Raw genomic sequence first — 230,204 nt, 5'->3', positions numbered from 1 at the left:
ATGCAGAAGATTAATACATACCTACAGAAAATGATTACTTTAGTTTATTGCTGCTAAAAGTAATTCTATGAGCTTCTGAATCGTTGGGTGAACTTGGTTATTCAAAAGGTTGTCTGTCAAAACTTTATCCTTCGGACTCCACCCTCTGGTCCAAATATACCTTTGGGGCTTTAAAAGTCCAGAAACCAATGTGTGACATCATGGTGGCTCACCCAAAATTGCCTTTTCAACTTAAAAATGTCAAAGCTTTGCTTGGAAATGGGAGATATTCTATTAAATTGTTTTATCATTTTTGGTTTTTTGTGCTTTTGTTCCCTTTGCCGTGTTTCTTTTATTCAGTGCTGTAACTAATGATAGCTTTCATTAGTTAGCTTCATGCAGAATAACTGATGACGCATTAAAGAGTGACAAGTTGACAATTCAGTCTCATCAGGCTGACATAAGAGGCTAATATGTGCCTGAAATGGATCCTCTTTGCCATCAGTGCTCCCTGATCTCACACACTATTTGTCAATGAGATAGGCGACAGACTATTGTAAAGGTCACAAGCTCTTGAGAAGAAAAGGAATCACAGCAAAATCAATTATGTGGTATCACTCCTCCATGGCCTTATGTCCTCTTGCACCGCTACTTCCATTCACATGGGAACAATTCCTTCCAACCTGTTTAGAGACCATTAAATTAACTGGAGGCTGAATAGTGAAATGGGGCGTTTGGGGAGGGAATGAATTCAGCATAAGGCATCTAAGCGTGCAGAGCAGATAATTAAAATAATTCAATTATCAGTGGCTTTCTTTAATATGAGTCATGTTGCATAAAGCATGACTGTAATATTGATCCATAATGGCTCATGTTCCCTGCCACTGCTCCCACTCGCTGTGTATGGGTGTGTTTCGATTTGATTTTAATCCTTGTTTGGTACGAGCTAATGAGATTTCAGAGATAGAAAATGAAGGCTTTCATTCCAAAATAATATGTTTCTATTTTGGCTATGGTTTGAAATGATCAAAATGTCAGCTCACTTGGGCGATGCTAATAACTGTTTTGGGATAAGCAGAGGTTTTAAAAAGGCTAATATCTTTGGTAGAAGGCAAGACTCTGTAATTTACCAATGATGGCTCTTACATCCCTGTTTCCTGCATCCCTGCAATCTTCACTTCTTTGAGCTTCTTGTATAACAAACTGATTTCCCTCTCTTTCCAGCATGCATTGTACAAGAGAAGTGTTGTCTAAGCAAATGACGCATGCTTAGTTCTGCCTTCTCGTTAGCAGCTGCAATCAGCCAAAGGTGGCATCCATATCACTGTTATGTATTTTAACACAAGCAAACTGTGAAAAGGCTACAATAAAGACGTAGGTTGTCTCTTACATAATAATCCAAAAAGCACAGACTGCACATTTCAGCTCAGTGCGATCAGCTCCCGTTTAAAATTCTGATCCGCTTCAGCTCTGCTGCCCTCCCTTTAAAGAAAAAAAAAAAAGACTGTGGATGTGTCATATCAACAGAATTAATAACGAACACAACAGATGTAGAAAGTTATATTTACTTGCAAACAAAATCATACCCCAATCTGTCCATGTCTTGCTTCAGTGTGAGGAATGATGCAGGTTTTTCAAGGTGGTTTGCAGATGATTGCAGTGTTGGTGTCAGAGAGAAGATTGTTATTCTGCGAGGCATTCTGGAGGGTCTCGGCTCAAAGAGCAGCCTGCGCCTGGAGCCTGGAGACTACTCTGTGTGTGTGTGTGTGTGTGTGTGTGTGTGTGTGTGTGTGTGTGTGTGTGTGTGTGTCTGCATGCGTGTAGTGAGACAAAGTGTCTGGGTTCACAGAAAACCAATCGAGACACCTGCCGGCTACCACTGCCAGCTGCTGATAAAACGGGGAAAAGAATGTGTTTGGCCTCCAGCACATTTGCCTGCCTTTGAAAGGGCAGGAAAGGTTGGACGAATGGTTACCTCACCCATTTTTATTTGTAATGTTTTTGTCTGTTCTTAACACCTGACACCTTTTCTGGCCAGAAAATGAACCCGAAGAAATAAAACACATTAAAAAGGCAGTTGTGCACTGTGATCACTTTTATTACAAAAAGGACGTCAGCTCTTGGCGAAAAACAGATCGAAACAAAAGGCTCCAGTACAGACAGGAAATAGCTGCTTGAGTAACTGACCCACAGCTACAACATCAGGATTAAAGCACTTCACAATTTATCATGCACGGAGAAGACACTCTGCAGGACGTACATGCGGTGGAAAAAAGGGAGGGACAAAAAAAACCAAAAACACGCTACCTCAGCACAACATCGCAACATTTGCATTAGGTAGGAAAAGGCCACAGCAGATCACAAGAACGTCACATGTTGTCAAAAGGGTCACAGTTCACTTGCTGTCCCGGGCGGGAACATGACAGACCAGTAGCACAGCAAAATGTGTCATAGCTACACTGGCCCATAGTGCAAAACATGTTTGCTTTACAGTAAAGGCTGTAAAATTGTGAGATGCCTACAATATTGCCTTTTCTTTCTAGCAACATAAAATGGAAAATGGGGTTTTCTAGCATGTGTTGTCAAATGTCAACGTATGATCTTTTAATGAATGTCGTCAAAATGTGACCGTAAAGAAAAAAAAGATGGAAAATATGAAGTAAGCTTAGTAATAATCTAAAGGTTAAAAATGATCCTTCAGGACGAGTTTTTGCTTCAGTCTTCATTCTGTATTTAGCAGTGATTCATTGTGAAATGAAGATAACATAAAAGAAAATCTAAAGACTTAGGATTTAGAAATTAAAAAAACAAAACAAAAATGTATACATGTTAATATTTTTTTTATGCGTGACATTGTTCGTGCAAAGTTTTTTTCAGATTGACCCACCCATTGAGGAGGTGATCATGACATACATATATATATACACACACACATAAACTACGATCATTATAGTGAGCTGTATAGTGCTGACACCAATGCAGAATTGTTAAAGTCTATAGTTCCTCAATTATCCACGTGAGACTGACTCCAAAATTTCGCCAGTTTCTTTAGACTCATGTGTTAAAATACTCAGCTTTACAAAAGCATGTTTACAGCCTCATACAAAAATGATTTTGGTCTCCATGTTAAATGTACATCCACTAAATAACTACTGTTTAAATTGCATTAAGGCACTCACAGGAATAGCCATAGCTTGAGTGAGCTATGGTGTGTGTTTATACTGTTGGTGCCTTTTGGAGCATTTTTAATGAAGCTATTCTGACAAATATGGCTTTTTATGAACATATCGATATAAACAGGCAGTCTTAAAAAGTCTGTGCTCCAGTTTTGGGTAATATTTAGGTAGTATTTTGTTTATATCTGCTAGTACTATTTAGCAAGTACTGCATCTGTGGGATATACACTACTAAACAAGCCTTACTAAAGATGGTGATGGCCATAATGCCAGATGTCAGCGTGCTGGAAATGGAGGTTTATAAACTAATGGTTATGGTCACAGCAGCTACCTGCCTACATTTTATCATATACAGTCCATGGCAGGGGTAGGCAACTCCAGGCCTCAAGTGCAGGTGTCCTGTGCGTTTTAGATATCACTCTCGTTGAGGAGGTAATTTAGCAATTGAAATCAGCTGTGTTGGATCAAGGACACATCTAAAACCTGCAGCACACCGGCACTTGAGGCCTGGAGTTGCCTATCCCTGGTCAATGGGGACCACACCGCAACTGAATATGAAACTAACTCTAAAACAATAACTAATAAAAAAGAAACTTTACAGTCATGTGATGTTGATGCAGGTTAACTGAAAACAATGGGCCTAAAAAAGGATTATAGGCAAATCAAAATCTTACAGCCTTTATTGTGAAACTGATATGTTTTGTGCTGTGAAACAATGCAGAAATGACACATTCTGAAGTAATACTTGGTTGGAAATAGATCAGGGAGTGCTCTATATATCTATATATCTTTTTTTAAAACTTTAACAGGTTGTATGACATCTCTGTGAAGTGCAAAGACACCGTGGCATCAGCATCTCCAGTGTCTCAGCTACCTACAATACTGTAAACAATCTACACTATAAGGCGCACAGTTGAAAAGTTGCCCAACAAAAGAGCCACAACATCAGTTCATAAAGGGTCTGATGTGAAAATGCATCGTCATCATCTTCATCATCAACACTCTGCAGATCTGGCATACCAACTGTCAATATACCAACTGCAGGCAGTAAAATGCTGTTTAAGCTTATTTAAATGGGCACGACATGCACGAAAAAACAAAAAAACTACATCAAAAAACAGAAATATGAACCCATCTTCTTTCTTTTTCACGTCAATCTTTTTTCAAATTAGGCACACGGTACAGCACAGTAAACTTTTTTTTCTTCAATACCTCTTTTGGTTTTTGACATCTAAAGACGTGGACACTGAAGGCCCCTCCATGACTAAAAGGACAAACAGGGCTTTTTTGTTTCTTTTTTTTAATCGCAAACACAGAACAGTTAGTCGCTCGCTGCTGGCATTTATCTGTCCAAACCTAAACATTAAAGGGAGCTTTCCGCTGCAGTTTCCTCCTTTGTGATTATTAAACCTGCTTTGTGACCTCTGTATCAGTCTTTTTTTATGGCCTTTCCTTTCTGTGATGACACTAGAAACTATCACAGGATATCCTATACAACATAAGGCATTAAATTCCACTTCGCATGAATCATATCGCTCATAAATAGTCTTTGTGACCTTTCATCTCTGTGCATAAATAAGAAAAAACACACATACAAATGAAAGCGCTAAAAAACCTTAACTATTCACTCTGCAAATACTTGTTCACTGTTTTAAACACTGATTGTCTACATTATCAATAGAAATCTAAGGATGTAAGTAAACATGATAGGATGTAAACACTGTTAGTATCCAACTGGCTTGGATCTCAGAAGATATTTGACCCTGTATGACACGAGAAAACAGTCCCACACATGAGATGGTGGAGGAGCGAGGTAGTCCACAAGAGACTTAATGGAAGGGGAAAGGAGCTATGGGTGAACCTTAATTGGCTCTGGTGTGTCGCTCGGACTTGAGGGCCGCGTTAGCTTGTGGTTTGATTAATAATCTTCATAGTGTAGTTCAGGCTCTCTTGCTGTGGTTGAGAATTGCTTTGAATTGGCAGGGAGAAGCTGTAGAACTCTGGTTTGCACTCAATATAATCGTGTCAAATTTATTTTCAGTCTTAAATTTTAGAAGATTTCTTTGAAAGCTTTTGTTTTCCTGGCAGTCTTTTGTTTGGCAAAGTGCATCAAATCAGTCTATTTGTGTAATTTTTTTTCTTTATATATAGAGAGATAAATATATGCGTATATAATTTTTGCACCCTTAGTGGTCCTCACACGATGCGGTAATCAAATGTGTCCTTTTCAGTATGGTCTGTCCAGTTGGATGAGGGCATACTGCGATATGGGTCTAGTAGGATGCGGAAACAGCGTACGATGAGCAGGGCCAGGAAGATGAAGAGCAGCAGCACGAAGACAAAGGCAGCCTTCTGCTCAAGCGTCAGGTAGGAAGGCACGTGATGGCCACCACCCGACGAGGACAGCGTGCTGCTGAAGAGGCCCTCAGCCATCCTGGGCACATCCATGCTTGATCGTCTCTGCTCCAGCTCTTTGTCGGTTGCTTAAAGACTTTTGAGGGGAAGATGGACTCAGTGGAAAAGACCTGTGTGAAAATCCAGATAGATGCATTATAGATCATGTCTTCTGTGATTTGGCAGGTGAATGAGTAAACCAATAATTTTAAATTCTCAAAACTCAATTTGGCAAAAAAGTCTGCTCTGTGAATAAAGAAGGCCCAGAGGACTCCTTTGGCAATGAAATTCACGAGGGAGCTTTAGTTATACAACATTTAATGGAAGCAATACCGCTCTGAAGGTAGAAATGTCACTGGCTTCATTAAACCACAGCTTATTATTACTGAATTTCTAACCTTGCCTCCCGTGAATTGTGTTCATATGCAACCAACCTGCATCAGCAAATTAGATTCTGTGGAAACGTTTATTTTAAATATTGTCATGCATGAGCAAAAATGAGTTTCTCCTCAGACAAGGTTACATGAATGAAACATGAATTCAAATAGGTTTACGGCTGCCTGATGAAGGATGGATTACCAACACACAAAGCAGAGAGCTGCTACAGACCCCCAGAAGTGCAGGGGGACAGAAATGTGCATGAAAAGGGCACATTTAATAGAAATGAAATTTTAAAACCCATTTGTATGACAAAATGTTTAACATCTGTTATGCTCAAGGCATTATTTCATATTGCTTCAGCACATCATTTTAATTGAGATATTTTAGATCTAGTTTAGTTCTTACACAGTGTATATCTCTGAACTTTACATCATACACATTAGGGGAATGGGTATGATGAATTACTATAATTAAGAAATCTGCATATATCTTCGTACCTCGATTCTATATATTCTAACGCATATGATCTTATGCAAGTGTTCCTGAGCTGAAAAACAAATCCTAAACTCTCTTCTTGATAAAGTTTCCTAAAAATTACAGCGCCTAGCACATTTACAAAAATGCTGAGCCCCTTTTTTAATGAAACTATACACAGGAAATTATTAAAGATTAACATCTTCAGTAAAAACTAAAGCCATAAAAATTGAGAGACCAACACACTGCTGGGGCTTTTTTATTTGGTGGGATTTGATGTCAATAAAAAGTGCACTATAACACCAGCCTTAGCCTTTAATCCAGTTACCAGACAGCAAACCTGAACCCAAACCTGAGACTTACAGAAAAAAGACCCTAAAATAAAATAAGTCCCCCTGTACTGAGCCAACTTCCACATAGGTTTAGGATAGTGCTGGCTTCATTTAAGGAGTGTATTAAATTAGTAAGGGTCCTTAGGGTCAATTAGATTACACTAAATCAGGAAACTCATGGGGAATTCTGTAATGCAGTATGTGAGTTGATATGCTATTTCAATGTCATGTATGAGCTTAGAGCAAAAGACGCTGGGGAATGACTTCATTTCAATCCATAGTGGTTAGGTCATGTTTTTTCATTATGTTCAGTTATTCAAAAAAAATATCTCCAGAAAGGCTTATTGCTGTGTGGATCATTTGTTCTAACAAAAAAGAGCATAATACAATGAATTTGGAGGCAGTTGGGTTGTCGGTTCTATAGAGACAGCTGCAGGTAAATGAATCAATTCCTAAACAGCCAGCGGGACTGTTCATCGTTTGATGTTTTTCCTCCTGCTGAGCAAACACTCGAGTTATTATTCCAAACCAGTTTGAAAATTATTATTTTCTTCACACCACAGGAAAGCTAGAGAGGGAATATATTTTTTAAACCTTGAGATTGCTCAGATATCACAAGGTTGTTTTTCTCAAAACGCGTTTTTGTATATAATTTTCGTAGCTTAGCAAATTATTAATTTGCTTAATTACCACATTTGGCATAGCTATACAACTCCACCATATTAGCTGGAGTGATGTCCAACTGTAACCCAAAGCCACCTGTTGTATGTGTGTGGTTGTTCTATTTAAATAATTATTAAAAGGCCGGAGACACTGATTGGAGGAACATCTGTAAATCCTTACAGTTTTTCCCTTCTTTTTTTGGCTTACGTATCGTATTATCACACAGTTAACATTTCTTGTGGGTCCTGACCATCAGATTACACAGAACACCAAATTATTTGGCATGAAGTGGGAGAAACATACTTTAGAGTTGTCTATCTCAGTGGTTTTTTCAATCTTTTTGTGTCCGAGACACACCAAAGACAAGCCAAAGTTTCAACGGACACCTGTGAAAAACAGCATATCTGATATCTGGCATGTCAGTTTGTCATTTGATTGTAATGTTAGATAACCTATTGATCATCTGGACCTATTAATGTTGCTTTGCAATAAGCGCCAATACCTTTCAGCTTGCCTCAATCACCTTATCAGATATTTTCACACAGCCCATTAAATGGGCTTGGTTTAGATCCAGACTCTGTTGAAGAAGGCCAAGTTTTCCTCTTCAGCTTGCTTGGCAACATTAACAAATCCCTCCCGACAAATGACTTTGAAATCCCCAAACCAGCTGCAGAAACAACATAGAAAGCAATGTGTGTTTGGCCTAAATGTGGACCACATATGCAGTTTTCTTAGGGCCACATTTGAGACACGACTGCTGCAATGAAGCCATGTGTCAATAACCCACGTCAAACATGGCTACTAACATTTGGGCCACAACTGACACACACAACACAAACACAATCAAGATTAGGCAAAAAAAATTTGTTGATTTTTCCCCATCATCTTTGCCCTCAGTGGCGAGGTCATCAGTAAAACCCCAGTGGTTGTACTGGTGGTTAGTTGAAATTTCCACACACATAAATTTTGTTGTCCTCTTAGCTAACGGTCAACTGACAGATTTGGACTTGAGCAGACATGACAAGAGGTTCTTCAATGTTTTTTCAGTCCCTTTGTACTGGAATATATGCCTACAAAATATAATATAGTATGATTAAAATTCAGATACATTTAAAATAAATGTAAATGTAATGTAACAAGAGCCTTGTCGGGTGATTCAGGACATACTGATGAGAAGCGAGCTAGTGGAACAAGGTATACCAGTTAGATCCGGGTTGCGTAAAGTGGGCCTGCCGTTACTCGTTTACTGAAAAACTTTGGCTCCTCCCAGACATTTTCCCATCTATTAGATTTATTATCTGATTTGCAATGTTCTCTGAGAAATGTTTGCATAACCCAAAGTCTAATCCTTTTTGGTTCTGTCCTTCAGTTATGCTTCTGTAAGTGCGACAAGCCGTCACACACACTGACAATCACATTGGGAGGAGTGCTGAATGTGTTATGAGACAACTCAAAGTGACAAGACGGGCAGAAGAGCTGTCTCTTTCTGCCTAAAAGAAAAAAAATATGTTAGCAACTCTCAGGAGAGACCCAGAGAGAGCAAAGCCTTCAGCCATGCCTCGCTGATCAGCAGCCTGTAATCCATCACACTTAAAACTCAAAAATGATATTTCACAGCAGTGATTCATTGCCCTCACAGTAAAAAATGATAAGGAACATAGCTGTTTTTCTTTGTCTGCTGGTTTACTGTCAAATCATAATCTCACCGTCTTGTCCTGCAATGACACAGTGAGGTTACAGGGTATTAGCACTTTGGGCCGGAAACCACTTTGATATTTGTTACAAGGTTATGTAATAGACTTCAAAGACTCCAAACATTTACATCATCAGCAGCTCCATGACTAAGCACTCGGAGTTTGGAGCTTTTCTTGACAGTATTTAACAGGGATACGCTAAACATTTAAGCTGCTAGTGACAACTTTAGAAGGAGCTTTTCATTTTAAAACGAAACGTTAGGTCACATATCGGTCTGTGCTTTGCTCATCAGCAGCTGAATTTCAGAAAAAAGCAAATTGCCTCTGTAGCCCTGAAATTGCCAGTAGATGACAGCGATACAAATACACAGTGTCGAATTTTAGAAGCTATGTAAGGGCGCAATTTTTTTTTTTTTTTAGTTCAACTGTACAAAATCAGCTGCAGTTGCTGTGGTGAGGAAAAGATATGAAAGCGTGCCAGACGCTGAGAGTAAAATTGACAAGGAAGTGAGTGTGACGAGGATATCGAGCCAAATTTAGAAATGATTCCAGTGATGTTGAAGTGTTGATGTAACCTGCAGGCTCTGCATGTCTGTGTTGTGATTATGACTAATAGAGAATGAAAACAACATCAGTGGAGGTCAAATTAAGCAGTTATGGAGAATTCTTCAATATGTTTTGAATCATTTCACAGTATAAATGTGCTTTACAATAAAATAACTGCAGAAATTACACTATGATGGCCATTTATGAGTAAAATATACACAATTTTGCCATAATATACATTTTGCATATGTTTCCATTTTAATGCATTATTTTTTAAATTTATTTATTTATATGTCTTTCAACGTCGTGGACTTTTTCTCTACAGACACGGTTCATGAATGCAACAGATAAAAGGTTTAAAATCTTTATAAAGCCTGCACACACACACACACACACACACACACACACACACACACACACACACACACACACACAGACACACACACACACACACACACACACACACAGCATTTATTTAAACATATATGCTGAAGAAGATTAATTGAAGAAATCAAATTCTTCAGCTGGCCTAATTTTTTTTTTAAGTTACATACTTTGTGTAAATAAATGTAAGCAAAGAGGAACCACTGCAAAATTAATTATACATGTGAGTGCAGGTGGATGCAAAATTAAACATGTAATATGCAAAAGAGTGGTGTTATGAATAAGAGTCCTCATACTGAGATATTCTTATTCATATCGACCAATTCATCCAAATCCTTGTAATGCAACTGTAATCAAAGGTAGACACACCCGCAGATTCAACGCAGGAATGCTTAACAATCCAGCGCGTAATGATGAACCGCCATTTAAATGCAACATATAGGCTATTCGGTCTGAAACTGCCCCTGTTGTTTCAATAAAACGGCTCAAAATTGCCCGCTTTCTTGAACCCATTATTCCTATGAGCCTCAGCTGGACTCCTCGCTGCACACGTGGATGGATCAAAATGTGTCCAAATACCATTTCTTTCGCCTCTGGTACGTCTGCCTGCACCTGTCACACCTTTACAGCCCGAAGATCAAAGCACAAAATAAACGCATTTCTTTTTTAAAAGGCTTCATATCGAAGAGGATTGTGGTCAGATGGAGCATCAGCCGTAGGTGCGAGCGACCGAGTCTGTAAACACTAACCTGTTGTTATCAGGGGAGCTCGGGAATCTCCGTCAGCGGCAGGTCTCCATTCCGCTAGATCCGACGATTCTCTTTGCAGGTCTTTCACCGAAACAACAAAAACGACGAACAGACGCGTCCTTGCAGACCGCAGGGCTCCTCACTACATGACAGAAAAAGCCTGTCAGAGCTTCTTTCTTCTGTCTTTGCTGACTGAGCCGAGCAGACCTCACCCTCTGCTGCTCGATTTTCTCTCCTCTTCTGCTCTTGACGCGCCGCTTATCCCCGCAGACACACAGGCAGGGATGTAGTGGTACCCAGTCGCTACTGGCAACCTGTTGCCATAGCAATCTTCCAGGTAGGCTATATATTGCAAGCGGATGAGGGAAAGGTGTGGCCCTCATACAATACATGCAAACTGAGTCATAAACACACATATAACACATATTTAAAGGTAATTCGAAAATTAAATAATAATAATAAAAAGGTGATAGCGTCTGAGAGACTTTAACTCAAAGGTGAGAAGAATATAAAATCACCCTTGGGATATTTTAAAATGCATGTTGTTACATTAGTATTTGATCTTTGTCGCACACTTTATTGTAAAACTGCTGTGTATTCGTCAAAAGAATAAACAGTAAACTTGGAGTGTGAGCTTGGCTTTGGGCAGTGTACAGGTGGGAAATTAAGATGTGATGACATTTAAAGCAGAAAACATTCCTTTTATAGAGACAAGCTCTGGAGTCTTCACTGCCACACAGTGACACACACGAATCCCCGCAGAGATTTGGGAAGACAGGACGTGCCACGTCATTAGATTAATATGTTTTAGTTTGTCACACACTTTACTCTAAAACAGCAGAGTAGTCATCTAAAAATAAAGAGTAAACTTCATGAATGGAGTGCAAGCTTGGCTGTGGGCAGTATACAGGTGGGAAATTAAGATGTGATGACATCTAAAGCAGAAAACTTTTCTTATGAGGCAGCTAAGTCTCCAGAGACTTAGCTGCCTCATAGTGACAAACACGAATCCCCTCAGAGATGTGGAAAAACGTGACGGACCGTGAAGGGTCACAGAGTGACTGTGCAGAGCAGCAGTTTGGGGAAATCTCAGGTTATATAATGTCCTGCTCAAATGAGTGTCCAACAGCTGTACTGCATCTCCATCTGGTGGCCTTGATTGAAGACTGCAGGTGTAAGAAAAACCACTGAAACTCCATATCAGTAATGAACTGTTTTCTACCTTTTCACAGTTTATGAGGGAAGATGTTTTTTCATCGTTTTGTCCTTTTTACTAGGAGCATCAGCTTACCAGAAATACCATCTCTGCCACATTCTAAAAGGGTATAACAGGGGTCTAACATTAACTAGGAATATATCTGTCATATAAAGGTAGAACAAAGACACTGTTAACTTTTTGAAAAACAAACATCTCTAAAGCTCAGCAAGTAAAAAATTCTATGCTTTGAATAAATAAATAAGGGGTTGCCACAGCAGGTAGCTTTTATAGAAGGTAGCTTTACATTAGATGCTCTACTTAATGCAACCCTGCAGGCTGGGCTCAAACTAGTGACCTTTCACTTGCCAAAACGATGTGTAAATTATTATACTAATGACATGCATGTGTATTTAATTTTTTTTGGCTTGTGTTTTCTGTATTTTAAATTTTTTTGCAGTTTTGAACCTCCATAGATTGTAGGAGTTTATCTGTCAGACTATTTCATAGCCGTGAGCTTGCCAGACTACTCAGAATTTAAAAGTATTAGTGGATTTTGTTACTCCAGGACAAAGACCGACAAGGAACTTGCAGTGTTTTCCAGTTGTTGTGCAAAGCTGAACTAATGGTCTCCTGGCTGTACTCTCACACTTAGTGTACCAATGAGATTAATGTTGAACTCTCGGCTTCTTGGTATTTTCCAAAATGTCAGCCGTTAAATCCCTAATTATTCAAATGAGAGCTGGCTGAGAATCAAATACATCTTGCGTTAAACCTTAAAATTCCTTATTTCATGAATATTTTATCTAATTATGAAAAGTTTGGAAGGAAGTTGTTACGTTCTGTGAGGCTGTGGGAGTGTGTGGGTGGGGTGTTTGCCCACTCTCCCCGCCTCCACCCCTCTTGCCACTCCTACCCCTCTCTGTCTCTCTCACTCTCCTCTCTCCCCAGGACACAGCTGCTGCTGATTAGCCTCGTTTGCCACCTGACTCCAGTCAGCAATCATCCTCTGAGGCTATTTAAACTGGGGATGAGCTGTGAGCAGGGTGGCTTTTTCCTCGGTGGCTCTACGCGGTTCTGTGCTAGATTTTGGACAGACAGCCTCTTTCTGACCAGTGAGCAGACGGGCTTGTGGGCCCTGAGAGTGTCTCCCCGTGGTGGGGAGTAGGGTAGGAAGTGTGGGAAGTGCCTCCTTTTTTATTGTGTTTGTTTGGTAGTCTTCCTGCCTTTCGTGGCTGCGAGCGTTTTCTTTGTTTCTTTGGCGTTGTTGGTAAGACGGCGTTGCCGGCCCTTTAAGTTAATGTTAATGTCGTTTGTAATCCACCTGTACCATTTCGTAATAAAGTTCTATTAATACAGAACAACTCTGTTTGTTTTCCTTTTTCATTCTGATTCCGGACTCATTTGTTACTGGTCCCCTCTCTCACATGCCTAGACCCCTTCGGGGGGAACGTAACAGAAGTGTAAAAGTTTGCTTCACTGTGGTTGAAATATTAGTGTGAACAATACAACTAGAAAGAGCTGTTAATCATCTATAGTCACACTCTATAAAAATAAATTCACTATCTATTTATTAAAGCCCATGCTAGATTGGTTGGCCTCCAGATCTTGACATCTTTTTTTTAATAACTACATCAATGAGTAAAAGCAATAATAATGCCTTTCGGACTTTCTAAATGAAACTTTAGAAATCCTTTTAATAATCTCACAGAAAAGTGTTTCATGACTGAATTTATTCTTTTTGCACAGGAAAAAAAAAAAGAGTCTACAGTCAAAGTAGTTCACAAAAAACACATGAATTTAAAAATGCTTTCCACTCACCCAGTGGAAAACTACATATGTATAACAGATTGTACAAAACACAGTTATGAAAGCCAGGACAGGGAGCTGCTAATTGGATAGCTAGGTCAGAGAAGACAGCTGATTGGCTCTTATGCTGCTGTGTCAGTCTCTCAGCCCTCAGTGATTAAAGCAACTGTCAAGATACAGTTATAGCAAATGTATCTGCCTTATGTCTGCACCAACTCTGACTAAAGGAGGAAAAAACAGGAATACTCTCATTGTCCTATTATGTAACCAAATCCGTGACATATTTCCTTACTGAGTTGAAGGTTGAAGGTTGTTGGGTGCCAGTGTAGCCCATTAGTGTCTATTAAAACAACACTCCCCCCCCCCCCCCAAAAAAAATCACATTTATTTCCAAATTACAATAAGTATACAGTATATAGTAGCTGGTCTGACATGCTTCAATTTACCTTTATACTACAGCATATCTCTCTTCCACACTGTGTGTCTTCCTCCCCTCACCCCAACTGGTCATGGCAGATGGCCGCCCCTGAGCCTGGTCCGGAGGAGGTTTCTTCCTGTTAAAAAGGAGTTTTCCTTCCCACTATCACCAAAGCGCCTGCTCATAAGGGTCGTCTGATTGCTGGGATTTTCTGTTTTCTCTGCATTATTGTAGGGTCTTTACCTTACAATATAAAGCAGCTTGAGACAACTTTGATTTGATGCAACATAAATAAAATTGAATTAAAATGAATTGAATGTTCTTTAATTAGTAATTAGTAAACGTTTATTCTTGTAAAGTTGATAAAACTTTACATGTAATTTTGCTTAAAATGTGTTTGATGCTGTAAATTAGTTAGAAATAAATGTTATTTCCAGCAGACTGCTGTCAACACAAACTAAAATCTACACATTATGCAACCCGGTGCTCAAAGCAAACAGCAGCATGCTAAAATGCACCAGATATGACTGTGTTAACATCTTTCAACTAGAGTAAGATTTAACATATTCACCACTTCAAATAATTCCTTGTACTTTAGGATTTTTTTTAATTCTTAAGTCACTGAGATTCATCACTGAGGAACCACGAATGTCTGTACAAAACTGTCATTCTGGTGCAGCTTGGATGACAGAGTAAACATTGGTTTTTATAAAACATCAGTGCTAATGGGCTAAGAATCAAATAAAGTTTTTAATTGATATAAATGTGATAAGTGACACAGTGACAACTAGGAATTCAATATCCTGTGGCTGTCGCATCACATTTGACCTCTGACCTCTCCTTCAGTGTCACTACATTGGCCAAAGTAATAATAATGCTATATAGAAACATTTAAAACTATTCTTATTGCCATTGTTTGTATTTACAACATATAGGCATATAGGGGATGTATATGTATATAATATAGGATTTTTTTGGCCAATGTTATTTACATTACAGTAACAGATTATAACCAATTAATTACAAAACAATTTGAATACCTGTACAATGTTCCTTAATATGATTCAAGAATTATTATTTTCTTTGGGAAAAACTTTTTTTTTCCAGTTTCTATATCATAGAACAAAAACAAGAATAAAAAAAAGAACAAAGAAAACTGAATTTATTACATTGTGTATCACTGTGGATTTCAGGAGGAAACCTTTGCTGATCCTTGGGAGTTACATAGTCGGCACATAAAGTTTTCTGTCCTAGGTGAATTTCTGTCCCTTATCATTTTTCACAGAGGGAAGGTCATCTCATCTTGGAAATCTGTGGCGTGTTCTCCCTGCTACCCTTTTGTTTACTGAAAGCAAGCAAGCAAGCAAGCAAGCAAGCAAGCAAACAAACAAACAAACAAACAAACAAACATGTTGCAGAAGAGCTGTTTCAGACCTTGTAAGTTTGAAACTTACTTGGGCAAGCAATCGGCTTGATAGATGTGAAGCTGCTACTGATCTGCCAATAAAAGCTACAGTGGGTACACGATCAGCTGCAGGAGGCAGTGAATGCTAATGTGTAACTCTCAGCTGATTGCTCCTGCATAATAAGCTTAAAAGACATAAATATTTATCTATAACCTCTTTCGCCCTTACATACTGTGTGGGTTCATTTTGACCACCACCAAACTGTGATTCTAGGGATTTCTGCACATGTGAAACTGTATATGACATGTCTGTATGTATGTTTTATGGGACACTGGTGACAGAGTTCGGGAGGGACCTTTGCACTGTTACAAGAAAAATCGGTATTTACATCACATTTGCCCAGGTTCCCACAGAGACAGGGACCTGCTGATATTTCAAGAGTTATGGGGCACTCTCCAAAGAGTATAACAGTGAAACAGCACAGGAATGAGCACATATGATACATATAGAGCGTGTCTTGACACAGACACAGGATCCGTAATAGAGCACATTGCAGTAGATAGCAACATTGCCTCACAGTTTCTGGTTCAAATCCTAGCTGGTGCCTTTTTTTTTCTGTGCAGAGTTTGAATGTTCTCCCCAAACCATCATCGTAAGAAGAAATTTCCTCCTGGTCTGTCTTCTGGCCTCCCCCCACAGTCCAAAGAAATGCACGACAGTTTAACTGGTCATTCTAAACTGACCGTGGATATGAAGTTGATAAAGTGTTTGTAGCATATAAAATATAGTGATGCATAGTTAAAGTGTGACTTGCAGCTACAAGTATTTTGATTGGTCGGCAAAACTAGAAATGCAGTGAATAAATACAAGTGCATTGCATAAGCATCTGCAACAAATTAGAATGAATTTATTCTGAGTAAAGTGAGATTAAAAAAATTAGATCAAAAGGAAAAACAAAGCAGGTTTTTCTACAACTGGTTGCAACAATAATGATGTTTTGTGTTTTACGTGTAAATATGTGTTGAGTTAATATTGATAATGCTAAATGGTAGTTATGAGGCTGTATTTTATGATGCGAAGTAAGGACATTAATACTTGTAATGGTTAGAATGGTTAAAAAAACAAATCCCAACAGTTCCAGACTGTTCCTGCCATTTTTCCTCTCAGTATATTAGATTTCAGTCGTTATGGGTGTTATGTTAGGTGAAACAGAATGTAACATTGTGTGATAGTAGATGTTTTTCTCCAAAAACAAGTGTTATAAAACCTACAACATAAAAAAACAACAACAAAAAACCCCGCTCTGTGCTCTTAATAAATGTTACATTTCATCCATCATCCATGTATTAATGTTTCCACTTATTATACATTTATTGTATATTAAATGACTTTACATATATTGAATATCCAAATGTTCAAATATACATTTTGTTCTACACGGGATTGTGGATTAAAGTGTTGTTTGGGCGAAACTAATAGTATGAAAATCTCACCTTGGGCTTAGATGGTAAATGGTAAATGGCCTGTATTTATATAGCGCCTTACTAGTCCCTAAGGACCCCAAAGCGCTTTACATATCCAGTCATCCACCCATTCACACACACATTCACACACTGGTGATGGCAAGCTACATTGTAGCCACAGCCACCCTGGGGCGCACTGACAGAGGCGAGGCTGCCGGACACTGGCGCCACCGGGCCCTCTGACCACCACCAGTAGGCAACGGGTGAAGTGTCTTGCCCAAGGACACAACGACCGAGACTGTCCGAGCCAGGGCTCGAACCGGCAACCTTCCGATTACAAGACGAACTCCCAACTCTTGAGCCACGATTGCCCCACTTAGAGAAAGAACAGTGAGCATATTTCCTATTTTGACATTTTATGGTACAAATAATGGATTGATTCACGGAGAAACAGATTAATCGTTAAATAAAATAAATATTTGATGGAACCTTGGTTGATACATTTCCTTCAGGGATGCTGTTACCCAAATGCAGAGACATCAGCCTATAAGCGTCAGATTTAAAATACTGATACTATTAATGTCACTCGTTTTCGTGTTTGGCTGCAGGCATGAAGAACTTTAGGGTTAAAGTGGACAATCAGTGCTGCCATGGGCAAACACATTATCCTGCTGCAACCTTATTAACACAATGTGATTTTAGCAGCTGCTCATTACAACTTGATACATGTCAGCAGCTGCTATTTTTTAAATCCTACCTGGCTTGTGTCACAATGGCTGTGACTCAAGGGGAGAAATCCTTTAAGTATACAAGCACCGGTTGACTTTGGCTTAGATGTGTGATGCTGACCCCAAACAGAACCTGGTGATGTGTCTGACTACCTCAGAACAAGTACAAAATAAAAATATGTACATATCTGCTCTGCTTCACTTTTACGTGTTGGTTTCAGATTTTTTTTCCAGATTCTTATGATTTTTTTTTGTCATTTTGTTTGACAGAAAAGAGATAAGCTGATATTTAGGCTGAGAACAAGAAACCAATTGGTGTCCAACTCAGGCCGAGAGGCAGAGTCAGACCTAAACAGAGAGATGAGTGAATGCTTTGGATTATATAGAAAGACAGCTTATGGTTTAGGCTCAGGCATAGAGACAGCAGGTTTTATATTGATACATGGGCTCACGTCCAAGCTAACATGTTTAGGTTTTTTGGGTTGAGTAGAATAGACTGTTGAAGATCTAAGTTTCATGTTTAGGCTTAGACTGGGAGGCAGATTTTAAGCTTATGCCCAGACAACTTTTTTCTGAGAAAAAAAAGACTCAGGGTCAAACAGTGCTGCAGCAGCAAGTGCAATGCTTCCCAAGGGAGTTGGCTACTGGAAGACAAGGAACCTTAACAACCAGAAAACCAACAGATTGGGGGTACTGGAGGAGAAACTGGGAGAAAGAAGGAAGTTTGGCTGTCTGGAGGCAAAGGGATAACTAGCTGTTGGAAAGCCAGCTGATGTGTATTTTAAAAAGAAGCTTCTTAAAAGAGAAACAGATATGCTGGTTGACAGAGGAGAAGAGAGTTAATGACTAGTGAGCACAGTGACTGGCTAATGAGAAAGGGGAGGTTGTGTAACCAGCTTGCCAAGCAGAGCAGTTGACGGACTCTGGGGGTGGGTGACCGGCAGAGCATCTGAGCTCCTACACAGAAGAAAATATGCCCCAGGACTCAAAAAGGAAAAGGCTGGGACAGCGATGGGACCAGGACGGTTGAACTGATGTGAACTGTGTGAAATGACAAGCAGAGAGTCAACAAATGAATCCTGCTGATACTGAAAGTGGATCTGTGACTCATTTGAAATCGAAAGTAGATTTTATTTATACCACAAAATCTCCCCAGTGCTCCCCCAGTGTTCTGACCTTAGTGTCAATATAATGCCTGGGGTTTTTAAACGAATGAAAAAAAATGCATTATGATACGTTTTGGGGGGTTTTTATACTTCAAAAAAATCAAAACTATTTTACACAGTTTGAATTTGAAGTAAAAAGATAAGGTTCAATAACAAACATATATTTTCAGTTCAAATTCAAGTACAAGGAAAGTCTACACACTTTCTTTTCACCCACCACAAACATTTTTTCCTAGAAAAGATCAAACGAGGCAGATTTCAACCACAGAAAGAACAAAAGGATTACCAAATTATCCGAGCATCTGAGTAAAGATGCTTCAGTTTAAGGTTATTTGCTCAGTAAGTATTAGTCAAGCCCATTTGCAGTAGTCCCAGTGCATAAGAGTGGCAAATAGCGGTTCCTTAAGCTCAGAGAAATATGACTGGCACATCTAATCTTTGTCAGTAGTGTTTAAAGTAGTAAAATTTTTGTTTGCTGCTTTAAATGTAAGGTGATTGTAGAATGACGCTTCCCTGTGCTCAGAATAAAAGTATTAATCTTTTTATTCCCCTGCCAGGTGTCTTTCATGTTGCTTGTTTGAATGAGTTCTTACACAGAGCTAATCTTAAAAAGCACTAATAAATTATCATTTTCTCCTACAAAAGCAACACATCGTATTTTGTCTTTAGTGGAAGACACACTAATGTTGTCAAGGGCTTTTGAAAAGTCTCGAAACTGAAGCAAGTGAAGTAAAAACAAACACAAAAGTAGTCCCGGGACAGTGAACGCTAAATAGGGATGGCGAATAACTGAAGCAGAAGAAAAACTTTTGCAGATGTCAAGTTTCTGCAGGAATGACTCTCATCTAAAAGCTTTCTTTTATGTCAAGTTTTCTAGAAGGGAAAAGTCATTTGACCACATCACTTAGATTCCAATAATTTGCATTTGAAAAGGTATGCTCAACACTCAAAGACAGTTTGCATTCTGCTCGAGTGCTCTTGACTCTAGGGAACACTCAGGAGTTTGGTGTGTGGACTGATGAGACAACTTTTTGGAGCCCCTGGTCTTGCCCCGTCCCCACAGACGCCTTTCATGTTGTCTGCTTTGCAACATAGAGTTCTCAAATTAAATTCCTAATGAGGCAAGTGTGAGAAAACACGCAACCATACACTTTACAAACTTTCCTAATGCTGCAGCTCCTTGAGACTTGCCTGCATGCAAACTCGTCTGCAAGTCTGCCATCAACTGTACTAAAAGCAGAGCTCAAGACTTTATTGATTTCCTTGCTCCTTTCTACACTTTTCCTATGATGGGCTACTTTGCTTGACACCTCTTCTCCCTCAGAGGCTCATCGTCATTGCTACCGTATAAACTAAGTGGCACATCTCCCCTCCAGCATTAATTAATAGCTTTGTGCTTCCTTCAGCTCATCTATTCTCTCAGACTAATTGCTAGCAGAAGCATCTTCGCTAATCCAATTTGGAGCCCTGAGTAATCTCCGGGAGCATCTCAGGCATTATTGAGTATTTGTGGGAACCTGCAGTCCTAATGGTTACTGTCTGTGCATTTCATTTATCTGATCTCAGCGAAGGATAGCCACTTTTTTTTGTGCACTTGCTTATCCCTACTTACAGCTGCAGCCTTACAGTGCACCATACTGACAGAATGGACTTGCTCTGTATGAGGTCTTTTTTTCCTCTCGGCATGTGTGTTATTGACAGCACTGGCCTTTTGATAAGACATGCTTTCTCTTCAGCTTGCAGTGCTCTCTCTGAAAACCTGAAAAATACAGCATTTCTAGCATTAGGCCTGCAAAATATAATAAAATTTCAGTGCCATAGAGTAATTACTGCAAGCAAATGGAATCACTGTTGTGAAATTAGGCAAGCTCAATCTTCTGCCAGCAGTACTGTTAGTGCTAATTTTGGTGTTATCAGCAAGATCCACAGCAAAAGCCCTGTGGAAGCTGAAGTCTTTTCAACAGTGGTCACAGCAAAAACATTAGCGCCAATATAAACGAGATAATGATATATTTGCGTTTTTCATTTCATTAATTTGCACATTTGAAAGGGTAATTATTAAACTACACAAACACATGCAACACAGCTTCCTACCACTCCTCTGCTTTAAAAAAATGTTAGTGGATGTTAGTGGAGCCATGACAATAAAGAAACAATGAGAGTATTGTGTAGATCCCCAAGCCCTGTTGAGGCACAGACATGGGACCTCTAAGGCATCCAAGGTGTTGGGATCTGATGACAGAGGGGTGCAGTCTAGGCTGGTTCTGGTTCTGATCCCCTGGACTAGGATTGTTGTATTCTTCAAGTAATTCTCGTGTGTGTGAAGTACATTACCCAGCTGGGGGAGGCTGTTGCTGTCAGGAAATAACATTTTCTGTGAGGGGGGTTGACTAATGCTTATGTTGGTGAAAGCCCTCGATTTTTCAGAGCCAAACAGTGCATTGTACCAAGACGATCAGTGTTCACTTCACCCGTCACCTGTGGCTCAATGTTAGAAAAAGTAATTTACATTTGTAACATGCTTTGGGAAAACAGCATTCCAAATTTTAAAGAATAGCTCCCTTAAATGTGGCAAACAGGTGCATTCTGTACTGAAAACAAGGAAAAAATACTCTTCTCACACTTAGGATGTGCTCTTTGTGATGATACTTAATGAAGACTTCCTGCACTACCCAGCAGTGGCCACAGGGTGTCAGTATGTAGCTATGGATGTGCTAAAGTACAAACAACCTCCAACCTCTCATCTGTCAACTGAGACATCCTGTGTGTTTTAGGAATTATTGGCTGTGGTTAAACACTGTTTGGATGGGAGTCTGGGGGCCGGCAGTACAGACCTGATAGTACACCCTGATGAGTTTTGGCTAGCTGGACAAATGTTTAATTTACTAAAGTGACGGTCTGGATGAATTGTGGGCACTTCACTGACAGGATACGACAGAAAATCAAGCGTATACCGTATCTCATGTTGTTAGAGCCTGATTCTGCACACATATTTGTCTATCTACCTTTGTGAGGACTGACACAATATATTCCCTAGCTTTAACCAGTCCTCAGCTTGAACCCAAAAGACAAGTCTAAACCTTCAAACAGATCTTTGTAGGTATGTGACAAGGTGTGGATTGACTAAAGAAATCCCCATCACACATAAGCACTTACACAGACGCTCACAAAGCCCATGTATTCTCTGACTTCTGCTCTTATCACTAGAAATCCTGCCTGCAGTTAAACTCATAAAATGGCTCGATGCTTTTGTCTTCATTTATCGTTTATTGTGCAAATGGAAAGAGGCCAGGAAACCCTTTGAAAGCCTGCGATCTTTCCATGGCCACTTGGAAGCTAATTAGTTGGATTAACTAACCTTCTGATTGCTGCAACAAGGTTTTGTTGTGTCGCGTCATTTGAATTAATGAGGCAAGTTGATTAGAAACCTGAACTGATAGAACTGTTGTGAGAAAGGGTTGATTCCCTCGCTGCAGAGTGATAAATATGCCTCATTTCCTGTCATTGTCTAATGTTGGCAGGATGGCTCACTCCTATTTGATTTCAGTGGTTTGCCAGAATCAGAGGACGTCGTGTTGGTGATATAGTTACGGGAAGTATTAGCACAAACTTGTGTGTAAAGAAAGAGTGAGTCTGAATGATGCTGTACAGTCCTGTCAACCGGGCCCAGGACTTTAACTTTTGAACTGCTGTGACATTCAAATTAACATAATTGATTTAATATCAGTCTGGTCAGAAAGTGCATAATCAGAGTTTGAAAACTCCACGAAAGATTTTTCTTGCTAGACATGCTGGCAAATAATTCCTGACTTTAGCAAATGGGTAAACAGTCCTAGAAATGAGAACACTTGGCGATCTACCCGAAATGGTCTTGAAAAATGATCTCATTACAATACTCATTTCTAATGAGCTGGAATTTGTCTATTAGTGGTGCAGTATAATCTAAACACGCCTGACTGTGAACAAGAAGCTCCCACAATCACTTTTCAAGGCTCCAGTATAGATTTGCAGTGAACATCTTCATTTGGCATTTCACTAATATTTTACCAAAAGTCATATAGCCTGGGGTTCAGTTGGGATGCAAATTAGTTTTTAGTTTTTAATACATCATCTACAGTTTCATGACCAAGAAGTGCACAGTTGTGACTGTTAAATCCACCCGTAGACAAACATATACAGTAAAAGTACTAATTAATTGCTTGTATTGTAGTTCCAGCTGCAGAGGGTAAACATGCTGAGCTATGAGCAGATGTGTTTCTGCTGCTTCCTCACAGCAGGAGATTATCCCGTGATTCTTACCCCATTGGACTAAAACGATGGTCCTCCAGTCCATTCATACATGATTTATCTTCATATCCAACCTAATGTTTCTCTTTTACTGTATATAAATAAAATGTACTTATCAGTGATTCTTGAAATGGAGGAGCAGCTTGTTAATGGGGTACAACATTGATGGGATGGCAATGGACAGCTTTGTGAAAGTACACCCAGGTAACCCTAAAGCAGGGATTGGATTTACATCTACCAAAACAAAACTATGAAGGCCTATGTCAGTCTTGGCTTCACTACAGCGGACGAGACCACAGACTCATGTGTGACTCATGGAGACACAACAAGTGGCTCATTATTATAAATATGATTATTTTTGGTAAAGACATTATATTAATAATAGTCAAAGACTTGAAAATTATTTTATTTATGAAAGGGAGGGCTACAAATTCCTCACCGCTCATCCCATAGAGCTCATGCTTTAGCTGTCTAGATAATAAATTCACAGTTCTGCTTCACTGGAACTGCTTTGATGGTGAAAAACAAAACAAAACAAAACAAAAATGAAAACACCAAACTATTGACAGACGAGTGGTCAAGTGGTGCAGATCTCCATCAGAAGTGGGTAGAGGCCACAGCAGAGACCAAAAAAACCCAACAACAACAATAAAAGGGCATATGTCCTCCACCTGGTGAGTCCAAAATTAAAAGTACAGTGATTTGACAGAAAATTTGACTCATTTGTCACAGTTTACAGCATAAAGTAATTTTAGCTAACAGTTTAGCAAACAATAGCCTGCTTACAAGCCCAGCAGATGGTCAATTTGCACATATTTTCAGTCATGTTTTCTGAGTAACAGAAATTCAATATTTCATCTTGTTTCGGTTCTCCTCTGTTGGTAACTAACTATTGAGTACACCTGGCTCTTTAATTACTTAATGTTCCACTTTCTTTCCCAGCTCCTCACCAACTCTGTTATTTGCAGGTGGGCAGGTGACAGTTTATCAAAGCTCTGCGGTGAAACAGACGCAGAAAGCAGCGAAATGGCAGCATGTTGTTAATTTGTTGCAAAACAGTATGTTAAAAGGCTAAGGAATAGAAAAAAATTGTCTTTTTACATGTACAACCAAATTATGGGTGTTCCACGCCAACAGTGCAGGAATAAAATATAAGTAGTAAGACAACAGGAATAAATAATAAACATGAGAAATATATACAATCAAGAGAAAGGCACACATTGGAGAACAAAGTGTAGTGGAAAGGACTTGGTCTGAGTATAGAGTCTGTGTGTGAGTGGTCTGAGTGATGAGGGTAACTCAGACCATTGCTCAGATTGGTGAGGTGGGTGGGCAGGGGAAGGTGTGGGGGGATAGTGTTTGTTAACAGTCCAAATGGCCCAGGGGAAAAAGCTGTTCTGGAGTCTGGAGGTGTGGGACTTGATTGACCTGAGGCACCGACCAGAGGACAGCAGGTCAAACAGGTGGTGGGCGGGGTGCAGGGGGTCAAACCGCTGGTTTTTCTGAGACAGGAGGATCTGTCGATGGCCTCCAGGGTGGCAGAGGGCAGCCAATGATTTTATGGGTGGTGTTAATTACCCTCTGTAGTGGCCCCTGCAGTAGGACAGCCTAGAAATGACAGCAAATAGTATTTGCTGTCATTTCTGTGTGTGGGTTTATCAGACTAAAGCCTTTTAAGGTGTATATGTGCTTATTTGTTTGAATTTTAATACTGATCAATCAAGCTTTATCTTCTCAGACAAAAGGAAGCCAGTGTGGGTTCATCAAGGTTGCAGTCTTGCTTCAATACGTGACACACTTTTCTTTTCAAGAGGAATGCCGTGTCTGGAACCATAAAAGCCTCACATAAAAAAAAGAAAACAGCTGCCAATCCTATACGATAATAAAGCAAAGAGAGAACAAGAGCGCTGCATGTGTTAAACACACACTACATCACTGGTCAACGGCCCCTCCTCCCCATGTGATGGCAACATGACTCATACGAAGCATGTCCGCTGATTCATCGAACAAGAAAACAAATGGGTGGTGAAGAGGGAAATCAATGCGGTGAGTCTACGAGATCAATCCTGTGGTTGCGCTCATGGTTTCCATTTTCTCTGCACTCACACACTCCACGTGACCCCAAACTCATTTAGGGTGACAAAGACTAACCATGTTACCGCCTGCACAGAGAAATCCACATTCCTCAAAACTGTCATCTCTTCAATCTCACGCTGACAGTAATGGTCTTGAGATGCCGCCATTTTGAGACATGCAATTTAAAGAAAAAATGAGCTTGAGGAGGGGGAAGAAATGTCTCACGGCGGAGAGATTGGAGACAAAAAGAGGGAGAATGAGGGGAGAGCGAGCGAGGGTTTGCTGTGAATCATTAGTTCGATGGGAGCACTGCTGTTTCAGGACTAATTGAGTATCAGCGTGAGCCATGGGTGGGTTGGCCTCAAAGCTGCTGTCGTCAGCACGAGCAGACGGGCGGCTTTGAGAGGTGAAGTCTGTAAAAACGGAGCCATACGGCAATCCCTGAATTTAACAAAGAGCAGCGGAGAAGCTGATAAAGCTACAAAGAAGCAACGATGTCCTGACTGCGATGCCACATCTGCACCCGTCTCCTAAACTTCATCGTGTACGATCATCTGTAAAAAGCTTAGAAATTCGCACTGTACCTTTACACATTTAATCAGCGGCTTTCATTATTTTACCTCTCAGTTCCTGGAGACCCTTAAAAAACAGCAACAGCAATAATAAAAATATAGTTCAGTGAAGGAAAAGAGAAATAAAAGGCTTCTAAAAGCCTGCAGTAAAGTACATCCCCTTGAAACCTCTTAAATCTGTTTAATTTTACATTTGAAGCTAAATGAGACATTCAGTCTTTTTTTTTGTTTTTTGTTTTTTTTTTTTACAGAGAAATACATGAAATAATACATGATCTTTTAACACTGTATCAAGTGGTGGGGGAATACAATGTGAAATTATTGAAATTATATGCCAACAAATGGTAAGAAGCTTCTGCTCCACTTTCTCAGCTGTTAGGGTGACAAGACCAACCTCAAGTATTAGCTTTTGTATGCATTTCTTAACTGCAGCAATCCTAAATAGTGCATTTTGGTGTGCAAACTTAAAAAGCATCCAACTAAAGTAATCATCCATCCATCTTCTTCCGCTTTATCCGGGTCACGGGGGCAGCAGCCTAAGCAGAGAAGCCCCGACCTCCCTCTCCCCAGCCACCTCCCTCCAGCTTATCCGGGGAGACACCAAGGCACTCCCAGGCCAGCCGAGAGATATAATCTCTCCAGCGTGTCCTGGGTCTCCCCCGGGGCCTCCTCCCAGTGGGACATGCCCAGAAAACCTCGCCCAGGAGGCGCCCAGGGGGCATCCTTGTCAGATGGCTCCTTTCGATGTGGAGGAGCAGCGGCTCTACTCTGAGCACCTCCCGAATGGCCAAACTTCTCACCCTATCTCTAAGGGAGAGATATTTAAAAATAAATAAATAAAAAAAGTCAATTGGTGTAAGATTAAGGGAAGCTGAAGGAACACAAACCCAAATCTCCAAGAACTTACATTAGATTAAGTTCAACAACAATATTTTCTGCACTGAACAACAACAACAACATCTCTACATTCAGAAAGGAAATAAAAGAGGATTTGAGTGTAGAAACAAGTTTGGACACGTGGTTAGCCTGGTTAAAGTTAGTGAAAGATCATGATTTTGTTAAAATGTTAATAAGAAGCCACTTTGTCCAAATCTCACTGCAGCTTGTGGGATTATAATATTACCTTATGCCATGTTAGACCCCTAATTAAAGATTGTGAATTATTATGTAGTTTTAGTTTGCATTATTCTCCTGAATTAGAAGAAGGTGATAACTATTACATTTGCATTAGATTAGACTGCTGATTTATTGTGAATGAATGATATTGTTTTATGATGCATTATACTGCTGAGTTATAAGAAATACTGTTCGCAGAAAGTCATCGCCTTATTTGTCTGATTAGAAGAGAACAGAATATACTGGAGTTTTCTGCCCCATCTCAGCAGGAGCAGATAAACAGGGAGCCAAGGTCGTAGCTTAGGCGCCGTGTGAGAGAAAGAATGTGAATGTTTAGGCTTTTATGATTAGGTGGGGGCCACTAGAGGCTATAAGAGTTTGATCAATGCTCCACCATTTTGAGATCTGATGCTGTCTGCGTACAGTATCCATCTCCCACGCGTGTGATCATTAAAATCATCGTTTGACTTGACCCGGCCGGACCAGTGTTGTTATTGTGGTTTTTCCTCTTGTGTCCATCTCCAATATTTTGAATCCGTAACGAGCTGTTGTATTTTTTCAGTGTTTTCTGATACACCTTCTTTTAATATTTCTTTGTAATATTTGAGCTAAACCGATGCGATTCAGACACTGCAGTTATTACTGCAGATTTGTAGTAGCAGTAAAACTTATTCTAGCAGGCAGGATTGTAAAATAGGATCCTACATGTTTTATATTTAGCCATAAACTTAATATTTTCTTCATTCATTGTTCATAATTACAACTGTAACATTTCATATGCACAAAGCTTGGATTTTAGTTTGCAGACTATGTGTAAACCCTAAAATCACATTAAATTAATATACTTTTATGCTCACAGTTACCTATAATACTGTCAGTTTGATATAACATAACATGCAAATTGTTCCATCACAGTCGCACACCTCCACCAGCCAGTCAAGTTGTACTTCGTACATTATATTGCCTTAAGTATTCACCCTCACATTCTTATGGACTCGAGTGACATCCTTTTCTTAATCCATAGGGTTTAATATGTTGGCAGCCCACCCTTTGAAGCTAGAAGAGCTTCAACTCTTCTGGGAAGGCTTTCCACAATTTTTTCGGAGTGGGTTTGTTGGAAATTTTGATCATTCTTTGAGAGGTTGGATGACAAAGCCTGGCTCATTGCATCATCTCCAAGGTTGATCTCAACCCGATAGACTCGGGACATTAAACTCACTCATCCATGTCTTTATGGATCTTTTTCTGTGCACCGGTGCACATACATGTTGGGTTAGCTGTTTGGCCATGGAAATGGTCTCTGTGCACTGCTCTTGAACTGATCTGAAGTCCACATGAAGTTTGGTAGTCTGTGATTTACTCTGCAGAAAGTAGGTGTCCACTGCACATCATGCAATTCAGCATCTGCTGACCCCACTGTGGGATTTTACGGGGCCTACCACTTCGTAGTTAACTTGTTGTTCCAATCCCTCATTCAAGATGATCTGCATGTTTTAGGCCAGATGCCCTGCAGAGATGCAACCCTCTCCATTTATCCAGACTTGGACCAGTGCTTGGAGCACACCGTCTTGTGGCCCCCTTGTGCCTGGGTCAGATATAAAAACTCACAATTTGTATTCTACTAAGGATTTGTGCAAATTCTTGCTGCAATTGCCATCTGGCCAAAAAAGCAGCAAAGTCACAATGACCATGATGTTTTTGCACATTCTGATTGTTCATCCTAAACATTTGCACCAAATGAAAATGCTTCCAGACACGTTTGTCACTAGCTCAGTAGCATAATCACATTTAAACTTTGACTCATAGTTTTTACTTCCGGGCGCCCAAATTTATTGCCTATATTTCACAGGTTAACAGTGTGTTGCTGAGCTTTGCAGACACTCATAGAAGTTCATATTTATTATTTGTGGTAAAATATTCACAATAAAAAGAAAAGGCTGCTCCTCGCTGCCAGCCATTATTACTGTGATCTTTGACTTCTGAAAAAGAAGCCGGGCTTGTTGTGAAGATCCAATAATCTTTTTTCAGTTTTTGCAGTCCTCACTGAAGTTAATGCAGTGTCAAGGTTTTTATTCCTCTCTCAGGGATGCAGATGACATATTTCTAGTTGACATGCAAGTCACATAAACAATTAACTTATGACCTGCAGAGTAATCAGCTCCGCTACCACCACTCAGGAGAGGCTGAAAGAGACAATTTTCTTAATGCTGGAAGGAAGGCAACAGAAACTGTCCTCTAATCTTTGCTCACTGATGAGAAAAGTCCTGAGAGTGAAATGAGGAGTTCACAGGAGTAACTATAAGCGCTATATAGTCAAGAGTGTGTCCATGACAGAAAAAAGCTCATATGTAACTTAGGCTGAAACCTTAATATCTCATAAAGAGAACTGAAGAACTGAGACAACCACACCATCTGGTAGAATATCAGTAAGTGAGAAAGGAAGTGCAGGAAAACATATGAATCAGAGCTGCTGTAATGATCAGCATGTGACTTATTTAAAACGACAGAGCTAATGCAATCTGCAAAATGGCACAATGTCATATTTTCACTTCATGATTACCAGAGCCAAAAGCAACCCATGGTAAAAATATGAATTTGATATCTACAAATCTACAAAATCTGAGGTCTTTTAAAAAGGTCTTTTTATTTATGTCGCACCAAATTACAACATCAGTTGCTTCAAGGCACTTTCTATTGTAAGGGAAAGACTCCAATTATACAGAGAAAACTAGTGGTGGGCGGATCGACCCAAATATCGCTTGTATCAATACCAAGCCATCGGCATCAGTATCGGATCGATACTAGCCTGCTGAGATCGATTCTTTAAGTTCCGTCCTTGTTTGCAATTCTGTGGTTTTGGCAAAGACGAATCAGCCAGGTCGCCAGAGTGTCAGCACAGAGCACTTTGCTCCCACTCCCCCTTCTTGTGTTTAGATGTTGCGCCGTCACCTGACGTGACTTAGACGCTTTAGAGGTTGTTAAGTTGTTTAAATATTATTTAGATTTTCACCAGTTGTTGTTTTTGTTGTTGAGAATTTTAATTGTAATTTTTGTATTATAGTTTCTCAACAGTACGTGTTTGTTTTACTTTGTTTACTGGTTTGTGTGCATTTTTTATTTAAGATTTTTCTTTTAAAAAATGGATAAATCATTTTCTATTTAATTAGAAACATTGTACTAATTATGTCCTGGGTTTTAACTATTTAAAAAATAAAAAAAAGGACAACAACACTTAAGGTCATGAAAATTAATTGAGATTTAGCAAAGGAAAGGAAGGAAAAACTGAATTTTAACAGGAAGAAACATTGAGTACAGCCAGGATCAGGGAGGGGCGGCCTTCTGCCACGACTAGTTGGGAGCGATGGGAAGAAGACAGGACAAAGTGAGCCAGAGATTAATAATAACTAATGATTAAATGCAGATGATGTATAAACAAATAGCAAACACATAGCTGCGCAAAAGCATAGGGGAAAAAATAGTTACACAATTATTGACCATTTTATCACATCAGCATCACTGACACTATATCAATATTTAATTTCAGATGAAATATAACCTTCATACAGGTGTTTGTTTGGAATGAAGTCAACTCTGTTTACTTTATACGTTCCTGTACCAGGATGTAATTCCTATGCGGAGTGCTTTATATTTTGTTTGCTTGAAGTCTAACTGCGTTTTATTCCAGCATGTGTAATGTTTACTAAACACGATGGACTTTTCTGCACTGTTTACCCTGTGATTACTTTAATTTAAAGAGTTCAGAAATCTCCTCTTTGGCCCTGCAGGAGGAATTTCACTTCAACTTGGCTCCAGTTTTGTGTTCAGTTCATTTTTGTTATGCTCAGCTTTCCAAGCATGAAGAACAGCTGGATATCAAACACTAACATCTGTCTCCTTATACCACTAACCTCTTGAGTTTTTTGCATTTTTTGGATTACCTTCACACTCCCTAACTCCTTTAAAAAGCAGTTTACTTGTCTTGTTTGGTTGCATATACGTCTATACAATTAGATTTTTTCCCCTCAGTCTCCTCTTTGTGTCTGCCCAGTACAAATAGTAAAATTAAGGGGAAAAACACCTGCAGCGTATAAATAATCTATTTAAAACATATTTATTTTTCAGTGTCTAACCAGCATGTGAACATAAAATAAGTGTGGAGTCATATATCAGGTGTGTAATGCTGTAAAAACACCCTTTTTGAGCATGATTACCCCACATGTTGGTCTAATATCCTTCGTAGAAAGAATGACCTCAAAATTCTTGGCTGGCTACAGAAAAAACAAACCCTTAGCCTTGGTCAACAGCTAAAACAATCACAGGATTTTATTTAAACTTCTATTAAGTCAGTCTTTTTTTTTAAAATAAACAATCAATCAAATTACAAGACTTAAAGCTCTGCAAAAAGGTCCTGCTCACGATAATAACCACACTGACAGTTAGCAAACTCTGAAACTCAAATTAGCCTCTTTTAACTCACTGTTTTGGTTTTTATGGCACATTTATTATTTTGGCTCAGAATCCATAGTGTCATCAACCTTAATTTCAGAATAAGGAGTAGCTGCCCTCTGAATAAACTTGTATTTTTGCACTGTTGCAGTTAGTGATTAACTGAAGTTGTGTGGCCTGCTTTTGCAGGGAATCCCACAATCACACAAGTTCACTAACTAATTGCAAACAGCTTCAACAAACAGGTTGAAAGCATATTGAAGCTGGCTAGTAAGCATTTGCTTAGCTTGGAAACTTCTTTAGCTTGCTAGTGCTTCAGAAGAAGTCTAAACTGCTAGACTTTCACTGTTTCCTACAGCAACAGAGAGCGGTTTTCAAACAAGCTCTAATAAGCCTGCTGAGCTGCTTTCCTTGCACTGACCTGTAGATGAGATATGACAATAGATGATGAAAGTGGAGCATGTAGTAGCCAAACAGATCTTAGATCCAGGCTTGCATCTGTCAAGTGTCAAAAATCCAAAAGAAATCTAAATGAATGCTAATTTCACATTAGCTTAACTTGCCATAAAATGTTCTACTTTGTAGCTTTTAGGTGAAGATTTCCAGCTCAAAGTTATGAAAAATGACTTGAAAACACTTTCAGAGACTGAAGACACACGATGGACCAAAACCATAAAAGGCTGGAGTGATCATGATATTTTGGCTCATCAGTTTAACAGCAAGTTTTACAGCACTAGCTGGATAAATAAGACACAATGATGACTTGACATCTCTGCCTCCCACTTAATGTCTTACTTTGCTTCTTCAAGCTGTGGATGATGACTATATAATGAAATATCAAATGACACAAACCACACAAAGCTTTCTTTCTTTTGTTTTGTACAGTGGAACACCCTGAGCTTTCCTGTTGTGGGAAGTTTATCCAGCAGCACAATGTCTGGTCATCGATTGTGGCTCCTTTGCTCACCAGAGAAAGCAAGAGAGGAGCCCTTTGTTAGCCCGAGGACATTATCTAAAAATACATCTTTGAGGGCATCCCTGGAACATAATAGCAAGCATTAGATACTACATTTTGTGTTTGCAGAAAGGTCAAAAACAGAATGAAGACTTGGGTTTTTTGCACCTAGAAGCAGTGCACTTAGAAGAACTATAATTAAATCATTCACCTCTGCACCACTAGTGCTTTCGAACACCAGTGACCTTAGAGAGAGTCCTGTTTTTTCCTCTGTTAATATGGACACAGTTGGTCTGGCAGGACAGATTAGTGCAGACTGAGCTGTTGGATGACGGTTATCATCATGGACTGGAAGAGAGCGCCCAGAACCGGTTGTGCTGGGGGATTTCCAGCTGGCTCCAATGGGACGGCAATGGATGTGGCGGGTCAGGGGAGGAGGAATGGAGCGAGAAGCTCTGGTGAGGACAGGTGCAGGGTGAACAGGTTATGGCCGGCTGAGGGAGTGCGAGCGACAGGCGGAATCAGATTCTTCATGAAACAGACAAGCACAGGTGGGTCCTTGTCTCCGGGTGAAAGTGTCTGAACTGCTGAGTCGAGACCTCTTCTTCGCCTGAGTGCTCTGAATTAAACCACTAACACATACACACAGACACGCTACAGTAGCACTGGGAGCTGGGTCAGGCATCGGGCCATGAGTGCAAGGAGTGCCGGGCATGCCAACCATACCACATAACTGTTCACTGACCTCAGCCCCTATTATGGCAAAGTGCAGCGGCTTTGAATACAGGGCAACATGCCCCCCCCCCCAAAAAAAAAAAATCAAACATATTCTGCAAAATATCCTGTATATGGTTGTACTTTAAAACCATACAGCTGTCATAAGTAACACTCTGATTTCTGTGAATTTTGGATGGATGGATGAAGTGTCACTATGACTATGTTCTCATTTTACACTGGTGGTATCTAGACATGCTAACACAGTAATTGTGGTTACTGTGTATATACAGGGCTTTGGATGGATTCTTAACTTTCTTCCATAATTTCAAGTTGGGTTTGATAATCCAGATTTACCAGCTTTCACTGCAAGACTGATAAATCCCCAAAACGACCACAAAAAGTAAGTTAATCTAATAATTTTACAGAACTTTTTCTTTTATAACTTTTTGCTGTATATGCAGCTATTTAGATTAATATTACTGAATGATAATTTGATGCCTACTAAGATCTTCTGTGTTAGCCTCAACACTCACTGGCCTCTTTATTGGGTACACCCATTCAGCTGCTTGTTAATGCAAATATCTAACCTGCTAATCACATTGCAGTTGCTCAGTGCATTTAGGGACGTTAACATCAAGGAGTCGTTAAGACCTCCTGAAATTCAGAGCATCTGAACGGGCAAGAAAAGTGATTTAAATCCAGACGGGCTGGACTGTAGTTCAGAAAATGCTGATGTAATGCAGATAATGGTTCAAAATGAAGAGAAAATACCCAGTAAGCAGACGTTCTTTGAACAAAAACATCTTTTTTTTTTTGTGTGTCCCGTTTGGATCTATAGCCATCAGAATTGTTGTCTTGAGGCCAAGAAAGATGCCAAGCGGATTTATTTTACCAAGTGGATCATCATGGCCTTGCCATATTGGTCCATTTGATTGACCTTTATTATAATTATGAATTTATTTTATTTTCAGTTGCAAACGGGACAGACATAACTGTGGGATAGGACAGGGGGAAAGAATGAAAGAAAGAGGGGGAGAGAAAGAAAGAAAACCAAAGGGGAGAAGAGACGGTGAGAAGGGGGGGAAGAGAGAAAAAAAAACAACAAAAAAAAACAAAAACAAAAACAAAAAACTCCTGGGTAACAAAAACATCTTGTTGATCTCAGATGTCAGAGGAGAATGAGTGGTTTGAGCTGTTGGAAGGCAACAGTAACTCAAATAACCACTTGTTGCAACCAAGGCATGCAAAAGAGCATCTCTGAAGGCACAATATGACAGCCCTTAAAGCAGATGGTTTACAGCAGCACTGTACTGCAACATCCAAATGGTACTGTCAGAAACATGAAAGCATGAAACACATGGAAGCATGGACTCAACCTGCATGGACTCAAAAGTTGAGGCTGCTGGTGGTGCAGTGTTTAAATGCCACAGTTTTGCCTCTGACCACGTCCACCCTATAATGACCACGGCTGCTTCCCGCAGGATGTTATGTCACAAAGCTTAGATCATCTCAAAATGGTGTCTTGATCATGACATTGAGCACATCTGGCAACTGACACATCTGCAGCAACTGTGTCATGTTATCATGTCAATATGGACCAAAATCTTTCCAGCAATTTAGTTAAGTCTGTACCACAGAGAAATGAGGCAGTTCTGAAGGGAAACAATTCACTCGCTATTAGCAAGGTATATCTAATATACCTTGTCCAGTTAGTGAACATATTTCTTACTTTTAATTATGTTTGAGATGAGAATAACAATCTTCCACTTACCACCATTTTTAAAATATATTTAAAATTAATAAATTCTTAAAATCAGAATATGACTTTTCCAGCTTTTTAAAGACATAGTTTAACTTTACAAATACTAAAGGTCTCTCTGTGACTACACAGTTACACAGTGTATATGATGACAGATGTTAACCAGTGAGCTTCATTTATGTATTGGCAGGATTTCCAGGACTCAAAGTGAAAGAGAGATCGGAAAAGATCTGACAAAAGAAAAGAAGAATACTTTCAGAGTAGCGAGATGGACCAGTTCATGGCTTTCCTACATAAGGGTTTGCTTCATTATATCACAGTGAATCCAGGTATATATATATCACCCTGACAGCTGAACAGAAGTGGATGTTACATTGTGAAGCTTTGGCAGGTTGTTTGACCTCTTCTTATTACCTGTTAAATGAAGTGACACATGAACAGATTTGGAGATATAAAAGAGCAAAGACAGCACGTTCTCTTGGGGAATCCAGTCTCCGAAATTGAAATGCCATTACTGATGTATGAAAACACTGTTTATATTATACTTCCTAAAAGCACCAGAAAACATATCCAATCTTAAGTTCTCCATCAGGGCAACACGGTCTAATAATTTGCATACATTTTAAGGGGACTAAACTGCACCCGCAGCATGTTTTCTATTAACTGTTCTGCCCTTCTGTGCCGGCACATCTATCATCCTGTTATTGTCTTTCTATTATCCGTATTAACCTGTTCTCTCCTCTCTGATTTGGTGCCGTCCTGTTGACTGGCTACAGAAGGTCCACCTGAACTCATAGAGCCAAACCAAGTGGAGCATGGAGTATCTCCCTCACTATCATCAGCACTGTTGTTATCCCTCGGTTGCTTTTGCAGGATTTTTTTTTAATTGAATATCAGTTGAGCTGGTAGTTATCAGTAGTCCCGTTTTTCATTTTGGTTCTGTTAGCTTAGTTTTGCTAATGTTTGTTTAAGGAAGAAGTCAGCTGTGTCCAAGTGTGTGGCTGGTTCACGGTGTTTTTCCTCTTTGGAGAAGGCGATGGGGGCTTTTTTTCCTCCCATCTCCTTTCTTTGTGTCCAATCTTTGTAAAAATTCTATTTGAAATTTTAAAAGCTTGTTGAACTACAGCAGCATTATATGTTCAGCTCCTTTGAGCCACGGATGGTTGCAAATGAACTGGTAATGTATGAGTGGAAAAAGCTGATGCAGAGATAAATTGTTGTCAGATGATAGATGAGTTGGATCGTTTTGATTTTCATTTTGCCAATCACTCCTTTGCTGTCTGCACAGACTGCTAAAAACGTGCTTACAGTGTGCTCCGACATGATTGGTCACTACTGTTCACACTAGAACAACCAACAGCAGGGCCAGAACACACACTCATACCTGTGGCAAATGAATAATCACCAATTAACCCAGAACATTGTTGTTGTGTTAACCGCTAAACTATCTGCCACCCCAGCACCAGAGTGCCCCCCCCCCACTTACATATTGTGCATCCAGTTATACATAACGTGGGGCAACTATTGTCGGCTTTTACATACATCACACTTGACTGTAGTTTGTAGCCAGAAGAGTGAATTTCTGGACTGGAGTGTGTTTGGATAACATGAATGGATGTTATACTTGTTTACACTTTCAGTAAATGTGGCTGAGGTGCCGTCATTTATGCTCGACTTCTTGATGCAACAAAAAGAGGTGAATGTAATGAATGTGGATAAAAATAATAACAGTCTACTAGAGCTACGGGTTTACAAGGCCACACTCACGATTCAACAGTCCAATCAAATCGACCAGAAACTTGGATAAAAGTCACCACTGTGGCTGCTGTACCATAGTGATGTCCATTTCACTCCGAAATACATCATATTTTAAAAAGATACAGATGCTCTAATTGCCATTTCACCCTGACTTTAAGTGAGACCAGGCTCTCACTCGTCCACCACCACAACATTAACGGAGGAAAAAGCTGATAGAAATTCAATAACTGAAGGATTCTACTCTTAAGCCGCAAAAGAAGATCAGGGTCCAAGTCTGCCTTGCCAAACACAGCACAGTCTGCTCCTTATTGAGAAGGCCTCAAGATCCTTTATTAAATGTGCTGGGGGAAAAAAAAGAGTCCATAAACGGAGTGTGAGTGAATTGACTGCTGGACAGAGGTAAGACAGAGGTCAGAGTACGCTGGACTGAGATGTAGTTAAGTTCAGAGTCGATGCCGGATCGTGATCAGTGAAACACGTGACAGCGTCTAAACTAACAACTGGTAGTCAGCTGATTCTGAGGCTCGTGCTCCACAGAAGCCAGAAGGGTTTTTTTTAGCCGTTTATCTACTCCGGCTCGGTCTGTTCTATTCGATCAGTTAGGAAGGATTTCATATGAGGCGTTGAGCCCTGTGATGTTCCTGGCAGCCCAGACATTTTATAACAACTGTAATTTCTCCTCTCATTCGCCTCAGCATAAAAGGCTCTTTCATGGAAATTCTTATAAAAAAAGCAGCAAAGGCATATCAGATTGAGAAATGTAATAGTTTTCACTGAAGCCATTTTCGGGGAAAAGGAATTGGTATTTGGCTCGGTAGTGGGGGGTGGGGGTAGAGGGGCTGAGGGGAGGCAGCGGATGGAAGTCTTGTCACTCTGTGTGCTGCAGCTCCGTGTGTTTCTCCACTAGTGTTTATGGGGCATTTAAAAGCCTCCAAATGTGCCGTGGTTTGCGGCCTACGAGTCCTCCCCAAAAGCCCTGGGCAAGCTGCCAGCGCAGGCTCACAGTTAAAATAAACAGCACAGACACAGCGAGCGAGAGTTATACTGGGGGCTGCAGGAGAAAGAAGGTTGCTGACTCTCGTCTTGGCTTGTGAAACAACTACTTCTTACATTATGTTGTGTTTTTATCTGACTGATAAAGAGTATGTGGCCAGTCTAACAGTTTAATTTGGTGGTCTTTCCATGTAAATATTCAGCTGACCTCTTAAATATATTTTGAGGTTTACAAATCCATACTCAGCCTCGGCTTACTGAAAGGAATCACACTGTTTAATAGTGGGCCACGCGGTCCTTCAATTTACTTACTGTGCGCTTGTACGAGCTTTAATGACCCCTCTTAAATCAGCAGATAATGGATAGCAATTTGTGTTGTTCACATCTTGCTGCTGTTCCTCGTGGTTCAAATCCCACTTAATTATATCTTTACTCTGTACATTTTGTGCAGAGTTAGAAATGAGATGCTAACGGGGAGATCAGATATCAGCCAAATAAGGGCCTGATCTAAGAAACACTCCTGGGCAGTAAGATTGTTCTTTTTACCTCTCGCTCATATATTTGAAAACATTTACAGGGCGCTCTTTGACACTTTGAACCTTGCCACTCTGGAAATTTGTCTCTGTTCCTCCTAATCTGACTGCAAATTCAACCTTCGTTGCTAAGAAAAAGTCTCACAGCAAGAAACGTCCTGAGTTCAAATGCAGCTGTGGGGTTTGTGTGTGGACATTGCATGTTCAAGTGCATTATGGAAGTAGTCCAACGCCCTCCCACAATCCAAAAACATGCATGTGAGGTGTGAATCGCTGTCGGACTGGCAGCCACGTCTCACCCAGTGATGGATGATCAGTATGGATGTATTCATGCTCATTGGGTTTTTATGTGCATCTTTGTCCTCGTCAGTGCAAACCTTTTTTGTTTTATTGTCATAATTAATTTTGTATTTATTTCTAACAATACTGACTGAAACGTGGGAGCCTAATGGTTACAGTTCATTTCTAATGATTTTTTTTTTTTTTTAAACATCTTGTTTTTGGAAATCTCATTTGGAGACTTCCAGCGGTTTACATTAATATGTATCAGCATGTCATGAAAATCAACATGAGGAAAACTCAGATAAGTAAATTGTCTCAGTAGGCAGCTGAACGGCTCTTCGTTTTGGGGAAACATTAATTTGTTATAATGGCAGACCTTTCATGTAGCCTGTGGTGTTGAAGTAGTTAAGTTGTTTGTTTTTTTTAATGCACTTGCTCAGTGAGGAAAAAAAAGTTTCTTAGTGATTTTTGCAAGTAAATTTAGTTTAATTAAAAGTGTACATATTGGATCCATTTGAAGGCAAAGTCCTCACAGTGCTCGACCCTGACAGCAGCAGCTCCTCTAATTGAAAGAAGCAAACCTGCTGAATGGATGCTTTCCAGTTCAAACACTGGAAACAAGCCTGACTGGACGGTTTTCAATATCAGGACAATATAAAGTTATGGTGCAAATGCTACACATATGCAGAATTTGTGTACAGAGACTCAATGTAATTAGATAAGTAATATTTCAACTGACGAGTGTGTTCAGTACAATCGCTTTATATTGTAAGGTAAAGGCTCTACAATAATAAACCACAAAAGGTTATTTGTGAAGGACTCCTTGACATCACATTTAATTAGGTGTCATTTTTCACTGTGCAGGGTTAATGCCGCAAACCTAAACAAGTCATTCTGGTGCCTAAATTTAACCGGAGGGTGAAAACAAAAGTAAATAAAGGATGGCACGAATGAACGAGCAGAGCAAAATAAAGCACTTTGGATAAACTCAAAGGTCTAAGTAGACATTTTTGCTCTTTAAAAGCCGATTATCTCTTGGCGTAAAATAGTGGCGCAGCTGGCGGGTTGAAGCACAATCACTTTGTCCAAATCTCTATCATGTTAGATGAGAATCTAACAGTACGGTAATATTTGAACCCCCGCTGGGAAGACAACGATTTGGTTGGATTGGTGTTTATTGGTTTGCGGAGCCACAAACAGGGCTGCCAAGAGTTTCCACTTTCCTGTTGTTTTGTTTCAATTTACTCAAGACCATCTTCATGCCTCCTGTCTTGGCTTTGTCCAGTGTCCCAAAGACCTTCCTGAGAAGTAGCCATGTCCAGTGCTCACCATAGCCAGACAGATTTTCGGGGTTTGTCACAGCCTCGCAACACATGAAGAATAAGAAGGTACTTTTTGCTGCTCCTTTATTTCCCAAGGGGGTGTCACAGCAGGTGAATCTCTGTATTTCATGTGGCACAGCTTTTTGTTCTTTTAAACACCCTTCCTTCCTGGTGCAAGGCTGATGGATTGGTTAGTTTGCTGTGCAGAAATAAACAGGCCTTGTTTTCCTGGACGGTAAAAAGTACTATTGTTGCTTTGATATAAAACTGTTACCAATAACAATGCTTATACAATATTTATTACCTGATTTTATCAATATATTTTCATTGATTTAAGCAGAGTGCAAGTATTGTTAAATAGAAGTCCCTAATGCGTTTGGTAAAATGATTGATGCTTGCTGTGAATTACTGTTTACTTTTGGGCAGATCTGAAATTAGACGATAGTTATAAATGATTAAATATTCTTTTAAAGTCTGCACAGAGATGGCAATTTTCACTTTCTGCACATCTTAACAGCTGAAGTAGCGAGTACAAAGTCAGCGTGACCCACTGATCTACAATAGCCAGATTAATGAGACACATGCCAAGTTACAGTAAACCAGAATTATCCTTCGACACTCGGTCTTACATTCCTGCATTCACACCCGCCCACAACAGCTTTTAGCAACAGCTGCTACCGCCTGAGAGTGTTATAGTGTCACGTATTATTAAATTATTATTTGCAATAAATAGATGTGGAATATTTCATCATTTTCTTTGGTCAAGTTGAGGCAATTTGAGCTATTTGCACATTTGTGTAATATGCATCCCTTTTTTTTTTTTTTTTTTAGGTTTTTCACTTATTGTACATGTATAATTAACAGTATGTAGCAGCTGTCACATAGAAGACCCTTGGGTTTTATTAGAAATAGTAGTGTATAATCATTTTAAAGTGAAACATTGTTAACATCTGATAACATCCATAATATAGAATGGAATATAAAGACAAAAGAGTGAGATCAGTCCCAACAGGCAGCTGTAGACCTTATAATGTCCCTCATTTCACTTGAATTTTCACACAGACTTTACACACAGTGCTTCGAAGCTTCGGAAAGTAAATTAGAAAAGAGACTTCAGAAAAGTTCTGCCCGTTTTCTTCACCCGGCTTTCGCAATCCATCCTGACAGGGAAAGGATCCAACTGCCAAGTTCTAACTGAAAACTTCCTTTACTGTCAGCTTCAGGAAAATGTGTCTGTCACGAAACGAGATGAAAGTTGTGCCAGGATATTTCACAAGCTCAAATTAATGCCCACTTTAATGAGACACTTTTTTGGATGCTTTCAATCGAGTCCTGGGAGCGAGCAGAGCAGAAACGCAGCCTTTGCATATGATCCCGAGGCGCAGGGCAGCTAGGTCGTTCACCGAGCACATCGGCCGTTCAGTTAAAAGTTAAAAATTAAAGTTACAGAAATTGTCCTGTGATCCAAAATGACACATCAGAAAGCCACGGTAGTGCTGATCACGGTTTGTCAGCTGAATAGTGCCACATTTTGATCCTGAGTTTGAACAACTATTGAATAGTTTGCACTCAAATAGACAGTCCTTCCCATACGACGACTTTGGAAAACTGACTCATAATAAAATATTAGCAATGGCTAATATTTAAGACATTGAATATCTAAGTTTACTTATTATTGCAAATGTAATTTGCTGCCATAGTTAATTTACTTTATTTGCTTCAAAGCGTGCTATCAGTCTGCTATCAGTTTGTGACTAAATGGGGTCAAGTTGTCAATTGCATGCAATCTGTTCATCATAATACTGTAATGAACTGTAATAAAATGAAAAAAGAAAGAAAAATCACAGATCTCCGACACACACAGACATTTACAAGAATTATTTAGATTCAGGGTCCAGACAGAAACTCACTGAGTTGAAAGAGAAATTCAGAAAGTCAACAAATAGTGATGCAGTTGACCAGTTGGCAACCAGTTGAGTCAAATTTCCAATTGCAAAGAGTTGCATTGCAGACGAGTGTTGCTCATCGATGCAGGCCGATTGAGATTGATTGCAATCTGCTGGCTGTGTCTGTCTGCCTTTATCAATTAAACAGCAGTTATTTGCAAGCCTTCGCCAATCTGTCTGAGAGTGACTGTAGCCAGTCCAAGATAGACCAACATTGTTAGGAGACAGGTTGCCTCCCACCAGACAACCTGCACAATCGCTCTTCTTGCTTTTACAGCAAAATCAAGATTTTTACTTCACCATCCGTTGACAGTGATGAATGAGATAATGCAAGGAGGGGCTGATGAGAAAGTATGTTACTTCAAGTGAGGGACAAAGAACAGTAAGTGTGCCCTGAAATCAGGATCAGTGCTCTCAAAACATCTGCCTGAAAAAAAAAGAATAAGGAGTAAATAAAAAAATAACCAACTGGCAACTTGTCAGTGTTGGTGATTATTTTACTGACAGGTCTACAGAGTGAAATATGGAGAGAGCTTCTCCCTGGCTCTTTGAAGCCTTTTCCAGCAGACACATAATGAATTGTGATGCCAGCTGTCAGTGTGCTGCTGGCAGGGCGCTGATGTGGGGAATAGAAAGTCATTACTGGTGCATACCATGACTCCCCTGTATTTTTTGTAAGGGCAGAGGGTTATGGGGAAGGTGCAAGAGGTCACGCTGGAATGGTCGACAACATAAAACACATTTAAAAATCCATGGAGTCACCAGTCAGACAGATTAGGAGAGGTAGAGGACTGAGTACAGTAATTGAAAAGGTTTTTTTTCTGTCAGTCACACCATTTTTTCACTTTCTTATTCTGCTTTTTCTTTTTGTGGACATCTAAAGTGCAAACAAGGTGAAAGTCCATAATTGGATTAGAGATCAAAATATTTTGCAGGAGAATGTCTCAGGGGTATTTGGCCATGTTCATTTTCACACCACAAAGCAAAACATACAAACAAAGAAATGACAATGTCATACGTACTTTAAAGTTGTACAGTCTTAAGAGAGATGGAGAGATCGAGATGTAGCTCCAGGCAACAAAGAGCCCCATTTTTAGGTTTCAGAAGACGATGTGCAAAACGCAGAGAAAAGTAGCAATCAGAACGGAACGAGAACTGAAAAAACTAAAACATTAAAAAAAAACAAAAAAACATTAAACATCAAATAGAAAACAGTTTTTTTTTTTTTCATTCCATCAAAAGTTCATCTCACACAAAAATTTGCTTACACAATCTGAGTTGAAATCTAAGCATTTGGTTGATTTCTAATAAAACGAATATAAAAATTGTGAAGAAAGGTCTGAAAATATAAGTGATTAGTTTCTTGCAGCGAGTTCAGTGTGCTAGTAGTTAATATTATTTGGCATTTTTAATGTATTTCATGCTGAAGGTCAGAATTCCCATATGAAGTGCAGGATATGCCTCGCCTTTATAAAAAACAAAAAAAACAATGTATTGAATCTTCCTCTTAAAACACAAATAGTTATTTAAACTTCATGCTGGATTGTATCACAATAATATCAATATGTGAGGGTAGAATTACCAAAAGTTGAATTATAAAGGAAGAATTTCAGTGAAAATGATTTTTGTGCTTATGGAATAGACTTAAATACTAGCTCCAGTGGAGACTTAATGCTATCACCACTTGTTCATTCTCAGAAGCCATTTGATTTGAAACATGCTTGAGAAAAGCTTGACCTCTCTGGGACTACCGGTCATCGACAGCCGTGTTGCTGGAATCCAGTGATTATGGTGCGGCTAATCGCGGTCCATTATCCAGCCCGAGTTCAATGTCCAACTGCAACAAACACCTCGATCTGTCAGCCACCTCTTGTCACGGGCAGGGATCTCACACTGGAACAGGTATGATTATCTAATAGACTGCGGGGAGGATAATTGCATAAACTAATCAATACCACCTCATTAGGAGAACAGTTTTGGCTAAAAGGTCAATCGCAGCACCCATCACAGTCCTTTAACTGTATATATTAAGGGGAAGACATCATTTTACTTAAATGCCAAGCGCGGTTTAATGCATTTACAGGAGGCAGCAGACATCAGTCTGAGGGACGTTACAGTAAAGTGAAGCTTGCAGACTTCCTTGAAAAGGTAGCAAAGCTGCTTTAATAGCTTTGTTTTGTTGCTGCTGCAAGTCTTTTACATTGGTAATCAGCCTCTGCAAATCCCGCATTCACACTGCAGGAGATTGTGGAGGGTTCGGCTAAAAACACAATGTAAGCATGATCGAAAATATTTGTTCGCAATGTTTCAAAGATTATCTCAAGCAGATAACTCACCTGAAATACATTTGTCAGTTTGATTCACATAAAATTACAGGGGAAAAATAAAGTTAAAGTCATTAGGAACTATTTACCAACAAGGAAGTAGGCAAGCAACCTTAACCTGGGAGAATAATCCCAATATTACTCAATAGTCATACAACACTTGCGGCAAGTATGAATCTTTTTGTTATGTTGCAAATAGACTGTTCACAGTACTTTTAGTCAGACTGGTGTGGTGGTTAAAATGACTATCACAGAACCAAAATAAATCTCACACATGGCGTTTCCATCAACAGTAACTCAGCAGAAATGTCTCTCAACATGACCCTGAACCTCCTTGCTGTTTACTCACTGTAGGGGTGCAATCACAACATGATTGTTTATTAACTTACGTAATAGCCTGCAAGGATTCGGTTATTCAATGTGAGTCAGCATTTAAATTCAGATTTACTTCTACAAACACCACACAGCTTCTTTTTTTTTTTCTTTCAGACTCGTGAAAATGACACTATTTGCTTTCCTGTGATGAGTTGAAATATAGATCTGCAAACAAGTCAGCTGCTTTAAAGTCCACTCAACTTTAAACAGAAGCCTAGTGCTTACCTCATACCTGAGAAGTCAAACCTTTGTAAGTACTTTTGACTCATCATGTTCGGTGAAAACCACACGCAGCACACCGACACAAACACCTCATACCAACTGTGAAGCACGGTGGTGGAAAGGGGATGATTTGGGTTCATTTTGCAGCCACAGTATCTGGACACCTTGCAGTCATTGAGGCATGAACTCCTCTGTATACCAAACTATTCTAGAGTGAATGTGAGGTCATCTGTCTGAAAGTTGGTTATGTAACAGGACATGAACAAAACTGTGTCTTTCAATGTGAAAAACTGATGAAGTCAGAGATAAAATGACTACTTCAAGTTCTTGTTGCTGAAATTCAATCATTGGGTGTACTTAGTTTTTCATGCACTGCTTCTGCATGTTGGCTTACTATTTGTTAAATTAATGATAAAATGTTGTCATATGTATGTCACCTTTATTCAGCTGAGGTTGTTTTTAAATCATTTTGGAACCTGTAATGTCCTGATAGGTTAAACCCTAGAATTGAAGGAGGGGGAACAGTGCATGTCATTTATATTGATTTAGCTCGCCTAAAATTTGAGATTATATCCCTGCAGCTGTAAAAAAAAAAAAAAAAAAAAAAAAGGAAGTATGTTTGTTTTCCCTCTTCCTGGGAGCACGGATGGAATTGGCTCGCTGTTTGGACATGGATCATGGCTGTTTCCTGTGGTGCTTTGTGCTGTTATTTATCACAAGAACTCACTAAAATCTGTTTTGTTGTTATTATTTAAAGCTTTCACTGGGGAATTAATTTGTTTGAAGACATTTCATAAAGAAAAAAGAAAAAAAATCCTCTACTTTTGTTGCTTTTCCAAGTACTTTTGGAGTACGTTTCATCTCACTCGGGTTGCTGTGCCAGACTCTAATGGGCTCATCACTGCCCCCTGTGTATTGAAACAATTAGTATATTGGTTCTTACTGGAGATGGCAGTTGAAATCACATGTTGGCTTTCTCTGTACTAAAAGCACAAATTAAATTGATGCTTAGTATATCTTGTACTCTAAATCCCAGAGACACAGAAAAACATTTTATTTCCCAGAACCACTGAAAAAATTCCTTTAAAAAAAAAAAAAAACAAACATCGTTCATCCACACACAAAAAACAAATCACTTGCTTCTTGACTGACATCCAAATTTTACATCTATATCTCTCAGACATCACAAGACATGGGACAGAATATGCACTTAGTAGAGAGAGCAAACAGATCCAAGATGCATACTACTACACACTGCTCAAAAAATTATAGGAATACTTTGACAACATTTCCGAGTTCAATGGGAATAAGAATTTTGCTGGGTGTTTGTACTGATATGGACTGGGTAATGTGTTAGGGGGGAAAAAGGATGCCACACTGTTTGATGCAAATTAAAATCATCAACTTACATAGGGCTGAATTCAAAGACTGCCAGAAAACCCAAGCGAAAAAAATGATGTATGCTTGGTTATTTTGCCAAAATTTTATTTCAGCAACTCAAAATGGGACTTTGTAAAGCACCCAAGTTCTATAGGGTCTGATGATGAGTCATCACTGATGATGGGTCTAAGGATTTCATCCCAATATCTAATAGCAACCGGGGCACAGTTGCTTATCATAGAGAGCTCTGTAAATCTCTTCGTAGATATGCCTCCCCAGACCAAATTGGTAATGCTGGACGATGTTTAAGGCAGCATAACACTCTCCACAGCTTCTCCAGACCCTTTCACATATCTCAGATGTGCTCAGGGTGAACCTGCTCTTATCTGTGAAAAGCACAGGGACCAGGGCTTTTCACCAATACCGGTAAACCAATTGGCCATCATGGCGCCGGGCAGGAAGCACGGGGCCCACTAGAAGACACTGGACAGTCAGGTCACTCTCATAAAGTCTGTTTCTAATTGTTTGGTCAGAGACATTCACACCAGTGACCTGTTGGAGGTCATTTTGCAGCTCGGGCAGTGCTCATCCTGTTTCTCTTTGCACAAAGAAGCAAACAGCAGTCCTGCTGATAGGTTAAAGACTTTCTATGGCCCTGTCCAGCTCTCCTAGAGTAACTGCCAGTCTCCGGGAATCTCCTCCATTCTCTTGAGATTGCACTGGGAGAAAATGGACTACCTATCAAACCTCTGTAGGGTCCGGGATCGCCTCATGCTACAAACACTGACAAATGCAAAACTAGTGAAAAAATAAACAGGAAAAAAATGTAAGTCGCATCCACCTCTAAGACCACACTTTTATTTTGCACAAGTTGTTAATTTCATTAACAGTAAAGCAGCTGAGACTGATTAACAACTCCTCGACCTACTCCCTTGTCACAAGGTCAAACTGCTTGATACAATACTCTGATTAGAAAAGTGTTTCTTTAATTTTTGAGCAGTGTATCTATTATAATATACAGTCTCAAAGTATAGTTTGAATTACCATCTCACCTAAACATTTCTGCCTCAGAGATGAGCTACTGGTTTATCTGCTACTGCAATTGCTATTCTTGTTTTCAGACTTTGTGTATGACCATCAACGATGTTACCGGGATTATTTTGACACATTGACCAGTGAAACGTTCATCATATTTTCCATTTTATTCCTAGTATAAGAGACATACAATGATATTCTGTGAGACCAAATTCATAGTAAGTCAAGAGGCAAAGCCTGGAAATCAAACGGAGAAAAACATAATACTGAATCAATGAGACCTCGCCCAGATAGAATGTATTTACACCAAATCAAATACTGATAGAACTTTTAAGAGGCGAGACCGTCCCCATTTCCGTACAATCTGTTAACCGGCAGATTAAAAACAAACAAACAAAAAAAATAGACCAAAACAGAAAAATAAATCCATTGAAACACTGTAGCTGCCACAATTCCTCTTATGAAACACTGCCGCCCCAACCCCAAATCAAGTTGGATGTTTTTTATTTGCCGTCTGAAAGGCTATTTAATGCTCTGCTGCCTGTTAATTACCAAATCAACTTTTTTCCTTACAAATGTTAGGTACTTTTCCTTAATTTACTGAAGCTGGAGTAGTGTGAATGGTAAACTTTACACTGGGTCAAATGAGCTCTGGGAAATTTCAATCAATAAACACCATTTTCAGATACAGTAAATAGCATAGTGCTGTTTTCACAGAATAGATTACGGTTCCAGCCAACCGTGGTCAAAGTGACTCTCCTGAAAAGTACAACAGTTGAGTTTTGAAGGGGTGATATGTCTGAGGGACAGCCGGCTGGCATCACCATTAATGAGGTGAAAATCCTCAGCAGTGTTTGGCAGCACGGTCACCTGCGAACCGGTTCCACAATCACTTCCCAAGTATTGATCCAAGAGACAATCTCAGCCTGTCGGATCAGAGTTCATTGCACTGCTCCATATTTCTTGTCCATGTTTTGAAATTCAACACCCGGTGGCACCACTAGGTCAACATCTACAGCAGTAACCATTGTAGAAGTCATGCTACATGCCACCAACCTGGATTTATTTTCATACAGAACTGAAACCGTATGGTTTCACACACTTGCTAAAACATATATCCTGACATTCAAAACTCAAGCAAGACACACTTTTTCCTCCCATAAGGTAAATGCAACTTCTACAATGGCTACTCATCTGTAGGTGATAACTTTAAGAGGAACTGTGAACTGCTCCTTTAGAAACCCAAGAAGATAATACTACAAAAAACAAAAACGTAACAATGGCACCTACAAGGAAATCGACACCCAGGTGAAAGTGACAGTATACAGTCAAACCTGAATGTCTGCAGTCTCAGGCTTTGTACTTGCTGTGTCCCACACTCGCATTAAAAACCTGTAGGCTCACACTTTTGGGATGAAAACAAAAGAAAAGCGAAAAACGAAGGGTTTCATTCCAAAACAATGCTGAAAAAAGGGTACTAGTTATTTTACGTCGATTAAAAAAAAAAATTAGATAATTTACAAAATATTAGCCTACTTTGTAAAAAAAATTATAGTCAATATATGACATAAAATATGATTTATTAGTGGGTGTTACAGTCAAACTATTAATTCAGTTAATTAGAACCGATGAGAAATATCTTATTCTGGAATGAAACTCTTCACATATACAATAGATACTGTATGACACATACTGACAACCATAGAAAAATCAAACACCTACAATATACTGTAGCATAGTTGCCATCTGAGCCCCTTGCATTGACCCCTAAGCCCATGTCACACACTATTATTAAATAAGGCACACATTTACACATACAGTTAAAATTTGGCTAGTAATTATTCCTTTATTTACAACCAATAGCCACAGAGTTAATAATTATGATAACTGCAGTCTGTTCGATGTTCAGTGTTCATTCTCCTAACACCAGACGGCAAGACGTGTTTGTCTTGTCCTCTTTGGGTCCAAAAAATTTCAGAGAAACATGTTGGTTGTTTCCATTTCAAAGAATATTAGACCCACTAGAGTTGCGGAGCACCAATGTTGTCGAAACATTCTTGAAGAACTTAAATGGACCCGAATGTTGTCACCTGACATCAGCTGGGACAGGAAAAAATAAAAGAGAAGGCGAGTGTAGCTGCTTTGAAGTATTTCCTTTGTCTTGTCATTGTGACCAAATTTGAATTGGTGTCTGGAGCCAAATGACAACATTTGATGAACATTTGATGCCCCTAAGCTATTTCTTAGGGCTTGGGCGGGGGGATCGTTTGATATGCCCAAAGATGAGAGAGTATAGTAAGGCAAAGACATAACTAGTTTCAGGGGATTTTTTTTTTTTTTTTTTTTTTTTTTTAACCACAGGTTACACATACTGCATATGTATATGTATACATATACGGTGTAAATATAAACACACATATATATACACACACATGCATAATATAAACACATTCGAGGGTGGGGTGGGTGGGGACCGGATACCAACACTACATCAGAAAAGGTTAAGCAAAAGCATGAATCTAAGCGAGCCTCGAGCTTTTAAGTCTTCAAGATGACTGATGTGTCAAGTTTTTCCAACATCAACGTGTCCAAAAACGGAGTTGCATTGTAAATCCACATTGAGGACATTGGCAGCCTAATATAAGGAGGTGGCATCACGTCACCCAAGTAAGCGGTTCTATAATAAGCAAGTAGCTAAGCAATACCAATATGGTACAAAGATATTCGTTGGACAAAAAGAAGCGGCAAAAAACAAGTTTGGTTGAGGCTTTTGTCCACAGTGACACTGGTGCCACACAGTTGGTTGCGTTTTCAGGTAAAGGTCTGCAACCCCAAACTCACTGCATTTCTTCAAAGTTTCTTACAGATGACACAATGAGGGGAGGGGGGGAGGCTCCTTCTCTTAGTCCAAGAGCATACCCCTCAGTAGTTGAACTTTCCCTGTTCATTGACTGGGGATGTGGCAGGTATGAACAAGGGCTTGGGAGGGACGTCAGGTTTGAGAGAAGCTGCCCGACGGACGATCGCACCCCTGTGTGGAACCTCTTGCTGTTCTCCATTATAACTGTGCTGACGTGCCAGGTATCCATTGGGAAGCAGGGGATAGTGAACCTCACACGCGCTGCCCGTCGAGTTCATCCGCGCCAAAAGGGGAGGTGGCTGGTGGGGCCCGCCATTTCGTTGGCTGAAGCTGTGTTGGCGAGGGATCATTCCTCCTCCCCCTCCTCCTACTACTCCACCTCCGTTGGGCATTTTGGTGGCTGCAGCAATCAGTGATTGCCTTTGGGAGGAATGCCTCCTCTCCAAGGTAGACTGGTGGTGCATGGGAATGTCTGGGGGAACATCCATGCGACGGGTGAGGCTGTCACGTGGTAAAGTGGATGAGCTGTAGTAGGGGGCTGATTCTGTCTCAGGTATCTGAGGTTGGATACGGTTGGCAAAGACTAGCTGGCCTCCACCTCCGCTGGCCATCAGACCAGATGGGCTCATTAGCTGAGAGTTCTTGCTGCCGCTAGCCTCGTGGATGTGCTTCAGAAGCTCATCGAGTGAGGTTACTTCCATCACCTTCTGAGAGTAGCCAGCGTAAGGCTGCTGAGACAACACACGCTCAACATTGTGGATTTTGCGTTCATCGGGATGAAGGTGTCCGGCTGCTGACTGGCTATTAGACAGTCCATGGGAGTAAGGGAAGACCTGCTGGTGAAGCAGGGCAGAGCTGGGCCTGGAGCCAATATTATGGGACTTTGGTTCCTTGGCATTGTTGCAGTTCTGATTCTTCTCCCACTGGTTCTTGAATGCTTTCATGCTCTTAATTGGCAGCTCTGGGGTCGAGTCTGGTGTAGGCAGACCAGAGAGCTCTGAGGAATGGTGGAGTTGGTGATGCTGGGCATGGACCAAGTCTCCCATTGTCATTCCATGATGACCGTTTCTCCTCGATGGGTGATGCTCCTTACTGTTGGCGAAGAAAGAGTTGTAGATCTTGGGAGATGACACCTCCAGCTTGTCGTCCTTACTTTGGCTGTCCAGGAGGCCATTGAGCTTGGCCAGGCTGCGCAGTGATAGAGCATGTGGGATTGGGGCTTCGGGGTCTTTCGACAACTTCTTGGTCTTGTGGCTTGTGTGATTACAGTAGCATGAAACCAGGAAGCCAGAGAGGAAGGCACCAAGGACAAAGGCCACCAAAACACAAGCAATCAGAAGAGTATAATGGACACTAGGACTGGGTTTGTCTTGCTCTGGAGGTCGCCTCACACCTTAAAACAGATGAAAAGAGAAAAAGGTACTCCAGTTAGTGTTTCTGACTGAGCCAGAAGGTTTAAAAAAATAAAAAAAAAATTTCAAGAGCTAATATAGGTCAAGCAACAGCTGGGACAGACAGGTTGTGTTTACAGGAGCTTCACTATGTGGGGAAACAGCATGGGAGGGGTGTTTGAACTAAGCTCTTGGCTTCCTTTCCTTCCACTGTTAATAGATGAATACAGCCTTTCTTTCTTGGACTTGTGCTTTCACCTCAGACAGGCAGAGGCCAAGAGCTCCCCAGTCAGTGAGGAATCAACTCTGAAATGAGTTAGAGCTTTAAATATTGATGGGAGCACAGCAGCAGGAACCTGATGTCATTTTCACAGACTTCGCCTTCCAATGCGAGGATCAGGAGCGAGAGCACCTGGTACGATGAACGAGCCAAAAATAACAGGTCTATTCAATAGCTCACCGAGTCTGGCACCTTTGCCAACACAGACTCAAATGAGGTTGTCAAATTCTTTCAAAATGAAGCTGAGGGGACAGTTTGCGAAACAGCACACCAAGAACACAAGGACATTAGCTAAGGTAAATCTACCATGTAACTGTCCTTAGGAGCTGTGACCCAAGCACCGTGATTGCCTAATGGCGTGAAAGGCAGGGATGATAAGGAGAGAGAAACCTGCCACCTCTTGTAATCAGAGCTCATTTGCAAGAGGCTGTTGCCATCTGTGGTGACAGACCCTTCTCTCTGCCCTTAATGACAGTTCTGCGAAACTGATTAGTCTGCAGAGGGGGACAGCTGAGCTGAACTGAAAACAGAGAAGAATGCAGGTGCTCCCCACAAGCTAAATTCAGCAGCACATGAAAGCTTAGTGGAGGAATTAAAATGGAAAACAATTATATCTAAATCAGCCTTGATGATAGTTTATAAGGCGTTTAAAGAGCGATTTGTGGATGAGTATTAAGGCAGCCAGTTCAGTTATTAGGTCTGCATTATAAATAGTTTTAATATTTACTTTACTTTTAAAACTTAGAGAAATTAAAATTCCTCTCAGAAAAATGAATAATAAACAGAAAAGCAATCAGGGATCAGTGAAGCAATCTGGCATTGTGACAATGGTATATAACATATTGTGATTTGTATAGACAGTAACGTCTCTTGATTGCTAGGAAAGTTAACAAGCATGTGCAGTTTTAGGATATCATCTTAGTCTGCCAGGGAGTCACGAAGAGAACCCGAGTTCTCTGCCAGTCTTAGAGGATATCGGTTTTGACACTAAAGGACTTTTACTTTTTAGTATGGTGAAGAGCAGGAAGAAAACCGCCTACATAACATTATTAAAGGCAATAAGTATGTGTTAGGAGAGTCAAAAAGGGCCTTTCTGACTGTGTTTATGGAATTAGAGGGAAATATTGTAAGATATTACACAGAGAAAATCTGATCAGAGACTCGCTAAGTTTCAGTTAAATCTCTGCACAAATGCACAAGAGACAAAAGCACAAATGAGTGGAATCTAAATTCATTTTCTTAAGCCTCAAAAGAGACCACGGTAACTACACTACACATGACAAGGAAAGACGAGCAATTTGCCTCCTGTCATCATTACAACTTTAATTTGACAGAATCTCATTACAACAGTGGACTGATATGCTGAAATAATAATCAAACAAGATTTATCTCTCTTCACAACGGAGCTGTATGTTACAGTTTCTAGCAATTTGTGTTTGGAGAAAGACTCAATTATTTAGGTCATGAAGTTAAAAGAAGCGAAAAAGTTTCACTTCTTTTATGTGAACTGAGCAGGTGTGCTTGTAAAAGCGTACCATCCCTTCATAATGTATCACTGCATTCATTGTGAGGGGTGATTTACCATCGTTTGCCCAGCTGAAGGATTCTGTGGTGCACTAATCTTTTTGGAAATAATGCTTTTAATAGAGCTTCCAATTAAAAATTCTCAGTTTTTAGCCATTTATTCTTATGACTGCTTCAACTTATGACCGCATTAAAAAGTCATAAATCATAATTGCAATCCCAGTGGGCGAGGCAATCAGGAGTGATGCTGCAGTGAGCCCATTAATACCACTTCTTTTAATCTTGGGCATTTCTTTCAATCAGCTTTGCAGCATCAGTATGATTCCAAGATTTTGGATCTAACTGATGTGTTCCCTGGTGGCGTGCAGCTTTTGTAATGAGTGGTAAAACTCTGCTCTCATCTCGGTGTGCACTTTGTCTCCCGTCACCCCCGTGGCTTCCCCGTGGCTGTGAGTCATCTTCTCCCTCTGGACCACGACACCCTCCTCAGTGTCTGTGCTTACAGGCTTATAGCGATGTTCCTCCTGGTTGAGGGCTATGAGTCAAGTGCCACAGCAGGAGGTAAAACACACAGCTGAGGTAAACAAACCCAGAACCTATGAATGGCCTGTCACAACATGTTTCATGAGCAGGCTGAATAACTCAATCAGTGGGTATGTGGGACATATGGTGCCACCGGTCACAGTGAAATTAATACCCGGTGAATCATACCAACAGCCTGGCGAGCAGCTAGGTGGCGGACAGGAAGTGCTCGCCAACTTTACCTACTGAATTTGCACCACTTCACAAACATTTAAAAACGAAACAGTGTGTGCAACTAAATAAATATGTAGTTCAAAAAAAGTCTTTATTGGGAGGGGGGGGGGGGTCGCCCCATGTTAACAGAGTTTTACACTAATTACACAGCTCTCCATCAGTGTTCCTCTCCAACGTTGTCACATTATATTTTTGTGTCAACTCAACATGGACTTGGCTCAGCGGTGGCTTAATATAGCAGTACCCCAAGTCTGCCAAAAGGTAAAAAGACAGATGGCTGCATGTGTCGAGGCAAAGGAGAGAAGGAGCGAGAGACGGATGTTGATAGCCAGGAAAAAAAAAATAACTGAAGAGAAAGATGAAGGAATGAAATTCAACCTTGGTTGCAGGGGGGGGAGGTGAATTTGTGGGGACCCAAGGATCCAAGACACAGGGGAGCAAGTGTAAAAGAAAAAGAAGAGGACCAAAAGAAAAAAGAAAAAGACTGAGAGGGAGCAAATGTATGTGAGAAGAATTAAAAGAAGAAGACTGGGAGAGAGGCAGAGTGAGAGATGCAGACTTGACGGGGTGAGTGACAGACCGTCACTCTGCTGGGTTTTGAAGCCTGGTGCTCTGCGGCATCTGTGATACGGATGGAGAACAAGCCTCGCGTTCCTCCACAGTGCCGTAGGAAGAGAAGCACTTTATGATTGCATCCATATTGTTAAAAATAGATAGCACGGCAGGTTATGTAAACAGGCAGATTTTACATAGCGCTGCCTGTGCCACGTCTTACTAATTGGTGCTGGTTTTTGCACGAGGGGAAACAAAGTAAGGAGGGCTTACTGTTGATAGGTGTGTTTTAAGAGTTTCCCTTTTTTTCCCTGCAGGTGATAAAGGAGAGTTTGAAAACAAATTACAATGGAAGTGACAATTTATCTTAGGAGTGCGCGATTAAATAAATGGATCCTGTCTTTGCAAGCTCTCAAATCGACTTCATTAACAAACACCCATAAGCTTTTCCATGACACCAATTACCGGTAATCTGAACCCTTTGAAGTTTCACACTTGCTCAATTGTGAAAATTTCCTTTTGCATGTCTTGCAGGACATTAAAGCATTAGCACTCTACAAAACTTGAATTTTAAATATTAAATATAAAGAGGGACTGAATACCAACACTGTCAAGGTCAGATGCATAATAATTCAGAGCTTTTTCTCTCACGCACAACTTTTCCAGTGGAGAAGGCTTTTCTCAAGGGTGTGTTTAAATGCTTTGTAACCTGGAAAACAATTTATGTTCTATTTTTTTCGTATCAAGTGAAGACGTTCCAAAATAGCCCTAATTAGTTTCTGCTTTCTGCAAGCTTACAAGTGCATGTAATTGTTCTGTTAATGGCTACTCCATCCCAATGAGAAGCCAATGAGACAAAATTGCCCCAGGCTTCATAGACAAGCATTGCCCCCCGTCTGCTAATGCTTCCACACCAAAAATAACAATTTAACTCTTGAGAGACACCCTGAGGTTGAAGATCGGAACAAATTAATTATTTGCCTTTTTTCAAGTCTGTGTGAAAAGCAGAGCAGCTCTGCCCCATTGCTGTGAGCTTTTAGTAATTTGACATTTTTAATACTTGATGTCTGCACACTGACAGACATGGTTAGCAAATGGAGCATGATTGTGCGCATCAGTGTGCGTGTCCACACAGATACACGGAATATCCGGGCTGTATGTGTGCAGGGCTCTGGCTGTTGACAGAGTGAATTCAATCATGTACACTTGTTATTAGGCATTTGCATAATATTCCACCTCAGTGCTCAGCCAATTGGATGCGGTTTAATATATGCACACGAGCTAAGGTGATATGGTGTAATGTAACAGATCCATTCCAATTGAAAAGTAGTTGTAATGAGCGCTGCATTTCATTCCTGGTGTGCTGATGCATACAGAGCATATATCTCATTACAGTTTTGATTGAATATTGGTAAATTAACCATGCTGAGACATCTGGTAATCAGAATCTGGTGTCTGCCTGACATCCTTCAATATCTACACCTGTGCTTTGAGAAGACAGACATGTTTTCAAGCAGCAGCAACAATATATTTTGCTTCAAAAACCCAGACAGGAAATAGTTTGGTTAAAGGGTCTAGCCTTCCAGATTACCCAAAAAACACATTTTCTCACTTCTTGTGCAGACAGGTTTAATTTGATTTATCCTTCTTCTAATTTATCAGCCTCCACACTTGACGAAGCCACGTCAGCACATCTAAAGGTGACTGAGCTTTGTTTGCCTAAAAAAACAAATCTTGCTGGAAAAAAAGAAAGACTCTTCCTCAAGGAAATGGGCCACGAACACAATCTTCAGAGGCTGATATCTCCCAAAATAGGTGCATCTTTTACTGGACTGCAGTTTACTTACATGAGTAAATGTGCTTTTTGTTGTCATTATATAAATTGGTATCGGGTTTACTCATCACAAACCCTTAAACTATGCAGAGCACATGCACTGGGTCCTTTTTCCTTTTTACATGCAGTTGCATCAGAAACAAAGAGAGCTATTTATTTTGCCATTCAGTGGATGGTGAAACAAAATGCTTCCAATGCATCTGGTGCAGCAGAAACGTGGCACTGGAAGAATCTTGGCTTCACCAGTAAACTTAAAGAGACAGTCCACACCAAAGTCACTTTTCATAAAGCATAACACAATAATAATATTACACTGTAATGAAGACGCACAAATAAAAGGTGAGGAAAATCAGTGGCCACATCACCTGAAGTGTGAAATCTTTTCTTCGAATTGTCTTTGTGTGCACATTTATAATTGTGCTTTATTTGGCATGAACTGCTGCTTTAAGAGATGGAGAAACTTGCGGGCCACTCACACACCTGCACACAGTTTCAACCATCGGCTGTAAAATTGGAAAGGCAGATCATAAAGAGACGATGAAAAGGGTCAGTGAGAAAGAATTCAACAAAGGAGGCAGGTAAAGCTAAAGGGTTAGTCCAACTAAACATAGAAAAGAACAAAGAGAAAGAAAACAAGCAGGTAAAGTGGGAGTAACACTCCCCCAGAGGTCAATGAGACAGATAAAAGGGTAAGGGGTTAAGGCTAAGGGCCGGGACTACTGCGTAGTTGGATTTCACCACTGTGGGCCCCGTGGATTTCTGTGACACCCTGAGCTAAGCTGAGCTTTAATAGCCAATATGGAATAAAAAGCCATTAAAAGTTCCAAGTATGGAAAGTGAAGTATTTGGTATGTGTAATGCCTTTAAAGGTTAGTCTTTATAGCACATTGCAGTAAAACATGATGTCACTCAGTCGCTGTGAAGTGCTGGTGAGCTGAGTGAAGGGAAAAGATGGCCTAGTTTTGCATAACCTTTACGCCACAACTAGGACTCAGGAAGTCCAAACTGGAGCAGCTTTTCAAACGCTTAATGTGTGCGCACATCGTGGCCCGACTTGTGATAAATGATGCAAAAACAGCCAGTAGGGTCAACACAGAGCGACGGGTTGAATGAAATTTGGCAGACGGCGGCAGTCTTTAACTGTCATAATGAGCATGTTCTGAATATTCAGCCTCTGTCTGACCCTAAAGATCTAAAAAATGCATTAAATATTTGAATGCTCAACTTCACACTTTTGTGCTTAAAAGTATGAAAGTAAGTCCCTTTCTTTTAAATAGTGAGAAATGACATTGGGTATTTATTTATAACAACACACTGCTTACAACTTTACCAACTTTATCTCATTTAAGACAAACAAGTCTAAGAAGATTTCGGATATCTGATTATCGAACAGTACGCATGCTGATGTGGAATGAAGTGTCTCTGAGGAGTGGATATTGGAGGGTGGTTAGAAGGGACACAGTCAGAGCTCATTGACTAATGATACAGGCTGTGTCTGTTGCCATGGTCTTCAGAAGTATAAATAACTCTTTAGAAAACTAGCTGGCATCAATGTCCCCCCAGGACACCATCCCTCCTTCATGAAAAGGTTCAGCTCGAGTTCACTCTCTGCTCTCCTCCTGTAGTGTTTTAATGAGATTGAAAACGCCCGCCCGACTTGATTCTATTATCGAGCCATCTCCCCACGCTTGTCAGCTAAATTAGCTGCTAACCTGAGTTTTTGGTCCAACCCACGCTGGTTCATCTAAATGTGCAAGAGTCAAGGAAAAGGTCAAATAACAATAGAGGGCAGACGAAGGGGAGAAAACAAACCGGAGAGGTCTGGAACTGGGAATCTGATGCAACACACTTCTGCTAGCCCGGAGACTAATGTGTGTTCACACAAAATGGAGAGGTGGGCGTTTTCCCAGCCAGAAACTGCTCGAGTGCACCCGACTGCTGTTCTCTTTTCTAAATAGCAGCAGGTCAGCAGGTCTCTGCCCCAGCCTTTTAGTTTTTTCTGGTGTTTACATAATGTAATGCAGCTATCCACATCAGAGCAAACCATAACTGAGCTACACTAAAGAGATAAGCTATGCTAATCCTAAATGCATTATGTGTCGAATATCTGCCTTTTCTATTTATTCGCACCTTTAATAAAAGGGTTTATTTCTGCTCATAGGCTCTTTTAGAGATGTCCACTCAAAGGCAAACCTTGAAATCTGGGGTTACTTTTTTGAGCCATTATATCTGAACTGTTGCCCATAGCACAGGTGCTCTTTCACACTCTCAATGTAACAGTGACTGCCTTACCAAGTATCCTTTTTCCAAAGTTAATTTTAGTTTTGCCCTGAAGGAAATCACCATCTTACACAGGCCACAAGTTGAAAAGTAGAACCAGAAGTGAAGGTTAGTGTTTAAAGTCTATACTAGTGGTTTGAGAATTGGATGCCTTTTAGGACACCGATTAACCCTGTGTTACTGTACATTTTGAATGTGTCTAGTAGGGCTGCCCCTAAAAGTCAAAGCTTCAAGGCAAAAGTTGAAAATCTGGCTAAGATGCTTCACTTCAATTGTTTGCTTATTTGCACAACAACATTTAGACAAGAAGCTAAAATCTAAGGTGGACTGATGTTCTTGCTAACCGATGAGCCCTCTGCTCGGTGTGTGACAAAGTTCATTTGTTGAGGCAAATTTGGCAATGACTGCGTGAGACAAATTAGCTGCAGCCACTGGGAAGTGCATGGTGACAGCAGTGATTAAGCTACTGTAATATTCCATATGACATCTGCATATGCAGAAGTTTCTGATTAACAGCTATCCAAATGTTTTGTATCATGTTTGCTGCCCCACAAGACCAGTCTCCCCCTCTTTTTCTATTTTCTGTGAGTAAAATCACAGGAACTGTGGTCAAACCTCAAAATTAAAGACTTTGTCAATTCAGGTAAGAACAGCCCTGAATTTCATTCATGTTTTCACTTGTTCATACTGTTATAAACAGCTGAATAGTCATTGTGAATTGTTTGGCAGGCTTAAGGCACCTTTCTCTTTTTCAAAACAAAAAAGTTCTCCTATTAGGAGTAAACATATATAGACACTTTTGATCATTTTTCCAACCATATATAGTATTTAGTCCGCTCTCCAATCTCTGCATCTTCTATGAAAAACAGGGGTTGTAAAAATGTTTTTCACAGATATTTTAGATTAAGAAAAGTGCAGAAAAAAGTAAATGATGGTTAAGCTCTGTTTACGGGGCTGATGATCCTGACAGAGTTCACTGGGACCTTGAAGAGACTCCAGCCATTTCTAATCTCATTAGTGACACCTGGGCTTTTCCTACTCTAACAAGTCTAAATTGCTGTTGTGAGTAAGGTCTAGAGTTTGTGTTTCACATTACTTTACACTGATTATGTAGCCTGGGGGCTTCATGGCAACTTAACTGCTGCCAAAACTTGACTAACAAAGTTGTTTCCAAGTTTGTAGGCAAGCAGTATGTCAGCAGCATCAGCAATTCCATTAGCATCTAGTTTTAATCCTGTCAGCCACTGCTGTGCATTATGAAGTGTTTTATAAGTGCTCATAGCTGAATCTATAAGTAATAAATGGTGGCTTAGCACTTTGAAAGAAAACACACTCGATGCCTATAGAGATGCCTCAAATGTGAAGCCAGACTCATTTCAAGCTAGTGCCTACAGGAGTATTGATTAACATGCACATCTGTTTCCTCAGATGAGAATGAGATTTATGATGCATCTCTTGCAGACAGGCAGTGCATGCCGAGTCAAATCTCAGTCCTTTACAGCAAGTCCAATTCAAGATTATAGCATTTGATCATTCATCTTCAATACTATGTCAGTTGTGTTTTTTTAATGGCAGACAGCTGCAGCTGTCCTTATAACTAATATTACTCAGCCCGTCGGCTACTTTCCCATTTATTATTTTACATGTGTAAACCTCCGAGCATCACAAACAAGACCTACTAAGCTCATTTACAGTTTTATATTTTTATTCACGGATTAGTCGAGTACTACCACCACTACCTTCATTAGTACTTCTACTATTACAGGAGCATGCTTCCATATTCTAAATAATCTTAATTTAACTTACACTTAGCCCCTCAGCTAATCAACCGTTTGAAACAAGACATTTTAGCTCCTCTGCCACTATCCATTTAAATCGGCTTTACTCTAATCAGCTGCTCGTTGCAGACAGTGTTTGAACAGCAGTTGTGTATCCCTGAAATGACCATAATGAGACACCCCCATCTTTGACATCACTGAGATAAAAAAAGGAATAATAAAAAAAACCTTCAGAAACAGTATTTAGAGCAGTCTGAAGATTGACCTTGTGCCTCACAGGGATTACTTAAACATTATTGTTATTAGTAATCTTTGCCTGAGCATGCTCATATCTTTAATTATATGAACATCAACCATCACAGCAGTATATATACAGCTGAAAGTAATCAGAAGTATATCAGAAAACTTTATTTCACACTGGTTTAGCCTCAAGGTCAGTTGGTGCTGTAATTATTGGACACTATGTTTTGAGTAAAGACTGGGCCTAAAGATGGACAATCATTAAATCAAGTTTTAGTTTACTTTTACCATAAGTTTATTTTGTGTCCTAATCCATCTACTGGCACATCGTTTGGGAGGTGTGTAACAGCCTCACTTACACACCACATGTTCTCTGACTTCCTGGTTTAAGGTCCTGCTTGTCATTTATTTACTTTATTTTAAAATGTAAGCTTGAACGGCTCATCGTTGCCACCGCACAGTGTTTCTGCCTGAATGGAAGCTTATTTTACATGGTGAGGATTTACGGATTCTGACACGGTGTGTGCACAGGCAAGCAGCGAGAAGAGAACAAAACACTGCTTCACGATGTTTTGTCTTCATTGAATTCTAGCCAATGAACTGCATTTCTTTTGTAAACCTGCAAAAATGCTTTGACTCAAGACAGCAAAGCTTCAAAAACTTTCTCTTGCTTTGCAGCTCCTATTTCGTTACAAGATCGTTTCAGAGTAACAGCTGCTGAAACGCCAAATGCTTGGAATGTTAATCAGGATTAAGTTTGAACTGTCATCTTGAAAAGTGAGGAAAAAAATGATACTCGAGACAATGAAGATCAAGAATTAATTAAATATTCAGAAACTGGTTAGACTTTTATAGGTCATGTCATTTACTGTGGCAGCTGAGGATTGGTGTGGAAGAGTTTATGCTCTTACTGAGAAATGAAATGTTTGATGTATTTAACAATGTGAGAACAGAACTGAAGTTAAACTAGAGCACTTTAAACTTGAGCAGTAATAAAACCTAATTCAAAATCACTGCAGCACTTATAACTACAGAAATTATAGATGTCTGAGTTAACAATGAAACCTTTCAAGCAGGACTGATTTTTTAAATAATGTGACGATTCCACCTTCTAAAATATAGGATTTTGTAGCTTTTTTTCTGTGTGCAACACTGTAGCAAATTAAGTAAAAGCAGAAAGAAAAAGTAGATTTTATTAATTTAGCCTAAAACTACCATAAGGATTTTGTTATTAATCACTGATGTTAGCAGACAACCTCCTTATTGATAAAATAATTTGTGCCAAATACATCAATAAGTGTAAAACAGCGTATGTCACTTTGTGTGAAGACATGAATGATAACAACAGATCATTTTGTTCATTTTTAAAGAAAATATTAATACTATTTGCTGCAAAAGTCACCAGTTTTGCAAGCTGTGGAAAGACGAGTGCTGAGTTATGAGAATTAATAATGACTTTTATTGATAACACTTTTTTTTTACCATAGAAGTTAAAGCTAAAAAGTGTGAAAGAGACATCAAAGTATGTAGAAACCAAAGTAAGTGGTTTTAGGTGTAATGAGGGAGATTGGCGCTAGCATCTTTCTAAACAGCTTGTTCCCTATAGTATTTTCTTCTGACAGAGTCTGAAGAACAGGAGGAGCTTGGTGGGATGTTATTTGTTGAAAGCGTATGCCACAATTTTTAGGGAATCAATTCTTTTTGTTTTATACTGTCATTTTACTTTGAAAAAATTAATTTTAAATTATTATTTTAGTGACTCAGAATCAAATTCAGGTATAGAGAGAGTATCATCGGTGGTAGAACCCCAAATAGCCTGAAAGCTGACATTACATTCTCAAAGTTTGTATTAAAAGCTGACTCTTGCCTAAAACTGGAAGGGGCATTTAAATTGTAAATGAATGGTCTTGTAAAGAGAGAAGGAAATGTTACCTGGCCTGTGATTTTTTTTTTCTCATCAGAACACTGACGCTGAGGGGATATTTGTGTGTGTTGATGAGCTAAATAAATAAAAGATGAGGAAAGGGCATGCGGGAGCAGTGTTGTGTAGACCTAGGATCTCCGCTTGATGCGAGGAGTTAATTAGTGCAACGCAGAATCTATTTACGTCGTCAAATCCGTCACGTTTATGGCTGCCATGTCAACAGAGCACATCAAGATGTATGGCTGCGCATAAGGAGAAAGCGAGATCCTCTAACACTTTTTAAGCTTACCGGACTCAGCTGTATTGATTAATGTCCATCTCTGTTTAGTGATTATGCACAATGTGGTCTCCAATTACTGTACCAAGAACTTGTCATTTAGCTCACTTTCATCTTACCCCACTGGGCTTTGAGTCAGTAGAACCATTAGGTGAAGCTGTGTGGGAAATTATGCATCACGTCATGAATCGCAGGGACTAATGAAGTATATGAATCAAAAGGATCAATTAGTAATGCCTTCTCCCTTTCACTAAGAGATTGGTTTAACTAGAGAGTTACGTGTTAGTCAGATAATGAAAGCGATATTTCACCCCAGAAGAACATTAAGCCCATATTAGCATGCATACCACCACATTCAGAACAATGTTCAGCCTCCAATATAAGTTTGTGTTCTACTGGAGAGTATTTGTTGTCATTGACAATTCAGAATCAGTCTACTTCACAGTTTGCAGAGAGAAAAAATGTATGACTGAAAACTGGAGAAAATAAGTGTTGATTGAATTTGTCTCACTTGTGTTTTTTCATTAGCTGTGTGAGACTGAATGCAAGATGACTGAACTGCTTTGCAGGTATGCATGCTGAAAACGGGAAACTGTTGCACCAGAGTGATATATATATTTTGGGTTACTTTTAGTCTGGTTAGAAGTGTACAGTGAGGCATTCGGGGCCCAGCAGTGCAATCCTCAGCAGGTCAGAGTGTATCGAGGACATACATCCCTCCCCCTTACCCTCCATCTCCACACTGATTGGCTCCGAGTCAGGTGACCCTTGTTCCCCAACAGGGGGAGGGCGATCAGGACCTGTACCTCTTTCAGGGTCACCTGCCTCCTTTGGGAATGCCGCCCCATGATAGGTTGTGCTGGCGCTTGTGGGTGTGGTCTTCCCTGTGGTTGTAGCGAAGGGGGAAGGAAGAGGAGGAGGAGGAGGGGGCAACAGAGTGAGTGATTAGTGAAATGTGAATCAGTCTGTAGAATCAACTTTAGAGAAATGAGGGTGATTCCTGAGTCGAAAGATAACCATCACCCGTTAACATAAAGACCCTGTAATGACTGTCAGGGACATGATGAGCAGACAGAGCACAAGTTAATTCGTCTGTCAATTCGCCACTCCGCAGATACAGTGATTTAAATCTCTGCAGTGTAGTTAACCAGCTGCTTCAAGTCACAATGTATTTCTCCAGCAAAATGAGATTAAAGCATCTCAGCATTTGTGATCATATCCTGGACTCAAAAAATATTTTACAACCAAAAACAGCTTGTATCATTTTAAAAAGCTGTTTTTCACATTTTGCGACTAAACAGTTATGAGGGCACGATGAGAGTATGCTCTGAAAAGGTTCACACTGAAATAATAATATAAGTATTTCTTTTCATAATGGCATAACTGCAACTAAGGTTTTGAACACTTGAATAAATTCCCAGAGCTCAGGAAAAAAAAAAGTTTTCATATTCTGAATTTATTGTATTGCAACTTATTATTCTTTTATGCATATTCCTATCTAATCAGATCCTTTGATCCTTTGAACCACCAAGGTTCACTCATAGCTTAAATTCTTGAGTGAACATGAGTGAATGAATGAACATACGGATGGGCGACAAAATAAAGGAAAAACCTGAACCCCTGAGCAGTAAGTAGATCCAGTGGCTCAATTTTCACAACACGGTTTGGGTCCATGTGTCTGCTAAAAGGAACAGGTTGTTGCAAATCAATACACAAATGTTCAGAGCGATCATTTTTAACCTACAATGCAACATTTCTGTTGTGCAAAAGTGGCCAGGACGGCAATGTCCTCATCTATAGGACAGAAAGGGCCACTGAATAGTTTGAAGAGAATGAAAATGATATGTATCACAAGCTACGGTGTTCCTGATGACCAGCACTCACATGGTAGAAAGTGTTCTTCCTCCACAATCATCAAAACAATAAAGGAAAGAAGATCGGTAGCACTTTATAATACAGCCTGTGACGGGCATAAATCACCTGTAAATAAATGGAATTTCATTGGATTTTTCTTGAAATTATAATGTAATTATAAAATAGTTAAAAGTAGGTACACTATAACAATGTGGTAAAAGTCAGGCTTTTGGAGGAAATAAAGAAATGGTTAGAGTTTAAATTTAATCTGCAAGTAATTTAAAGTAATGCGTAAGTAATTTCAGGTATTGCATAACCATATTAAAGATTAGGGAGTGGCTTAACCTTGTTAACTTCCAGGTATTTTACAGAAGAGAAGACATTCCTTTCATGCACACTTCTTTTGAGTAAAAAAAAAAAAAAAAACTAAAAGAAACAGCTGGACTTTGCTCTGTCATTATAAGTTCCAATTTTGATGGTACCAATTTATTTTTCCTATAAAAGCAAGCAAAAACCATCCTTGTCACATTTATACTGGTAAAATAAAAGGATACCTGAATATTACAACAATCATCATGCACTTGTGTTACAGCGGAATTACGATATAAGATGGGGAAAAAGAACTTCCTATATTGTAAAATTACTACAAAATTGCAAACTATTTCAAATGAATTTTGACTACTTCGATGTACATGTTTTCTCCCTACTGTTGAAACACAACTTAAGTCACTCCATAATCTGTGATATGGATATATGATACTTAAAATTAATCATCCACTACCAAAAAAAATACTTAAAATTACTTGGATAATGCTTAAATTTAAAGTATAATTATTTCTTTGTTTTGTATTAGAAAGTGTTACCAGAAGCTCCTTTGGGATGACAACGTGTTTCTTCCCTTCAGTGCAGTTTAGTGACTTAAAAAAAAAAAATCAGTTGGAGTTGTTCTGATCATACATGGTGTCCCAACGCATTACTAAGACACCTTAAGTTGCATTTTCCTTACGTTTGTCTAAAAACACTCATTCCTGACAAGTTACTTAACTTCTCCATCACCTCGGTGTAGCCCAGCAAACATTATGACTAACACATTTGGATTTGGTTCAAACATATGCCAAGAAACACACTGGGCATTAGTTGCCACAGGCACGGTATTATCAAACATATTTTTTCCCAATGACACACTCCACATTTTGATTGCACGATTAGCTCTCTGTTGTCCTTGAGGTATGGTGAGCAGCATGCTGCTATTGGCTTGGGCTCACGCACTAATAAGCCAGCCATAATGTTAGCATTCTGCAGAGTTCACACCCAGACTGGATGAGAAGAGTTTGCTCTCTCCGTTTCTCACTGTGAGCCAGTTGACAGTGTTCACTCTGAATGAGGAGCCCTGTCAGTTCGCCATCTGTGCTGGGCAAATTAAAACTGTACCAGGAGGTGCTTGGCCCTGGCACTTTGGACGGCAGCTCCATGACTTCATCATTACTTTATTAACTTACCATTTTTTAAGAAAATCTAATAAAATGTTTGTCTTTTTTATTGTTAGTGAAGCACAAAAACCCCGTTCACTATAAAACACAGAAACACTTTACTACCTACACAGGCAGGTGCTTGTCTCAAGCTAATCCCTGTGCTGGCTGTGATTGTTTGGGTGACAGTGGAAGAAAGAAAACGTCCCTGCCTTTGGTGGTTTTTTCGAACAGGGAACAGAGCCCCCGAATGACAACAGCTTTGTTAGGCATATGGAGTGTTTTATTGTCTCGGAAAGCTGATAATTGATGTTCAGTGTAGAGACTTAAAAGGCTTTTCTTGTGAATCAGCTAGAAAAAAAAAAACTATAGACACAAAAAAGAATAAACCAGAGACAGAATCTGACTGCGTGTGGAAAACTTCAAACGGAGCAGTGAAGCATTAGGGTAGTGAGAACCCCACAGGATTAAGCAGTAGGGTTGCTCATCAAGTCTTGCTACCAACTGAGTTGTAATTCCTCCAGCAGTGAGGCTTTACAGACTACTGAGGCAGTGTGGGACTGTGGAGGTCTGGGCTGAAGCCTCGAGCAGACAAAGTGGCCTCTGTTCTAAGAAAAAGACACAGATGTAAGAAGGATAGTTCTGAGCCATAATGGCCAGCATCTTCTAGGATGATGGGCTCGGTATTGTTATAAATCACTGTCTTGGATCAGCCACTGCCATTAGATCCCCTGTGCCTCAATTTGTCCAGTGACAAAGGGATCTGACTCCTCAACTCCTTAAAAAGTTGAGGCGGGTGCACTAGCTGTGTAGATAAAAGTGAATGAGCCTTGTTAGCAACCATCTGTTTGAAAATGACTACTTTTGAATGCAGCAGTGTCAGAAAATTGTCCTAACACCACCTCCTCAATCTTATCTGAGTGCTAGCCAGCTTAGCGCCATTTCTATTTCTATTCCGGCCATGCCAGGGGCTGTGCGGTGTGGCTGGCGGGGGAGTAATGGAACGTGACAGGGATGATGATCCTTCTTGATACAGGGCATTAGGCAGCCTGGCCAGCGGAGCTCCTGGTCCATCAAAGAAGTGATGCTTCAGACAATGGCTTCAATGTTTAAACTGTCAAACTGGCTAAGAGGGGGAGGTGGTGCCAGCCATTCAGCTGCCTCAGTAAAAGATTCTCTAACCTCCCATGTAGCCAAGTGTGGAAACATTTACTTTACAGGCACATAACTGCATAGATCTGACTCGTAGGGAGTGAGAAGTCCTTTGCAATGATATTTGGGGATATTTTTAAAAAATATCCCAGCTGTTTTACTAATACGGCCTTAAAGGTTTTTCCAATCTTCCAATCTCTCTTCTGTTCATACAAAAACCTACTTGATTTTAACTTTTGCTGGTCTCATCTTCAAGGTAACTTCCTTACACACCTCTGGGCCTCACAGTGCTGCTGCTATGCATAGTAGAAAAAAAACCTTCTAAAATAATACAGGATGCAAACAAAATTTCCAAAATTAAATAAATAAATGAAAAGATAAAACTAACATCCCTTTGGGAATAAGAAAGGCTGTTAGTTGTTTCTTAGCTGTGAGACTGTTGACTTTAGAGAAAAGGGACATAAATGGAAATAAATATACGTATAAATAAATAAATGTGTCCACTGACCATACGCTGAATCCAGTGCTGTGTTCTGCTTGCGAGTGGTTGCCAAGACATCTGGAGAAAAGAAATACAAAACAATATCAGTGTGATATTATTTGTTAAGATTTGCGTTTTCTGGACAACATTTCATTACGTTCTGATGGGAGGCAATGATTGCTGAATTTGTCCTGTTAGTGGTTCTCATCACATCCCAGACACATGCAAAAGAGCTGGAAACAATTCACTTTGTCTTACAAAAACATGCTTCTTTGAGCAAATGTTTAATTAGCATAGAAAGATTGAGAACAGTATTCCAGCAGGGATTGTGAACGGAGGTGGACAAACTACTTTTCAAGCTCCTTCAACATGAACTAAACTGCAGCCATAGCTAAAATAAAACATAACGCTCCATTTTAATTTGTTCAGTTGCGCCAGCTGCCGTCGAGATCTGATAACAATCAGTAGTTTTAAATCTGCCTTTATTGATCATGTAAATTCCTACGAATAAATGAGTTTGTTCCATCTCACCGTGGCAGGTATCGGGGTGCTGATGGTAGCCGTTCTCCACATCCTGTTCAAACCCGCCTCTGAAGACAAAGAAACAAAGACGCACACCCACACAGCAACAAAGACAACAAAGCCTGTCAGTAAATTTGCATCAATCCATTTCACTCAATGTCCATTTCTAACAAAGCACCTCTTTCCAAAATTGGTTTTGCTCAAAAGCAGCTTTTGGAGACAGGAAGGCAAGCGCACCAAAAGAAAGGGGGGGAAAAAGAAAAGAAAGAACAACAAAATTGAATTTGTTTTACATCTGGCTGAGGTCAGAGTGTTTGTTGTTTGGACACAGTAGTGGCCAGAACTGAAGGAAAAAAAAATCTACCCTTAGATCTTCCTGCAAGGTTGTATACCATCAAATTTGTGGCGTTCAGCAGATTTCAGAAGTTAGTTTGTGATGAAAGTAGTAATTTACTTTTGTGTGTCCTTGCATTTCCTCAGCTTGGCTCTTCTGCCTGTACTCTACTTAGTCATTTCCTACAATTTGTAGATATAAGCCTCTCTCTCTATCCACAACACCTCCTCTAGCTGCACTTTATTTAAGTCTACCAAAGCTGCAGCTGATAAAATTGGTACCTACAGTTTGCTCGCTCGCTTGCTCTGCCATGTACGATCGCCGGATGAAACAGTGAAGTGTATCAGGTCAGACTCACTGACACCAAAGCCTATCATTTTCCCTGATGTCTTCACTGAGACATTTTCTGCTCCTGACTCCCTGGCCACCTCCATGGACATTTTTCCAAATTAATGAGTAGCACAAAGTGAAGGAAATAAATGCAGAAAAATGAATTGCTTTTGCAGAAAGCTTTCTAAATGTTTTTTGTGGATTTCAGAGAGGAAAAGAGGAAGCACAAGGTCTCATTCAAAACACCATTTACTGTTTTATGTAAGTGATGTGGAAGGTTAATGAATATTTGTATAATTATTATAATGTTTTTGTGGTCCCCAGACTTTATGCATGCTTGTGTGGCACTTTATTCTACATTCGGTTACATTTCTGTAGAGTGTGATTACATTTAATTGAGTGACAGTCATAAACTGAGCCACTGTGAAGTGAAGAGACAAAAGATCAAATAAGTCCCTTCAAAAATGTTTTCGCCGTGTAATTTTTGCCTTTGTGAACTTGTGAGTATGTAACTCAAATCCTCTTAATTCACCTTTTGAACCACTTCAAACTGACAAGAAACACAATCTGACAATTATTGATTTTCTGCTGCTCTGATCAAAACGCGCCTACGATTGATACGCTTTTCCCCTTAATACAGACGAGCCATCTTTTACCTTCAAGTCAATCACAAATAAACGGCTCATCCAGATGCATCCGTTTGATGGTTAAGCATTGAGATTGAGCCAGTGCACGGTGGAGCGGAAGTCTTTCCAAGCTGAGCTGAAATGAGCTTCACATCGTCGCCAACAATCCTCCCACATAAATAATTTCCCCCAGGGATCAATAAAGTATTCTGATTCTGATTCTGATTCACATGTTGTAATGAACCAAATAAAGCAGACACAGGCTCATATACTGCATAAGCTTAAGTGTAATGATCCAGTATACAAGAAGAAACACTTTGTAAAAGCACACTCACACGCCCACTCTATAACAAACCAATTAGTTCCTTATATAACCTAAACAGAAACATAAGTCTCACACAGATTTTATGCAAACACAGACCCCCAGCATCCATCTATTATTAGCAAAAAAAGTCTTCTAACACAGAGACAAGAGAAACACTTTTGCAAGCACAAATTCAAATAATGAGCATCGAAAAAGCAATAATATTAAACTCAGAAGGGGGTTGGTGGGGGGGAATCAGCGCAAATAATCATTTCTTCACTGCAAACAGTCAAATTTAGGGATTTGTGTTTGTAAAACCTTCTGCAAGGAGGCTGATTAGCTCACATGGGCCCACCTGGTGCACCAAATTATACCCTTTGTTACTCACTAAAAACCCTGACTCTTTTATACCAACTTCTTATGTTTCCTGAGGAGGGAGAGTGTTGGTGTAGGACAGGAGGTGATTATCAAATCAAAGAACACCATGCTGATACTCAGTGTTGTGTGGAGAAAAGAGTAGTTTGCGAGATAAACTTGAGAAAAACAAAAGAAGATATATCTTTAAAGGATGCATTTTCACAGCTTGGGAGTAGCTGGTGTGCTTGACATTAAACAACTGATGAAGTTTTTATCCGTTTCTATTTTTTCCTTTTGTTTAAGTCACAGACTTTGTATGTTAGTTGTCATTTGCTTTTTATTCACCCTACCATTGTTGCACTTGCTTTTAATCAGTACAGTGAACAGCTTTTTTGCTTCTGTATTTCTACACTCGCTGGCCATTTAATTAGGCATGCCTTGCTACTACCAGGTTGGACCCCCAAGTGGCTCTCAGATTTGGATTAATTGGATTGAGATCTGGTGACTGTGGAGTACTTGAGTACAGAGAGTGAAAACCAGTTTGATATGATCTGAACCCTGTTACATGGTGTGCGATCCTGCTGGAAGTAGCCATCAGAAGATGGGTATACTGTAGTCATACAGGGGTAGGTTGTGGTATTTAAACAAAGGTGAACAGGTCCTAGGTATGCCAAGAAAATATCCCCCCGTTATACCATCAACAACACATTTTATGTGGTTCCAGTTCTGTATGCCGTGGTAGAAATCGGGAAAGTTTTTTCAATCACCCACTGTCTAATCTTCATTCCCTTTCAGCCTCATTTTTGTGTTCTTAGCTGTAAGGAGTCATACAAAGTGTGGCCTTCTGTTAGTGAAGCCCATCGGCTTCAAGGTTCCACGTATTGTGCATTCAGAGACGCTCTTCTGCATACCTTGGTTGCAATGACTGGTTATTTGAATTACTGTTACCTTCCTTTCATAATGTGAAGCAGCCGAGCCATTCTCCTCTAACCCTCAGACATCAACACAATGTTATTTTGTTCAGACTATTCTTGTAAACCTAAGAGGTTGGCTGGTTAGGTAGCAGAAAAATCCAGCAGGCCTCCAGTTTTTGAAACACTCAGGTTACCTTGACCATGTCTGCCTAAGATCACTGACTTCCTGTCATCTGAACAGCTGATTAGATATTTGGGTTAACATCCTAAGACCTGAACTTCTCCATGGCATGCATTTTTAATTTCTCTTTGATATTTGGGCTGATTGGCACCTGATGAATGTAAAAACAAAGAATTATCAGGTTTTTGTTGTTTTTCTTTTTACCTAATTTTTGTTTCTGAGAAAAATGAGAGCAACATATGAGCATATTTGTTTAAAATTTCAATAGAACAGTGGCAGTATAATGTCCTCGTAAGTGGATATCAGGCCTTGTAGAGCAAAATGTAGTATTTTGGTGTGGACAACCCAAAATGTGATGTCCACATTTATGGACGCCAGGTCCTAGGAGGTTAATGAGCAGCTGAACCTGATGAAGTGGCTGGAGAGTGTACTTACATCTATATTTTGTATTATAAATTCATTTTGCTGTGAGGCAAATTTCCCTCTGGACAAACAATGTTAAGCTGAAATGACCAACATTTTCACCCTGCCGTTTCCATCCACCTTTAGCTGTTCACCAGAAAAAGAAAAAAACAAAAAACACACGCCTCAAACTCATTTTTTAAAGTGAAGGTCAAACAGTGAAGTGACAATCAGCAAGTGGAAAGACTATTTTATTTCACACTGTGGATTAAAAGTAAACCAAGGCTATAAATAGAGTTGTTTTAACTAGTAGGTTGACCGGTCACCTTGATGTTTAAAAAAATATGCAAAACCGCTGGCACTCTTCACCATAATTGTCCTGGAGTTCATGAGCATGAATAAACAGCTGAACCCAAGGACCACTCACACTGTCGTGCTCAACTTCACAATTACAACGCGCTCACTGCTCTTATTTACAAAATCTTTCAGTCTAGGTTCAAGTACTGCAGCTTTTACTATGCTGCTGAGCAAAGAGATCTAAATTTCTGCCTGGTGTGCTAGATTTGTTCCGTGGTCTTTATCTTTATTCTGACACTCAAAACAAAATGCCCTTCCAGCCAGGAGCACAGTATTGATTTTATTTAGCAGATCAGAGAAATAATGTTTTTGGATGTCTGACGTTCCACTTTAATGACGCCAATCTTAAATAACACGTAAGGTGAGCATCTGCACAAGAAAATAACTCTTTCACACGGGAATCCATAAATAAGGAAAAAACGTAGGCTCAAATTAATCACACGTGTAACCACCAAGGCAGGATGGAGAACTGCACGGATACAATCATACACAACCTGAATGGCTGTAAATATTTTGTACAGATATATATGTAATATGTAAACATGTGTATGTATATTCTAGAGTTGACCGCATTTCAGTGTTTCAGTAAAATAATAATAAATATTGTATAACTTCAAAGAAATTTAAATACAAGGTGCTTGGGGAAAAATGTATGAACTATACATAATAATAATAATAATAATAATAATAATAATGGATTGGATTTATATAGCGCTTTTCAAGGCACCCAAAGCGCTTTACAATACCACTATTCATTCACTCTCACATTCACACACTGGTGGAGGCAGCTACAGTTGTAGCCACAGCTGCCCTGGGGCAGACTGACAGAAGCGAGGCTGCCATATCGCGCCATCGGCCCCTCTGGCCAACACCAGTAGGCAAGTAGGATAAAGTGTCTTGCCCAAGGACACAACGACCAGGACAGAGAGCCCAGGGATCGAACCGGCGACCTTCCGGTTACAGATGCGATTCCCAACCCCTTGAGCCACATAACATACAGTATAACTGCTAATGTCCTAAAGCAGGGAAATAATGACTGCAGAGCCAGTTATATTTATGATTTGGCGCCATGACTGAACAGAAGTTGTGCAGAGTCTGCTCCAGCTGGCAGTCAGTGAAACCATCATCACATTATATGGTACTAGTGGCATTTGGCATCAGGGTATGCCTGTGTCCCATTTTTATTTTTAATCAATATTACCATATTTTAATTCCCAGATAAACTGCAACACAACCAAAGTGTGCAGAATCTGTAAGATTTTAGAGCATTTAACTATATTTTCAGTATTTACGAGTCCAAAACAGATCAAAACAAAGTAAATAACTGAAACGTTTAGTAGATTGAGGTTAACTGCTCTCCAAATACTTCTAAAAACACATTGGTGAGGTTGCAGTGGGTGACATATTATTTATGATTTCTTGCACTGAACTCCCACACATAGTAGATTTTTTTTTATTATTAATCCCACATAGACTGATGATTACTGGAAATACTGGAGCAGAATGAGTTAATCCAAAGCCAAAAATAGTCCCCAGCAAATAGACCATATTTGTTCTTTTAATCCATTTGATTAGTGTTTTCTAAAAAGTAGTGTTCACTTTTAAAGAAATTCCTAAGCCTCTGAGAAACTGAAAGAGAAGAAATGTATTTTTAAGGTGATTGACACCTTCAGGAACCGGTGAGTCCTGTAACACTATGAAAATCCAAACGCTGCCCTGATTAAAATTCAGCTCATTAAACGTCATCAGCTTGGAAGAGCTGCAAAGCAACTGCTACTTTTAAAATATTCTGGAAGTTTTGACGTGATCATTTATATCTGTAATGCACACCGGAGTTCTTTTGGTGAGTGAAAACAGTGAGTCTTTAATTTTGTGGAAGAGAAGAAAGCCATATCTAAAGAGAAGAGCAGGTGGTGATTGATGACTGCATCAAATTGCCAGAAAACTTGCAATTCTTGCTGACGCACACTGTGGTCAAGGTCACTTGTTGGTGCATTTGTACTATACCATGAGGCAACTGAGAGAGAACATTGGGTACAGTCTAGCCCTGAGGAAAGAACTCACTTGACTTTGACACTACACTGATGTTTGATCTCCGGGTTGTAGATGGAGCTACAAAATGTGACCATTTTGACATAGAAAAGGCTAAATTGTCGACACAAGACTGCAAAGACTCAGAACAGGACTGTGATTTAAATAAACAAAGTTGGTGCACAAGGAAGCAACCCTGAAGGAGCAATGAGCCAAATTTAAATCATCTAATGAGCAGAGGTGCAGAACTTTGTCATCACATCTTGAGTAGAAATACTGGTGGCCTGATCCTCATCCTAGCCGTTTCATCTTCATTACAGAGCAGATATGCTTTTTCTTTCTAGGATCTCTGTCCACTCTTTGTCCTTGGCATTATGCACTGGTGACACTGATTGCATTAAATGCATAATGGATAAACTAAAACACCCAGAAATGATATGAAGCCAAGCCATCTGGTACTGCCATACTTCAATGTGAGAGAAGAAAAGATGGAAACAGGGCTGTGAATATGCTCTGCTCTCTCCCACCTATCCTCTGGATCTGCCACAAATCAGTCATTAAAATTTATGCCACCTCTGGATGAGAAAGGAATGGGGGGGAAAGAAGTGACTGATAGTCCATGAAAAGAGTGATGTGAGAGAGGAGACAGCGAGAAAAAGACAGACAGAGGAGGAAGTCCCAGGAGAAAGATGACTTTTGAGCTGCTTCATCTCAAAAAGATTTTTTTCTGCTGCTGCCTGATTCACATCGCTTCACCCCTCTCCCGTCCCATCGCCATCCCTTCATCATCCTCTTTTTCCTTTCTCCTCATTCACTTGCTATTTCTCACCATCTTTCAATGATATATATACACATATATAAAAGATATCAGTTAATGCAGCTTTAAAATCTGATGTTACTTCAGAGTCGCACACAGACAGCTGGAGCAGACCGCTTCTTTCCATGAATACAAAAATCTAAATGAATAACACATGTTCGGCTCTGAGAAATGCTCCTTAAACTTTCTCTCCCTCATTTACCCCCGTGTTCTTTTTTTCATTATTTTCCGCTCATTTAATGAACATTTCTCTGCACCTATTGGCTTTGTCCTTTCTCCCAGTTTCTTTTTTCCTCCTCTCCTCCTTCCCTTTGTTTTCTTTTTTGTCTGCTCATACTTCTCCTCCTCCCTGGCAGGGTTCCCATACTGTAGTTGAGTTTGGACAGGATATTTTGGCTGATCTTTCTCAGACTACGGTCCGCTGGCTTCCAGTGTGGCTCTGTCCTGCACGCTAAACACGACTCATAAATCAAACCGCACACTATATCCATAAATCAGTGCACACTGGCAGCACGACGCCACATCAAAACTTCCTCTATATGCGAGGACCATCCAGTGAGAACTGCAAGGTCTTCACCTCAACCACAATCACCAACCCTAAGACTCATTCCAGTTCTCAAACTCTCTGAAAATTCATGGTGCTTACCAACTTTTATATTTCATTCCACACAAATTTCTTAATAATGACAAAAATATTTTAAATCATAATCTCTTCCTTACTTTCTTGAAAGCAGCGTGTCTTTACTGATTATCTCAGCATGCACCAGGAGGCATAAAAAAGCCCAAACCCATAAAACATTCACAGATTTCTAAACAATGCAGCGAATTTCTAGCTGACATCCAGCTCTCTATAAACCCAGTAAGTAATGCCTGCCCCTCCTCCTCCCCTCAGTAGGATACACATTATCAGATTAACCACTTTACTCTAGTATTTGAGCCAACTTGACTCTGTAAATAAACCACAACTTAAAATCTACAATATGCTGTTCCTTTCCTTGTCTGTGTGCAGCGACTTTCTGGAATAGTGTTAATAATGCTAGCCTGCCAGACAACCAGCTGTTTCCAGGCTATATGCTAAGATAAGCTAACCATTTGGTGGAATCGGATGGTTGTCTGGCAACCGCAAAGTCACAAAACTCCAGGAAGTCACTATCCTTGGCCAAAAAACTCTCAAAATAGCTATTAAGTGTATATTTTCCTAAAATCTATCCCTTTACAGTCACATGCCAACAATTTCACCACACAGACTGAAAACAAAACAAAAATAATGATTTATGTACAAGAAGCAAAATACCAGGCTCTCTCAAATACACAAATATAACGTGGCGCACAGCAACATGAATTAGAAAAAAAATCCCATTAGCCTCTGTCCGTGCAAGGGCAGGGAAAGTAATATGTCTGGGTGGCCAAGCAGAAGATATGCAATAATTCCAGAGCTGCACATTTTCAGCCGTCAGAATAATCTATTGGAAGCCAGTCAACAGTGAGAGTGCCACTCTCCCTCTCTTCCTCTCCCTCGGTGTGTTTGTGTGTGAGACAGGGGCAAATGTAGTGCGATGTCAGTCTACAGCAAACTCCAAGCACAACAGTTTACAACCCATGTACAGAGAGGTAAGAAAGGAAGGGAAAAAAAAACGCCAGGCGAGGTGATTTAGCAGCAGGTTGTATATCAACCACACAGGGACGCACATAGTCCTTGACTGTCAGGAGAAGAAAATAGTACCTTTAACCGCCCTTACTCCTACCTCCTACCCCTCCTCCTCTAGCCTTTATTACCACCATCTATCTGCCTACCTATTCATCCATCTGTCCATCCAACCAACCAGCCATCCATCTTTCTTCCCTATTTTACCAAACGGAGCGGTACATGGCTGCATGATTGAAACACATGCAGCTGAACGTCACTTCTGATTTTATGGCCCAGACTTCAGAAGAGGGGGAGGGAAGGGTCTGAAGAAAACAGAGGCAATGGCCGACCTGTTGCTTGCACATTAGAGTCCAGCTGAAATTGCATTGCGTATTTTGTTCCTACAGCATACAGTAGTGGTCTGCAGTGGCCGTGAAACAAAATTGTCTCAGGTGATCGTCCTTAAATAGAACTATGACATTATTATTTTCAATCTCTATTATGGAACTGGCTTTTGATGCATTAACCAGACTGCTACTCTTTCTCAATCTGAGTATTGGAAAGTTTGCAAAAAGTTTTTCCCCTGCTCCATTTTTATTTTCCTTTATTGTCTCCTACTACCATTTCTGAACCTGAACTTCAATTCCTTGCAGTGTTTCTCTCCACACACTACACATTATAAATATATATGTGTTAAAAAAAAAATGTCTCACGCACCCATCACTGTGATGCAATACAGAAAGAATATGAACTCCATCAATCTTGTGTTACACCTTGGCTTGCTGAACAAGCAACCAGCCAAACATCTGGCGGAGAAAGTCATGCTGATAACATCAGTCATACATCACACAGGCTAGATGCAGACCCTGTATTAGCAAGTACACTACAGCATAAAAGTCTAGCTACAAATACAAAGACTGGTCAATTTAGATGCACATTTTTGAGGTCCTATAATCAGCATCACTGCAAATAAATTAATCATGTTTCATTTTTTATTTGTCAAAACAAACCGAATGAATCAACACAGCATCCTGCTTCCTGCCCTAAGCCACACGGGAGAAGCGCCAGCTCTGCTTAATTATGTCGGCCTCCTCCACGGGTAGTGCCGGGTACACCTTGCAACCTCTCCAGTAACCAAACCACAGGCTAGGTTCAATTTCGTGTTCTTGCATAACAGTTGTAGCCACATCACACATCAAAGTGAAAGGGAGAATCAGATGCAGTGCCCCAGTGTCTCCCAAGATCTTAACTGCCTACTCCTTTACACCGGGAAGGAACACACAACAGAAATAGATGAAGCATAAAAATTTTTGTCTTAATATTCAAACATACTGGGACAGAGGAAAATGGGCGTAGATTAAATTTGGAGCACAAACTGAGCTGCAGCAGCAGGTTTTACTGGTGCTCTACTGCAAACCTTAACTTTCCTTTTAATGGCAGAGCCAAACAGGTTGGCAGTAATGGCACCAGAATTGTTTTTCTGCCTAGTACTATACTGAGGTGTGGAAAAACTGGCCTCACCAAAAGTATTATGAGTAAAGATGTATTCATTAGCCAAAACTGGAGGAGAGTGTATAGCAGAACATTATACTATACAAGTTATTTCAGTGCTACAAGATCACACAAATCTTGAAAAGCTTTGAGCTCTGATGGACCAATTGATGGATGCGTGGATTTTACTTGCTAAAAGAAACTCCAAACGCCAATTAACTTATCCCCACTACTGCATGTTTTTGGACTGTGGGAGGAAGCCGGAGCACCCGGGGAGAACCCACGTAAAACAAACTTCCTTCCAGTTCGCAAGGGCAAAGAAATATATTTGGATTTTAATTCTGCTGACCTGTCTGCCTCTCACCCACCACATTTTCACCATCAACAACCCAATTACACAGCTTTAACACGTCCAGTACAACAAACAAAAGTGAGACATGTTGAGAGTCCGGCAAAATGATGATCACATATTCATCATGTTGATGTTGCCCACTTGTCTCATCGTAGATTAGCTATTGATTGTCAAGAGCACATCACCCCAGCAGGTCAAGTTGATCCGTGCAGTGTTCAACAACTCACTTGAGGAGTGAAATGAGATTAAAAAAATTATTGCTTCTCTTCCTGTTTGACTGCACATTATTGACTAAATTGCGAACCTGTCCTCTGTGCCTGGGAGTTAAGAAACTAATAATGCCTTTATATCGCTGTGCCCTCCCAAGTGCTTTCAGACTGACCAAACACCACAGTGGCGGTTCCCACTAATTACTATATGTTCGTCCGGGGAAGAATTAACAGCTGAAACCTCCTGGAGTGTTTGATTATGAAGCAAATCTGCACAATTTTGTTTGGGTGATTCATTATTATAGATGGGATCAGAAAATTACTTTTACGACATGAAGGGCTTTTAACTTTTAAAGTATGTTTTAGTTTTGGACAGACCGCCACTCACTGAAGTGGAGCCTGAAAACCAATGTCAACTAACAGTTCATTGCAGTGCCCTCTGAAATAAACTGCAGAATGACCCTTAATTAATAAAGACCAAGGTCAGCTTATTCCCTTAATAGCTTCACCTTGTACTAGCACTCATTTGCCAAAAGCAGCTTAGTGTTAATGATAGATATATTTGTTACTAAGATATGCTACCTCATTGAGTACACCTGTTCAGCTGCTCAGCAATGCAGATATCGAATCAGCCAGTCGCATAACAGGAAGCCAATGTCATCAGCCACAAAGACAATGTGAAAAAGAACTGAAGGTCAAACAGAGAATTAGATTTGGGGGAAAAAGGTAGTTCACATGTATAGTTGTTAATGCCAGACTGATCGGTCTGAGTATTTTCCCCATACGACAATCTCTAGGTTTTACAGAGAATGGTCTGAACCAGAAAACATATCCAGTAAGCTGCAGTTCTCTCGGTGAAAATACCTCGATGATGCCAGAGGTCAGAGGACAAGGGTCTTATGGGTTTATGGCTGCCTTCAACAAGATAATGCACCATGTCAAAAAAGCTCAATCATCTCAACCTTTTTTGTTGAACATGACAATGAGTTCACTATACTCAAATGGCCACTACAGTTACCAGAATTCAATCCAACAGAGTACCTTCGGGTTGTGTTGGAATTTGGACATTTGCATCATGGATGTGCAGCCAACAAGTCTTTGTGATGCTATTATATCAATATGGACCAAAATCTGTGAGGGATGTTTCCAGGACCTTGTTGAATCTGTGCCATAAAGAATTAACCCTCTCAGGCTCAAATTAAACTTTTTGTTGCTAATGCACAACCATGTCCTGCAGTGGTACTTTCGAGTAAAAAAAACCTCATAAAATATGTATGTGGGGTAATCAGCTTGTTCGTTTTTAACTATTGCAAATCGGCAACGCCTGCCATGAGAGGGTTAAGGCATTTGGAAGGCCAAGCTGGTATTAGAAAGACGTATCTATCAAAGGGCATTTTTAAATGAGTGCATTTTGTATCCTTCAACAGATCTGAATCCCCACTACAATTCAAAGTAAAAGATAAAAAAATAAGTAGCTTGAATTTACAACTGCACAGAATCAGCTTATGAGTTAATTCACAGAATCAATATCCAACCGCTTAGTGGTTAGCAGACATCTGTTCTGAAGCATCAAGCTTTGATTTCTGAGACTAAACCAACAGCAGAGTTGATCTGATTGAGAAACTTAGGGACACTGTGACTTTTCAATTACAGGGTAGCCAGACTGTGAATCATATCTTGTTTTCTATTCTGAATTTCCCTCTAAATGAGATTATAATTCACAAAATTAGCATCATTTTGTATTAAATACTTTTTTTCTAAAGTTATAGCCTCAGTAGTTTAATGTTTAAAGTAAGCAATATAGTGTTTTTTGTATAGGATGTTGTGTAATTCAACTTCTGGCCCCTGCTAACCATTCAACAACATGCTGGTTTAAGGCACTTGTCTCATAACCATTTACATAGATTTGTAATGCAGCCTTTTTGTTTTTTAGCTACACTGCTCACATCCAGAGAGCAATTAATAATAACTTTAATTAACAATGTGCTTAACCAAAATTTCCTGACTCAAAGCTGACCTTTGACCATGTTGAGTATAATGCAAACAGATTGGAATCCAGTGAATCAGTGAAATGTGTATCATTTCATAATCACTGAGTCTTCAAATCTGATAATCATGTCGCACTGTTCTGCTGTCAGGGTGTTGTTTTAGACGCTACTCAGAGCACTTTGAATTTTAGACATGAGCATGAGAAACAGTTACTATCCCGGATCTCTACATAGAACTAAAAATGACGGTAATGGAGCAAACTGCACTACAGCAACACGCTGCAGACCCTGGCACAGGTGCCTAAAATATGACTGAGGATTGTAAAATTTGTAGGAATGTTAACAATTAAATGCCTACATTATGCAGCTTGCCATTCAAGCAAAGATCTTTCACTTGACATTAAATGTATGCAATGAAATGAAACAGACAGCTAATAATTTCAAATCAGCACTGCAGTGAACCTCATTAGACTAAATGCTTTTGGCAATTTCTGATACAAACAACACAGCAGTGAAGCAGCTTTGATTGATTTCAAAGTCAGCGCTCGCCTAATGATTATAATGGTGTTTTTTTAAAGCCCTATAAAAATTATTGTTACTCACTGCATGTGTGACTTACCTGAAACCAGGTGAAACTATGACACAGCTGCCCGACTTGAGCCAGATGCAGTAAGGGTCCCGTAAGGACAAACAGCTTCTGCATAATAGAAAGACAGACAGTTAATGATAGAAGGAAACATGAAGAACAGCATGCATGCAGACAGTGGATGTTAGTTGGGTAATGAGGCACTACCCAGCCACAAACCTAAAAAAGCCCCACATCCCTCAACTAACAAAGGGTAAAGAACTCCATGTGTAGGCTGGTTTGCACCACGTGGCTGAACATTTAATGTCTCATTAAGAAAAGAAAGATAAGTTGAATAAACACATTTAACATGAAATTGCAGCATCCTCATTTTCTTTAAGTGTGGCTAAAACATCATTTACCAAGCAGCACTAATTGACGAAATAGAAGCAGAGTTACTGAAACTGCAGCATAAATCTTTACATCTTTATTTAATTTGCATAAAAACAGGGGGGTCCGAGGCTCAAGAGCTGCACTACTTTACTTCTAAAATCTGGTGTTATACAAATAATGTATAACATTCAAATAGAGTATAGCTTCGACTTTATGGTGGAATAATTATTCATACAAATAATCACATGCCTGTTATTGCTTCCAATAATACTGCATTCTCTACAACAGAAATTAATGTTGATACGCATACAAAGAGACAGAATTTAGATGGCAATCAGATTAGTTTGTAATTAGAGGTTGGACTGTAGACTTGTTTTTATCTGGCTATAAAAACACAAATAGACATTAGGGGATAAAAGAATGGTTTTGTGACATTTTGCATGTCTCACAGGTTAAAAGTTACAACCAGCATCTGTTTGGTTTTGCATTATACATCAATTCTAAATCTAGCTAGGTTAAGTTGTTCATTAATAATTAGAGACATATGATGAATGTCAAGATTTTAGTGTAGTCACGCTGACGAGGCATGCAGACTGCTGCAACAGTAAGCTGATACTGTTTGCTTTAGTATAAAAACCTGGACCTGTTTACCTCTTTCTTATAGCAGTCAGCATTAACCTCACTTAGTCACAGTTCCTACAGTAAAAACTCCCTGCAGCATTGCAACATTCAGTACTTTTCTTCCATTTTGAGACCCACACATCAGTTTTGTTGATAAAACTCTAACACTGCATTCTGCACAAGTCTGTGGATGCAATTTTCCCTCTCTGTGTTGTATGAATCATGTGGCCTTCATACTTCCAGTATGTGTCTGCAAAACAACACTGGGTGTCAGTGAGCGAATGAACACAATTTTTCACAGGTGCAGAGCTTACTTTTTGCATGTGTGTGGTATTCACCCAGCAGCACCGACACAATGAGCATAAAGTACGCCCAAAAAGAATGACAAAAACAATAATGCTCTCCTGCTTTTCCCCATCTACAGTTACTTTAGAGATATTTTTAGCCTAATTCCAAAGAAAAGAAAAGAAAAACAAGTCAAGTAAACCTTCAAGGCAGACAAAAAAGCAAGTTCTAACAAAGATCCTGTGACCCGTTTTAAATATCTTTAAGTATTTACTGATGTCTCAACTGAACATGCAGGTGTGTGCAGCTGTGCCAACATATTACTGTGCCAGGTCAGGAAAACTGAAAGTCAAGACAGGACATATTCTCCCATTAGTACTTGTGCAATCTGCAGCTGCAAACTGGGTATAAATAAATACACGGGGCAAAGCATTACACAAACTTTCTTTCTTTCTGTCTTGATTGAAACGACAATAAAAACCTATCCCTAACCTTGAGATCATACGCATTAAGTGCAACACTTTACAAAGCAATACATGTAAAATGGAATGTAAAATGTAAAATAATAAGGAATGTAAAATAATACCCATCCTAAATTCAGTAACTATATTCCAATTGCTACAGCAACAATTTTCTTCAATTATCTGCATACTGGGTTGATGGAAAAACATGTACGATCACGTGGAATGGAAGATAAATAAATAATGCATGACTTTTTAAAGCTAAATCAAATGCACTGCAATAATGGTAATGTCAAGTGACAAAATAAAACATTTGTCTTTGTCTTTTAAAAGAGCCGATATTAGATTCTTTGAGCTGATGCCCTTATCAACAGGATGTCATGTGTCAGTGTCTTCCAGAACAGCAGTTAGTGTGCTGTGTGGATTAATTCAAACACCCAGACCTCCTAATGTGGACCTTTGAGGCTCTACAACAATATCCTATATCTTTACCTTTCCTGCAACATAAAACACCCTCGATCCACATGCTTTGTCAAGAAAACAAAACACTGAGACATACAGATATAAACCGCTCGCTTTAGGCATTTTCACAAACAATTGCCACGGTTCTTGTTCTTGGGAGGACAGTACAATAATACAAAAGCCCTGTTGTTAATGTAGGTTTAGGCAAGGTCATATACTTGGCTATTTCTGAGTGCTTACCTCAAAAGTAGACTTGTATTTGTGTCTTTAGGCATGATGTAAGCATGGTAAACCAACATCTTTTTCTTTACAGCTTGGAATATTTTTTATTCTGAAGGATAATTTATTTGCAATAACAGAATCATTCTTGGTTGGAGGGGCTTAGAATATGAAGTGGCTGGAGAAATCATCATTGTCAGATGTCTATCTAAACACGGTATACAAAAATGTAAAAATCCAGACACCATTGCATGTCTTCTTATGTTTCAATCCTCGTTTTGCTTGTGTTCAATGCAGGGCTACTGACACTTCAACATGCATGGGAAATGAAAAACAAAATGCCAAAATAAAAAAAACCCAAAACTGAAGTGTTTGTTTTTGTCCAGCATCACAAATTGAAGCCCTCTAGGTATCAAGAACCTGAAATTAGCCTCATCCCCGTGTGTGACTGCCAATATGTGACACTGTGTGCTGCATTAATACATTATTCATACAGTCGCCATAGGGTCTGTATTTATATACACATCTAACTGACTCTCTAACTCTCCTCTCACCGTCGTCATAGAGATTCATCTACACTTACAGGTCAGAAACAGCCATCAGCACTACAGCACAGTCAGTTCTCCAGCTCTGATTTCTAAAGATGTGCAGTGAAGTCATTTGTTCTTTGTCGTAAGTGCAGTTTCTCTAAAACAGACTTGTGTGTGTCCCGTGCCACTCTTTAAAACTTCAGACTTCTATCTGTCAAACTAAAGTGAACACAGTGGTGTGGAAGTCATGGTGTGTGTGTGTGTGTGTGTGTGTGTGTGTGTGTGTGTGTGCGCGCGCGGGCATCCATTAGCTGCCGAGGGCCTCCAAGGCTGAGCCTCATGACTTCCAGCTGTTATGCAGCCACAATTTTGAGAATAACAAAATACTGAGTGGAAAGGATTTCAGATATGATATGTCACTGGTGAACAACTATTTAAGGATTACATATATTTGCTTGATGGAAAACTAAAAGGTAATATTAACCATTCTGAATAGTTACTATGCTGCTTAACATTTGCACATGTGGTTTCATCACATGGACAACATGTCTGTGAAGGTTCTCAGTCATCCAGGTGATCGTAGTCTAAGGAGCTTGGAAAGGAAGCGTCTGGACTTCAAGTTTCTTGAAGACCTTTCACCTCTCATCCGAGAAGCTTCTTCAGTTCTAAGAGCAATTGGTGGAGAGTCCCAGATTTTAAGCCCTACGGGAGTGTCCCCAAGAGGCTCATGGACCTCTTTGACTTCTATTATCGAGGCGATATCGAGGATGCCAGTGTTCACATTTTGGACAGAGAAGACTGATGGTTTGAAAGAGGAGTGAAAGAAGCCATCTGTGTCCACTGTGAACGACCATCTTTGAACAGAGGCGATGGCTTACGACACCTGTCTGCCATCTATAATTGTGTGGATGCCCTCAATGGGCATCCACACTATTGAGTTCCTGTTTCTCTTTATTCTTTATTATTCCGGGTGTTTCCGTACACTTTTCGCCGTGGAACTACTCCCACAGTTTTCATCCGATTTTCGCCATTCAAACTTTAAAAAATTCTGCTCTTTCTGCTAATGCCGGCTATGACTTTTGGTGCTCATAACTTCTATACTTTTTGAGATATTGAATTTTTTTTTGCAATATTTTTTGCCCATTTCTGCCATATCATCAGTGGCCTCACTGATTTTCCTTGCCGGCTTGACCTGTGTTTTAGCTCAGTGAGATGAGCGTCCGTTCTCAGACTGGGTGGCCCGGGTTCAAATCCCGCTTATGGCAACATTTCTTTCAGTCAATACTTAAACTTTTTTAACTCTTTTCAACACAAATTTAAGCTTTTTCACCCCTTTTCAGCACAATTTTGAGTTTTTTCACCACTTATCCTCTTTTCAGCAGAATTCTTCTGATTGAACTCTTTTCAGCAAAATTTGGAGTTTTTTCTGCTGTTTTCAGCACAAATACCAGCTTTTTCAGCTGTTTTCAGCAAAAACCTCTTTTCAGCAGAATTCTGCTCATTCAACTCTTTTCAGCAAAATTTTCAGTTTTTTCTGCTGTTTTCAGAAAAAAACATTTTTCAGCAAAATTCTGCTGATTGAACTCTTTTCAGAAGAAATTTTGCTGATTGAACCCTTTTCAGCAAAATATTCAGAGTTTTCACCTCTTTTCTGCCCAAATTCTGCTTATTCACCTCTTCTGAAACATTTTCAGCCTTTCCACCTCTTATCAGCACAATTCTAAGCCTCTTCTGCTCATTTCAGCACAATTGTCAGTCTCTCCACCTCTTCTTTGTGAGAATTTCTGTGGCGCAGTGAGATGAGAACCTCCCTTGAGTACCAGAAGGGCCAGGTTCGAATCCCGCTCAGGGCAATATTTTTTTTGGTTTTTTTTTCAACTTTTTCAGCTTTTTTCAGCAGACATCCTCAGCATAAAGGCATCCACACAGCATTTTCGCAGGAAATGCAATTTTTTTCTAGTCCAGTTTTGAGATCCCTGCTCAGACGCCTTAACCACTCCCACACACCTACTCATATCCTGGGCCTTTTGACCTCAGGAAATCACATGATAGGGTGGGGCTAGACTTCACAGTGGGTTCACCCAAAACCCTGGGTGAAGGGGACACACACCCGTTTTCACACCTTCACTCGTGTGATTAGTTAGAGGATCAACAGGGGGTCCATGGCCCTCTTGGGGGACACCCCATAGGACTTAAAATCTGGGACTCTCCAGCAGTTGCTCTTAGAACTGAAGAAGCTTCTCGGATGAGAGGTGAAACATCTTCAAGGAAAACAAAAGAAGTCCAGGCGCTTTCCTTTCAAAGCTCCTTTTACCACATATACAACACTTTCTTCAGATTACCTGTAAGAAAAAAAAAAAAAAATAGGGCCCTGTATTGTTAACATATCCATTACAGTTCAACTTTGACCTTTTGTGCTGACTGCGACACAGCTTTAGAAACCACTATATTTCAAGTCAAATGAACTTCTTAACCAAAATGAACATTAGCTCCAGACCAAATGTACATATTATATATTTATGCTGAAGTGAAAATACTCACGTGTCTCTTACCCATAAGAAGTGCAAAAAGGATAATTTATTACAGGAGACTGCTTACTGCCTCACACTGGCAGTCATAGCTATAGTTCAACAACGACTATCATTATTCTCTAACCTTATACAAGAAAAAAAATGAGGTTCTGAAATAAGAATGGGCTTATAAGTGTTATTCTGCTGAGCAATTACAGTGTGTTTTGTTATTTAATGTGCGAGACTTGTTTGGGGGATTAGACTGTCTGATTTAAAGCCTTTCTATTAACCTGACTGCTCATGCGTCTGGCACCTTTCGGATGTTATTATAGACTTGCAATCTTCCCGGATATCAGCAATAACTTTGATACAATACAAGATCATCATAGGTTACAGAAAATATAGCCAATGCTATAAAAATACAAGCCAAGTTTTAACAACCTGGAATTACCCTTTGAGGCATTACATCTTCAGTTAATTAACAGTACCCTGTATGTGACAGCATCAATTGATATACATTTATTTAAGAGCAGTCCTGAATAACAATATGAGCAAGTTGAACCAGTTCATATTAAAAAATAAATAAATAAAAAAAATAGTCAAGCGAGCTGAAAATCCTTGGATCTAAAGACTTTGAGGGTTTGGGGCCTCCTCTGCCCCTTTATTACACTGTTTTATTAAAATTCCCATTTCATCCAGTTCTCTGCTGCTCTTCAAAACAGAGCGTTTTCTGAAACCTAATATTGGCAGCAGGGCCTCGAGTGAGAGTACTGGTTTTAGTGAGCGAGAGAGAGAAACAAGCCAAGAGTGAGAGAAAATGGAAGCAGACACGAGAGAGATGGAGTAAATCTCATCTAGAGGGAGATTGTTTCAGCGGTGTGGTAAAGGAGGATATTGTGGCTGAAATCTGACCTCCTGGACAGTGGTGATGCTGCTTATGGGGGACGCTAATCCCAGGATGAGGTGTGCTGTAGCTGTAAGTCTCTAAAAAGGATCTGTGGATGCAGCAAGGCCACGAGCTCAAGTAAGACAGGCCCTATCCATTTTCTTTCTGCTCCTTCTTTTCCTTTTTCTCTCCCTTACAACATCAGGAAAAGAAAGCAGTGACCAACATTACTGGCTCTCAGCCAATCAGCTGGATGCAATTTATGACTAAATGATGTTGAGAGCTTCTCCAGGCCTTTGCAATGAGGGGTTTGCATGCTATGGGGGTATATGCATTCCCTGGGGTAGCTGAGGAGAAATCCTTCCTCTGGGTTGAAGGGGCTGAGAACAGGGGGGAGTTATAAGGGGCCAACATTCCTCACAGCACCAAAAATAGACCTTGAAGCTGAGGAGCAACTACATTAGCTGAGGCTATAATGTAGTTTGGCAAAGCAGGATACTTGAAGCTGTTGCTGTGCTCTGCTTATAAGTGTGTTCCTTCACAAAAGCTTTTACTTTGGCCTGTTTAATAAATTACAGAATACAACGGGCTGTGTTTGAGCAACGTGAACTTGGAGTAAACCCCTGAAAAATTACAAAGAAAAGTTTTTTAATATAAGCCAAGTTGGAAAACTTAGAAACGGATAAAAGCAAAACTGACTGAATGCAATGGGACCGGGGCAGATAAACGACAACCTGAAGCATGCAGCATAAACATTCAGTGAAGCTTCTGTTCAAACACAGAGATGAAAATCGCAGCAGATAAAAACAGCAGATCTGTGCGGACCAATGATGTAACCACACCTTTCCTAAAAGTAATACATGAAAGTAACATAGGTGAAATACTTACCATCATGTGTTTTACATTCTTTTTCGCCATTCTGCGGTAACCTAATACTCTGATAATAACTTCATGTAAAAGCAGTCTCTAAAGTTCAGGTGGAGGGCTTAAAGCTTTTCCCTGCTGTTCTCCTAAAGTGGTTGATTTCTTGGCCGTAAACGCAATCAGCCTTTTAAACATCGGCTACACACGTGTAAGAAAGGGAACAAAATGATGAAAGGGTATACGTAATTTTGTACCGGTGAACGTTTGACATCTGAAACATCAAACGCTAAAGCAAAAGTTATGCTCTCTCAATACAGGGAAAATCAAGAAAGGAGCACCATTTGTTCCCTCAAAACAATGTCGAAGCAAGTGGAGAAATCTTATTACTGACTTTCCACATGCACACACACTTTTATAATGCATGCAAATGTGTTTTCTGATTTCTGTGGATAATCTAGTTTCTTGCCAGCGTACAGTATAAACGCACTCCAAAATCTAAAACAAACAAAAACAGCTGCAAAAAATATCTTTAATAGGACTACATTTGGGGCTCGTATGCTTGCATTTCGAATTCGAATTTGCCAGTTAACATTTGTGCATGCTTTCGCACATGCAAATGCTCCTTATTACAGCTGTATAAACAATGGACCACGTATACTCAAACATGAAGATCAGACAGCAATCTGACGACTTGAGCTTATGAAAACGTCCAACCTTTCAACACAGAATTTCCAATGTAGAAGGCATACGAAATTGCTAATGGGTTCAATAACCTTTCATTTTTTTCCTATGGTCACTTACCTGCCAACACCACAAATAACTTAATAGTACTTATTTGAAAAAGTGGTCCAATTCTAAGAATTGGGGAAATAATAGTCCAACATCTGCTTTATGGTACAGTACTCTATTCAAAAGCCTATAAAAGCATTGTGAGTGGATGCATTTGCTAAAGGGAAACTGATCTTACTTTACTTGATTTACCTGGATCAGTTAGTGTCATTTTCTTTGTGGCACAAAACGAGAAAACAAAAAACCCATGCATGGTTTCTGAGGTACTGCACAGTTTTGGGACCTTTCACTTAAACAAAATATACTGATCAGTATCAAAAATTTTATACAGAATATGCATAATATTCTGTCCAAACTCTGGTGGCGATAATGCTTTACTGTATAGTTGACTCACTTCTTGCAGTGGCTGTACTCAGAGCAGCGGCTCAGCGGCACACGGATCACGCAGCTTGAGAACGCCACAAACAACGCATGATGATCCCGGTCCAACTCAAGCCCCAGGACCCTCCTATCCTCCCCCTGCACATTGCACCTGGGAACACGGAAAAACACCAACTGTCACAATCAGGCATTTTGTATTTCGTTTCATTTTTTTAAATCAGCGCTGTACACGGCTGGTTCAGTCTGAAAATTATACAGAAAGCCGACTGTGAATCAAACTCCATGCAGATAGATTTTTCAAGCTGTGCAGCAAGAAAACAAAAGAATACATGGGGGGGGGGGGAAGCATCCCCTCCAGCTGTACAGGGTGATGCAAAGTGTTACAATAGACCAAAGAGTGGGTGGGCAGGACAGATCAAGGCAGAACAAGGAGAGGAGGAGAACAAGCAACAGAGAAGGAAAAGAACAGAGATGTGCTAAGTAAAGTACAGAGAAAGCAAAAGAAATGGAAAGAGAGAGCAATAAACCAAAGAGACAATTACAAGAACACGCATCGTTTAATACAGAAGCAACATGACACATAATAGACTTTGTCTCACTTGTTAGGGTTATAGACATCAAGGTCCTCCAGGAGCTGGGTGCTGAAAGATGCGTTGGCTCCCTCAGTGCTGGCCAGGATCTTCAGCACATGGCCATTATCTGACCCGAGGAAGACTACCGTGTAGTTCTTATATGGCCCTGCAGATGTATCCACTGCAATCTGAGTCAACTTGAACCTGCATTAAAAAAACAAGACAACAAGACAAAGCGACTTACATCTACACTGAAGATCATCTAAATTTAAGCTGTCATGTCACTTGCTTGCATAAATTTGTGGGCGTCAACAACACCAAATGCTCTGGTTAGCATCTCATTATTGCTTCTTTGTTTTATGAAAGTAGAGTTTCAGTGGTAAACAAAACAAACAGTGGGTGAGTACTAAGCTCATTGTATAAAGCATCAGTATAAAATCAGTCACTTCATCTACCAACCCACCATCCCCTTCCTTCATCGCCTACATCTTTTAAAGCCTTCATCCTATCAATTCATCTATCCATCTATCCGCCCACCCAGAGCCATTCAATCGATCCATTCTTTGTGTTGTTGAGCCACTTTTCTATGCAGTCTTGCACAGAGGCCCGGTTTTCTATTTTCTGGTTGTATTTGTGTGAAAGTCCAGCAACACACCGCTTTATTTGGAGTGCCACCCTGCTTCATATTCATCCAGCTTCTCGCAGTTACACCTGGGAGGTGCCCAGTATCACCACAGCTGTCTACTGTTGGCTCCACTGGAGCAGGTGAGGATTAAAAGCTGTGCTGAAGGGCACCTTGAGTCCAGTGGTGGCTGAGAGGTGGATAGGCTTAACTCATTCATTTTCTCTGCTGTATTTCCATTCTCTGGCCCGGGGATTTAAACAAACAAACTTCCTCTAATAATTTCTTTGGCATTGCAGTGCTTCTAGATTCTTATAAAAAGGACACCCGCAGCAACTTCTGTGCCCTCACTTCTCCCTCAGTGCCTCCCAGATGGTCCCACAGAGGCTGGTGTGTTTACCCACATGAACTTGACGGGCACTGATGAGGCCAATCACCGTGGTGTCATCTGCAAACTTAATGATGGTGTTGGAACCATCGGCAGGTCTGCAGTCATGGGTGAAGAGGGAGTAGAGGAAAGGGCTCATCACACAGCCTTGTGGTACACCGGTGTTCATCGTGATTGTAGATGAACAGTGGTTATCCAGGACATGTTGGGGGCGGTTGGTCAGGAAGTCCAGTAACCATTTGCAGATGAGGGAACTGATGCCCAGGTCTGTCAGTTTCCTGATGAGTTGTGAGGGTGGATTGTATTGAACGCTGAACTGAAGTCTATAAACAGCATTCTGGCGTAGGTGTTGTTGTTGTCCAGGTGTGAGAGGACAGAGTGCAGTGCGATGGAGACTGCATCCTCTGTACTCCTGTTCTGGCGGTATGCGAATTGGTGGGGGTCCAGGGTGGGGGGGAGACAGGATTTGAAGTGTGGCACGAGCAAAATGAGATGTTATCATGGTAGAATAAAAGATCCCTGAGGACTGGTCTGGAGGAAGGTTGGGGAAGTGTGTTTGCATGCACATGTGAGGGGGTGTGCGTGCGTGAGTCACACCCCCTCCTTTTGTGCACAAGGAAAATTGAGAGTGTGGGTCGAGTGTCAGCGCCAAGGCTGAAGTCGAGTGGCACTATTGGCAGTCACTCCTCTCCACTTCACCTGCCACAGGTGGCTCTTTCATCTTCCCAGCCCATAGCCTGGTTCTTATCTCACCTGGTAATCATGAATATAGACGTCTCAGTCGAGCTGTTGATTCTAATGGGTAGAAAAAAGAAAAACAACCCAGTGCCGATTTAATAAGCTTGAATCTTGTGATGGTCCATAGGTTTTGCACTGAACGTATCCATTTTGTTAGGTAATGTCACAAATTGAATGAATCGAAGCGTCACCTAAGAAAACAGCACAGAACAACAACAAAAACAATAAAACTGAACATGTTTATGCTAGAAAGATTACCATAAAGAAAGTATGTTTGTAAAAACCATAATTCGTTTCCCTATAATTATAATACACTTGGAGGTATTCATAACACTTTCTGGTGGTAAGTGTTGTCAGGAGGTCCAGCAGGTCAGCTACTAAATCAGAAGGTTGGTGGTTCAATGGTCCAGCAACACACCGCTTTATTTGGAGTGCCACCCTGCTTCATATTCATCCAGCTTCTCGCAGTTACACCTGGGAGGTGCCCAGTATCACCACAGCTGTCTACTGTTGGCTCCACTGGAGCAGGTGAGGATTAAAAGCTGTGCTGAAGGGCACCTTGAGTCCAGTGGTGGCTGAGAGGTGGATAGGCTTAACTCATTCATTTTCTCTGCTGTATTTCCATTCTCTGGCCCGGGGATTTAAACAAACAAACTTCCTCTAATAATTTCTTTGGCATTGCAGTGCTTCTAGATTCTTATAAAAAGGACACCCGCAGCAACTTCTGTGCCCTCACTTCTCCCTCAGTGCCTCCCAGATGGTCCCACAGAGGCTGGTGTGTTTACCCACATGAACTTGACGGGCACGTCCCCGCAATGACTCGGCAATAGCGCGTGATGCGTTTCTGGTTAGATTTCATTTATCTAGCATCACTCTGGGGATAGGCGAAGCAGATGTGATGTTTTTGGCGCCAGATGTGAAGCGGTGCATGTTTCCCCAGTGTGGAGCCACTGCAGTGTCTGGCTGGCTGTCAGCCTGGCTCTGCTTCAGCAGGCGTGGACAAGGCTCCTGTATACTATGAGACTGTGCCTGCGGTTGTAAGTTGAATCGGTGATATGTATCCGCTGTGAGTACATACATGTCTGAGGTTTGTGAGCTACTGCGTGAAACACTTGTGACACTTTTCACCAATTTAACATTCACGGCAACGTCATCTGGTATGAGTGGATTCTCAAATATCACAACACACACACACACACACACACACACACACACACACACACCAACGACGTCCTCCCTTTGACAGGTGGGCTGTGGAGCTAGGCCAGCCCTACAGACAAGTCCTCTCCTTGTGCCCCCTTCATGTTTGATGTAAATCCAGTGTTGAAAAAAATTCAATGTGCTTTAATGGCAAGCAAGGTAGTGTGTTCCACTTGAGGTCACTCATCAATACCAATCACGGTTGCAAGAAAAACACTGCTGGTACATGATGCTGTGAAGGCAAACAGCCACTAAAGTACCAAAGAAATAATCCTGGCATTTTCTCCTAAAGGTCTGTTTTATAACTGCAGCCACGTTCTGAACAGCAACACTCACGGTAATGATTTTAAATGTGATCTAATGACAACGTTCACCAAAAAATACGTGACCATTTGAGAGGTCTTGAGGAATAACTTTGCATTTGTTTTCCAGGTGTTGATGCACTAAGTACAGGAAATGAAACCAAAGAGCTTATGTAAGTCCTCCTTTAAATGTCACCAGTTTTTATTGTTTAAATAATTATAGCAGGCATTTCTTTGTAATTCTCAGCTGTCTGATAGACCTGCAACGCTAAACCTATTGTCTGTTTTAACCGAGGTAGAGTAGCACCTTGGACAACTCGCCCGTCTGTTAAAGCACACATTAACATAAACACACAACCACTCTCTCACATCTACATCTATGGTAATTTAGAGCCACCAGTTAACATAACATACATGTTTTTAGTCTGTAGGAGAATGTAATTCTTAACTCAACACTTCACAAGTTTGTGCAGATGCTAGCAGGTGCCAACTGCCTTTTGTTAGTGAATTCCAAGTACATATACTGCCATCAGAAAGTGACTGAAAGTAATTTAACAAAAATATTTTTCATAATACTTTCCATCTGTTCTCTTATTGAAACAAATCTTTTACCTGCTGGTGGTGCGGGTGAAAAAGGGTCGGTCGTTGACGGAGGGGACGGACTCGTCCATGAGCGGATAAGACTTGATGAAAGTCAGAGTTTCGTCAGGGAAATTGGTGGATGACTTGTAGGCGGCGGCTGATCCCTCGCCAGCACAGCAGCCTGGCCTGCACGACAACAGCAGAGCGAGAGAGAGAGAGAGAGAGAAAAAAAAAAAGCATTAGACATAAATCTGGTTCCACAGGCAGATGTAAAAACACTGGCAGCTGTTTGTTTTTGGGAGGAGCAGGAGGAAAAAAAACAGGTGCCTTGTGTGGCTGCCTTTTTTTAAGAGATGTCTGTGCAGAACAATAACAGCAACAGCTGCAAAAGCTCTGTTGTCAAAAGCAGAAAAAAATGTTCTAGGAAAGTGACAGTTTCTATTTAAAGATGAGTCTCTCACCTTGGTTTTGGGACTTGCTCCTCTGGAACAGGTGTCCAGGCTGACTCACTATTCTTCTGCTCTTTAAATTTACCACTGAAGGCCTTCTCTATGTCATCCATGTAGAAAGCACAGACTGCTGAGCCAGTGATGCTGTTAAAAGGACCCCAAAAGAAGACTTTACAAAGAGCAAGACAAAAGTCTGGAATTCACCAACTAAAGACAAGAATTCAGCCCACTGACTTCCTGTCACAAGTGGCCAGAAATATGATTTTTGATTGCTCTGTCTGTGCTCGTCTTTACTACTACTAGTATATGTCAAATATTCTTACCTCTTTCTAACCCTCTACAGTGTAGATACGATACAAGGAAAAAAAACAGAACAGTCTCCATATTGCAGAAGTTAAAAATGCATCCATCCAGAATTACATACTAATAGCTTGTACTGTATGTTTTCATGGAAAGCAGTGAATGACTTTGATCCTCCCAGCTGCTTTGACATATGAACTCCAGACAATCATGAAAATCACGTTGTGATATTATCAGATGTTGCTCTTTCTCGCAAAAACAAAAGTTTTCTCTGTCAGAGAATAGTGAGGCTCCAGCAGAGCGCAGGGGGCAGAACATATAACTGATCTATTCTCAATTAGAAAAAGCTGGCTGCTTAAACTCAGTTTAATACCCGATCAGACTGATTTGAACATTTGTGTCTGCCACAAACAACTCTGCAGGGTGATGTCTGTAAGAGTTTAGACCTGCAGAGCATGATAGGAACTGCTTCCTGTTTGTCAATGACATTCACTGAAAGCCAAAAAGTGCATCAGAATAGTGTAAATTGCTATTTTGGCTCAGCGACGTTTCAGAAGACGCAGAAAAGTGAAAAAAAATATTACTAGTGATAGCATTTGAGATACCGCTCATGTAGTACCTTACAAGTAAGTTACATCGCAGAAAACAAACATTTTCTGGATTAACTTTAGCGAAGATGTTTTTGTTTATCGAATTCTGTAACATTTCATTGTTAACAGGTCAAATTTGCAGATCACATAAAAGAGGATTAAACAAACGTGACTAGAGAGAAATTATCACACTAACTACTAACTAACTATAACATGGACATTTCAATTTCATCTTTACCTTGAAAAAAACATGAAAAAATGCCAACCTATTTGCCTGTGTGGTGAAGACTCCGAGCACAGTCGGCCGGTGGTTAATCTGCAGTACATTGGTGAGAGACTGGAGAACATCAAAGTAGAAAAAAGAATCACCAGGAACAGAACAGTTCAGCCGAGCTTTAAGAAATGATGTCCAGTAACGTTCCAGCACCCTCGGGGAGCCCCCATTGTCGTTCTTACAAACACGTGCAACCCTTGAGAAAACCACCTGAGGGGACAGGAGTGGAAATCATTTATAATCACCACACTCAGACGCAGCCGACACGGAATACTGAACAGCAGTCAGGAATGTGCTCTGCATGTTGACTTCGAGCAGAAATGACAACAAGCTTAAACAACACACAACACAAATTTGTGTAGTGTCTGCTCCGAAATGAGTACCTCACCTTGCCAAGAGTGGTGTACTCCACTGCGATCTCGCTGAAGAAGAAGTACACGTAGTTCCCATACTCAATGGCATGGAGGAAATGGGGCTCTGTAGAGGACAAGGAAAAAAATGGTAATGATGACTTATTTCCAGTATGACAGGCTGGACGTGGAGCTGGTAAACACAGATGTTCAATTTGGTTTATAAATCGTAGATAAATGTGAAATGCCTGAGCTCTAAAATGGAAAATCCAAATTTTAGCAGAGAAAAATGTCCTTCCAATTCTTCCAATAACAGATCCTTATTCGGGTGAAATAGCAGAGATAGTCCTGCATCAGTAGTGAAATAAAGATAACTTAAAACATTCTGCAACAGCACTTTCTACAACTCTGAATACATTTCTATCTTGTCACAAGCAATTGCTTTACTGAAACGACCCCACTCGCTCAGCGCTGTTAACGAGGATAAAAAAAATAATCTATTGCACATAAAGATAATATAGCTAAAACAATTAACGCCAAATTAATTGCCAATTATTGTGATGATAACAATCAAACATTCTTATTACTGGAAGGTTGATTCGGCTCCGTTTTCCTCCCAGATGAGGAAAAGCGATTGTTTCTTTCCTCCCTTTTGAAATCAGATGAAATTAAATGCATAAAGAAAGTGACACATAACAAGTCAAGATACTCTAGCCATCTTTTTCACTTCACTGGATGAGGCTACTCACATCTGCAATGAAGTGAAAAATACCCTCATTAAGTGACAAAATATTTGTTGGTATCAGTGCCAATAAAAACTAAAGGGGAGATTTTGACAAATGAAACTGATGTTTATTAATTATTTGTAACGGCTCGAAAGTGTGGAAAAACATAAACCTGGACACGAAGAAAGTTACTTCCAAAATAAAGGTTCAATTTAAAGGTCAGTGCTACCTGCAGATGTCAACCATGTAAATGTTTGTACAAGATTTGATAAGCCCTGCATTAGACCTCAAAGCTTGGTGAATTTTAGTAGTTTACACATTTAGGATGTCATCTGAAATGAAACAAGGTCTCAGATCCCACACCATATCAGAAAATCTTCCATTTCCTTAACCTACCACCAACCGCATTACAGAGCCACAGCTGCATTTGATATGCTATTACATTACACCTTATTGCATTGGCTTCTCACCTCGCAGCCATTTGGAGTCATACTTCACTGTACGCAGCACGGGGCTGCTTTCACCCAAACTTCTGTAAATAACTGCGTCACTTGCCAAGAAGTCAGTCATGGTGGCAGAGTAGAAATCACCACCTGAGAAAAAGGAAAAAAGTTATTGAGAACTACAGTCAAGGATCACAATTCCCACTAACCCACTTCTCTTAAGTGTCTATTTTGGTCACAGGTGACTTTTATTCCTCTTTAAAAGGAGGCTAAGGAAAGCAGTTGTAGGAGACTATGCGAGCTTTAATAACAGCCTGTGTGAACTTTGCATAAATGTCAGTGGAAACCTGGCAGGGTTGAGTGTACGTTTGGCTCTCTCTTCCCTGAACTTGATCCTGATGTGTTCACAATGTATCAACTTGCTTCACTGCTATGTTCATAAAGCAGTAAATCTAACCACAAACCGGGATCTGTGAAGAGGAAACTTCAGATTATACCATCTGATGATTTATGCCAAGATACTCAATTATATCGACATTTCAGGCTTTTAGCTCAGACTCTTACTGAGACACACTTGTAATGAGGCACTAATTGAAGTTAACATGCAGTTTAGCAGATTATATATTATTATCTTAGTATCCAATTACCACGTCAGAGAGACAGAACGCCAAGTGCAGTTACACGTTTAAGCCTATTGATTAGAAATGGTCCTTTATATGTAACAGCTACCCACTTTTAGCAAACCATCCTCTTCTGTTTCTGAAAGATGAACGTCATTTTCCTATTGTTCCACCCCCTTCTAATACATTTATAACATATTTTCACAAGGTTAATATAAAAAACAAAACAGGCAAAATATATGTGACTTCTTCTGAATATAGTCCACCACAAACATCGTTTTACCCGACTTCAAGTTCATTTAATAAACGCTAGTTTGATTAAAAAGAAAAAAACATTACTCCAAGCCTGACCTATATAATAAAAATGTCACAGCACAGATCATCAGCAGTGAGAAACCTGAACCTGTGAGATTTCAAGTTTGAACATCATCTGGGTCACTACTTACCTGCGAAAAGGCCGACATTGGACTGGCGGGACTCGAAGGGACATCGAGCCTGTCCCACCACCTCCTCCCCTTCCTGCTCCAGTGTCGACATCTAGGACAGAAATGAAGCAGCTTTACAAGGATGTATACAAAGCTTCAAAGCTAACCCAACAGAAGAATGGGCTATAAAACACAGAGTGACAGTTGTAAACAAGAAAACAACACCGCTGTTTACACTTATAAACCCACGAGGTTGTTTCTGCCCTGACAGAAAAAAAAAAAAAAAAAAAAAAAATCAATCAGCCTCAAACACCAAAAGTCTTTAATGCAGTGAGAATTGCAGTTGGACGCAAAGGAGGTGTATCAAATCACTGTGTAATAATGAAAGGCAACACATGCATCATAAAGATTAGTTTTATTTGGTGTATTGTATACAGGTCATTTCCATAAAAGATGTGTGAAAGCAGAGAGGCCAGTTTATCTCTCAGGCACAGATATTAAAGCTGCTATTTTTCCAGCCCCTGCTGTTAACAAGGTTGCGAGCCTCAAACACAACAACAAGAGAAACCCAGCAGAGCGACTTCACCGCCCTCTGTGTCAACAAGGTGACTGACACACATACACCGCGTTAACAGTGCATAAACACGTTGGCCTGGATTTTTCAGGCTTGTTCGACACACAGCTCTGTGTGATTGCTGTTCTATTGTTGTTCTGCAAGATGATTGTCAAACTCGGTCCTTTCTACAAAACTAAATAGAGAGATCATGAATGTGGAGTAGACATGATAACCTAACAGTTACACAACTATAACAAGAGCAATACAAGACATATGCTCTGCATTTAGGAGAAATATATTGCATTTTTTAAAAGGGAAGAACTTTTATCTAAACCTATATTTGCACGTTACAATATTCAGAATATTTAAAAAAAAAAACAATGCTCTTTCAGGCAGCCTGGACTGTGAATGTCTTTTACAGTTTTCATGTTTTTCTCTATTGATAGGAATTACCCATTTCATGACAGCACCCACCTCCCTGTGTGCAAATGCTTCACCAAAACAAGTTTCAATGCGTCCCGAGCTAAGTGTTCCCCACGAGAGATTGTTTTTAAAAAATACAAGCCAGTGTGTTTTTCTCCTGCACTTAAATGGTAAACCACTTTCCCCAGCAGATGCTGTTTTCCAAGAGACATGACAAGACCACTTCACGTTCACACTGTCAGGTATGGATATGTGTCACGGCTGGCGGAGGGAGCCGTGTGGTGTGGAGGAAAAGGAGGACCCAAGATGCAGCAAACTGATGATACGAGTGATGTTTTATTTACAAAGGTGGTGGTGACAAAAACAGGCAACGAGGTATGAGTACTTTACAAACGGAAACCTAAACTGGGAGAAACTAAGTGACAAACCTGAGACCATACAAAAGGGGTGCGGGGCAGAGAGACGCAGAGACAGGAACACCATAGAACGCAGAGGTAGACGGATGAATGCAGACGAGCCGACAACAGGCAGGAGAACACACAGGGCTTAAATACACACCAGTAATCAGGGGATGAGGGACAGGAGGGCAACACAGCTGGGAGAAATCAGAACTGACGGGACAGGGGAAATGTAAACTGAACACTCACATCAGACAGAGACCTTCACAATAAAACAGGAAACTCAGACACGGGGAACCAAACAAGACACAGATCTAAACAGACAGCTTCACAAACAGATGGGGTGACACCATAGACAGACAGATACAGACGCAGACTCAGAGGCAGACCGAATATAACACAGAACTAAAACAATCATCATCATCATCTGGAAAATGATAACAAACTAAAAGCGCTGGGTCACCGACCCAGGACCATGACAGTACCCCCCCCCGCAAGGGCTGGCCCCAGACAGCCCAAAACAAAAACAGACGACCAACCCAGGGCGGGCGGCGGGGGACCAGGACGGAGGGACCAACACCAAACAAAAAAAACTCCAGTGACCCAAAAGAATTGACCAAAACACAACACACACTGGAGTCCCCGAACAGGGTCCCAAAATATAGTTCAGGAGGCCGGCCCGGAGGCTGACAACTCAGGAGCCTAGAATAGTTCATCTCCGGGGGCCGACCATGCGGAAGGCAGTGGCGGCGACGGGGAAACCGTTCAGGCGGCCGACCGTGCGGACGGCAACGACGGGGAAACAGTTCAGGCGGCCGACCGTGCGGACGGCAACGACGGGGAAACAGTTCAGGCGGCCGACCGTGCGGACGGCAACGGCGGCGACGGGGAAACAGTTCAGGGGGCCGACCGTGCGGACGGCAACGGCGGCGCGTAGGAGGTCGTCCACGCAGCAGGCGGGGGTGGCAACAGAAGTCCGGAGGGCGGCCACGGTGGTGATGATGCCCAACAAGCGGCCTGGCAGACGACCGACGATGTGAAGGTGGTAGTAGGGGACCCGAAGGCTGCGTGGCCCCTGCAGCCCCAGGCGAAGCGGAGGCTGGTCCAGGCGAGGCTGATGAGGATGCTGAAGCAGATGCTGGACCAGGCGATGCTGAAGCCGGACCAGGCGAGGCTGATGCTGAAGCAGATGCTGGACCAGGCGATGCTGAAGCCGGACCAGGCGAGGCTGATGCTGAAGCGGAGGCCGGACCAGGCGAGACTGATGCTGAAGCGGAGGCCGGACCAGGCGAGACTGATGCTGAAGCGGAGGCCGGACCAGGCGAGACTGATGCTGAAGCGGAGGCCGGACCAGGCGAGGATGACGGCAGCGGGACGGCTGCAAAACCTGACGGCAGCGATGCTGCAGGAGGTGATGTGGAGATGTGCTGGCTGGGTCCTCCAGGACCGTCAGCTAACGAGGCGTGGTGCTGGGTGGGCTCCTCGGGCCCTCCAGCAGACGGCACTTGAGGCTGGCTGGGTTCTCCAGAACCCCCAGCAGAAGACACTTGAGGCTGGCTGGGTTCTCCAGAATCCCCAGCAGAAGACACTTGAGGCTGGACGGGCTCCTCGGGCCCCCCGGCTGACGAGGAAGCGGAAGGAGGCTGGACGGGCTCCTCGGGCCCTCCGGCTGACGAGGAAGCGGAAGGAGGCTGGACGGGCTCCTCGGGCCCTCCGGCTGACGAGGCGGGAGGCTGGACGGGCTCTTCGGGCCCTCCGGCTGACGAGGCGGGAGGCTGGACGGGCTCTTCGGGCCCTCCAGCGAGAACAGTCTCAGGACCAGTGGGCACAGGGGCCCCTGGAACACACGGGACAAAACCAGAAGGCACACGGGCCTCTGGCAAACACATGGCAGACTGCAGCTGCACAGAGCATTGAGTCTGCTCAGGCAGCAACGGCCGGGTGCGGTCCTCAGCTGGCTTCTTAACCGCCAGGGGTCCAGAGTCTGCTGGGGGCTGAAACCCAGCCTCTGGGGAAGCCCTGGAGTGTATCTCAGTCTCAGAACTGGCCAGCTTTTGAGGACTGATAACAATATTGTTTGGTTTGTCTCTCTGATTAGGATTCAAGGTTGTGGAACAGTTCTGTAAGGGTTGGATAGACATAGCTTGCTGTACCGGAGGTGTAGGGGAAAATGATGGTTGTGAAGTTGGAAACTGAGCTGACGATAAGGCTGATGATTCCTCTACCAACTGAGCTATTGACTGGGCTAAGGATTGAAATAAGGTTTGTAGTAAGTCAGGCTGTGGATGTGACTGTGCTATGGGAAGCGAGGCTGAATGTGATGGAGGTGGCGACTGAGCGGCTAACTGAGCTAGTGGCTGCTGGGCAGCTAACTGAGCTACCGGCGGGGCAGCTGACTCAAAAAACACAGCCCCGGAACAAACAGTCACACAGTCCAAAACAGAAAAAGGGTCCTTCTCACTCACCACAGCCGGCAGTTCCGAAGTCCTAATCTTCGGCTGTGGGGTGACGCGCCGACGGCGCGATCGTCGCTTCCTCCCGGGCAAAACCTCCGGCGGGCCGGGCAAAACCTCCGGCGGGCCGGGCAAAACCTCCGGCGGGCCGGGCAAAACCTCCGGCGGGCCGGGCAAAACCTCCGGCGGGCCGGGCAAAACCTTCACCGCCGGGCTGGGTTGGGAAGCGGTAGCGGCTGGTGGATGAAGGTGCAGCTCGTGAAGAAGGAAGTCTTGTGCTAGCGGGTGAAGCGAGTCCAGCAGCCAGGAGTGGGCAGAGATTAGCTGCTGTAGCCTGGCTTCTACCGCGCGGTGAAACCCTTCCCCCTCGTGCTCGAGCCACAAGTTGACCAACCTTGAAACAGTGTCAATTAATTCCTCCCGAAACTCCTGGGAAGGTGCGGATGCTGCTGGGTCCATGTTGGTCGGCTCGTACTGTCACGGCTGGCGGAGGGAGCCGTGTGGTGTGGAGGAAAAGGAGGACCCAAGATGCAGCAAACTGATGATACGAGTGATGTTTTATTTACAAAGGTGGTGGTGACAAAAACAGGCAACGAGGTATGAGTACTTTACAAACGGAAACCTAAACTGGGAGAAACTAAGTGACAAACCTGAGACCATACAAAAGGGGTGCGGGGCAGAGAGACGCAGAGACAGGAACACCATAGAACGCAGAGGTAGACGGATGAATGCAGACGAGCCGACAACAGGCAGGAGAACACACAGGGCTTAAATACACACCAGTAATCAGGGGATGAGGGACAGGAGGGCAACACAGCTGGGAGAAATCAGAACTGACGGGACAGGGGAAATGTAAACTGAACACTCACATCAGACAGAGACCTTCACAATAAAACAGGAAACTCAGACACGGGGAACCAAACAAGACACAGATCTAAACAGACAGCTTCACAAACAGATGGGGTGACACCATAGACAGACAGATACAGACGCAGACTCAGAGGCAGACCGAATATAACACAGAACTAAAACAATCATCATCATCATCATCTGGAAAATGATAACAAACTAAAAGCGCTGGGTCACCGACCCAGGACCATGACAATATGTTTTGTAAGCTTAGGGTTAAGTTAGAGTTAGGCTGCTGTTCCAGGCCGCGATAAGGGATTGGATTTATATAGCGCTTTTCAAGGCACCCAAAGCGCTTTACAATGCCACTATTCATTCACTCGCGATGAGTTGAGGTTAAGGGAACATTGGTTGGTATCTACTCTTTACGGACTTTGCTTTTGTGGCAATACGCAAGACCGGAAATGGGTTGTAATCCATTCTCCAGCGCAGCCACACAGCTAACTGTGGTGCAACAGCACCCTGTGACTGAGCTCGTTCACACCAGTTTAGCTATAAAAAACGACTTCACATTTCTGGTGGGGTAATGGCTGCCTGCTCCCTGTACATTTGGCAATAAGATCATGCAGTAGAGGAGAAAATAAGCAAGACAAAACCTTACAATAGACTTTTGCCTTCTAAATTGTGCATAAATGTCTCAAGGGATTTGTACAAAACACTTCAGATTCTTAACAGAGTATGTGTTTATGCTACACTACACTCCTGAAGCTGATGTAATCCAGCACAACAGCTCTGCCCCAAATATCACTTTGGTGTAGCTTCAAGTGCTTTGACTGAGATTTTTATTTTGTGCTGCTGTTGCAGTAATAAAAAGAATTACACTGCTGTAGTTCGTTTTTTTGAATGTGCCTCTTGTTCAGCATTAAAAGGTGAACTTTGATTAGATTTGGTAAATAGTGCTTTTCACAAAAATACAGGTGAAGAGTTGCACAAGTGAAGGTAACAGCAGTAAAGATAAAGTGCTGTTAATGTGTTTTACAGCTTAACGAATCAGAGAAGGCAGAAAAACAGGAAAAAGCAAATTAAAAACATGCCTCTCAAAAAAAAAAAAAATCTAAATAAACAAACATGGTTAAAAATTTTAATGTAAGACTGGTAAAAAAGAAGCAATTTTGGGGCATTTTTTCAACACTGGGAATGTTTGCAAGGAACTGGGTGCATTCCACAGTATTTGTTCATTACTTACGAAGTAAGTTAATTCTCCAAAATAGACTCGGAATCTCGCATCCATGGAAGCTTTCAACCTCTAAGAAACCTTGAACCCCGAAAATTCATCAAGAAAATTATTCTGATGTTACTAAATGGTGTAACTAATGAGAAGAAAACATTAATACAATCAGGAGGACTTTGAACAAAGAAAACAAAACAAACATGGTTAGTCCCATTCAGTTCCCAATCAGTAATCATCTGAAGATTGGTCCTCTTTAAGCGAGAATTAATTCTGTTTACATCTGAATAAAAATCACCAGTTTTCAGCCAACTTCTCCTCACAGCAGTTTGTTAATCCCCCAAAAACATTTCAGAGAGAACATCAGAGAGAAATTAGGATTCAGCAAAGTTGTGCAGTGACTGTAGGGTCGTTACCCCAGTGGGCACATGAAGACAGACGGATTTGATGCTTCAAGGTTTAGTTGTATCGTAACCGCATGCTGAAGACAGCCTCACTGTTGTCTACACACCAGCTGTCTCAGCAGCCTGGTCAGTCAAGCTGCCAGTGCATGGCTGGGCATCCATTCGTTTCTTTGAACAACACACACACGCCTCTGACCCAATCCCCTACTGTCTTCCACAGATTTTTCGTGGATTCCCAGAGACAGATTCCTTGATATGATTTACACTTCCTCCCTCTCTCCCCAGCTGTGTGGATAGTCATCTCTTGTCAGAAAAAAAAGGGCGTTGGAGGCTGCAGAGAGAACGAACGTGTGGATGTGTTTTAGTAAAAATGTAAAGCTGCTCTTTTTACCAAAATTGAGTCTGTGGCAGGGAAACGATGATAATGTGTGAATGTAGGTCGCTACGCAGTTCTCTAAACATTTTATATCAACTTCTCTACAGGACCTTCAGGACATGACTGAGACAGGATTTGATCCTGGAAGCAAACATCAGCCTGTGGAGATCCTGCGTCTATAAGCCCCGAGACGAGACTGAGCATCGTTCAGTAGAATGACTTCCGATTTCCCAAAACTAGACATAATCATGCTGCAGTGAGGGCAACTCTCATTTTAAACATCTGGCAGATTATTTTTTGTTTTACAAAAGTAAGAAATTAAACAGCTATCTTTATGCACTGCACTTGGTTAAATATTGTTAATTACACTTCTTAGTATGCATCCACCAGGAAACAAGGAGCCATCAGAAAACGTTTTTACTTTGCTCTCTACAGCAGATCCATTATGCTTCTTCAAAATAATCCCTTATTTTGAAAATGTTTAATTCTAATTAATTTCTAATGTTGTGGACTGTTGGAAACCCCAGGAGTTACTTTGTGGGTTAGCGCACTGGGGAGAAGAAGAAAACTATAAAAACTAAAGTCTAGAGATATTCAACTCCTCTTTGGTTTGCAGACTCCCCCACACCCTTAGATTTACAGTCGGTGCTGTAGGACGTCTACTCCCTTCTCTTCTAATAGCCTGCTGTGAATCCCAGTCCAGAGCTGTGATGTCACCTCAGAGCTTCCACTGCACTGCTTCCTGTCAGGTTTTTCCCAATAGTCCTCAAACTGCGGAAGACTTACACTCACATTGTCCGCACAAAAATTGTACCTGTGCTCCTGCTAAAATATAGTGCTTTCAGCTGGCTATAAACACTGTTATTTATCTCTAAAGTGGAGGGGTAACCAGGGAGGCTAGGTGCATCTGAGAGCCTCATGTACTAGCATGGATTTGCCTCAAACTTTGTGCCATTATGGTCCCTGATATTCCCACTCCCCACTCATTCAGCTTTGCTGTCTAAGAGGTATGAATCAAGCTACCATCAGCATACTTTGTGTTCAGTCAACAGTCTGCTCTTCGTGTTTTACCAACACGTTGTTCTATCAACATCGAAGTTTGAAGTCTATGTAACACACAAATATGGGAATACATTGCAGTAATATTTAAGTACAGATACTCTGCTAATATTTAAATGTTTGGGCTCCATATTTGTGTGTGTTTATTTCAACATCTAAGAGTTGGTTCTTTATTTTGTCTGCATTCAGCCTGCGCGTCTCTGCCTCTGCTGATGTCTTAAATCAGTTTTTCCAGTTATCTTTTTAGGCGTGCCTGTAGCTTAAGCTCACAGCTGTTTGTTGTATTATCGCTGAAGTGCTGACTGCCAGACTTCTTTTAAAGCTGACGAATGCTGCATTCAACCTGGAACGACCTCTCTTTGTGGCAGTGTTTGTGGGTGTTACATCACAGTAGATGTCTTTTTTTCCCAAGTGCTGCTAACATTTTTTTTAATCTATTGTTCGAGCTCTAGCTGACTATTACAGATGTACTGCATCAGCTTGTTATTTACAATAATCAGGGCTCCATACGCATGCCTGACCTTTATTTTAATCCACTTTATGCAATTCATCTATTTGACCAGTTTTAATAGTAAATTAATGTATGCATGCTGTAGAGTTCAATTGTTCAAACTGCTCTATTATATTATGATGAAACATTGTAATTATCTCTGGTGCAGCTGCTGTAAGGTGTTATTCTCCAAGACACCCTGGCCAGCTATTTATTTATTACCCAACCTTAAGGGCATGTTCTCCATAAGTGTGCATGACATGTTTTTCTATTTCATAAAAACAAATATCAAACTTATGAGATATTTTATCACAGATGTCAATAGAGGATTTCAAGCACCACCACACAATCACTCAAGTTCTGCCATCTTATTCATAGTCTTTTATTTTAGGTCACGAGCAGTTGTCTAAGCATTTCACTGCATATCGTACTGTGTATGAGACAAATAAAATTTGAATTTAAGGTTTCAACTGTCATCCTGATGACTTTAACACCTCACGGGCTTCGTGTGCATGTGGCATGAGTTTAGCTTAAACTGTCATTTCCATTAGCAAATCAAATAACAGCATCCAGCTGACAAAATATACAAGGACAGGGAACCTCAAAACAGCTGTAATATGATCTCTTATCTGTAATTGAGGCCAGACGGCGGCACACGGGTGTACGGTTTCCTACCTTATAGTTACGGCAGGTGGGATTGAAAGCGTTGGTGCCGCAGGCGAATAACGTCTCGTCGTTGCGTGGTACCAGAACTTTGATGTAGTTGTAACATTCATCCTGTCAGGAGAAAAAGACCTGGACATTATTGCACATCATAAAGCCGGTCCGTTGTGGGTCCTGGCACGGCAAAAACACAATCAAAGAAGGAGTTGTAGCAGGTTAACAGTTTTCTGCGTTTTCACAGTCATTATCGTAATCCTCAGGGCGATTCTTGGGGTTTCACCGTTGCTCTGGAGAGAAAAATGTGATGCCAAAAAACTCAAGTATGTCTCTCCTGATGGCTGCATTTCTGATAAGCTACCTGCACACTACTTTTGCTCATTAAAAAGCTTCTCTTGTTCAGGAAATGAAGGCAGTGGCAAATACAGAGAACAGAAGACCTAAGAAGTGAAACCCAAGACCGAAAACAGAACGAGATGAGAATGTGTATGTGTCTGGAAGATTATACTCACGCTGTTTTTCCCTCTCACAGTGCATTTCTCCACATCCTTCGTCTTCCAAGTCAGTTTCTGAAAAATGAACAGAGAGCCAACTGTCAGCTCAAAGACAAGCTGCTTCTCACCATCCCAGCTTTTGTTGCTCCCAATCGTTCAAGTGCTATTACAAGACAGCTGTGATAAAAATCTCATTAATTTCAATAAACTGTTGTGGAGAAAAACAAGCAAACAGAGAAATATCAGCGATGCCTGCTGTGGCTCGAGCAGCTCATCAGTGGGCAGTTGTGGTGCCTCAGTGATAAAAAAAAATCTCTGGATCTGTAAAAATGCACACACGAGTGAAACAAAACACAAAGCGCTGCTCGCAACACTTCACTGTCTATATAAGGAGGAGTCAATTAGCTTCAATTAACCTGCTGGCCAAAAGCCCTGTCCTTATTTTGTAGACACGACAAAATACACTTTTTGTAGCCGTGCTAGTCGTTCAGCAGGCTTTTATTGAAAAAGATCCATCAGCTTGTTAACAAGCTCTGCCAGCTGAAGGATTAATGTTCCCCCATCAACTGCTGACTAATTTAGTGGCCAAATTTTCTCAGAACTTATCAATACCAGGCTAAATACTTGGAATTATTTAAACTCATTTCTCAATAGCATGTGAGCAGATAAGAGCTGCATGGCTCAATTGGCTGTCTGGGAACAAATTGGCTAGCTTGAGTGGAAGGCTGCCAATATTGAAGTATTCAATATTTCTGTGCAGTTGGTCGATATCCAGACCAAGAGTTCTCTTCGTTGCCACATAATAACATACATTTTTGAGTGAAATGAGCTTTAGGTAAATGTGTCCACACCAAACGAAAATATTTGCCACAATTCCAATGCCATACTTGGTTAAAGTAATATTGTACAGTGCCGTGCATATTTTTTATGTCTTTGCTAAAGCTTCACAGAAAGCAACACCGGTTTAAAATGCATCTTGAATCTTTACTGAAGCTGAGGTTTCACTTCAGCTGGACCACAAGTCCCTGAAGCACAATTCATCCCACAGGTACCTTGTTCTCCATTTCTTGTGGCTGCCTCTCAATTTTCTCAGACAGCTTTCAGTATAGCAAAACTTATGAAGAATAGATTTGCATTTTAATTGTTAAGGGTACATCTACAAATTTAGTATTATTTCATTTCCACTTTCTCAGATAAACATGATAATGAATGAATAAAAGATTAAGGTTACTATTAATATGTATTTTTCTCATTGTCAAAAAATAGAATTAAAACATATCTCAGTACTTCTCTTACATTTCTGGATTTTTAACCCTGTTTTTTTTTTTCACTTGGCTTGAGCACAATGGATATAAAATAGTCATCACACAATTTCTATGGATGAGAGTTCAAGCAGCAGGATAATGCATGATAGTTTAGACAGGACAGAGATAAAAAAAAATAAAATAAAGCACAAGTCACAGATTTGTGATATACAGACAATCCAACTTACAGTAGGAGTCATTCATTCCTGCTTTTGGTCTTTCATTTTAATTATTTTGTCTGTAGGAAAACTACACATTGCCAACCTCACTCTAAAGGTGAGATGTCCCTGGTGCTCGAGGGTGTACATCTTTGGTCTAACTTATTTTATATAAAACTCAAGATCATGAGTCAAATTTTTGACACCAAATCCATCATTTTGTAATCAGTACATGGCACACTGATTTTACAGCCAACACTTTGCTATAGAAAAAGACTTTTGTTTGGAAGACCTCTGAGGTGATTTTGTGAAGGTCCAAAATGATTCAGTAGGACTCAGCATTTATGGTAATAGGTTTTACCTTGTCCACGCTCGATTCGGTTTACTAATAATTACTTTTGGCCACCCAGGCCCGAGGAGACTGGTGAAGGGGAGAATGCGAATGAGCGCCCGGTGTGAAAAATGAAGAGCTAGTTTAAAAATTAGCCGCCATGAAGGAATGGATCTATGATGATGGGGGACCCACCATTTTCTGATATGAGTCAGTCACACACCACCAATTGAACTCAGATGGATAACAGGGTAGGACAGCGAGAACGTGATGGTGGTGTATTCATACAGTCTTTAATAATTTGCCTCTCAGTTCCTGCTGTCACACTGGAGGCAGCAGCAGTATGGGTGAATTGGGAGAAAAAATGCACATCATATACACACATTCAATGTTCAAGTCCTCATATAACCCAGTAGAAAAAACGACTAACATAGTTTTGTTCAAAGGTTCCCCTTCTTTGTGTTTTGTTCCACACCCAAATCAATAGTTTAGATGTCCTCAGTGTGGAACAGAGGTGTTATCAGAATAAATATCCGTGTTTGGCAGTAATTTATACACAACCAAACAAAAGTCCAAGCCTTGGAGGGCTTTTATTTAAGTGCAATCATGTTTGACAAATGAGATTCAGATAGGAGTGAACATGGCACTTCAAACAAGAGCAGCGCTCCACTTGTAGTGGATATAGATGTCTGAAGAGAGATTGCTTAATACTTGAATGAAAGTGAAAGGCAAAGGGTAGAAAGCAAAATAACGAGATACAAAAAAACAGCCCATCCCCCCTGTAAATACACCACTGTTCAAAAAAAGAACAAAAAATGTACAAGAAAGGAAAAGCGGCACAAAGAGCTCTACCTTGGTTCAAACCATTCCTTAAAATGGGTTCAGGTCTATTTTGTCCTGGTGATGTATTATCCAGACTATTACTATTGGCAAGTAAAAGCCCATGTTCGCTTATGTGAACGACTTTAAAGTTAATCTTATGTTTAATGAGCACAGAATCCTAAAACTTATTTCAACTTTAGCAGACCAAAATAGTCGAGTAAGCCTGATAACGCTCACATTATTGGTATTGATCGCGAAGGATCGAGAGATCAAACGTTCCTTGAATGTCAAAGTCTTACAGAAAGAATTTACCTCTGAAGTGAGGTTTTTGCATTCAGAAAAATCCACAGACCGTTGTTAAGGTTTAAAAGCAAATGGCAAGTGCATGATCCAAGATAAATAAAATGTCCTTAAATAAATGAATATCGACCTAAACACATGTATCAATTAAAAGTTCTATGTTGAACTAGAATATAGCTATGGTGGGGTTTTTTTGTATAAGATCGAAATAAAGTAAACACATTGGAAGATTTTCAATCATGATAGCAGACAGACACTTACCTGCTGTGGGATTATCTGCTCAGATGAAGCTGCAAGATTGATGGCAAACACATGGTCCCTGCAAGAAAGTGAGTCATGACATTATTGATGTCATCTTTCTTTGCAACCCTTCATATTTTTTCCCCAATGCAAAGCTTTAGAAGCATCTAACTTAACCAATTCACCAAAACCTGCCCCAAAACTCTCCTTTTTTCTCTGAGTGCAATTGATTACAGCTGTGCAGCAACACAGACTGGGAGGTGGATTAACAGGCAAGGTTTATTGGCTTTTTGGCTTCAGGACATCACAGGAGTTTTCCAACTATCGACAAAACCCATATGAATCACTTTGTGAAGTGAGGAATGCATTTGTTGCACGCAGCTGTAGAAAATATTAAGCCAGTTTATGTGCATATAGGACCTCTATAACTTTTTGGACTGGGTTCTTGGCAGTGGGAGCACTTTATTTTGAAATAGAGCCAAACACTATAGCAGAACTTATTTTGCACAATGCAACTGGGCAGAGAAGGTGCAACCCTGTACTGTTTAGATAATTAACCTAAAACACATCGAGTAGCAGAGCAATGTGCAAATTAGGCTGTGTAATGCACTTGAAAAAACTTCAGAGGTTCTGCCAAACTGCAAACATGAAAGCAGTCTGATGCAGAAGTGCTGCCTGAGATATAGTTCACAAAGAGCTAAAAGTTTTATTTTGGAAACATTTACCTTTTGGAAGTTTTACATTTTCACATAAATGCAAAATTGCAAGAAGCAGTTTCTGTAGCCATGTTTTTTTTTTCCCCTAATCACTTTTTACTTTCACTTGGCCTTCTTGGAGTTCTTTATTATGCATTTAATATATAATATCTGTACTGTTGACACTGATTTCTTTTGCTGGGCTATTTTCCTGCCCTGACAATTAGTTGCAAATTTTGTCTTTCTTCATTGTGTCCTTTCAAGAGCCCATTTACCTCTTGCCCTGTTTTTGCTGCAAAACAGAAAAAAAAACTAATTAGCTTTACTGGCTAAAAAAAAACAAACAAAAAACTCCAAATGGGTAAATGTGTTGCTTATATACTCAGATAAATTATTCAGAGCTTGTTGGCTGCTTATCAAACTATTTAAGAAGTGTGTGGATAAAGGTTTAGGTTAAAGAAACATGATTATAATTACTCACAAAAATATTTATTATACTGAAGCCTTTGTGCAACCATGCACATGTTAACATAGTATCAGACTTATAGACGGATGCTAATGAATATAAATGTGTAAGGTCATCATTCATCATTATTAACTATCCCTTTATAAATGTACAGATTTTACAGTAGGTTGGTAAAAAACATGTATGAAAATATCCCTAGTCCTTATAGTCCTAATATTTGTATGTTTAAACATGAAGTAATGGTCAACGTTTTACATGAGATGTTTTGAGTCATATTTTCAACTTCAGTAAACAATGTAAACATTGTTATATTATATCTTTTGTTATGTTGAATTAGCAGGTGAGTGATGGTGACTGACCGTGCAGCGATATAGAGCATGTGGTTGATCCTTAGCATCCGCTGGAAATCCAGACCCAGGCGGACGGTGTCATTGTCTGACATGAGTCCCTGGAAGCTGGGGTAGAGGTACGACGCTGCATGGGCAAAAAGATGGAGAAGAAGAAATTATTCGAGTATAAGACAGTCATATGCATCCCCCCCTCCAAAAAAAAAAAAAAAAAAAAAAAACAACCAAAAAAAATCCAACTGGAAAGGAGTGTCAGAACTTTACTGTGACAGTTCACCGTGGAATCAAAATTTTAAAACTAAAATTAGGAATAAAGGAAAGGGATTTCCAGTCTTTGTCAAATGTCAGTGGCGTTTTTTTCCCCTTTGAAAAAAGAAAAAAGAAAAAAAAAAAGCAATTTTTCAGTTTCACATTTATGGAGGCAGTTTGACAACGACAGCTAAAAATTTCATGCACAGTAGTATTAGCAATTTAAGAAACACTAACCCAAGGTTACAATTTAGTCGTCTTTTTGAAAACCCTGAGCTCACACTGTATGCAAATGCACACTTGTGGAGGTGGATCAGGGAGAAAAATAGCATCCTAAGCTGCAAATTAGGCAGTCGTGTCGTAGAAGTCAATCTGATTTAAATAACTGGCTCCTCGTAAGCATTTCTGAGCAGACATGTCTGGGGACTGTGCCAAGTGAGAACAAAGAAACAAATCAAAAACATCTGAATAGACATTCTAATTGTCACATTTAAATCAGTCTCACCTGTTTCAAAGGTCACGAAAGTTTAGCTTAAGCCGTTTTCATGCATGCACTGCACCCATGAACTTTTCTAGGACTTATCAGGGAGAGTGCACGCGAAAATGCAAATGTTGGACATTAAATACTCTTGTGAGGTCCTTATTGCAAGGTCTGTCTGATGCAGGATTGTGCTGAATGTGCAAGTAGGCCAACTAGTGGGCGACACGTGTTCCATCTCCTGCATGCATCCCTGTCACAGAAACGACAGGATGTACTCACTCCAACGCAAACCATTTACTGCTGCATGACACGTGTGAGAAAGGAAAATATCCCAACGCGATTCTCCCGAAACCTCCGAAAGTTCATGTGTGAACATGTCTTTAGTGTTATCATCAATGCCATTAAATACCTTCACCTGGTAAAGTGCCTCTATAACAAATGACACCAACAGGAAAATCATTAAACAAAAAACAAACATAAAATGTTAAATAAGATGAACTGAGGGAAGTCGTGCAAAGAAACAGTGATATAATATAAACTTTATGGTGCACTATGGCTGATTTTCAGCTTCCCCTTTGTTAGAGTTTGTATTGTTGATTGTTATTTATGCTTAGAAATATTTAACCATAGATGCTTAGAGGTGTATAATCAATTGTGTAGTGATAAGTTGTGTGATCTTTAACAGGCTACAGAGGCTTGGTGTGCATTCCACACTAGCATGCACACCTACATCCTGGGAGCACGGGAAGAGGTCGCATCTTGTTTTAATTGTTTTATGGTAGGATTAACGTAGCTACGTCTGTTCTAGTCTAAGTGCTTTTCTGTTTAGATGAACTGCTGGACTTCCTCACCGGGGGGGGGGGTCTAGTCTACCCTCTTCCTGACCAAGGATGTTTGACCCTTTGATCAGCAACACACACACACACACACACACACACACACACACACACACAGGCAAGGTACTCTTTGTTTGTATGTAGACGTCGTAGGTTAATGAACCTATGCATATTCATGTAACCTCAATAAAAGGACAGTGTTACGGGAGGACGGACGAGAGCAACTGGGGTCAAGCGAAGGGACGGCGCTCTGTCCGGTCTCTCCCGTGCACGAGTAACATGAAGAACTTTGCCTATTTGTGTCTTGCTTAGCAGTGTAATTATATTGTCTTCAACGTTCCAGCGGATGGGTTCAAGCTACAAACCTATCACCCTTCTTCCTCTTCCGCATGTTAATTTCATTTTCTTTCCCTTACTCAAAGTGCAGACGAACTCACTAGAGGGCAATATTATTTTAAACAATGGGAGATTGTGTCCAGTACTTTAAATAACAAAATAACAGTCAGCCAGTGGATGGATATGCCTTTCAAAAACTTGATTAAAAAAAGATCCTTCAGGCAAAAATGGAATAAGCCTGGCTCAATACTGACACCACGCTGTCTTCCATATCACAGATACTTCCCCTGCTGTCTTCTTTTTTTTTTTTAACTAAGCAAAGATTCAGCTGAAGGCCAGAGCATTCTGTCTGTAAAGTACTGTATTAAGTGCCCTCAAGCTTCCCATCTGACCTGGGCTGCTGCTGAATTAGCAATCCCCCCTAGAAATACACCACAATCTGAAATTAGTCTCTCTACAGGGAGCCGTACACGCTCCTTTAACCACTCGTCTCAAATCGACTGTTTAAAGATTTAAATGCCTAATGTCTGGCTGAGTGCTGGACCTTGCTGTGCTGTCTGGTGAAGAGACTCCCAGTGGCTCAGCAGCCCGCCCTGCCATCCTCCCCCTTGGCAAATGAGGATTTCTAATTACTCTTTAGCACTTTCACACCCTGTTTAGCTTGGCTAGGTCATTGCTAGCAGAAAACCCCCAGGATAATGACTCAAGGCATTTAGGATCACTACAACGAGAAGAACGTACAACTCATAAGACAAAGTACTCAAAGAACTACACCAGAATCCTACATTGAAGCTCCAGCAACACTTGTAGTATTAAGAACAATGTTATTTCTTGACCATCTTGATGGTTAGCTTTTAGTCTTCATGGACAATGGGAGTAGGTAAAGTTGATATGCTGTAAAGCCGATTTTGTATTGAGAGGTTTTCCCCAAACTGCACTTCAAAGATTGCATTTTAAAGAACAAATGAAAGAAAGGGGAAACAGTCTGTCAAGGACACGCGTTAAGTTATGACATGTTATCCATAACTGCTAGGACTTAGTTCAATATTTAAAAGCTATTGCTACTGCATAGTAATGATAACTTTTAAAAGGAACCTTTTATGCCCTTTTTTCAACTGCAGGGTTTTATTCTTGAACTCTGTTGGAATTGATTTGCATGAGAAACTGTTCAAAATAATTCTTATTTATCATATGCAGAACCTTGGAGCAGCACCTCATTCACTGACTGAAACAAGAGATTTTAGGTTAACCTTAACAACGTCCCTCTGTTAGATTATTCTGTTATTATATGTTACCTTATATATGTAATCAAAGTAGTTGAATTAGAATACTGCTGTAGATCACATTATACCCTTTAATATAGAGTGTGTGAGCTGTATGTAGTTTAGTTCTCATTATACTTTTGAGTTAACAGAACATATTCACATATTAGTTCATTAGATAAATGTGCATCACTCTGTATCCTTGATCTGCTGGGAATGTGTTACACTGTTTTCTTGACATGCTTAATTGTTGAATCATGAAGAGAAGGTTGTAAGCAGGAGACTCTGTGTCTAAAGACAGGGGAGATAGATAGACCACATTCCACACCCCCACCTTACAGAAAGCAGAGAAACAACTGCCGAGGTCATAACTTAGGCGCTGTAACAGAGAAAAAATGTGATGTTTTGGCTTTTACGACTAGATGGGGGCCACTAGAGACTATAAAAAGCTGAGCAACCCGTCACCATTTTGAGACATGCTGTCGAACCTCTGCAGGCATCTCTCCCGTCCGGACGTTGTAATGCTCTGACTGTTGAATTGTATGGAAATAAATGATTGTTGATTGAGCATTTATACACCGAGTATTGTCCTTCCTTCAGCCCAAAGATTCAAAGAATTGGGTGATTTCAACACCTCTTAAGGACAATATCTCTTGATTGGCTGCCTCTAACATACAAAGGAAAAGGTTGTGTGTGTAAGATGCTAAGATTAAAGAAAGTTCCTCTTTCAGACATTATACAGAACCAAGAATAGCAAAAAAGCTGCCTGAAACCAATCATGAAAATAGGCAGTGTAGTGTATGCATCCTAAACAAGACTAGACATTTTATTAATAGCCTCATGTTCTGTATAACCTGTATCAGCTGCCCTGGCTGTGGAAAACCCAAATATGCCCAACTTAAACAGCACGGTGTCAGTCAAAAACAAAAGTGTAAGAAAAATTATTTGTCCGCTTTCTAAAAGAAGGAGTCACTTAGGTATGATTTCATAGACTTCATCCTGACGAAGTACTATGATTCATAATGGATGTCTCAGAGTTGCGAGGGACCTTGCGCCATGCTGTCACCTGCTGGAACTAGAAGTGACAAATTGCTCTCATTACACCTGGGACGGAGCTCCACATATAGCACTATTAGCACAGCTATTTCTGCTAATGGTAGCGTTACTCTCTTCCAGATAGATCAATTACATTGTGTGGGCCATGGTCTCAGCCACCTCTTAAATCAATTATGGGCCATTACATTTAGCAGCCAAGACCTCTTCTGTAGACCTTCCCAGTTATTGGGTGCCACAGATGGGTCCCTAAGGTGGTCCAACAGAGCAGTGTCTTGAGTCTGTTAGAAGTCTTCAAGAGTCTCTTAAATCAAAAACTTGCTGGTTTCCAGCTGTAGCTCTGAAGTGTTAATGTCTTGTGTTGTGGTAACATGTGGAGCCGGGGTAATAATTCATTATTAGCTTTTATCGACTGTCATTGGAATATGGCTGAGACAGTTGTGCTATGAAAATCTTTTGTTCATATGAAAGATTACAGGAAAAAAAGCATTATTATGTGTTTGAATTAATTAAATTATGGTATTATTAGGGACTGAAGAGCATGGACAATTCAGACATTAATTAAGTCAGGTGATATTAACTAAAAGAGAAAAAAAAAACTAAAAAAAAAAATCCATATTGTAGTCACTGTCTCCTCGGTAGGGACAAGTATTGATTATCAGTGGTGATCCAACTCTTTATCAGGAAAAAAAGCTCAATATGAAAATTAAAATGAAGAATGTTTATGATGTCAGTAAACTAACCAGCTGTCACCTTCATTATAACAGCAGTATGTATGTGTTGTGCATGCATACAGATGGGGTTTTGTTTTGCTTTGCAAAAAATACTGAAAAATTGCTCTTTTTGTAGTACAAGTTTGCCAAACTCTGATCTAAACCAAGGGAGGAAAGAAATATTTGCTGTTTATTTCTTGTCAGTGCTGTTCTTGCACACCAGTCAGTAGTAGTACACATGAAAGCCCCACAGAGTGACAGCTGAGTCATTTTTCCTGCAACTGTTCATAGTCAGTGCTAAATGAAGCTACTGTGAGAAATTTGGCTGCTGACTTTTACACCAAGCTAAATAAATCAAAGAAGAAGAATTTTTACATGAGAGCATTGTGAAAATGTTCTTTTTATGATATACTGCAGACATTATTTACACACTCCAGTTGTATGCCACATACAATAAATGTTTTATTATTCAAAACAATGTTTAGCCTGTTGGACAGTCTAAATAACCCAGCTGTATCCTAATGTGAATCAGATACATGGGCAATAAAAATAAAAAGCAGCACTACACACTTTACATCAAAATTATTCTACAAATTTGCTAAAAGTTTGCACCTCCGCTCTGACTGAGACCTTTTTTAATCATGCATACTAAAACTGAAGTGACCTTATTCGACACCGAGTCAGCGCAGAGCTCAACAAATAAATTTAATTATAGCTGTTCCAGCAGCAGAATAAACATCTACAGATTTGCTTGCTGCAAACATAGCCTTAAACACATCCACCTCACTAAGCTATATCCCCCAGTGACGAGATATGCCTTAGTGACCCTCGCTCTAGATTTACATGTACTCCTGCAACAGAGATCACCATGGCAACAACAGATTTTGAACTTACTTTCTCTGCCCACGACGCTGATTGGTTCCAGGTCTTGGGGGAACGGCGTGGCTCCTGAGGACAGCTGAGCTAAGAAGGCGACAAAGGTAAGAGCCAGGAAGGCTGGCAGGATGGGTCGAGGCAAGACGACCATCAGCCTCATTTTGGCAGAGGAAGAGACCTCACCAGTAACACATGGCCCACAGCAGATTCACCTAACCAACCTATAAAAGAAAAGGCACAGAGTTGGTGCATTGTTGTTATCAATATGACATCCGAGACACCTCAGTGTAACAAAATTAAGACAGTCAAACACTGTAACATGGACTTCTAATATAGTAGCACGCATTGGATATAGATGCATTTTATAGAGATTCTAATTTAAAAGGCAACAATTACATAACTGAAGAATGACTAGAGTAATGTTTAAAGGTGGCATCTTAGTTCCTATTAGCATGCAATGCCTCATGCCAATGCAGTGATGTGATTGAGTGTCCGCCCAACCACTGATTTGTAAGAGTGCAAATGCATTAAAAAAAGGCAGATGGAGTCAGAGCAAACCAGACGTGTGAGGGAAGCAACCAGGAGAGAAGGCAGGCTGCAGGACCCTGACCAGAAGGACACTTAAACATTCACTGCCCAACCGTGTCTTAAACACAATAAACACTCCTTGCTCCGCCTGATATGGCGAGATGTCCTTGCAATTGTTTAATTTAGTAAAAGGTAAAAGGTCACTCCTGTGCATATTTAAATATCACCTCTAAAAGGTGGCTCTCACACATGAGCTTTGTGCAAAAACAGCTCCTTCAACTGCAACAGTCACCAATGGTTAAGAAATATGAGGAGGCTTTAAAGACTTTCCATAATCTCATGAGCCACCAAAGAGAGCCTGAAACTGATGAAATGTAATGAGGATGAGCAGGGTGAACATCTCTCACATACAACTATATGCTTTTACAGGAGGAACTAAAGGTGGAGACCATCAAATAAAAAAACAAAACAAAAAAGGCAAAAACACAAAACAAACAAACAAAAAAGATGAAAACAGTGAAGCAGCAAGAACGTTCAACATTTCTGTTTGCACCAGTGAGAGAGTGGCAGCAGGATTATGTGCTTTATACGGAGAATCAATTGTGAGTTATAGGTCAGGACCATAAATGTTTAGAATTGCCACACCTGTCTGTCTGGTTAAAAGGCCCAAGCTAATACCTGGATAATTTGTGACAGGGCTGTACATTTAAAGGCAATGGTGACCGGGACTTGTGATATTAGATCAAAAGAAACATTCACATGGATTTCTATTATGGTAAAGAGTAGATATGTCTGCCGCCACAGAGTTGAAAGTGTAGGAAACTCACTTGTGGGAATTTATGCAACAACACAATAGGCTAATATGTTTCCAGATTCTGCTACAAAGAAGATGATTGGCTTTTTGGAAGTGACAGCTATCTTTGGTATTTCTTTGTGATTCTTGGTGTCCACGCTGCGCCCACCCACCATGCAGGGTGGTGGCAATACCCAGTCAGCCTTTTAGGACTCTGGGTAGAAAGGTTTAACAATTCAGAAGTTGGAAAATAAATACAAATATAACTTAAGAATGGATATGTTAAGCTACAATGACAAAATATTTCATTATGCAGACTGCAATGTATTGGTAAAGTTTAAAAAATGAATAGTAATGGGTAAAAAAATGAAATTGAGAATCAATGTGAGAAAAGTCACAAACCCAAGCTGGAGAGCCTCAAAGATTTATTAAGTAATTTTCACAGATGAAAATGCACTCTCTAATCAATCACATAACGGGACCTTGTCTGCATCAGGCATCTTTTCAATACTGGCAAACACTGTTGGGCTTAGGTGTGGGTTAGTGTCCGAGAAAGGCAGGAAAATTTCCTGGGCCATTATCACAAAGGCTCAAAAGGCTCACTGCTTAAAAGCAGCTTTTAAACAGATATCAGAAAATGTTAACATGACCTGCAAGCAGATCTGCACTGAAGCACACAGAGTAAGGAAACAGATGCATGTGCCAGGTTGTACCACTCAAATGCTTAATACTTAAATAGTACAAATACTTGCTGCATTTATCAACCTGAACACCTGGTGCTAAAAACATTCAAATGTACAGACAGCACGTCCTTTGGAAAAAAGTTGGGTGGTAAACAGAAAGTGATTCATTTGTTGTTGTGCGTTTGTTAGCATGAGAGAAGAACTTGTCTTGCATAATTAAAGGAACAACTCCGTAGCCGAACAAAGGGTGCTGCCATCGAAATCAAGATTTCAAAACTGAAAAGTCAAAGAAAGATGTAATAACACCACAAGCAGTATCTGTCAATGATCTCAAAAAACAAAACAAACAAAAACCATCAATGACAGCTTATCAAGTAAAGATGTTGCAACCTCATCTACCTCCAAGAATTCAAATCACAGATTATCATTCTCAATAAAGTGTTTGACAAAGGAGCTCTGCGAATATTTCCTTTAAAAAAAAAAAAAAAAGTTTGCATAAAAGTTGGACTCGGGTGTCTGTGTGGGAATAATTAACAGCTCCAGACATTGTACACAAGGCTGAGATTATGCATGAATGTTAATTTCCACATCTGTTTGATATTTGAGGAAAGAGACAGTAACAGATGGATGGAAGAGGGATTTGTCGAAACCAACTTCAAACTGTGATGACCTGCACTCCTTGCCAATTTATTGAGGGCAATGTGTCCTCTACAGGGGTTCTTACAAGCCCTCCCAAGTTTATGCACTGTGTCGCTTGGCAGTGAGACTTGGGCCACATGGTTTTAAGTGGGAGCAGAAAATTAAGTCAACAGAGACATGAACTGTCATCAATATTGATAATAGTGTGCCTCATTTAAATGCAGGCAGAAAGCTGCATTTAGCAATGAGGTCAAGCGATGATCACAACACCATAAATCGACGTGAGTAGGCGAGTGTCTGTTTGTGTTTACTCTGTGAATTACAGCAGCTTGTGTGGCCTGCCTTAGTAAGTATATGAGAGCGATATACCTGATGAATTAGCCTCATATGGTATAATTTGGCTGCTTTGTTTTTTTTCTCCCAGCCAGCGAAGCAGCTATTTAAACAGATGATGTTATTATGAAGACAAATAAGTGAGAAACGTCACTTAAAACGTCAAAAACATTCACGGCAGAAAAAGGCTAAACAAACTTTTGTCATTTATAGCGTTAAATTACCAATAAAACAGCCGAATGTCAAAATTTATCGACTTTCATCATGAATACGCAGAGCCGCACATAAACCTAAGCAGCGTGTCCGGGGAACACTATATTCTTGTGAGAAAGAAAGGCAGAGATCATTTATTGACAACCTACTTAGCTAAAGGAAGGCAACCAACAGAGTGTGAAAACAAGACAACCATACTGAGTACAAGAGCTTATGCAAGACAAGTAATATACCCCACATGGTTTGTGCATACAGTATTAGCTTATAGTTAAGGTTGAGTTTCAGACTGTTGAGGACTTCATTATCCTGAACTGGTGCTGGAGACATTTTTCAAACTTTACTGCTAGAAGCTGTGTGACAAAAATAAATACTTGCAAATCTAGACAAAAGGGATTTGTCTTTATACTCATCGAGTGTATTGGATATATCACCCACCCCTGGTTGAGCATATGTGAAAAGTAGAGCTCCTGGTTAGATTCCACCCACTATTTCCTGCATCATTCCCCTTGTTCTTTGCTGTCTGCCCTCTACTGCCCTACCAAATAAAGGCTAAAAACTACCCCCCACCAAAAAAAAGAAAATCTGATTTTTACCTTCAGATTTCAAGTGTGAAATACTGGCGAGCTCAAATCATACGAAAATATACTCCACAAGCTGCTGAACTTTTAAGTTAAATGCTGGCAAATGAGGCTCCCCAAAGAAGCTCACATCAATGAATCAATGTTGCACAAAAAACATTTCAGTTCTGCACTTGAAAAAGATTAAATACTCATTTCTGTGCCGTGTACACTGTGCAGTGCATATCAAACATTTCACCTGATTATAAATTTGTTCTCTGGGTGTGATTTATTGTATGTGAATCAGGCACTGAATGCAGCATCATTGATTATTTTAGAGACACTGCTTACCTGAAACTATGAAATCAAACATCACAGTATATTATATTTATAGGAAATTTCTGGATGGAAGATATTGAAACAAGTTTCATTTTGGGATTTGTACCTAAAGTCGGCTTTACTAAAATTGTTCTCCTAGAATAAACAGTCTTTGGTGCTCCATCAGATGATTTCCTGCAGATAGACATTACGTACTGAAGGTCCAAGCTCTTGCCTTTAGTTCTGTTCCATCGCTGACATTGTTCTGGTTGTACAGCTTAAAGTAGACTTATTATTTCCCCGTTTTCTCTCAAACAGACGCTGTTTCAATAGTGGATTCTTATATTAAATATGGCCCAAGTTCCAAATAGTGAGGTCAGTATATTACAAATAACTCCTTTGTGCCAAAAGCACAGTCTTCAGTCTGCCCTAAAAGCTCCGTTTTCAACAGTTTTTAATGCCATTAGGTCTGTGTAACATCAAAAACAGGTGATATTGTTAATATGGTCCTCACAGCCACAGCTGTGAGCACAACCGCTAAACAGTTAAAACCTTCTGTTTACACGAGGCAGCTAATCAAAAGAAAGCTGGCTTAAAGGGAAAGCTAAAGCAGCTTGTTTTAGACAGGATGAACTGAACAGCTGCACCAGGGCTGGTTATGAGATAGATGCATATTTCCTTTCCAACTGGAAATCAAATCAAGCTACCCCGCTAAAGTCAAAGAAACATAAAGATATAGAACTGGAAACGAGCATAAACTATACTTTTGAATCTGTTACACTAGCAGACAAAGCAAAGCACACTGAAAAATGTGTCTACAAATCAACTACCCTCTGGAACTCTGAGCTCTCTTAATTTAACCCAACACAAAGTCTAATCAGTTAATGACTTTCTGTGCAGTCTAAGGAGAGAGGGATAGCTGGTGAGCTGACAGCTGTCCAAAGGATATAGGCCAGTGCTGATCCTATTCCATGTTCACTCTCTGTGTTCTAGGGTTTGATGGGAGGGCTTGGATCATTTTCTTTTTAATGAACTGGACGTGTTAAGCAAGCTGTGAGAGACTGGCAGTTGGGCCTCTTTGGAGGGGTAAGTGTTTCTGGGATGTTGTGGCACACCATTGATAATCTGACATTCATTTGGATTAGTCAACAGCACCGCATCTGGATTTGTAAGATGAATCCACACAGAATCCAGGCCTTTTCTGGGCTAATGCATAAATCAGACTAAAACGATAAGAAATCATGACCTTAAATCGTTGTCATGAATTGAGCCATGCAGTCATTTAAATTCATGTATGAACTCCTGCAAGTAAATTTTTATGTTCTGCGTCCCCATTTGCCTGACAATAACTGTCCCGTAAAAAGTCACGTTTAAAATCTAAATTTCAATTTCATCCTCAATCAGCTGCATTGCTCTGTATGCACCTGTCAACTCCTGGGACTTCTGTTTTCTGACAACACCTGCTGCACAACTGAGCAGCAGAGCATAATCCTGATGCAAAAATCACTCTCTAATATTCCCAGATCTTACCGTGCTTCAGTGGTGGGGAGGCTAATCCACTCATTTTTTGATAGCCACAGAATTGAGTCTACCTTTCACCTCTGTGGGCTTTGATATCTCTGAGCCCCCTGGCTGTGAATCTTTTGTCTGAAGACACACTAGTTTCTGTTCTCACATATTTGCAGGAAACACTGGTCAGCATAATGAGCGAGCATATCCCTGGACTCCATGATAATTTCAGACACAATTAGCCACATTAGCCTCTGCTCTCAGCAGGCCATTACAAAATAGGCTATTATTCTGGGTGCTATAATAACACCAAGAATATGGCTTCCACATGATAAGTCAAGTGTGGGGTATGTTTGAGGACGCTGTGTTCAAGCTTTACAGAGTGAACACTTAGCAAGAGAGGCAGAAGAGTAAGCGAAGAAAACAGACCCTCACTGCTGGATATACAATTAGGGTCATGGTGTTATATTATTCATGCAAGAAGGCATATAGAGAGTTGAGATGCTTTACGAAACATCATTTTCCATTAGTGTATCTGTGGCACCCTTTATACCTCCATTAACCTGCTCCAACAACAATTAATCTTCTGTGATGGACTTTCTGTGCTGTTTAGAGATTTTACAGGGACACATATCTGAAATAAAATCAGATGCCCTAAATGAAGGGGTTGTGTTAAAAAATGCTGTTTCCTCACATTTTTCAAGTTCAACTGCATCTGAGTTGTTTCATTTAAAATTCAATGAGGTAATGTACAGAAACAAAGTTAGAAAAAAGTTGCCTCTGTCTAAATATTTATGGACCCAACTGTAAAATCCACATAATGAATAAAAAATTTAAACATTTGAATGACAGACCATATCTGAGTTTTCTAGCTTTGTAAAACTAATGAATATTTTTGCCTCATGATTTTTTTTATTTTATTTTTTGGTCTTGCTGTCAAAACAACTGCAGGGGAATTTTAATGTGACCGGAGGAAAAACAACACATGATAGGAATGGTGTGTGGTGAGACAATCATTTCGTTGTTGAGTCCCGAGCCATATTGTCCCTCCCCAAACTCCCTTTGGAAGGTTCATCAGATCACCAATCTCATTGCAGTCCCATGACACAAATCACACAGCACATCACCATCTGCACTGAGTTGTTTTTCTCAAGCACTCAAATCCTGCTCTTCCTGCATACTTTCAGATATTTCCACATAAAGCCACGGTTAACGTTCAAAAGCTGATGTGAAAAATAAAATGTCCTGAAAATATTCTTCATTGGAAATATTCTCTACAAATGTTCGAAGCAATGCTTTCCTTTGCCAGTTAGTTCAACTCTCCCCTGAACCCTCCCAGACAGGAGAAACTTCACTAATTAGATTTCCAATGGCTCACCGCAAAGACGCCGTGGTTGCAAATTGGAATTGGGATCAAGGAGCCTTGGACAATAATTGAAAGAACAACCCCCACAAGACACATAGGTGGATTCGAGATTTTAGGTAGATGCTGCACATGGTACAAGCCAGTTCACTGTAGTGTAGTTACAACCTAGATAAAAAGATCTTTAAACATATTTTAACACATAAAAAGAAACACTTATGTTCATGTTTATAATGCCACTTTCATTATTAAATCAGACTTCCAGTGTTACCTGTCGCTGGCCAGGCAGATGCTATGTACAAACACTTGACACAGCAGAGACATCGAAGATGGGGTGCGGAATACAAACATGTCAGATAAAGGAACTGGGATTTTGGTGCTTTTCAAAAGGTCCTGCAGTGGCAAAAACAGAACGGCTCTAGGGGATCACTGTGGCAACATTTTAAAAAGTCCATTAGCATCACAGGTCGAAGAGGAGTGATGGCTGGCTTCTTGCATTTTACCGAGAATAGAAAATCAATGGTCCCTGTAGTCCTTTAGTTCTTGGATTAGTATGTCAACTGCCTGGTGTCAGTATAATGTAGTCTTATTCTCACAGTGTCTGCATTGTGCCATGGAAAAGAGAGGGCAAGATGGCATCCGGGATGAGACATGTCTGTCAGGGGAGGTTGGGACCCTCCTCGCCATCAATGCCACTCAGCCTGCTCCCAGGAAAGTGCTGCTTTAACCTCAGTGCCCGCAGAGTTCAGACAAGTGATGGGTTGTCCTGTTGCACAGGCCATCGATTGTCACCCCATGTCAGAAATCTCCATTCTCTTCTCATCACAGAATCCCCACGGACCAGAGTGTGGTTTGTACTTAAGCTTAGATGGTAGATCTTGAGAGAGCTGATATCAAAGCACAACCCCGCTGATGGAGAGAGAAAACAAACGTCTGGAAACTGTTTCCGCAATAAATAATGTACACTGTCAGTTGTTCGAGCAAAAATGAGGATATTAGCGTCTTACTGAGCAGCATGGATTCAATAGGAATGGATAGATGATGCTGGCTAACACCAATTGCTTTGGGCATCACTCTTGGAGAAAAGTAGCCCTGCCTGCAGTCAGGCCTGCTCTCAGGACTTCTTTCTACAGACATCAAGTTGGCCAGACTTCACACAGGGGGATCTATGCAGGACTCAGACAGTGAGACGGTTCTCTGATCGATCTGCAAAACCGCTGCAGGCAACATCCATCGTCTTCATGTCTATTTGCAATGGGCGAAAAAAAACCCAAAGGGCTATCAGTGGAAGAAGGATAAGGCTTGCACCAGTGAAATCCTCTTCAATCGTCTCCCTCCTGTTAATTATTTACATTCATCTTCAGGGAGGCCTATAATTCCACTAACATTCTGTGCTCCCTGTCAGTCAGGATCCACCTTCAATCTTCCGGAGTCCTTATGGCATTTAAATCGAGACTTACCTTGGGGTCTTCTAATCAAATAGATCAGCTTAAAATATGCTGGGCAGCATCTGTCCTAACCTAGCTCCCTCATCTCTTTCTCCTCTTCATATATAAAAGTGAATGTTAACTACCCCGTTCTCCTTTCAGTCTCTCAGTCATCAATAATTCACAATGTTATTGAGAAACACTACCTGAACCCTGTATTGACAGAAATCCAAGCACTGTCATTCCCTCAAGGGCGTCATAATTGGATACCCCCAGAGGCCACTGATGAGAAATGCAGAGCAAAGGGGGAAAAGTGGGACGATTGTTGTTGTTTTCTCTATTTTGTGTTTCCAATTTTAACTTTCTATTTCGGGAACCCCAGTCTGACCTCACAGGTGAAGTCGGCAAACAAATCGAACAGAGGACTTTCCCTTGACTATGTGTTTGAGGATCCCAATTATAACTACAAAAAGGAATCACTGAACTGTTGGTAAATTTATTTCCGTATTGCACTGTGGGAAATTTATTTAATTTGCGTTTGTTTGTTTGCTTGTTTTAGGGGCGAGGGGGCTGACTTAAATACATTATAAAGGACAAACCAATTTTAATTGATACCATCCTAAATGTTAAATCAGGTGTTCTCCCTGTAAACTGATTCAACTGCATGGACATTATGGAAATACAACACCTCTGTTCAGATGCTGTACATTGTTGTCTGCTCTGGTACTAAAGCAATGATGAAAGTGCTGATATAAAGGAGGAAAGAGCAGATATAATCTCCTGTCACAGTGCACTTTACACACCATCACGGTGCCTGCATCTGTCACGATTTGCACAAAACTGCTGACCTCTCGCAAGGGCATAAGAGATGCACAGGTTATCCAGGGAAGCAGCCAACAATCCAGACGGGATCAAAATAAGCTAATAAAATGCTTCAATAAAATGTGGTGAGAATGATGTCAGCCATTAAAAAGGTTTGTTGTTGCCAGGTGATGGGCATTCAGACCAGAACTAAAGCTAAGACGCCACTGCCTGTGCTCTCAGTCAAAGCAAGCCAGGTGGTTAAAAGCTTTGGTGATGTATAAACATCACCAAAGGTGAATAAACAAACTCATGGGAAGAGGAGCGCAAAGAGCTAAGAGGTTTGCCTGCAGCCATGTGGGTGTGCCTACACATTTATTTGTCATTTATTCATCTATTTATATCTACTTTTTTATTTTATATCCTAAGTTGCACCATTTACACCAAGCAATACGTTGAGAAGACTGTGTATACAGTTTTCTAGAGTGGTGACTTGGCAGGCTGTGATTCAGCTGTCACTGCAGTAGGCAGTCAAAAAAAAAAAAAAAAAAAAAACAGTAATCCTAGGAAACAAAAGCAAAACCTCATGCATAAGCAGAAGTATGCCAAGCTGGCCGAAATCACAACAAGAATGAGACTTTTTGTTGTGCAAACAGCAATACAAATAATGGGTTAGAAGCTTATCTTGCTTATGATCCTATTGTATACTCAACTGCTTTATTGCTAAAATAAAAAGCCAACAGTGACTGTAGAGTGGGCGTGGGCTTTTAATCAGACAACAGTGTAGGAAAAATCTGCTCTATCATCAGATAAATAAGCAGAGCGGTGAGGTTTATATAAGGAAGCTTGAATTTAAAAAAGACCCCCATGAGGTACAAGTGTACATAAAAATCCTCATACTCATGGCTTTCTCACAACAAATGCAAAGACATGAAAAAGACCTAGGCAATCAATACTTCAAAGGTTTTACTTGCATTTTCATGATTTGACAAGACTCAATCAGTGCTAAAACCTGCACCACTGATAAAATGAGTCAGAAGATGGGCAATCTCTTTTTTGCTTGCTGTTGCTAAGGATGCTTCAACCGAGGACCACCACTGTAGAGGACTTCACAGTGGCTTTGTGTCCATTAACTCGGCAGCGGACGAAAAGAGAGTGCGAGTTCTCTATTAACACAGAGGTTCTTTGATCTCCATCTTCCCTGTGGTACCAATTAGTTTGCTGCACCGTTTGCATTTCAAACTCTTCACACTTCCTATTTTGAAAGACATCCTGCATGAATTATCAATCTACCACAACTTTTGTTCCCTCCTAAAAAGTGAGTTTCGAGGGGGATCTTTCTAAAGTTCGGGTTCAGGTCACTCAAATGAGGGGTCGCCGGGAAAGCTGAGAGGCATAAGGTATCTGTTACTTGTCTTCCGCAACCAATCAATGGTGTTTTCACCCTGTGTGGAAATGTTTTTATTTCACTATCATGCAATGAGGGGAGCGCCTGACCATTTCTCTTAGTCTTGACAAAAGAAGAGGTCACAATTTCAGCTGTGCCAAAGCTGATATTTATAGTCAAAAGATAAAACAGAGCAAGGCAGAGTAGTTGAGAATTGATCAAAGGAAGATAAATAGCTGTGAAGATTCTTCCGCTGCCTTTATCCCTTGTTAGCGGAGGCAATCACACAACCGTCACCGAGAAGATCCATCGCCGTCACATTATCCCAACAAGATTACAAGGAATGGGGGGGAAGCTAGCAAGGGAATGTGTGACAAAAGTACATTTTGTGAATTTTGGTTAAGGAAGAACAAAAGCAGCAAGCCCTGCTTTTATAAATGAATGATTTTTGCAATCTGACTGGTCGATGCTGATGAAGGGAAATATAAATCAAGGCTAAGAGTGAGGCTTCTTAGCGAGAGTGCTGCACGGAGATAATGGCATCATCATGCCTGTGTGGCTCACTGTTCCTGGGAAGATTAAATACTTCATCATTGTCTTTGGGACAAACATTCTCCGTACGCAAGCATGCATCCAATTATTAGATGCCTTTTCCACTCAAACCCAACATCCATGTGTCAGCTTCATCCCATACTAGGAGAAAAGGGAGAGATGAAAAGAGACAGCAGTCTTATCATGACAGTGCTACCTATCAGGGCAGTAGCCCACGGTGGCAGCTGACCTCACTTTTATTACCACCGTCTCACACTGACGATATCATCTTAACACATACTGAAAGACCCAGAAGCTTTCAGGCTTAGTTTATCTCATTTTATGGCTGTAAAAACTCCATCTTGCCCAAGTCAATGGCCACGGGCTAGCATACACCAAGTAGCAGTGTGGCTCCTTTCACCTCATCAAAGGCTCCAGTGTGACATGGAACAAGAGAGGAAGTTAGCAGGAGCTGGGACATCAAACATGGAAATGGGACATGAATAGTGACAGTAAAAAGACAGAAATCTCAATGAGGAGGAGGAGGAGCTGGCACAGGGGGAGATGGCAGTATCGCACAGATCACTGATCTGGAATCAGAAACTCAATCAATTCCACCACTCAGTTTCAGGTTAGCAGGTCCTGCTACAACACCAAATTACTAACAGGCCTAAATTACTTTAATGATTACTTACAGTAGCCAAATGACACAAATGTAGAACGACCCTCGACACTGCAATATACAACTAACCAGCTTTGGGCTCAATCCCTTGTTGGATGATTCCCTAAAAATTTCCATTGGGATTAATTAAGTACTTTGAGCATGAGCTACAAGAGTCAAAACAACACAACATAAGTGATGGAAAATTTCCAAGATTTAAGAAATGAGGAACTACTGCAAAGTAACAGATTGCAATTCTTGACCTCTTTTTAGTAGAAACAGAGAATCTCATCTTTACTGCTTTGCTGGGTTAAATGGGTTTTACCACAATTAAACCCTTAAAAGCTACAGCAGTTTTAAAAATAACATCCATCTAATGTCCCCTTGCAGCTTAGGTAGTCTCAGATGGATACACAAAAACAAAGTAACACTCATGTTAATGACTAAGACACTCCCCCAGTGTTTCTTTTAATGAAAACAGTGGAGGCCAAAAGATTCATCACTTCTGATAGAATACACGAAAGTTTCTGCATGGCTAGATTGGCTGCATACATACATGTTGAGTAAGCTGACATTTTTTATGATTCCTCTAACTCACAGATGCTACATAACCTGAAAACAAGATGAAGTTATCACATAACTTGGCATTGCTCAGACAAATAGGGCTTGTACTAGTTATTTATCATATTTAGAAAGCAACCTTTCTGCTTAGCTGATTAGTCTTCTGCAAAAAACCTGGTGACAAATGATCAGAACTACTTGCACCTCAAGTGATCCAAGTCATTTTCAGGTCCATTGGAGGCATACAGTACATCACTATTGTCGGCTCTCCTACAGACCATCTTTGTTGCACTCCTGAATGGGACTGTTGGCTGCTTGCATTCCTGCATGTGTCTGAGTTGTGTTAAAGCTTGGCTTGGATCTCAGTATAGATAATGTAGCCTTCCAGCACTTAAGGAGGATAAGTCCTTATCTCTGTCTAAATACCCAACAGTCATTAGAGGCAATGGGGCTCCCATGGAAGTCAACTAATTACAGTTCCAATCATCATTCTTCCCAACATAAAGATCAATGCATTGGGCATTGTATTTATGATGACATTTTCACTACCTTGACATGATTAACTCCTGAAGTGAGCATTAATCATTATTTAAATGAGATTTTTTTCCTAAAATGATGAGCTTAACTGAATTACTGAACACACATAGAAACTATGCCTCTTAATATCTGCTGCCTGGTGTCTAATTGTGTGAAAATCAGTGTTACCTTGACAGGCAGATCTCTAAAGCTTTTCAAGTCAAGAGTCCTCGTACAAAGCTCCATGTCACCCCACAAATAAAACAACACCACTTCATTGAGGTAGATCAAAGTAGTGCATGTAGCATTCATCTGTCAACTCCCTCACCATTCCTCAGCTGAAGAGTTCCACTCATCTGCATTTTTCAGTTTTTAGAGACAAGAGAAAAAACAGACACAAAGAGAATAAAAGAAGTTGAGAATAGACCAATTCACACTGGGAGGGTGGTGTATTGAACAAAAAAAAGACAGGAACACATAAATTAAAAGAGAGAGAGACACACAAAGAAGGTCTTCTTTTACCTGCAAACACAGAGTCTGATTCTGCTCCCCCCCGCCCCCTCCATCCTTCCACTAGGCTTGACCAGGCAGCTACAATAATAGAAAAGCAGAGGGACAAACGGGGCCATCTATAAGGGAGCTAGATACTGGCATGAGCATGCAGTTGAGCCTGGGTGGTGGTGTCATTAAGTGTGAGTGCGTGATAAATGCACTCTGCTTGTCGTATTTGAGATTCTCATTAGTCTGTGTTCAGGAGGAGACCTTGGGCCATTACTCTTGCAGCTGCCCTGACATGAGGCTGAAGGTGTCTGTATATGAGAGCAAAAGAAAGTGTGTACTTCGAGAGGAATTCTTGTATGCGTAGAGGCATTTTAGGTGATGTATGACACCTTTTGATAGCCATAGTCAAAGGTCCTGTGTCCTCACACAACAGACAGGCATGCTGATTGTATGACTTGGAAGTCTCAATAGTCATAATTCATGTTCTTAATTATCACTTCCCACTGTGGTTTCTATTTAAATAACAAATTGGTGTTTGGTGAATATATTTTGTGTCACCTTAATACTATTTTAAAGGTGATACAAATTTCTTTTCATGTCTTGTGATTTTACAAAGTCTCATAATGCAAGTCAGCAAAGAAACAGCAGAAATAGAAGCTTGCGATTTAAAATATTTTCTATGTTCCACGTTTAATTTTTTTGAACTAGATTTAGAGTAGGCACGCTACATTCACCATTTCTGGTGTTTTATGAAGACTAAAGAGAAAATCACTGGCATGGTCCATAGGGATAAGTGGTGTGATGACTCTCCATATCATTTCAGAGATAAAGAACAAGACATTAGAATTTAAATCAATGTAGTTTGAGGTACCATGTCAACATTTGCATCAGTCTTACATTTTCCATGCAATCCCACCACTAACATCCCTGGGAGCATTCTCAGCCCTACTCACAATTCTCCTATAACATAAATGAAGACACAGGATCAGTCCAATCACAAACATCTCAAAATCTGAGGCTACGTGTTAACTTATTACAGCAGCAAGTGTAACAACAGCTGACTCGTTAAACCTTAAACTGTGTTTAAAGACCACGGTGTATGATAAACTACTTTTCCTATGAGTAATCGTGAATGTTACTTCCAAAAACCTTAAGTGGTACCCATAGGATAATAACTCTTCCAGCTTCTTTGGTATAATGATAGCAGTTAGCTATTATCTAGAAAACACAGTATGTGCAATAGTACTACATGAAAATGTATTGTAAAAGCTGCCTGTGTCGCAAACTAACATAATGGCTGCTCAGTACCTTTGAATATGAATGTGTAAATAGGCTATATGTCCCCAGGAAACATTAGCATATTAGCTGATGCTATGTAACAATACATAATTGCACATTTTATTCAAGTTTCTTTTCAGTTTGACGTGGGAGCTGAGAAGAGGTAGCTTCCACTCTAGCTCGACAGCCTGCGTCAGTGGCTGTTAAAGTCGTCTGGACGTCTGGTCCAATCAATACTCAGCGACAAGCATCTGCCCAGGTCTCCTGTTACTGTACCTCTGTCTTCATAGCTGTCTCAGGCTGTTTTCCAGACGACCATGTGCTGCTGGCTCGGCAATGAGACTTATCACAGAATAACACAGGTAATGTGATGCCACACAGGCCGGCCGCTGACACTTTAATTTGTCACTGGCGATAGGGTTTGTCAAACTATTCCTGGAGTTCATCAGCCACCTGGCCTTATTTGCTCACTCTGTAGATGACTTTTCAGCCCTCTTGAGAAATCCTATTCGACAATGACCTTGATGCTCAACTGCTGCATATTTTTCATTATGTACGAGCCTCTGCGGAGCGAGTGCCATGTTGTTCTTCAATTGAAGAATATGTGCTGGGTACTGATGAAGCAGTATGAGAGCTATAAAATCTGATCCTCTTTCAGTAACTGACATCATTGCTTGCCTCAAAAGGAAGAACAGCAATGAGACTGTTCAGATCTCAGAGGGGTAAACTAAGATGAAAGCAGAGAAAATTTTGAACTCTGATTCAAACATTCAGGCAAGTCAAAATGAAAAAAAAATTAAAGGTAAATAAAGAGACAGGTAGACTATTTCGAGTCTAGGAGAAAATCACTGAGATAACTATAAAGTTTCTCAAAAATATGCATGAGCTAATTTAAACGCAAACCTCCACACCTCCAGAGGGACAGTGAAAGTGTTCGCAGGTTATCACTAGAGGAATATATCTGCATTATTTCTGAATCTTTGGTGCTTTTAACTTCATAATTTTTACAGTTCCTTTGATTTAAAAGTTTGTACATTTTTAAGCTGTGACATATTAACAAACACAAGTGTTATAAATGCATTTTCATGATTTGCATGTAATTAGAGCGAAGTTCATCCAAAGTCCAACCGTTCCCTGAAACAGTGCAACAATTCCCTGAAAGTGACTTGAAAGTATAAAACAAAAGCCTGAGAGCAAATGCAAGCACTCTTGATGAACTCTTATGTGTATATGAGGAAGAACAGTTGTCATTTGTCTTTTTATGTTTGTTTATAAGTCTTTGACATAGATTCACAGTATGGACCCAAACCTATAAACACTCTCTACAATGTGAAAACAGAGTTTTTCTTTATACACTGAATTTCCAAACTTTGGACACTGGATGGAGGCCAGGCAGAGGTTTGCAAACAAAAACGTCTTTAAAGAAATTGCAAAAGAGGTCCATATTTACTTTCCCTAAAAGGATCCATTAGCCAACCTGAGAGTTGTAATACAAAATTCCCTAAAGCTTAAACTTGGACCAGGGGTCAGTTGAGGGCCATAGGCTGCAGGGCTTGAAGGTATACAAGAAAGAAACATGCCTGCTTCACCAAAGGGCATTCTGAAATTATTAAATTCTAACCTGAAGTCATCTAGCATACCTTTAAATTCCAATTTAACATGTTCAGTCATTTTTTGATTGCAGTGCAGTGCTATGTGTTGCACCCCAATCGACAGCTAAAAGCCTATACACAAATGAGGACTTTCTGCAGCAGAGGAATGAGGAAGATTCACTTTAATCTCCATGACTTTACTTCCTTGCTTCTGTCCCAGGGATTTGGTACTACAGATCTCTTTTTTCTATGCTTAAGCCCTCCGGCCATATGCTACTGCCGCCCAGACTGTGACACAAAAGGCTTTTAATCAGTCTTCTCAATAACAGAGCACATTCTGTCATTAAAAACAGGCTTTGAGGCTTGCTTCAGTCTCTCCTTCAAGTCTGTTGGCTGAAGGCAGGTCTGAGATGCTACATCTATTGCAGTTCTGTGGTTTTCTGATCTACTTGCACTGGCTGAGACCTTAATACTGTCAACAGCACAATTCTCTGTGTTTTGAGAAAGACCGTAGCTAGACTACTCAAACTCTGAAGTCCGTAATCGCCAACCCGAACCCTTGTTTTGCTTGCACACACTATATACCCTGTTGCAGACAAACCTGACACAAAAAAATGTAATGAGAAACTAAAACCTGTAGCCTGTATATTCAAGGATTTCCTGAATTAAAACAGGGCTTATGTGACAAATAACCTATAGCAACCCTAGAATAATAACCATAGAACCCAAAATTGATGTGTTACAAGAAGGATTTCCTAGAGCACTGATTTTGGCACAAACAAAGACAAAAAAGTTAAAAAGTTAAAAAGTTAAAAAAAAAAAAAAAAAAAAAGAACCAAAAAACAAATTACTATTTCAACTTGGCGAGACAGTGTCAAGCTAACAAGTGCAAACAGCCGAAAGCTAAAAATCTGAGATCCTATTCCATCTCAAGCAGCTCTTTTGGATTCCAGCCAACTGTCCAAACAGATCAATTTTAATGTGCACAGGAGTTATCTGAAGGGTGAAAGTGACAGAACTTCAATGGGCAAATATATGAACTTTATTATAATTGAATTAATCTAGGCTTTGCCCTCAAAGTAAACATTATTCAATAGCATAGAGCATTACCATAAATTATGCTTAAATCTAGACCAACTCTAAAATAAGAGTCACTATTTTATGACCTTTACTTGTTGTTTAAGACAAAAAATATTAGCAAACTGTTGACCCTTTGCTCATTTAAATTGTAATTATAAACAGCCTTGAGTCAAACTTTGGAGGGCTTCCTGACTTTCACCTCAATGCAATCCAAAACCTTCATTATCCAAATTCACTTAATGTTTCCAACCTGAGCAGAAGGATAAAATGACTTAGAGATGTGAGAACTGGGAGTGGAGTAAAGCGCACATCCACATCACTTGAATTTTGTTCTTGACACAGATGTTAAGCCTGAGTGGTGTATGGCAGGGCTGCAGCCATGTTTGCTGACATTGTAGAAGCAGTTACGCTTCTACTTCTTTCCCATTACAGGGAGATGATTTATTTAAACTTAGCTGCAGGTTTGTTTTTGCACTCTATATTCTGGAAGCTTTTTGTTTCAGTGTGAATATGGCCAATGTGAACACGAGTCCTAGTTATGGGGAGTGAGGCCAGCAGACAGTTTGTTCTGACATTGAAAGAGCTGTTATCACAAACAGAGAGTTGTTTTCCTCCTCACAGCTTGCCGGCTGTGCTTAAGCACAGACGCACAAATGCATTTGTATGCGTTCTTGTAACAAACTGACAAACTGGCTCCTGTCCAGCAACTCTGAGTGTCTAATAGCGTGTGGACATCTCATAAAACACTGCATGCTGTGTGAGGTTTGCACTTTTCTTTCTTTTCTTTTTTTTTTTGCTAAGCTGGCTAGTTAAGCTAGCCCCAAGAAATTGCATCATTTCTGCTTTCCCATGTGAGGTTAATTAGCCATTGATAAATATAAAAGTCAGCAAAAAGTTGCTTTGAAGTCCAAATATTAGTCTGAGAGGTATGTTTCAGAGAAAAGTCGATTTGGCTCTCTCTGTAGTTATAAAGCTCATCAAAACACTGTTGAATACCAGATTAAATAGTGATCTGTAAAAAGAATAATTCACTGCTTGAGGAAAATCATGAAAGGAGACTCTGCCATTTGAGATCTTTGCTCTACAGATGCCTGTTAGGGATGCAAGGAATACATTACATGTGTTGATCGATATTCCCTGCTTAGGGCTCGCGAGTTCACTGAATATTAAACAACCGTGGGAAAGTTATCCTGTCACGTTCCAGGTGAGGAGCGCTAAAGCCAGCAATTATCCCATCCTCTCGCCCACATACTGAATGCAGGCTTTTAATGAAAAGAAAATCGGATCCATTAACGATCCCCTTTCATTTGGAAAACCTGTACTTTTAACGGTTAACTCAATTTAGAGCCATATGTGACTAGCAGATTGCTTTCCCTTACGAAAGACACATGTTTATATTCTAACAGTGGCAATCATGGCTAAGAACTTTAAATCAGATTAATTACAACTGACTGATATTTGCATGGTGGTTTTTAATGTACTAGCACTGGGGTGTTTTTATTGAGGCACCCAACGGACATTAATACATACTCAAAAATGTTTTCTGCAAATCAGCAGAAGGTTTACTCACATCAGGCAGACTGTCGCCAAGGGAACTAGGGGATTGAGGGTCAGTTCGGTCTAGAATTCCATGACGTGGTTTTCCACTTTTCTCATGATCAGTTAGGTCATGCAGGTGTCCATGAGTGCATCCTCACATACGCTTTTTGGCGACGATTGAAATGTCACAGCCTACATAAAGCCATGTGACACATGCCAAGGCTCAAGTAAGCCTAACCACATAGTGAAGTCTGCCTTGCGCGCATACTGTGCACAATTTAAGCGTGATTGGGAGGAGGGTTTGCCTTGTTGTTCCAGGATGAATAGAAGCCGACGAGGGAGAGTTTGGTATCCACCCAGAGAAGAATTAGGAGCTTTTATGATCAGCGTGTGGAGAGAGCGAGAGAGGCGTTTTTCTCCCTGGAGATCAGATGTTAGCTCGTTGCCAATTCTAAGTTCCCTATTATAGATGACGTTTGCTGGCCTGTGCGCAGTTTTGGAGGATGGTTTCAAATCAGAATTATCTGATCATACTGCTTCTAAGCAGCTTTGTCATGTAACTCTACTGAAGCCATATAAGAGTCAGCTGAGTGAACAGAACATAGATGTAAAGACTTAAAATCCAATCACATGTTTTTACTGGGTTTATCTTGTCCGACGAAAATATCTTGACGTTCCAGTTCTAGTTGGGCATTGCTATGTTTGTCCAAGTCTGACAACATGCCAAGACTTTGAACAGACTCGTACTCCTACCCTCTACCGTGTATTGAAGACTGTATCGATCAGGTAGGGGTAGAAAAGTTCATCAGTAAATTTGATTTTCTGAACCGCTGCTTCAGGAAATCCTGTCATTGAGCTGGCCTTTACAGTGTTTTGGCGTGTACGTGAATTCAGTACTTGTGATTTTTACAGACCACAACCCATTAACCTTTCTCAGTTCTCTGCAGTTTCCCTATCAAACACTGGTTCGTTGGGCATTTCATCAGTCTTACACTAAGTTAAGACTTCCTGTCTGATGGTATCTACGCCCGCTTGTTTTTGTGTTAAACTGACAACTATTTGTAAGATACTACAGCAGGAATTTTAGTAGTTTAACTGTTAACCTGTCCTTGACCCTTTACCTTTTTGCTCAAGTGTCAAGAGTGCCAACATTATAAAGTAAAGCTTGCTTCATTTTTTAATTTTACACCGATTCGTAACACATAGTCTCTTGTGTATCCACACATAATTTAAGCTAAGATGAGTATATTTTAATGCAGCTACAAAGAAAACCCAATTGGGGAACAAATTTAATATCCCTTGGAAGGCCTAATGAGCAATGCCAGTCCTGTCAGGAAAACTATAATTTTACCAGAAGTCATGTTGCAATAAAAAAACACCCATGGGGATTCTAGACGAGTTGCACCAAAGCCTCATGGGCAAACATTGTTAAGACAGCAGCTCTGTAAATAGAACAGCTGGCTGACACGTACAGTACACCGGCAAAGCTATGCCTATCGTAGGCTCTTTTTTAGGGCTCCCCGACTCTCACCGGCCTACCATTAGTCTGAGCTCTGTCTCTCTGTCAAAATCCCTGAGCATCCCTTTGCCTCTCTGAGCGGATCCAAGCAAAGAGCCTATGACAGTTAGCGAGCGCCTCCACTGCACACATCATTGATACTAATGGGGACGGAAGGCTGGTGTAGTGTGGCATGTGGAACAGAGTTTGTTGGGGTGTGTGTGTAGGCATACGTGTGTGTGCATGCACGTATGCGCTAACCAAAGTCAGGATTACACAAGTGAAGCGTGTTTGGCTGCTCTGTGGCACGGAGATCAATTCATGTCGTTACAGCAAATGGCATGACAACCAGTCTCCTCCCCATCACCATCTGCCTCCTGTGTGCCAATTTGTCACAGCACATCCAAGTGTGGCCATGCGTTCATTTAACACTGAACAAGAGCGCAAGTCAGGAATGAAGATGGGAAAAAGGGTAAGGAGGAGAAAATTAGGGCACTGACAAAGACTCAAGCCCTCGAGACATGCAGTGAGAGAGGTCAACTGAAGTTTATCAGAGGGCAAAGACAAAGAAATATACACGGGGGGCATCCTGGTGACTCCAGTACAAACCACATTGCAACACCCTGGGCTAAAATGTGGGCCAGCACGTATGTCACATCTTCTAACCATATGAGTTTTTAGGAAAAGGCAAAAACAAACTAAAAAAATAAAAATTAAAAAAAATCCACAATTTAATTTTAAAATAAAAAGGAGGAAACAGAGACAGCTGCATTCTCAGTGTGTTACTGATTTAGAGACAGCTTTCCTTATTTGTAGCTGAAAAGACAGGTGCTAAAACTAGGGTCATGCAGAGAAGTGATGGGGTGGGAAAGAATGTTAATCTGTTATCTGAATAAACTGGAAAAAAAAAAATAGACAACAATTCTAAAATGTTAACCCCTCTGTGATTTTCATTCCTATCATGCAGGTTCGAAAATTTAGCTCAGTGCCCTGCTTGTAAAGTTGTACAAATTAAAACAGAGGGCAGGATTTGCCTGCAGCTTTCGGCTGCTATGGTTTGGCGTGCAAAGACCCTTTTTGTTTTTCTTGCAAAACCATGTGGGCCATGAACAAATGTTCATACATCTAAACTATGCATCAAACTATGCTTCACAGTGCCAGCACTGTGGAGTGAGTAGGTGACAAGATATGAAAGCAATGCCAGTCACTCTCTTTCTGCCCCCATCTCTCTCTCTCTCTCGCTCACATTTTTGGCACCATAATACCACTATTCAACAGAGTGGTCTGATCATGTTTCACGCCTTTGCACCCGCACTGACTGCTGTTCTGTCCCATTTCACCCTTTTTGATACGTCTTTGTGTCATCAATAATGACAGGCAGAAAATGGGTGTCCACATCGGGGCCCCTTATGCCACCGTGATGCCAGTGATCCGGTTCAACACCAACAACCTAATTCCTACAAACTCAACCTTCTAACCAAGCTATCATGTATTGTTTCCCTGCTGTCAGCACACCGCAAAGCAAGAGCGGTGGGCTCCTATTCATTCTGACTGACGCACAACACTCTACAATGGTCCTGTGCTGCACATATGCAGAGCCAGCCAAAAGAGGGATCACACAACAGTGGAGCTTTGAAAGGTGGTATGAATAAAGAGATCAAGAGTCCAACATGAGCATTCATAGTGTCAGATCATCGTAAATAACAGCTCGTGGGGACAAAGCCTCTGCCAACCCCAGGAAAACAATGTGTTCGAGTTACAAACGATTTTTACACGTTTATTTGTCTACCTGTTTCTGTGAGGCAGAGCTTTGCTTGAAAGCCCTCGAGTCATTTTGCTTTTGGAAAAACACAAAATGAAATCATGACCTGCACTGTGTCATACAATCAAGCTCTTAACTGCCAAATGGTTTTCTCTTATTACTATGGCCAATGTGAGCCTCACAGGGTATGAACTTTATGCACTCAAATTCGTGGCAGACAAACATGTCATCATTTCTCACATTCATCAGCAATACACAAAATTGTGTGAAATTATGCTTCTGAAAGAGTTTACAGCATGCACAGAGGAACGCAGTGTAAAGCCTGGTCATGGTTAATTTGACGTATTTGTGTTGTATGCTTAAAACATCCTCGCCTGTGTTTCTGCAACCATTACCTCCATTTTTTCTGGTACATGTTTGGCTTCTCTCAATGACGTGTCTAAGGGCAGACGATGCTGCATGCTCTACAGATCATAAAGCCATCTAAAGCAAACTTCTGTTTTGTCCTGCACTGCTGAATTCAAAATTTAGCATGGAAATCAAATTCTTATATTCAATCTGATGGAAGTTGGTCGTTTCTAATGGTGCCATCAAGCTGCCACTTTCAATCAATCAATCAATCACTGTACTTTTGGGTAAACCTCATGAACCGTTTGATTGCTTATTAAATCTTAAATATTGAACACAGCAAAATGCAAAGGAGTGAAATCAGGTGTCCAGGAGCCCTCACTCAAGTACAATGCTGGAAATATCCTAAGATATTATCCTGATTACAGATTGGGAATTCCTTAACCCAAAATGAAGGGAAAAATTTAAATCAAGGGAAAGCTAAAACTGAACTTACAAAGGTGTTTGTCACATCCAGCAATCCACCAATCTCTGCTGCCCCTTCGTCTCTCGGGAAAGGACCTCGGCAGCCGTGTGCAGAAGGGGTTATGAAGATAAGGTGTTTGCAGGGTCTTCAAGGATTAAAAGTCTCTTTGAGGTCTTCCATTCAAAAAACGTTCAATCTTCAGTGAACTTCCTCTGAAAGCAAACAGAGAAAAAAAAATGAGAATGTAAAGCAGAATAAAGACAGCTGCACTGCAAACACACTGCCGAAAAACCTCTGGGGTTCCTTAAACGGGGCCACTGACCCAAAGAGATCCCACAGAGAGGGGCTCTATGTCCTCTCAGTGTAAACTCCTCAGTCCCTCTGCTGTCATAACATCACAACCAACACAAGCAGAAACGGAAGCAGATGTGCTGGTATAGGCAAGCAGCTTCATGTTGCTTATAGACCACATTGCTCTTTCCCAGTCCTATATTTTCATTCCCTCTTTCAATTTTATGATTTATGAGTGTGCATTCACTGTGTAATAAAACAAACAATATCAAATATGTATAAACAAAAAGACAAATTCATGATTATTCAGCACGAATGCACAAACCTCTGCCCACACTCTCTGCATATATACACAAAATGTGGACCAAATGCACCTTGTGGTTTTAAACGTGCCCACGCTTATGGTAAACTGTGTGGGAACTTCATCCAAAACTTGGTTTTGTAACATTCAATATGGAGGTAAGACTATGTAGAACAACAGGACTGATGCACCTCCAAATATTAGCTGCAAAATAATAAAACGGAGCAACGATGGTATAAAAATAGAGCTGAACCTAACACACCCGCACTTTATTTCTGATCTGCATAACCCTGTTACCCCAGCATTAACCACGCAAATAAGTTTGTTTTTTTTTTTTCATACTTTGTAGCAGATATTTAGGAGCTTTACTATTTGTCATGTTTGCTGGGAGCTTTTTCACATCTATCTAGACTTGTCAGAACTTTGAAACTTTCTTCATTCGCTTGAAGCCCCTCTCTGTTCTCAAGAGACTCATTCATGCAACACAGCTGGGGGTTTAAACCAGTGCTGCTCTGTAGTTAGTTCATCTCTCCAACTGCACAGTCATTCTTTACCCAACCTCCCCATAGCAAAACCACAATCGCACTGAAGAGAATTCATGACAGATGAACTTCCTTGTAAATCCATTATCCCAAATTCAGCTTTCCGCACACACACACACACAAAAAGTCATCTCAGATAACCAGCGATGACTAATGGAAAGTGCACGAATTCCCGTAACCGAGCTTACCTCCTAAGAAAATGACTTCTTAATCTATATAAACCTACATACACATGGCGCTTGAGTAAAAAAAAAAAAAAAAAAAGGGGGGGGGGAGGTTGTGACCGCAGAGTGAGTCCCCAAATCCTTAGCCACAGATAAAGCCTGTCCACTGACTCACTCACACAGCGCAGCAGATGAGCTGCATTGCTTTCCCAATCCCTCCTGAATGAGGCAGCCGACTGCAGCTGCTGTGAGCTCAACACCAACGCTCACTCCCATCATAGATTCATAAAGCCACTGAAGGCTTGTAAATACTTAACAACCCCAGCCATCCGCAAATTAAGCAGAGTGGTGTGACAGCTTTGGCACGCTGGTTTGTGGTGACTTAACCTGTGTGGTGTAAAGGCAGGAGGCCGTGTTATACTCTAAACACATGGCTGGTTAGTTTAAATGTTATGGCCACTACGCCAAATCACACTCTGATTTAGTCATGGGAAGTGGCCTGGTGAAGTAAAGAATGATGTCAGCTTTAAAAAGAACAAAAAGAACCTCTGACCACTCCTTTCCAGCCTCCCACCCATCAGTCATGTTGCGGACAGGCTGCAGCTGTCTTTTTTGTCAAAAATCATCTCCATCAAAAATATTAGGCAACAATAATAATGATTATTTTCCCCCAACACATACTGTGCATGCAGAAGGGTGACGAATGAAAGAAATATGTTTAAAATAAGGTGTTTGTTATCCAAAACACCTTTAATCACTCATCACCTGCTTAATTTTTTTGTTTAATGTGCAACTTTATTTCAAATAAAGCTGAAACTAATACAAATTATGTTAAAATTACTTGTTTTGTTCAACCACAAAGCCTACATTTACCCCATTTATACAGTACTACTACTACTAATAATAATAAAGTTGTCATTTCAGCTTTAAACTGACTAATGATTTTAAGGGTAGGGCTTCATCTCAAACAAAAGGGATGTTCTCAAAAACATCCATGTCACACAAGCCTCAACTTGTCGTTCTCAAAAACAACCTGTAGTCTGGACGACAGCATGATTAACAGCCACTGGCACACAGGTTAGATAAATTAGGATCAGCAGATTCAGTTAAAGAGGACACAGGGTGAAGTTTTGTTGTTCTGCGCAGCTGTTTTCCCACCCAGTCTAGGCAGAGTAGGTTCCAGTATTGATTAGAGTGAATGAGATCAGCTGGTGGGGCTGCTACCAGGCTCCATCACTTCAGCTGCTGGGTCTATTAGACTGGGTGCTCATATAGCGCATGGGAGATGAAGGATAATGTTGCAGTGATTGTTTTATTGCCACACTGCGATCACTGTGCCCCGGCATTAGCAGCGTTTTATAATTTCTAATCTCATTTTCTAGAAATAGTCCCGCAGAGAGGCCCCCGTATCCTGCCATAATAGTTTTGAGGTGAGCCCCATTTACCAAATGAGCTTTTCAGAGCACAACATTCCCATTAACACCACTCATACAATCCCTCTTCTCCTTCAAATGTGCACCATGAGCTTCTCCACAGACTCAATGCACCAGCAAGCAAATATTTCATTTTTAGAAGTTTCGCATCTAGTCAGTCTCCCGTGAGCAAAGTTGGCAAAATCTTTCCGTTACCAAAATTATGCTAAATCCCACTGAACGGATTTCACAGCAACACACCACACCACACCACGACACACCACATTCCCGTCTACAATCCCACTACGCTGGAAAACTTCCCTGCAGTGCTCGCTTGGTTATGGTAGTGATCAATGGCCCCCTGGCAGTGGGCGTTCGGGGGGGGTCTAGGGGTACAGGAATGGTGGTATTAATAATGCAAGGTCCAGGCCTGTCATATCCTCCATTAGCACAGAGGCGGCGGGAGGCCTAAAGGCTGATTGATTACTAATTAGATTAATTGCTGTCTTTTAGAAAAGGAGGAGAAAGTAATAGACCAGAGTCCTGACAAGTATGATGGTATTGGAGCCAGCATGGCTGAAAAATATACATACAGTGTGAGGAAAAGTGGCTCTGCAGATTACAAATCAGGCTTCTCCTCTCAGTTCCGTATTAAATTAAGGAAAGAATACCCCGAGTCTGTGCAATAAACAAGAGATCAATCAAGAGCCAACCCACCGATTGGTTTAAAAATGTCTAATAAATTGCTCGGTTCTCTGCAGGCCTCTCTCTTAAACGCACCTGTCCATGCCAAAGGAACAACTCACCTGCAGTGCTCGTAGTACTAACTGAGGTCGACAGCAGTACTATTTGTTGCTTTGATTCGAGGCCATTCCCTTCCTATTATTCCCACGTTTGTTGTCTTGTTAGCTATTGCCATCTGGAAAACACAACATGATAAGGCCAACTTCTATCCAGTTTTCATGTAATGAGGGTAATGCTAGTGTTGCAGAAAACTGCCATTTGCCAACAGGCACAGAGGTTTGGAGAGATTAAGTTACACTTAATCTCCCAACTGTCCTTTAGAGATAAAACTAATAAAACTCACATCAAAGCCTTGAGTTGTGTTACACACATTGTGTAGTGTGAGTGGTAAAGTCACTAAATGATTAGGCAAATATATTTACCGCCATCTTTTCTTCCACACAGCATTCAGTTAAATTCACAACACTAATTTCTGCCCCAAGTCACTTTGGGTTGAAATTGGTTTTGCTCACATTTTGGACTCAAAGTAAAACTCAGTTTCGTGATATTCAGTGTCACAGTGTAACCTCCACAAGATGAATGTGATGCATTTTTGTTTGAAGGCGTATTTATTGTAAAATTGATCAGGACCTATCTGGCAGACTGTGGGAGATGTTATTCTTAATAATAATAATTATCCTTGCTTTCAATTAACAGCGTCCGACTGTCTCACACAGTCACACAGTCTTTCTGAAGCACTTTAATCCAAATATTAAAATTTATTGGAAAACCATCTTTCATTAAAGCAGGCATCAGGCTTAAAAAAATTCACATAATCCAAGCCCACGATCGACATCACAGCTGCAGTTATTTCTGTCAAAATCACATCTTAATTCCCAACAAGTGGCAAAGCAGGCATGCATGTATGAGACTAATTGGCACATTGGTATGGCCACACTCATTATACACGCCCACACTCAACATAAATAGCCTCACACTTCTGTGGGAATAATGCCTTCCAAATAGGGAGCTGTATTATTTGTTTCGGCTTGCCTCTACACCAACAGACCATGGAGAGCCATATCGTGCTCTGCTGGTTTTCACAAAGCTCATGGGAGAACAGTCCCAGCATGCATTGCTACGTTCAGTGCAATAACTGTGCCACTTTTGATTTTAAAGAAAAAAAAATGACAAGAAAAAAAAATGATTTATTCTCTAGAAGCCTGTCGAAAACATGCATTTGGCCCAACTGCAAAATTACAAGGAAAGCCTGCACCACAGTGCAGTCGTCCATATCCATCTCACAAATCTGACATAATGCCATCGACATCACAGCTGGACTGCCAGTGATGCACTTCGCCAACACAGGGCTTGCTTTTTTGTGCTTCTTATCTCATGTCATGAATCATAAAAAGACTCATCTTTATCAGCCTGTTTGACAGCGAGACGGGTCTTTACGCTTTCTTGTCACACATGAGTTCTCGAGAAGCTGTCAGGATGAAGTGGAATATTAGACCTATTAATTATTCCACTCCTCCATCCTGCTGGGAGGCAGTTCTGAGACAGTTCCTCGTATCTGACAAAGTTCATTTATGCTTGACTCCACTGCTATAGCAACAAATGTCTAAAGACGGAGCTTTGTTAGACTACCATAACTGAAATCTGTTGACACATCATCCCAAAGGACAATACAACCAACAAATTCATGCACAATGCAGAAACTGTCATGATTAGTCTTTTGAACTTAAGCCACCTTCAGAACTCTTGACATGTTATTTACCAACTTTACTGTGCCATCGCTGCCAGGATGCACTTTTTTGTTTGGAGCGGGACAAAAAAAAGAAAAAGGAAAAACTGAAGCCACACAGGGTTTGAGCAAGCAAAGGTTACAGACTGTTACCGTCAGGCCTCTGGGTTAGGAACCTGTAACACCACAAGCCATAGAGGAAGCTCTTTCTTATCCATTCTTTAAAACAACTGCCTCAGTGCATGTCTTTCCATGTTTAGTTCTGTCAATCTTGGTTTGTAGCTGCTTTCCTTTTTCTTCTTTCCATAAGCCCAAAGCTACCTCTCACCTCCTTCTCGCTGCCTCGGTGGCTCACTGCTATGACAGCATGCTGTGCTAATTGAAAGCGACCCTGACTCGTCCTTTTTCCAAACCACTCTAGCTGATGCCCCGTTGTTTTTCTCTCCGCCGGAGGTTGACAACTGGCCTTTCGACTGCGGCGTCAACTCTGACCTCGCCGTGCTGGCCTCTCACCTTTCTCCCTCTGCGAATGCGGGGCCAAATCCGAAGCCACACAGAGCGGCAAGAAACTGCAGACTTGCATGTTTTCCCTCACTGTTCTTATGAGTTAAAGACATTTCTCCAGAGTAAATGAAACCAGTCCTCTACAGGTTAGAAAATGTGCTTTTTGCCTTTTTTTCTTCTTCATGCAAGTATAACTGATGCATGACATTGTTTACACACTAAAAAGAGATCTTCAATTTGAAATTCAATGAAGATGCAAACAATTCCAAGCAATCTTCCCTCGAACATGCTCTGCAAACTCTGAAGGACAAAAGCACAAACTCTAACTTAATGGATGAGATACAGCTGCAGCAGAGACAACATGATTAGATTCTCCTCATACTTAATTCCTTTATCAAAAACTAGTGATATTCCACTAAAACAAAACGCTTGTACCTGCAGTGTTTCAACAGAGGTGGGCTGCTCTTATCACCCTCACTGAATAGGACTCGGGCCCATAATGTAATAGCCTAGCGGTGTGCTCATAAATCACTTGAAGAGGCTGTATGCCACATGCACTGACACTCCCAATCTGCCAACCTGTGTCTTTATTAAAGAGCATATTATATTGAAAGGCGCTTTTTCTTCAGTTGCCCCTACTATAAATGCCTCAACTCATTTTTATGCAAACAAGAATACAAATACTTTCCTCTGCAGGCACAAATACATTTCTCTGAGCTTTAATATACACAAAACTGTCTCTGTGTGTGTTTGTGACAGAGTGCCTTTGTTTTTACATCTTGTCACCATTCCTCTTCACAATTACATCAATTGTCTCCCTCCCACAGCAAGTGAGGCATCAGTTCGGAAGTATGAATGTCTATTCATATCTGATTTGCCTTAGTGAAACTCCGTGTTATTGGCTGTACAGTGCACACAACAGTATGAGTTTGTGCTCTGCTTTGTTGATGTGTTATATTTGCTTTATCTCTCCATCCTTTCATTAACTTTGACAACTAAATGGGAAAAATCGCAAAAGTAAATATCATGTGAGCTGACAAAGAAATAGCAATAACATGAGATGAGTCACCATATAGCCATATATGTTGACAGAGAGAAAACATTGATCCTTTCCGTTTTCTCAAAGTTTTCTTCCCATCTAAAAGACAATAGTTGACTACTCTTTTACTTTCAAATGCAATCGATTTGCTTCTCCACCCTACTGAACTCTGAACCTTCTAATTACACCGTCCTAATCCTTTATTCACAAAAAAAGACCAATGTTTCCTTTTGAGCATTTTTGATTTATTCTTTTGTTTTTTTAAATTTACTGCCCACTGCTTTAAACAACTGTGAAGGAACAACAGGCAAATGTTCCTTTGATGCTCTTATGCCCAAGTCTGATACGAGCACTTATGGATCGTGCAAATGTCACACAGATCATTATAAAGAACTCAAAAAAAAAGTCCAAACCCCCCCAGAATTCAGACAATACATATAAAATGGAACAAAACAAAACTCAGATTGTATGTGTGTGGTTTCCTTTCCTCTTTTTTAAAAGCCTTTAACCTACAGTAATGCAACTGCCTGACTCAGTACCAGCTGTGACATCGCTATACTGTCAGCTCCAGTGATTTATTAAAACTCAAAGAAGCATAAATTCAACAGGATTACACACAAAAAGAGGTTCTTGTTATATGTAGTTTTTAAAATAAAAAAAAGGAATAAAAATAAGCAACTAAGCTGCATAGGGCCATTCAGCAGAGGGCTTGTGTGAACGAGCAGGATGCCAGGAACAAGGTAAGATGGCAGCAAATAATTCGCTGTTATGACCCCCAAAGGAAGCGACTGAAAGAAGATGTCAAGTTCATTACAGGTCAATATTTGCATAAAATGTACTTGTTACATTCAATTAGAGCTTTTAATAATCACGATTGTTTTCATGCATCTTTGTTCTTTCGCCCCTAAGGACAGCTACTCCTCATCTTAGGGGTTTGGATATAATATACATGATGAAAAAGCTTTATTGAAAGGATTGAAGGAATCCAAGATGTCAAGTCTCTGCCTGCACTAAGAGCTGTGATTATTTGTGCCAACTAAATGTGTCTAAGATTCTGCCGGCTGCCACAGTGCTTCCAACCAAAATCATGCAAATCGAGAACAGGAAAAACACTAAATCTCTTTCTCCCACTCATTTCTTGCAAACAAGGCGCATCCCTTGGTAAACACTGGCAGCAGAACACATCCTGCAAAGAAAGCCTCGCTGCTGAGAGACAGAAGTGTAAACAGCTCTCAAACTCTCAGAATAGAAGTTGTTACACTCTAGAAATAAAATACTGTGGATGGGAATTGAACAAAGGCATGGGTTACTTGTTAGAGGTTTTGCTTTGCAGGCTCCTGTGGCTGTGACATGACCAGAGTCCTCCACAATCTGTACCCACAAAGGTAAAACTCTGTGAGCATGAACATAATTAGTCAGAAAACTGTCTCAATTCAGGTGTTTCCCTACAGACCTTACGCAAAACTAATTCCTGTAATACGCATCATAGCTACATAATTATGCTAACAAATAGGCTCGAGACACAAAACTTCTTGTTTTTAGTCTGAATAAAGGAAAACTTTTATGACCACAGCTCCATGCCAATTAGATGCTTCAGCTGTCATAACCATTGCTGGAATGGAAGATGCACCAGAACTCAAAAACAGAAGCCAAAGCTGTCAGCCTGGTTGGTGTGTGCACCGATTTCTCAGCTCAGTGAAAATTCAAAAGAACGCCTGAAAATATCCAAAAAAAGGAATAAAAATATCTTGAACATGCCACATAAAACTACCTTTATTTGACCGTCTTTGTTAACTTAAAATCTCTTAAATTGTAGTAAATAATTCATGCTCACTATGTGGTTTCATATTCGTGACTTTCAGTCGCTTTTTTTGGTCTACCTGACCAAAAACAAATTTTTATTGTTCAGAAGGTCTCTTGCTCAGGAAGCTGGTGTATTGTGCACCAGGATTTATGCTGCAAGCTTTAGCCATAGTCCAACACTTAATCTTTTAGAACTTAAATAGCTCACTCCTGGAAGATATGACGTAAACCACCTGCTGCAAGTTGAGTGCTGTATGTTCACTTCCAACAGAAAAGTAAGAAAAAAGAAATCAGACAAGCAGTAATTTCAAATGGGTCCAGATGCATCTCCGCCTTCCCCTCTTCTTTAACTGCTTCAGGCTTACCTGTCCTTTTCAGACATCATTTCAAAAAATGGTCAGTAGAAAACGTGTGGGTAAGGAGTGTTAGATAGCTGAATTTAAATGCATACATGTTGTATCTTGACAATACATATCAAATAGTCTCACAGCAGCTCAGGCTTAGCCACTGTTTGTCATCTTGTCTAATGTGGAACGTGCAACACGAACAGTGAAGTAGAGCAAGGCAGACAGGTAATCCAGGATTACAACACCGACATGTCATTTCTGTGGACGCTGTTATCCCAGCTCACTCGTCTTTTGCGTGAAATGCAGAGTTCAACCCCATCTGTCTGCTCGAAACTCTCCTCTGGCACCCATCAATGGCGCACCGTGGACCAGCATAGACGACGAGATAATGAGCTCCCGTTGCCTTGTCAACGCCATCCGGTTCCCCTCCGACAATCTTAAGCTCACGTTTGCCAGTTTCCAGGTGTTTGGAGCTCTAAAGCAAACAAGGTATTCCGATAGTAAATTAAATTTTATATTGTTTCAAAATCCTTCCAACAGGCACCCACAGACTGACAATATTATAACTAGTCTGCAGTTTCCTGGAGAGATAACAAATGCAACAGCTTATAAGACTAAAGACTAAAACTAAAATCCTACAAAAAGGGAGCATGTCAGAGTAACAAAGGTAAAAGGTAAGGTTCACACACAATCTCAGTGTGACAAGCTTGTAAAAACTGAAGTTAAAGATTTGTTTTATTGTTGAAGGCACCAAGTATACACATTGATTGTCCTGTATTTGGCCTAAATGACTCATTGAATCCATTTACTGAAAAACAAAAGTGAGTTTTTAAGTCCACTTCCTTAAAATTGTCTTAGTATGAGCGTTCAACTGGGATGCTTCGTCACAGACTCCAACCTATAGCCTTAAGATCAAAGTCCATTTGTTTTTCCTTCTTTTCCCGTTTTCTATATCATCCAATTCCCTTTTTAGTTCTGTCCCCACTTCCCAGTGTTTTATCATCATTCCAATTCTGTTTTGTGCAAGCATAGAGTCACATATTTGTTTACGAAATATAGTGCCATCTCAGTGATTTCAACAAAGCTCTTTGAGAGCCACACGCTAAAAACATGCTTCTAATAAACTTAATACGATTTTATGTTTGCACTCTGTGTGATCATATTATCTGCTGAATCACAGGCTAAGAAACGTGGCTGCAGTATCGGTCACAGCTGGAGGACACTTTGTGCATATACCTTACTCCTACCGCAGCTCAACTAGAGCTTCTTTTCTGTTGGAATGCCAACACGCCTTACCTTTATCTCTGTTGCAGTTCTTATCTGTTTGTTTTTTCTTTTCTACAAATGTCAGTGTCACATTGATCACTCAAACAATGGCAAATCTATATCTGAAAAGTTGGCACTGTGTCACGTTGATCACGTAACAGGTTAGTAGATGTAGGTCTACTAATGTTTGTGTGATCAACGTGACACAGTGCCACCATTTTTTGCACAAATCTGCAATCGTTTGCATGATCAGCATGAGACTGCAGGGAAAAAAGATAAAGAAATACAAAAAAAATTTTTTGGTTTCAACAGAAAAGAAGCTGTAGGAATCAAAAATGGTGGCACTGTGCCATGTCAATCACACGAACATTAATGTTTGCGTGATCGGCATGACGGTCGTGTCGATCACACGGTCATGTTTGCATGAGCAACATGACACAGTTCCAGTATTTCCAAGCAACAGACAAAGATATCAGCTCAACTCCTTCATAGTTGTCATCTTTCTTCTGGGAAAGAAAAAAGTAATAATTACATGCTGTATACCCAGTATCAATCACAAGTTTCATACACAGATTATTTTAAATGAGCAGCCTGCATGAAAAACAATCAAATATCATTTATTATGTTAGCGTTTATACGTCCTTGCAAGTTATTTTGAGGTCTGTCCATCGAGCGGTTACAGTGTTTCAACTTGTAATCAATCCCATTCTAAAGAGACTTTGACTTGAGGTCAGACTAACGACTGACTTGTCTGTAGCCAAAGTGTTTTAGACAAGACGAATAAAAAGCTGAAAATTACTTACTCAATGCCCTTTTGCAGTGTTCCAAAGTTGTGTGACGTCACAGAATAAATTACAAAATAAATTTAGTCCAAATGTTTATCCATGTGAGGGGGCTTCTTGCTGTTTTCAGTTTAAAGTGCATCTTCCCCCCATCAACAACTGGATGGCTGGTCTGAGCAACAGTTTGACCACATTCCTCATGCTACCTCTGTAAGTGCTTCATGGCATTTCCTGCAGAGTGACATTCTCTCCCCACCTGTACGCCATTTAACACAACACTGATACATTCCAGAACATTGTCTGCAAGATAAGGTATTCCCTTCAACTAGAGCATCAGATACTTCACTGCCAGAGACTTTCATTGTTCTTGTCTATTTTGCATCCACATTGCCATTTCTTATAGTAACTTAAGAGAGATTTCTGGCCCTAATGCTTTGCTAATATAGGGTAAATTATTTTTTAATGCTGCATTAATCCACTTTTGCTTTTTTTTTTTTTTGCTTCACTCTGATGCATTTTTTTAAAACAACTTGCAAAATACGACTCTGAACACTCTTTAGTAGATTCGGTGTCAGTTTACATTAATTGCAGAAGAACAGTTCTGGCACAGTGTTTATACGAGCCCATTCCCCACCCCTCATCTGCCCTCCCTCCCAAGTGACTCTTTATTTCTGTTTGAACAAAAAAGCTATTTCCTTTACAAAAGCAGCTGCTAAAACAAAAAGAAAAAAGAAAACACAGCACTCAGAAAAAGAAAACACAGCACTCGCTGATGTCTACCACACATTTTCTTCTCTGTGGAGTGCAGTCAAAGCAGAACAGCTAACCTCTCACCTGGTTTTGTACGAGAGGCTCAAAAAAAGTTGTTTTGCATAATATGTGCAGTGAAAATCAAAATCGAAACCATTCCAAACTGACACATTCAGCAAAAAATGTTCAATATCAGTTTGGAACATCATCTTATTTTATTTTGTTCAAATTGTCTGAATCTGAATCCGTTTGAATCACAACATTAATGCTGACACTGTAAACCCTAAGCAGTAAGACATAACGCCAGTCAACGCCCTTATTTTCAACTCACGTGAGTTCTTTGCCTGAGTCATGACAGGTAAGTGAAATGATGGACTAACTCCTTCATGTTTCTTTGGAGCGTTTGTTCGTTAATGGCTGAGAATCAACCCTATGTCAACATACTGGTTGGTAGCAGCAAAGGCCAGAAGGGACCTGAGGTGGTGCTCACACCCACCACTGTGTTGCGGCCTGGCACGGGCCTGTGCTTTAGAAGGGAGACTCATGGAAATCAGCAGGGCTTGGCTGGGCTTCACTCCCGCCTTGGTCCGCTAATGGCTTTCCAAGTTTGCGGCTGCCATTTGTCAGCTTGACTGATGTCTGCTCCATGACGATTAATCTCTTTCAATCATCCATCTCTTCACCATCAGAGCAAAAGTACAGTGCTCCGGCATGTTGGACCAGAACAACATGGATTTGCTCCCCAAATCAACCTCACACAATAAAACACCTGAAGCTTCAAAGTTGCAGGTAGAGCAGGGTGTGTTTTGAGTATTGTGAGGATAAGGGGATAAATTTACTGCAGCAGAAGAGAAGACAAAACAAAAATGGAAAAGAAAAAACTTGGCATTCTCGTCTTGTACATAATAGAAGAGCATCAGACACAGCCAAAAACCACAGAAAGCAAGACGAGCTGTTGAGATAGGTTGTTCCTATTCCTGGAACATTTTCAGTAGTCTATGAGAAAAAAAAAAAAAAATAGGGGTCTGCATCGCCCCTCTTACTTCATTAAGCGATTCTTATTGAAGCCTTGCAAGCAGGATCCAAACAGGAAACATTAAGTCTCTGGAGAATAGAGAGAAAGTACAGCAATTCTGTCTGTGTGAAAGAGTGAAAAGACAGAGTGAATGAGGTGTGGCGAGTGAATATAAAGCAGTGAGAACACAGGGAGGAAAAGGAATAAAACATAGTTAGGGAGCAACAGTGTGAAGGGAAAAGCGAAAAGAGGTTGCAGTGCCCCAGGTGAGCCCTGTGGTGGGTCATTTCACAGCCCTGTAGGCTGAATAACACTGACAGGTCAGCTGGAAGACTCACTGCCAAGAGAAACTCACGACGGAAAGAAAAGAGCACAGGGCTGCACCTCTACACACAATTTCACACATAAAAACAGTACATGCAAACGCACACCTCCCCGTCTTCACCGCAATATAATTTCCTTTTCAATCTGCCACACAATAACCTAGCCACGGTTTATTGACCTTTACCATACAACTATTCACCAGGCAATCACTCCTTTGGCTCAAGACACAGAGCTATAGCTCCCACTGCTCTGCCGCCTCAGTGCTACAAATCCACAAATGTACAACTGGCTTCAATAGCTGCGTACATAGTTCAGGAAGTGCGTTTGGTGCCTGAGCGAAGGAGGAGTGCCTCTCTGACAGCAGCGATGATTGGATCATCAAAGAAGACAACTCAATATTATAACCACCATTAGTGCAGTAACAAATCAATTAAAGGGAATTACAGCACTAAAGGCCCGTGTTCACACGAGTGCCTGAGAGGCATATGGTTTCGCAGTCTGTATTCACAACATTATACTTGATGGTTCTCAGTCTTGCCCAAGCTGCTGTCATCCAGTTTCACAGGCATAACCTATTGGCTTTAAAATCTTCAATTAGGACAATGCCCTTAAGGAAGGGCAGTATGAATAAAAGCATACAAGAGAAACAAGTCAAACCAGTCTCTCCTGAAGGGGGGAAAAAAAACAAAAAAAATTAAAAAAAAAAAAACATTTTTTTTTTTTTAATTTGATTTTTATGTGTTGCTCCCCGATTTTGATCAAGCCCTAAAATTGAGTAAAACTCCCCCAAATCTAAAATGACAGACTTCATCCTCACAGATATTTTTAAAATAGCCAGTCCCAAATGTTCTTTTAGAGCTGGTATACTGGCACTGAACTTTCTCCTTTATTTCCTCTTGTTGTTGATCATGTTTGTAGACTTGGAGTCTAAACACAGACTAATGGGAAACTGTCAAGTTTGGAAGGCTTGTTTAAAAAAAATATATCATAAAAAAATAACAGACTGATCAACAAAATCTGTTAGAATTTAGATTTTTGGCAATGCAGCTTTTTCTCTGTACACTGTGTTGCGATTATATAGCCAGAATAAAAAAAGCAATACTCTGATCTCCACAGGTAAGATAAAGGTTGAGTGAAAATAAACGTAAAATCCATCTCAAACTGAAACAGGGAGCAATTTTAACACTCACTGGTTTAATTCTTTTGAGACTTTTGCTGTTTGTTTCAAGGAGAGTCGAATGCTCTTCAGCCTTCTCATGCATGAAAATTAGAGGCGGTGAGGCGGCTGTGGCGGATCCATCGAGGAGGCAACCTCCTGCCGCCGAATGAATGTCAGTGACAGTGCAAGTCCTATTTGGCTGACAAGCAGCGGGGAAGCAGGTGGGCAGGCTGAGGCTTATCTGCCAAAACAGCCGGGGTTACACCACACCTCCTGCCACAAGAACTGCTACGACTCAACGGCTACATGCAGAGAGAATGAGAGGGTAGCAACATGATGGAAGAGACGTGAGAAAAGGGAGGTAGAGATACAGTAGGTTCGGGGAGGAGATTAGCAGCATACAAAAAACAAAAGCCAGGAGAATGATTAGATCCTCTGAGCTATAAGAAAGTGCTGCTTGTAGAAGAGGCAGAATACCAGACAGAGTAGAACTGAGAAATGGTGAAAATGATATATGTGTGGGTACTGATATTAGAGATTTAGCAAGCAATTTAAAGAAAAACATACACATTTTATTGAGCCGAGGCACTTAAATGAGCTCCGCAAACACAGAGACATTAAAGACTAATCATAATATTTCCACAACCAAATCCCAATTCACACTGGATCCTTTATCACAACAGAAAACAAGAAAGAAAAAGACAAGAAATAAAAGATAAAAATAACCCCTCAAAAATTCCTTTACCTTTTGCTTTCTTTACCAGTGACCTGGGACTGCACTATTCACCCTTGCGTGTCCCACATAAACCCGTCTGCTGTTCTTATCTAAGGCTACGTTCGCACTGCAGGTCTTAATGCTCAATTCTGATTTTTTGATCAAATCCGATTTTGTTTTGTCTGCTTGTTCACACTACAAATAAATGCGACAGCAAACACGCTCTAACGTGAACCCTCAAAGCGGCCCGCATGCGCAAAAGAAGACGTCACACACAACGCGCTCTGTTTAGACCCAGAGCAAACCGTATTGTTTGACTGCTGGCCCTTAATATAAAGACTTCTGACTTTACGTTTCCCAATTTTTGCTTTAAGCTATTTTGTTATTTACATAATAATGTAACCTAATAATGATCCTTATTGCTGTTTTAGAGGAGCGGTGCTTCCAAGGATAGTCGCAGATTTCTGTCAGAATCTGCAGATTATACAGTACAAATAAAATGTTCACGTTTCTCCAACGTTGTCTTCCCAACAGTTTCACTGACATCTACACCGGATGGCCAGGAAGCGTTCGCGATGTCTTCTCGGGCGCTTCTCCTGAGCTGATAATTGGCGTCTGTCTTGTGTAAGTGACGTAAAAGACAGATTTAATGCGACATGATCATTCAAACAGCAGTCGCTTTCTAAAACATCGGATATGTATCGGATTCAGTACCACATTCGAAAGTGACCCAGATCGGATTTGAAAATATCGGATTTGTGCTGTGCAAACTGTCATACCATCATCAGATATGGGTCGCATACGGTCAGAAAAGTCAAATTTGATGCGCTTTTGCCTGCAGTGTGAACGTAGCCTTAGAGACAACACACCGTCACTCCACTGCACCTTTCCCAAAATCATCTCCAGGGTTTCTGAAGTGTTAACTAAGCAGCTCCAGGCTCACTGTCAGGGAGCTCTGCTGGGGCTTCGCGAGGAAGTGTGAATGTGAGATACCAGGTGTCACTTTAATTGAGACCTTGATGCTGCCGTCTGAGCGAAACGGAAAAATTGTAGCGCAGATAAGGCGACGTTACACCTGTGTAAGGACAGCTGATTACACAGTGGGATTATGTTTAAATGAAGCTCAAAACAAGGACTTTATGCACCTAAATATCTCATCACTGCACCCAAATCACGTCCCCTGCAACGCAGAGGGTGAAAGGCATTATCCAAACAGACAAAGAGGATTCATTTGTGTGCTGCACGGAAACAGACTGTACATCTTTTCTGTGGTGTAACAACATTACAGCGGTTCCCATTCTGATTGATGAAAGTGCCATGTCTGCAAGCACCTCTTTTACATAGTGAAGAGCCTTCCCTGCAGCCCGCCATTTATCATCTGACAGTGGGATGGCTGTATTCATCTTAATGCATTGCAGACCCAAACAGGTCCCAGGTCACACACTGCTGCCATGAATCCCTGTGTCTGATTCTAAAAGAGGAGGAGAGATGAGATGGCCAGGGAGTTGTTGGTGGGTGCACAAAGATAGCAGGAGAACAATACTGTCACTTTAATGTTTGTATCACCTCCTAGCACTACCTGCATCGTGACAGGCCATCAGTAAAAGCTGTCCTAAGAGTATAGAATGTTTTACCAATTCTAATAGGGTAAAGCCACCCTAAAATGCATCCTTATGACGCACAACTGCAGCATACTTTGCGTGACTAAGACTAATTTCTTTTAAGCTGGATTCACTGCCAGAACTTTTTCCACTATTGACTAAAACTGAGGTACAAACATCCTCAAGACTAGACCAGTCTTGAGGTGACGCCATGTTACTTTTGGCATTTAACTGTCCTGAACTGTTACAAATGCCAGCGTGTTGAAAGCTTTCATGTTTAAAGATATTTCAGGTAAACCGTGAACTGGAAAAACAGTGTATTAGAATAAGAGTTCATTCATGATCCAATTACGATTAAGTAATGATGCCTATATCCTTTCAAACTGTGGATTTGCAGAATTCTTACATCACAATTTCCACAGGAGGAGGAAACGCAGGTGGAATTAATACTTACCAAGTTCAGACTGCACAATAACAGCCCAGTTATGGTCCAACACACACAACATAGGGTCTTGTTGGAAATGGTTAACGTGCATGTCAGTTGATTGTTTTCTCTCACATCTCTCATATCTGGGGTACATTATAATGTCCCTGCACAATGACTTGCATGTCACTTTTTTTATTCTCCCAAAAAAAATCTTCCATGACTGCTTCATTATCCAGTTTAGGTAGGTGGAACTGTGAAGCAGAATACACGCACACGCACACACACACACACAGCTTAACTCTCTAGCTCGACTCTCCTTTCCACTGACATCATGCATGTCGTGAAAGCCAGCAAGCTTGACTGAAAAAAAAAAAAAAAAAAACAAGAAACAAGCTTTTATGGCTCTAATCATCTAATCTGAAATGTTGGCCATCATATACATAAACAAAAATATTGTGTAGACTGTGCTCAGCATAAGAAGTGTCCCAGTAAGCGATGGCAGCCAAGCAGCATGTTCAGAAGCCTGACTGCTGCTGAATGGATGCAGTCACCATTATGCAGCCTTGCTTTACCTATTGTGACAAGTCAGAATGTCGGTGTGAAAAAAGGTCCGAGTATCAGAAGCATGTTGCCACCATGCTATTTTACCCGCATGTCATTTCTGACCAGAGAACAGAGAGAGGGCATTGTGGGGGTAGAGAACCGTGAATGAGCAGTTTTCTTCTGTTGCTGCTGCTCGAGTTTGACCATGTCAAAAATGTTGCTGCTGGATGCAGAGCAGGCCACTGTGTAATCTGGTGAGAGCCGTGCAGAATAAATGGCAGCTGCTGCTGTTGTCGCGTCTCACTCTGAAAGCGCCCCAAGTCAAAATTCTCACACAGTAAATTAAAAGCACAATAATGCAAAGCACCCACAAAGAGATTGGAGTCAAGAGCACAATCATGATTAATTATACCCCAAAACATAACAAACACACCTTTAAGCCGTTTACATTTACTCACCATGACTAAAAGCGCTTTGATTTAAATCAGTTTATGCTCATTATTTATGGTTGTTACGCCATAAGAGTAAATTGAATCCCAAGTTTAAAAAAAATAAAATAAAGGCACTGAATATCAGACTGAGATGACATCCAACAATGTGAAAGCACTTGATTTTTCCTATGACACCTACAAGTTGCGAATCCAACTACAACTTCACCATCTTCCTAGTTGCATCAAAATCTTATGTCACGGGGAAATGCTTAAGTCGAATCACAGAAGTCTAAAGAACACAGCAAAACCAGTAATTAGAACAAGAAAGGGCTCAAGGTCAAAACACTATGCAATAGACATTCTTCTTTGCTGTGATGCAGACCTTGAATTCAAGACATTTCCTGCCACACAATAGCAAACCTCTAATCTAAGCTAAACACATGCAAGTGCAGCAGTCTATGGAAAATTAAAAACAGGGCGTGACATGAAAGTATCTTGAGCAAAATTAATTCCATCAATAAAAACTTTTGGACATTTCGTCAGTTTGGGTTTCGCATCACTTTTCAAAGCATGCACAGGATAAACAGTGCTCATTGAGCTTCAACGCTTAAGACAAATCTGAGCCCCACACGCTACTTATAAATCACAACAAGATGTCAACATGTCCGAGATGTTTTGAATCAAGCAGAAATTGCGACTATAAAAGTAGTACACTTACGTTAACAATCTTTACAGGGAAGGAAAGTGACCATGACGAGTATAATTAAATTAACTCGGTGCTCGCCCACAGGATATTACAGCGCATGGCTGTTACCTACACTACTGAATTACAAGGGCACTAAAGCAAAGTGTTTGCCTCAGCAAGTGAGCAGATACTTCTTTATTTTCTTGCTTTGCCTGCTCTTCTTGGCCAATGGTGGGGGTTGGAGGGGGGGTGTAATTGGCATGCAAGCTTCAGCTGGGCTGTTAGATGAGCCAGGTCCCAAGCTCGGGCACAAAGCACAACGGCTCTGCTGTGCCCACAAAATTAGTTTAAAGCTGTGATTCAGCAACAGGCTGAGACCTGTACAGTGCCACTGATGCCATCCATCATGGCAAATCCATTTCTCTGGCAGGACAACTGAGCCAAACCGACACCCCCTCACCTTGCAAAGCACAGCACAGCAGCAGGTAGAAAGAAATATAAAATACAAGGGTTCTGATGGTTTCAGTAAATAGGGAAGTCTTGTTAGGCTGAAGATGACCATATATTACTAGCCCTTTTTTGTTTACAGTTCCTCTCGCTCTAATCCTCCTAACACTCGGCAAAAATGTGCCTTCTCCAACACAGCTTAGATGAAAATAACACTAAGATTGCTGTTCACATATTTTGCCCCATTTCCGTGCTCTTCTATTCCCGACTTCAACATAAAAACTTTGGTACAAATAACAAATACTGCCCCGACACAGACACCAGTGTTATTTCTGTGTATGCACAGTAACGTAAGCCTGAACCCTAAGATCAAGACAGCAGTGATTTACACTGGTGTGAAGTGAGGTAAAGCTATTTACAGGATTTTCATTTACAGGTAACCGATCACAGAAAAAGATGGGATTACTTTGGATCATTAGTTTCCAACAGTATACAAACAAGAAACTACAGCTAATATAAGTTCACTTACTTAGCAGCTTTAATCAAGCTATGATATGAACATAAGGCAGAACAACGTTTGCTACAACTGATAAAGCTGCGTTAATACTACTGTAGTTACATCTGATACTTGGAACAGTTAGCAATATTTCTCAAATTAAGTGAACTAACCCCCATCAAAAAACAGCTGAGGTTAGACCATTATTGACTCACCAGCATCCAACTATGTCAGTGAGTCACAGCAACACTGGACAAAGACAATGGCTGGGATAAGAGGATGGCGTCGAGGAAGGTGGGGGTGGTGGGGGGGTGGTTTGCCAGCTGATCGAATCTTCTTATTAACTTTCCCCAGGCCTGTGGAGAGATAGAAAAAGGAAAGGAGGGAGGGAGAGGAGGAGGTAGGGAGGATTGGTTTAATGAAGACTCCTGCCGTGAGAGTTCGTCTGCCTATGGTGCGGCCCTGTGAATAAGCCTGGCAGACAGATGGGCTGAAGAATTGATCAGTGGAGACAGTCTACAGAGACCAGCACAGACTCAGAGGCTGTGTTTTAGTTGAGGTGAAGTACACAATCAAGGATATCAAAGACGATGAAATGTCACTGGAATTTACTACCAGTGGGAGAAAGCACTACAGTTAGAGGCACAAATGCGCAGAGGAATACAATTTAAATTGGAGTTTGATTTGAACTGACAGCAGAGAAGGGGCCATAAACTTCAAAACCAAACCGCGCATGCTTATTATTTATTAGACTGGCATGCCTGAAACAGAGGACTGCGGAATCAGTCCTTGAAAGATCTCCTCAGACTGCCGATTCTGAGGCTTTTTGGTGTCTTAGCCCTTTGTCTCCCGGTTGTCCTTCTGAGAGCTGTCCCACTTTCAGCCCTGGCTCTGTGTGGCATCCATCTTTCACACGAGTGACAACGCCCCCCCACCCCCACTCTGCACTGCCACTCTTATTTTCATCGTCTATTGTTCCAGCCCGGCACAGCAAGTCCCACAATTCTATCATCTCCACAAGCTCAATACTTGCCTGCACTGCTGATAAGTAGCCAAACACTGAGGTGATGAATAAATCACAATGAAGCACATACACATGTGCTAAAACCAGGAGGAGGCCAATTTATTTGGTGTATTTTTGGCTAGTTTGAAGAATTCTAGGACACATTTTGTGCACAGCTTCATGCTGTATTATTTGGTTAAGGTGCACACACCACTACTTATGGTAATGATTGATACCTCACATTCACACCATTTCACAATATTGTCAGTGTGACATGTGTGACAATTGTGTGACTAACAATGTTTCAAGCTTTGTATTTGAAATTATCTCTCAAAAAAATTGGTTCTCTAATTCTTTAATTTTACTCAAGAATTAATGCTCTAATATCAAATTGTTGTTCCATATCTAAGCTTCCCCCCCTTTTTTTGAAATGAGGACCAACAGCAGGGAAAAAAAAAAAAAAAAAAAGAGAGTTCTCGCATTTTTTCAAGAGGTCCATAAACGCTATAACGTTAATTAACTTTCTTTGCAGCAACGTCCGATATTATGTCACTCTGTTTCTCCATTGAAGAGAGTGTTTAAGGTTTTGTGCAAAAAGGATAACATCTAAGCATCAAGTATAAGTACAGCGCCTGTACCAAAACAAAAATATATATACTTCAAAGTCACTATCCACTATTTGTTGTCTGCAATTTTCTGTTTTCTTTCAGTTCTGTACCCCCTGCCCTGCATGTCAGATTGCTCCTTGTTCTCACACACTAAATGTTTTCAGCTCTTTCTGGAAATCACTGAAGGATGGGGAGTGAATATAGAGATGTTTTTTTTTCTTTTTTTGTTAAATCGTTGCTTTGATCATTACCAACATCAAACCAAACTAAATAAAAACAAAAAAAAAACCTGTTTTTTGGTGTAACATTTTTGAAGAGTTACTTCAAATTTTAAATGAGCTCTGTGGTGATATCGACTGTGTACATAAGTACATAATAAAAAGTACATAATAAAAAAAGAAATCCGAAAAATCCCCGTCTAATCTCTATAGAAATGCATGTACATGATGGTCATAGCATTCAGGGTCTGAAAAGTAAAGCCATGGGGTAATAACTTAAACTCTTTGATGTGGGGGGCGGGGGGGGGGGGGGGGGGGGGGGGGGGCTGTGCATACAAGTTTACGTCAATACCATTTTTATATAAATTTCCTTGAATACTCACATATTTCTACATACTAAGCTTCTCTATATTTACCAAATCACTAGCACAGGAGTGAACAGGATCGTTCACCTCTGTCAACTTTAGGCTTCAAAAACAGCTCACTGCTTTAAACCTACTTTATTTCAGAGAGAAATCCTTTGCCAAAACCATCCTCGTGGCAGTTTGGAAGTTGTGCAGGTCTTCTTAGACTAAAGTCGCCCATTTATTTAACTGTTGCTTTGGGATCTTTAAATTTAACAAACCGGTTTACTGCTTTAAACTGACGGTAATTGATTTGGTCAGACAGGAATTCTCCTCTAAACCCCATTCTAAAAACAGCAGCTTTAAGGTTGAAATAAAAATACAAAAATAATCACATCAGCAATCATAACATTCATGGTGGAAACAAAACTATCAAAGAGAAACTTCCACAGACATGGCCACTTTGATATATTGAGAAATATATTTAAATTTAAATACATCTTCATAAAAAAAAAAAAAAAAAAAAAATGAAATCAATCACTTTCGACATCTTGTCATAAGACGGTAACTGACCTGACAGAGAAAGTTCACTGGGCGCCACAGATTCTTGTAGTTAGATCTGCAGCACCCCCGAGGGCTCCGACACCTCCAACAATTCAGACCTTACACTGTCACCATGGTTACTACTGCCTGACACCTCTGGCAATGGCAAATAGACTGACCACAGTGGAACATTTGAGACGACATTGGCAGAGCCCGTGTGCATCGTCACACAATAAAGACCTCAGGGCATGAGGGAACACTGAGAGCCAGTTACACTTAGAGAAAGCAAAGAACTTCATGGACAAACACGAGGGTGAAAAGGGGGACGGCACTGGCAGGGTGTCCATCTCCAGCTGGCGTAACGTGGAATGTTAATTAGGCCTGCAATAACAAGACACCACCCTCTTAAATGTCACATCCTCGTGAGGAGAGCAGGGGATGGCGAACTTCTGTCAGGCAAAGGGTGTCATGCTTTGTTTGCTTTTTCAGCATGGATTTCTCTTCTGTTGCCTCTACCCCAAGCATTTTCTCTTATTCTCCTGCTCCTGCCCTTCTGCTATGCTGTTTACTCTGTGATGAATGGCTTCATTTCAGGTTGAGCTCTTTTTAAAAAAAAAAAAAAAGCTGGAATAGATTACAATCAGTGCAATTGTACAGAAATAAGACTCATCTCACTGAAAAAGAAAAAGAAATAATTGAGGAGGGGGCAGCAGAGGATGGAAAATATAGAGTGCAACTGCACTTCACACTAATGCAGAAATTGTCAGACCCATCTCTGATGAAGGTGTTTTGGACTGCAGGGGCTCTTACAAAAAAGGTCTTGATAAGAGCGCTCAGGGGCCAGGAGAGGATGTAAACAAATATCGTGGTGGTTTGTAATGAGACATGACACAGTGAGAATACTGTGGCCTTTCAAATGGCAAGCCTCGTTATCAGTCTGGTTTCACAGCCTCAGAGGGACAAAGATTCTGATAATGGGTCATCAGTAACGAAGGGTTGGACAGAAGACCTGCTGAAGCTTAATATGAGAGGTTGCTGAACTACTGAGCTAATGTGGGAGAGACACTTTACACAGTGTGTGCGGTTTTACCATTGACATTTAAGTCTGTGGTTTTCCCGCTCAATCAGTTACTACATTTACTGGTACAGCAGCACACAGCTTCTTACACTAGCTATGTCCTTGTCCAACGTATCCGTCCTGGAAGCCAAAATTTGCAGAACAGCTCATTCTCCCGAATCAAAAGCAGCAATGGATTGATTTTGTGAAGAGTCGTATTGATGTGTGTTGTGTGTTAGCACCACAAAAAACTTCTACCACTGTGACTTTTTATGTTTTGGGGTTTTTCTACAGATTTTATTTTTGGGAATTTTAGCCCTTATTCACCAGGACAGCGCAGCTCAGACGAGCCACACTGAAACCATACTGTGGCCATTTTACATTAGGAACTTCTAATTTTTATTAAAGCCAGCTGGAATTTAAGGATTATCCCCTTATTACAATTAAATAAGCTCATACAAACCATCTTCACTGCCAGCATTTATCATCCCAACCCACAGCTACTGATGCACTGCTCATGTACATCCCAAATCCAAAAAAGTGTGGGCGCTTTATAGAAAAACAATGCAATGACTTGCAAATCCGAGACCCGTGGATCATGGTCACATATGGCTTCTTCTCTGCATGCTAGAGCTTCAACCTGCATTACATCAGAAACACTTTGCCTCTCTAAAATGCTCTTTTTTCTTTCTTTTTTTACCCAGTGAGCTAACTAGGTTAAATGACATTTTGTCAGTTTGTTATAAAATGTTCCTCCAGCTCTCTCATTTCAGTGCCACTTATTATTTTACTCTTTTGTTGCCCCATCCCAAATGTTGTGAGACTTGCTGATTTGAACTGAATTTCCATCAAATTCAAAATAAGCTAGTATTATTCATAAAATACTAGAATTGCACATAGTGTACCAATTAGGGCTGTGCACAAATGGGCAACTTAGTCCACGTAATTCTTTTGAGCATTAACGGGACTATTAAAAATAATAAACTGGCATATGTACATCAAGATTTAGCAACAACATTAGCATTTTACAGTGTTTCGAACATTAGAATTAATGAACTAGAATAGAACATTTGATTGATTAGATCAGCTACTGGCAAATAGCAAAGACCTTCAATCATTTGATCTAATTAATTTTTTCCATTCATTCAAATTTGACTGGGTGTTTAATAACACATGAATCTGCCAAGTGACAAACCCGAAAGATATTAATGCTCGGCGTTCCCATTTCAGTTTCAGAATGTGCATTATCACAGTCTTATTATTTTTGATTATTTAAAGTTAATATAGCGCCTGAATGATGACCTATGGAGACTATTCAATGTTAAGTAATATATGAATTACTTGAAATCATAATTGCCTCCCTCACAATTCAACCAAAATTAATCACATGTGGCAAGTGAATTGGAAAATGAATCCCTCCTGCTGGGGTGGAAAGAGAACCGTGATTTACAACAAGGAGGTTTTGTCCTGACAGTTCAATGATAATGAAAACTGAAAGGAACGTTTTAGTGGAGGTGAGACAGAAATGAGTGAGAAAACGAAGAATTTAAGTGCAAATCTTTGAATTACATCCTAAATCAAGGAAAGACACTGGAGCAGCTGAAAGGCTGTGGTGGGAGGGATTGTCGAGCAACAGGGTTTCCTCTGCTCTGTTCCAGAAGTTAAAAAAAAATAAAAAATAAATAAAAAATATTATTTTCCATTCTCCAGCTGGGCGCCGAAGGAATGTGAAAGGAGAATGAAATAAGTCTTATGCAGCAGTGGAGCAAAAAAACTGTCCAGGGTCTAAGGAGTTGAACGGTTTACACGCTGGCTGCCAGCTTACATTTCGTCTTAGTGTTACAATTTGTTGGGGAGCATCACGGATGCTCTAAAAAGAGTGGGCTCTCTCCCAAAGCCTTCCTGGCGGCTGAAGAGTTGCTAAACGTCACTCACGATCATTCAGCCACCAGGGAGAGGAGAGAGTGAAAACACAGAAAGGAGTAAAAAGGAGGAAATGAAAGGAGGAAATAGAGAAAGTGACAGGAATCGACAAAGAGGAGAGAGGGTTGATGTGAAAAAAACAAAAAAACAAAGGAGTTAAAAGTTGAAAGGGAGACAGAAAGTGAAGAAAGAAAAAAAACACTTATGTATGCTAATCCTTGTCTCCTATGGCTCTTTAACCAATGTGAGAAAGGGTTAGAGCTGGGAATCGTGAAGGGATTTGCTATCCAAGCAAAGCACAAATAACTACAGGCCATGCTGAAGTATAGGAGTTTACAGGCATCTTGAAGCACGGCTCAGGTTTTGCTGCCAGGCTCACAGTTGGTCAGAACAAAGACAGAAATTAACACACACACACACACACACACACACACAAAAAAAAGGGGTACTGTAAAACTGATGCCATCCAAGTGTACACGGCTGCTCTCATCTCTCATCCATCGGTAACAGAGAGCGTGGGAACTGCTTTTAGAGTGTTGAGCGGAGGTGGAAGACTGACCCTGACTTATCGAACAGTGCTCACAATGCACATCTTCATGCCTGACGTGGCCTTCAGCCAAATCCATGGCAAGTTTATAAACCTATATACACATTTCTCTCTGTATAGTTACATTATAGACACCATAAGAGCAAAAAAAAAAAAAAGCATTGTTTGCATAACACAATACACACTTTGAGGTTGCTGACGTATTTATGACTTACCTTTGCTTTTTACTGTTACATAAATTAAGCTGTCCATTATTTTCCACTGCATGTACTGGGATATGACATATTAGTTTTATGATACTCAGAACTTGTTTGGGTTCTTTTAGCATTAAATGGTGAGAGAGGTCAAGAAAGGCACCATCTACCTGGTTCTTGTGCAAATGATGCTAACGTCTCATAACTGCTGCCTGTCAGAAAGAGCCACAGCGAAACCAAATGTTTTCTATCAAGTATCACTCAGTCTGTAGATTGGTGCTTGCAGAAGGGACCTTATACACAAACCCTGAAGTTTCCGTTCACTCACTTAGCAAGTGAAAGATGTTAAACATGCCATCAATACTGAGATGCTCCTCTTGTAGCATCCGTGAATGACAGCAAAGCACTGAAGAGGCCCCTTTCTCTGAGCTGACACTGCTGATTTGAATTTCAAAACATGTAAAACGGTGATTAAAAGCCAATTACAGCTTGTGCCAATGAAAAGTCAATTAAGTGTTTCAGGGCCTGTGAAAGGGTTTTTGCCAAGGTGATGACAGGGAGGAGCAGAGAACAGAAGAGAAAGGGAGGGGTACCAAAGAGAGAAGCAAAGAGGAAAAAATGAAAGAACAAACAGTTGAGCTGAAACAAGGACAGCAGGCAATATTTGCATGAATGTAGCATTAAACCATCAGACGTGTATATTTCTGCTGAAGAGACAGGATTTCTTTTGTCTCTGTCATCATACACTCATAAATTCTAAAAGGTTGCTTAGAGGCTGCATTTAATTAAGAGTCAAAGCCACTGGAAATATGAGTGGGAATGTTTTCCAATAAAATCCTAATAAATAAATAAATAAATAAATAAAAATCTCCAAACTGCCACCCTCTTACACAAATGACTAAATTACAGAGCCCTAGAATTTCCCTCCTGGACAAATGTCAGCTGATTGTTTCTGTATTTCTTAGTTTTACACAAGTAATAAACTGTGAAAAAGAAAAAAAAGACATTAAAAAAGGCACTCAGGCATTGTTTTGCAAACTTCTTAAACACACGCCTGGATTCTGCGAGAGTAGCCGTGTTTTCCATGTTGAAATCCAGTAGCAGTGACAATGCTGCGGCACCACTGGGAGGCATGGCTGTAGCTGAATACAGTGCTGCTTTCCTTCATACTGTGAACCAATATTTAGTCCCAATAGGTACCCCAAACAGAATTTATTTATTATTTTTTTTAAAAGGCAAGTTTGTGTTGCTTAGGCTTAGGCTTTAATTATTGAGAAAGAAAACAAAGAACCAAACAAACAGAACAATCTTCAACTCTAGAGGGTTGTTAAACCATAATAAAGACATATGAAGTGAGAGGTGATCATTTCAGAGCGGTGCCAGCTTCAGATTAATGTCTTTTGAGAGGACCCTAGTTGTTGCTTTGCTGCCTTTTTGTGCTATGAAAAGCCCCAAGAAAAAACATGACTTATGTAGCAAGCTGCAGACAAGTTATACAGTGAGCCTACAACTTGGCAGTCAACAACTCCACTCCCCGCCTCAATTTACTTTGTCACTCCATCCCTCCCTCGCACAAATCACCACCAATCAGCTCATGCAGACAATCAACAAGATTCCACTCACGCACACACTAGCACAAGCACGCAACTGTAATCAAGCGAACAACCCACTGTTTACAACCCAGAGTTTTTCTTCCATGATCTGAGGTTTTGATAAAGGCTGTAGCAATAAAGACTGGAGTTATTTAAGGGAAAAAGATCAACAGCATATTGGTTGGGTCACTGACACTGCAAGGGCTAGATGGTCATCTAGTCTGGCTTGTCCTCTCTCAACAGCCTCTGTCTCTGTATCCAATTTGTTTCGTGTTATTTGCAGGAACAAGCGCTGGACTCTTGTACTCTTGTGTTTTTTCCGCTACATGAACTCTAGGAACTTGTGGCCTTTCACATGTGCAGTATAAGAAAGATAGAAGCCAAGTTACAAGAAGCTGCTTCGGAGGAACCCTGAACCTCGTGAAGGATTTAAAAACAAAAATCAGCTGACAATCGATCATGAGTAAATGCTGCTCACTACAACAGCTTTGGAAACTGGCCAAGAACTGGTTTATAGTTGCTGGCTCACAGCACACGCCTAAACTTATTTATGTTGACAAGAACTTAATAAGTGCTTTTCATCTCAATGTTTAATAGGGTGTAGCCTTGCCTTCATGGACACGTCTGGCTGTTTTGAAAATTAAGTGTTGCCAAGATTGTCTCTCTTTCTGTCTCTTTTACAGAGAGAAAGAAAAAGATATCACTTTATTTTGCTGACCAGTGCTGTGAGTACTTTATTGCTCTATGCAAAGTCAAACCTTCAAGAAGAACTGGCAGGCAACATATGGTAAATGCATCTCAGACTTCGTCCTACTAACCAGTTTTGCAAGAGTTCAATGCGACAGACAGAAGCCAACGCTTTTGCTGCCTCATTGAAAATCTTCATGCACCTGGAAGTGATTTTAAACCTCAACCACGAGCACACATGAACATTTAATGACTGTGAGGCACGGAAGATTAGGACTCAAAGAATTAGGGACAGAAGCCCTAAAACAAGCCTTTAAAGGTTAAGTTTTAATGTTAAATCTTAACTTTGCACTTGCTGCAAACTTGATACTTTCGATTGTTACTTCAGGCCTAAGTCCTTATACGTCAATCACATTTGTAATCAACAAATCAAACAGGGCTGTTCGATATAACGATATATATCGGATGAAGATGTGAAAACGTCTATCGTTTCAAATTACACCATCGTTGTTTCGTGGTGTCCCAAAAATCAACTGTTACGGCAATATTTTTTCATCGTTTTGATGGTACTGTAGTGGCTATATTCATTTCTTAAAGTTCTCTCTTTCTCTTATGTTTAAAATAACTACACTACGAATGGACAAGCGACTGTTTTTACACATTGTCATAAGTAACGACAACGGTAAACCCAGCGTGTGGCTCCACCGTCCGCTTGTTTATTTTCCACATAAACCTTTCACAATAGAGCTGAAGATCCTGTTGAGATTTTTCAAAATAAACTGAAATGATGAGAAACAGAAAGACAACTCAAAACAAAATAAACCTTAGACTCAAACGTTAGAACAGGCTTTTCCCAGAAGCACGCCGTGTAATAAATACTCAAAGAAAATGGCGGACGTTACAACTTTTAAAAATGTATAGAGCATAGGAGCTACAGTGGTTCCATTCCACTGTTGTGGATGGCATTTGGTGACATCAGTCTGCCTTTTGCTATGGAGATCTGCTGTGAGCTTAAGGGTCACTATAAGTAGAACCAGCAACAGCAGGTGGAAATCTAATACATGTGCAGTGCGCAAACTGAGGCTGCAAGCCAGAATAAGGAGTGGAGCAGTCCAAGAAGGCGGTGTTGCAGTTTTCCCAAAGGATGACAGGCTCACTGCAGAAGCAGCTGATTGCACCGCTCTGTTATTTCTAACAATGCCCTGTTATTTATTTGCTGTAATGGGCAATATTTTACACCTTTGCCAATGGCACAGTCGTAATGCATACCTCTAATGCACCACAGCTGCGCACCTTTAATATTTTATGTTCAGAGCAGTCATGAATATTTGTCACACTGCATTTTTGCAACACCCTTTTGATGAACTATAGAAAGAAAATGTTCCACAACAATTAAGACTGACGCAAATACTGTTGCTTTGTACATTTTTTTTAAAAATATTTTGAAACTGCTGCATCTGTTAAAACTCTGGGGAAAAAAAAGCTCTGGAGAAAAAAAAAAAAAAAAAAAGCTTTCTTTATATTATCTGGCAGGTGTACTGACAGCTGATGGCTGTGGGATGAGTAGACAAGGAACCATGAAACAATAGAAGACAGATGCAAATTTATGTTTCTTCTTTCTCTCTACTTTATGTGTGATCGTGTCCACGCTTTCCACAAGCCAAACACACCAAGAGCAGCCTTGCTGGAGCTCAGCTTTTGATCGTCAATGTCTGTCCTTTGGCTAAACGGGCTTTGATTGGGCGGGGGGGGGGGGGGGGGGGGGTGTGAGTTGTTTATGTTGCTCAAGAGGCAAATTTAATTTAATATGGGCAGTTGTCAGCACACTAGCATGCAGAAGCCAGGCAACATCCCCTACATTAGTGGTTGTGGAGCAGAGAGTGAGGGGAGGGGGTGTGCAGAGAGGGCACTGAAACTGGATTTTGTTCCATTATGCATAATAACAATAGCCAGAGACCCGTGGTGTATTGCGGTAAGCTGCCTAGACTGTGGCCAAAATGATTCGGCCACAAGGAAAATTTTTGGTGCCTGCTGGGCCAAACCTTAAAAACTCTGCATGACCATCCATAATTTCTCTTCTGAGAAGAGAGAGTTCACTCCTAGCTGAAGAGTTCCAGCATGGTTCAGTTTTATTACCATTTGAAAAGGGAGAAGATGAGTGCAATAGCAGGGGGCACACAGACCAGTATGCTGAAAGAAAGGCTGAAGGGGTGCATGGCAAGGGAAGAGCGGGTGACTTGTTGAACTTGGCACATGGATGAGCTTCATCCATCAACGGGGCAGCGAGCTACTCCCTATTCAGGTTTTGCCCTTGAGACAACACCGGCATGGTTGGAGTTGGTATTATGCAGTTGGAAAGCATATCCAAAGCTTGTGCAGAGAACTGAGAAGACTGTAACAACCTCGGGGAGAAAAAAAAATCCTCCCACTGTGCTCTACTTGTAAAAATAAACTCCCATGCTGCACTTTTACATATTCTACCCAAGCTTAGAAGGAGACAAAACACCAATAATGCTGGAATTTCAATCTACTCCTTTATGATATTATGTATGTTTTCTGAATTATGCATGTGACCTCTGAGTAGAAATCAAGTGATGAGTAATTTATGAGATTATGGGGTGGTAGAGTATCAGCAGTGTAAAAACTGGTAACAGAGCTTAAACAAATTGAATATACACTATACAAGCCATCATCTAGTTTCAGTACAGTAAAAACAGTTGTTTAAGGAAGTATATAAATCTGCAGTCCGGCTCCAAGTTGTGGAAATAAAATTATGGTAAATTTCCAAATCTTTCTTCTGAGACTCAAAATTACAGCAAGGCTGTGCATTGAAGTTGTTTTTTCAAGCTTGTGTGAAGCACAATGACCACAAGAATACACTTAAGAAGAAATGCAGCCCGCCCAAGCTTACAGAATGGAAAAATAAAAAGGTTCACTCCCTTGTGTCCCTCTACCTGGGTTGTTTTCTCAAGAACAGGTTTTTTCCACCTGGGGGCAGGTGCTAACAGCCAGGCAGGTAAGTAATGACACCTGTTTCCACCTGCTGGGTCGCAGTTGCTCTTTGCCAGCAGTTGCCTCACTTCTCCCTTTTTAGCACAGTCCCACGTCCATTTGGAAGCGGATGGAGCTCTACACACACACGCACAAACACGCACTTGCATGCAATCACACACCCACGAGCCTGCAAATTTAGCCAAGTTATTTCATGGAACACTGAAGCACAAGCAGTGAGCACAGAAGGTAGACTATATGCTGCACAATGGCTGGTGAAAACAGTTGGTTGGTCTACAGCGGCGAACATTTCCAGAGCCTTTGGGTTACTACTACGGATTGATTATCACTATGTTCACATTTAGTGACTCATCTCAGAGCCAGAAATACATTTGTTTCCTAAAAATGGAAGAAAAGGCTTCTGAAATAACAATTCAACCACAAAGAATGCCAGACTTAACAGTTTCTCGAAGCAATGAGTCATGCTTCGTCAAATGTAAATAACCCAAGAAATATTGAGCAAAAAGCTTTCTGCAGATACAGAAGTTTCCAAGTTATCATTTATTTCTGAGACATATCACAAGTACTTCTGATCTGTTTTTCAAAATCTTTTTAAATACACATGTTAGACCTTTATACAATTCACTGATTTTGGACTTCATACATTATTCTGCAAACTGGACGTGTACTCCAAAAAAAGGAACAGGGAACCTTTATAGTGGGCCTATTTTCTCACATATATATATATGATAGTTGTTTATATTAAACGTAACGAGTTTCAAAGACGTAGAGATCCTGCTGAAGACTTGGAAGTCAATGCACATCAGTCTGTTTTGCTTGCTGAATTGCTCCAATAATACATTTGTTTAGAATAAAATGGTGTTACAGAGTGCCTCAGCAACCCCTCTTTTTTTTTTTTTTTTTTTTTTTTTAAATAATGTAGTCAGAGTATGTGCAAGTTATTCTTGCTATTCAAAAGCTCAAGACTGTTCCAATTATTTTGTGTTTCTGGCAGTTTTTTGGCTCAGTAAAATATGTGAACTGGGTCAGCACAATGTCAGTGAGAACAGGCAGGATTAATATGGTCATCTCAGACCATTTCTGGCTGCGAGTCCAGAAGCTACACCTACTGCTCAAGTATTCTGTCTGTGACATCCAATCAGAGGGAAGTTGTCTTAAAGGGAGGGGGATGGAAGTGAGAATGATGTGTTTAGAGCAGTGAAAGAGCTGCACCACAGCAAAGTATGAAATAGATTTTTATTTATTTTTCTTTCTATACATCTATATCTCTATATCTATATATATATTTTAGGAGTCACAAAATCAATACATGAGCATAACAGTTCTCCTTACAGAAACCTTAAAACAGTTAAAAGCTCCAAATTGCATCATGGTCTCAATCCACTCATACACGATGCTTTAAGAACTGGTTTGTAACTGATAAGTAATAGGTTTGCTAGTTGATGCAAACACTGCTTGAGGACAAGTAAATGACTCCTGACATCCTGAGCTCCAAGTGCTGATGCCTTCATCTGAAGGGCACAAACAATCTGGTGTTCTTTAGCGCCTTGTGTTGACAGGAGGCTGGGAGCCAAGAGCTGGACACCTCAGCAAAAGCATGCTTGACGAGACAGGGTGAGTGTAATAGATTTGAAGTTCTCCTCTTGGAGCTGGAGAGTGTTAAATCACCATGGACATTGAGATGGTGGTTTGGAGGGTTTGGGCAGCATTTGGTTTAAAATACTTTTTTTTTTTTAAGTTTAAGGGTTTTAGCTTCACCGCTATGACTCTCACCGTTATGAAAAACCTCCAACTGCACAGTCTCTGATCATCCTCTTCCCCCCCCCCGTATTCTTACCCAAGCTCAGTAAAGCAATCATCACAGCCCCGCAGTGCAAGAGCGTCTTAGCTATGGCAGATAAAGGCTGGGAGATTGTCAGTAATGACGGGTCCACCAGTGCTGAAACTTCCCATAGCTGCTTGTTTCAGCAGTAATTAAGATGGGGGAAATGGTGCACCGTGACTGGCTCTAAAAAGCTTACCAAGCCTTTTGCTTGTGATGCCGTGTCAACTTTTCTACGGTAGGCAAGTCAGCCGGATGAGTAAAAAGGGGACTTAAAAGCTAAACAAAACATGTGAAACAAAGAGGTAAAAATCAGAGGCGGCAAGTTGTGTACTGAGTGATGTGGGGACTGACGAAAGGGAGGGGAAAAAGGGAAAGGGAGGCCCTAGAGTGATGAATAGGGATGAGATTAGATCATTGATGCTCAGTATTCTCCAATCACAGAAGTTGAAGAGTGAAATGATAACAAAGGTGAAAAGAAATACAAGAAAGAGGACAGGCCGATGGGCTCTAAGAGGCAGGCGGAGTGATTGAAAATAACCGCAAACAGGAAGAAAGGACTGACAAATAACTGTGTGTGTGTGTGTGTGTGTGTGTGTGTGTGTGTGTGTGTGTGTGTGTGTGTGTGTGTGTGTGTGTGTGTGTGTGTGAGTGAGAGAGAAATGGTTCAGCTGTACCACAATGAAAAGAGAATTCTATCATCTTTTCTTCCCAGTGCCACTTTCTCTGAAGCTGGCCCTCAGTAATCACCTTCCTCACCCTCTCAACTGCTTCATCCTCGCCTTCTGTTCTTATCCCACCCGCCCACTCTCATCCCCTGATCTTTGAGGTACACAGGTGCTTATGAGGAGAGCGCTTAACCCCCCTCTCCATGGATCAGCCCTGCAGACGGTGTGTGCTGATGTGTGGAGAAATTCAGGAAGCGAACGGGAGCTGTAGAAAGAGTGTTCTGCTGCTTACGCCCACAAATGGGCAGAAATTGGATACTAAGTGCAGGAGTCAAGCCCGCCGAGAAGGGATGAATGAAAATGAACTTATTTCAAACACCCACACATATGTAAAGATATGGGACGGCCAATATTATTAAAAACGGTAGGTGTTGAGGTGTTCTGGAACAGAGGGGGATGCCAATATCTTAAGCTGACTACCACAGACATTCATCAGTCATGATCAGTCTCATGGTAACGATGGCTGAAAGTAGCTTAACTCAAATCACAGTGGTGCAGAGAAAAATGGCATTCAGGTAAATGTCTTTTTTATAAGATAAGAAATGAAAAAAAACTAAGTCATTCATATTCATTGGTTCTCATAGATATAAACACTTTTATTGAGGAAGAATACCCAAGAGGCTCAGAATGTATTTTTATGCAAGTAAATCACATTTGCATACTTTACAGTTGCACTGCTGAACCCCGGGATATGGAAAAAACAATTTACAAGCTGGGGTGCATGAGTTATCGTGATGAAACATTGAGTTGATTAGTTGCTCACAGAGTGTGGTGATGTAGCCAAAAAAATATTACCTCAATTTGATATACATGAGCAAGACAATAATAAAAAACAAATAAATCACAACCATCTGTAGGGCTGGCATTGTTATACATACGAGTAATTATGGGTTAACTCATGTAGCTATGGACTTCGATACTTAATATTTCAGCCTCAAAACAGTAACAACACAAATGGAAGAGGAATGTACTCCATACAAACTAATTCATCTGCTCCTTTGTTTTGTTACATTCTGTTGTTGTTATATGTTAAACACCCGAGTAAAAGTCATAGTTCTCAGATAAGTTAGAGGTTCTCATTTCCAAAAGTCTCAAACAGCTACTCTAAACATTTGAATAAATAATCTAAAATGACTGGAGGTTTAACAAATAATGAAAATAATTGTTAGTGTAGCACACAGAGGTCCCAACCGTGTCCTTTTTGCCACTGAGCTGTTGTTAATGTGTTGATATGCCCAAAAAAAAGAAAAATGGCAAATTGCTATTACTCTAATACAACAATCAGCAAACAAACTGATTACTTAAAAGTAAAGGGCATCAATTTAACCATCTTAATTTGTCAGCGACCAGCACTTCAATAAACAAGCTCCATCAAACTGAAGCTGAGCACATTTGCATTCCAGCAAACAGCTTGCAATTACCCGTTTAGATGGCATGCGATGGCAATTAATATACCAATCTTCCTTAATGCCCCACCTAGGGAATTTGTAAACATCAATTTAAGAAATATGAGAGGCTCTCGGATAAAGTGCCTCCTGCTCTGCAGCAGTTACGGCATGCTCTTCGCAGTAAAAAATATAATAATCTCATTGGAAGTTGAAAAGTTACATCTCCAAATCAAACAACTCTGCCCATCATTAACCCAGAAGACAACATAGCTGGTTATGTTTTGACCCTTTGAGTTAGTCTGTCCTCAGGGCATCAGTTTTAAACACTTTGGCAGCTGTGTAACAAAATGTCAATGCAAGCATGCTGAAACATGTTAGTCACAAAGCTTCACAGCATGTAGTTGCAATCAAAATGCAGGTCAAGTTTGGAAGGTTGGTGTGGTTTGACCCACACAATAAAGGAGCCAGAAAGCAGGGAATCCACAGACCTCCTGGACAATACTCACTCTGTTACATGACTGTTTGCACTTTTGATGTTAACTAGGCGTGTAATAGTTTGTTACGCCTCCATATGATACATCTTTGACATTGTTTTAACCTTTATAATGTGGCTTGAATAAGAAGTTCACCTGGCCCAAGTGCATCTCTTGGAAGCAAATTATAAAATCACTTCATTTACTGTACCTGCAGGGTGGATGCCAATAAAACCTAAAGCTGTGTACTTGACATCCATGTGATCCCTCTCCATTTAATAATAATAATAATAATAATAATAATAATTTTTTTCTTTAACATAGAAGTACACATAAACTCAGATTGTTAAACTTTCCTGTAAGCACCAACCTTTGTTTCAAAGCCATCGGCCAGTGCTATCTGAGCTCAATATGCCAAAATTAAACCATTTAAACCTTAAAGCATATAAGAAAAAAACAAAAACACATTAAACTTTTCTGCTACGGTTCAGACCAAAGTAAGCAGATTGCAGGTCTTCTGCACCATGAGCATATTGATAGCATCTAAAATCCATTTAAAGTAAGCGGTACTAATGACATAAAATGAACGCAATGAAACTCCATAACAGCAGTTACTAAGGAAACCATGGTTAATTACATAATCCTCCTAGTTGAGCTAAAACTAACCAACCTTCATGAAGGGTTACCCCAGGGTGAAGCTTAGAAAAGCTTATTGACATCTCGCACCCGCTTGGTTAAAGGGGTGTGAATTAGATCTGACTGACGCAATATATATTGACTGCACACTTCCCTGAACACCAAAACAGGGAATCATGTAAAATTCTAACCCTGTGCCTCCTCCTCCCCAAGAGTCCACTTAAAGTAATTACCATGTTGATGGTGAATAGGGAGTACCAATAAACTTGCAATCCTGGTTCCTTGTAGTCAAGACCTTAAATAAAATAAGTTATTAAAGCCATGAAAATATTTTTTTAAAAGCTATATTTAAAAAGCCAGACAAAATCCAAATAAAGAAGGATACACAATGGCCTAAAGGGTTTGAGTAGCTTAAAGAAAGACGAAATACAGTGTGACCATTGACCATTTTTTTCTTGGGTTGTTTTTAGCCAATATTTTCTTAAATTAAAGGACAGCTGGGATCAGCAGTCTACTGAAATACCAAGTAAGTCTGTAAGAAAGAAAAAAAAAAAAGAAAAAAAAAAAGGGATTTACAAGCCATTTTGAGTAATTTCTATCAAGACTTATGTAAAACTACTTAAAACTGATTTCTGACATTGGCAAATAAGAATTGGAATTATTTTAAAAGTATATCCTTGAAGTGTGTCTTTCATTTTTCTCAATTTCATTATATTAATCTATTCCAAGTAGTAAAAAAGCATTTTTAAACACAAACTGAGACATTATGGCTTCAAGGATGCAAAGAGCTTTGTTGCCACGAGATGTGTGTCGCAACACACATGCAAACTCACATGCAAATTAAGTTCCCGTCTGACTTTTCAGAGTGAACATGCGTAGTGCTTGTCAACACATGACAAAGCCAACTACACACTACTACACAAAATTTCAATAGCAGACATTTTTCTTCATCTGGAATGATCTCACTCTAATCTCTCTGTCATCTGAGAATTTAACAAAGGATCAGCATTCAAAGGCATTTCCAGCAAATTAGACAATTTGCCAGCAGAATAAAGAGTAATGGACAAAAAAAAAAAAAAAACTGGCACAAAACATCAGTGCTGAAGCTCTAACAAAGACTAGTCTAATGACAGAACCAAAATCTTGAGCACCTGTGAGTCCAACTGGGCAATGCTAAATTGATGACAACCTGATAAGACTCGGCCAACATAAAAGGAACGCGTAGAGAAAAGAGTTCAAAATCTATTGATCTTTCAAAGTAAACACACTTTCTAAAATAATAGGGAAAAAAATACCACTTCCCTTTTCGTTGTGCATTTTGGCAGTAGTTCTTACAAAAGTTAAAAAAAAACCTAACATGATTGATTTTCTAAAGAGGTAAAAGCATACATAAGCTTTTAGTGTTTTTATCACGAATCTTGCATCATTTGTGTGCCTATTATTACTTTGCATGTTGGTGCCCCACATTGTTGCATAAGGGTATTGTTTTTTCTTTTTATATAGAAATCATAATCCAAAAAAGCCACCACCTCTAAGGTCTTGTCTTTACGATCAACAAAGTCTCTCCTTTGAGACCACAAATTCTTCAGTGTCACCTCATAAACAGCCAAAGAAATAGCTGAGGTGAACCCCTTGCAGTCTTTGCTTGCGGTGGACCCAATTTTCTCCCACCTCCTCTAGTCCCTGTATCCTTGTAACTTTGAAGTCCAGCCAGCTTTGAAAAAGGCTGCAATGTCCCTGCCATGACCAGGCAGAGGATTAGCCAAGCCCTGCAGGACCGAGTGGAAAGAGGACGAAAGAGGGCTGGAGGAGGAGAAACGCCATTTTCCACAACGGTTGTATATGTGCAAGCAGCTCTCCCTCCAGCCAGAGCCGTGGGGGATTAGCAAGCTACTAAGGAAGCAGAAAACAGACCTCCAAGCCCCCTTTTTCATGACTTCCACAGAAACCAATTTACAGCAGAGAACTGGGGGAGGCCGCTAATTCTCCCCATAACCGCCTCCTGCTTCAACTCAAAATCCTTGTTGTGTCACTCACAAAAATCTGCTTTTGTGAAACTGCAAACATTTTCAGAATACCAAACTCAAGGAAGCACGCATCTACAAAGGATTCAATTATTGATATGGGAACTTCATTGACTCAAAAGTAACATTTCAATGTTCACAGAGCAGGGGAAAATAAGCAGTTAAGCTCCTAATCTCACCATCACACTTGATACGATCGGTCACGGTCACCCTGGAAAGTTTGTTTTCCCATTGTGAGGCAAAACAAAAGAGATTACTCATCTTTTATCCATATTAAGTGGTAATATTTGTCTGCACTTTGAGCTTGTACATTTGCAAGTTGTGCATTCATTGTATCACAAACAAAATGCATTAAAAGCAGACCGTATTGTGCAGTGTGCTAAGTACGTGTCTAAATGTGTCACAGTGAGCTAATGACAAAAGCGTGCATTTCAGAGGAACTTAGCAAAGAGGTCAGGACATTTCCTCTACGAGCGGAGGAATTCAAAAAGACTATCAAGCATTCACCAGTTACGGTACAACAACAAACACATTACCAGCACCTCATCGAACTTAGTAAATCTACAGGATCTCAGGATATAATACAGCAGCAAGTAACAGCAGCATAGCTTAAAAGAAGCAACAATGAGCCTTGGTTTAAAAGAAAAGGCAGATCCATATACTGCTGCTTTCCCATCAGCGCTTTTCAAGTAATGGGGTCTTTTGTCTTATCTGTGACTGAAAGGAGCTTGAGGACTTTGGCCTTCATCCCTTTGTTGTTACAGAGTCTCTTGTGGAAATGGCGGATTGGCCCATAGGCGTGGGTGTGTGAGGAAGAGTTAGGCGGCCATGCAAGCACATCAGACTTGAGCGGTCTTAATAAAGCTTCCCTCTATCCACCCCTGAGATCTCCTCACCCCAATTATTCGCCTGACACCTCTACCCTCCTCCATCTCCTCTTATTTCTCACAGCAACCCCCCCACCCTCAGCTCACCATCCAGTTCCCAGCTCTGATCAAGGCTGTCCCTTTGCTGTGCTCAAAGCCCCAGAGGCCTGTACAATATCGGGCTGCTGGTGGCGTTTGCTTCACAGTCTGCTGCTTGAATTGCATCAGGAGTGTGTCTCTTCTAGTATTGACATAAAATCACTACTGTTCAGCCAGCAACAGTGGAAAGTTCACTCCAAATTTAAAATAAAGTTCCACGATCCAGAGAGAATCAAGAAGACATGACCAAATAAGATATTCTCACAGAAACCTTTAAACACTGGGTTTAAGAATGTGCATGCTGACACCTGATACTTCCCAGTGTTTAGAGAGCCCAACATTGTACAGTGAAGCAAAGATGAACAAGACTCTTAACTTATGTTTACATTCAGTTTCTTTGTCTATTATTAACTGGCATGAATAACAGTAAACGTAAACTATGGAAAATAGCATACATAAGTCCATCATGCATCTGTATTCACACATACAATGCAGTTCAGTACTTTTCTAGACATTTTCTGATGCTGGTGCAAACATCCAAAACAGTTTGCTGGAACATTAAATACATTAAATGGTCTTTATGCAGAGAGTTGCATAGTACAAAGTCTGTGTGTTGTACGATTTGCACTAATGCAGGAACAGCATGGTTAATAGTTCAGCAAATTCACAGCCAGCTAGTGGTTACCTCCTGCAGACTCTGCCGAGGCAGCACCCTTGCCTGACAAAAACTCCTGCTGTGGGTCCTGAAGTGCAAAAGGGCAATTGTGCACAGTGTGCTGACCTTTTTCTTCCAAAAATGTATGCAGTACATGTGTGAAAATGACTATGAACTGAAACCTGAGTAATTTTACCTACCTGCAACATCAGATCTTACTCTTAGGGTTGCTAGAAAAGTTTTTCAACGTAAAGCTGCACAACTAAGTGAGTGCCTCGTGTGTCTAATAATCCCTCAACAGTGTGAGCTAAAAAATAAACCGGATGTGCACAAAAACTTCAGCTCACCGCAAAGAAAATTAGGAGCATAAATGATGACATGCTAATAGAACAAAGAACATAACAACAAGTCTAAAAACCAAAACAGCTCATGAGAAGACCACAACAAAACACTCCCATTTCTTTGCTGTTCTGTCTGCCATTTTTGAGACATTTTATGCTTTTACCTTCAGATGCCTTCAAGGTCACAGCAGGGCTACATCTGGCCAGCCATCTGTCTCCAGCCTTCCCATGAGGCATCCTGTCATCGGCACTCCTTGGCCCTGTCCTCTACTGTCCACATTCAAGCTCACAAGGGAAATGCTTGGCCAGACACAATAGCTTTTCAGTGATGCTACAAGTTTCTGATGCATTTGTTCAGTTGTTCTCCCCATTGACTACCTGTCTACCTGACAACAGAGCTCACAGCACCAGAAAACATTGACATGGTCAACACCAGACATGTGCCAATTTGCAATTATCGAGTATCGATGAATGAAGAGACTTTGGACATTTTTCCCCCTGAGGACATTAAGTAACAGTGATGATGAGCACTCTAAATCAACATAAGGAACCAAAACTTCTTGATTTAAAGTAACCATTTCCCATCTGTCCATTCTAACAAATGCGCTGTGCAATCTGACAAACTCTACATTTTCATTTTCTGGCAATGTAGGCAAACAGTCCCATATGTCATCAAATTCAACAACTGCCATTAACAGAGCTTCATCAAATTCAAACCAGTGAGAGCAAAAACAGAAATATAGAAATCTTGACCACTCAAGCAATTTTGACAACTTGCAAACTCAAACCATGAGCTCAGTCCGTCACACTTTCTACGTATCACTGTAATATGTGGTTCTTATGCACGCTCTGACTAAATCAGTGGTTCTCTAAATTTATGAATGCCCCCTATTTCGAAAACAAAAAAAGTTCATGCTCAACACCTCACAATTTATGTGATTTGCAAGAAAAAAAATTATATTTTAATTGAATAAAGGAATACTATCAGCAAAGTCTTTACCTAAAAATAGCATATTCATTCAGTTGCTTAGCCCACCAGTTAAAAACCAGTGGACTAAATTAAGTTTGTCCTTGGATAATGCTGTATGGCAAATGTGTTAAAGCTGGTTCCTTACCTTTGATTAAATTAATTAGATAGATACAGTGCTGTATGTTCAATCACCTATTTTTAAAAAAAAGCAGCAGTAGCAGTGTTTCCATAGACCATCCATTAATTAAGTATCCTCTGTAGATGCCTCATGAAAGTAGAACTTTCACTGTCACATATATTCAGTTCAATCTAAATACTGCATTTGAAAGATCAGTGAATAGTGACTCCGTGCCTCATCAAATCAAATCTTATTTAACTTTTAATTACATTGGATCCATTTAGAAAGTCACACTTTTAGAAAGAAGCGGCAAAGCTTACCTTAACTTTTCAAACACTCTGCTGAATCCAGTGATCCACCAAACAGGTAACTAGACCAGCTTGGTACACACTCCAGCTGTCAGTGAATCTGTGAATGAAAAATAGGAGATGCCTCTTAGATCTGTGTACATCTCAGACATAATGCAGGACAGCTTACGGTGATGCTGCCTAAGCCTTGAAAAACAGTCATAGTAGTCATGTTGTATTCTCCATCACAAATCTCTAAAACTCCAAAGTATAGATAACAATGACAAGTATCCATTGCTGGGTGTCCTATTCACTTTCATCAGAAAAATGCCAGAATGTGAAATGAAAATGTGAATCAACTTGCTTTGAACTCTGAGGAAAAGACGTTGCTGGAAATGCTGTTCGCATGACAACAGGTTGCTTTTGCAATAAGTGAACAAAATCTTTTGACAAATCCAAGAGCCCAAACTTGCCAAATCTGATGATGGCATCTCAGCTCACAATCTGCTCTGGCAGTCTGCTCCCAGAAAAAACGTCTTCACCTTGCCAGTGCACAAACCTAAACAGAGCTTCATACAGCCTGATATTACCAAAAAAAAATTAAAAAATTCCATCTGAGCTGAAAGCTGAAATGTAAAATGTGAAATTCTGAGTCACTGATGCATAAAAGTTGACAAGTGATTATCTTTCTTTTAGAAGGATGTAGTTCCTGATCCTATAGCAAAAGTATTTAATTTGCTTTATCATATAGCCATAGGGAGTATGTAGAGTCTCAATTATTAAACCAGCAATAACTATTAAGCATTTTTGTGAAATACTGTGTAATATAATGACCTAGTTGGATCTCCACCTGTCCCAATATTAATTCAGACAAATGGTGATGACTGAGGTTTAGACCTTTACACCCTGCAAATTTCAAGTAGCAGAGCCCAGAAAGACTTGCAGAGGCAGCATCCTCTGGATTAGCAAACACTCCAGCTGGCAGCCACATGCTGATGATGGTTCAGTTAAGGTTAAGGCATAGCCAGCTCGCCAGCATATTTTCTTCTCTCTCAAGTTCTCACTGTTTTGACAAAAGGACCACAAGTCCCAAATGGAAAGTAGAACTGCTGTGCATCAGTAACAGCCTATACCAGCTATTGTGACACCATTGGGCGTGCGGTCATTATTTTCTTGCATCAGTGGTATGTTGACAATAAGGATCTGTGTTTGGTATTTGTTGGAACTTACAATACTGTCTGAGAAAAAACACAAAACTTCAAAAGGAAGATAAGGGCTTGTGGAAAACAAATTCCTTTGCCTGAGCTACAAAGCTATCTCTGGTGCACTTTCAAGACTTTAAATTGCCCCTAAATGCATCTAGAAGATTTCAGTACTGTGTTCTTGTGTTTTTACCAGAACTAAGGAAGATTTAAATACCATACATCAGGCCATCTGGTAGATTCGTGCAACGTGTCTAGAAATAGGGGGGCAATTGCCACAAAATATACAACTCAGTATTGTGTGGCAATTGCTACATAAATATATAAAATATCAAACATATTACCTAAGGTTGCAAACGGTTTAAATTGCATTTTCAATACTGACAAAAAAAATCAAAAAATAAGCCCTGACATTAAAGAGAAGTACTGGAGATTTTTCTTCTTAGTGTTATATTAATCTGTCCTGAGCGTGTGACGAGCATGAAAGAGAATCCCTGATCATTAGAACTTTGGACTAGTCTGGGCTCACACTCAGCTCTTAATAAAACCCATAAACTAGATCCTTCTAATAGAATAATTTCAAAACCACAACTGGGAGCTACAGCTGAAGGAGTAATCAAATTGATGCCTCATCTCTGTACTGGATGTTTACTTGTTTTCTTATTTGCTTGCTTTTGCAAATTCAAGCTTTTAGTCATTTCAGTATAAAGAATCAATTACGGTTATATCGACTCCTCCAAGCTCACGCCTGGGGAACGACTTTTCAAGTGACCAAAGTAAAGAAATGCACCACAATGAGACTGGAGATGACACTATCATTTCTCAGTTCCAATGAACAAAACACACCACATGCACATTTTTTCAGATCAATGGTGGGGAGGAGTGATTAGCAGTTCTTAATTACTATTTAATTATACTAAAAAGCACAAACTTTCAGGTTGCACGGAAAGCAAAAAGCCTCAGTGTGAACGCTCACATCTTCTCTAACTCTCAGCCTTTGGTTAATCATCCGAGTTCGCTGTAGGAATATTTATTCGCTTTTTTATTCACTTTTCATATCACTCTAGAGTGTATGATCTGGGCTGTGACAATTTGTGTGATGACTCAAAGCTGAAAGCCACTAAAATATTTAGGCCAATCACACATTGAACTTATTCTCACCTTATTTTTAAACTAATATTTTAGTTTGTTTTTTTTGTTTTTTTTGTTTTTTTTTAAATACACAAGCTCTTGTCAATAAGGCCGTTTTACAACTAATTTACAGACATTAACAACATGATCAACCAAAATCATAACAATGGGTAAGATTATTTTTTTAGTTGAACAATTGACAACATTGTTAAATGTGTTCACTTACTAGTAGTTCAGTAAAAGGACACAAGGACATGTTGTGCTGCTTCCTCAAGCAGAAACAAGCCAACTTCAAATATCAAATCCACCCTGATGGGGGAAACTCAGGTTTAAAGGGTTTCCCATCAGTACAAGGGATCATGAGGTTTTATAGTGTAGATGAGTGCCATGTTTCAGTCTTATTTGTGACCTTTCTTTTTCACTTGAGGAGATGGGAGACATTTAAATGGCATTGTCCCACTGCAGATACTCTATAAGGATGAACTTTTTAGTAATCATAATCACAGTTCTGTGCATTATTCTGCTCTCCCTGTGCTAGTCATTTTAACAGATCAAATTCAGTTTATGGTAAACAAAGTCAGTGAAAACTTTCTGAAGTTTACAGTAATTGAAGGGCTCATTTTATCATGCCTTTGATTTTGTTTATTGTTTATTCCAACTTTAGCATTGTTGCCATATTCTGGTTAGTGTTTACCAGAACATGGTTACTGAAAGGAATGATTAATTACTCGTCTGGCTGTGAAAATAAAGAAAATTGTTCAGCCTTTTAGGTGACTGTCAAGCACTTTGAACACCGCTAATTGAATGACTGATATAACGGTCAATGGCCACTTCAGTTGTGCAATTTTGAACAACTAATAAATCTATCAGAGGAACTAGGGAGTGTTGCCTCGTCCATCTTCTACCAAATGGCAAACAGACCACACTCCTGCCCTTTCCTCACTCAGCTGCCTATTAAAAGGGAAACATGTGGTCTAGTGTCTTGTTTCAGGGAAAGTGAAAACATACGCCCGCTGAGGTACACAGTTGAGCAGAGGAGTTGCGCATGTTGTGACAAAGAGTGGCTTTTCCCTTCCCTTGTACCGCATTCTCTCACTGCCAATCGCCACATGGGGTAAGGGTAAGTGGTTTGACCAGTCCCTGCAATCACTAGGCAAGGCCCCCTACCTTGATAGCCATTCAAGGAAATCAATCAGTATTCAGGTCATGAAATGGGGATGCCCCCTTAACACACAACCTCTGACCCATGCAGGGTTCTACTCCGAGAGCGTGACAGGGATTTGTGCTGCCAGTGTCTGCTGCGTGTCCGACACTAACAAAGTCCTTGTGTTGAAGGGAGGAGCGTGGCCTGACCCTGTCCACCTCTGACACAATAATTCCAGCTGAGGAGTTCAAGGTGGCCTGACCTGCAGCTGAACCGGTCTATGGAAACATGGCTACAAGCTCTAGCTGAGCCTTTTCCTCAATCCCCTAGAGTTCCATGGAGAAACAAGGGGTGTGCTCGGGTTTCGCGAGCAATGCCGTAGCGTAAATCGCCACATTTATTCCTTCATATTTTACTTAATATCTGAACAGTTGGAAAGCCTTCTTTCTGTCATGGGAAGTACATGGGGGGCAGAATTAGCATAACGTAATTACACTGGGGAACGATCCAGGCTCCAAGGAGCAAGACATAACCTGTAATTTTCCATAGTGTTCCCTGTGCAATTGACAGTCAGGCTATGATATTGGAGATAAATGTCGAAATTTGGGCTGTTAGCTTAACTGATGGTGCATTCAGTATGATAATAACCACGGTCTTGCACACAGTGAGCCTGACGAGCAGTCCTGCAATAGCTCTTCACCACTTTTCCTCCCCTCCATGGGGGTATTATCATGCTAATCTAAAAGACAAGAAAAAATACATTTCAGTGAACAATGATATATAATAATAGGAAGCAGGGATCTCTGAAACAGTGAGGAGACAAAAGAAGGTATTTTCACCCTGCTCCGCTAAGCATTGTAAAGGGCTGACAAATGGACACAGATATTATGCTGGCTGGTTAATTAAAAGAACATAGTCTAATTAAAAAGATCTTCCTTGTGAATAGACTGCCGTCTATGGAGTTACTGACCTCTGTCTCCTGCACATGTTAGGCATAGGCCAGTCAGTAGCTCTCTTCTTTCACAGATTTAATTTTCAAATCAGAGGGGTTTTGACTGACGAGCGGCAAACACAGTAGTACGCTGCAGGAAGTGCACTAGATCTCGGTTGGGGTGCTGGTACTTGATAAACGGCTTTGAATTGCTATTATATAGTCAATAAAACTTGCACATGACATTTGATTTAATTCCCCATCTTTCGTGCAGAACCTTTTCACAAAAAGGTCAATATATCGAGTTTTTCAGTTAGTACAAATTTGAAATGTGTTCAAAGACAGTTTGACATGCACACACGACTATGCCTTAAAGTTATTCTGCTATTTTTTTTAATGACTTGAATTGTTAGAGAGCAATGTTTCTGGAACATACAGTACTGTCTTTATGTTTTGCTCAAAAATTGGAAAAATAGATTGATTTACTGAAATGTGCAATGTGAGTTTGTACAATTCTAACAAGCCTGAAAGTGAAAATGTGGTAAGACCACCTTTATTCTTCAACATAGCCTGAACCCTTGTAGGCAAACTTTTTTTTAATCATTTCTTTAAGTAGTCTTCAGGAACAGTTCAGCCTTTTCTCCCAGTTTTCCTTAAGAATGGCTTTTTGACAGCCACACTTTCACTGATGTCATTTCTGATGCCAGTTCGAATGGCGTGCATGTGTGTCATTATCTCTGGCATTTTTCATAGATTCAACTAAAGAAATAGGAACAAATTATGCATTTATGTCCCAGGCAGTAAAGTGCTACTAAAGTGCCTAAAGATACAATTTAAAAGGTTTTCTGGTATGGGTAGACAACACTGGTCCATCCCTTGAGTTAGGTGCCTTTTATATGCTTGATGATTCATAGGTCAGAGTCAAGTGTTTCTGAAAGATCTTTAGAAATCGAAGAGATCTACTTCTCAAGACGCTTTGGAAAAGAAATTACAAAAAAGACACTTATGGCAAAAATATTTTAAAAAAAGAAACAAACAATAAAAACCATTATATATGGCATAGCACTTTACTTTCACTGGAAGAAGTTGGTTGTTTTATCACAAAACAGACACCAAGCCTAATGTTTGCACTCTTTTATTGTGTCAATATATGTTACACACCCCAAACCCCATGCATGTGACAATAATTCTGCATTAGTCCATTTTGTTTTACCTGCTTGTATGAGACAGATAAGTAGGTAGGAAAAAACAACAACTACTATTTGCAGCATCCCACCTTTGCCTCCAGGCTGACACAGCACTTTACACTTCAACACCACTAAAGCGTCCGTTAGCAGTTATTGTATATCTTCACACAGACACTGCAAACATTAACAGTAACTGTAAAACTAATAGCAATTACCCCTTTGGCACATCAGCCATCTGTTAAGTTATCATTAAGGTGGGGGATAGTACAAAAAATGATGACAGTAATGTTGGAACTAGAAAGCAAATGTTGAGTCCTGCGTGTCTGTAAAGTCAACAGGCAGTGTTAATTTATATCACAGCTATTTGCAAGCTTTCTGAAGCTGAGATAAGCCCACTAGCAACTAGACAAGAGCGGCACCCTACTTTACCAACTCTGATCAGCAACAAAATTCTGACAACAGAAACATAGCACAGTCAGACAATCTGGTATCAAAGTCATACTGAGTATTTCCTGGGTATTGATATCCAATGTGAAATTCTACTATTGTCACAATCCTAGTAGAAAGGGTTTGATACTTAGTAATCCAGGAGAAATATTGCCAACTCAGTGGCACTTTTAAACTCATTTAAATTCCATTGACAAAAACTATCCTGTGAGATCAAACCTTATTTTTCCAGAAGGATCTGACAGCTGCTGGTGGACAGAGTTGCACTGTAAAAGGTTGACCCACGTCAAACCTACTTGGGTCTAAATGACTAAAATCTTAAAACCAAACAAAAGAAAACTATGAGACACTGCAATTTGAACAGGCCTTCCTCTTAATCTTGCCATATTGTGGAAACTTGGTATTTGATAACTTCATGGCCCACAAACGAGTAAGAATCCGGGGTGCCTCACACAGAGGGGAAGCCCCCCTCGTTTTTTTTTTTTGTTGTTTTTTTTTTAAAGAACCCACATATTTCATAGTTGAATAACAAGAAATAGTGTTTGTTTAGTGATTGTGCAAAAAAAATACAGCTCAACTGAAATACACTTAAGTGTACATAATAAGTAAAGGTTTGTAGCTCATAGGACTGTTCTTTCTTTTCCATAAGGCTGCAAAATTGACACCTAATAATGATAATTTTAACAAAGCTGTATAAACCTGCTTCAGAGCAGCATAAACACTCGTACCATGTCTTTCTGTCCAAGTTATAAAACTGGGCTTGATTCTCCTGGCACCTGTAGCTACAGGCCAACACTAATGCAGACTGTCTGTGTTTAGCTGGAGGGCTACTGTCAGCCTCAGATATGGCCCTGAGAGTGAAAGTGTAGGTGTTGCCCCCCCCCCCCCCCCCCTCTCATTCCTTTCACCCAGCTGCATGTCATTGACTTGTGACATTAAAGCAAAAGTGTGGTCTGCTGGTTTGTTTACCCTCAGCTGGCTTTCATGCCATCAGTCACTAAAAACTGCCCCTCAGGGAGAGACGATGGAAGCCGGGAGGACAGAGAGGGAGGCAATGAAGACAGCTCAAACAAGGTTTCATTCGCTGGAAATTGGAAGTTGCTCATGTGGTTGAGTGGGTGTGTTTTGTTGTGTTTGTGTGTCTCTTGGTGGAAATAAGTTTACAGCCTCAGAGTAAATTAATGAACATGTTTTTAAATCCCGGCACAGTCATCCACATCACTGTGGAGCGCGCGCGCGCACACACACACACACACACACACACACACACACGCACGCACACGCGCGCGCGCACACACACACACACACACACACGCCAAAATTATCATGTGCAATTACTCTAAGATTGTTTTTATGTTCGGGGAATTATAGTTTGACTAACAGAATTTTTTGACAAGCAACATGACCTTTTCCTTCACCAGTGGATATCCAAAATTCAATAACACAGCTGCAAATTGACATAATTGATGGTTATTTTATATTTTATTTATATATGCTCAAGTAAGAAGATTCAACCTTTGTTTCCATTTGCTTTCTTATTTAGTCACACTCACTATAACCCAATTATAAATGTGTCATGTATGCAAGATGCTTTTTTTGTAATGCAAAAAGAAGAAAGATGAACAGCTCACAATCTGAGATAACACATGAAGCATGATGCAAGAAATGTTAACTTGGTGCTCAAATGATCCTCTGCTTATTTGATTAGGGAATAAGCAGCAATTAAGTTGAATTCAATTTAATCTATTGCAAAATCAAAATAAAAGTAATTTCCGTGCATTTACTGAGGTCAAGACTAGGGATGGGTACCGGTTCTGACATAAACGGTAGTAACCAGACCGAAAAGCAGCGCACATTTCGGTGCTTTATTTTTCCTAAGCTGTGATACATTTTAGATTCTAGCCAATCATTTTACGTTTCCGAGGATAGTAGGCGGGTCTAGGTACGTACGTTCTCTTATGCAGAGCTACAGATTAAAATGCCCAAGGCGAAGCGGTCAAAAGTCTGGCTGTACTTCACAGCAAAAGATGCAAACTCAGCAGCCTGCAACAAGTGCTTTAAGCTGATACTGTCAAAGGAGGTAACACCTCAAATCCGATGAAACACCTGGCGACGCATAGCGTTTTTTTTTAAAAGCCGAGAAATGCGCCGTATTTGATAGCTTGCTGCAAGACCTCACACCGTGCACATCTACTGCGGGTGGGTTGCCAGTTATCGGACCCGGAGCAACATCCCCCAAAGACCCGAAGAATAGAGTCCTGGCCCCTAGGCCTGCCAGTGTAGCAGAAATGAATGACGGGTGATGATGGCAGCAGCAGCCGTTCTTCTCTGTGTGAGTAGCTTAATGTTGTTCGTGTGTAATTTACGTTGAGTAGGCTAACCACGTTATTACATTAATGCATGTAAGGTGAACTAGCAAACACCATCATAGCTACATGCAGCTGTCTTCTTGTTTGATGGCAGATACTCCCTTCACCCTGGCCAAAAAGGCTAAAATGACCAAAGAAAAAGTGGAAAACAGTTAAACATGAGAGGTTTTGGACAAAGTTTGTGTTTTTTCCATTGATTAAGCACTGCTTCCAGCCAAGAGTGATACCATATATGCCCCATAGCTGCAGAAAAGGCTAACATTGTTACCTTTTTACAAAAAAAAAAAAACAAAAAAAAAAAAAAACAGCTGAACATGAGAGGTTTTTGGACAAAGTTTGTGTTCTCCATTCTTTAAGCACCGGTTTGAGCACCATTTCAAAAGTACCGGTTTGGCACCGGTATCGGATAAAACCTAAACGATACCCATCCCTAGTCAAGACCTTATAGAGGTATAGAGCAAGCTTTAACGTATTAATCCAATTATGTTATTCATGTTTTGGGGCATTTTAATTTGTTTTTCTCTGATTTGTGTCAGTAAATTCACGTTTGGCGTTTTTAGTCTATGGTCAAGAAATAAAAAAAAGCAACACAGTGTGACATTTTAATTCTTCTTAACATTTCTTTGCATCAGTGCTTAACCATCAAGGGATTCATGCTGAATCTATGAAGAATTCCTCTTTTTTTTCCCCTAACCACAAGAATGCAAACTCATACACAATCACACAGCTGTGGCAGTGAGTCAACACATGGTTAATAAACTGGTACACACACTCTCCAAATGGAAAGAGTTCAGGGCACTTGAGAGGAGGAGGAGGTCTGTTTTACTCACCCTGGACCCCTGCCCGGTTTGGATTCATATGACACTAACTGAAACCCCCTGATAAACCCTCCCCCTCAAACACTGATATAAAAATAGCCTCAGTTTAATGGAAACAAGCCCGGAGTTCTGAGAAATGGATGAAAATGACCAAGCTAAGTGTAGGCGAGCAGACTTATCGCACATTGTCCAAGCCAAACATTCACTGCACATATGGTGACCACTAAAATATACACAAATAATAGCATGAGAGCGTCAGAGCAGATTAAAGCGGCCAACATCCGGCCCCAAATGCTCACACAGGTAAAACATTTCATACTCACCCAGGAATTCACAGTTAAATCTTAAAAGAAAACACACTATAGATTCTAATTTTAACACATTACAGATTTAAGCACAAGGGTATGCAGAGTGTTGTTTGCACAAAATCAGCCACAATTCCTATCTGCAAAGCGCAGGGTGCATGCATAAGAAATCGGATAAAGACCCCGAGGGAGGCCGAGAGTTGGGAAGCCAGTCTCGGTTCCGGAAAATATCAATCTACCTTCCACCTAAATTTAAGGTTTGCAGAGTTTAACTTCTGCTATCCATTTAAAGTAAGACCAGTACGGTAAGTGCATGTAGACTTGCCCAACCTTTCAAGGAATGGGGTCAAGTGGTTTGGGCTATTTTTGGAAAGTTTGGAAATTAGATGCATTTATGATCTTCTTTCAAAGTATGACTGTCATATTACCATCCAGCTGTGAGAAGAGCCCATTTCATTTTCAAAAGATGTGAGATAACTCCCTGCAGAAAAAAAATCAATTCTCTGACCACTTAAATGAATTAAATATGTGAATACCTGTCACCTGAGTGCGTGGAGAATAGAAACGAGGAACTACTACTGTTTGAAGGCATCAGCTGTGGATGAATAGGACAGGAGGGAAGGAGGGGGAAAAAAAACGTAGGTTTTTAATTTCCTGCTTCATTTCACGTTTCAGGGCCATAAAAAATTCTCATTTCAAAAAAACTGCAATAAGCAACAATGAGGCATGATCATAACTCAAAGTTACTTCAATAGCAACAACACACCAGACCCCTCCTCCCTCATGCAGTCAACCTAATTGCTTCAGTCGAGATCTGACAAGCCAGACAATTTCTGTGCAACAGATTATCAAAAGAGAAACCTGAGAAAAATCAGATATTCAATCTCTCAGTCTCACTCTGCCAGAAACTCTTAACCCACATTGCTTTGCATCACCCAATTCGTTCCGCATATCTGCTCTACAGCCTTAGCGATGGCCATTTCAACATCAACACTTTGCACACTTCCTTCCAAGTCTTTCAGTGCAACCCACTTCTGGTGGATTTCAATTATGTTTGGCAAACCTCTCAAATGTGAGAATTTGGCGGGATTCTCTTTTTTCCCCCCATTATACACTTGATACATTTACGTGCATGCAGACCTGGAAGTATCAACTCATTTTATTGTTATTTCCAAAAACTAATCAGTTGATTTATAGTATGAGAAATAAAATAAATACAGTGGCTTAAAGTGCAATATGACACTTACAGTTGCTTGTTTCATATGATCAGCTATCAAAAGATTTACTATGAAAACAGGCCTCATTCTGCATTTGTGTTTTAAAAAACAAAAAAAGAAGTAATGATGCCAGCAGCTCCAATATTGCTCTAAAACATTAGCAGACTGGATTACTGACACAACATAAATTCCTTACACACAGTACTCACAATCTTTACAAAAATAAAGTCTCTCATCCTCGAAATGCGCAAAGCAGGCATGCATCTGACTAAAAAGTATCACTCTGTTTAAACAGCAGACTAATGAAGAGTCTAAAAACAACTGTATCAAAACAGACACGGGTGACAGCTGATTCTCAGGCATTGTTAGCCGGCTTAAATGAGGCCAGTCTTTTTTCTGCCACCTGATCTGGATCAGCCTTGTTTTCTCTCAGTTCACCATTTCAGGAGTTGTGAGATTTTAATCTGTGCCACCAAAAGCTCTGTGTGTAATGATATCCAGCCAAACATGTAGGGACAAACTAGCCCTTTTTTTATTAATAATATATATTTTTTAAAAAGACCCAAATGTTTGTCTTGGATAGAGACGTGCTCCAATTCAAAGCAATACATGTCTGTAACAACTTATTCTACGGAAAATAAGCTGTGCCTAATGTTCTTTTTGAAAGTGCAAACCAAAACAAAAAGAGCTCTGGTTATCTTGTAGGTCTTTGCCAGGGACAAAGATGGATGGTTACATTTCCTCCAGAAACAACAGCTGTTTGTTTGCAGGAAATAGGAGAGTAACTTGGCTGTTAGTAGAAGCTGTGATAGCCACTGTGGCTGAACAGGCAAAGAAAAAAAAAGCTCCACTAAAAGAAGCAAAAACTTCACAAATTGAAAACAGCATTACAGTCTTGCCCACACCACTTGATTGAGAGCCAATCTCTGAAAAGTGAGGCACACACAGAAAAAAAAAAAGAAGAAGAAAGAAACAACAACCAGCAATGAAGACGAAAATGCTGAAGAAAACACGATACTGCACAACAGAGAAAATAGATAAACGTTGTTGAGAACATGCACTATAAAAAGGCTCCAGGTTTAGTGGAAAGGCGATCAAAAATTGTCAGAAATAAAACAGGAAAATGCACAGGAAACAAAATAAAGAACTTCATCATACTTAAACTGCCATACTGCCAGCTAAAGGACTGATATAATCTTTTGTGGTTAATTGTCAAAACACAAGAACTTCAAAACTGCACTGATGCAGCGCAGAACTGAAATAAGTTAATTATTAAGGCAAAATTAATCTCTCTCTTATCTTTCGCTTTACAAGCGAATAAAAAACAAAACTCAAAACAAAACCCAAATCAAAGATCTACCAGCCCTCCTGCTCTAGAAAAACAAAAATCCAACACGAGGAAATGTTGCTGGGCTGCACAGCAAACTGGCCAAACCACATTACTACAACTTCCACATTCATCTTGTGATGCACACAGCAATAAACCAAATTGCTGGAAAAGGAGCTGCTAAAACACATTTGTTTTACGAGTATTAAGAAACCCAAAACTCCTTTGGTTTATTCCATATCAAATCATTACAGTTTTTGAACAATTTCTGCTCAAAGTTTCTGCCTGTAAAATCTATAGTTTAAAATTTAGACATATATAATTATAGCTGTATATAGCAAATATGTTTGTGTCTACCCATAACATGTTTCTTGACTAGCCACTATTCAAGTGGTTTGTTTGTTTGTTTGTTTGTTTGTTTTTTTAAATGCATCTGTCCTGAATTATAGATCCTGCTTCAATGTTATGGCCAGAAAGGTCATTGAAAATTTCAGGTTTTTATCTTTAACAGTTTTGAAGATGTTCCTGTTCAAACATTCAGATTTCAAAGTGTGAAAAACATGCTGGAAGTAGGCTGACTTTCCCATTTCAGTGAATGTATATGGAGATGGTCGAGCTTACAATGATTAGAGAATGACCCCAATTATTACCAGAATTTGATCCATCCGATACAACATCATTTGGAAAGTGCGGAGGAGTCATACCAATGTGATTATTTTCATGTGTGTGGGGAGCCAACAGGAAGTCAGCTGGCTGGTTTGGCCAGAGGCCGTCTCACTTACACACACTCCCTGCAAGCTCAGCTCAGAAGGATGGCAATTTGCATGCTCTGTGAGCCCAGGTCTGCAAAAGCACACAACTGGGTAATTCATAGAGGACACTTTGCACATGTGTAACTTTTACTGCTGTTATTCTTGTCTACTTTGAGATCTGTGTTTTCTAGTTCTTGGGTTATGGCCAAATTAAAGTTACAAAGTTTAACTCCAAGAATTGAATATCATTCTCCAACTGTGCCACCAAAATATTAAGAATACATGCAGAGCAGCTATCTTAAAATACTCAAACACTTAAAAAAAAAGTGTCATAAACAACCAAATATGACCTAATTAATTCACATTAGCAAAGCTTTTGTAACTGACTGCAGCAAATGTGCAACATTTCTCTTTGCTACACAGCATTTGTAACATATCATGGCTGTGTTTCAGGCGATAAAATACATAGTTTGTTCGCTCCCTCACACACTAATTTTAAAGTGTAGTTTTGTGTTGTTCTGTACTCTGTTTATCGAAGCCAGTTGTTCTGGCATAACTAATACAGGTTTTTGTTCTTTGTTCGATCTTCCCCATATGCTACACCAGCTGCAATTTTTCCAGTGTTTCGGCCATTATGTGTGTGACATAGACTGGGCAGTCTCAATAAATTGCACTGCTAAAAATAGTTAGATGGGACAAAGGATCGGAATCGAGAAACAGTTCTCCACATTTTTCAATCCATTGGAATTGTATGCCTTTAAGCCTCTAAGCTCATCAATTCCTTTTATCAGAGCTGGCATGTTTTTCTGAGAGTCACACATCGCAAAACAGTGACATTAAAGCGCAGAGTTTTTTGTACACTTGGGCCTTTTTATAGGTTTCAACAATGTTTTTGTGTGGAGACAAAGATAAAATCAGAAAACGAAACACTGCAAGACAAGCTCAGTAACAATGCTGATATTAATAATCAGATATCCAACTGTCTACTTTAGTACTTTCAAATGCACTGCAGTAATAGGCAAGTACAAGCCAACTTTAATGCCTAATGTCTGATCATTTTTATTAACATACCAGCATGTTTAAGTACAGCACTATGAAAAAGTCTTGACCTGCCCCCCTTTTTACTTTATATTTTTCTTAAAAATTAGAAATAGGTGCAGTGCATTGAATAATATGCAAACATAGGCGTAAATACAGTATATAAGTCAATATTTGGTATGACCATTTATTCTTCAACGCACCCTGGACTATCTTAAGGAAAGCTTGAGATGACTGTTGTTGTGATTTGGTGTTATATAAATAAAAGTGAACTGAATTAACTTGATTTGAACTTAATTGAATTAAAGTTTTCTTGTAATTTCTTTAAGTAGTCTTTAGGAAATTCGGATGTTGGTCGTCTTTAGTTACGTTCTCTGTCAAGATGATCCCATACTGCCTTAATGTTCTGCATTTATGATGTTACTTTTGGTAACTATTGGTAAATAGCTAAACAACTAATAAGGTCTCTGGTGTACAGTATATACCATTTGAATGAAATTAATATTTAGTTTATAAAAAACATAAAACATTCACTGTAGTTTCCAATTTTACCAATACAAGCAATAAGGGCGCGAGACTGGAAAGTCATGGAGCAATTTGTTCCATGTTAAGCCTGACTGGCTAATCAATGATGCAGGAGGACTGCCCACATTATGAAGTAATTAAGAGATCATTTGGAGCAACAAACTGGGCCCTTCTGCCATTCCCTAGCTGACCCAACTAAGAGTTCAAGAATCAAGAGCTAGTATTTATGAGCAGAGGCTACTTAAAGAGACACGTGTTTCCTCATATCAGTTGCTTCCTACAATTAAACATAGAGGCAAGAAATGGAATCATAAATGTGGGGATTTCTGCTCTCTGTGGATGTAAGAGAGCCTGTTGTGATGTCTGCATTATCTTAATCTTTGGGGAGCTCTGCTACTGACTGTTGTGGTTTTCAAAATAAACTGGATTCTGTGGATCACACAGCTGAATGGGCATTTTGGAGGATCTTTGTGCTTATTCAATAGCTAATAATTTTATATATTATATAAAAAACTTCAAGCGCACACAGCTACTTCTCCACATAGAATATGCATGAAAAATGACAAGAATTTATTTTTGGATGATTCATTTTCTTTCCATTCAGAAGAAATCCTTTTTGTGGTGCATGCTGCTTCCAAGCTTCCCCGTAGGTAGCGTACACAGCCTCCTTGTTACACAAATCAAAGAGTGAGTGTGTCTGATATCTGAAGATGGGTATTCTGTCCTTCATCTAAAGGGCAACTGATATGGAGTGAGAGAGACAAAAAGCATGAAACTATAAGTATCATTACTCGACTTCAGCATTTTTAAAAAGACAAACCACACTGAAAACAGTGAAACCTCAGTGCATGACTTAATACAGAAAAGAAACAAAGGAGAATAAAGCTGAGGTCTGATTTTTGACAAAGACTCCTTTGTGATACACGAGACCCCCATTTAGACTAAAAATATGAATTTGAGCTAATTTGCTGACATTGAGAGCCACAGGTTATATTTTCCACAATTGCTGGACTGCATCCACCATGCTTCATGAAGTGTTACCAGACAATCATCCTGTGTTCCTGCCGCACTGCATGTGGCTGTGGCGAGTTGGAAAACAGAGACCCAGTCCATGTTTGACAAGGGGTTAATGTTTCTGAGGAACAGCTTGACAAAACCTCAGGAAGACAGCCAGTCTGGATAAAAGCACCAAGGCCTGTCTCTTGTCCAGTTTGTGGTTTGCCGCCTCCCGCCATCTTTTTCTTCTTCCTTCACTTCTTCCCTCTAGCCTTTCACTGAACTCAAAGGTTTTCCTCCCAAAACTTACACACTCATCAGCTTGGCTATAATTTTCAGTTCTACACTAACCACAGGACCACTTGCAGGATGAAGCTGCACGCCTGTTTTTGAAATCAAAAGTAATAATATGCCTGCTAAGGATTCACATCTAACAGTTAATGATTAGACCTGTCGGACAAAAATTGTCAGTGCCGTATTCACCTTTACTTTCAACAAGCTGCGACAATCACAGGAAAACAGATGCAGCTGGCAGTATATATTATGTCTGTGCCACTGGCAATCTGTAAATGAACTTTAAAAACCACACAGGCTGATAAACCTGGGAGATACAGTACACTGAATCAGCAAAATGATGAGCAACAGCTTTACTTCAAGGCACAGTAAAGAAGCTCCTTCTGCTCAGTAAGAAAAAAAAAAGAACCAACTTAAACCCCCCCAAAAGCTACACTAGTCAGAATAATAACAAAGACCCACTGGCTATAATGCAAAAGGCACAAGGTAGGTTTGTATGATAGTCTTAAACTGTGCATTTGTAACGCTTGATTCAACATGTTAATGCGATTTCTTACCAGCTACGGCCAAACCAGGCCAGACCTGGAGGCCAAGGCCTTGTGGTCCCAGCAGATAGCCTGGACCAGCCTGTGCTGTGTCAGCCCTGGATTATGGATGACAGGGAGCCTGCGGGGCTGACAGGTAATAATTCACTCCCCAGGGGTCCCACATCCTTCGCTGGACACAACGCAACCAACCAGGAAAGAGCAGGGGAAGCAGCCTTGGACTTCACATCCTCTTAACCCACCCTCTTCCCTTTTTCAACCATGCCCTTCAAGAAGCCAAGCTCTCATTGCCTCCACAGTTGCCACGGGTTACCAGCCATTATCAAAATGAAATATGAGGTGCCACAGACCGGTGACTCTCTCAGGTACAGGGCCAAACAAAGTCCCATATGTTGCGGATGAGGAGTGGCGATTAACTGTTGCTTCCTGAAGCACGGCACTGCACCCACCCTTCTTTAGACATCAGCAGTTGCACAAGTGCTTAAAGTCTAAAGCGCTTCAGACAATTTTGAACATGATGTGAAACAAAATTTATCCCAAAATATATTATCTATGCCCTCAAGTTCCACTGAGCTCAAAATAGGGCACAGCAATTTACAAACTTCAAATTCGCCTGAGGGTTTAAAGTGTCTTCATCAGTCCTGCTGAAGTTCTTCTTTTTTTCTTTTTTTTTTTTTCCTTCTGACCAATCCAAAGTGCAGACTAACTGTGTGTGTGTACATACGCCTATGTTCTGAGTACTTTATCTTGATGATGAAAATGGAAATAGGCTTGCTGAATGTCCCCCAAGGGCCACAGTCCTCAGCCCCTGGTTAGGAGCCTATTTCAACCATCATTACCCTGAGGACCATTAGGAAGATGCCATCTGCACACACAGGGCCCCTCCATCGGGGCTTCTTGTCACTTCAAACTAAAAGCAAGCAGCGGAATGGAAATTGGAAATAAAATTACACACTGCGCTAAATGCACCATTAACCATGCTAACTGAGCGACCGACCTATCGGGGCCTGAAAATGAGAGCTGGACGAAGAGCAAGCAATTTTCAGCAGTGACAGGGAAATGAACGCACTGCTGGTACTTTGCTCTCGCTCACATTCACAACTATAACTCACCCATCAGCAGAATGTGACTTTCCTAATGGTAAGAGAATGAAAAAAACAAAAAAACCAAAGAGTTGGTTCATTGCGACAACCACAAATGAGGGCTGAATGTAGATTTGTATGAACTGTGCACAGTACAGATGGGACCACAGACCACCACTGCTGCTGCTGCTTAAGCATTGGATACGTTACACAGAAGCATCCCACTAGTCCTGCACAACAGCAGCAGCACCTTTCCTCTGGTTAGCGCACCAGTTACATGTCAAATAAAATAACCTGAAGGCACACTGCAATGTCCTCGCAGCAGCAAAGAGTGCCAAGTCATTGTACAACTAGGGTAGGAAACCGCAAGCCATTTGTGGCTTCATCATCCTATGATATCACTGCAGCAGCTGTGAGGAGTGGGGACAAGGCAAAAAAAAAAAAAAACCCCAAAGAAGATCACAAGATCTAATCACACTTTCTGCTTAAACATCTGACTGCTCCAGGAAAACATCATGCCACAGCCAGAACAAAAAGGCACATGCTAGACGAGTAAGTGCTGGCTCTGCTGTTCAATCCAGGCAAAGCAACCCTTAAGCTGAACATGAATTTTTAAAATGCCTGGGAAACTTTTGCAAGGCTACAGATACAGCAAAGAGAAACGGCAGAAGCGGGCAGCCTTTGAGTTAAGCAAGAGGGCATGCAGTCTACAATATCACCTTGCAAGAGTCCAGGATCGAAAAGGCAGTGGTGTAGTCTGTCAGTGTTTATGCACAACAGAGATTTATTTATTGTTGAAATGTTCTTAGCCTCAACTGAAACTGAACACCCACTTAAGGAAATTAGAGGACTAATGCACAACGGGCTGAGACAAATCGTGGTCTCCCTTTGTGCGGAGGACGGTTTAAAAGCAGCCACGAGCATCCATTTCAACATAAACATTCACCAGCGATTCCTAGGAAAGCAGGAGAAGAGAAGAAAAACACAGGTTTCCAATTTCTTTCTGCACCGTAGGCAACACTGAGGTCTAATGCAGGTTCTCCCGTTGAAACCTGTTAGAACAATGAGCTCATCGTTTTCCCTCCGAGTTTGGCATTAAGACAAGTAAGCGTGATTTAAGAGGTAAAATCTGTGCAGAGTGAGAGGGAGATGTGCCGTTTCACAATAATCCAACTGCCACGTAATTGCTGCTTTTCTTTTCCAGAAACTCACACTGATTTCCCCCTCTATCTGATGGTGAACAGTCTCCATTACGCACTAATCCCCCGCTTTTTTCCCTTCTTTCTTTCTTTTGTTTTTCCACAATCAGGTCCTTGATAAACAAGTTTGGGCTGCTTCCGCCAGAAAATAAACCAAAAATTCAATTAGTGTCTCAGGCGAGATGCCAGTCAGAGACGTGTTATCGGTTGCTTATTTGTGATAAGTTGCTGGGGACTCTTGCAGCAACAAGAGAGAAAACGTGTATGTCAGGGTTTCATATGACTATGCATATAGTTTTCGCTGCCGATGTTAACACAGCTTCCAAACCCGTCCGTGATACACACATGAAAATAATGAAAACAAAAAGGAACAGAGCTACTGCAAAAAAAATAACTATTATATAAAACTGGTCTAACCCTGGCTGATGTCAGATTGTAATTTCTGTTATTCAGTTACCAGTGCAGAAAAAACGGGGACTTCGAAACACAGCCGAGAAAAGCAGCGGCTTCTCCGGACCATAAATGAAACTCCGGGAGAGTACAGGGACAGTTCAGGTTTATTAAAAGCGTCTGATATGTTGTTTTCAAGTGATTATCGTCGATCTTCACGTGCCTAAATAAGCTCTCTTCTGTGGCAAACTTAAAGCATCTGTCTCGTATTTAGCAAAGTAAGCACAGCTGCAACAGCATCGCCAAAGTCCTCAACTAGTAAACGAACCACTTACCTTCGTGCTTCCACCTTGAAAATACACACGTCGCAGTGTTTCTGAGATACTGTCGCAGAGAACAAGCTGTAAAGTCTCGAGAATGACGAAGGAAAAAAAAGCGGGGTTGTTAGTTTTAGCTAGTTGTTTCTGAAATGGTTAGTATTCCCAGAGCGCCAGCGTAGCGAAAAGACGCCCCTCACTGTTGTGACAGGACTGAAGCTGGTTAGACTAAAATCACAACACCTCGGCTGCAGCTCAGACCACGCCCCGTAGTGCTGTTTGACAGGGATTCAAACCAATCAACGAGTGAAGTTAGGATGAGGTTGCCTTCGATTGGCCAATGGAGCAGTTTTTTTGCGCTACGCCCCGCCCCTGTAATGCTCACTTTTCTCCCAGATGTTGAATGCCTCAGCACCAGGGTCCCCATACAGTTTAGCCAGCCAATCAGAGCGCGAGATACGGGGTTTAAACGCAGATAATTTAACTTTATGGGAGGAGTTGAATCTATTTAAACCAATGTGAAAGTACTTTAGCCGCACTATCCGATTGTTCAGTCTGACGTCACTAGCCGTGTCTGGGTCTAAACTCTGCTGCAGGTCCATATATCAAACAATCACTATGGCATTACTGAGAGTTGAAAAACTGTCTAAAGTCTTTCATCTTTAATAAAATGATCAGCGTTCTGCTCTACCGGGTGTAACAATTGAGTTTAACATCCAGGCATCCATGAAAACTGAATTTATGACATTTAACGGAGTTAGAAGTTAGCAGGAAGTTAGCGCGCTAGCTTCTATCCAAATACAATATAGCATGTCCTGACTGCGGGGTTTTGGAAACAAATTAAAACGTACAGCTCTGCTATCACTTCCAGCATAAATGAAGACAGAAAACTAAATAGCAGTGACGTTTGTAGGGTTACTGAAGTTTGGCTAGCTGGTATATAATGATGTGCTACGTGCTTGCGACACAGCTATGTTAGCATAATATAAACAAGCTAACTTTTTTTCCCACTCGATAAAAGTTAACGTGAGTGTTCTCGGTGGTCAGGAACAAATGTAATCGCATGGCAGGATGCTGTAAAAGGACCAAACTTCAGCCAGGAGAACAACTGAGATAATCCATCCACAATACGAGGTTAGTCATTCATATACTGCTGCATGGGCTGGGCTGTAGTTACATCCTAAGGTTTTAAAAACTGAGCTTAAATAAATGATTAGTGGTAATAAAAGCCGAGGGAGGTCAACAGTGATCACTGACTGTTTTAGGAGCTTTTTGAGATTAAATAGAAGAAAATACATAACATTAAACATGTTAACAACACAAAAGCCATATTAAATGCAGACTACTTTAGACCCGGAAGTAGGATTCGTCGCGTCATCACTGAACAACCGGATTATCTTGCACATTAGCCCGCACTATAGGGTATTATAAAATGTTTGTTAGAGAATTATTTTTCTGAATTCAGTTTTTTTTTTTTTTTACACTTTATAATAAAGCATCTTATAACAGAAACAAAATTTAGTATAGTCATGCTAGTGGATTCGACTAATCTCTGCTGTTTGTACAGAATATACATGTATGAGTGAATATTGTTAGTGTAAGAGCCGTTCATTACAGTAATTATCAGTAATTGATATTATACATGAAGTGTTAGAAATATAAAATTTTAGAAAACAATGAAAATACTCTTCTTTACGTGCTACAAAAGCTCTTTATACAGTTTCTTATTTTGCCCTGCTAACACTCTTAAACCTTAAGATATTCAGCTTAAATGGCTATAAAGCAGAGGATAAAATCAGTTGTAGATGCTGGAACTAACTAAAAGACTTTCAGATCATTTTGGTTTGTGTTCCACAAATACTATAATTTCATACATAACACATTCACATTTCCATAGGGGATGCTACACTATGAAACTTGTGCATGTTCTGTCAGTATCCTACTGAGGAAAATAGCTGAGTATAATCTGAAGAAGGGAACAAAATGTATCCACAAAAGTTAATCAGCTGTGATGCTGATGTGCCATGCATTGCCAGAAACACTAATAAGACACCTGTGTAGAGACGGCAGCGCTGAGGAATTTGGTTTGACTGCGTTTTTGTTTGATGATAATCTAATAGATGGCCATGGACTCTGTGTCTCATTCATCTCTAGCCTTCATCTACTGCATTACCATTTCAGTCAGTCTTTCTTGTCAAAATGCTCATGAGTTATACACAGGACAATAGTTCAAGTGGCCTCTGTGCTATGATACTAACTGCTCTGGTAGTCGGATAAATGAGGGGCCCTTCTCTCAGGTCCTACTTGTTTATTAGATCTCTCTTTGGCCTCGAGCCGCAGAAAAAAAAATGGATGTGCCTTGGGTTAGCTGTGACTCAACACCAGCAGATTTACTCCAGACATTTCTTTTGGCAGTGCGATGCTGCCTGTTGTGTTGAAGGGCTTTTGAGGAGAGGGAGAGGACACAAGCTCAGAGGGCCATGATTTACATGGATTTGGTAAATCTTTGGCAACTTTCACTTCACCACAACATTTGCAGTGGTTTTGGCAGTAGAGAGGCTTGAAAGATTGGCAAATTGTTTTCCTTATTTTATTGTTTTCCTTAAATAAGCGGGTCAGTGGTTAGAGCCTTAATGTAAATAACTTTGTAGCCTAGGGATGTGGTGGTTTCTCAATAAAGACCATTTCATGTGTAGAGGACATCAAGGCCACTCTGACAAAATAATTGCTGGGCTGACAATAACCATAGTTCAGCATTTCAGGTTATGCATCTGTTTAATTTGATAATAATTATTTGATAATAATACATCTCTCACTCTGTCAATCCAACCGTTATTTCACAATGACATTTTAAATACGGGGCAGATCATTTTCTTTCTGTGACTCTCTGCATACAACGAGGATTGAACTTGACTTTTTGCCTTCTTATCTAACGAAAACACACAGCAAATACAACAAAGGTGTTGAGAGATGTAAACACAGTAACTGCTGGGAAAATGGGAGCAGTGGTTTCAGCTGTCATCATCGTCATCATTCAAACTGATGCTCATTTGTTTACACAGAAACAAGGATGTTGTTAGACTAAACCGATATGAGCACACTTATGGCACAGCAGGCCTATGTCTTAATTATTTTTCTTGCTAAAATTTGTTCAATCCTACTCAAACAAATTTGGAAAATTATTTGTGTGTTTACATCAGACAAGTGGAATATATACAGTAATATACAACTGTTTTAGCTATTTAACATGTTCAAAGTTTAATCTCACTATTTTGTTAGTTTTTGAGCTCATTCTGCACCATTTAGTGAGAATCATAAAGAATTATTTGTAAGAAGCACTGCAACAGATTGCATGGAGCCCCCACAGCTCCTATCAAGGCCTCATCAAGTGATTTTGGGATTACAAAAAAAGACAGATGCGACTCAGAATAGATACCCAGATCAACTGAGGAAGGATCGCCAAGATTTTTGTAACAACCAACTTGAAAACTGTGCACAAGAATACCAACAAATTCATTCAGGAATTTTCTCCTTTTTGCGGGAGCTTTAGCCCTTTGTCCATCCTTGGTTTTCCAACATATAACAATAAAACACTTCAGTCATTCTCCTGACATGATGGTACCATCACACCATGATATGATCCTGTGATATTTGATATATCACAAGACAAAAAAATCTAGAACACATTGCAGCAACTGTAAATGAAGAAGAAAAATAACAGAACAAAGACAGACATAATGAACTGTGTATAAATTTACCGCTTTTGTCAGCGTACACCGATCAGCCAAACATTATGGCTCCCTGTCTACTATTGTGTTAGTGCCTCTTTTATTGCCAAAACAGCCCTGACCTGTCGAGGCATGAGCTCTAAGTTGCGAGGTGGAGCCTCTATGGATTACAGTTGTTTGTCCAGTGTATCCCACAGATGCTTGATTGGACTGAGATCTGGAGAATTCTGAGGACAAAGTCATTGTTGTGATCCTCAAACCATTCCCGAACCACTTTTGTTTTGTGGCAGGGCACATTATCCTGCTGAAAGAGGCCACAGCCAGGGAATACTGTTTCAATGAAAGGGCATGCGTGGTCTGCAACAATGCTTATGTAGGTGGTACATGTCAAAGTAAAATCTACGTGGATGCCAGGATCCAAGGTTTTTCATCAGATTGTGGGTCACAGCATTGCGCAGCCTCTGCTGGTTTGCCAATAGCGTATCCTGGTGCCTAATGTTCCCAAGGTAAGCAACGCACACAAACATCCATGTGATGCAAAAGGTAACGTGAATCATCAGATCTGGCTATGCAGCACCATATGCAATAAACTGTGATGCTTTGTGTATTCTGACACCTTTCTAACACAACCAGCATTAACTTTTTTGCACCTTTTGGATCAGATCACACGGGCCAGCCTTCGTTCCCCATGTGCATCATTGAGCCTTGGCTGTCGGTGAGTCTGTGGTTGATAGACACTTTTGATAGATATTGACCACTGGAAAAAACCCACTAGAGCTGCAGTTTTGGAGATGCTCTGATCCAGAAATCTAGCCATCACAATTTGACCCCATCAAACTCACTCAGATCCATATGCCTGCCAATTATTTCTGCTTTTAACACATCAACTTTGAGCACAAATGTTCTCTTTTCTCTCTAATGTATCCAACCCACTAACAGGTGCCATGATGAAGAGATAAACAGTGTTATTCACTTCACTTGTCACTGGTCTTAGTGCTATGCCCGATCGATGTCATTTCAGTACTGTCTCCATTCATTTATTTTACACCACTGTCCACCAATGCACACCTGTCAATGTGTTATTTTTACTTAAAGTTAGTTAACTTCTGTTTACTGTACCCTCTACATTTTCCTTGCCAACATTAGGAATCATGAAGAGGTGATTCTGCTGAGTCAGATTAAGACGGGAATCCAACATTTAATAGACAGGTTTTTATTTGCCACTAATATATCCACTGCATATTACAAGACAGCAATATTGGAGGCTGCGTTAAACATTGGCCCGTTGCAGTATATTACAACGCTGTATAACATTTGTTCAACTAAATGCATTTCTTTCATGTTAAAATTGTAAAAACTTTGAGGTGATCAGAATTTCTAAATGAGAAATACAATTTGTACTTGTTTTTTTTATAAGTAAAGTGTATATTTATCGATATAAAGTGGTAATATGTTGTTGATGAAATCGCAGGATTAATCACTTGGTCCATTTCAGTGAAAGGCTTGCATCAATACTGCAATAACCCAACTCACAGAGCCAGCAATCTAAATACCAAACAAGTTAATGCATACAAAATACTCCTGTGACCACAAGACTGTCTCCAAAATTGCCCCTGCAACTTATACTGGCAATCATGCAGCATATCAACAAATGCCTGCATTGACAGAGAATCATGTAAACACAATGGGCAAATTCAAACAACCTGTTTTGGAGTCTGCTGGAACAACTCGAGGACTCGTGTCACCTTAGAGCCAATTATAAAAAACACACACAAGCAATATATTCCCTGTTTGGTCCCATGGGTCTCTTTGAGCAAGCTAAAGCAATGAAAATGGAAGAACAGAAGAGAAGAAGTGTGGGCTATGAATCCAGCATAATGATGACAGTGCTCTACAAGGCTTTGGTGTCTCGTCCTCTCACAGGACTGCAAAGACTGCCTGTACACCACAGATCCCCTGTGTTTACGCAGAAGCTGGACTTATCCCTGCCTGTCAATAATCATTAATATAATGTAAATATATTCATGCTATACTGCTGCTATAAACTTGGATTGATAGTATGTGGCAAAGGACTAATGTAATGCACAATTTATCTTTTTAAGCTCTAGGGGAATATGAGTGGAATTTGTTCATGTATTCTATGGTAATGCTACTGTCTGACTTTAAACTGCCAAGAAAATAATACCATAAAATTTTATGTGGCAACTTTAGAAGGTGGTGTTGAGATTATTGTCAAAGATAATGTTTATGTTTGAAAAATTATGCATTGCATACTACAAGTATTTTTTTTTTTGCTCACTCTTCTTTACAATGTTATTTAAGCTCATTGAGATTTGTGGCTGTTTGATTATGCCCATCTCTTTTAAGGTTATTCCAGGAGAGTTGAGGTTTGAGCTTTAACCGCAGCATTGCTACACCTTCTTTCCTTTTTTAACTATTCTGGTGTAAATTTGCTAGTGTGGGATCATTTTGGGATAATTATCCTGTAGCATGACACAGTTATGACCAAGCTTAGCTGTCAGATCGATGACCTCACATTTAACTCTAGAATTCTTTGACATAGTGAGGAGTTGAATGATTGCAAGGCAGCAAAACCAGCCTAAATCATGACCCCTCCACCAACATGCTTGATACTTGTTATGCTCGACATATGCTATGCTTGGTTTTCAACAAACATGGTATTGTGCATCCTGGCTAGACATCTCCAAATGACATTTTTCCAGAAGTCTTGTATTTTGTTTAGACTCAGCTTTGCAAACAGAAGCAGTCCTGTATGGTCTTTTTAGAGAGATGAGACTTTCTCCTGGCAATTGTTTGAAATAAGTCTTTTATTTCTTCTTGAAGTCTGTCTTCTAGTATTATGAACTTTAACAGTTAACAGCCTACCTGAGGCTGAGATGTAGACTTTTAGACTGCCTTGGTTTCACTCCTGCAAAGACTGTCAACTGTGCTGAATGTTTTCCACTTGTGAATAATCTTTTCTCACTGTAGAACAATGTGTTTCAAATTGTTTGGAAATGACCTCATAACCCATCCCACTGAAGAGCAGCAAAAATTGCTTCCCTAAGATCATTGCTGAGGTTTTTCGTCCTTAGCATTGTGTTATCACAAACCTGGATTCTCAATACAAACTAAAACTTAATAGATGTAGTGGCACTTGCTGATGGTCAATTAATCAAGCATTTAGTTTTCACAAACTGCTCCTGCATATCGGCTTATATTTGGTAAATAAATAATGACACACTATAATAAGTCATGTGCAGTTCATCTGTTCTATTTACTAGGGGTGCAACGATATTCGTATCGATATTGAACCGTTCGATACAGTGCTTTCGGTTCGGTACGCATATGTATCGAACAATACAACATTTGTAATTTATTTTATCAACTTTCCTTCTGACGATGCTGTCTGTGTTGAGCGCTCAGTGAATCTGCGTTCGACTACTCCGCCTAGGCTGCACTGTCGAGCGCAGATCCACTGAGCGCTCAACACAGACAGCATAGTCAGAAGGAAGAGCGCAGGGCAAGCTAGCAAGACAGAAGTTAAGCTCTCCTTGCAAGATGGACCTCCCCCACCCTCATTCAGATCTGGCGTTTGGAATTATTTTGGTTTTCATGTGACGTATGACCCTGAAGGTAAGCGAGTCATGGACTAAAGTAAAACAGTATGTTGGATGTGCCACGCAATGCTTAATTACATGGGTGGGAACTAGTGTGTTAGCGCAGTTAGCTCGTTAACGTGTTGGCCGTCTAGCCCCATGCACGGGGCGATCGGCGGTAGCTCGTTAACGGAGATTTGCCGTGTTGTGGCGTTAAGGTCATTTCAACGAGATTAACCTGAAAGCACTAGTGGGAACACAACGAATATGACTGCACATTTACGCCGACATCATCCTAGTGCAAAGACAAAAACAACAAGCATGCTACTAACTTTAGCCGAGTCATTTAGACAGCTGTTAGCACATGATTCTCCTTATGCTGCTGAGAATATAGCCCAGAAGAAGCGGATAGTATAGCTTTTATTTTGGAAAGAGACATTTCTCTGTAATAAACTCTCTTTTCCAAAGATGAGTGATTCCTCAATCAGATACAGGGCTCGCAAAATCGCTAGCCCGACGTCCTGGGGCTAGCGATTTTTTTCAGACGGGCTACCCTGCCCGTCGGGCTATTGTAGGAAGGAAAAATATATGTCAATGCTTTTGCATTCTTTCAGAAATGTAGCCGGGTAATTATGTCATTGGCATCGGTGAGCCACTGTCAATATGTGACATATTGAAATCGCGTTTGAATTTGCGCTTGTTTTTTTGCTTTCACTTTGCAATCGTGCGAACGGTGTATAGAGAGCGAAAGCACTGATCTGTGAGTGATGATAATTTGTGCACCAATTCCTCTGACATCGTCTTATTAATCGTTAGCTTACTATGCAAACATGACAAGTGAAATCTTCCGCAGCTTAAACATGTGAGAGGTTGATCGCGCAGAGCATCGCTGAGCATTGTGTGAGTCCGTGTGTAAAAGCAGCAGTATATATATTTTAGTTCTGCTGAGCCAAATAAGACAGGTCGGGGTGAAGAAGTGACAGCCAAAGAAAAGCTTACCGCAAAACGGAGAAGTTATAACAAATCAGACTATAAGGCAAAAAGAAAGTGCAGCTTTATGGTTTCATGGACAAAAGAATTTCTGTGGCTGCAATATGACGAGCTAAATAACCAGGGCTGCACATAAGTGGTCCGCAGGTGCGCATTCGCTGTCAAAATAAAAAACGCGCACAAGGGTTAGGGTTAAATTTAAAAACTGTACTTTTGAGTTAAAATATATATTTATAATTTTAATAAATGACAAATTAAAAAGGCATGAACATTTTTTTTGTATCGAAAAAATATCGAACCGTGACACCAAAGTATCGAACCGAACCGAACCGTGAATTTTGTGTATCGTTGCACCCCTACTATTTACCTTATTTTAAGATGTGGTATAGACCAGATTATGAATTATTATGTTTCAATATGTAACCCTTAGAGACTATACGTGGGTCAGTGATTATCTACTCACAGTGTGAAAACAAACATTTTTCAAACTCACAAAACTTGGGCACAGCAGTTTCTAAATATGGCAACTAGATAGTGGAACACATACAAACACAACGGTTTAAACAAATGTAAAAAATAAATGCAAGTGCTGTAGAAGTGCACAAGGAGAGAAAACTGAAGGTCAGATCAGACACAGACTGACAACGTTTTTGTTGTTTATGTCAGGCTGAATTTTGTGAAAATGTGTATGTAGTGATAACATTAGGTCGATTTCTATATCTGATAAATTTCTGATGCAAACACACTAAAATAAAAGCTGACACAGAGCACCTAATTGATAAAACATTTATTGCTGTGTCTTACTAAATGAAATTTGCAGGACCACAAAACCAAAACATGTTCCACTGCAGAGTGAAAATAAAACATGTGTCTTCTTCATGTATCTGATCTAAATAACTCTTACAATACTTATCCCCTCACAGCTGAGTGTGAACAAGTGGTGATTTCATAATGTTAGCAGGCATAAGGAGAGTCTGGAAACATGTCTAGCCATTTGGCTGTATTAGTGATAGGCTGTGTTTATCTGCTGTCTGTGTGATCTTAATCCAATACTGGGGTTCGTTATCCCCAGCAGGTTTTTCAACTAAACAAAGATTAGGAGGAATCTGGCTGCTTGTTTATCATCTGAATGAATGTCAGAGGTCAGCTTCAGGACAAATGGAAGCAGAACAAATGGCGCTCTAATTTTTTCTCACTACTCCCATCAATGCCAAGACACTGAGCCTCAGACAGAAATCTACTGTTGTTGCAAAATGCCCACTTGATGCACCACCACACAACGAATGAATCGAGTTTCTGTGTTCAGAAAACTATCTGGATCAGGATTTTTTGGTTTTATTTTCTTGAGAATATGAAGTTGATCTCTCCAGTTTTTCTCATTTCAATTTGATATTAATTTCTGGGGTTTAGTGCAGTGAAAGGCCCAATTTTGCACCATCTCACAATGGAAAAAATCCAATCTAGATCCAGATTGACTCTAAAAGTCAATCACCTCTGAATTTGGAAATACATCAGTGAATGGGGTGCATATTTTTAATGTCTGTTATGCTATTCAGTTCCATCTTTAACGGAGATTAAAATCACACCTGCTTAGTCTTCATGAAGTCTTTTATTTTGAAAACTGACTGGAATCTTCCTGCCTGGATTTCTGTCATCCTCAGTGCTTCATACAGCTTGACACGTTTTGATAAAAAAATAGCACTTTGGCTATTTAGAGCTGCTTCTGAAATTTGCAGCTACAATAGAAGAGTGGATGCAATCATTTCCTGCCATGTGTGAAAACAGCTGCACCCCAGCAAACCAAGATTCTCCTATGGGAAAAGTTTTCAGTGTAAATCTGTTCAGAACCTTTTGAGTAATCGTGCTAATAAAGAGATAAACCAAAGCAATTACATTACCTCAGGCGTAACAATATTTTATGTGAACTTCCTGGAGGTTATGACTTAGTTACAAAAAGCTGCTCTGTTGTCATTATTATTTTATTATCTCTGATAATAAATGGCTTTCATGTTTCTTCTTCTTTTTTTTAATTACAGGACATGCTTGCATCCTTTATTTATGGTTTTGTTAAAGCATTGTGAAAAGAGTCCTCTCAGAATTGAAAGTTTTTATAGGCATCTCAATTGTTTTAAAGCTGCAGTAATGACTTGTTTATGTCAACCATGGAGCCAATGAAAAAAGAATGGAGAAGAATAAAGAGAGAGTAGTGAAAAACCAATAGAAAATGATCACGAACTCAAAACATTTCCTCTCGATTCTATTTTTGTATTTTAGGGTTTTTCTATAGACCGTTTAAGTTTTATCACCGTACAGTTTGGTTTAGTTTAGCCATCCTCATCAACCTCAGCGGCAGACACAAAACATCAAAGAACAGACAAAAAAGCTGCAAGCACAACGGAGCATTGTGATCACAAGAAAAGAGAAGAAAAGAAAAAAAGTCTTAAATTTAAGACCACACGAGCCCCCAGCTTATATAAGCTCGTGAATTCTATTACACATTTTAAGTAGCTTATGATGTTGTGTTGCCATATATATGTGTTTTGGGTATTCATGCCCTCATGTTTCAATAATGGATCAGACACTGAATGCTTTTATTCAAATTATGGTCCATTGTTCTGTGTTAAAAATTGCCCAAAATACACTAATACAGAATCGATAGTGGTGAACGGTGAAAACATAGTGTTTCACAGTAGCTTCACCGTCTGACACAAGGGCACTCTGGCAGAGTGGACATTTGCTGACACTTTAATTTGAACTTAGGCCACTTGGCTGAAGGACACTCACAGTCTGAACCCAAGGACCTTAAGATGCAGCAATCCACCCACTACAGTGTGGCTAAAACAGCATGTGAGACATCCATGAGAATAAAAGCATTCCTAGAAACCTAACTGCCAGAAATTGGCCTGATTCATAGTGTTTTTCTTGAAAATGAGCATTTTTATACTGAACTGCCATAACAATTTTGTTTCATATTGTGTTACATAATACTTATGAAATGTGAAAAATACCACAGCTGATACATGTTGTTACAGTCTAAGGGACACTGAAGGAAAGCTTATGGACCATTTAGTGTAATAACCAAAGAGCAGCAAGGCAGAAAAAAGCCCAGTGTGTACCAGTTATATAGAAAAAAAAACACTTTATAAAAGATTAGAAATAGTCTTGGTTAGTTATATATTGCTTTTAGCACATATCGCACAGTATGTAGTGGTTTGGTTCTAAGTGTATAATAATACTCAAATCACATGAATGTCTTTATATAAGCCCTTATATACAAAAAAGTTGAATAGGTCCAAAAAAACTAATCTCACCTGAGTCTTTATGGAGTGTATATTGGAAAAAAAAACCCCACAGAGAGCACAACAAAATAACTCACCTAAGCCTGTGAGAAAACATGTTCTCCATTTAGACCAATCCTTTGAAGGCAATGCTGATTAATTATGATGTATGGGTAGGTATGGGCTGCATCATCTATCAGTTGTTTTGTTGACAAGCTACCTGTCATTTTATTGTCCCAGATGACCATATCAGTGTTCATTATTCCAGCTTTTGCTTTTGTTTTTACATCAAAGCCACAAATGGCCGAGAACAGAACATTTTATTACACAGTGGCTCATCCCACAAAAACTAACAGAAAACAAAGACTACAACAGAATTATTCATATGTAGATTTTTTCTATCGTGATAATGAATTTATTCTCAAATCTGTTTTGTCTACATTAATTTGCTCTACGCCCAGTCTTTGTCCTGTTTTCTGCCCTTTCTGAGCCACACCTGTGTTCAGTCGATCTTTCTTCTCGGTGTAAATATCTCATGCCTTCACCTCCCAGTTGTGAGATTGTCTTTTCTTATTTTAGCTTTCTGCCCATTATCGCTTCTTCCTGTTGTTTTGCTTGTATTTCCTCATGTATGACCTCTGGCTTGTTTTTTTGACGTTGCCTTTTGCTTTGGCCTCACTTGGATTGTTTCCCACTGTGTCTGATGCCCTGTGTATGACCACTACCTGTTAACATCTTTTTTATGACTTGAACCCTTTTCTGTTCATGCCCTGTGTTTGTGTCCACCCCTCAATGACTGTCACATTTTATATATTCAAGCTGGGTGTCACACCTTGTTTATAACTGATGGTTAGAAACATTTCCACAAAGAGTGCCCCTGTGCATTCTTGCTCAAAGCTCCTCCAGCAGTTCTCTTTCCCTGTTCCTCTTTGATGTAGATGCAGATGCAGATGCATCCTGACGTCCTGCAAGATGGCGCTTTGTGATCAATTTCTGGGTCATATGCAGGAGGAGAGAGGCGACAAGAAGGCACAAAGTGGATAAATGAGAAAAGCCCAAATTACAAAGGAGGAAAGGGCAATAAGCAGCTGGTGAAAACAAGACACCCACAATGGCAGGAAAAAAAACAAACTATTACAAGATATGGAATATTCTTCAAAGTCGCTCAGAAAACAGACAGAAGAAAAAAACATGACATATTACATCTTTATACAGTTAACAGCTGCTTCTGTCAGCTGTCATTTGCACATCCAGTTTCAAAGCCGTAAATGCTTTTTGAGGGACTTCTAAAACGACAAATTTTGGAGTTTATACACGTTCTGATCCTATTCTTTTAAGCATACAAAAGCATTTAAATTGTTCCACTTATAGCTACATTTTCTTGCAAGTCTTGTATTCTTTAGGAACTTGTGAATGTCCTTGTTTAGGTTCTGGATACTTTCTCTTCTTCTTCTTCTTCTTCTTCTTTGTTTTTTTAAGATTTAACTCTACTATGCTTCATATTCAGATTAAAATGAGCCAAATGGTGGTTTTCACGGTCTTTGATGGTCAGGGCACCAGGTTAAATGGTACTCCGCACGTGCCTCAAAGTACAATGGGTTTTTAATATTAGACTTGCATGTTCCAAAGTAAAAAAGGATGCAAAATAATTTTCTCATCCCCTTAACAAGTAAGGAACATATTAAAAAGGCAGATTTATAATGAAGACTCCATTCGGTTATTACATTCCATTTCCAGTGAAAGGAATAACATGTACTCTGAACATCCTCCAAAGTGTGCCAGCTTTTTGCATCCATTACAGTGTTGCACTACCCCTCTGTCTGGTCTATCGTATATACTTTGCCCTAAGGCTTTCTTTTTTCTCCCCCCAATAATCCATTTTCTTTTTTTTTATCCATTTATATCCACTTTCATTTACAGTGTAGACCTTTAGCTGACGAATAGCAGCGAACCTAAAAGCAGAATGAACTTCACCCCCGGCAGCAGCTCACCGTCATATTAAGAAAACCATACTAGGAAGGTCAAGGGTTACAACCGCAGCACCCTCAGAACGTTACTGTGACAGAATGATGAAAGGTCGGAGCAAAAAATAGAAATAGAGGCTAAGGGGAAAAGATGAAAGATTTCTGATGAGAACATGTGAGAACAAGAGGAGAGGAAAGATATGGAGAATGGATATGATTCAGTGTTTGGAGTAGGAGAGATATGAGGCGCTCCTTGAAGAGGTGAGTTTTCAGTCTACAAAGAAAGCGAGGCGTGAATCCTTTGTTATGACTGGAATAGGAAGGTCATTCCACCATTAGAGAGATGACCCTATGTGGATCGATAACAAAGCAGGTGCTGGGAAGAAGAATGTAGTGAGAGGCAAACTTTGAACATACAGTAGATGTGTTGACTTGCATCATAAACCCAAAGGTTAAGGAATAAAGTTGAACTTAAATCCAAGTCGTTTTTCACCCAAATTCACTTATTTGTAATTTCATTTTAAAAATTCCTCTGTAACACATTTTTTGGCACATCAGGGAGGTCAGTTAAAAGGCTGTATAAAATCCTCTCAGCTCAGTGATATTGTTCATGATCTCATTGCATTCATTTAATGTGCATAGCTTTAACAGTACGATGTGTACACCTGGAATAGAAGTCAGAGCTGGCACAGACAAAGGCTCCAAAACAACATTCAATGCAGCAACAAAACAGTGTGAGAAGGACATTTTTCTGCTGGGTTCATTCAGTGCCTCGCTGTTACTTTAACTTTCAAGGCTGTGATTGTGTCTGCAGTGGAACTTTTCGATAACGAACAAACTGTGTCCGCTGGGAAACCAACACACATACTGCAAATTAGGAAAACTATTATATAGTACATTGTTGTATAGATTAAAACAAATGTTACTAACTGAAGGGAGAGGAAAAACAGTTACATTTACTTACCTCTGTATGACCTGAGCCATGAAAAAATTGTTAGAAAATTGATTAAAAAAAAAACAAAAAACCAAACTTCAGTGTTTATTGAACAATTTGCATATTTGAGTTTGTATTCTTATCATTGTTGCCACATCTGAACCTTTGGGGAATTTATTACCAACAGTTTGATTATTTAAACAAATAAAAACATGTAAGAAGGTAACGATGAAAAACAAAATCGCACTAATCAAGTAGAGGATAGTCAGATACTCTCAGCATTACAGGGTTAAACACTTAAGTACAAAGGACAAGAACGATGAGTTATTTTTTGTGACCAACTTTATAGTTTGTTTTCTACTTTAGTAGAAATAAAGGAAAGGAAATCATTAAGGGTCCAACTGGTCAACCTAAATTAACCTTGTATTTTGCTCTTCCTCCCTTTTTCTCTTTCTGGTAACACAAAACTTCACAAAATGGTCCAAAATTGCCGTTATTACCTCAAACCTTGAGGTACCGCATTAATAGATGGCAGTGTAATGATCAATCTGATCATGATGATCATTCTTTATAATTATACGAAAAATGCCTGAAGTGTCTTTCATCATTTTTATGTCTTGATTTATCTACTTATTTGCTCCTTTGGCGCACAGGTCCAAAAACCTAAGTGGTTCAACTTTTCACCACTACTTTCTAAAAAAAAGCATCTTTTTGGAAACTGTTAATAATAATAATAATAATAATAATAATAATAATAATAATAATAATAATAATAATAATAATAATAATAATAATAATAATAATAATAATAATAATGGATTGGATTTATATAGCGCTTTTCAAGGCACCCAAAGCGCTTTACAATGCCACTATTCATTCACTCTCACATTCAAACACTGAGTCATGTATATCATTACTATACTAATGATCTAAGTCATTACATAAATTTATCTCTTTATATTAGTTTCATTTTCCCAATCCAGTTTCTATTATGTTATAAAAAGCACGATCTGATATCATCGTGTTGGTGTTGTTCCCAGATCATCATACTAAATGATGTTCCAGGATCAACATTGCAAGTGACCAATCAGAATGTTGTGATGTCATACTTTTGCGACTTCGGGAAAACCCGCTGTTAAACAAAAAACTGTACTTAAGCTGAGAGAAATCGCCTCTGTCCGCCAATCAACGCACCCTGACCCTAACCGTAACCCTTTAATAAACGGTAAGCAGAACTGATATTGTCCTTGCAACATTGGAATTTCATAAATGCACGAATGGCTTGGCACGCAAAAGAATAACGTCACAACAATGTGATTGGTCACTTGCAATGTTGAACCTGGAACAACATTTTCATGATGATCTGGGAACAACACCAACACGACGATATCAGATCCTGTCATAAGTTATAAACACTTTCCGATCCATTTTCTTCACCACTTACGCAGTTCCGGGTCCAATTTTCAGTGGCAAATTTTACAAATAAAAAAAGGTCTGCATACATGTACGAGTGGTCATTGTGCAACTTAACTGCTCTTTGAGCCAGCTCATAACTAGACAAAAAGAGTGTTTTATTACAGTTCTTACATTAATAGACCATATGGCACGAGAACCCTAGTAACAAAATAGATATGCTGGCTTGCAGCTTCTCCAAGCTGTCACCCATGAAGCATGTTTAGCACAATCCTATCATCATCATTATCATTTCAAAATACAATATACAGTCTCATTCCAAATGTCTTCCTCACTCATCTGCGTTCGATGAAGCAGCAAAAGACACAGTCTCGCCTGAAGGCATGCTGATTATTATGAGCAATAATAATCTTACAAACAGCCACCTCATGCAGGGCCCTTAACTTTGTTGACAGTTCTTGGAAAAGCTTCCATTTCATAGACACCAAATGGGAAAACTCTCCAAACGGATTTTGGAGAAAAAAAATGGCTGTAGTTTAAAAGGATCACAGTTTTTTTTATTCTTGCAAAAAAGCAGTGCACAAAACAGAAAAATGGCAACATGAAAATGTGTGAAATGGGGTATAAGATGGGAAACGAGGGGGGTAATATGTAGGAGAGTGTTTCTCAACAGCACTTCAGAGCGCCATCGTCTTGGCAGTCGAAAAGGCCCAATTTACAGAAGAGAGGATTACAACATCAGATTATCTCAGCAGAGTTATCAAGGCTGTCCTCCCAAATAGTGTCATTACCCATCTGAAAGAAAACAGGCTTGCAAGTGGAGATGGAAGAAGAGGAAGAGCCGCAATCTTCACATCCTCTCCATTATTGTGCACTAGTTGATCTGCCTGATAGTTTACAGGATTTCAGGGATTATTACTCAGAGAATTGTCCAGGAGTTCGCACTAGCTCACAGTTATCTTGGACAATAACCCATTACCTGCACCCACTGCAGAAATTTCTCAGGTGGCTGATACACACAGAGTAATTGTACTGGATCCCTGAAGTGGAACTGAAATTCAAACTCAGTTCTGACTAGTCACAATTGACTTGACTTTTTTTTCCAAACATGGTGAATGATTTTTAGCATTAAGACTCTCGTCACACCAGGACTTTAGATGGCAAAAATCAATTAGATTCCAATGTAGCTGGTATGATCAGAGGATTTGCTTGAGGAATCTCCTTTAAGAGCTGAACTTTACTGAACTTTAACAAGGAAATTTGAGAGACTGGACAGCCAAAAATGCAACGACAAAGTGTATAACCTTTGAGAGGACTTTGTTTTTGCCCTGTGTACCAACCACTGTTTCAGCATTAGAGGATAATATAATTGGCCTGGACGTCACAGTGTTAATGATCTGTTTTGTTTTTATTTTTTTGTCTTTTGCTCTTTAAGCATCACCTACCCTGGTGACTTTTTGTTTGGCGCAAGTAGAACAGGATTTGACTCAGCAGTTTTCCTCATGTACTCTAATTAAACAAAGGCCCTTATTATGCTGCCTGTCAGTCATGAAGAATGTCCTGTGACCTCGTCATGTGTTCGTCATCACGGTTTTGTCTTGGATGCTTACATCACTCGCCCAAGGCGAGGCAAGCAAGGCGGGCTGCACGAGGAGTTGCTCTGGGCTCGCTGCAGCAGCCACTTTGTCACAAGGATCAGGCGTCACATCCATCAAACCTGAGCAAACAATTGCAGAAACAGCACATGGTGAGACAGCTGCAGACCCTTCTGAGATTCATCAGAGAGAAATAATGCAGGGCACCACAAGGTTACGCAGAAAAAAGGTCTACTTGATACTGGAAACGCTTTTGCTTTGTGTATACAAAGTTCTTAAATTTATGGTCTGAGGTGAGGCTAGGGGCCTCTAAAAAGGGCATTGTGTTAGACTCACCCACCCACCAGCTCCAGAGTCAGATAGGTGTTATGGACACAGAGAGGCTGGCATGGATGTCAATAGGCAGGCACCGGGCCCTTAAGGGCATGTGAATAACAAATAAGAATGAATTTAGTGGGAGGTAGGTAGGTGGGAGATTTGGCTGGTTCACTCAATGATGCCTGCCTCATCAGCTGCGCCGCGCCTGGTGGGCTGCGGGTCGACACTGGGTATGCGGGAAAGTTTACCAGGCAGGCACGGCAGCTCACATTGGGCTGACCTTCTACTGCCTGCTGGCTCCCTAGCTCCCTCTCTCTACATCACTTGTGGGCAGTTAAATAGCAAGTCACATTACAAAATGAGCCAGAAAAGCCCTCTTGCCCTGGGCGAATGAAGGGCAGTATTTTAAACAGATCAGATCACACCGTTTGCAGCCTTCTACAGTGTGGGGTGAGTAAATCTGAGCTTTTAAAGAGCGGTGATTAAATGTTTTACAGCATCCGTCTGCCGTGCCTCTGGAGTGGGAAGTGGTCCGGGAGTAATTTTTTTTTTTGTTCAGCATTTGTTTAATGACTAAAAATATTGATGTTTTTTGCACTGCGAAGTCTAGAGTCAAATATTGGCCTTGTTATTAAAAAGTCTAATCTTCCTGACCCTCAATATGAGTTTTCCCAATGAAGCTCCTGTTTGTCGAGGGGGAGCAGCGCAGACGAGCAGAACACAGTCGTAGTTTGTCAAGATAACGCCGAGATAATAATGTCAAGAAAATGTCAAGGTAATAAGAGGGCTAATAAAACATAAATGGTGGCTTATTGTGTGTTACTTTCCCTGCATAAATGATTGGTTTTGAAACTTTTGAAACTGTAAGAGGGAAACTGGGTTAATGTCAGATGATCTTTTAGGAAAATTGGATCTATTCAGAAACGGGGATGTTGCAGATAATAAAAACCCGATCGATATTTACATATTACACATACGTAGAATGTGAGGATGATAAATCAACAAAGTTGCTCACTCATATCAGTCCATGAGTCATAAAATTATGAAGGTTATGACTTTTTTGTTTAATGTCATAGAGCTGTGATGTTAAAGAGCCAATGCTAATTCCAGACTTTGCTTCTGTTGTTTTCTACCTGGTGACATGCTCACACAGGTAAGAAATTTATTGAAACGATTAAAGGTTTAAATGAAAATTTTCTAATATGGTTACCTGCTGCAGGGGAAAAATAACTTGAAACATACTAAACATCACACAGTTAAGAAACAATCAACTGCAAAGCCACTAAAGCAGCAATAAGCCACTGGATTCAAACACAGGACCGTCTTACTGTGAAGCAACAGTACTAACCGATGAATAGCTGTGCTGCTCTGTTAAGGATGGGAATTGAAATCGGGTCCCAAATTTTCCAGAGCATCAGTATCATATGCGCCTGAGCTTATCAATTCCTTTATCAATGCCCGCACCTGCTGCCACTACACACTGATTACCAATCAACAATGTCATACATGCAAGTTTCGCGTTGCCAAAAAAGGAGTCACTGCAGAGCGGACAAAGTGCTCTAAAGTACTGCTTCCCAGAGAAAGATGATGTGCTAGTTGTAATGTCTGTATACATGATAATTTCAACTAGGCTGGAAACACCAATCACAGCAACACGATGAAACATTTTTCTACACAACATGGAAGAGCTGCCATGTATTTAACACTCTGTGTATGCATGTGCAATCACAGGTGCTGCAGCTACTGCTCCCCAACTGAACATCTGTACAGATGCTTAACACAATTTTATGTGATTCACAAAGCCTGAATGAAAAATAAGGCCATACAAACATTCTCTCCACTTAAGATGCTACGTTTAGCATTAAGCAGCAGTCTGTTTGGGATTTTAGATAATAAAGCAGTTGTACTGACCCTGAAAAGTCTGTGTAGGTATATTTATTTCCACATATAAAATGGGTCAACGATCAATATGGAAATCAATAAAGATTTGGATCGATGAGCAGGTTAGATAATGGCATTGACTTGCATAAAACCTTATCAAATCAAATCCCTAAGTATAACATATTTGTGACTTTAGGGGCTGGCGATGGTTGTTTATATAAAATAATCAAGGACTTTGTGTTTTGTCTTAAAGTCTCTTCTACATTATTTAAATTCCTGGGGCCTGGATGCTATTTTTGATTATGCCACTGATAGGTCCGTCAAACATTTCCAGTCTTCTACAACATGTTTACAGCACTCAGTTAGAAAGAAAGAGCCTTTTCTGTGATTTACCATGAAAAACACTGGTTAGTAACCCAGTGACAGAGCAGCTCCTTTTAGGACCCAGGAGTTTGCAAAAAGCACAGGGGTGATGAAGAGGTGCCGGGCTGAGAGAGGGAGGAAACGCAGTGCTGATTAGCAGCAGATAAGGTGTTGATGACCCATAACTCATCAGGAAATTTTTCATGTGCCCCACATACCTGTTTACAAGCCCCCTCAACACATACGCACATGCACGGACACACGCACAGCACATGCATGCCTGCAGACACAGAGGTGCACTGCAGCTCAGAAACATTAATTAGACTGTCAGGGAAAAAGGAGCAGAGGGAGACCTAATGTAACACTATGCCCCCTCCCTTGGTGAAGTGACACCAATTAATGCAGAATTGCATGTGACTTCCTCCCCCTCAACCCCCCTTAACCCCCTTCATCCCCATCCCCACCACCTCGAGGTGACAGGCGTACTGCCACATTGTGGTAGCCTGACTCTATCTTCAGGCTGTTGTGGAAGCAAAAACATACAAACAAAACATCGCCACGAAAAGAGAAGTGGCAGCAGTATGATGATGCGTGTGAGACATATTGCGTGTCCCTGATTATTCTGCTTTTTTCCTCCTTTTTCATCTTTATTTGGGTGGAAAATCTTTGGCTCAGTTAGATCAGCAGCCCTGGCTCTGATGAGAAAGGATGTGTTAGAAATGAGAATCCTTTATGAAGGGGTAATCTGTGACAGAGTGTTTTATTTCTTTTTTTTTCTTTTTCATTTTGTCTCCATCTTTGTTGCTAAGCTCTTACTACTGTGTGCTCCTGCGCAGTTTTCCCTGAGATCACCTGCCAGACAATGTGGGCAGCACGACGCAGCATCTTACTTTGATTTTCTGTTGATGTAGTTTGTGATTCAGCAGATGGCACTCTTCTCTTCATGCACTTGACAATGTTGTTGAATAGTTAGCACTAAGAAAAAGAGGTTATGTTTTGCAATCCACACCGATGGCCCGTGTAACCCCAATATTGCATTTTTGAGCTTTATATTCACTTTAAAGAATATAATCCATAGGGAGTGCAGTACTTAACCAAAGCAGCAAGCAACAGCTTTTGCCACCAAGCTCAACACTACAACTGGAGATAAAATATCTGAATTTCAGGAGCAGGACCACGTCTCCAAAGATGCTCCTTCCAGTTCTTATCTATATACGTTCCCCCAGTTTTACAAGCTGTTTGTTGTCGTTTAGTTGCTCCACCCTCCCTCCCCTTTTCAGGTCTTTAACTTCTTCACTTCTATTTAGCACACGGGGATCTGCCAGGCCCGGGAGCTGCTGCCAGTCCACTTCAAGGCCTTCCCCAAATGCAGCTCAATTCACGTTCAAGCCATTCACCTTTATCTACTAAAACGCTATCAAACCCACAGTGAGGACGTGGGCCCAGTGAGTGAACTACTTCTAACACAAAAATAATGCTAATTTGGGAAAATATGACTAAAGATTAAACATGGATTTTAACTGTCACCTCATAGTTATATAGTAGAATTACAGACGTGAAGAATCAGTACATGGGTGCTGGTGATGTGCAGCTGGCTCTGCATGTCCTGTATAAATTTGTAATGTTTCCAGTTGAGTACATGCATGCTGTTTCTCCTTGAGTTTCATTAACAAGTCCAATTACAAAGAACGAGTAACACACTGATTCATTGTGTAACAGCATGCCTTTTTTGCGGTCATATTTTTGCATCTAAATTTAGAGTTGGTTCCATATTCAATGTGGTTATGATTCCTTTGGTCATCAGCAGATTGCTGCAGATTGCTTGCTGGCTTGTCTGCAAACACTTGCTAACTTTTAGCCAAGTGGCTGTAAAACTTAAAAAAGTGTGATGCAAGCTGTAAACAACTTTGACTTTAAAGATGAGACACAACTTCAAAGCCAAAGTTCTCCCTCAGCATTGAAGTCAACACATTTCAACAGGTCAACCTTGACTTTCAGAATGAGTCTCTGCTTCTGGTTCGTCTCAGTCTTTTTCACTACAGCTTGGAGAATAGCTGGCAAGGGTTTGTAAACAAGTCCTTGGCTTCCATGTAAACTATGAACAGCTGTGAAAGCAACTGACCAAAGCAATCACAAGGATTTGCTAACTGGTTGGGGGATATATATAATATAATATTTTTTTTCCCTCATGACCAGTGGTCTCTAGACAGGCTCCTTACTGGTCTCTGGGTCCTTGTGACTGAGAACAATTTTCACCTGGCCTTTCTGATTGTCAAACATCCCATATGGCAGACAAGTTAACACACTGGAGTTAGCTACACGTCTACATGACTGCAAAACCTCATAATCGGAGAATATATATTTTAAATGCTTTTAAAAGAGCACTGATCTGAGTTAGTTGTCCTTTCCTGTGTGATCTCTCTTTTGTTTGCTTTCAGTGGTGTGTGGACACCCAAACCATGACCTCAAACTGTTGGTACATAAACAGAGGAAATGAATTCATGACTACTCATAAAACTGAGTTCACAGTATTTCCTCATGTCTTTACTGAAGCACTGAACCAGAGAGAAAATCTGTCAACCAGCCAAGATTTATGACTGCACAGGATCAGACTGAAACCATGGCAAAAATGTGTCAAAACCTTTTAAGATATCCAACTTGTCACACAGATCCTGCAGTATCATCCCCTTTCTCCCTTTGATCAGTATTTGTATGTTTAATGTTTCTAAACCCAGTTTCTGCCTGACAGAAATACATATACAACTGCTGCGTCCTGTTATCACTTTGATGTAGTTGTTGTCCTCCAAAAAGGGGAAAGAAAGAGAAGTTTTCAGTAGAAATCTTTCAGGATAACTGCTAGAGCATTCCTTTAAAACCGAATGTATATAAATCATTCATACATGTCCTCTATTGAACACAACATTTGATATAAACTGAAAGACAGCTAACTTTGTGAAACTTTATGGAGCTGCTTTACATTTTAAAAAAAGTTTATTAACCTTTAAATCTAATGCCAGCAAAGATCAAAGTGATAAACCCTCCATAGTTTGGCATCCCATTTTATTTGCTGTGTTAAATCTCTTCCGGTTTTTTTGCTAGTGAAACAGCTATTTTATTTCTGACCTTTACTGAAACAAGGAACAATAACTCTCCCTATAGTAGGGTTATTTCTTGGAAAAGCACCGTTCACAGAAAATTTACAACAAAAACACATACAATATTTTGACATTAAGATGAAATAATATTTGAGAAGCAGTGCTGTACCGCTAGCAAAATATCAGCCCATTAGGGTCAAGGGTCAAACACAAGTCTCAGATAAACAAAAGGTGGGCAACTGGCTAAAAGGAAGTGATTCGGGGAACAGTTTCCCTGCAAAAACCCTTTTTCTGGATAGTGGAAAGGTCCATAAAACAGCATAGACTGTGAGTCACTGTAGGTTTCACTGAACCCCACATTAATGACATTCTTTTAGGTAAACTGCCAGGTTCTGCTAAAATAGGTCATTTTCAGCACATCTGTGAAACTGCTTTGGAACCATGCATATTTATTTTACTTATTAAGCCTACAAAGTATTTCATTTCAGAGCAATATATCAAGAAAACACTGCAGCCACAGACAGCTCTCTTCTCATAATCAGCTGCTTTGAGACCAGAGATTTAACTACCAACTTGGCTGTGGTCTGTGATGCTTTAAAGAAAGGGAAACTGAATCCATCTGTTTCTGGACTCAGCACTCTGTCTCTGTAAACTGATTGGGCATTTTAGGGAAAGATGTTCTGGTTTGCTTTTCCAATGAAAGCCAGAGGAGTAAAGCAGATGCAAGTGCAAATGCAATTGGATGTTCATATGGATGCCCAGAAAATGTATATTTCTAAATGTACTGTTAACAAAGAATAGTGGTACTTATACTGTACTTTTCTGCTCTAAAGCACTCAAACCACTTTCCACGACAAGCGTCGTTCAGCTATTCCTACAGCTCTTGATTCGATGCCTTTTAAGTGCTTTGTGACAGTCAAGCACACACTCACACTCTGATGGATGAACTCAAAGCAATTTGGGGTTTGGTATCTTGCCCCGGGGCACTCTGACATGTAGACTAGAGGAGGTGGGGATTGAACCACCAACCTTTGGATTGTTTAAAAACCCCACTACCTGCTCTCAAACTAGAGCAACACGAATCACTTTTACACAGATGACAGGATGGCCGGCATCGAGTTTTTCCATTATTTCATGTCTATACAGTGACATCCACATGCCTGTGATTCAAGAAAAAAACAAAAAATACAAAAAGAAAACAAAAGGTTTTTACTCCCTTGGCTTGTGATGACCTTGAAATACAACAACATCATTAGAAAAGTAGCCATAAAATAAATCTGCAGATACTTCATCCTGATTTTCATGTGTAACATTCTGGCTTTGAATTCCTTCTGCAAGGCAAATAATAATAATAATAATAATATATATAAAAAAAACACCCCACAGCTAAAAAATACCCATGAAATAATACAACAAGGTAAATTACACCAGTTTAGTTTCACTTTTATTCTCTGTTGGCCATTTTAAAGGGATCATTTTAGCAAAAACACTAAAAGAGTTCAAATACAGAATAAAAATGAAATGTAATTTCTGTGCCGAATAGGTAGGTGTTGTTTGGATGTTGAGGGTTTTAATAATACCTAAATAATAATGAATATGATCAAAGGACTCATTAATTTTTAATAAAAAGCGCTTGTGCATCCACAGATCTAATCGAGACTGAACAATCCATAACATATAATTAGGTTCAGTGGCATCGTTTGCTTTTGTTGGGACTCAGGATTGAGTAAACAATTTAGCAGAGAAAAAAACAAAACAACAAAAAACATAAATGTCAATCAAAACAATGATTAAAAAGACTTTTTGATGTGGAAGTGAGGAGTATTCTAGTTTTGGTTGTAATTTATTCATATCAGCGCCATGTTTTGACGGCTGTGTGAGTAAAGTCTGACTGCCAGCGGTGACAGCAGCTCCCTCACAGTTGCAGCTGTACTTGTGATGCTTTCAGTAGCACTTATTAGACCAGACAGCAGATATCTGTGATTTCACAAAGCACATAAATGGTCAAGAGAGAGAACTACCTCCCTCTCATCTACTCTTTTCTATGGTATCTTGACTGTTGCCCTCTGTGGTGACTCCTCTGCTCAGAACTCATTTCAAGGCAGGGCATGTAGTCACACACCTGCCTGTATCTTTTCTCTCATATAATACCTCAACAGCCATAATACAGCCTTTGCCCTCTGTATCAGATACACACACACACACACACACACACACACACACACACACACACACACACACACACACACACACACACACACACACATCTATATATATCTGCATAGAAATACTGCAACCATTTTATTGCCGTGTAATTTTCCACAAATCCCAAGCCTGAGCTGCAGAGCAGGCCTCAATGTACCTTTGATAATTGCTGTCCTGTCCTTGTGTGTTCTCTTGCTCATATGGGGGTCAGCTGCTTAGATGTAGCAGACAATGAAAGTGTGAAATGGGTGAAAAAGATCTGGAAGGATGTTGAAAATGTAAAGTTAAAGGAAGAAGAAAATGAAAAGATGAAAATGAAGAGATACAAAAGTCATATTTTGCCACATTATAACTGAACATTTAACCATGAGGTTAAATAAATGTAGTACTATAAATAGTTAAAGACTGTAATAAAAGTAGCACTTAACTGTATGTTAATATTTGAACTAATAATATACTAATCATTTGGTAGGCCAATAGGGAGATACTACTTTTATTTTTTGCAGATGTTTGTACTGCTTCATTAATCTTTAAATCTTTGCTAGTGACAGCTTTTGCCATTTAAATTCTTTGTAATCAGCCAGCTTAATTGTAGTAGTATTAATTAGGGCTGCAGACTTGGACTTCTTGTTCTTAAGTCGGGCTGCTGTCTGACTTGATTTCGTTTTTGCAAACCTCACGAGTTGACAATTTGACACGTGAATGTCAAAACTGTCAAAACATCAAGCTTTGACTTGAAATTAAGGGGAAAAAAATGTAAGGCAGAAACACAAAGAACTTTCACAATTACAAAGTCTGAATGCTTAATTACTGGGCTCGTATAGTGCAATTAAGAAGTTGCTCTCAAACCATCTGGTAACGTCTTGGGGTGAAAAATTCCAACTAGCACTGAACTTCCACAAATTATTGTTGTCAAGGTTAATGGAGGAAGACTAATCAAATCCAAGGACTCCAAAGCAAAACTTGTTACGTTGAATTACTTGACAATAAGTCCAAAGCAAACACGGCAAAACTCTACTGCAGGAAACAATTGGAAAAACTCCAAAATAATTAGAAGGTAGTCAGGAACACACAACGCTGGAAACACAGGCAGACAACGAACAAGGCAGCACTATCATAGAAAGAAGATCCTAAAAAACAAAAGCACGGTGAATCAAAAAATTCACACTGAAAGGCAACAAGAACTAAAAAGGATACTCTAAAGTCCTAAAGACTACACTGTTAAAAAAACATCTTAAAAAAACGGTAATATTCCGGCAGCTGGGGCACCAAAATACTACTGTAAAATAACAGAAAATAACTTCCTCATAAAAATACAGTTATTTCCAGTAATGACAATACAGTTTGTTGTGCTAATTTTACATGCGATCTTGCCTTTTCAAGTGATCTTAAACATTAAATTAGGAACATTTTAACGTGATCAAACAATGAAATTACCTATAAACAGGTCACTGAATGTGGCAATATGAATCATAATACGTAAATGTACAGAAATATACAGTTAACAGTTGGTTTAAAAAATAATGGATCGGATACCCTGGGACAGACTGACAGAGGTGAGGCTGCCATATCGCACCATCGGTCCCTCTGGCCATCACCAGTAGGTGAAGAGTCTTGACCACGGACACAACGACCGAGAGTGTCCAAGCCGGGGCTCGAACCGGCAACCTTCTGATCACAAGGTGAACTGCCAACTCTTGAGCCACGATCGCCCTAAAGAGCAGTGATAATAATACTTATGTGATGTAACACAAGCTTGTAGGAATCATGTTATATAATTTTCCATAGCATTACATTTGAATTGAACAGTTCAATCTTTCAAATAACGGACAGATATTTGTGAAATCATGATACATTTGTGAATGTATTTTAACAATCTAAATATGCATATGTACAGACAGATACATTTAATAATCATGAGAATTATGTTTTATTACATTACAGTGATTTAACGTTAATTTACATTTGAAATGTGAAGTCACAGTCTATTTACGTAACTTTAATGATATTTTAGAAGAACAGAACAGAACTGTAAAATGCACAGTAAAATACTTTTATATTAGGATTCTTTCCTACAGTGCAGCCATACCCGCGACCTTGTGGTTGTTAGTTCACATTCATTGGCCGACGCTTAGCGTCATGTTATTATGTGTCCCAACATCCAATGGCATGTCACATTGTTTTCATGGCCACACCCTCAGTATGAAAAAGCTTTGATTTTTTTAACAAGGGCCCAGTCCTTAGTCCAAGCAAGTGCATCATATTTGATACTTGAAATTTTGTGTGTTTTTGAGACTCTACCAAATTATAACCCTGAAAAAACAAAATAAATTGCACAATACATAAGGAATAAGGATTAAACTGCAAAAAACCCCTCATGTACAAATATGATACACATTAAAACTTATATACGCAAATTAATATTACAGTTTTGTTATTGGCAATTATTATTTAATGGTCCAGGCTTTAGAGGGTTACAGGTATTTTCGTATCTGTTGGTTGACTTGTCTACAGTTATTTTTGTCTGATTTCGTGCAAAGAAATATGAAACAAACAATAATCAAAAGACTTTATGGTTGAGTGGCCAATGTAGCATCTTCATTTTCTCAAGTTTTGGTAGAAAGTAAATCAGAGATAAGATCCAAAATATTGGCTCTTTTACAGTTATTTCATCAGGGAAACATATCAAATTTTGTGTTCCATGATTTCTTATTACTTTCTTAAAGTTTAGCCATAGCATCTTTACAACGTGATTGTATCTGCATCTGTCTCTGTCTGTGTCTTACTGCCCCCTATTGATCAAATGTATCTCAGTGATGTTTTTTTTAGACAATTAGCCATCCACAGCCATTGTTTCTTATATTGAAAACGTCAATATGTTCAAAGCAGGATATATTACATTACCTGAAACCTGCTGTAGCTCATCTTTTCATCACAGCCAATCCAGTATCTTTTCAAATCTCATTACCCCATAAAAGACATCATGAACTTTACATACAGACAGGTTTCATTTCAGCTACTTTACCGCCCTGTCGCCTCATCCCGAATCCACGTCCGTGATATCTTGCCGTGGCCCCGCGCGGCTCATAACATGCCACTTCCTGCCGAGTCATAATTCAATAAGGCTGACACGGCAGA

At 40.2% G+C, this 230,204-nt stretch overlaps 2 protein-coding genes across 11 annotated transcripts; both read right to left on the bottom strand.

Annotated features, from left to right (window-relative positions):
* Nucleotides 1–4,969: 4,969 nt before the first annotated feature.
* LOC146659602 (cortexin-3) lies at nt 4,970–5,639 on the bottom strand. The gene has a single exon (XM_085421904.1). The coding sequence runs from the start codon at nt 5,601–5,603 to the stop codon at nt 5,352–5,354; it is 252 nt and encodes an 83-aa protein (XP_085278030.1). The 5' UTR covers nt 5,604–5,639; the 3' UTR covers nt 4,970–5,351.
* Nucleotides 5,640–47,209: 41,570 nt separating this feature from the next.
* sema6cb (semaphorin 6Cb) lies at nt 47,210–201,916 on the bottom strand. Of its 10 annotated transcripts, none has more exons than XM_085423696.1 (23): nt 201,722–201,916; nt 182,521–182,608; nt 160,568–160,708; nt 140,869–141,050; nt 117,973–118,175; nt 112,161–112,275; nt 110,662–110,719; nt 107,504–107,560; nt 107,007–107,108; nt 98,117–98,207; nt 97,078–97,200; nt 95,921–96,009; nt 95,525–95,742; nt 94,381–94,512; nt 93,950–94,105; nt 91,851–91,892; nt 90,115–90,291; nt 89,529–89,666; nt 81,169–81,246; nt 68,239–68,297; nt 67,735–67,785; nt 63,480–63,635; nt 47,210–51,308 (listed from the first exon to the last, which is right to left on the bottom strand). In XM_085423696.1, exons 5-23 carry the CDS (start codon nt 118,112–118,114, stop codon nt 49,978–49,980), a joined length of 3,315 nt encoding a protein of 1,104 aa, XP_085279822.1. In that variant the 5' UTR covers nt 118,115–118,175; nt 140,869–141,050; nt 160,568–160,708; nt 182,521–182,608; nt 201,722–201,916; the 3' UTR covers nt 47,210–49,977. The 10 variants fall into 10 exon arrangements, with proteins under 10 accessions (XP_085279822.1, XP_085279831.1, XP_085279832.1 ...); XM_085423705.1 differs by having other exon boundaries at nt 63,558–63,635; XM_085423706.1 differs by lacking the exon at nt 63,480–63,635.
* Between the last annotated feature and the right edge of the window lie 28,288 nt (nt 201,917–230,204).

The sequence above is a fragment of the Rhamphochromis longiceps genome, linkage group LG11 (assembly GCF_057381845.1).
Source record: "Rhamphochromis longiceps isolate RC_006_pf linkage group LG11, R_longiceps_female_GT1.1, whole genome shotgun sequence".
In the NCBI taxonomy this organism is placed as follows: domain Eukaryota; kingdom Metazoa; phylum Chordata; class Actinopteri; order Cichliformes; family Cichlidae; genus Rhamphochromis; species Rhamphochromis longiceps.
This window is presented reverse-complemented; position numbering and strand designations above follow the sequence as displayed.

Excerpts from the sequence above, each read along its gene's own strand:
- sema6cb (XM_085423696.1), bottom strand. The coding sequence starts at position 118,114 with ATGAGGCTGATGGTCGTCTTGCCTCGACCCATCCTGCCAGCCTTCCTG. Across the intron at positions 107,109-107,503 it reads CTGTGAGAGGGAAAAACAGC|GATGAATGTTACAACTACAT; the intron begins GTGAGTATAATC and ends TTCTCCTGACAG. Across the intron at positions 94,513-95,524 it reads TTCACCACACAGGCAAATAG|CATCACTGGCTCAGCAGTCT; the intron begins GTTGGCATTTTT and ends TCCTTTTAACAG.
- LOC146659602 (XM_085421904.1), bottom strand. The coding sequence starts at position 5,603 with ATGGATGTGCCCAGGATGGCTGAGGGCCTCTTCAGCAGCACGCTGTCC.